This window comes from Eumetopias jubatus, unplaced genomic scaffold, assembly GCF_037043125.1.
Source record: "Eumetopias jubatus isolate StellerSeaLion01/CBP00866 unplaced genomic scaffold, mEumJub1_p1.0 scaffold_15, whole genome shotgun sequence".
Lineage (NCBI taxonomy): Eukaryota > Metazoa > Chordata > Mammalia > Carnivora > Otariidae > Eumetopias > Eumetopias jubatus.
Genome location: NW_028274821.1, coordinates 5,889,296 through 6,174,423, shown reverse-complemented (window position 1 = coordinate 6,174,423; position 285,128 = coordinate 5,889,296). Strand labels below are relative to the sequence as shown.

General features: G+C 40.6%; 2 protein-coding genes across 8 annotated transcripts; one reads left to right on the top strand and one right to left on the bottom strand.

The window, feature by feature from the left end:
- Window positions 1–53,472: 53,472 nt before the first annotated feature.
- RIC1 (RIC1 partner of RAB6A GEF complex) lies at window positions 53,473–221,005 on the top strand. Of its 7 annotated transcripts, none has more exons than XM_028117343.2 (27): window positions 53,473–53,826; window positions 101,703–101,810; window positions 110,559–110,594; window positions 129,724–129,803; window positions 159,669–159,776; window positions 166,273–166,415; window positions 166,690–166,823; window positions 171,585–171,676; window positions 175,952–176,040; window positions 182,183–182,327; window positions 182,965–183,013; window positions 184,774–184,926; window positions 186,624–186,827; window positions 191,724–191,762; window positions 192,101–192,211; window positions 192,991–193,080; window positions 193,710–193,870; window positions 194,836–195,034; window positions 209,404–209,520; window positions 209,987–210,715; window positions 212,157–212,315; window positions 212,404–212,540; window positions 214,155–214,441; window positions 214,910–215,101; window positions 217,608–217,785; window positions 217,915–218,103; window positions 218,894–221,005. In XM_028117343.2, the coding sequence occupies exons 1-27, from the start codon at window positions 53,683–53,685 to the stop codon at window positions 219,180–219,182; spliced, it is 4,362 nt and encodes a 1,453-aa protein (XP_027973144.1). In that variant the 5' UTR covers window positions 53,473–53,682; the 3' UTR covers window positions 219,183–221,005. The 7 variants fall into 7 exon arrangements, with proteins under 7 accessions (XP_027973144.1, XP_027973147.1, XP_027973145.1 ...); XM_028117346.2 differs by having other exon boundaries at window positions 166,687–166,823; window positions 194,836–194,974; XM_028117344.2 differs by having other exon boundaries at window positions 166,687–166,823; window positions 214,913–215,101.
- A 2,655-nt stretch (window positions 221,006–223,660) lies between these two features.
- ERMP1 (endoplasmic reticulum metallopeptidase 1) lies at window positions 223,661–265,422 on the bottom strand. Its single transcript, XM_028117350.2, has 15 exons — window positions 265,047–265,422; window positions 263,345–263,646; window positions 258,964–259,091; window positions 258,242–258,347; window positions 248,407–248,553; window positions 247,662–247,754; window positions 245,581–245,793; window positions 244,575–244,795; window positions 241,831–242,005; window positions 241,286–241,476; window positions 237,580–237,732; window positions 235,025–235,227; window positions 234,370–234,485; window positions 226,598–226,761; window positions 223,661–226,487 (listed from the first exon to the last, which is right to left on the bottom strand). Exons 1-15 carry the CDS (start codon window positions 265,379–265,381, stop codon window positions 226,323–226,325), a joined length of 2,712 nt encoding a protein of 903 aa, XP_027973151.1. The 5' UTR covers window positions 265,382–265,422; the 3' UTR covers window positions 223,661–226,322.
- Window positions 265,423–285,128: the final 19,706 nt, after the last annotated feature.

Here is a 285,128-nt window from a genome sequence, read left to right as displayed (position 1 = left end):
GCAGGATTTTGTCAATGCTGCAACGTGTTGGGGGGGGTAGAGGCCTCATGCACAATCGGCTCTAAGACTCATCCTAATATGGAAGAGAATGTCTACATGTAACATTCTTACTTTTTATGACCATAATATGAATGGCTAAAAAGCATGTAATGGCAATCCTTAAAAACAAAAGAGCTGGATGAGTTCTGTGTCTTAAAAAAAAAAAAGTACCTTTTACAAAGGAAGCAAAAATAGCATTTGGGAGAGTTTGAGGAATTGAGAAAGACCAAACAAACAAAAATCACCTATGATCTCATCATCTCAACACAAGTGTTTTCATTTTTGCTGTTGGCTTTTGGTCCTTGTCCAGACATGTACACGATTTCAGCCATAGTTGTGATTTTCTATCCTTTTTTTCAAATTTGCATTGTACCACGGGCTCCCACCTATGTGGCTGACTGGTCCTAATTATCATTTTTAATGCTCAGATCATAAAGAGCAGAGATTGGGCCCAAACTCTCTTCATCCCCTGACCATCATAAGCCCGTATTTTGACTACTGGACTACAGTGACATTTAGGGTTCCTAAGGATTAGTATCATTCAGAATGGTGTTCAGGAATCCCTGAAAAGCCTGGGTATTTCCGTTTCCCCCAGTGCACAGACACCTTCATAAATGACCCCAAGTCCCTTTGGGGGTGGCTTCAAGGTAGATCTACAGTATTCGTGGTGTTGTTGTAGGATCCCTTCTGAGAACTGGGGAAGAAGCTATGATTCTCAGTTGTGAAAACCTCAAGTCAGATTTCTATTATATAGATCAAGTAATGCTTTGGTAGGCTGGCCATCCACTGAGTTCTTAGGACAAACCACCACTGAAGATTTCCTACAAGTAAAGAATTCTGATTGCTATTCTGGAATCTTATCCTCTCCACTGAAATCAGGAAGCCCATCTCAGGGGCATTCCTCCCAGCACCCTTGGGCTGCAGAAAACAGCCCCCTGGAAGTGTCCAAGGTAGCTGGGGCTCCCTCTCTAATGCATTTCTCAAGGCTTTAGTGAAGGGACTATTCCTTGGGCCCTTTCAAGGTGAGGAAAGATGCACAGTTTACACATGATAAGTTACTCCATTATTCCTAACTCCTTAAGGCTTTAGGATCCTTCCTGTACATTATTCCACAGAAATTCTATCAACTCAATGTCACTGTTGAGCACAGGTTTCAGTCAACTAAGTAAACAGACCACTCCCAGCTGCTCAAACTCATACATTTATTTCAGCTTGCTTTCACTGTATAACAAAACTTATGGCTTATGTTTCTCACTTATGCTTTTATGATTGTGTATGTTAGCAATTTAAGCTGGGTTCAGCAGGGGCAACTCATTTCTGCTTTATAGGGCATCAGCTGGGCTCACTCATGCATTTGCCATCAGTTGACAGATGGCTTGAAGGATGCTGGTCTTAGGTGGCCTCACTCACATGTCTTGGAGTTGGTGCTGGCTGTGGGCTGAGCCATGTACCTTCAGCAGGTCTATCCATGCTTTTTTCAGTATGGAAGCTGGTCCAGAAGAGCAAAAAGAGGGCCAACCCCAATGTGCAAGGAGTTTTCAGGTTTCTGTTTGCATCACATTTGCTAATGTCTCATTGGCTGAAGCAAGTCAGATAGCTAGGCCAAAATCAATGTGGGAGGGACTTACGTGAGGGCCTGATCTACACAAATGGTATAATTTCCTGGGGACTATTGTTCTAACAATCTACCATAGCATTAAGTCCAAAAACCTATGGAGAGTGTATTATATCAGGACTACCTAAATTTGGCCCCAACCCGATGTTGTATTCTGTTTTCCTTGGTCTGATACCCTTAGAGTCCAACTCAATGTATATTAATTAGGTTTCTTCTAGTATAAATTTAACAAAGTCTTGTGATTCTTTTGGAGTAAAGTCTTTTCCTCCAGAGCCAGACTCTACCCTTCTCCCCCTGAATATGCTGGGATCTGATTCTAGCTAAAAGCCCAAAGACCATGAGAGCTGAGAGCAGTGGGGTTTAGAAAGGATAGGACTCCCCATTCAAGACCGCTGCCTTATCTGTGCTTATTACAGGTTTTCAAGCAAAGAAAGGCTGGTATCATCAAATAGGAGAGGCTTCTTCCAAGGGAAGCTCAGACCTAGCACAAATAGACCATAATGCAGTGAATGCATGTTGATTAATGCTCAGATCATAAAGAGTGGAGATTGGGCCCAAACGCTCTTCATCCCCTGACCATTATAAGCCCATATTTTGACTACTGGACTACAGTGACATTTAGGGTTCCTAAGGATTAGTATCAAGCCTTTCTTTGCTTGAAAACCTGTAATAAGCACAGATAAGGCAGCGGTCTTGAATGGGGATTCCCTATCCTTTCTAAACCCCACTGCTCTCAGCTCTCATGGTCTTTGGGCTTATTTAGTTAGAGTCAGATCCCAGCATATTCAGAGTCTGGCTCTGGAGGAAAAGGCTTTACTCCAAAAGAATCACAAGATTTTGTTAAGTTTATACTAGAAGAAACCTAATATACATTGAGTTGGACTCTAAGGGTATCAGACCAAGGAAAACAGAATACAACATCGGGTTGGGGCCAAATTAATCAATATGCCATTGCCTGCCATAGATTACCAGTTCCCATTTACCATTGGCAAAGAGTTTGGCTCTGAATTCAAAGCAAATCACCCCCAGCATCCAGGGGGTGGTCTGTTTCCTAGGACCACTCCTGGTATCCAGTCCTGTACGAGCCAGGGTCCAGTCAGGAAAGTGGAGTGGATTTAATATTAGGGATTGGCCATAAAAATATTAGAAGGCAGAAAGAGTGAAAGGTAGATACCAAAGAAACCCAAATATTAGAGCTGCAAACGGCAGCTAACTTTCTGCTGTGGGCGGCTGACAGAAGGGACAAATGCAGGAACTGGAAACAGGAAGAATTCTCTGCCTCCCCCATTCCCATCCCCTAGGGCCTCCCAACCATTGAACTTTACAGGAAGCCAGCCGGCAAGGGAAGCTGGTAAATGCAGTTTGCTGAAGTCCAGCCCGAGCCTGGCAGAACACAATAGAGGAAGGTAGGCTTGGAACTGAGAACAGGAGGTAACTAACCAATTACTGCATCAAAACTTATCTAGGTAAATAGAGATATATTCCCTGAGAGAGGAAAATACAGAGACGATGGATTCTAGTTAGATTGTGGCACAAGGAACTTTCTTAAACTTTGTGGCCTTTAACCATATAACAAGGGCCTAATATATATTTATTGATTAATTGGATAAGAAGATAGCAATTGGGAACTGCTTTGGCTAGGAGCATAGGACAAAATAAATTTATTTTTAAATGCATTTTGTAGAAGAAGTATCAGTTGCATCATTTGATTGCAATTGAAAGAAAACCTGATGCAAATGGGCTTATGTTAAAAAAAAAGAGTGCACTGGCTTCTGTAACTGGACAACCAAAGGCGTGGGTGGGAACAGGGGTCTAACGACAACATCGGCACCCAGATTCTCTCTACCATCTCTTCCCTCTGCTTACTTCTTGTTGACCTGTTGTCAAATGCGACTTTGTATTCTCAACAGCGGGCTCCTCTTAGGGGAAGTAAACTCCAAATAGCATGTTCTCTGCTCAGTTCTGTTTGTCCTATAAAAATAGAATTCCATGTTAAAACAGAACAGCTACAAGAAGTACAGAGGAAGCAACTAATGCCCAGAGTTAGGGGTTGGACCGATCGAACAGAAATATAACCAGGCTAGAAAGAAAGAAAAAAAAGAAAAGAGAAAAGAAATATAATCAGACTGCTGGTCAAATCAGGGAACTTCCCAGTATCTCAACCCATAGGGGGTTGCTTTAAAACTCAGCACATGAAATGCTCAACTTCCAGGTAATTTAAAGTTTAAATCAAAACAAAATTTAAGGAGGCCTTTTCAACCATAACATTGGCAAATGCTTTTTATTGATAACACATATTGCTCCAGAATATGTTGTCAAATTGGTAGACTCATAAATTGTTAGTGGTCATATAAATCAGTACAGTTTTTTTTTTGAGGTGTATTTGTCTATAGATCAGAGGCCATACAATTTGTCATGCCATTTGTTTAAGTAGTTGTACTCTGCAAATCTGTAAATCTGAAATAATCCAAAAAGATATAGAAAGCTAAAGACATGGAGACATTCATTGCAAATATAAATATATGATTTTTTAAAAGATTTTATTTATTTGACAGGGAGACATTCATTGCAAATATAAATATGATTTTTTTCAAAAGATTGTGTTTGACAGAGAAAGAGCGTGCACAAGCAGGGGTAGTGGCAGGCAGAGGCAGAGGGAGAAGCAGGCCCCCCCATGGAGCCGGGAGCCCGATGTGGGACTTGTTCCCAGGACACTGGGATCATGACCTGAGCTGAAGGCAGACGCTTAACCGGCTGAGTCACCCAGGTGCCCCTAAATATGTGATTTTTTTTTTTTTTTTAAAAGCTTTGCCATAACATTGAATGAAAAAAAGCAAGGTATATAACTCTATACTCAGTTCAAGTTAAAAAAAAATGAACTAAAAAATATGCTTGGATATGTAGCAAGAACCATGTCAAGGTGTATATTTTTACCCAAAAATATCATTCCAAGGATTTTTCTAAAGGAAATCCGTAGACTGAAGCAAAATGTGTCTTATATGAAAAAATGTTCTAATTACAGTCTTATCTAGATGGCCTAAAACTGGAAATGACCTGTCAAACAAAATGGAAGTGAGTTAGTCATAGTAATTTGTATTTGGATTGCGGACTACTACCTAGTCATAATATGAGAGTTAAAAAGATTATGTGGAAATATGGAATAATTGTTATATAATTTTAAGTGAAAAAAATAATTTTTCACCCTGAGCCCATCACTATGTCACTCAGTTTATGTACGTGATCTCTTTTCACACTCACACAGTGTGATGGATAGGAAGTGTGCTATCTTCATTGTTCAGATAAGAAAGTGCAGACAAAGTTCCTTAGTAATTTTCCCAAGTTCACACAGTAGAGCTGGATTCAAACCTAAGCTAGCTGACATGGAAACCATTTCTCCTTATCTAACTATCATGTTATAAAACTCTAGACACTTGACGTTAAGTAGCAAAAGTAAAGAGAGAAACAGAGAGAGAGAATCAGCCTGGAAAATGGTGTGGGGGTCTTATCATAATGGTTTCCTTTCTATTACAATGTCAAGTCCAAATAAATACATAACAAATAAGAAAAATGTGAGAATGGAACAAAAAGTTGGGAAGAAGTATATATACTAACATATTAATAGGGTTTTGTTAAAGTGGTAGAGTTGTGTGGAACTTTCCCCTGTTCTCTGTTTTACAAAAATTTTGGTAATGTACAGCACTTTTTTTTGTATTTAAATATTTTTTTATTTATTATTTTAAATTTTATTATGTTAATCACCATACATCACATCATTAGTTTTTGATGTCGTGTTCCATGATTCATTGGTTGCGTATAACACCCAGTGCTCCATGCCGTAGGTGCCCTCTTTAATACCCATCACCAGGCTAACCCATCCCCCCGCCCCCTTCCCTCTCTCTCTCTCTGTCAAATAAATAAATAAAATCTTTAAAAAAATAAATAAAATCTTTAAAAAAATATTTTGAAATTTTAGAATTTCAGTGTCTATCTCTTGAAAATCAAAAGGTTGCATGAATGCCAAATATTATAGTATTTTTGGCAAAAATTCTATACACACAGCCTGTTTCTGTCCCTCATGTCAAGTGCACACTTTCACCCCTGCTTTTAAGAGACTCCAAAAAGAAACTAAAAGAAAAGCTGACTAAGTGAAAGTGTGCAGAGGCGCTCGGGTTGCCAGCATCCTGCCTGCTCAATCAGGTGTGCATGACCGGTCTGTGACAGAACGTGTGACACACACATGTGATAGGCGAACCCCTCCCGTCTGCTCCACGTGATGTCCTGGGGACTGGAGCTCCGAAACCACCCTCCTGGGGCAGGCAGGTCAGGGGTGGGGAGCGAGAGGGGTCTTTCCAACACACACACGGTTTGAGTTTTTGTCTAAAAATGAAGAGAAGGAAAGAACAGTGAGCGTGAGGTGCTGGAATGTGACGTTTGGAAGATGTTCGGGGAAATGCCCATCCCACCCTCAGCCTGGTCCCCGTGAGAGGTGAAATGAAAAGTTCAAGCACCCGAGTCCAGAGTCTCTCATGGTCTGGGAACCAAACTGAGGGTGACAGAACGGGGAGGTGAGAGGTTGGGGTGACTGGGTGACAGGTATTAAGGAAGACGTGTGTGGGGATGAGCACTGGGTGTTATACTCAACTAAGGAATCGTTGAACACACACACACACACACACACACACACACACACACACACAAGAAGTTCAAGCCGAGGCTGGCCAACACTGCACTTTTCTGAGTGTTCATCGATGAGACGGGGGTTCACTGGACTCCCCAAAAACATCCTCTCCCTTTCAGGGCCATCTGGGGGGAAAGGCCACTGGTCTAGTCCCAAGGACCCATCAGATCCACGTTGGGGCTGGGAGCCCCCTGTCAGCACTGTGTGAGATGTGAGGGGTCCGCAGTCTCTATGAGATACACCCCACTTTCAGGGATTCTCACGGGGCTGGAGAAATCCACACAGGAAAAGTTGTAGAAAAAGCAAGGCCACATACAATTGAGTGTCTATCTGAGGAAACAGACCGTAGACTCAAAGTAATTGGAGTGTGTGGGACGGAGAAGCACAAGACTAGGGAGGGAATGAGAAATGTCCTGGGCCTGGAAGGTTTTTAGTGACAGGTAAAGAGTAGATCCATAATGGCGGCAGGGCTGATATTCCGAAACCAGCAGGGGCACTGGTCCAAAGGCTGGAGAAGCATCCTGGAAGCTGGTTGTTAAGTGGCGGCCAGGCGGATATCTGGGGGACCTGGGGAGGCAGCAAGTCTCGGGAGATGGCCAGGATGGTGGGGGGCCCCTCAGGGTGCTTGGGACAGTGACTATTTTCTATCTAGATAGTTCTATCCACTACAGAGGTACAACCATACCAGTATATGCTGAAAATTAGCCCTGAATGAGGGCAAAATGTATAAGAATGTGTAAAACTTGTTTTGTATGTCATTTCATTTGATCTTCCTATCTGTCAGTCTATCTACGTATATGTCTAACTAGCCATCTGTCTATTTCTCTGTCTGCACATTTATCTTTCTGTCTGTCCACAAGAGACCAAAAACCTAATGTGAGTCTGAAGGCAGCCATCACTCATCTTACATTCAGTCATTTCGTCATTCCTCTCACAAACTCAAGGCCCCTAGGTGTTGGGAGCTGGGCACTCAGCTGAGGAGTCCATCCAGAGCTGGAATTGTCACGTGGAAATTGGGTCTCATGCCACAAGCCCTGATGCGCAGCCAGGTCAGAATCTGCAAACAGCAACAGAAGGGAACAAGTGAATCATAATCTGAGTATGGATCCGAGTCAGGCATCAGGGGAAGCTGGTCTGACAGGGAGGCAGGGACAGATCAGAAATCCAGTCATGGTGTTTTGTCAGGAACTGATGGCCATCCGGCTTTGCAAACGGGTTTGAGAAGGAAACAAATAGAGCCTGAACCAACTGGACTTGACAGTAGTAATATCATCATCATTTTGATTTCCGTGGCAAATGCAAACCATTTTCAAATATCTGGTTGAGCCTCACTGCCAACTGGTAAAGCAAATAGTGCAAACATTCTCATCTTAACCAATACGGCAAATTGGGTTTAGAGAAGGAAAGTAACTTGCCCAATGTACCCAATTCTTTTTAAGTAGAGTTACCAGTTGGGTAGCTCAAGGAGATGCCATAAACACAGAATATCTTCATTTTTATCACAGCACATACAAAGAGTTGCATTTATATGCATATACATCAGTTAATACGGTTGGGAGAAGAGGTCAGACAGACAAAGCATCTATTAAAAAATGGTCTTTCTTTCTCTTTACCTCTGTCTTAATCAGCGACTCGTATAAGGGCATAGAAGATGAGGCTGTGCCATCTGAAGACTAATAAAGCGGGGAGAATAGTCAGGTAAGTGAGGGTTTTCTAATCTAAAATCCCAGCTTGACTAAGTCAAGACCAAGGAGATAGAGTAGAAAGTCTTTCCTTTAGGCGTGTGGGCACTGAAGATGAAAGAAGCTTGCTTTGTTAGCAGTAAATATGAAAAAATTCTGGGGACTTAATATAAAATAATGAGTGACATCATACTCATAAACCACAAGTGTGCCATAACGACAAATGCGGGTTGAATTGAAATCCAATTGCTAAAAAGCTAAGAACTTGAGCACATGTGATAGCAGGATACTGTTTAGGACTGGGAGCAAATAGTTTTACTGTAACTTTTATGTCTAGACCAGCCTGCATCTAGAGTATTTTGTTCTACTCTAGGTCCTACTTAACTGGGACATTGATAGATGGGAATAGATTTGGAGTGAGGCACCCAAAATAGTGATGGGGCTGGAAAACACTGTTGATTAGGAATACATGAAGGAGTTTGGTCTATTTCTCCTGGAGAAGAATTATCAAGGGAACACGTGAAAGCCAAGTTCAAGAGGTACAAGTTACATTGAAGCAGAGTTTGACCCAGAACTGGCAAGAACTCACTGATAACTAAAGCTACTCACCAAAGTTCATCTCCCAGCTCTTGGAAATATTCACACATCCCAGAACTACCATTTTTTCAGGATGCTGTAGAAGGTTTTCTTCCCTGAGGAGGTAAACTCATAAGGTCTCCTTTTTATCTTAAGATCCTATAACTGTTCAAACTAGTCACTCAACTTCCTTTGGGGTCAGGGAGGAGTGGAGGGGTGATGTGGAATGAGATGGGTTCCAGCTCTAGCCCTCTCTGATGCATCTGGTTCTAGGGTGGAGCTTTTCTTACGTTTCACAACGATACCAGAGACCGGGATCTTTCATCAGCAGCATGACTCTCAAGATCTTATCCTAAATGAACTTTCCTCTGCCAAGATATTCTAATCAATCTATGATCAGATGAGGCCAGTTTCCGTCCCTCATTGGTATGGTTCCTTGAGAACTATGTCAACTTGCCATATTCCTTTTTTTTAAAAGATTTTATTTATTTATTTGACACAGAAAGAGAGAGAGAGAGCACAAGCAGGGGGAGTTGCAGGCAGAGGGAGAGGGAAAAGCAGGCTCCCCGCGGAGCAGGGAGCCCGACACAGGACCCTGGGATCATGACCTGAGCCAAAGGCAGACGCTTAACCAACTGAGCCACCCAGGCACCCAGCCATATCCCTTTCTTGATATTATTACTTTTTCTCTAAACTCTGTTTTTAAACTCACACATCCTGTTTTCAACACTCCTTGTATCTAAGAACAGAGTGAGGCTAATAACACAAGTGAGAAGCTATGTAAAGGGTAGTCAATGTCTGCCTTTACCGGGAGGATAACATCAGGATTGAGGAAGGGCTGTTGTGAAATTCTGGGCTTTAAGGCAGTAGCCAGGGGTCCTACTACATCGGAGAAATGCATCCAGATAGGATGGTCCTGTAGGCAAAGGAAGTGGTTGCGTGTGGGCGTGTGAAGAGGGATGCTGGGAAGTCCCTACCCTTCCCCCTACACCAACACCACCTGCATGTCTCCACCTTTTTGCCCGAACACTCACCTTCAAAGATAATTTCCTTTAGGCCTCAAAGCCTTTTTAGGCTTTAAGAAGCTCCTTAGGAGCTATTGATTAACGCAACCAGGGCAACATACTAAGACTTGGGAGAAAGAGCCATTTTTAGGGAGGTAGGGTCCAGGCCTATCCTTGGAAGATGCAGTCACAGGAAAACTACACTGTGAATCCTTTCTTATTTATTTACCACTGATCTAGTGCTAAGCACTATATACTAGGAGTGAGACAGACGGAGATAGTAAGACATCATTCCTGTCCTCAAGGGACTTGCAGATCATAGAAGTTGTCTTTCTAACCTTTTGCATAGTTGTATCCTATATAAAAGGAACGATGTCATAAGATGACTCAAATTGGGAAAGCAGCTGGGGTATGTGTGGTTGGGTAATCCATAACCCATGACAGGGCCTTTACCCTCCAGTCACTGGGGGGCATGAGGGCGGTTAGAATGGGGGTGGCTAGAAACCACTGGTTTGGTCACTGGAGGGCAGTACGCCCAGGGAGGGTACTGGGATCCTGGAAGCACTGGAGGAATGTCCAACAGTACCTCTCAGGTGCTGGGGCCATGAATTTTTCTGTAGGGTTTTACGTTTTTGGGCAATCCTTTACAGAATTAAGTAAGGAGTGCCCCCCCCGCCCCCCCGCCTCCCAGAGCAATACTGGTAAGGCTGAAGAGCTAGAATTCCTCAGGACTTTCTTTTGGAGCCTCAGACAGAGGAGGGCAGATGAGAGATGTAGCATGCTGCAGAGCAGATTTTTTACCCCCAAAACACTGGAGGATAATGAAACACTCTCCATCAGTAACAACGTCTAACTTCTGCAGAGATACACAACCATGGGGGTGTGTGTGGCAGAAGCTCATGGGGAAAGGGGGAAACAGGGAGTGATTTCATAAAGTTTCCTAGTTGGGTTTATATGACCTTTTCCAACCTGACTTGAGATTAGGGACACACCCACAGGCAGGTCCCTGTCTGAGCCTGTTTTCTCACAGGTGAGATAATCAACCTTTCCCCGAAGCATTGTTGAGAGGAGTAAGGATAACGTACTAATGTACCAGCCCCATTCGTAGGTAGCCAAATAGCCAAAGCTATTCCAGTTAGGATCTTGGTTTTGCATTTATGTGTTTAAACTAATTATTAAGGTTCCCCCACCCCCAAAACAATCAATCTCAAAGGTAAATTTAAAATGTTCTTTCTGGGGAAAAAAAAAATCTGGTGCCTTGGAAATAGCAGCTTCTCTCCACCTCCACACCCCAACTTCCTATTGCCAGCAATTAAGATGTCATGAAGTACTGGCCCCCAGTTTAAGCTGGTGTGCCTCATTACATTGGGCAATTTTCTGGTAAGAGCTTGTTTCCTGAAAATCCCAGGGTTTTCACTTTTGCATGAAGGCTGGGTGAGCCAACTCTGTTGTCCCACAATACAGGTTTTGAGACAAATGACCACACTAGCAGCTAATCATTCATTAAGCTTTGGCTATTTGGTGCCCAAGTGAAAGTGAAGAAGAAAGGAACACACAAGGAAGGCTGCCGTGCTAAACACCGCATGGGCGGCTCTCCATAAATCATTAAATTTAACCCCTTCGAACAATTTGGTGAGATAGAAATTTTCCTCATTTCTTCTGATGGGAAATGGAAGCTGAGAGTCCCGTGTCCAAAGTAACATAACTGGGCCCCAAGACCTAATACATTGTTCTCTAACTCTAACTCTAACACATTGTTCTCTAACTCTAACTCTAACACATAGTTCTCTAACTCTAACTCTAATACATTGTTCTCTAACTCTAACACATTGTTCTCTAACTCTAATACATTGTTCTCTAACTCTAACACATTGTTCTCTAACTCTAATACATTGTTCTCTAACTCCAAAATTCTTCACACAAACCACAAAGGAAAATATATTTTAGGGCTCGTCTACACAAGACATAATTAAGCAGTGAAATGCATCAGAACAAAGCCTCACTACTTCCAAGCACACCTAAGTGATTGTCTCTCCATTGGACACTCACTTCCAGTTGTAACTGAAACAGCTCCCGGGGCTCAAGTTGAGACACTTCCTCCCCACTCAGCCAACGGCCACAAAGGAAAAAGAAGTGGCAAAAGGCAGTTTCAGGTGGCGACTAACCTTCCCTGAACGAGGGGAGTAAAGGGACCACATCTACTGGTCCCGGGACATCTAGCAGTTGCCCGGATGGTTGATACTAATCCATTGTTTCAAACACACGTTTTCTATTCATCTGGCCCCAACAGTTGAAGCTGAAAAAACATCCTGCCTTCCAAGCAAAATCTCATTTACGTATAAAGGCACATCTGTGTTTTATGGCTTGATAGTCACAGCTGTCTGTCTGGTCCTTCTCAGGAACTGCTGGCCACACTGGTCTTTGCAGACCCGGGATCCTTTGGGGATCAACACAAATGCACAGACCACACTTGGAGAAACACATTACCACCTCACTTTGAATTACAACAGCCTGACCTTGGGTCCTTCTAAGATTAATCCCACCACTTGACCCTTGAGGTGGTCTCCACCTATCAATTAATTGCAGATTACTTTCTTCCTCTTTTTGTCTTTTTTTTTTCTGTTTTAATTCAAGCAACCTACAGGCCTGCCTAAAGCCGTCTTCAATGACTACAGACATTTTGAAGGAAATAAGAGAGATTAAGAGATCTAGATCACATTTTCTTTCCGGTGATTGCTGTATAACTGAGCACAACTGTTCTTTTTTATCTTGAAAATTAAAGCTGCCCCTGGAGGCTCTAGGGTAGGGCCTTGCTATTTGCATGTTTCTTCCTCTGCGTTCCCCCTTGGCTCTCCTGTACCCATGGGTTTAGAGGAACCAGCTACCTGTGGGAAGGAGGTAGAGAGAACACGTCAGCAAAGCTGCCAGCTCAGGGTAAGCATCTGATTTGGCCTTTCTGCAGTCAGATTGCACAATTAGATTTAAAAGCCAAACCAAATACCACCCTACCACCAACTATATCTTTCTTTTGTCAACTCTGTTTTATGGTAACGTGATTTGCCATCACTGAGTGATGATACTGTGATGACCTTAAGAGATTTCTATGCTGAATTCCCAGAAACAGTTTGGGGGAAGGGTGTTACTTCTCTTTTGCTTCCCCTCCCAAAAGGTCCCTTCTGTGCACCTCAAACTTACTCTTCAACCCATTCTTCTTTTGAGGGAAATTAGTCTATGTTTCCCTGTACACCCCACTCTTACCTCAGTGACCAAAACACACAAAAACCAGAGCCAGTCCCTTGCCAACTGCAGTAATAACTTCCCACAGGTCCTGAAACCCCACCTGAACCTGGATTTTTTTCCCCCTCAGAATTCCTCTTGGAGAAAAAGCATCAGGGCAGCCCTCAGGCAGAGGACTGAGCATAGAACAGAAACCCCAGAGCCTTCCAGCTTCAAGCTGTTCCCATGAGCCACCTGGGGTTGGAGGGAGAAAAGTCTAGCACAGGAAAGACAGTAGAAGCTTTGGGAAGGGATCTCTGGGAGATCTGGAAGTGTGTCGAGAGCTCTGTAGTTACTAGAGATATGGAGATATCAGTGCTTGACAAACAGTAGGTGCTCAATACCTACTTTTAATAATCCTGTACATTACATCCTCAGGAACTTATTTTATAACTGGAAGTTTGTACTTTTTGCTCCCCTTCACCCATTTTGCCTCACCCCAACCCCCAGCCTGTAACCAGCAACACCCAACCTGTTCTCTGTTTCTGTGAGTCTGGGTTTGGTTTGGTTTGGTTTGGTTAGGTCTTAGCTTAGATCATTGCCAAAGGCGTCTTCCAGCTTTAATTCTTCTCAAGCCTCCCCTACCCTCACACACCTGCTGGACACTCTGGACATCATCAGTGACTTGCAGTGCCCCAAATATGCCAGGCTCTTAGACCTGTGTGGCTTTGTCCATCTTCCCTCTGCTCTTCACCCCTCTTCACTGCATGAGCTTCTTCATGGCTCAGCTCACACGTAACCTCTTCCAGGGAAGGATAGGTATTAATGCTCTTCGACTATTTGGTAGAATTCACCAGTGAAGCTGTCTTATCCTGGACTTTTGTTTGTTGGGAGGTTTTTGATTACTGATTCAATCTCCTTACTAGTAATCAGTCTGTTCAGATTTTCTGTTTCTTCCTGATTCGGTCTTGAAAGCCTGTATGTTTCTAGGAATTTATTTATTTCTTCTAGGTTGTCCAATGTGTTGGCATATAATTGTTCATAGCAGTCTCTTAGAATCCTTTGAGTTTCTGTGGTGTCAGCTGTAACTTCTCTTTCATTCCTGATTTTATTTGAGTCCTCTCTCTTCTCTTGGTGAGTCTAGCTAAAGGCTTTGGTCAATTTTGTTTATTTTTTCAAAGAACCAGCTCTTGGTTTTGCTGATCTTTTCTATTATCTTTTTAGTCTCTATTTCATTTATTTCCACTCTGATCTTTATTATTTCCTTCCTTCTACTAACATTGGGTTTCATTTGTTCTTCATTTTCTTCAGTTCCTTTAGGTGTAAGGTTAGATTGTTTCTTTGAGACTTTTCTTGTTTCTTGAGGCAGGCTGGTATTGCCATGAACTTCCCTCCTAGAAACTATTTTGCTGCATCTCATAGATTTTAGTGTGTCATTTTTCTGTTTTCATTTATCTCTGGGTATTTTTTAATTTCTCCTTTTAATTTCTTTGATGACCCAGTGGGTGCTCAGTAGCACGGTGTTGAATCTCCATGTATTTGTGGGTTTTCCAGCTTCCTTTTCGTAATCGATTTCTGGTTTCATGCCATTGTGGTCAGAAAAGATGCTTGATAAGATTTAAATCTTCTTGAATTTGAGACTTGTTTTGTTTTGCCGAACAGGTGATCTATCCTGGAGACCATTCCATGTGTATTTGAGAATGTGAATTCTGCTGCTTTGGGATGGAATGTTCTCTATATATCTTTTAAGTCCATCTGGTCTAATGCAATGTTTAAGGCTGACGTTTCCTTATCAATTTTCTGTCAGTGGATGACCTATCCATTGTCACATGTGATCTCTTCATCGATATATATGCCCTTTCTCGCTCCCTGCCCCCTTCTCCTCTAGGTCTCTTAGGGTTTTTTTTTTCTTCATTTTTTTAAAGCTCTTTTTACCCTTTGCTGCTCTGTCTGAGTGGCCTCCAACTCACTGGTCTGTTTTTCCATTTCATCCAGTCCGCTGTCAAATCCTTCTAGTGTTTTTTTTTTTTTTTTTTTTTTAGTTCAATTATTGTATTCTTCAGCTCTGTGATTTCTGCTTGTTGCTTTCTTTTTCTGTCTCTGTATTGAAGTTCTCGCTCTTTTCATCCATTCTTCTCCTGAGTTCAGCAAGCACCTTTATGACTATTACTTGGGATATTTATCAGGTAGATTACTTATGTCCATATCATTAAGGTCTTTTTTCTGAGGTTTTGTCTTTCTCTCTCATTTAGAACAGACTTCTCTATTTCCTTATTTTGCTTGATGCCGTGTTTCTACAGATTTGGTGAAACAGCTACCTTTTTCAGTGCTGAAGGAACTGCCTTGTGGAGGTGATGAATTCGCCCTTGCCCTAGTTCTCCATTGTCTCTTGAACCTTTGTGATTATCTAAAGGGCCTGGTTTATTCTTGGTAAGTCCCTGTTGTTAAGGGAATTCCAAGGCCTATCAGTGTTCCCAGGAGAGGAATCTCATTAGCACCCAGTTTCAGGCTGACTGGAAGTCAGACCCTCATGCAGAAGCTTTTGAAGTATGCAGAATATATAGTCCTGTGGGGCCACAGTCATTAAACCCTGCTGGCCTCCAGATTGGGAGCTCTGGATGTGCCCCTGGGCAACAGTTTCAAAAACCAGGTCTCCAGATGAATGGAGAATCTCCTTTCTGTGAGGTCTTACTGAGCTGTAGCAGGGCCAAGGGGGTGTGCAAACATGGTGTCTCCTAAGAGACCCTAAGACATCTTCTGGGAGCATCTCCACAGTCTCTAGCTTATGGCACCCTGAAGCCTGTCTCTCAGGCTGAAGCTCCAGGATTAGAAAATAGGCCTTTTTCACTGAAGACTGGCGCTGCATTTCAGTAAGCTGTCTGTGCTTACTGGCCAACACCTGTCTTTCTGATAGTTTTAGCTCAGGATCCCCACCCCCCCCTTGGCCACGAGGGGCACAAGGGGCAGCCCCTGGGTGGTTGGCAGGGGCCTGCGAGCTTTCGCAGGGCAGCTGGAGAGGTTAGGAGGTGTGGCCAGCTTCAGAAAAGCAGTGGGAAAATGCCTTGACTGCAAGTGCATGTTGGTCCCAGGCTGGGAGTGGGAGAATGCCAGGACCATTGACCTTTGCCTGCCCCAGCCAGGGAGAGGGGGTTTCTGTGACCGCCTGCACTCTCCAGCCTCAGGAAGGCAGTGGGAGGAAGCTGGAGAGGGCACAGATGACATCCACTGGCACCTCTGCCTTCAGAGGGAGACTCAACTGTCCCTGCCTCTCCAGCAGATGCCCCCGGACCAGCCAATGAATCTCCTTTAAGTACAGCCTAGGGGAATTTCAAATTGGTGCTTTTGTGCTGGATCCTGGGGTGAGTGAGCCCCCACACAAGCCATTTGAAAGGAGACCCTCCGTTTTCTATAGCATTTTGTGTCCCCATTGGTTTGGGGAGCTCATCTCTCTGGTGCAGATCCCAAGGGTTGGGGTGCCTGATGTGAGGCACCAACCCTTGTTCCTCCAGGAGAAGCCCCAGACAGGGGAGAGCCCCCCCTACCGGATGTCCCCACACTGGGGCTGGTGTTGTTTTGCTGAGACCGTATCACTGTCTCTCTATCCATCTTGATGTTGTCCTTTTATCCTTTGTTGTGGGGAGCAGTTCATGTAGTTTTTAGACCATTTTCAGAGGGGGAAGAGGTGAGCTCAGGATCTTCCTACACAGCCACCTTGAAACCCTCCTCCCCAAAGAGTTGATTAAAATGCAGGTCCTGATTCAGTCGGTTGGGTGGGACCCAGGATTCTACACTCCTAACAATTTGTCTGGTGATGCCAAAGCTGCCCTAAGGAGACCCAGACTTCGAGAAGCAAGGACCTAGAGTTTAGGTACTAGCTTAGATCATTGCTAAAGGCGTCTTCCAGCTTCAATTCTTGTCAAGTCTCCCTCACCCTCATGCACCGGCTGGACACTCTGGACATCATCAGTGACGTGCAGTGCCCCAAATATGCCAGGCTCTTAGACCTGTGTGGCTTTGTCCACCGTCCCTCTGCCCTTCACCCCCCTTCACTAGATGAGCTCCTTCCTGGCTCAGCTCACATGTAATCTCTTCCATGGAACCTTCCCCAACTCCCCAACCTACTGGGCAGTCAGGTCCTCTCTCCTCTGTGCTCACAATACTGTACCATTATATGCTGTTTACATTTCCTGGTTCATAGCACAGGGTTGATCAGGTTATGCCCTACACAGGGGTCCTTGGCCAAGGAGGCAGGAAGGGGCCGAAATCCCTTCTATCCCCCACTTGTTATCCCTGAGTCCTGGCACAGAGCTGTCTCCACCAGGAGGAAGGGCTGATTTTTCCAGATCACACAAAGGTGCCACAGGGGCTGATGGTCTTTTCTACCAGACATGGAGTCTCACTCATCTCTCGGTGTTTCTATCCTCCTGGCACAGTGCCTGTCACGGCTCAGCGTTCTGTAACATGTTGTTTGAACGAAGAAATGATGAGAGAAAGAAATGAAGAGCTACAGAGAGGAATGCACGGACAATAATTTCATTCAGTCCTGATGGTAAATCAGCTAAACTGTGAGCAAGAGATCTGGGATTTGCTAATGTGCTGCTGAAAAGGCAAGGTCCTCGAAGCCCCATCTTACTTAAAGGATTATAATGGGTATTAGTGAAAAGAGATGGAAAGGCTGCAGTCAGTCCCTATAGAAGGCTCATCAGAACGAGCAAAGAAAGAGGCTGCTCACAAGCAATCCTGACTTGTAATGTCTTTTCCGATCTAGGGGAAGATGAGGGGGACTCCGAAGATATAGTTTGCTCATAAGCTTTAAAAAGGCTATTGAAAGCAGCACTTTCTACAGGAAAAACATCCGGAGAACAAGAAGCGGTGATGACAAAACCATGAATTCGCCTAGAGGGGCTGAAGTCAGAAACAGAAGCGAAGGTCCCAGCTTGTGAAAGTGAGTCTCCTCTGACCGCGAAGTCTCCGGGCTCCGTGGAGAAAGGCCCAGCCTGGACGAAGGAGCATCTCGATGCAGTCTTTTCATCCGGGCTCCTTTGATCTGCTTTGTGGGAGCTCCTCAGCTGTTTCCACGTGAGCCTTGCTCTGACAAGACTGTGAGCTTCTGGAAATGGGGACTCAAGCTTAGACCCCTTTTATCTTCCTGGGATCGTGTGATGCTCTATGAATTGAAGTCGGTGCTGAAGTCGGTGTAAATTGGGGAGTTTACAGCTGCCGTCGCTAATACAATAAGGAAGGGCAAAGGCCTAATAATTCTCAGCCAACATATCTAGAACTTCACTTTGGAATGGTGCAAGAGATTCCTCTGAGAAACATACTGATACCTTGCAGAAACCCCACCTGGGCTTCGCTTCTTACGTCACCTTCTTCTCGTTCAGGCCACTTTCTGAAAATACAAGCATGGTTCTGGAGTAAGGGGAACTGAGAATCTTGAATACTGTATGCTATCATGTGACTTCAGGATAACACGTTATTCAAAACAAAACCTGAATTCAACATACACACACACAAACACACACACGTAGAAAGGAAAGTAGGGTAAGGTCTCTAAATCCCCACTTATCTCTTACCAGAATTTAATCCCAGATTTCCTTGCCTCCAGCCAGTGTGGCAAACAATCAGAAAGAGCAGGACAGCTTTTTGGGCCATATCTTTTCTTCTAAGGGACTTTCGTTCTTGTTTATCGGGATGAACTTTGTGATCAGATGATGTGTAGTCATCTTTGAGAAGAATAGAGATAAGGTCTTTCTGATGTAACACCGCCCTAACACAACATTAAAAGTTGCCCAGCAACCTATAGGGGGAGAACTGAGGAAATACAAAGTTTCCTCCTTTTAAAGCAATACAAAATGCTGAGTTCATATACTTATTCCCTGTGTTATTTCTAGAAGGAAGGCAGGCTAGTTAATTTCTTGTTTTTTTTTCCTAAGAATATAAGCCATGTTGCAAACGTTAAATTTTTTTTAAAAAAGGCTTTCAGTTCTTAAAAAATACATGCTCATTTTAGAGAAGTTTGGAAATCATCGAAGAATTCAAAAAAGAAAGTTCCCTCTAAATGCCAGCACCTAGCACAACCTTACCCATATCTTGCTGTAGCTTTTCAAGAGTCATAGAGAAAATCAGCATAGGAAAAGTTATGTTCACATATTCACTAAGTGAATCAGATGCAGGCCATGTTCTTAACTCTGAGGAGCAGTGCAACTGTGGAAGTAAACTAATCTGGAAATGTTAAATGTCAAATTCAAAAATTAAGACAACATGTAACGGTTGATCATGAGCTTTCCCTGGATAAAAGTGCACATTTCCAGATCTGTAACATGACTTTCTGTTTTAAAACAGATTGGAAAGGTTTGGACACACTTGTTTGCTGTCTCTACATTTTGGAGGAAAGCTGAAAGCAGCTTCTCACATACTGGATATCTCTTATGCTTGGCACACACACACACACACACAAAGAAAAATCCATTCGGGAAAGTTAGAGAAATCCCAACGCGTTATTTATTGGACAATTCATGTGTATCCTTTCGAAAAAGATCGATTCTGACTATTTTATTACTTATAAGGCATTTCTTCTGAGTGTTCACAACATTTTCCCTCACTTAGCTCTTCTTTCTTGGCTTCCTTACCTGGTTCTCAGAAGAAATCGGAAGTGATCTCAGTCCTTCGGACACCTCACGGTAGACTGCTGAAGGTCATATGCTAATGATATTGACATTGCCTTGAGGCTGAGTTCTGAAGCTTCAAACTTCAAACTGGAAAATCACATTGATTCCTTCTGTCTATCTCCATCCCTCGACGTGTCCACTTGACTGACTGAATGTGAAGTTCAAGAAAGCTGCATCCTCGAACCACTCCTTGCCTTGAGGTCCATGGGAGAAGCCACCTGCTCGCCCGTGAAGCCTTGTGCACTCCCTCTCCAATGGGGTGTAATGGAGACCAACACTCTGCCCGTGCTACTAGGGACACGATGGTGAGTTTTCTTGTTCATTTAGCACAAAGAGTCTCTTAGGTTGAGGGGTCCCTGCCCCGTTCCTCCTTGGCCACCAACTCCACAAGATTAGGTCCCCTGGGTGTCAGCTTCACATGATCAGGCTCAGAGACAGGTCATATGCTCCCGAGAGTGCAATTTCTTGCCTCAGCTTTGCTGCTCACAGCAATTCACCCCCAGGAAGAGTTTCAAGAAATGAGTGTGAGTGATAAAAACTTTGTTGCTTGACGTGCATAAACCCTATCAGCTTTCATTTTCTCAGCTGGGAGCATAACCAACATGACTCAAGCAAAACCAGAAACCCTCAGGTTGCCATATTAACAATGCTGTTCTTGATAAAACCTTCATAAAACGCTGGGATGGCAAAGCTGGAGTGGAAATTCCACATCGTCCCCCCCCCCCATTTTACAGATAAGGAAACTGAGACCCATGTTCGTGGTAACAGAACTCATTTGTGGCTCTAAAAATACATATTTCCTTGTTGGCTTATTTCCTTTTAAAAAAGAAAAGAACAGGAATTAGTTAGCCTGTCTGACCTTCTAGAAATGGCTTGTGGAATCAGACTCATGACACAAAGTCAGCAGCCTGTTGTCTTATACGGAGGAAACTGCAGTTACCACCCCAACTCTAAAATGGGTCATCTCAGACCCTTGGGTTTACCCAGGGCCATGAAAATGGACAAGTGCCTAGACTTTGGTCCCTTAGCTACTGCGCCACTCACTACCCATCTCTGGCTGGTCCTTTAGCATCTTTTGGTCCCTATTGCCCTTGGCAGGCTGCAGATATGTACCCGCAAAGGTCCTCTCTTGATCACAGGTCGGCTGCTAGGGATTCTTTTTTTTTTTTTAAGATTTTTGTTTATTTATATATTTGAGAAAGAGTGAGCACAAGCAGGGGGAGCAGGAGAGGGAAAAGCAGGCTCCCTGCTGAGCAGGGAGCCCAATGCGGGACTTGATCCCAGGACCCCGGGATCATGACCTGAGCTGAAGGTAGACACTTACCTGACTGAGCCACCCAGGCGCCCCCTCCCCCCACCTCTAGGGATTCTTGCCACTGCTCTTGGGGTCCCGGTGCTCAGGGCAGGTCATCACAGACACCCCTCCCGGCTCTCCCCGAGGTCTCATCCTATCTGAGCGCTGTGCAAAAGTGCAAGCAGATCCCTCTCACAGAACCTGCCACGAGTCCGTGCCCTCCAATTCCCTGTTCCTGCCAGTCTCAGACATTCTCTCTCCTCCTGAGCGTCAGGCTGCCTCTTTTCTTCTTCGCCTGCCAACTCCAGTTCTTATCATCCCAGAGACTTTCTAAAGCAAGGGTGATAACTCATTCCCGAGGCTAAACAGCCATGACCTCCAAAACACAAAGCCTGGGTTTGTACTCTTCCTTCCTTTCATGGGGAGACTAGAAAACCCCATCTCTGGTATCCTGAACCAACTGTCCGTGTAATTATATGTTTAGCATCTGACTCTCTCTCTCTCTGGATTATAAATTTCATGAATTAAGGAATAGGACTAGGTTAAGGTTAGGATTAGGGGCCCATAGAAATAAGTCTCATTTAAGGTTAGTCTCAGAGGAGATAGAGAGAAAGGGGTAGAATGACGTTGAAAACTATTGAGAAGAATACATTTACGGGGCTTGACAACAAATTTGCCATGAAAGATGTAAAAGGCAGCAGTCAGGGATGATTCTGAGATTTTTTAAATTGACCCACCCAAATGTGCTGTGGGCCGTGAGAGGAAGATTGGGCTTGGTAAAGGGTAGCGGAAGGTGGCGGGCTTGTGAACAGTGAGTCTGGTTTGGAAACGGGAAGATACTCAGGGAGGTTGTCCTGCAGCTGATAGATTTGTGGGTCTAGCTGTTTTAAGTACATGTGAGCAAGAAAATAAAAATGAAATTGCAAAGTGGGCAAGGTTATCTTTAGAAACTCCTTTTTCTTTTAGGACCCATTTCGGGGCCCCAGTTCCCTAATATTTTGCTGATTCCTCATGCACATCTGCTCTTCAAAAGCAATCTGACTGGGGCACCTGGGTGACTCAGTTGGTTAAGCAACCAACCCTTGATTTTAGCTCAGGTCTTGATCTCAGGGTCGTGAGTTCAAGCCCTGCACTGGGCTACGCGCTGGGCATGGAGTTGACTTAAAAAAAGGGGGGGGGGCGCGATCTGATCATGTCAGGTAATCTGAGCCTCAACTCAAAGGAATGATAATAACACCATTAATCAGAGGGTTTATTATAGCTCTTTCTATGTGCCTGGCGCTGCTCCAAGCATGAATGCTCTTCCCAGCACATTGAGGCAGGAAACATTTATAGATGGGAAACCTGAGACCCTGGGATGCTGAGTGACCTGTCCAACATCACACTGCCAACTCATAATGAAGCAGGAAACATTCCCTGGCATGGTGGCTCCAGAGTCCATTCTTGGAACCACTCTCCTGGAAATGAAAGCACAAGCGTAGAAATTTAAGAAGAGTTGAAATGTGGAGGAAACTGTGTGGGTGGGTGGGGAGGACACTCAGGAAAATTCAGATTCCATGTGCGGGTGACTCTAGTCTCATCCTGCTAACTGGTGACTGTGATGACATGGGCTCTGCCCAGAATTAACCCCAGACAAATGACCTAATATCTTTCTGTTTCATTTTCCTTATATATAAAAGAAGGAGAAACAACTCATCACAAGGTCATTCCTTATAGCAACGTTTGTAATAGCGTGTAGCTGGACACAACCTAAATGTCTCTTGAGAGGAGATTGGCTAAAAAATGATTATTAACCCATAAAATGGAATATAATGTGGCCATAAAAAAGGAGTAAGGGAAATCTCTATATACAGCTAAAGAGTGATTTCTAGAATATATTTTTTACACACACATACACACACAAACCATGGTGCAGAACTAGGTATATCATAGGCTACAATTTGAATAAATAAGGGTGATAGGAATATATAAATTCCTTTCTATTTGCACATGCCAACATAGGAAACCTATAGAATTGGCTGCTTCAGCAGAACGGGGTGGATGGGGAACAGAGAGATGGAAACTGTCCCAGTCGTGCACCCAACAGAGGATGGTGCCATGTCCACCCAGGGAAATCATTACCATGCCTAGGCCCCAAGGGACAAGGGAGTAAGTGGTCCCCTGAACCCAGAGAGAGAGAGAGAGAGAGAGACCTGTAGATACAAAAGGAGCCCTTGGACAGATGCTGGAGCCCTCCCTAGATGCACCCACAGCCCCGCAGGGAAGGAGCTGGGGAAATAAATACCCTGACCCCATTCTCCTCCTGCCCTCAACTCTCTTTTCAGTGCTCTCCCTTGAGGAAACCCTATAAGAAGCCCAAGGGCAGAGAACACGTTCAAGACACCCTTAGAGGTGAGCATTGTCCTGGGGCTGAAGGCGGGTTGACAGTGGATCTGGAGAGCCGACTGTCCACCACAGAGAGGACCACGCCTTTTCACAGTGTACATTTGGAACTATATGAATGTGCAGCTTATTTGGAAAATAGTCAGTGTTGCACACACAAAAGAAAAAATAAAACCTGAAACAGAGGGTTAGAGCAGATGGTTTCTGAGCCTCTCCCTTCAAACTCGACCTGCTTCTTTGAAATCACACCCCGTGGCTCCATCTAGTGTCCAAATGGTGCCTCACCGTTCAGAGCTCCGTGTCCCTTTAGGGGGAAATTCTACTGCAAGTCATGCTTTCTACCCCTAATCATTGGCTTGTGTGAGCAGTTTTCACTATGAATTATACCCACTTGGTGAATGATCATATCTCCTAAAAGTAGAGAATACTTATTTTGAGACACAGAATATTTGTTGTTTTTTCTTTTAAAGAGATAGTGGAAATTTACTTAAATTCAATTTTGAACTAAGTAGTTACAATGTTTTCCCACATTTCAATTTGTTAAATAAACTTAGAGGTAAGCAGCATGTGATCTAAGGCTGTAAATCTCCCATAAGCCCACTTTTGAGCTTGTGATTCCCCTCTTCACATGTCCTTAATGCATCGTATCTCAACCCTGGCCACCAAATACCCCTGGGGAGTCTCAGTGAGCTCCTACTGATGCCTCCAGCTTTGCTTTTCTTTTTCAACATTCCTTTGGCTATCGGGGGTCTTTACTGGTTGTGTACAAATTTTAGGATTGTTTGTTCCAGCCCTGTGAAAAATGCTGATGGTATTTTGATAGGGATTCCATTGAATAGCATAGATATTTTAACAATATTTGTTCTTCCGATCTACGAGCATTGTAAAGTTCTTCCATTTCTTCCTCAATTTGTCATCCCCAATTTCATCCATAAATGTTCTATAGTCTTCAAAGTACAGATCTTTTACCTCTGTGGTTAGGTTTATTCCTAGGTATCTTATGGCTTTGGTGCAAGTGTAAACAGTTTCGACTGCTTGATTTCTTTTTCTTCTGCCTCATTGTTAGTCTATAGAAATGCAGCTGACTTCTGTGCATTGATTTTACATCCTGCAACTTTGCTGAATTCCTGTATCAGTCCTAGCAATTTTTTGTTGGAGTCCTTTGGGTTTTCTACGAAGAGTATCATGTTGTCTGTGAAGAGTGAAAGTTTGACTTCTTTGCTGATTTGGATGCCTTTTCCCCCCCTTTTTGTTGTCTGATTGTTGAGGCTAAGACCTCCAGATCTATGTTGAACAGCAGTGGTGATAGTGGACATTCTTGTCGTGTTCCTGGCCTTAGGCGAAAAGCTCTCAGTTTTTCCCTGTTGAGGATGATATTGGCTGTGGGGTTTTCATAGGGCTTTTATGATACTGATGTGTATTCCTTCTATCCCTACACTGCAGAAAGTTTTTATCAAGAAAGGATGCTGTGTTTTGTCAAATGCTTTTTCTGCATCTATTGAGAGGATCATATGATTCTTAGTCTTTCTTTTATTAATGTGGTGAATTACAGTGATTAATTTGTGGATGTTGAACCACCCTTGCAGCCCAGGAATAAATCCCACTTGGTCGTGGTGAATAATCCTTTTAATGTACTGTTGGGTTCTATTAGCTAGTATCTTACTGAGAATTTTTGCATCCATGTTCATCAGGGATATTGGTCTGTAACTCTCCTTTTTGGTGGGGTCTTTGTCTGGTCTTGGGATCAAAGTTTGTAATTCTTTTTCGTGAGTTCTTTTTTTCTAAGATTTTATTTATTTGAGAGAGAGAAAAAGAGAGAGAGAGAGCACGCACAAGCAGGGGGAGTGGCAGGCAGAGGGAGAAGCAGGCTCCCCGCTGAGCAGGGAGCCCGATACAGGACTCAATCCCAGGTCCCGGAGATCATGACCTGAGCCAAAGGCAGATGCTTCACTGACTGAGCCACCCAGGTGCCCTTTTTTTAGTGAGTTCTTTGTCCCGTTTTGGTATCAAGGTAATGCTGGCCTCATAGAATGTGCTTGGAAGCTTTCCTTCCATTTCTATTTTTTGAAACAGCTTCAAGAAGAATAAATATTAATTCTTCTTTAAATGTTTGGTAGAATTCTTCTGGGAAGCCATCTGTCCCTGGACTCTTGTTTGTTGGGAGATTTTTTATTACTGATTCAATTTCTTTGCTGGTTATGGATCTGTTCAGGTTTTCTGTTTCTTCCTGTTTCCATTTTTTTAGTTTATATGTTTCTAGGGTTGCATCCATTTTTTCCAGACTGCCTAATTTGTTGGCATATAATTGTTCATCATATGCTCTTATAATTGTTTGTATTTCTGTGGTGTTGGTTGTGTTCTCTCCTCTTTCATTTATAATTTTATTTATTTGGGTCCTTTCTCTTTTCTTTTTGATAAGTCTGGTTAGGAGTTTATCGATATTATTAATTCTGTCAAAGGCCAACTCCTAGTTTTGTTGATCTGTTCTACTATTTTTTTTTTATTTCTATACCATTGATTTCTGCTCTAATCTTTATTATTTCTCTTCTCCTGCTGGATTTAGGCTTTATTTGTTATTCTTTCTCCAGCTCTTTTAGGTGTAAGTTTAGGTTGTGTGAGACTTTTCTTACTTCTTGAGAATGCTTCCATGTATTTTTTTAATTCTTCTTTAATTTCCTGGTTGACCCATTCATTCTTTAGTAGGATGCTCTTTAACCTCCACGTATTTGTGTTCCTTCCAAATTTGTTCTTATGGTTGACTTCAAGTTTTAAAGCATTGTGGTCTGAAAATATACATGGTAGAATCTCAATCTTTTTGTACCAGTTGAGACCTGATTTGTGACCCAGTAAGTGACCTAATCTGGAAAATGTTCCATGTGCACTCGAGAAGAATGTGTATTCTGCTTTAGGATGAAATGCTCTGACTATATCTGTGAAGTCCATCTGGTCCAGTGTGTCATTCAAAGCCCTTGTTTCTTTGTTGATCTTCTGCTTCAATGATCTGTCTGTTGCTGTGAGTGGGGTGTTAAAGTCCTCTACTATTATCGTATTATTATCCATGTGTTTCTTTAATTTTGTTATTAACTGATTTATATAATTGACTGCTCCCAAGTTAGGGGCATAAATATTTACAGTTGCTAGATCTTCTTGTTGGATAGACCCTTTTTTATGATATTGTGTCCCTCATCTCTTATTATAGTCTTTAGTTTATCATCTAGTTTATCTTACATAAGGATGGCTACTCCAGCTTTCTTTTGATGTGCATTGGCATGATAGATGGTTCTCTACCCCCTCGCTTTCAATCTGGAGGCATCTTTGGGTCTAAAATGAGTGTCTTATAAGGGGCATTTTGATGGTCTTGTTTTTTTTTTTATCCATTTTGATAACCTATGTCTTTTGATTGGGACTTTTAGTCCACTTATATTCAGAGTAATTATTGAAAGATATGATTTAGTGCCATTGTAGTACCTGTAAAGTCAGGGTTTCTGTAGATTGTCTCTGTTCCTTTTTGGTCTTTGTTCCTTTTGGGATTTCCCTTTGCTCAAAGGATCACCCTTTAATATTTCTTGCAGGGCTGGTTTAGTGTTCACAAATTCCTTAATTTTTGTTTGTCCTGGAAACTCTTTATCTCTCCTTCTTTTCTGAATGACAGCCTTGCTGGACAAAATATTCTTGGCTGCATATTTTTCCCATTTAGCACGTTGAATATATCACACCAGGACTTTCTGGCCTGCCAGCCTTATGTTTCTACGTTGGTAGGGTAAAGACCTCTTATTCCAAGCTGCTTTTAGGATTTTCTCTCTGAAATTTGCAAGCTTCACTATTATATGCCAAGGTGTTGATCTATTTTTTTTTTTTTTTTTATTTTGAGGGGGGTTCTCTGTGCCACCTGGACTTGAATGCCTGTTTCCTTCCCCCAGATTAGGGAAGTTCTCAGCTATAATTTGTTCAAATAAATGTTCTGCCCCTCTCTCCTGCTCTTCATCTTCTGGGACCCCTATTATCCTGGTATTATTTTGCTTTATGGAATTTCTGAGTTCTCTAAGTCTCCCTTTGTGATCCAGTAGTTGCCTCTCTTCTTTTCCACTTCCTTATTTTCCATCATTTTATCTTCTATATCACTGACTCTCTCTTCTGCCTCATTCATCCTCACTTTTAGTGCCTCCATTTGGAGACTGCATCTTGGTAATAGTCCCCAGGTGGGTAGTCAAGATGTAAGTGGGGGAAGTAAGGACAAACTGGAACCCACAAGGATGGACTGGACTCTGCATTAGTCTCTCACCACTTCCAAACCTCTAGGATATTCATTATGGACTTAAACATGCACTTGACCCAAGAGCTGGAGAAGCTGAAGCAGATCCTAAAGGAGTAAGAGGAACTAGGAGCCTGGACAGACCTCCTCAGCATGAGGAAATATGGCCACTCCTTCACCTCCACTTTCTGTATTGGGTACAAAATTGTCTCTTGTCTTTTCACATGAGAAGTCTAAGAGGCTTAGAGAAGTGAAGTGACTTGTAACCTAGAAGCCGATATGTACATATATATACTTAATTCTAGTATGGTTAACATATAGTGTTATATTAGTTTCAGATGTACAATGTAGTAATTCAGCAATTCTATACATTACTCAGTGCTCATCGTGATAAGTATGCTCTTAATCCCCTTCACTTAGTTTACCCCCCCCACCCCTCTTCCCCTTTGGTAACCATCAGTGTGTTCTCTGTAGTTAAGAATCAGTTTTTTGTTTGTTTGTTTCTTTTTATCTTCGTTTTGTTTCATAAATTCCACATATGAGTGAAATCCTATGGTATTTGTCTTTCTGTGACTGACATTTCACTTAGCTCTCTAGATCCATCCACATTGTTGTAAATGACAAGATTTCATCCTTTTTTATGGCTGAGTAATATTGCATTGTGTATATATATCACATTTTCTTTATTAATTCATCTATCAATGGATACTTGGGCTGCTTCCATAATTTGGCTATTGTAGATAATGCTGCAAAAAAACTTAGGGGTGCATGTATCTTTTTGAATCATATTGTTTTCATATTCTTTGGGTAAATACCCAGAAGTGGAATTCCTGGATCATCTGGTAATCCTATTTGTAATTTTTTGAGGAATCTCCATACTGTTTTCCACAGTGGCTGCACCAGTTTACATTCCCACCAACAGTGCACGAGAGTTCCTTTTTCTCCACATCCTTGCCAATACTTGTTGTTTGGTTGTTGATTTTAGCCATTCTGACAGGTGTGAAGTGATATCTCACTGTGGTTTTGATTTGCACTTTCCTGATGAAGAGTGCTGTTCAGCATCTTTTCATGAGTCTGTTGGCCATCTGTATGCCTTCTTTGGAGAAATATCTGTTCATGTCTTCTGCCCATTTTTAAATTGGATTATTTGTTTTTTAGGCATTGATTTGTATAAGTTCTTTATATATTTTGGATACTACCTCCTTATCGGATATGTCATTTGCAAATATCTTCTCCCCTTCAAGTAGGTGCCTTTTAGTTTTGTTGATGGTTTCCTTTGGTGTGCAGAAGTTTTTATTTTGATGTACCCTCAATAGTTTATTTTTGCTTTTGTTTCCCTTGCCTCAGGAAACATAGCTAGAAAAATGTTGCTATAGCCAATATCAGAGAAATCACTGCCTGTGCTCTCTTCTAGCAGTTGTATGGCTTTAGGTCTCATATATAGGTCTTTAATCATTCTGGTTTAATTTTGTATATGGTATAAGAAAGTGGTCCAGTTTCATTCCTCTGCCATGTAGCTGTCCAATTTTCCCAACACCATTTGTTGAAGACACTGTCTTTCCCATTGCATATTCTTGCCTCCTTTGTCATAGATTAATTGACCATATAATCATGGGTATATTTCTGGCTCTCTATTCTGTTCCCTTGATCTATGTGTCTATTTTTCTGCCAGCATCATACTGTTTTGATTGCTACAGCTTTGTAGTACATCTTGAAATCTGGGATTGTGTTATCTCCAGGTTTGTTCTTCTTTTTCAAGATTGCTTTGCTTATTTGAGGTCTTTTGTGCTTTGCTTATTTGAGGTCTTTTGTGCTAACAAATTTTAGAATTTTTTGTTCTAGTTCTGTGAAAAATGCTGTTGATTATTTTAGTAGGCATTGCATTAAATCTGTAGATTGCTTTGAGCAGTATGGACATCTTAACAATATTTGTTCTCTTAATCCGTGAACATGGAATATCTTTCCATTTGTTTGTGTCACCTTCAATTTCTTTCATCAATGTTTTGTAGTTTTCAGAGTGCAGGTCTCTCACCTCCTTGGTTAAGTTTATTCCTAGGTATTTTCTTCTTTTTGGTGCAATTATAAATGGGATTGTTTTCTTAATTTCTTTTTCTGCTACTTCATTACTAGTGTATAGAAACGCAACAGATTTCTGTACATTGATTTTGTATCCTGTCACCTTATTGAATTCATTTATCAGTTCTAGTAGTCTTCTAGAAGACTATTTTTAACAATATCCTTGTGCAGCTGAAACTCTTCTCAAAAGAGTACATGTCAGTATTTTGGCTCTAGGTACATGCTATTCCTCCTCTCCAAGGGACTTTCCTGACCCATGTACTTATGCCTGTTACCTCTGGTGATATCATATATGCAGGCTTAGGTAGCTTTGCAATAACAGATGTACCTTTATTATTATTCTCCAAAGGAAGTTACTCATTCCACTGCAAATAGATGTGATCTCAAGACTGATTTCCTCCTGGATCTTTATAATATAACCTTACCTAAATTTGAGCACTGCATCCAAATGTTCATTTTATCTAAATGTGAATTACTGGCTTTGAGCTAAGGTCAAGTTCTCAATTCTCTATCCAAATCTGGTACCAAATTATCCATGGTTGCTCTGTGACTGCCGATCTAAGGGGAACAAGAACACTGTTTGGCAGAATAGGAGAGTAAATTCTTTTTTTTTGTTTTTTAAGATTTTATTTATTTATTTGAGAGAGATTGAGCATGCACAAGCAGGGGGATCAACAGGCAGAGGGAGAGGCAGGCTTCTCGCTGAGCAAGAAGCCTGATGCGGGGACTGGACCCCAGGACCCTGAGATCATGACCTGAGCTGAAGGCTGTCGCTTAACGGACTGAGCCACCCAGGCGTCCCTAGGAGAGTAAATTCTGAGCCTTCATTTCTCTCTTCTTGATTACTCATCTAGATGCAGTTTAAATCCACTGCCGAAACAGCATCAGAATTCAAATTACTTGGGGCACCTGGCTGGATCAGTTGGAAGAGTGTGTGACTCTTTATCTCAGGGTTGTGAGTTCAAGGCCCACATTGGGTGTGGAGCCTACTTAAAAAAAAAGAATTTAAAATTATTTAAGTGAGGGAATGATGTCGTTGTCAATGAATTTATTTTGAGCAATAATAATACAATGAAGTTCCAGTACTGGCAAGAGTTTGGCTAATCTTCTCAAGAATATTACAATACATAACTTGAAGTGACTTTTTCTCCCTCTGTATCTTAACTCATTGGGCCAAGAGTAATTAATTAGAGTTGAATACAATTTTATATTAATGTTTTGCTATGGTTTTATATTTTGTATAACAAATACTTTCTTTTATTTTATAATTAATGTAGTTTTAATGATTTAAGCACAGGATTATTACCATATGCTTCTACACATAAGTTTACAAACACATATTTTAATGAAAGAAGCTGCAAATAACAAATACTTTAGTTTAAATCATTTCAGTAAAAGAAAATCTAGTTTCATAAAAATAACAAATTGGAAGGTGATGATTTAAATTTGCAATTTTTCCTCTGTGAAACTATTTGTCATAGAAATCTTTAAATGGTAAGTTCCCCTACTAACATTAAAATATAATTTAATTCACCAAAATGTGATTCATAGTCCCCCTTTCTAGGAATGTGTTTTTTACAAAGTGAGGTATGTCGGTACTTCTTTCATTTAAGTCACCCCTCTATTCTTTTTTGCTAATTTATTTTGACTATTTATAAGATAGCTTACAACAAAATGCCCCCACAACCCACAGATTTATGAATATTATCCTTCTTGGGTTATATTCTGATATGGTTATTTTTCAGAGACCTCAAAAGACTTCCTTCTGCAAAGAGGAAAAAGCCACCAATCAATCGAGTGAAGTCAGGTCCACAGACAGACAATAATAGGCTGCTTTGACCTTCGCATTCTTTACTCTTTTGTGTCTTGACTTGAGGAGTTAAGGTGTCTGGATATGTGCCCCTGGGCTGTGGGTACCTGCCACAAATTGGGTTTTCAGGGAAACAGACTCTGAGACAGAGATTAGGGTACTGGAAGTTTATTAGGAAGTGCTCTTGGAATCCAACCAGTCTATGCCCTGGCTTAGGTCAGTATTAAAGCAGAGAACAGTGCCTTCCACCCCAGGCCAAGGGAAGGATGAGCCTAAGGGGGTATACAATCCCGCTATTCCTCTCCTCATGAAGATTCTCCTTCCAGTGCCAATTTTGGAGGATATTTTTATTTTCATTAAGGCAGGCAATACTTTTTCATCAAGGATCTGTATTCATTGCTAAACATTTTTTGAAATTTTTAATTTCAATTATAATCTTCACTATCAATGAGCAATTTAGAAAAATACAACACTGTACTAAAATAAACTTACTATATATTTCAGACACTATCTTAAGATTTGGAAAATTAGTGTTTTCTGCCTTTTAGAAAATATAAAATTTTTTTCCTCAAAGTTTGCTTTTATTGCTGTCCTTATGTGGCCATGTAGGGTTCTCCATAGCCCTCTGCATCCCCTCCCAAAATCTGTGCTTGCTGTCAATTAGGTAGAGATGTTTAGCAACAAAGAAAAATCTGAGCAGGACCCACCCAGCTTTTATATCCCTCATGGCTGAACTTCAGTGAAAGTTTGAGCTTTTCCAAAGTCTGATCTTTGCTGACTGGGGAGGAAAAACAGTTGGAAAAAAATGCTTTGAACATGTGAACCATGTAATTTCATTTGAACTCAGGAATTCCAAAAATACTTGCTTATTGAAAGGGCAGTTATGTTTTTGTGTTGGAACTTGTTATGGAGAGTAAGAAGTACTAGTTCTTTCCTCCCCTACTTTTTCTCATAAACATAGAAAAAAATTAAAGACAGTGGCTGGGTAGGAAAATAGTGTGGAGAGGGTAAGGTGGATCACAAATTGTGCCTGCCCCAGAACCTATCCCTTGCTTGGGGGATCTATCTACTCTTTTGTGGCCTTTCGAGCCCCACTCAGCTTGAGACAACCCTCTCCCCCCTCTGATGATAATTCAGGGCTCCATCTGTTCATGTCTTCAAGACTACAGTAGTTGGACTGAAACCCAGAAATGTTGTCAGTTCTGCTCACTGATGCCAATGTAAATGCTGTGCCAGTAGCAAGATGGAAACTCCTGGGTCCCCGCTGGGCAACCTGGTCAAGCAGAACATTTTTAGGTTGTGTCTGACTTTAGATCTCTGTGAGGAGATCAGGTGTTAGTGAAAATGTTCATAACTAGAATTTGGAGGGAATATGTACTATGTGCCAATCACAGTATTGGGGGCTTTTACATGAATGATGCAATTCAATCCCCACAGCAATCTTCTGTGGAGTTTTGAAGCTTAGAGAGGTTAAGAACCCCAATTTTGAAACCAATCCGTCTGTCTCCAGAGCCTTTGATCTTCTTCCCTGTTCTGTGAGCCCTGGCTTTTGATAATGGGTTTCACTGTACACTGTGCTAGATTAGAATCTCAGACACCAGTGTAGCGGATGCTTTTGGTGCCCTGACCATGTCTCCTTGGGGCTTTATCAACTACCAACAGGTGCACCACCTTGCAATGGCTTTTTCTCGTGGCTGGAGGTCCAGCGGTGAGCATGGAAGCTGAGTATGTGGAGATTTAACACCTCCCAGGAGCAGCCCTTCATTAATGACTGATAAGAGTTGCTGTATAAATCTCAAGCTCCCTCAGTTCTCAGGTAGAGTCATTCAGAGGCATGGGTTCTACACTGGTTCCCAGAATTCCCCAGAGGGACTAAGCACCTGTTAACCCATCGTGCCAACGTGCTTGAAAACACTCCCTTTGTTGGCTGTCTTCCCTACCTTGTCTTATGGCCCCTACTGGCACTTCCTTATATCACCACCCAAATAAACCACTTGGATGTGTGTTCTTTTATATTTTTTATTATGTTCAATTAGCCAACATACAGTATATCATTAGTTTTTGATGTAGTGTTCAAGTTGCGTATGACACCCAGTGCTCATCACCACACGTATGTGTATTCTTGTCTGAGTCAGCTTCTGGGGGAACTAAAATGAAGATAAAGAGTAAAGGAAAGGTAAGCCTATGAAGGAAGAGAACCCAGGTAGAAGAGGTGCTACATTAGTGGAAGGGGAGCATGGGGAAGCAGCTCATAGATGGTTCCCTGTTCTAGAAGGCGACAGCATCTTTGTGAGATAGGAGAGAAAGGTTTTGGAGGATTACTGAATCTTGACACACTCGTGGTTACTTGACTGCTTGGTTGGGTGGAATTCTTTCAGGAGTTCTCTTTTGCTCCATTCTTTTTTAACTTGTGTTTGTCCAAAGTTTCATTAAAAGTAAGATAACCCAATGAATACAATTATTAATAACTAGAATAATAAAACAAGATAGAAATGTCAACATGTTCTCCATAGAACTCTGAGGATGTAATCGTAAGTAAATGGAAGAGAAAAAGTACAGATATAATTTCGGAGGAGGTATAACTTACAGGTAACATATGGCCTGAATATAAGAAAGCTATATACTGTTTCATATTAAATTAGGTCTGTTGCCAACTTTGCTACACTTACAGGATAGTTTCTCCACTTGTGACTCTATGCCCTTTTTTGATTACCTGGACTTCCAGTGGTACCTAAATACATATTCAGGGACTAACATGAGCATGGGAAGCTCTTGCTTTTTTAAGGTTAATGGCAATATCAAGTATTAACTATTGTGTTCACACAGCTTAGTTCCTTGATTGTTTCTGATTTCATACACTCAACTTCACGTCTGCATTAACTGAATTTTGCCTGCTGGACAACTTTAAAATGTGTTAGATGCTGGTTGTACGGTCTGATTAAGTGTGTTTTGAAACTCTTGCTTGGGGGTGTTGTTATTAGTGCTTTCATGATGAAGAAACTTAGAAATGCCCATTATTTTAATAAAATCTGTAGATTAAGAGGATGGTGGTCAATATTGTAATAACATTGTATGGTAACCGATGGTGATAATGCTTATCATGGGGAGCACAGTGTAATGTACAGGAATGTGAAATCTCTACATTGTACACCTGAAACTAATATAACATTGTATGTCAACTATACTTCAACAATAGAATTTCTTAAAATAGAGGATGATAAAACCTTTAGTAAATATTTCTTCTACTGAATACTTTAGCCACAAGAGGGAACTGTATGGGCAAAAATAGGGTATTTTGAGGAATCATTAGAGGATTTCAGCACCCATTCCCCATCCCTTGAGTCTTGAGGCATCCCAATATGTTTGCCATATTTTAGCCAAATAGTATTTTCACCAGAGATCTGGACTACAGAGCTGAATAACCCCTCACTGCTTTTTAACAGACCCTAACAGATAAACTGGTTTTTATCTGCCATATCATGGAAAGTCATGGACTTGATAGCAAAATATGTACAGACAATGGCCACCTTCCTTTTCTTTTAAAAGTATTTTATTATTAATCAGAGAGAGAGAGAGAGCACAAACGGGGAGCAGCAGAGGGAGAGGGAGAAGCAGACTCCCCGCTGAGCAGGGAACCCGATGCAGGACTCAATCCCAGGACCCTGGGATCATGACTTGAGCCGAAGGCAGATGCTTAACCAACTAAGCCACCCAGGAATCCTGCCATGTTCCTTTTCTAATCCACACACAAGGCTGATCTACACCCAGGCGCTTCCCCTTACCTGGTTAAAGTAAAAACATCTTGCCATTTCTTCTTTGCTATAGAGGAATCCTGAGACAACCTCTGAGAACAACGAGCTTACTTGGGGCTGGGAAGGTGTAGGTTGAAGGGAGAAAATGGGGCACTGTGCTCCCTTCTCAGAGTCCTGCAGAAAATCATCCTATGCTGGGAAGTGACAGGAGGTACAGCACAAGGCAAGAACACAATCAAACCCTAGGGACCTTTGGAGGAAAGTAAGAGCCTGCAGTATTACCTTGGGTATTTTTAGGAAGTCACTTTAGTCTTCCTTTGGTGAATCATATATTGAATGGGGTGGGTGGGTTAACGTTGTTAAAATACCACCCAATTATTAAAAGGTTAATTCCTGATTCATTTATTGCCCCTGACATCATACCTGGGTAATGGATTCCTTCTTCTCTCTCTTCCTTGCACTGCTTATTTCCAAGAAGTCAAATGACCCTTTGGATAAGTTATTGTCTTCATTTTTGCCTGAGCTATGAAGGATGTCATCCTCCAGGTGAATGTGAAAATACTGATCTCATTCATTTTCTTAGCAGAGTAATTTTTTTGCATGAAGGGTTGAGTAAGAAACAAATATTCTTAGGAATTAAAAATTTAATTAATAAGTCAGTCTGACATAAATTATTATGTATATTTAGTTAGTGAGGATATAAGTTTGTAGAAAGAGACAATAGAGTGAAGTTGTTAGGTATTGGGTTTCTGGGCTCAAGTTTAGACCTCACTGCTTCCTAAATCTGTGAACCTTGAGCCTCTCTATAAACCTCAGTTTCTTCATCTGTAAAATAGGGATAATACCTGCCTCATATGATTATTAAGAGGATAAAAATTAATGCAGAGTGCTTAGAGCAGTGTCTAGCACACAATAAGGGCTGGATAAATATTAGTTACTATTATTTGTGAAACAGCACCAACCATTAGGAAGGTCTTCTTCATGCCTAAGGCGTGGAGTACTCTGAGGTCTAAGTTTCTAGCACTAAAAAAAGTGAAAATCTGGGGTGTCTGGCTGGCTCAGTAGGTAAAGCCTTTGACTCTTGATCTTGGGGTTGTAGGCTCGAACCCCACATTGGGTGTCAGGATTATTAAAAAAAATAAGATGCTAAAAAAAAGTGAAAATCTGATTAGATAGGTATTATCATCTTCATTCTACTGATGGGGAACATTTGAGGGGAGACGAGAGGGCCCGCAGGGCAGCATGAAAGTGATGGGGATGGGCCAGGTAGTCCATTAGCATGATGGGCTCAACTCACTTGTTCTGGTTGCTATTGAATTACTTCAGGTCACACCAACCACTTCTCTCATCTGATCTCTATGGCAGGGTTGTTGCATCCTTCAGATAGCTCTTTCATCAGGAGATCAAGAACATTCAGGTTTGCCAGAGAAGGGATTGTGCTCATGGCAACTAGGAATGCAGTGCACTTTCTGACTTGTTTCCGTGGTGATAGGACAATGGAGAAATGTGGATCAGAGATTCTAGCACATGTGTAAAGAGTATAAAACAGGGGGCATTTCTGCTATTTTACTCCTATCAAGTCTTTATCAACCTAATTAATATGCATGAGAATCATTGGGATGTTTGTTAAAACATGCTAACTCTTGGCTTAGGACGTGGCTAAGGAATCTGCATTTTAAATGTGTCTCTGGGTAATTTTGAGTGGACCACACTTTGTGAAAACTGATGTCCTCAATAACAAATTAACAAACATTTAAAAAAATAACACTTATTATTCTTCTGGTTATAAAAGAAAAACTTTAGAAAATGCTAACAAAAAAAGATAATAGAAACAATTCGTGATTATACCTTGTATAGATGATGATTTCCAATATCTTGATGGCTGTCCACTAGTCCTTTTAAAAATATGCTGCCTAATCAGGGAAATCCAAATCAAAACCTTAATGAGATACCACCTCACACCAGTCAGAATGGCTAAAATTAACAAGTCAGGAAACAACAGATATTGGCGGGGAAGCAGAGAAAGGGGAACCCTCCTACACTGTTGGTGGGAATGCAAGCTGGTGCAACCACTCTGGAAAACAGTATGGAGGTTCCTCAAACAGTTGAAAATAGAGCTACCATACTATCCAGCAATTGCACTACTGGGTATTTACCACAAAGATACAAATGTAGGGATCCGAAGGGGTACGTGTACCCCAATGTTTATAGCAGCAATGTCCACAATAGCCAAACTGTGGAAAGAGCCAAGATGTCCATCGATAGATGAATGGATAAAGAAGAGGTGGTATATATACACAATGGAATATTATGCAGCCATCAAAAGGAATGAGATCTTGCCATTTGCAACGACGTGGATGGAACTGGAGGGTGTTATGCTGAGTGAAATAACTCAAACAGAGAAAGACATGTATCATATGACCTCACTGATATGAGGAATTCTTAATCTCAGGAAACAAACTGAGGGTTGCTGGAGTGGTGGGGGGGTGGGAGGGATTGGGTGGCTGGGTGATAGACATTGGGGAGTGTATGTGCTATGGTGAGTGCTGTGAATTGTACAAGACTGTTGAATCATAGATCTGTACTTCTGAAACAAATAATGCAATATATGTTAAGAAAAAAAAAGAAGAAGAAGATAGCAGGAGGGGAAGAATGAAGGGGAGTAAGTTGGAGGGGGAGATGAACCATTAGAGACGATGGACTCTGAAAAACAAACTGAGGGTTCTAGAGGGGAGGGGGGTGGGGGATGGGTTAGCCTGGTGATGGGTATTAAAGAGGGCACATTCTGCGTGGAGCACTGGGTGTTATGCACAAACAATGAATCATGGAACGCTACATCAAAAACTAATGATGTAATGTATGGTGATGAACATAATAATAAATAAATAAATAAATAAAATAAAAAATATGCTGCCTAGGGGCACCTGGGTGGCTCAGTCAGTTAAGCTTCTGCTTTTGGCTCAGGTCATGATCCCCTGGTCCTGGGATAGAGCCAGAGGCAGGCTCCAAGCCCTAGTGAGCAGGGAGTCTGCTTCTCCCTCTCCCTCTGCCCCTGCCCCCACTCATGCTCTCATGTGCATGCTCTCTCTCTTTCTCAAATGAATAAAAAATCTTAAAAAAAAAAGAAATCCACTTATATTCCTATTGGGTCTGGAAACTGGACTAGATACTATTTAAAGCTCATTTTGACTCTGATGTCATACTTACAAGAGTTTTGCCATTCTTCGAGCATAAGGATTAACCCCGTTCAGACTAAAATTACATCCTCTGAAACTTCAAAGCTCAAGAACAAATCTTTAAGTGCAGACCTGCTGACATGACATGGTATAAAAGGCAATAATAACATTTCTTCAAAGATCACATACAGATGGCCAACAAGTATGTGAAAGGATATTCAATATACCTCACCATCAGAGAAATGCAAGTCAAAACCACCACGAGCTGTCATTTCACATCCACAAAGATGGATACTTTTTAAAAAATTTTTTTATTGTTATGTTAATCACCATACATTACATCATTAGTTCTTGATGTAGTGTTCCATGATTCATTGTTTGTGCATAACACCCAGTGCTCTACGCAGAACGTGCCCTCCTTAATACCCATCACCAGGTTAACCCATCCCCCCACCCCCTCCCCTCTAGAACCCTCAGTTTGTTTTTCAGAGTAAGATGGATACTTTTTAAAAGATGAAAATAACAAGTGTTGGTGAGGTTGTGGAGACATTGGAAAACTTGTGCTCTGTTGGTGGGATCATAAAATGGTGCAGCCTCTATGGAAAACCGCATGGAGGTTCCTAAAAAATTAAAAATAGAACTACATCTGAGGCAGCAATTCCACTTCTGGGTATATATTGAAAGCAGGCACTTAAACAGATATTTGCAACCAAAGTTCACAGCAGCTTTTTCGCAAGAGCCAACATGTAGAAGCACCCAAGTGTCCATCAATGGATAAATGGGTAAACAAAATGTGGTATGCACACACACACACACACACACACAGGGATATTATTCAGCTTTAAAAAGGAAGGAAATCCTGTCATAGGCTGCAATATGGATCAACCTTGACGACATCACGCTGAGTGAAATAAGCCAGTGATGAAAAGACAAATACCCTACAATTCCGCCTATGTGAGTGGTCTGAAGTAGCAAAAAAACAAAAACCAAAAAGCAAAAAAAAAATATCACAGAAACAGAATGTAGAGTGGTGTTTGTAAGGGGAAGGAAGAAAAGAGAAGTTACTGTTTAATGAATACAGTTTCAGTTTTGCAAGATGAAAAAGTTCTGGTGATCTGTTTCACAGTTACGAATGTATTTAAGCTGGTGAACTGAACACTAAAAATGGTTAAGGTGGTAGATTTTATGTTATGTGCTTACCACAATAAAAGAATATAAACCAAATTAAAAAATATATTAAGTAAGAAAAAAGAAAGAATATAAACCATACTAAAAGATAATAAAAAGGACAGTGTTGCCCTTTTCTAACATTTTGAATTGTCACAAAACAGTGACATTATACAGTTAAGGTTTGGTTTGATAAAACATTTTCATGGAAACTGCTAGTTTCTAGAACTATATTTGCTTGGGGTTTATAATTCTTGAAGTTGTCAGATTAAACCTAGTGGAAAACAATAATAATAATGGATGAGACTAGGACAGAAATAAAAATTATTAGATACTGGAATATGGTTATAAGTGGGCATTAAATCTGACTCCAAGCTCACTGATAAACATGAGAGATAAAGGGCTAACACAATGACTGTGAATTTTTGTCCAAACTAGTGAAGACATGTTTGTCTGAACAGAGAGGGAGAGAGGGAGAGAGAGAGAGGTCTAATTAGAACTATGGTGAACTCTCTATTATCTCACCCTGTGGAGTTAAACAATTTCTCTTTCCAACTCTTCTTGCTATTTTTATCAAGAATGCACACAGAAAATTCAGGTATGGCATTTTTTTAATACTGGAAAACTGGTTGATATGTAGTCAAACAGAACAATTGTTATTGTTGGTGAATTTGAGTGAAATCAGGTCTGTTTCCAACAATTTTTTTAGTTTCTAAGAAGACCAAAGTGAAGGGAAAGAATAAAAACTCTCTTCCCATTTTGCTTTAGGAACCAATAGGCTTTCTCACTGCATTTTCTAGTTTGCATTCATGCCCCTGCCCAGAGTCTTGTTTACAAGTACAAAGTCCATTAATAATAAGCCATCCTGCCTTTACGGTTGATTAAGTGATTCCAAGTCATATTTAATGCTGTTGGGAGGATTGGGGACAAGCTAGACTGGTTAGTCACATGTGACCAAAGTTACTGAGATGCTCTTTTTATCTTTTTTAGCTATTTATTTATTTGAAATATTTTTTATTTAAATTCAATTAATCAACATATAGTGTATTATTAGTTTCAGAGGTAGAAACTAATGACTCATCAGTCTTATATTAAAACCAAGTGCTCATTACATCTCGTGCCCTCCTTAATGTCCATCACCCAGTTACCCGATCTCCCACCCCTTCCCCTCCAGCAACCCTCAGTTTGTTTCCTATGATTAAGAGACTCTCATGGTTTTTCTCCTTCTCTGATTTTGTCTTGTTTTATTTTTTCCTCTCTTCCCCTATCATCCGCTGTTCTGTTTCTTAAATTCCACATATGAGTGAGATCAGATGATAATTGTCTTTCTCTGATTGACTTAGTTCGCTTAGCATAATACCCTCTAGCTCCATCTACATCTTTGCAAATGGCAAGATTTCATTTTTTTGATGGCTGAGTAGTATTCCATTGTTTATATATACCACCTCTTCTTTATCCATTCATCTGTCGATGGACATCTTGGCTCTTTCCATAGTCTGGCTATTGTGGACATTGCTGCTATAAACATTGGGGTGCAGGTGCCCCTTCAGATCACTACATTTGTATCTTTGGGGTAAATACCTAGTAGATGCTCTTTTTAATTTAAATGTTTATACTTCTTATTACTGAAAATTTCAACCATATAGAAAAGGAGAGCAAGTAACAGTGAATTTCCAAGTACCCATCACTTAGCTTCCAAGATGATTAACTCATGGCCAACCTTGTTTTATATATAACTCCATCTTCTTCTACTCACCCCCAGGCTACTCCAAAGGAAGACTCAGACATCATATCATTTGTGCTCAGATATTCATTACCCCAGGATAAGTGGTAATCAAGAGTCCAGCCCAGAAGCAAATATATCAGTTGCACATAATGAGAGTATAATAAAAATGAATGTTAAAAGCATATTAAAGAGTCATAAACTAAAGCACATCATCTTCCGTGAATATTTTCATAGCCTCTTATGGAAGTCCCCAAACATCCAGAGTGGTGTATGGTGCATTCGCAACCCAAATCTGGTCCTGGTTCTATGCCATTTTCACAGGTCTGTGAATATGTGAAGTCCACAGGGCCTACTTTTGGTCTGGTGACCCACAGTGCCTTTCCTCCTAACCCACCTCTGACTAGTCAGTTTCAGGACCATGCCTGAAACTCCACGTTATTGCATACTCCCTTTGATCTGCCAGCATTGTGGGTCCCACCGAAAGCAGGACAAGTGGGACTTTATCAATCATTAGCAATTTAACTCTGTTTCACATAACTATTTTTCTCATTACAAAAGTAATATGAGTTCATGATAGACAATGTAGAAAATACAAAAAAGCCAAAAGAGAACATAAACAGCACCCATAATCAGGCATAAACACGTTAGTGCTCATGTTAGTGCTCATCTTCCTTTTTTTTTTTTTTAAGATTTTATTTATTTATTTGACAGAGAGACAGCAAGAGAGGGAACACAAGCAGGGGGAGTGGGAGAGGGAGAAGCAGGCTTCCTGCGGAGGAGGGAGCCCGACGTGGCGCTTGATCCCAGGACCCTGGGACCATGACCTGAGCTGAAGGCACATGCTTAACCACTGAGCCACCCAGGCGCCCTCCATTTTGTTTTTCTAGGCACAATTACACTTTCCCCCCCCCAAAACAGGATATTTTACATTTTGTCTTTAATTTGCTTTCATTACTTGATAATATATAGTAAATATACTTCTCTATGATTAACTATTCTTCCCCAACATAATTTTTTATTTTTACAAAATATTCCATTCTAAGAAAAGACTATAATTATTGTCCTTTTGGGGACATTTATTTTCTCTTAGTGACACCTTTGTAGGATACTTTTTATTTTTTTTAGAAAGAGAGAGAGAGTGCACATACGTGAGGCTGGGTGTGGGGTGGGGGAAAGGGCAGAGGGAGAGGGAGAGAGAGAGAATCTCAAGCAGGCTCCACGCCCAGTGTGGAGCTGAATGCAGGGCGCAATCTCATGACCCTGAATCACGACCTGAGCTGAAATCAATAGTTGGACACTTAACCGACTGAGCCACCCAGGCATCCCTGTGGGGTACATTCTTAAAGGTAAACTCTACATACCAGTGTTTGTTTCCTTAGAAAATAATCATTGGATAAGTTGGGGCCAAGGGTATGCATAAAGATCTCTCCATTTTTTTCCTTTAAATTTTTTATTATGTTAATCACCATGCATTACATCATTAGTTTTTGATGTAGTGTTCCATGATTTATTATTTGTGCGTAACACCCAGTGCTCCACGCAGAATGTGCCCTCTTTAATACCCATCACCAGGCTAACCCACCCCTCCACCCCCTTCCCTCTAGAACCCTCAGTTTGTTTTTCAGAGTCCATTGTCTCTCATGGTTCGTCTCCCCCTCCGATTTCCCCCCCTTCATTCTTCCCCTCCTGCTATCTTCTTCTTCTTCTTCTTCTTTTTTCCTTAACATATATTGCATTTTTGTTTCAGAGGTACAGATCTGTGATTCAAGAGTCTTGCACAATTCACAGCACTCACCATAGCACATACCCTCCCCAATGTCTATCACCAACCACCCCATCCCTCCCACCCCCGACCACTCCAGCAACCCTGTTTGTTTCCTGAGATTAAGAATTCCTCATCAGTGAGGTCATATGATACATGTCTTTCTCTGATTGACTTATTTCACTCAGCATAAAACCCTCCAGTTCCATCCACGTCGTTGCAAATGGCAAGATCTCATTCCTTTTGATGGCTGCATAATATTCCATTGTGTATATATACCACCTCTTCTTTATGCATTCATCTGTCGATGGACATCTTGGCTCTTTCCACAGTTTGGTTATTGTGGACATTGCTGCTATAAACATTGGGGTGCACGTACCCCTTCGGATCCCTACATTTGTATCTTTGTGGTAAATACCCAGTAGTGCAATTGATGGATACTATGGTAGCTCTATTTTCAACTTTTTGAGGATCCTCCATACTGTTTTCTTTTTTTTTAAATTTTATTGTTGTGTTAATCACCATACATTACATCATTAATTTTTAATGTAGTGTTCCATGATTCATTGTTTGTGCATAATACCCAGTGCTCCACGCAGAATGTGCCCTCTTTAATACCCATCACCAGGCTAACCCATCCCCCCACCCCCTCCCCTCTAGAACCCTCAGTTTGTTTTTCAGAGTCCATCATCTCTCATGATTCATCTCCCCCTCCGATTTCCCCCCCTTCATTCTTCCTTTCCTGCTATCTTCTTCTTTTTTTTTCTTAACATATATTGCATTATTTGTTTCAGAGGTAAAGATCTGTGATTCAAGTCTTGCACAATTCACAGCGCTCACCATAGCACATACCCTCCCCAATGTCTATCACCCAGCCACCCCCTCCCTCCCAGCCCCCACCACTCCAGCAATCCTCAGTTTGTTTCCTGAGATTAAGAATTCCTCATATCAGTGAGGTCATATGATACATGTCTTTCTTTGATTGACTTATTTCACTCAGCATAACACCCTCCAGTTCCATCCACGTCATTGCAAATGGCAAGATCTCATTCCTTTTGATGGCTGCATAATATTCCATTGTGTATATATACCACCTCTTCTTTATCCATTCATCCGTCGATGGACATCTTGGCTCTTTCTACAGTTTGGCTATTGTGGACATTGCTGTTATAAACATTGGGGAGCACATACCCCTTCGGATCCCTACATTTGTATCTTTGGGGTAAATACCCAGTAGTGCAATTGATGGATACTATGGTAGCTCTATTTTCAACTTTTTGAGGAAGCTCCATACTGTTTTCCAGAGTGGTTCCACCAGCTTGCATTCCCACCAACAGCGTAGGAGTGTTTCCCTTTCTCTGCATCCCCGCCAACATGTGTCGTTTCCTGACTTGTTAATTTTAGCCATTCTGACTGCTGTGAGGTGGTATCTCATGGAGGTTTTGATTTGGATTTCCCTGATGCCGAGCGATGTTGAGCACATTTTCTTTTTTTTTTTTTTTAAAGATTTTATTTATTTATTTGAGAGAGAGAGAATGAGAGATAGAGAGCACGAGAGGGAAGAGGGTCAGAGGGAGAAGCAGACTCCCCGCCGAGCAGGGAGCCCGATGCGGGACTAGATCCCGGGACTCCAGGATCATGACCTGAGCCGAAGGCAGTCGCCCAACCAACTGAGCCACCCAGGCGCCCTGTTGAGCACATTTTCATGTGTCTGTTGGCCATTTGGGTGTCTTCTTCGGAAAAATGTCTGGATTATTTGTTCTTTGGGCATTGAGTTTGATAAGTTCTTTATAGATTTTGGATACTAGCCCTTTATCTGATATGTCATTTGCAAATATTTTCTCCCATTCTGTCGGTTGTCTTTTGGTTTTGTGGACTGTTTCTTTTGCTGTGCAGAAGCTTTTTATCTTGATGAAATCCCAATAGTTCATTTTTGCCCTTGCTTCTCTTGCCTTTGGTGATGTTTCTAGGAAGAAGTTGCTATGGCTGAGGTCGAAGAGGTTGCTGCCTGTGTTCTCCTCGAGGATTTTGATGGACTCCTGTCTCACATTTAGGTCTTTCAACCATTTGGAGTCTATTTTTGTGTGTGGTGTAAGGAAATGGTCCAGTTTCATTCTTCTGCATGTGGCTGTCCAATTTTCCCAACACCATTTGTTGAAGAGACTGTCTCTTTTTCATTGGACATTCTTTCCTGCTTTGTCAAAGATGAGTTGACCATAGAGTTGAGGGTCCACTTCTGGGCTCTCTATTCTGTTCCATTGATCTATGTGTCTGTTTTTGTGCCAGTACCATACTGCCTTGATGATGACAGCTTTGTAATAGAGCTGGAAGTCCGGAATTGTGATGCTGCCAGCTTTGCTTTTTTTTTCAACATTCCTCTGGCTATTCGGGATCTTTTCTGGTTCCATACAAATTTTAGGATTATTTGTCCCATTTCTTTGAAAAAAGTGGATGGTATTTTGGTGGGGATTGCAGTGAATGTGTAGATTGCTCTAGGTAGCATTGACATCTTCACAATGTTTGTTCTTCCAATCCATGAGCATGGAATATTTTTCCATTTCTTTGTGACTTCCTCAATTTCTTTTGAGTATTTTATAGTTTTCTGAGTACAGATCCTTTGCCTCTTTGGTTAGATTTATTCCTAGGTATCTTATGGTTTTGGGAGCAGTTGTAAATGGGATCGACTCCTTAATTTGTCTCTCTTCTGTCTTGTTGTTGGTGTATAGGAATGCCACTGATTTCTGTGCATTGATTTTATTCCTGCCACTTTACTGAATTCCTGTATGAGTTCTAGCAGTGTGGGATGGAGTCTTTAGGGTTTTCCACATGCAGCATCATATCATCTGCAAAGAGTGAGAGTTTGACTTCCTCTTTGCCGATTTGGATGCCTTTGATTTCTTTTTGTTGTCTGATTGCTGTGGCTAGGACTTCTAATACTGTGTTGAATAGCAGTGGTGATAGTGGACATCCCTGCCGCGTTCCTGACCTTAGGGGGAAAGCTCTCAGTTTTTCCCCATTGAGAATGATATTCGCTGTAGGTTTTTCATAGATGGCTTTTATGATATTGAGGTATGTGCCCTCTACTCCTATACTCTGAAGAGTTTTGATTAAGAAAGGATGCTGTACTTTGTCAAATGCTTTTTCTGCATCTATTGAGAGGATCATATGATCCTTGTTCTTTCTTTTGTTAATGTATTGTATCACGTTGATTGATTTGTGGATGTTGAACCAGCCTCGCAGCCCAGGGATAAATCCCACTTGGTTGTGGTGAATAATCCTTTTAATGTACTGTTGGATCCTATTGGCTAGTACTTTGGTGAGAATTTTTGCATCTATGTTCATCAAGGATATTGGTCTGTAATTATCCTTTTTGTTGGGGTCTTTTTCTGGTTTGGGGGTCAAGGTAATGGTGGCCTCATAAAATGATTTTGGAAGTTTTCCTTCCATTTCTATTTTTTGGAACAGTTTCAGAAGAAGAGGTATTAATTCTTCTTTAAACGTTTGCTAGAATTCCCCTGGGAAGCCATCTGGCCCTGGGCTTTTGTTTGTTGGGAGATTTTTGAAGACTGCTTCAGTTTCCTTAGTGGTTTTAGGTCTGTTCAGGTTTTCTATTTCTTCCTGGTTCAATTTTGGTAGTTGATACATCTCTAGGAATGCATCCATTTCTTCCAGATTATCTAATTTGCTGGCATAAAGTTGCTCATCATATGTTCTTATGATTGTTTGTATTTCTTTGGTGTTGGTTTTGATCTCTCCTCTTTCATTCATGATTTTGTTGATTTGGGTCATTTCTCTTTTCTTTTTGATAAGTCTGGCCAGGGGTTTATCAATCTTGTTAATTCTTTCAAAGAACCAGCTCCTAGTTTCGTTGATCTGTTCTACTGTTCTTTTGGCTTCTAGCTCATTGATTTCTGCTTTGATCTTTATTATTTGTCTTCTCCTGCTGGGTTTAGGCTTTATTTGCTGTTCTTTCTCCAGCTCCTTTAGGTGTAGGGTTAGGTTGTGTATTTGAGATCTTTCATGTTTCTTGAGAAAGGTTTGTATTGCTATATACTTTCCTCTCAGGACTGCCTTTGCTGCATCCCAAAGATTTTGAACTGTTGTGTTTTCATTTTCATTGGTTTCCATATGAATTTTTTTAATTCTTCTTTAATTTCCTGGTTGACCCATTCATCCTTTTGTAGGATGCTCTTTAGCCTCCATGTATTTGAGTTCTTTCCGACTTTCCTCTTGTGATTGAGTTCTAGTTTCAAAGCACTGTGGTCTGAAAATATGCAGGGAATGATCCCAATCTTTTGTTAGTGGTTGAGACCTGATTTGTGACCTAGGATGTGATCTATTTTGGAGAATGTTCCATGGGCACTAGAGAAGAATGTGTATTCCGTTGCTTTGGGATGGAATGTTCTGAATATGTCTGTGAAGTCCATTTGGTCCAGTGTGTCATTTAAAGTCTTTATTTCCTCGTTGATCTTTTGCTTAGATGATCTGTCCATTTCAGTCAGGGGGGTGTTAAAGTCCCCCACTATTTTTGTATTGTTGTTGATGTGTTTCTTTGCTTTTGTTATTAATTGCCTTATATAATTGGCTGCTCCCACGTTAGGGGCATAGATATTTACAATTGTTAGATCTTCTTGTTGGATAGATCCTTTAAGTAGGATATAGTGTCCTTCCTCATCTCTTATTACAGTCTTTGGTTTAAAATCTAATTTGTCTGATATAAGGATTGCCACCCAGCTTTCTTTTGGTGTCCATTAGCATGGTAAATGGTCTTCCACCCCCTCACTTTCAATGTGGGTGTGTCTTTGGGTCTAAAATGAGTCTCTTGCAGATGGCATATCGATGGGTCTTGTTTTTTAATCTAATCTGATAGCCTGTGTCTTTTGATTGGGGCATTTAGCCCATTTACATTCAGGGTAACTATTGAAAGGTATGAATTTAGTGCCATTATATTGCCTGGAAGGTGACTGTTACTGTATACTGTCTGTGTTCCTTTCTGGTCTATGCTGCTTTTAGGCTGTCTCTGCTTAGAGGACCCCTTTCAATATTTCTTGGAGGGCTGGTTTCGTGTTTGCAAATTCCTTTAGTTTTTGTTTGTCGTGGAAGCTTTTTATCTCTCCTTCTATTTTCAATGACAGCCTAGCTGGATATAGTATTCTTGGCTGCATATTTTTCTCGTTTAGTGCTCTGAATATATTATGCCAGTCCTTTCTGTCCTGCCAGGTCTCTGTGGATAGGTCTGTTGCCAATCTAATGTTTCTACCGTTATAGGTTACATATCTCTTCTCCCCAGCTGCTTTCACGATTTTCTCTTTGTCTCTGAGACTCGTAAGTTTTACTATTAGATGTCGGGGTGTTGACCTATTTTTATTGATTTTGAGAGGAGTTCTCTGTGCCTCCTGGATTTTGATGCCTGTTTCCTTCCCCACATTAGGGAAGTTCTCTGCTATAATTTGCTCCAATATAGCTTCTGCCCCTCTCTCTCTTTCTTCTTCTTCTGGGATCCCAATTATTCTAATGTTGTTTCGTCTTATTGTATCACTTATCTCTCGAATTCTGCCATCATGATCTGTAGTTGTTTATCTCTCTTTTTCTCAGCCTCTTTATTTTCCATCATTTGGTCTTCTATATCGCTGATTCTCTCTTCTGCCTCATTTATCCTAGCAGTTAGTGCCCCCATTTTTTTATTGCACCTCATCAATAGCCTTTTTGATTTCGACTTGGTTAGATTTTAGTTCTTTTATTTCTCCAGAAAGGGTTTCTCTAATAACTTCCATGCTTTTTTCAAGCCCAGCTAGTATCGTTAAAGTCATGATTCTGAACTCTAGGTCTGACATCGTACTAATGTCAGTATTGAGTAGGTCCGTGGCAGAGGGTACTACCTCTTCTTCTTTTTGTTGAGATGATTTTTTTCGTCTTGTCGTTTTGTCCAGAGGAGAACAGATGAATGAGAACAAAATGCACACAGTTTAACAACGTCCCCAGAAAATATACTCTAAAGAAATCAGAAAAGACCTGAAACCAGGGGAAAAGAAAGGGAAAGAAAGAAAAAAGAAAGAGAAGAGAGAAAGATAAAAACAAACAAAAACAGAACAAAACAAAAACAGAATATGATCAAATATTATCAGACTGTTGCATAGATCAGTGCCACACACTAGATTTTGGGTGTATTTTGGTCTGTTAGAAGAAAGTGCCTCCTAAAATTTTAAAGAAAGAAAGACTTAAATATATACAAAATAAGGGTTGATATGATGAATGAATGGAATATGAGTGTAAAGATGAAAATTATAAATATCTTAAAAAAGGAATTGATAAGAAGGTTTTTGAAAAAGAAAGAAGAGGATAAAAGAAGAAAGGAAAAAAAGGGGGAGAGAATATGATCAAGCAGGAGACTAGAACAAAGCCATACACTAGAGATTTAGGGTATATTTTCATCTGTTAGAAGAAACTGTATCTCAAAATTTTAAAGAGAGAACAACTTATACATATATGCCAAAAATAAGGGTAACTACTATGAAGGGCTAGAACATGACTCTAAAAATGAAAAATAAAAATTTTTTTAAAACAGGGATTGATAAGATGTTGGTTGAAAAAGGGAAAAAGAAAAATTCAAAAAAAGTTAACTTTGAAATACTAATGAATCATGGTAAAAAAGCCATGAATTCTATGTGCAGTATTCTCTTAGTGCTGGAGTTCTGCGGTTCTCCTTGATCGCTAAACTTGGTCTTGGCTGGCTGTTCATGCTGATCTTCTGGGGGAGGGGCCTGTTGCCATGGTTCCCAAATGTCTTTGCTGGAGGCGGAATTGCCCCGCCCTTTTCGGTCCGGGCTAAGCAAGCTGCTCGGGTTTGCTCTCGGGAGCTTTTATTCCCTGCAAGCTCTCAGTACAGCTTTGGAGGATGAGCGTGAAAATGGTGGCCTCCCAATCTCCGCCTGGAGGAGCTGAGAATTCGGGGCCCCGCTCCTCAGTGCGCCCCCAGAGAAAAGCAGTCACTCCCGTGTCCCCGGTCTCCGGCCGCACTCCGTGCTCACCCGGCCTGTGGCCCAGCGTTTCTATCTCTGGCCCCCGACCCCGTGTGGAGTCTCCAAACCCAGCAGATCCCTGCGGTGCGCTCCCGCGCCGCTCCTCCCGGGGGAGGAAGGGGAGTCTCCCCGGCTCTGCCGCTTGTTGGGTCCCTGCTGGAGGAGCAGTGGCCCGACTGGGCCGCGGATCACAGTTTACGGCCACCCCGAGCTGAGAGCCCGCGCCTCGGCTCCGTCTCTGCAGCCGGCTTCCCCGCTCCGATCCCTGGGAGCTCTGCCGCACTCAGGCACCCCCGGCCTTTCTGTGACCCCGAGGGTCCTGAGACCACACTGTCCCGCGAGGGTTCCACCCCCCCGCTTAGCCACTGGAGCGACGTCCCTCCGCGGAGCCGACTTCTAAAAGGTCCGATTTTGTGCTCCGCGGCTCTAGCACTTGCCAGAAGCGGCCGGCGGAGGCCCCCTCCCCCGCCGTCTATCCTCCCGAATATCGCCTCGGATTCACTTCTCCGCACGTCCTACCTTCCAGTAAGTGGTCGCTTCTCTGTTCAGAGAGTTGTCGCTACTCTCCTCTTCGATCTCCTGTTCAGTTCGTAGGTGTTCAGAATGGTTTGATCCCTATTCAGCTGAATTCCTGAGACCAGACAAAATCCAGGTCTCCTACTCCTCCACCATCTTGCTCACTTCCCCTCTCCAATTTTTTTTTTTAAGATTTTATTTATTTATTTGACAGAGACACAGCGAGAGAGGGAACACAAGCAGGGGGAGTGGGAGAGGGAGAAGCAGGTTTCCTGCGGAGCAGAGACCCATATGCGGGGCTCGATCCCAGGACCCTGGGATCATGACCTGAGCTGAAGGCAGAGGCTTAACGACTGAGCTACCCAGACGCCCCATGATTTCACCATTTTTAAGTGTAATTCCAACAACACTTTAGAAAAACTGCACCAAATCCACCAAGTTTATAAATGTACTTCTGTTTCTGTGCACCCTTACCAGCATTATTTCTTGTAAGAAAGTCTGCTACTTTGAAAACACGTACCTGTTAAGTATTCATTGACCAGCTTAGTCTTAGCTCAGAAGAGTTCCGTAAGTTTGACTAGAAGGTGATGGTGCTGGGAGAGAAGGAGAGGAAGAAACAGTGAAGGGATTGATAGTGTATTTTACAAAGTAAGGTTAGGATATGATATTTGAAAGCTGGAAAGGCATTCCATAAATTTCTACCACAATGTGGTACTGTTAAGTAAAGGGCTGTGGAGAGTCCAATATGGCACTCAGCCGCCCCCCCCCCCCCAGCCCCTCACTGCCTCCAGCCACTAGCACAGTTCAATTCAATCCAGTCTCAAGATGAGTGGGTCTGCAGGAGAAAGGAGCACTTCTTTTCAGGCTTCTCTGCCACTCTGGTCCTGTTTCCTCATTAAGAAAGTGAGAATAAACATCACAGCAGTATTACCCACATTGAAGGTTTACTGTGGAACTAAATCAAATCATGTATTTGAAAATATTTTGTAAACCTAAAATGCCACAAGAGTGTAGCAAGGGAATTCGATTCTAAAGCCAGCAAGTAGGGGTGCCTGGGTGGCTCAGTTGGTTAGGCTTCCGACTCTTGATTTCGGCTCAGGTCATGATCTCATGAGATCGAGCCTTGCTTCCGGCTCTGCGCTGGGCACGGAGCCTGCTTAAGATTCCTCTCTTCCTCTGCCCCTCCCTCCTCTGTAAAATAAATAAATAAATAAATAAATAAATAAATAAATAAATAAATAATAAATAAACTCAGCAAGTCAAGTTAAAACTGAGTGCAAAAAAAAAAAATCATTAGAAGTTCCTTAAATTAGGCATGTGTGCAGTAAGATGCTCTCACTTAGAAGACACATGAGAACAAAGTCCCTCTGTAGGGGAGCTGGGAGAAATACATTCTCAGTAAAATTGCCAGAGGAATTGCTATACTGTAACTGATTTTCATTTTCTCTCTTTCTGCCAAGTGCGTAACAATCTGAGTAAGTCATGATGCAACAGTTATTGTTCTACAGTTTTATTTTGGTAAGTCAAGAAATCTCCCTGGGTCTCTTTGTCTAATGGTGTACTTCAGCTGGATCAGGGTTTCCTCCAATTTTCATTTGACACATATTTTCAGAGTTTACTATTCTCAGAGTGTGCCAGGCTGCTGTGCTGGATGTCGGGGGGTGGGGGAGTAAAACACCAGGAAGGAGACACAGTCCGACCACAAGAGGCCAGCGAGTGGTGAGGCAGTTTCAGCTTTGATTTGAGGTTCTTTGATCACCTTCTGGGGAATGCAGTGAATATTTAAAAAAATTATGGAAAAGTTACATATTTTGTTATGAATACCAGCTGCAACGCTACATCTGATCCATATTAAGTTACTTTGTTTCCTCCTTTGCTGTTTGTGTTGCTACTTTTTAATGTAACATTTGCTTTAAACCTGGGTTAACTCAACTATTTTTTAATTTAAAAAAGAGGAAAAATGCAAACTGAACAAAATGAGCGGACAATGAAAAGCAAGTCTTTTATTCTAGACCCCCCCTTCCCCCCTCTCTACACACACTCCATCCCCATTCACACCGTCCTCCTATTCAGAGGTAATCGCTGGGTCAGTAGTACTTAAAAGGAAACAGTTAAGGTGATCCCTGGGGTCCAGAAGTTACACAACCAACCAGAGAGACTCTAAAGCCGTTCAAACTCTAAAATTATGTCCAAGTCTTTTGCAGCATATACTCTACTGAGGGTACAAAAAAGAGATAGCCTTGCCTTGTCTAACACTGTGGTTGGTAAAGGGACAGATGAATACAAATTGAATTCAGAATTACATGCTAGATTTAGAAACATGAAGGAAAGAGGACAGGGCTCACACACTTTCATGGTAGGTGGTTTATTTATGGATCGAATAAAGGCACCTCTGGGCTGTAAACTCCATGAGGGCAGGAACTCCATCGCGAGCTTTCACTGCAGACCGTGGCACACCACAGGGGCTCACTGGACCAAGGACCCCACAACCCAGCACCGGGTGCGGGGGTGGGGGGAAAGCAGGGAAAGTCACGTGACTCGAGCTCCCCCGCAAAACTGCCCCTTCCACCTCCGAGCTGCAGCGCCAGGCCCGCCCCACAGGCCTCACCAATCCGCGAAGGAAGTCAAATTTGGCTAGCCTGGGCGAGAGGCGTGTCCCGCGGGTCTAGGCACCCGGCAGCTGCGACTCGCCCAGATCGGCCCACTTTCCTGTTAGTCTCAGGCGGTTGCTCCTCCCACCCGGCCCAAACAATATGCTCCAGATTGCAAGTGGGAGGCGCAGAGGGGCCAGAAGTGGGCAAAAGCGCATGCGTATTGACGCAACGCGGCGGCAGCTCGTGAAGATTGGGGCGGAACTTCAGAAGGCAGAGCGAGGAGGAAGGAGCAGCCTCCACTGCGCGTGCGTGCGGCTGCCCTCCCCGGCCCGACCCACGCGGCGCGGCGTGGTGACGCCCGTGCGGCCCGAGGAAGGGGTGGGGTCGTGCCGGGGCGGGCCTCCGCGCTCCTCCCGCCCCCTCTCCATCCCGACTCTCCCTCCCCCTACCTCCCCCACACTGGGCCCCGTCAGCCCGAGGCTTCCTTCGTCGCTCATCTTCGCGTCGGCTCGGCCCGGCCCGGCCAGCGGGCAGATGCCCCGAGCTGCCGCTGCCGACGCCGCCGACTCGGCCGGTGGCGGTGTGGGAGGCGGGCGTCCGGCCCCGGGCCGCTGAGTGTGACGGACGGGGCCGGGGGCCGCCGGGCGCCGCGGCGTCGGCGCCTCCGCGCGGACCATGTATTTCCTGAGCGGCTGGCCCAAGAGGCTGCTGTGCCCTCTGGGGAGCCCGGCCGAGGCGCCTTTCCACGTTCAGTCCGACCCCCAGAGGACTTTCTTCGCCGTGCTGGCCCCGGTCCGCCTCAGCATCTGGTACAGCCGCGTAAGTAGAGCCGCCCGCCGCCTCTCGCCGCGCCCTCCGCGGCGCCTTGGCACGGTCCCGCCCTCAACTTCCACCCGGAGTCCCGCGCCCCTGCCCCTGGGCGCCGGACCCGCGGCTCCTCGGCGGCCGCGTCCCCGTTCGGCCGGGACTCGGGGGCAGATGCGGCGGCGGCTGCCGAAAAGCCGTGCGCCTCCCCGCGTCGGAGCGGCGGCCGCGCACCGCGCACAGCCGCGCGCTCCCTCGGCGGAGCCCAGGCTTGCCCTGCGCTCCCTTCCCCCATTCCCTGAGGAGCAAATTTGTTTAAACTTTCCACAAATAGAAGTCTGGGCGCTGTGAGTTCCCAGCCGTCCCCTGCTTTCAAGGCCGTGGTCCTGGAGCTGGGGAGAGCCTGTTGGGCTTCACCCAGTGCCGGACTCCCGAGGCCTGCCACAACTTACTTCCAGCAGCTGCCGCCAGGATTCTTTAATTTTTACGAAAGGTCCCGCTTGTCCTGCTGCTCGCTTCCGCCCCAAACATCTGCGCACTTTCGGGCTAGTCCCCTTCTCTGCTGCCCTAGGGCTCCTCGTTAGAGGATTGTAGGGGGCTTCGGAGGAGCGGAGTTGAACTCAGATCTGTCCGCGCTGCTTGCGGGTATTTAACACCTGGAAATAATAAGATTTGGGAAAAGCCTGAGACTGAGTTCTGTGTTTGCTGTCTGCGGAGTGCTGGTGTTTCATTCTAGTATCTAATTACCGAGTAGGTAAGAGAGAAAAAACACAAAAACTTCAAAAAATAAGTCGTGGATGGGATACTCCCCATTTCCCGCGAACGCTGCTCTAGGTCAGTGTATAAAAGCGACAGAATTAAAAAAAAAAAAAGTACTTGTTGTTCCCCGCCCCCCCCGCCCCAAAGAAGGCAGTAGTAATCGACGTCAGAGTGGACTTTTTCTCTTTTTCTAGCTGACTTGTCCGCGTGGAAATAGGTTGTGACCTTGGCTTTATTACATCTGTGTGGCACAGTGGCTTTACTGACTTGAGTTAAATTAGTGAAAACCCTCGACTGTCCGTACTGACCATTTGAATATTTATATAAAGTCCTTGACTCTTCTCACACACAGCCCTGGTAAACGTGATGGAATTTAGATATTTCTAGTATCTTTTTTATGTGACTGTCATGGTTAGGCTGTAAATCTGACTATTTGCCATTAAGTTGGGGCCGATTTAATTTTTAAATATGTATCAAAATAGGTTGTTACATAACCAGCAATGTGACTGTTCAGTCTGGTGCTTGATTTCATTTTCGAATATGTATATTGTATATCATTTGGTTTTTAAATGAGGTACTAATTCATTTACATTGTGTAGGCAGTGGAATAATTTTTATTTGCTTGGTTGTATATAACTATTATTTTTAAAGTACATGCAGAAAAAAATAATTATAACTTGAATGTTAAATTGTCTTCTGAGTTTAGTAATGACTTTCACTCTAATGTAACAGCCTAAAATTTAACTATCTCTAAAAAGGTAGCCCTAATTTAAGTGGAGGAAGCAGAACTAAATATGAGGGATGAATAGACCAGAAGCCTGTAGGTTACTTTATTGCTCTATAAAAGAAACAGAAATGTGCCTCAGCTTTCTTAGGGATATTGTGAGTATTAAAAATATGTTTTTTTTGCTTTTGCAGTTGGATACTATGTAAATTAGGCAGTTATGAAATTTAAAACAACTCCTACACCTTTCTTTAAACTTCCATCCTACACACAGATACCTACTTTCTACGAAGTCCTGGGGTTACTACCATTAAAACCCACTGTGCAAAGTTATGTCTAGAGACTCTGTGGGTTCACAAGTATGAGGTGAAATGAAATGCAGGAATACCATAGGGGAGGCTGCATGTTATGGTTAACCTTGATCTCTGGCATCAGCTTCATCACTTTAAAAATCAAGTATTGGATCAGATGGTTTTAAGATTTGTGCTTATATAGCTGGGATGATGGGAAACAGGTGCCAGACTACAGCTTTGAGTCTCTTCTGCCTGGAATATGCCTTTTTTCACTCTGAAAGTTTTTTTGGGGTGTGTGTGTGTGTGTTTAATTTCGAAACTTAACTGAAACTAAGTTAAAATCAGTTAGCAAACTCTTTTAAAAGTGAAAACACTTCTAGCTAAATTGAGTTATCACTTACTGCACACTTTAGAGTGAATTGATTTAAAATGTTCACATGAGAACATGAAAGCTTTGCTTTTGGAGAGATACTGTACATACAAGTAATTTTATAGAATAAAGTGAACACTGAAGATCTAAGGAAAGGTTTAATGGAGTTGAGGTCTTAAAAGCTGCTTGAGGGCGTTTGGAGACAAGGAGACACATGCACGAAGAGGTGAGGATATAGTATGATTTGCTTATTTGAAATTTTGTTGGGTCTCTCTTAGCAAGTTAAAGTCACTTAAGGATGAATTTTTAAAAAGAGAAAATGTGCATTTAATAGTCTAAACTGTTTTTTTTTAAGTGTCCAAAAGAATTGCTGTGTTTAAAATGTTAAAATTAGTCATGAGACTAATTAAAGTAAAATCTCTAAGAATAACTTCTGTGCATTTTATGGGTCTTTCAGTGAACTTTTTTATACCTCTTACAGTTACTATTATGTACTCTATGTGTCCAGTTGTAGTATCAGTTTTATAGAGTCATAGCTCTTTAAAATTCTTTCCTAACTCCAAAATTGAGAGGAGCGCAAGTGTGGGGAGGGGCAGAAGGAGAGGGAGAGAGAATGCCAAGCTGACTCCCTGCTCAGTTGTGTGGAGTCGCCCGTGGGGATCGATTCCACGACCCTGAGACCATGACCTGCGCCGATATCAAGAGTCTGATGCTTAACCAGCTGAGCCATCCAGGCGCCCCTAGATATGTTTATGAACAAAAGATTTCCTACAGATACTCACTTTGCTTTATTTCATTTTTAGTGTGAAGGTGTAACTTGTTTTCAGTGTAACGTGTTGATGTAAATTTGTTTTCTCTACTTTGTGATTCTACTTAGAAGTTCTAAAAACTGCTCAGGAGTGTATAACGGGGATCATCCATATATTTTGGAACCCCAAAGGTGCTCAAAAAATGGTTTAGCACATATATGTTAGGTTGGGGTGGTAGGGGTATGACTTAATTGGTGGAGCAGTTGACAATGTATTTCTGCTAAGGGTATTGTAAAAGGACTAGTTTCAGCTTTGGGATTGAAGTTGCTGCTTAAATCATGGTATGATTTCTGACTGACCCATTTATGGTGGTTGTGGGATATTGTGTTTTGTACTGTACTAGAGAGCCTAGAATTATTTCTCTAATATACTGTTGAATTATGAATATTAAAGTCCACATATGTGAACCACAAAATGACACCTTAGAATGCTGTAATTCTAAATAAGTCTTATCTCAGTTTTCAGGTCATTATTTCGTGTATATATGTATATATATATAAATCACCCTTAAAAGTATTTTTGAACACCTTCTGTGAAAGATAGCGTAAATAGGCAATATATGAAAGGAATGAAGGGGCATGTTACATGTAACAAAACACTCTATCCAAAGATGTTAGTGTATTAATATGATAAATGAAAATTTTGTGAGTAACCACTGTGAAGGTTGCTAATAAAAAGCTAAATAGGCAAATAATTACTGAGCTTATGAAATGAATTATGTGTCTTTGAGTAACCCTGACTAGAAACTTATGTTCTTGTTGGTGTATGCTAATAATAGAGAACAATGAGGTAAATGTGCAAAGAAGCCATGTTGTAGGATTAGGTATATGGTTAACTGTGGACCTCAGGAAGGTCATTCAGTTTGTACCTATGTTTTCCCACTCTTCCATTTCTTACCTTCTCAACTCTGTTCTATTGCTCACTGCCTCCAGAGAGCCTTCTGTGTAAACTTACTGCTTAGAAGTCTTTTAGGGTTCACTGTTGGTTAAAGAGTGAAGTTCAAACTCCTTAGTTTGCTATCAGAGACACTCCCCTCTTGGGATGATCACTTGCCCCATCTCTGCCTATCAGAATATTATCTATCCTTTAGTTTCTGTTGAAATCCTACTTTCTCTATGAGTCATTTTTTTTTTTAAAGATTTTATTTATTTATTTGACAGAGAGACACAGCGAGAGCAGGAACACAAGCAGGGGGAGTGGGAGAGGGAGAAGCTGGCTTCCCGCTGAGCAAGGAGCCTGATGTGGGACTCGATCCCAGGACCCTGGGATCATGACCTGAGCCGAAGGCAGACGCTTAACGACTGAGCCACCCAGGCGCCCTGAGTCATTCTTTATTTACCATAACCAGAAAGGTTCATTTTTTTTTGATGAACTCATGTTTGTAAGTGTAAGTTTTGCACACATGACTTAATTTTCCAATTAGATTTTAAGTTTTTGGAGGGCAGAAATGATCTTCTTTGTACTATCCATAATGCCTTGCACAAAAACATATGCTTAATAAGTATTTTTAAAATAATGAATTTAGGGTATCCTATGCATAGCAGAGAATTTCTTAAAGGTTTAATAAATGGAAGGTTTTTATTTATTTATTTATTTTTTAAAGATTGATTTATTTGAGAAAGAGAATGAGAGACAGAGAGCACAAGAGGGAAGAGGGTCAGAGGGAGAAGCGGACTCCCCGCTGAGCAGGGAGCCTGATGTGGGACTCAATCCCGGGATTCTGGGATCATGACCTGAGCCAAAGGCAGTTGCCCAACCAACTGAGCCACCCAGGCGCCCCTAAATGGAAGGTTTTTAAATGTTGACATGTAATAAAAGTAAACATGGTAGTACTAGATTACAAGTTAAATTCAGAAAAAGTTATTTTAGAGAGGGTTATTTAAATGAAAGTGAATTAAGTACTTTTTTTTTTTATTACATACAGTCCAGTTATTTTAGAAAAGAGTAGTACGTGTTATTCACAATAGCCAAAATAGGGAAACAACCTAAGTGTGTGTCAGTGGACGACAAATGGATAAAGAAGATGTATATATACACAGTGGAATATTCTTCAGCCGCGAGAAAGCATAGCTTTCCATTCGTGGCAACATGGATGGACCTTGAGGGCATTATGCTAAGTAAAATAAGTTAGACAAAGACAGATACTGTTAGATGGCACTAATTTGTGGAATATAAAAAAGCCAAATGCATAGAAAGACTAGAATGGTGGTTACCAGAGGCTAGGAGGTGTGGCCCAAAGAGAGTTGTTCAAGGTGTACACACTTCAGATGTAAGGTAAATAAGATCTGGGGATTTAATGTTCAGCATAATGAGAATAGTTCCTAAAACTGTTTATATACTTGAAAGTTGCCAAGATAGTAGACCTTCCATGTTCTCACTGTGGAAAAGAAATGATAAACATGTGGTGCAGGCGTTAGCTAGCGCTGTGGTGGCAGTCATCTTGCAAGATGTAAGTGCATCAAACAGCATGTTGTGCATGTTCAGCGTATGCAGTGGTGTATGCCAGTTATAACTCAATAAAGCAAGGGGGACAAAGTGGTAGGTGGTAAAGAGTCCTCTACCAAAACTTAAACTATTGTGCAGTTTTATCCCCACCAGTTGAACTCCTGGTTCCCAGTCTGTGTTTATATTGAAGTGATCTGTGGAAAGCGTGGTCCCACAAAAAAGCAGCAGTATAAATATTTAAATAAAGACATTTCATCTATCTTCTTCAGGTGCTTGTGAATCATTGATGTGATCCATATTACAGATAAACATTCATTCTGAGTTTACTGTGGACTAGGTGCTTTACATCATGGGAAGCAGTGTTTCTTGAATTTAGGTTCTTCACTTGCCTCATTCGTGATTTTTGCCCTGTCCTTATAGTACTTCTCCAGTCTAACTTTTAAACTTGAAATTCTCTTTCAAAATAACTTTTATCTTTACAATAAATGGAAAGCTAGCACTACTTGGGTGAATACAGGGTTACTGTATGAGGAAACAATGAAAACAGTGTAATGAAAATCTAGGTTCCTGCCAGAGGCTCTTGCCCTTTTCTTAAAAAGGAGCAGTTAGCAGATACATGAGAAGTGTTTAGAGGTAAACTAGCCCCTCTCACAGATTTCCTTTTTACCTAAATCAAAAAGATTGAAGAATTGGAAAAATTATTTTCTCACTGTATGATTAAATAGTACAGTGACTGTCACCTAAAATAGTGGTGTAGGAAATACTGTGTTAAGGCATTGTATTCATTGCCAAATATGCAATTTATCAAATTAGAATAAATTTACAATTTATTTTTAAAAAAGATTTTATTTGACAGAGAGACACAGCAAGAGAGGGATCACAAGCAGGGGGAGTGGGAGAGGGAGAAGCAGGCTTCCCGCGGAACAGGGAGCCCCACGTGGGGCTCAATCCCAGGACCCTGGGATCATGACCTGAGCCGAAGGCAGACGCTTAATGACTGAGCCACCCAGGCGCCCCTACAATTTAAAAGTATTTAAAAATAATCTAGAATTGACTTGCCACAAAGTGAGAGAATTGCTTAATTAAAAATATTTTATTGACTGTCAAGCATCAGTTGGTTGGAATCAAGGTATCTTACGTTTCTTTTAAATTCATTATAATTGGGCGCCTGGGTGGCTCAGTCGTTAAGCGTCTGCCTTCGGCTCAGGTCATGATCCCAGGGTTCTGGGATCGAGCCCCACATCGGGCTCCCTGCTCCGTGGGAAGCCTGCTTCTCCCTCTCCCACTCCCCCTGCTTGTGTTCCCGCTCTCGCTGTGTCTCTCCTCTGTCAAATAAATAAATAAAATCTTTAAAAAAAAAAAATAAATTCATTATAATTGCTTTGAGTTGCTGTCCCAAATCTGTCTCCCCAAGTGATTTGCTTTATGTCCATAATATATCATACATAAATTTACATATGAGATTCTGAATATTACTATGGGTATACAGTAGAATTTGCTGTGGTTTAATTTTCTAACAGCTTTATTCATGTGTATGAGTATATTGTAAATGCACACTGATTTTTTAGTAAATTTATAGAGTTGTGCAACCATCATCACAGTCTAGTTTTAGGACATTTATAGCAACCCAAAAAGTGTCATGTCCGTTTGCATTTAACTACTGCTCCCACTCCAGCCCCAGGAAACCGTTGGCCTTTTTGTCCCTTTAGATTTGGCTTTTCTAGAAATGTCCTACAAAGGTAGTCATATAATGTGTGGTCTCTTGTGTCTGGCTTTTATTTAGCACACTGTTTCTGTGGTACTGCTTTTCATAGCTGAGTAGTATTCCATTGTGTGGCTGTACCGCATCTTAAAAATCCATTTACCAGTTGATAGATATTCGATTGTTTCTGTTTTGAGGTCATTATGGGTAATGTCGCTATAAACAACTATATATATGTCTTTGCAAGGATGTATATTATTATTCCTTATAGGGAGATACTGAGGAGTGGAACTATTGGGTCATATAGTAAGTTGATGTTTAGCTTTTTTAGGAAACTGCCAAACTATTGCACAGTAGCGGTAGCATTTTACAGCCCTACCAGCAAAGTCTGAAAGTTTGTTTCTCCACATCCTTCTCAACACTGGCTGTTTTAAGTCTTTTTTTTTTTTACTAATTTATTTATTCATTTATTTTTAAAGATTTTATTTATTTGACAGAGCACAAGCAGAGAGAGAGAGAGGGAGAAGCAGGTTGCCTGCTGGGCAAGGAGCCCAATGTGGGACTCGATCCCAGGACCCTGGGATCATGACCTGTGCCGAAGGCAGCCGCTTAACTGACTGAGCCACCCAGGCGTCCCTTAAGTCTTTTATTACAGTCATTGTGTTTGTAGTGGTATCTCATTGTGACTTTGATTTGTACTTTCCTAATGACTGTGAATGTTTAGCTTTTTTTCATGAGCTTAGTAGTCATTTGTATACCTTATTTGATGAAATGTCTATTCAGATACTCCCCACCCCCCTTGTTAATTGGAGTGGTTTTGCCTTAGTGAGTTGTAAGGGTTCTGAATTTTCAGGTTCTTAGTGGTGTCTTTTGGAAAGTAAAAGCTTAATTTTGATGAAGTCTAGCTTTTTTTTTTTTCTTTTATGAATCATGCTTTTTGTGTGCTAAAAAACTTTTGGCCAATGCAAGGTTATAGCATCTTATGTTTGCTTTTATAATTTTTATAAATTGAGCTCTTAAGTCTGTCATCCATTTTGAGTTGACTTTTGTTTGTAAAGATCTAAGTTCAGGGTTTTTTTTTTTTTTTTTTGAAGATTTTATTTATTTATTTCACAGAGAGACACAGCGAGAGAGGGAACACCTGCAGGGGGAGTGGGAGAGGGAGAAGCAGGTTCCCCACTGAGCAGGGAGCCCGACGTGGGGCTCGATCCCAGGACCCTGGGATCATGACCTGAGCCGAAGGCAGATGCTTAACCCACTGAGCCACCCAGGTGCTCCTTTGTTTTTGTTTTTTTAACTTATAGATCCAGTTGTCTTAGCACAGTTTGTCGGAAAGACTTCACCATTGAATTGCATTGGCACCTTTGTTAAACATCAATTGATTTGTAACAATAAGGGGTTATTTCTGAATTTTCTATTGTTTTATTCATCAATATGTCTATTCGAGCATCCCACTGTAGCTTTTCTGCAAGTTTAGAAATTGGGTGGTAAAAGTCCTCTACTTTGTTTCAAAATTATTTTGCCTATTCCAGATCCTTTGCATTTCTGTTTAAATTTTAGGATTATCTTGTCAATTTCTACAAAAAAAAAACCACCCCAAAACAAAAATTGGGATTTTTCAGGGGATTGCACTGAATCCGTAGATCAGTAGAGTTGGTATCTTAATGGTATAGAATATTCCAGTCTATGAACATGCTGCGCAGTGTCTTTCCATTTTAGATTTAAAAAAAGTTTTCTTAGTATTTTGTAGTTTCAGTGCACAGATCTTCACTTTTGTTAAGTTTATTCCTAAGTGATTTTGTTTGTGATGGTCTTGTGGATGTAATTGTTAATTTCATTTTCATATTGTTATATGTATATAGATGCAAACTTGATTTTTGTATATTGCTGTTTTGCATCCTTGCCAAAACTTATTCTCATAGGGTTTTTTTTTTAAAGATTTATTTATTTTAGAGGGAGAGAGTGTGAGCATGTGTGTGCAAGTGGGGGAAAGGGCCGAGGGAGAGGGAAAGAGAATCGCAAGCAGACTCTGTGCTGAGCGCAGAGCCCTACATGGGGCCAGTCTCACGACCCTGAGATCATGGCCTGAGCCAAAACCAACAGTAGGATGTTCAACCGACTGAACCACCAGGGTGCCCCTCAGTTTTTTATAGTTATAACTAATAAACAAATTCAGCAGAATGCCAAGGCACAAAACATGCAGAAATCAGTTGCCTGTCTATACCATAACATCATTGAAAAATGAAGTTAAGAAAACAATTTACAATAGCGTCAAAAAGAAATAGGATTAAGCTTAACTAAGGAAGTGACAGACTTGTATGCTGAAAACTATAAAACAATTGCTGAAAGAAATTAGAGATGTAAATAAATGGTAAGAAATCCCATATTCACAGATTATTAAGATGCCAGTACTACCCAAAGGAGCTTACAGATTCAGTGTGCTTCTAATGGCTTGCTTTTTTTTTTTTTGGTAGAAATATAAAAATCCATCCTAAAATTAATCTGGAATCTCAAGCGGTTCCTCTCATCAGTTTAGACAAAATTTTAGCAATTTTATAGATCTTTTCAGTGAGCCAACTTTTGGTTTTACTTATCTTTTACTGATCTGTTAATTTTGTGTTTTCTATTTTTTTATTTCTGTGTTGATTTTTAAATTATTTTCTTTGGGTTTGGTGTTGTATGTTCAGTGGGTTTGGACAAATGTATAATGACCTCTATCTGTCATTGTAATGTCATGTAGAATATTTTCCTTGCCCTAGAAATCCCTTGTGCTCTGCCTGTTCATCTCCCCCGCCCCCAACATTTGATAAGCACCAATTTTATTTTCAGTTCAGTTTTTAAAAGTTAATCATTTCTAAAATTTAATCATTTCTTTGAATCATCACATGGGTTATTTACAAGTATGTGGTTTAATTTCCAAATATTTGAGGATTTTCCAAAATCTTTGTTATTGATTCCTAACTTAATTCCATTGTGGTTTGGGACTATATTTTGAATGATTTTATTCCTTTAAGACCTGTTTTATGGATTGGCATATACTTTGTGTTGGAAAATGTTTGATGTGCACTTGTAAGGAATATTCTACTATTGGCAGAGTGTTCTCTAAATGGTAGGTTAAATTGGTTGGCATGGTCGTTCAAGTTTTCTGTATCCTTGTTAATGGTTCGGTCTAGCTCTGTCAGTTATTGAGAGTGGAGATTGAAATCTCCAATTCTATTATTGAATTGCTTTCTCTTTCAATTCTGTGGGTTTTTGCTTCATATATTTTTGGGCTGCATAGTTTGTATACATTTTTAACGGTTATAGTTGCCTTTTGTATTGACCTTTTTATCATCATTGGTTCTCTCCACTAATGTTTCTTTTTTTAAAGTATTTCGTTGTGTATTAATATTGCCACTTGAGTTCTCTTATGGTTACCACTTGTGTGACATACTTTTTTTACTCTTCTGGTTTCACAGACTAATTACATTTTTGAATCTAAAGTATGTCTTGTATGGACATTTATTTAGATCTTCCTTTTTTTTGTTTTTGTTTTTTGTTTTTTCCCCAAATCCAGTCTGGTAATCTCTGCCATTTGATTGGAGTGTTTAGTCCGTTCACATGTAATTATTGATAGGGTTGGATTTATATCAGCTGTTTTGGTATTTTGTTTTCTGTATTTCCCATGTCCTTTGTTTACTCTTCTAATTACTTTGATTTTTTTTTTAAGATCTTATTTGTTTATTTGAGAGACAGCACGCACACACGCACGAGCTGTGGGGAGGGTTAGAGGGAGAAGAAGAAGCAAACTCTGCTGAGCAGGGAGCCCAATGCAGGACTTGATCCCAGGACTCTGGGATCATGACCTGAGCCGAAGGCAGGCACTTAACCAACTGGGCCACCCAGGCATCCAACGCTTTGATTTTTAACCATATTTTTCTGATTTATTTTATTAACAGTTTCTCTAGTGATTACAATGTGCATCTTATTATACTTTGGATTAATACTGAATTCTGGTAAAATATAGCAATTTTTTCAGCCTTTTTTCTTTCATGGCTTTTTAAAAATATTTGAGTATAGTTGACAATGTTAACATTAGTTTCAGGTGTACAACAAAGTGATTCAACATGTCTGTACATTATGCTGTCCTCACAAGTGGAGCTACTATATAACCTATTACAGTATTATTGACTATGTTCCTTATGCTGTACTTATCCCTGTGACTTATTTAATTCATAACTGGATTTACTTTTCATTTTTTTTTTTTTAAAGATTCTGTTTACTTATTTGACAGAGAGAGAGGGAGCACTAGCAGGGGGAGCTGCAGGCAGAGGGAGAGGGAGAAACAGGCTCCCCTGATGTGGGACTCGATCCCAGGACCCTGGGATCATGACTTGAGCCAAAGGCAGACACTGAACTGACTGAGCCACCCAGGTGCCCCCACTTTTCATTTTTTTAAAGTGGTAAATGTGTGTAAAAAATTTGCCTTTTTAATAATTTTGAAATGTGTATTTCTGAGGCTTTAAGTACATTTACGTTGTTGTGCAGCCATCACCATCCATTCCCAGAACATTTTTCATCTTCCCAGATTGAAAGTCCATACGCAGTAAACAATAATTCCCTAATTCTCCCTTGTCCTCTTACCTGGCAATCACCATTCCATTTTCTGTCTCTATGAATTTCACTGTTGTGGAAACACAATATTTGTCTGTTAGTGATAAATTTATTTCATTTGGCATGTTTTCAGGGTTCTTTTATGTTCTAGTATGTAACAACATTTGCTCCCTTTTTAAGGCTGAGTAATATTCCATTGTGTATATGTATTTAATCCATTCATTCATTGATGGACACTTAGGTTGCTTCCATTTTTTGGCTATTGTGAGTAATGCTGCTGGAACGTTGGTGTTCAAGCCCTTGCTTTTGATTCTTTGGTGTATATATCCCAAAGTGGAATGTGTGGATTATATGGTAATTCTACGTTTAATTTTTTGAGAAATCACCACACTGTTTTTCACAGTGGCTGCACCATTTTACATTCCCACCAGTAATGCACAAGCGTTCCAATTTCTCCACATCCTTACCAACACTTGTTCTTTTCTGTTTTTTTTTTTTTGTTGATTGTCATCCTGATGGGTGCAAAGTGGTATCTCATTGTGGTTTTTTTGATTTCCATTTATTTAATAGCAAGTGATGTTGAGTATCATCTCCAAATTCAGTGTCTTAAAGTTTTTATCCTGTGTTTTCTTCTAAGAGTTTTAGTTTTACCTCTTTATTTTTAGGTCTGTGCTCCATTTTGAATTAGTTTTTGGGTCAACTTTTATTTTTTCATGTGGATATCCAGTTTTCCTAGTGCTTTTTGTTGAAAAGGCTATTCTTTTCTCTTACTGAATGTTCTTGGCATCCTTATGAAATGTTTTTTTTAACAGTACATACAAGGCTTTATTTCTGAGCTCTTTGTTGTATTTTGTTGTTCTGTTTGTCAGTCTTTACTCCAGTATGGTATTGTGTTTTCATTACCATAGTTTTATAGTAAGTTTTGAATCAAAGTGTGAGACCTCCAACTTTGCTTTTTTTTTTTTTAAGATTGTTTTGAGTATTTGGGATCCCTTGAGATTCCGTATTAATTTTTAAGGTGAATTTTCATATTTCTGCCCCCCCCCGGTGCTGTTGAGATTTTGATAGGTATTACATTGACTCTGTAGATTGTCTAGGGTAGTATTGACATCTTAATATCATCTTGTAATTCAGGAACACAGGAGGTCTTTTTCTTTTATCTGCATCTTTAATTTATTTCAGCAACATTTTTGTGGTTTTCAGTGTACAGGTGTTTCACTTCATTGGTTAAGCTTAATCCTAAGTATGCTGTATTCTTTTTCATGCTACTCCAAATGGAATTGTTTTCTTAATTTCATTTTTGGATATTTGTTATTACAGAGAAATGCATCTGACTTTTGTGTATTGATACTGTATCCTGAAATTGCCCTAAATTTATCACTTCTAACAGTTGTGTGTGGAATCTGTATGATTTTCTACACTTAAGATCATGTTATTGGAGACCAGAGATAATGTTTCTTATTCTTTTTCCATTTGGATGCCTTTTATTTTTCTCACTGACTGCTCTGATTAGGACTTGCAGTACTATTTCAAATGGAAGTAGTAAAAGTAAGCATCTTGGGTCTTGTTCCTGACATTAAAGGAAAAGCTTTTCGGTTTTTCACCATTGAATGTAATATTGGCTGTAGGTTTTCATACAGGGCTTTTGTTGAGGTGGTTTCCTTCTGTTGGTATTTTGTTGAATGTTTTGATCATGAAAAGGTGTCGAGTTTTGTTAAATGCTCTTTCTGAATCCATTGAAATGGTCATGTTTTTTTTTCTGTTAATGTGGTGTATTACATTGATTTTTCATGTGTTGAATGATCCTTGCATTCCAGGAATAAATTACACGGGACATAGTTTATAATTCCTATGCAATTGAATTTGGTTTGCTAGTGTTTTGTTGAAGATTTTTGCATCTGTGTTCCTTAGGGGTATTGACTTGTACCTAGTTTTCTTTTCTTGTAATGTCTTTTTCTTTAGTATGAGGGTAATGTTGCCTCTTAGAATGAGTTAGTAAACGTTCCTGCCTCAGTTTTTTGGAAGAGTTTGAGAGAAGAATTAGTGCTAATTTTCCTTTAAATTTTGGTGGAATCCACTAGTCATCAGTCGTGGGCTTTTCTTTTTTGGGAGGTTTTTGATTATTGATTCAGGCTTCTTACTAGTTATAAGTTTATTCAGATTTCTAATTTTTTTATGATTAAGTTTTGGTTGTGTGTTTTTAAGAATTTGTCTATTTCACCCAGGTTATCTAATTTGTTAGCATATAATTCATAGTAGTGTCTTCTCTATCATCCCTGAGTTTAGTTATTTGAGTCTTTTTTTTTTTTAGTCTAGCTAAGGTTTCATAATTTTGATCTTTTAGAAGAACCAATTCTTGGTTTCTTTGATTTTCTGTCTCTCTTTTTTAAAGATTTTATTTATTTGACAGAGACAGACAGCGAGAGACGGAACACAAGCAGGGGAAGTGTGAGAGGGAGAAGCAGCCTTCCCGCTGAGCAGGGAGCCCAATGCCGGGCACGATCCCAGGACTCTGGGATCATGATCTGAGCTGAAGGCAGACGCTTAACGACTGAGCCACTCAGGCGCCCATCTCTCTTTTTTTTTTTAAAAAAAAGATTTTATTCACTTGAGAGAGAGCACAAGCATGAATGGGGGGCAGAGGCAGAGGGAGAAGCAGACTCCCCGTTGAGCAGGGAGCCCAATGTAGGGCTCGATCCCAGGACCCTGGGATCATGACCTGAGCCGAAGGCAGACACTTAAACAACTGAGCCACCCAGGTGCCCTGATTTTCTCTATTTTTTGTTTCATTTTATTTTTCTCTAATCTTTATGATTTCCTTATTCTAGCTTTGGGTTAAGTTGTTCTTTTTGTATTCCCATCAGATGTCAAGTGAGGTTGATTTGAGACCTTTTTCTTTCTTCATATAACTTTTTACAATAGTACATTTCCCATTTTGCACTGCCTTTGTTGCATCCCATACATTTTGGTTATGTTGTGTTTTCATTTATCACAAGGTATTTTCTGATTTCCCTTGTGGTTTTTTTCCTTTCCCATTGGTTAAGAATGTGTTGCTTAATTTTCACATAATTTGTGAGTTTCCAGGTTTATTTTGTTGTTGATCTTTAGTTTCATTTTGTTGTGATCAGGAAAAATACTTTTGATTGTTTCAGTCTTTATAAGTTTATTAAGACTTGTTTTGTGGCCTAATTTATGGTCTGTCTTGGAGAATAGTCCATGTGCACTGGGCAGAAATGTATATTTTTCTGTTGTGTGGAGTGATTGGTATGTCTACTAGGTCCAGTTAGTTTATAGTGCTGTTCAAGTTATCTGTTTCCTTATTTTCTGTGTGTTCTGTTTTACATTACCTTCTTTGAGGTATCATTGTGTAGTATGTTACATCTGTGTATGTTGTAAACATATGTAAATATGATGTATTATATAATTGTCCTTGAACGACACAAGGGTTAGGGACACTGATCCCCTGCGCAGTCACGCATCCATGTATAACCTTTGGTTTCCCCCAAACTTAAGTACTAATAGCTTACTGTTGACTGGAAACCTTACTGATAACAGTTGGTTAACACATATCTTTCAGGTATTATGTATTGTATTCCTACAATAAGATAAGCCAGAGAAAAGAATATGTTATTAAGAAAATTATAAGGAACAAAAGATGCATTACTGTATTTATTAAGAAAAAAGTCTGCATGTAAGTGGACTTTCACAGTTAAAACCTGTGTTATTCAGGGTTCAACTATATTTTTAAAAACTATTGTTTTGTAAATCCTGATATTTTTTAGAGAAATTAAAAGGAAAAGTGATAAAAGATGTGCATTTATATTAATGTGTGTATTTAGCGTTTTCTGTGTTTCTTCCTTTGGTTTTGAGTAACTGTGTAACTCACACTAAACCACTACCTGGTTTAGTGATTTGCTAGGAAAGCTCAACGTACTCAGCATACAGTCCTACTCATGTCTATAATTTGTTACAACAAAAGGAGAGAAAGCAAATTTGCCAAGGTAAGTCTCATTGGGGATAATCTCTTGGAACCAGGTGCAAGCTCTCAATAATCCTTTTTCAGTGCAGTCGTATAAGATGTGCTTATTTCTTCCAGCATCAGATTTTTGTGACAGCATATATGCAGTGTTGACTACCAGGGAAGCTCATTATAGACTCGTTCCCCAAGGTTTTTATTGGGGCCTTTCTATCTAGCCCATACCCTGAAGGAAAACAGGTGTTTCAGCATAAGCCCTGTGTTTTGTAGAGTTTAGGTACATTTAGCTATTTGTATCAGTTAAGCAGTGGTGAAAGCTCTCCCCACATCCAAGTTCCCAGATGCCAGCCAAGGATCAACCTTACATGCAGGTCTTTTTTAGTATAGCATTCTCAGGCTTGTTAATTTTTTTGTGCATGCTATTTGATGTCATTTCTCTTCTGAGAGATCTCTTCGTATTTTTGTAAGGCAGGTCTGCTGGCAACAAATTTTCAATCTCAATATCTGGAAATTGCTTTGCTTTGCCTGCAGTTTTGAAGAATAATCCTGTTGGACATAGAATTCATGGCTGACAGGTTTTTTTGTTTGTTTCAGCGTTTATGTATTTTGTTTCATTGCCTCCTGGCCTCCATTGGTTCTGGTGAGAAGTCAGCTGTTAATCATATTTTTGTTCTTTTGTGTGTGATTAGTCATTTTCTTTTCTTCCAGCATTTTCTTGTTGGTTTTCAGTAGTTTATGTGTGGTATATGTACATAGGTACGTATGTAGGTATTTATCCCACTTATGTTTGTCAAGCATTGTGAATCTGGGGCTTAATGTCTTTTATCAAACTTGGGGCATTCACAGCCATTATTTCTTTAATTTTTTTTTTTTTAATCCTTTATAACATTTCTTGGAACATCCCATTATACATATGTTGCTTCACTTGTTGTCCCACAGCCTCTGATGCTCTCTTCACTTTAGACTTTCTTCTGTTTTTTAGATTGGATAATTTTATTGAACTATTTTCATGGTTTTTTTTTTTTTGAAATTTTTTTGTCCTCTCAAACTTGCTGAGTATATATAATGAAGTTCTCATTTCAGTTATACTTTAAAATTTTAGAATTTCTAGAATTCTTTTTTATTGCTCTTTATTGAGGTTCCCCACTTGTTGAGGTATTATATTTTTCTTTATTTCTTTAATATGTTTATCATGACTTGTGAATTTTTGTCTGCTATTCTAGGTCCACTCAGAGATGAGTTTCTTTTTCCATCAGTCTGGGTCACACTTTTCCAGTTTCTTTGTGAGTCTTCTAATTTTTGGTTTATAATTGGGCATTTTAGATAACTTGTTTTCTGAGGGTTATTGTTGCTGATTTTGTGTTTTAGTATTGTTTTTTAGTAACTCGTCTGATTTAATTTGTAAAATTTATCTCCCCTGCAGTGTGCAGCCACTGACTGAATTCTTTGCTTTATTTTTTCTTATTTTTATCATGGCTTTCTTGGGGTTGCCTCTATGCATAAAACATCTTGAGCTAGTAAGGCATCTGTTCTCTGTTGATTAATCTGTATGTGTGTTGGGAAGTGCTTGCAAAATTCAGGACTTTTTTTATCAACACAAAGGTTCCAGCTTTTACTTCCTGCTGGGCCCTTCCGTGACTTTCTTGGGAACAGCCTTCCAGTGAGCCAGTGATGTGTGGGGAGCTTGGCCATTCTTTGCTCTTCTCTGTGCATTTACACAGCCTCTGTGTTAGACAGGGATGAGTGTAGAGCTTGGGTCTTTAGGTTTTTCCTCTTTAGAAGTAAGGAACACTGTCTCACAGTGAGTCAACGATATGTGGTGGGCTTTTCTGTTCCCTCTCTGGCTTTCTTATTTCCAGGATCTCCCTGTTATATTTCTGGATGGCCAAAGGATGTGCTGCTTGCCCAAAGCAGGTCTGCAACCTTTGGCTAGCAGCACTGTCAGCTTTCCAAGGAATTTGGTATTTTTCTGACAGCGCTAAAGAGTGAGTTGCCCTCTGCTCCATGTCAAGGCAGCCCATGTCTGGCAGCAGAGTAGCTGCTGTTTCATGGACAGCCCCATCCTGGTGGCACTACTGCCTACCAGTAAAGCTTTGGGGAGACAACAGGTACAGTTCTGGAAGGAACATCATCTATTCCCATTGTTCTTATCTGAAGTTCAGTGGTTTTTCATGAATAAATGTTTCTTAATTTTTTGTCTTTCCCAAATATTTGAAGTGGTTGTTTTGACAGTTGTATGGTTGTTTGGGGAGCAGGTTTGCCAGTATCTTCACTCTGCCATTGTTGGAAGTCCTTGTGTTTTAACTTTTGCTAGGCAATTTTGTTTTCTTGACTTAATGGGGTAAAACTGATCAAATTGGCTATTTGTGTCAATTTTTAGTCTTATATTTAGAAAAAAAATTCCTTAGTTTTTTTTCTGCAGGCGGATATAATTGTTGATGTACTTGTGTTGTCTTCTTGCTGTTTGGGAGACTGAGCTGTTTGGTTCCTGTGTGTGTGTGTGTGTGTGTGTGTATGCACGCACAACAGGGAAGGTGGTAAGGAGAGAATATATTCAAGTCTGTTTGAATATTGGACATTCCTGCCATGTAAATATTATTTACAGTATAGTATTTAGTAGTTTTTAGGTCTCCTTTACCTGCCATTGCCATGATTGTCAGTACTTCATTTAAGATGCAGATCCACTGCCATCACCTCTGCTGCCATCATCAGTGTTTCTGAAGCACAAAGGTGATAACAGTTTTGCTTGTTCTTGTTCGGTCTCAGTCACGTGAAGTATAAATCCCACTGATCTTAAACTAAAAGAGAATACATTAGCAAGTATTGAGTATGTATTGTATGTTAGTTTTTTAGGTTTTTTAAATATGTTTTATGTCTTGTAATTTTTACAATAATTTTGGGAGATTGGTCTTAATTGTTTTCCAAATGAGAAAAGATATATACACATGTCTGTATATTTGTGGGAACTATTTGAAAGTTTCAGACATCAAGACACGTCACTGGTACTTAAATACTAAAGTGTGCATTTTCTAAAAATGACATTTGAATACATAGCAATGCTATGGAAATTAATAATTCCGTAATATTTTCTAATATGGAGTTTGATTTGAAATTTTCCCCAATATTCCGCAAATTATTCGTATACTTATTTTGTTTTTTTATTAACATATAGTGTATTATTTGTTTCAGGGGTGCAGGTTATTGTGATTCATCAGTCTTACACAATTCACAGCGAAAACCATAACACATATCCTCCTCAGTGTCCCTCACCCAGCCACCCCATCCTTCCCACCCGCATAAAGTATCATATCATCTGCAAAGAGTGAGAATTTGACTTCTTTGCTGATTCAGGTGCCTTTTATATCTTTTTGTTGTCTGATTGCTGAGGCTAGGACTTCTAGTACTATGTTGAACAGCAGTGGTGGTGATGGACATTCCTGCCATGTTTCTGACCTTAGGGGAAAAGCTCTCAGTTTTTCCCCATTGAGAATGATATTCACTGTGGGTTTTTCATAGATGGCTTTTAGGTTGAGGTATGTACACTCTATCCCTACACTATGAAGAGTTTTAAAAGATGCTGTACTTTGTCAAATGCATTTTCTGCATCTGTTGAGAGGATCATATGGTTCCTGTTCTTTTAATAACGTATTATATCACATTGATTGGTTTGTGGATGTTGAACCAACCTTGCAGCCCAAGCATAAATCCCACTTGGTCGTGGTGAATAATCCTTTTAATGTACTGTTGGATCCTATTGGCTAGTATTTTGGTGAGAATTTTTGCATCCATGTTCATCAGGGATATTGGTCTGTAATTCTTTTTGTTGGGGTCTTTGTCTGCTTTTGGGATCAAGGTAATGCCTTATAAAACTAGTTTGGAAGTTTTCCTTCCATTTTTATTTTTTGGAACAGTTCCAGGAGAATAGGTATTAATTCTTCTTTAAATGTTTGGTAGAATTCCCCTGGGAAGCCATCTGGCCCTGGGCTCTTGTTGGGAGATTTTTGGTTACTGTTTCAATTTCCTTACTGGTTATGGGTCTGTTCAGGTTTTCTGTTTCTTCCCGGTTCAGTCTCTAGGAATGCATCAGTTTCTTCCAGATTGCCTAATTTGCTGGCATATAGTTGCTCATAATATATTCTTATAATTGTTTGTATTTCTTCGGTGTTGGTTGTGATCTCCTTTTATTCATGATTTTATTTATTTGGCTTTTTTTTTTTGGGTAATTCTGGTCAGGGGTTTATCAATCTTATTAATTCTTTCAAAAAACCAGCTCCTAGTTTCATTGATCTTTCCTTTGGTTTCTGTTTCATTGATTTCTGCTCTGATCTTTATTATTCCTCTTCTTCCCCTGGGTTTAGGCTTTATTTGCTCTTCTTCTTCCAGCTCCATTAGGTCTTTAGGTGTAGGGTTAGGTTGTGTATTTGAGACCTTACTTGAGAAGGGCTTGTATTGCTATATACTTTCCTCTTAGGACTGCCTTTGCTGTATCCCAAAGGTTTTGAACAGTTGTGTTTTCATTTTCATTTGTTTCCATGAGTTTTTTTAATTCATTAACTTACTGGTTGACCCATTTGTTCTTTAGTAGGATGCTCTTTAGCCTTCATCTTTTGAGTTCTTTCCAAGCTTCCCCTTGTGATTGAGTTCTAGTTTCAAAGCATTGTGGTCCAAAAATCTGCAGGGAATGATCCCATTCTTTTGGTACCGGTTGAGAGCTGATTTGTGACCCAGCATGTGATCTGTTCCGGAGAATGTTCCATGGGCACTAGAGAAGAATGTGTATTCTGTTGTTTTGGGATGGAATGTTCTGAGTATATCTCTGAAGTCCATCTGTTCTAGTGTGTCATTTAAAGCCTTTATTTCCTTGTTGATCTTTTGCTTAGATGATCTATTTCAGTGCAGGGGGTGTTAAAAGTCCCCTACTATTACTGTGTTCTTGTTGATGTGTTTCTTTGATTTTGTTATTACTTGGCTTATAAAGTTGTCAGCTCCCATGTTAGGGGCATAGATATTTACAGTGGTTAGATCTTCTTGTTGGGTAGACCCTTTAAGTATGATGTAGTATCGTTCCTCATCTCTTATTATAGTGTTTGGTTTAAAATCTAATTTGTCTGATACAAGGATTGCCACTCCAGCTTTCTTTTGATGTCCATTAGCTTGGTAAATGGTTTTTTACCCCCCCCCTTTCAATCTGGAGGTGTCTTTGGGTCTAAAATGAGTTTCTTGCAGACAGCATATTGATGGGTCTTGTTTTTTTATCCAGTCTCATAGCCTTTGTCTTTTGATTGGGGCATTTAGCCCATTTACATTCAGGATAATTATTGGAAGATACGAATTTAGTGCCGTTGTATTGCCTCTAAGATGATTGTTACTGTGTATCGTCATCTCTATTCCTTTCTGGCCTATGTTACTTTTAGGCTCTCTCTTTGCTTAGGGGACCCCTTTCATTATTTCTTGCAGGGCTGGTTTGGTGTTCGCAAATTCTTTTAGTTTTGTTTGTCCTGGAAGCTTTTTATCAGTCCTGTTTTCAGTTACAGCATAGCTGGATATAGTATTCTTGGCTGCATAGTTTTCTCATTTAGTGCTCTGAATATTTCTTCCCAGTCCTTTCTGGCCTGCCGGGTCTCTCTGAATAGGTCTGCTGCCAATCTAATGTTTCTACCATTGTAGGTTAAGACCTCTCGTCCTGAGCTGCTTTCAGGATTTTCTCTTTGTCTCTGAGACTCATAAGTTTTACTAGTAGATGTCGGGGTTTTGATCTATTTTTATTGATTTTGAGGTGGGTTCCGTGTGCCTCCTGGATTTTGATGCCTGTTTCCTTCCCCAAATTAGGGAAGTTCTCTGCGCCTCCTGGATTTTGATGCCTGTTTCCTTCCCCAAATTAGGGAAGTTCTCCGCTATAATTTGCTCCAGTATACCTTCTGCTCCCCTCTCTTTTTTTTCTTCTTCTGGCATCTCAATTATTCTAATATTGTTTCATCTTATGGTATCACTTTATCTCTCATATTCTCCCCCTCGTGATTCAGTATTTATTCTTTTCTCAGCTTCTTTATTCTCCATCATTTGGTCTTCTATGTCACTAATTCTCCCTTCTGTCTCATTTATCCTAGCAGTTAGAGCCTACATTTTTGATTGCACCTCATTAATGGCCTTTTTGAGTTTGACTTGGTTAGATTTTAGTTTTTATTTTTCCAGAAAGGGATTCTCTAGTATCTTCTATGCTTTTTTCAAGCCCAGCTAGTATCTTTATAATCGTCATTCTGAACTCTGGTTTTGACATCTTACTAACGTCTGTATTGATTAGGTCCCTGGTAGTCAGTACTTTCTCTTGTTTTTTTTTCTTTTGAGGTGAATTTTTCCATTTTGTCATTTTGTTCAGAGATGAACAGATGAATGAGAGAACAAAATGCTAATAGGGTAACAACAACCCCAGAAAAATATACAGCAAACCAATCAGAAGAGACCTGAAACTGGGGGGAAAAGAAAGGAGAAAAAAAAAGAATATGATCAGGCTGGTAAATAGAATAGAAGCACACACTAGATTTTGGGTGTATTTTGGTCTGTTAGGAGAAACTGCCTACCAAAATCTTAAAGAAAAAAACACATATATATACAAAAATAAGGGTAAATACGATAGAGTGATGGAATATGACTGTGAAGATGAAAATTTAAAATGTTTTAAAAAAGAATATGATGAGATGGTTGAGAAAAGAAGAAAGATAAGGGAGAGAATGTGATTAGGTGGGAGACTAGAACAAAGTCATACACTAGATTTAGGGTATATTTTGGTCTGTTAGAAGAAACTGTATCCCAAAATTTTAAAGAAAAAGTCTATAAAAAATAAGGTTAAATACAATGAAGGGATAGAATATGACTGTAAAAACGAAAATTAAAAAAGGTTTTAAGAAAAGAATTGGTAAGATAAGATGTTGGTTGGAAAAGGAAAGAAGAAAAATAAAAAAAAAAGAACGAAAAAAAGAAAATTTAAAAAGTTAACTTTGAAAGACTGAAGAATCAAGGGAAAAGAGCCATGAATTCTCTGTGCTGTATTCCCCTAGCGCTGGAGTTCTGCGCTTCTCATTGATCTGTATACTTGGTCTTGGTTGGATATTCTTGATGATCTTCTGGGGGAGGGGCCTGTTGCAGTGATTCTCAAATGTCTTTGGTGGAGGTAGAATTGCACTGCTTTTGCCAGGGCCCAGGCTAGGTAATCTGCTCAGGTTTGCTCTTGGGAGCTTTTGTTCCCTGAAGCCTTTCTGTACAGCTTTGGAGGACGAGAATGAAGGTGGTGGCCTCCCAAGTCTCCGTCCCGCAGGAGCCGAGAACTTGGGGCCCCACTCCTCAGTGTGCCCCCAGAGAAAAGCAGTCAGTCACTCCCATCTCCCTGGTCTCCGGCTGTACTCCGTGCTTACCTGGCCTGTGACCGAGCGTTTCTATCTCTGGCACACGACCCCGTGTGGAGTCTCCAAACCCAGCAGATTCCTGTGGTGAGCTCTCATGCCACTTCTCCCAGGGGAGGAAGGGGAGTCTCCCCGGATCTGCTGCTTGTTGGTTCCCTGCTGGAAGAGTAGTGGCTTGACTGTGCTGCAGATCATGGTTTATGGCAACCCCGCAACTGAGAGATCACTCCTCGGTTCTCTCTTTGCTGCTGGCTTCCCTGATCTGATACCTGGGAGCTCTGCCGCACTTAGGTATCCCCGGTCTTTCTGTGACCCAGAGGGTCCTGAGACCACACTGTCCCAGTGAGGTTCTCTTCCTCGCCCCCCCCCCCCCCCCCCCATTTAGCCACTGGAGCAATGTCCCTTAGCGGAGCTGACTTCTAAAAGTTCTGATTTTGTGCTCTACTGCTCTATCACTTGCTGGTAGCCGGCTCCCCCCCTCCCCCCCGTGGTCTGTCTTACTGTATATCGCCTCGGATTCACTTCTCTGCATGTCCTGCCTTCCAGAAAGTGGTTGCTTTTCTGTTCATAGAATTGCTGCTATTCTTTTCTTTGATCTCCTGTTGAGTTTGAAGGTGTTCAGAATGGTTTGATATCTAGCTGAATTCCTGGGACCAGACGAAATTTAGGTCTCCTACTCTTCCACCATCTTGGTCCTCCAGTCACCTCTTATTTTAAAACAAAGAACTACAGTTGACCTTGGATTAACACGTAGTTGAACTTATTTGCAGATTTTTTTCAGTAAATACACTGTAGTACCATAAATGTTTGCCTTATTGTTCTCTTGATAACATTTTCTGTAGTTTACTTTATCATAAGAATACAGTATGTAATACATATGACATAAAATTTGTGTTAACTGTTAACGTTGTCAGTAAGACTTCTATTCAGCAACAGTCTATTAGTAATTAAGTTTTTGGAGAGTCAGAAGTTACATGTGGATTTTCAACTGTGGGGGTTGGCACCCCTAACCCTGGTCATGTTCAGGGATCAACTGTACTCAAGGTTCATGCATTCCATCGGGTTGTTACATCTCTTTAGTCACTTAGTCTAGAACAGTCTTCCCTCCCTTTCTCATTTTCAGTAACAGTTATCTTTAGTAGATTAGGTCACTTTCCTTGTAGACCACCCCACACTCTGGATTTGTCTAATTGTTAATGTTTTCCTGAATCCTCCATATTTCTTGTAAATTGGAAATTATGTTTAAAGGCTTAAGGTTAAACATATCTAGTGTGAATACCTTATGGATGACATATTTATGAAATTAATTTTAAAGGTGTTTCCGTTCCAGAGCACTCGTTAATTGAGGTAGTTTTCTGCAGCATATAGACTAGTAACAGGGTGGGAGAGAAAACAGCCTGATTTCAGGAGCTTGAAAATGGGCATTGTGCATTTCTCGAGTATTACTCATTTCATACAGGAGAGAAAGGAATGACTAAAGTTTATTGTTATCTTCTTTGTGTACATGAAGTTGGTCATCTCAGTTTTTTGTTTTTTTTTTTTAGATTTAATTTATTTGTCAGAGCACAAGCTGGGAGAGTGGCAGGCAGAGGGAGAAGCAGGTTCCCTGCTGAGCAAGGAGCCTGATGTGGGACTTGATCCCAGGACCCTGGGATCATGACGAAGGCAGACGCCTAACTGATTAAGCCACCCAGGAGTGCCAAGTCATCTCAGTTTAATGCTAAGAGTGTTGGTGTTGAGTTTGAGACACTAGCTGCAGTTATTAGGTGTTGCCCTGAAGGAAAATAGCATTTTGGAAATGGAGTAATTTGGAAGCGTGAAATTAATTATCATTACTGACGTAGTATCAGTAGAAGAAATTGCACTGATAGAAGTGCCCTGTACGCACTTTGAAAACAATACCTAGGGGTGCCTGGGTGGCTCAGTCATTAAGCATCTGCCTTTGGTTCAGGTCATGATCCCAGTGTCCTGGGATCGAGCCCCGCATCGGGCTCCCTGCTCCGCGGGAAGCCTGTTTTTCCCTCTGCCACTCCCCCTGCTTGTGTTTACTCTCTTGCTGTGTCTCGCTCTGTCAAATAAATAAAATCTTTAAAAAAAAAAAAAACCTTAATGGACTGTCAGCAACTCAACAGAAAATCTTGAAAATCATCTAGAATATATTAGTAATTTTTCCTGCCTTTGTAAACAGCTCTCACTATACTGAAATGATAGATTATTTATTTATTTTGCACTTTTTTTGTTTAGGTAAAATTTATATATGGTGAAACTGACAAGTGTATTTACTTATATATGATCACTATTCCAGTCAAGATTGAGAATATTTTTGTCACTCCAGAAAGTTTCCTGTGCCCACTTACAGTTTTTCTGCTGCCTTTCTCTCCCCCCAGGCATTTGGTCATTTGCCTTGGCCTAAGCTGTATACTGCCACAGAGTTGGGCAGATCTACTTGTCATTCCCTAAGCCCTAGCAGGAATATACTGGTGTCTTAAGTAGGAATTTTGCATAAATTATCTCAAGGAAGTAGTTGGGAGTTTTGTTCAGTAACATTTTTAATGTGACTTTGAGACATTAAAATAATGAAATAGCAACGAATAACATAGTGCTTATTGAGTGCCAGGCACTCTGCCAAATGCTGTATTACTAATCTTTGCAGCACCGAGATCCAAGGAAATAAGTACTATTATGTTTATTTTAAAGATGCAGAAACTGAAGCACAGGAGAAATAGTTTGTCCAAGCTTATAAAGCTAGCAATTGGTAGAGCCAGTATTTGAATCTTGCATTCAGACTTGAGAGCCTATATCCTTAGCCACTGTGTTGTATTCCTTATTAGGATATGTGGGCTGAATAGACTTTTTTGAGCTGGCCCCGGAACCTAATCACCATGTATAATGAGTTTACTATAGAAACACAAGAATTCCAGTAAACAACTTAAAATTTCAGCTGTTGAAACAGAACCTCTTTAAAAGTTGGTGACCCCAGTTTAAAAAAAATAGGCAATGGATTTGAATAGTTATTTCTCTAAAGACAATATACAGATGGCCAATAAACACATAAAAGGATACTCAACATGGTTTAGTCATTAGGGAAATGTAAATCAAAACCACAGGGTACCACTTCACACTCACTAGAATGGTTACAATCAAAAAGTAAGTAACAAATGTTGGTAAGGATGTGGAGAAATTAGAACCTTCATGAACTGCTGGTGAGAATACAAAATCCTGAAGCTACTGGGGAAAATTTTGATGGTTCCTCAAAAAGTTAAGCATAGAGTAATCATATGACCAAGCATTTCCATTTCTTCTTTTTTCTTTTTAAAGATTTTATTTATTTGATATAGTGAGAGAGAGAGAGCGAGCACGAGCGGGGGAGGGGGGAGAGGGAGAAGCCCTGATGTGGGGCTCTATCCCAGGACCCTGGAATCATGACCTGATTACCCGACTTAGCATCCAGGTGCCTCTCCATTTTTAAGTATATACCCCAAAACAATTGATAACAGGTGTTCAAAGAGAAACTTGTTTTAACAGAAATGAACTTCATTGCAACACTTACCACAAGAGCTAAAAGGTGGAAACAACCCAAATGTCTCATCAGCAGATGAATGGGTAAACACAGTGTGCTGCGTGCATGCAAGGGAATATCACTCAGTCATAAAGGGAGGCAGTACTGGTACGTGGTACAGTATGGATGAACCCTAGCACATAATGCAAGGTGAAAGAAACCAGACATAAAAGGCCACATATTGTTGATTTGGCTTATATGAAATCTCCAGAATAGGCAAGTATGTAGAGTTAGAAAGTAGATTATTGGTTGCTAGGAGCTGGGAGGAGGAGAATTTCTTATTGGAAATAGGCAGAATAGGCGGAATTTCTTATTGGAATGATTTTTAAAAATGCTCTGGAATTAATATATCAGTAATGATATATTAATGATTGTGCAACTTTGTATATATACTGAAAACCAGTAAGTATACAGTTGGAAAAATAGACTTAAGTAGTTGTGATGACATTTAGCTTATCAGCCATAACCTGTTTCTAAAACTACTTGAAGTACGGAATAGAATTACCTGAAGGCTGGTATAAGGAACTCTTGGTACTGTGTGATAATCTTGGACAAAGATGAATTGTTTAATCAAATAAACTTGGGCAGCATTACATACTGTATTCAAGATTTACAGTGTACATCGGCCACTGAAAATTTGCTACAACTCTGTAGTGAGGAAAAGCGTGTAACTTCAACACAGCATTTTTGAAACTAAATTGGTCTTCAACTCTTTAAACAATCACCAGTTCTGCAGAACCTAGTTCAGTATGTCCAGTGTGGAAACCAGTAGCCACAGATTATTACAATTTTTAACTTATTAAGAATTAAGTAAAATCAGTTTGTTATACTAGCCATATTTCAAGTGCTCTCTGGTTACATGTGAGTAGTGTGTACTGGGTAGTGCAGATGAACATTTCTCTCAGTGCAGAAAGTTTGTCTAAGGCTGTCCAGTCATACAGTATGGCTAGTCATAGGTTGTGTTTATTCATTTTTAGTACCCCACTTCTCAATTATTATGGAACATTTACAAAGATAGAATGTTATGGGTTGAGTCATGTCCCCCCAAAAAGATAGGTTGAAATCCTCACCCCCGTACTGGAAAGTGACTTTATTTGGAAATTGAGTCTTTATGGAGTAATCAAGTTAAAATGAGGTCATTAGAGTAGGCCCTAATCCCGGTATGACTCTCCTCACAAAAAGGGGAAATTTGGCCATAGAAATAGACGTGTGCAGAGGGAAGACAGTGTGAAGACACATAGGGAGAAGGAGGCCACGTGACGGGAGAGATGCATCCACAAGCCAAGGAGTGCCAAGGATTGTAGGCAAAACACCAGGAGCTAGAAGAGGCAAGGAAGCCTTTTCTTCTGGAGCTGCCATGACCCTGCTGACACCTTGATTTAAATTTCTGTTGTTTTAAGCCACCCAGTTGGTATTTGTAACAGCAGCCCTAGGAAACTAATAGAACATCCTAAATAGTTAATGTAATCTCTAATGAGCTAATTCTGAAAACAGTGTCCTATAAAATTTAAAAGATCAGTCTGGTGTCTTTTACAGGTATTTACCAAGTACAGCTGTTACCATTAGTTACCATTAATCTTTAAAAATCAACTAAAAATGCTAAGAAGCATGTAAACATCATAGATATGCTACTCTATTAACATAAATGTGCCATACTTCTCTTAGTTTAATAACAGTAGTGCTAATTGTATTCCTCAAGTTTTTAAATTTACACAGTGCATTGAATTGGACTTTGTATGGTCAGAGACACCCCCCCCCAACCATTTCTCATTTTGGAATTAACTTTCTTTTTCGTCAGAAAAAAATTGATATTTCTAAACTCAAATGTTTTTATCAACAAGAGGATAAATAAGTTGTAGTATATTAATTTCAGTACAAGAAGTGAATGAATTGCAGAAGAGCAGGGATATAATCACAGAATTGAAGATAGTGATTATATCTTGGAGAGTTACAGGTACATGTATTTAGGGAATGGCACTCGGGGGCTTCACGTTATTGATAGTGAATCGTTTCTGTAGCTGGATGATGGGTTTGCGTGTTCATTTTATTCCTTATACTTTATGTATGCTTTATTTAGACATTAAAATCAACTTAAAATCAGCAGTCTGTGGAAACAATTATTTCAAGTGGTGGATTACTAAGAATTTATAAATGTGGTTATTCTTTATGGATATTTAAGGGATATAAAACTTAGGATATTAGTCATTGTAACAAAATTAGTAAGGATCTGTTTTAATAGCATGAAATTTTGGGGTGTCTGCGTGGCTTAGTCATCGTCTGCCTTCAGCTCAGGTCATGATCCCAGGGTCTTGGGATCAAGGCCTGCATCAGGCTCCCTGCTCCTTGGGAAGCCTGCTTTTCCCTCTCCCACTCCCCCTGCTTGTGTTCCCTTTCTCGCTGTGTCTTTCTCTGTCAAATAAATAAAGTCTTAAAAAAAATAGCATGAAATTTTATGCAAAAAGATTCATAAATAATCTTGGGACCCTAATTTCTATGTTGTCATGGGTTATAAGGAAATACCTAATAGATCTCTTTAGGTATACATGTATTTAGAAATAGAAGCAGTGCCAGAAGGACTAAATTGGTGCCTAGATTTTTTTTTCTTTTGGTAAAGTCTTTAAACGTGTTGGTTTTTGCTATTTACAGTCAATGTAGTACTTACATTTGTGCACAATGTAAGTCACCAGAGGAGAGGTGAGACTGAAGACCACTTGTTTCTGCTTTATATAAAAACTTAGTTTTATAAGCCCACATTATTCTTTTGTTTTGATATAGGTGCAAGCAGAGTAAAAAATCCCAGACTTGGTATGCTTTCTGACTCCCAAATTGGATAAGTTACTCATTTTTAGAAATGAAAAGTTTATAAAATACTGAAATATTGAAATGTTAAGAAATGAAAAACTAGTAAATGCTAAAGCATAGTGTTTTTTTAAAAAATTTTTTATTGTTATGTTAATCACCATACATTGCATCATTAGTTCTTGATGTAGTGTTCCATGATTCATTGTTTGTGCGTAACACCCAGTGCTCCACGCAGAACGTGCCCTCCTTAATACCCATCACCAGGCTAACCCATCCCCCCACCCCCCTCCCCTCTAGAACCCTCAGTTTGTTTTTCAGAGTCCATCGTCTCTCATGGTTCGTCTCCCCCCTCCGACTTATTCCCCTTCATTCTTCCCCTCCTGCTATCTTCTTCTTTTTCTTTTTTCTTAACATATGTTGCATTATTTGTTTCAGAAGGACAGATCTGTGATTCAACAGTCTTGCACAATTCACAGTGCTCACCATAGCACATACCCTCCCCAATGTCTATCACCCAGCCACCCCGTCCCTCCCACCCCCCACCACTCCAGCAACACTCAGTTTGTTTCCTGAGATTAAGAATTCCTCATATCAGTGGGGTCATATGATACATGTCTTTCTCTGATTGACTTATTTCACTCAGCATAACACCCTCCAGTTCCATCCACGTTGTTGCAAATGGCAAGATCTCATTCCTTTTGATGGCTGCATAATATTCCATTGTGTATATATACCACCTCTTCTTTATCCATTCATCTGTCGATGGACATCTTGGCTCTTTCCACAGTTTGGCTGTTGTGGACATTGCTGCAATAAACATTGGGGTGCACGTACCCCTTCAGATCCCTACATTTGTATCTTTGTGGTAAATACCCAGTAGTGCAATTGCTGGATTGTATGGTAGCTCTATTTTCAACTTTCTGAGGAACCTCCATACTGTTTTCCAGAGTGGCTGCACCAGCTTGCATTCCCATCAACAGTGTAGGAGGGTTCCCCTTTCTCCACATCCCAGCCAGCATCCGTTGTTTCCTGACTTGTTAATTTTAGACATTCTGACTGCTGTGAGGTGGTATCTCATGGAGGTTTTGATTTGGATTTCCCTGATGCCGAGCAATGTTGAGCACTTTTTCATGTGTCTGTTGGCCATTTGGGTGTCTTCTTCGGAAAAATGTCTGTTCATGTCTTCTGCCCATTTCTTGATTGGATTATTTATTCTTTGGGTGTTGAGTTTGATAAGTTCTTTATAGATTTTGGATACTAGCCCTTTATCTGATATGTCATTTGCAAATATTTTCTCCCATTCTGTCGGTTGTCTTTTGGTTTTGTGGACTGTTCCTTTTGCTGTGTAAAAGCTTTTTATCTTGATGAAGTCCCAACAGTTCATTATTGCCCTTGCTTCCCTTGCTTTTGATGATGTTTCTAGGAAGAAGTTGCTGCGGCTGAGGTCGAAGAGGTTGCTACCTGTGTTCTCCTTTAGGATTTTGATGGACTCCTGTCTCACGTTTAGGTCTTTCATCCATTTTGAGTCTATTTCTGTGTGTGGTGTAAGGAAACGGTCCAGTTTCATTCTTCTGCATGTGGCTGTCCAATTTTCCCAACACCATTTGTTGAAGAGACTGTCTTTTTGCCATTGGACATTCTTTCCTGCTTTGTCAAAAATGAGTTGACCATAGAGTTGAGGGTCCATTTCTGGGCTCTCGATTCGGTTCCATTGATCTATGTGTCTGTTTTTGTGCCAGTACCATACTGTCTTGATGATGACAGCTTTGTAATAGAGCTGGAAGTCTGGAATTGTGATGCCGCCAGCTTTGCTTTTCTTTTTCAGTATTCCTCTGGCTATTCGGGGTCTCTTCTGGTTGCATACAAATTTTAGGATTATTTGTTCCATTTCTTTGAAAAAAGTGGATGGTATTTTGATGGGGATTGCAGTGAATGTGTAGATTGCTCTAGGTAGCATTGACATCTTCACAGTGTTTGTTCTTCCAATCCATGAGCATGGAACGTTTTTCCATTTCTTTGTGTCGTCTTCAATTTCTTTCACGAGTATTTTATAGTTTTCTGAGTACAGATCCTTTGCCTCTTTGGTTAAATTTATTCCTAGGTATCTTATGGTTTTGGGTGCAGTTGTAAATGGGATCGACTCCTTAATTTCTCTCTCTTCCGTCTTGCTGTTGGTGTATAGGAATGCCACTGATTTCTGTGCATTGATTTTATATCCTGCTATTTTACTGAATTCCTGTATGAGTTCTAGAAGTTTTGGGGTGGAGTCTTTTGTGTTTTCCACATACAGTATCATATCATCTGCAAAGAGTGAGAGTTTGACTTCCTCTTTGCCGATTTGGATGCCTTTGATTTCTTTTTGTTGTCTGATGGCTGTGGCTAGGACTTCTAATACTATGTTGAATAGCAGTGGTGAGAGTGGACATCCCTGCCACGTTCCTGACCTTAGGGGAAAAGGTCTCAGTTTTTCCCCATTGAGAATGATATTCGCTGTAGGTTTTTCATAGATTGCTTTTATGATATTGAGGTAGGTACCCTCTATCCCTATACTCTGAAGAGTTTTGATCAAGAAAGGATGCTGTACTTTGTCAAATGCTTTTTCTGCATCTATTGAGAGGATCATGTGATCCTTGTTCTTTCTTTTGTTAATGTATTGTATCACGTTGATTGATTTGTGGATGTTGAACCAACCTCGCAGCCCAGGGATAAATCCCACTTGGTCTTGGTGAATAATCCTTTTAATGTACTGTTGGATCCTATTGGCTAGTATTTTGGTGAGAATTTTTGCATCTATGTTTATCAAGGATATTGGTCTGTAATTATCCTTTTTGTTGGGGTCTTTGTCTGGTTTTGGGATCAAGGTAATGGTGGCCTCATAAAAGGAGTTTGGAAGTTTTCCTTCCATTTGTATTTTTTGGAACAGTTTCAGAAGAAGAGGTATTAATTCTTCTTTAAATGTCTGATAGAATTCCCCTGGGAAGCCATCTGGCCCTGGGTTTTTGTTTGTTGGGAGATTTTTGATGACTGCTTCAATTTCCTCGTGGTTATAGGTCTGTTCCGGTTTTCTATTTCTTCCTGGTTCAATTTTGGTAGTTGATACATCTCTAGGAATGCACCCATTTCTTCCAGGTTATCTAATTTGCTGGCATAGAGTTGCTCATAATATGTTCTTATAATTGTTTGTATTTCTTTGGTGTTGGTTTTGATCTCTCCTCTTTCATTCATGATTTTGTGGATTTGGGTCATTTCTCTTTTCTTTTGGATAAGTCTGGCCAGGGTTTTATCAATCTTGTTAATTCTTTCAAAGAACCAGCTCCTAGTTTCATTGATCTGTTCTACTGTTCTTTTGGTTTCTATTTCATTGATTTCTGCTCTGATCTTTATTATTTGTCTTCTGCTGGGTTTAGGCTTTATTTGCTGTTCTTTCTCCAGCTCCTTTAGGTGTAGGGTTAGGTTGTGTGTTTGAGACCTTTCTTGTTTCTTGAGAAAGGCTTATATTTCTATATACTTTTCTCTCAGGACTGCCTTTGCTATATCCCAAAGATTTTGAACAGTTGTGTTTTCATTTTCTTTGGTTTCCATGAATTTTTTTAATTCTTCTTTAATTTCCTGGTTGACCCATTCATTCTTTAGTAGGATGGTCTTTAGCCTCCATGTATTTGAGTTCTTTCCAACCTTCCTCTTGTGATTGAGTTCTAGTTTCAAAGCATTGTGGTCTGAAAATAGGCAGGGAATAATCCCAATCTTTTGGTACCGGTTGAGACCTGATTTGTGACCTAGGATGTGATCAATTCTGGAGAATGTTCCATGGGCACTAGAGAAGGAGGTGTATTCCGTTGCTTTGGGATGGAATGTTCTGAATATGTCTGTGAAGTCCATTTGGTCCAGTGTGTCATTTAAAGTCTTTATTTCCTTGTTGATCTTTTGCTTAGATGATCTGTCCATTTCAGTCAGGGGGGTGTTAAAGTCCCCCACTATTATTGTATGCTGTCAATGTGTTTCTTCGCTTTTGTTATTAATTGCCTTATATAATTGGCTGCTCTCATGTTCGGGGCATAGATATTTACAATTGTTAGATCTTCCTGTGGGATAGCCCCTTTAAGTAGGATATAGTGTCCTTCCTCATCTCTTATTACAGTCTTTGGTTTAAAATCTAAGTTGTCTGATATAAGGATTTGCCACCCCAGCTTGCTTTTGGTGTCCATTAGCATGGTAAATGATTTTCCACCCCCTCACTTTCAATGTGGGTGTGTCTTTGGGTCTAAAATGAGTCTCTTGCAGACAGCATATTGATGGGTCTTGTTTTTTAATCCAGTCTGATAGCCTGTGTCTTTTGATTGGGGCATTGAGTCCATTTACATTCAGGGTAACTATTGAAAGGTATGAATTTAGTGCCATTGTATTGCCTGTAAGGTGACTGTTACTGTATATTGTCTCTGTTCCTTTCTGATCTGTGCTGCTTTTAGGCTGTCTCTTTGCTTAGAGGACCCCTTTCAATATTTCTTGGAGGGCTGGTTTCGTGTTTGCAAATTCCTTTAGTTTTTGTTTGTCCTGGAAGCTTTTTATCTTTCCTTCAATTTTCAATGAGAGCCTAGCTGGATATAGTATTCTTTGCTACATATTTTTCTCGTTTAGTGCTCTGAAGATATCATGCCAGTCCTTTCTGGCCTGCCAGGTCTCTGTGGATAGGTCTGTTGCCAATCTAATATTTCTACCATTGTAGGTTACATATCTCTTCTCCCGAGCTTCTTTCAGGATTTTCTCTTTGTCTCTGAGACTTGTAAGTTTTAGTATTAGATGGCGGGGTGTTGACCTATTTTTATTGATTTTAAGAGGGGTTCTCTGCCTCCTGGATTTTGATGCCTGTTTCCTTCTTCTCATTAGGGAAGTTCTCTGCTATTATTTGCTCCAATATACCTTCTGCCCCTCTCTCTCTTTCTTCTTCTTCTGGGATCCCGATTATTCTAATGTTGTTTTTTCATGTTATCGTATCGCTTATCTCTCGAATTCTGCCCTCGTGATCCTGTAGTTGTTTCTCTCTCTTTTTCTCAGCCTCTTTATTTTCCATCATTTGGTCTTCTATATCGCTGTTTCTCTCTTCTGCCTCATTTATCCTAGCAGTTAGTGCCCCCATTTTTGATGCACCTCATTAATAGCCTTTTTGATTTCGACTTGGTTAGATTTTAGTTCTTTTATTTCTACAGAAAGGGTTTCTCCAATAACTTCCATGCTTTTTTCAAGCCCAGCTAGTATCTTTAAAGTCATGATTCTGAACTCTAGGTCCGACATCGTACTAATGTCCGTGTTGAGTAGGTCCCTGGCTGATGGTACTATCTCTTGTTCTTTTTGCTGAGGTGATTTTTTTCGTCTTGTCATTTTGTCCATAGGAGAATAGATGAATGATAGAATAAAATGCTAGCAGGTTAACAACGTCCCCAGCAAATGTACTCTATACAATCAGAAAAGACCTTCCAGTAAGTGGTCGCTTCTCTCTTCAGAGAGTTGTTGCTACTCTCCTCTTCGATCTCCTGTTGAGTTCGTAGGTGTTCAGAATGGTTTGATCCCTATACAGCTGAATTCCTGAGACCAGACAAAATCCAGGTCTCCTACTCCTCCGCCATCTTGTTCCGCTCAGCATAGTGTGGTTTTAACTTAGTGATTAAATATTATCACTGTTTGGCTCTTACATTTATTAATTTAGTAGGCAAATTATCATTGTTGATAACAAAACCTTTTTTAAAATCTTTTCTGATTGAGTTGGTTAATGTCTTAGTCCCCATCATTAAAAAATCTTTCACATATGCTGGTCAAAGATATCAAAATCATCAAAAATAAATATAAAGAAATAGTTTATTCTAACTTGGATCTTCATGTATGTGTATTTTAGATGCTAAGGAAACTACAACCAGTTTCTGAATTTGTCTTCTTTCTGTTCCTCCTCTCTTATGTGTATTTCAGGCTTGGAGGCTTCTGCAACAAAGTCTAACTAGGTATCCCTAAGTGTGTTTTTCTTCCTTTACTCAATTTTTAAAAGGACCATCCAAGATAACTTGTTTGTAACTTTTTAAACAAATTTTTGAGTTATAATTGACATGCTATAAATTAATCATGTCAATTGCATATTTACAGTGTAAATTTGATTAGATGTGACTTGTATACACTCATCAAACCACCACCATAATCCTGACAATAAACATACCCATCATCCCCAGATATTTCCTCTTACCTGTTTGTAGTTGCTTCCCACTGTCCTCCATCTCCAGGCAGTCACTCATCTGCTTGCTTTCCCTTGCTACAGACTGGATTACCTTATCTAAAATTTTATATAAATGGAATCATAGAGTATGTACTTGTTTCTGTTGTTCTTGTGCATCTTTCACATAGCATTATTTATAAGGAAGAATTTAACGTTGGTACAGTATTATTAATTAAAGTATAGATCTCATTGACATTTTCCTTAATTTTTTTTCCTCGTGTTCTCTTTCTGTTCTAGACTGCTATTCTGTATGCCACATTGCATATGGTTGTTATTTCTTCTCAGTCGCTTCCATTCTGTAATAATCTTAAGTTTTTCCTTGTCCTTTATGAGCTCTTGATCTTTTTGAAGAGTACTGATTATTTAGTAGAATCTATCAGGTTGGGTTTATTTTCTCATGAATGGGATGAGCTTAAGTATTTTTGGAAAAAATACCAGAAAAAATATGTCCTTCTAAGTGTATCATGTCACAGAGCTCATGGTTTTCATATAAGTTGTTATTGGTGACATTTTACCTTGATCACTTGGTGTCTATGAGATTTTTCCACTGTAAAGTTACTGTCTTTTGTAGTTAAAAAGTAACTCGGGGGAGATACTATGCATATACTGTTTTTTCCTGAAACTTTTGCTTTCTAGTTGTAACATCTATCATTGGATCTTGTCTGCAGCTGTTACTATGTGGTGTTTACCTAAGGATAATTCTCTATGTCCTTTTAAGTTACATGTTTAATAATTGGAATTCTCATGTAAGGAAGAGCTGTCCCTTTGCTTTAATTTATTCAGTTATTTATATCCATATGGTTTCATAGATACTGATGTGAAAATGTTGGAGTCTGGAGCGAACAGTCAAAGAATTCTTGAGGTGTCTTCAGTGCAAAAAGGGTGGTTTTATTAAAGCATGGGCACAGGACCTGTGGGCAGAAAGGGCTGCACTGGGGTTGTGAGGAGTGGCTGATGATATACTTTCAAGTTGGGAGGGGGTTAGGGATAGTGTAAGTTTCTAAGGAATTTGGAAGCAAGGTTTCTAGGACCTTGATAGGCTAGATGTTTGAGAAAGGTCATTTACTACTGTCTAGTAAAACCTTAGTCATGAGACCCTTCAGATGTCTATCAGTGGGTCATATGCTTAGAGGATGATTGCTAACATATATCTTGGGGAGTATAGATAAAGGAAGTTTCCAAAGGAATTTTTATGTTGAAGGGGACTTATAGGATCCTGGAGGTTGGGCTAATGTTAAGCTAAAGTATTAACATTGAGGCAGTTGAGTTCCTAGAGGCAGGGCACTCTGCCTGACTTGTCATTGGGCTGTAAGTTACAAAGAAATTTAATTTTTTTCCTTTGCCTTTGTTCTTCACATCAATACTTGTGTGTTAAAATTCAATACGGTAATTATTTTGTTTGAATTTTTTTGCTTCCTTTAAAAAATTGGTTGTTTACTTACTGAGTTTAAAAAATTTTTCTTTATATGGGGTGCCTGGGTGGCTCAGTTGGTTTTAAGAGGCTGATTTTGGCTCAGGTCATGATCTCAGGGTCCTGGGATTGAGCCCTGAGTTGGGCTCCTCGCTCTGTGGGGAGCCTGCTTGAGGATTTTCTCTCTCCCTCTGCCCTTCTCCCAACACGCACGTGTGTGTGCGTGTGTGTGTGTGTAAATAAAATAAATCTTTAAAAAACATTATGTTCTTGGTACGTCATTGATGCAGAAATGTAATTTGCAAATATTTTTTTCTAGTCTGTGGCATGTCTTTTTATTCTTTTTTAACAATGTCTTTTGAAGAGAAACTAATTTTTGTAAGGACTTATTTATTTTAATTTTTCTTTTGTGAATTGTAATTTTTATGTCTTGTCTAAGAAATTTTTGCCTTAGCCCAAGGCCACAGAAGATTTTCTCCTATATTCCTGAACTTCTATGGATTAGGATTTACATAGGTCTATAGTAACTTGTGAATTGATATTTCTATATGGTATGAAGTATGGACTAGAGCTCTTTTTCTTCTTGGGCTATCTTACTGTTTCAGCACCATTTGTTGAAATGATCCTCCCTACATTGAATCGACTTTGCACCTTCCATTTGACTTCTCTATTTCTAGACTGTTTCATGATTCTCTTTCACTGATCTGTTTTGATGCTAATACCTACACTGTCTTGGTTACTATGACTTTATAATAGATCTTAAGTTCAGGTAGCATAAGTTCTCCAACTGTTCTTTTTACAAGTTGGTTTGCTATTCTAATTTCCCTTTCGGACTCAGGTTTCACTTTGATTGTTAAAATGAATTCCTTATAGTCTCCCCAATTACATTTCTTCTCTTTATCCATTGTAAATACTGTGTAAGGAACTTTTGTTTTTGGTTTTGAAACAGTATAAAAACTTTACTGATAAGGATTCAGATTCCACACTACAACTTACTTTTAAGAAACTACCCCTTGTCAAGTTTTGATGTAGTATCAAAGAATATCTACGATTATTTAGAAAGTCCAACTCTAAATCTGTGTAAGACTGGATTTCCTTTGTATACTTCAAATAAAATAACATGTCATAACAGGCTGTAGAAGTAGATAGGAGAATCCAGCCATAGTCTATTATACTAGACTTTAAAGAGCATGGTAAAATAGATCCACTGCCCATCTTCTTGATTTAGAAATAAAATTATTAAAAATATTATTTATGTTAATATGCAAATTTTATTTGTGATGCAAGCATGTAACATGAGATCTTCTCTTTAAAATTTTAGTTGTATAATACAGTATTGTTAGCCATGGGTACAGTGTTGTACAGCAGATCTCTAAAACTTACCTTGCTTAACTGAAATTTTGTCATTGATTGGCAACACCCCATTCTCCTCTCTCCCCAACTCCTGGCAACCACCATTTCACTCTTTGACATTATGAATTTAACTATTTAGATAAGTGAAATCAGGTATTCTTTTATAGTTTCAGGTGATACCTTTAAGTCTTTAATCCATTTTGAGTTGATTTTTATATATGGTATTAGATAAAGGTCCAATTTTATTCTTTTGCGTGTGGTTGTCCAATTTTTCCAGTACCATTTGTTAATGAGACTATACTTTTTCCATCGTATATAGTTAGAACCCTGTTGAAGATCAGTTGACCGGCTCTTGTGCATTTATTTGTGGGCTCTCTACTTTGTTTCATTGGCTTATGTCTGTCTTTATGCCATAACCATACTGTTTGAATTACTGTAGTTTTGTAGTATATTTAGAAATCAAGAAGTGTGATGCCTCTAGTTTTGTTCTTGCTCATGATTGACTTGGCTATTTGAAGTCTTTTCTGGTTCCATATGAATTTAAGAATTTTTTTCTACTTCTGTAAAAAGTACCATTGTGATTTTGATAGGGATTGCATTGAATTTGTAGATGGCTTTGGGTAGTATGGGACATTTTAACAACATTAAGTCTTCCAATTCATGAACATGGGATGTCTTCCCATTTTTTTAAAAATTTCTTATATCAGTGTTTTGTGGTTTTTAGTGTACAAGTCTTTCATCTCTATAGTTCTTTAATCCCAAGATTTTATTACTTTTGGTGCTATTATAATAGGATTGTTTCCCTAATTCCCTTTTCAGATAGCTCATTGTTAAGTGTATAGAAATGCAATTGATTTTTGTATGTTGATTTTGTATTCTAAAACGACCTAATTCCTTTATTAGTTACTAGTTCCTTTAAAATGGAATCGTTAGTGTTTTCTTTACATGAGATGATATTGTTTGCAAACAGAGACAATTTTACTTCTTCCTTTCTGACTTGGATGGTTTTTATTTCTTTCTCTTAACTAATTACTCTGGCTAGGACTTCGAGTACTATGTTGAATGGAGGTGGTGTTAGGCATCCCAGACTTGTTCTTGATCTTAGAGGAGAATCTTTCAATTTTTCACTGTTGGGTATGATTTAGCTATAGGTCTTAAATGGGCTTTTTTTTATGTTGAAATACTTTGCTTTTATTTGTAGTTTAAAAGTTTTTCTTCTGAAAGGGTGTTGAATTTTGTCACATACTTTTTCATCTATTGAGATGATTATGTGAATTTTATCCTTTATTCTGATAACATGGTGTATCACATTGATTTTTGTATGTTGACCCATACTTGCATCCCAAGAATATGAATGAAATTTGGTTGTGGTATATGATTTTTCTTTTATGTGCTGTTGAGTTCCGTTTTCTACTAATTTATTGAGATTTTTGCATCTGTATTCAGATATAGTGACCTGTGATTTTTTTTTCTAGTAGTACCTTTATCTGGATTTTTATCAGTGTACTGCAGACCTCATAAAATGAAATTGAAAGTGTTCCTGCTGCTTCATCTTTTGGTAGAGTTTGAGAAGGATTGGCATTAATTCTTCATTAAATGTTTGGTAGAATTTACCAGTGAAACCATCAGGTCCTGGGCTTTTCTTTGTTGGGAGGTTTTTGATAACAGATTCAATCTGCATACTAGTTATGAGTCTTTTCAGATTTTCTCTTTCTTCATGATTCAGTCTTGATAGATTGTGTATTCTAGGAATTTTCTTATTTCTTTGGTGGTGTCCTGTTTGCTGGCATAGAGTTGTTTATAGTTATCTTTGTGATCTTTTGTATTTTTGTGGTATCAGTTGTAATGTCTCCTTTTATATTTCTTTATGTTCGTTTTGAGTTTTTTCTTTTTTTTAATTAAGTCTAGCTGATTTTTGTTTTATCTTTTCAAAAAAATTTTTTTTTCTATTGTTTTACTATCCTTTGTTTCACTTACTTTTGTTCTTCACTGTTTTCATTCATTCTTCCTTTCTGTTGATTTTGGACTTAGTTCTTTCTCTAGTTCCCTGAGGTTTTAAAATTAGGTTGATTCTAAATCTTCTGTCTTAATGTAGATATTTATTGCTTATAAACTCCCTTCTTCCCTGCTTTTGCTGTATCCCGTAAGGTTTGGTATATTGTATTTTAGGTTTTGTTTCAAGGTATTTTCTAATTTCCTTTTTGATTTCTTCTTTGACCCATTTTTTGTTGTTCAAGGGTGTGTTTAATTTCCACAGATTTGTAAGCTAGCTTTCTTTCTCTTTCCTTCTGTCTCTCTCCCCTCCCCTTCTCCCTCCCCTCCTGCCTGCCTCCCTTCCTCCCCCTTTTTTTTTTCCTTTTGAATTTTAGTTTCATTCCATTGTGGTCAGAAAAGATAGTTGATGTGATTTCGTCTTAAAGTTAAGACTTGTTTTGTGATCTAACACATGATTTATCCTGATGAATGTTCCATGTATGCTTAAGAAGAACGTGTATAGAGAAATTAAGGAGTCGATCCCATTTACAATTGCACCCAAAACCATAAGATACCTAGGAATAAATCTAACCAAAGAGGCAAAGGATCTGTACTAAGAAAACTACAAAATACTCATGAAAGAAATTGAGGAAGATACAAAGAAATGGAGCAAGATTCCATCCTCATGGATTGGAAGAAAAAATACTGTGAAAATGTCTATGCCACCTAGAGCAATCTACACATTTAGTGCAATCCCTATCAAAATACCATCAACTTTTTTCACAGAGATGGAAAAAATAATCTTAAAATTTGTATGTAACCAGAAAAGACCCCGAATAGCCAGAGGAATGTTCACAAAGAAAAGCAAAGCCAGGGGCATCACAATTCTGGACTTAAGCTCTATTACAAAGCTATGATTATCAAGACAGTATGGTATTGGCACAAAAACAGACACATACATCAATGGAACAGAATCGAGAGCCCAGAAATGGACCCTCAACTCTATGGTCAACTCATCTTCGACAAAGCAGGAAAGAGTGTCCAGTGGAAAAAAGACAGTCTCTTCAACAAATGGTGTTGGGAAAATTGGACAGCCACATGCAGAAGAATGAAACTGGACCGTTTCCTTACACCACACACAGAAATAGACTCAAAATGGATGAAAGACCTAAACGTGAGACAGGAGTCCATCAAAATCCTAAGGGAGAACAAAGGCAGCAACCTCTTCGACCTCAGCCGCAGCAACTTCTTCCTAGAAATATCGCCAAAGGCAAGGGAAGCAAGGGCAATAATGAACTGTTGGGACTTCATCAAGAGAAAAAGCTTTTGCACAGCCAAGAAAGTAGTCAACAAAACCAAAAGACAACTGACAGAATGGGAGAAGATATTTGCAAATGACATATCAGATAAAAGGCTAGTATCCAAAACGTATAAAGAACATATCAAACTCAACACCCAAAGAACAAATAATCCAATCAAGAAATGGCAGAAGACATGAACAGACATTTCTGCAAAGAAGACATCCACATGGCCAACAGACACGTGAAAAAATGCTCAACATCACTCAGCATCAGGGAAATCCAAATCAAAACCTCCATGAGATACTACCTCACAGCAGTCAGAATGGGTAAAATTAACAAGTCAGGAAATGACAGATGTTGGCGAGGATGCGGAGAAAGGGGAACCCTCCTACACTGTTGGTCGGAAAGCAAGCTGGTGCAGCCACTATGGGAAACAGTATCGAGGTTCCTCAAAAGGTTGAAAATAGGGCTACCTTATGACCCAGCAATTGCACTACTGGGTATTTACCCCAAAGATACAAATGTAGTGATCTGAAGGGTTTATAGCAGCAATGTCCACAATAGCCAAACTATGGAAAGAGCCCAGATGTCCATCAACAGATGAATGGATAAAGAAGAGGTGGTATGTATATATACGATGGAATATTATACAGCCGTCAAAGAAAAAACAAAATCTTGCCATTTGCAATGACGTGGATGGAACTAGAGGGTATTATGCTAAGTGAAATAAGTCAGTCAGAGAAAGACAAGTATCATAATCTCACTAATATGAGGAATTTGAGAAACAAGACAGAGGATCATAGGGGAAGGGAGGAAAAAATGAAACAAGATGAAACCGGAGAGGGAGACAAAACATAAGAGACCCTTAATCTTAGGAAACAAACTGAGGGTTGCTGGAGTGGTGGAGGGTGGGTGGGATCTCAGTGATGGACACTGAGGAGGATATGTGCTATGGTTTTTGCTGTGAATTGTGTAAGACTGATGAATCACAGACCTGTACCTCTGAAACAAACAATACATTGTACATTAAAAAAAAAAAAGGTAGTAGGAAGGGAAAAATGAAGGGGAGGGGTAATTGGAGGGGAAGCGAACCATGAAAGACTATGGACTCTGAGAAACAAAGTGAGGGTTTTAGAGGGGAGGGGCGTGGGGGAATTGGTTAGCCTGGTGATGGGTATTAAGGAGGGCACGTATTGCATGGAGCACTGGGTGTTATACGCAAACAGTGAATCATGGAATACTACATCAAAAACTAATGTAATGTATGGTGACTAACATAATAAAATTAAAAAAAAAGTTCTGTACATATGTGTTAGCTTCACTTGATCTTTGGTGTTGTTCAAGTCTTCAGTTTCTTCATAGATTTTGTCTCCAGGTTCTGTCCATTTCTGGAAGTCGGATATTGAAATGCCCTACTATTGTACTGCAATTTACTTCTTTATTTGGTTCTGCACATATTTGCTTTATTTAGATGTTCTGATGTTATGCATAATATACTATGGTGTCTATGTATTTATAATTGTTAGGTCTTCTGGTGAATTTACCCTTTTATTATTATGTAATGTCTTTTTCCTTTTTTGACACTTTTTGACTTAAAGTCATTTTTGTCTGATATAACCTTCTCTGCTCTCCTTTGGTTACTATTTGCATGGAGTATCTTTTTCATCCTGTCACTTTCAGCCTATGTAAGTTCTTAAATCTAATGTGATTTTTGGTAAGCAAGTCTAGTGGTGATGAACTCCCTCAGCTTTTGTTTGTTTAGGAAAGACTATCTTTCCTTCATTTTTGAAGGACATTATTACTGGATATAGTATTAGTTGGCAGCTTTTTTCTTTCAGCTCTTCATCCCACATTCTTCTGGCCTGCAAGGTTTCTGCTGAGAAACCCTCTTTTAGTCTTATGGGCGGTTCCTTTGTACATGACAAGTTGCCTTTTCCTTGTGCTTTCAAAATTCTCATTGCTTTTACTTTTGACAATTTGATCATAATTGTTCTCAGTGTGTATTTCTTTGAGTCTCTCTTCTTTAGGTTTCTTTGGGCTTCCTGGATCTGTATGTCCATTTCCTCCTCAGATTTGGGAATTTTTCAGACATTATTTTTTTTTGTTGTTTTTTTGTGTTTTTTTTGAAACGATTTATTTTATTGGATTTGAATCCACTAAGTACAGCCCTTGAATCATGTACAAAATCTCATTGTTCTAATATCAAACATTGTGTCAGACATTATTTTTTGAATAAGCTTTCAGGTCATTTCTCTTTCTCTTTTTCTGTTATGCATATATTGGTTTGGTTTTTGGTGTCCCATAAGTTCCTTAAGCTTTCTGTGTCCTTCTTTTTTTTCTTTTTAATATTTATTTATTTGAGAGAATGAGATAGAGCATGAGAGGGGGGAGGGTCAGAGGGAGAAGCAGACTCTCTGCTCAGCAGGGAGCCCGATGCGGGACTTGATCCCAGGACTCCAGGATCATGACCTGAGCCGAAGGCAGTCAGTCACTTAACCAACTGAGCCACCCAGGCACCTTCTTCTTTTTTTTCTTATTGGTCTTGTGATTGAATAATTTCCAGTAACCTTTTTTAGAGTTTGCTGATCCTTGCTTTTGCTTGATCTAGTCTTTTGAACCTCTCTATTGAATTTTTTATTTCAGTTATATTTTTCAGCTTTATGATTTCTTTTTGGTACTATTGTATATTTTCTCTTTGTTGAAATTCTCACTTTGTTCCTCCATTGTTCTTCCAACCTCAATGAACATTTTTATGATGGTTATTTTGAATTATCTTTCTGGTAAGTCATGTATCTGTGGTTCATTTGGGTCTGTTTCTGGAGCTTTGTCTTCTTTCCTTTGTTTGGAACACATTGATCTTTTTCTTTATCTTCCTTGACTCTTGGTGTCTGTGCATTAGACAGAACAGTTACCAGTCCCACTCTTCATGGACTGATCTCATGTATTAGAAGATGACCCCTCCTCCCCCCCAATCAGTCTGGCCAGAGATTCTGGTGACCTCTCAAACCTTCATGCTAGTCCAACACACTTCGTGTGTGTGTGTGTGTGTGTGTGTGTGTCTCCTAAGTGTTTAGGATATGCTGAATCCCCTCAGTGCACTGTAACAAATGAACTGAAGCCATTCCTGAGGTGTCCTTCAGAAAAGTTGGATGGTCCTATGCTCCCTCCAACTCTTTCTCTTCCTATGGAGATGGTGGAAGCTGTCTCCCGCCCCCACTCCCCCCCATCTGTTAGCTCTGTACTGAGTCAGGGAGGGTCTATGGCAACTGCTAGCCCAAACTCTGTTTCTGCTGTCACAACCTCCCTTACAGCTAGATTATGCCAGGTCCTATCAATGCCTCATGGAAGGCAAGACAGACCCTCTTCCCGCCCTTTGGACAGCCCCAGAAAAGTTGGGGCATTATATTTATGGGCTCTTCTTCCCAAGAAGAAGCTGGAGGTGGAGGGTTTTATTCTGTGTTGGGGGTGGGGGTTCTGGCAGGAGGGTGTTCCATATCACCCTAGCAGCTTTGATGAGTTTGATTTTGTGTTCATCCGGCCTTCAGGTGCCTTTCTGTTATTAGTTTATAGATTTCTCACCAAAGGGAATTTTTCTGTGAATTGTTCCTGAATTTATGTATTTTTTGGGGGGAGGAGGGTCCAGAGCTTCCTGCTCTCCCATCTTGCCGATGTCACTCCTGCCAAGATACTTATTTTTAATTTTTAATTGAAATTTGAAGTACAAAAACAACTGATTTCTAGCAATTCTTATGTATTTGGAATATCGTTAGCTTCTTAAAAACTTCTGTATTTTGCTCTTAGAGATTAAAAAAAGGTTTTAAGGGAATATTTAAAACCTATGTAACACTTTCCAAATGCTAATGTAAAAGGAGCTAGCCATAAAAACTGTATTCTCGTTGGTAAATTTGTCTACTATAGGACTATACTTAGTAGTTCCAAACTAGTCTGTGCATATAGTAGAGTTGAACAAAGAGCTAAATTAATTGTATGAAATGATAACAAAGTTACAAGTAAGGGAGAAAGGCTAGAAGAAACAACATTGTGCTTGATTATCCTCCAGTGTTTCTATATGAAAATATATACATATGTATATATAGAAGAAATATAGAGAGGTAATGTGGTCAGATACGGTTTAGTATAAGTTTGTTTTCTACTGTTTGCTGAGAGGACCTAGAAGCAGTGACACCCCACTAGCAATACGTGTCTTGTTTTCCAGATCTTGTTTTTTATTTTATTTTTATTTTTTTAAAAAGATTTTATTTATTTGACAGCATAGAAGCACGGGGAGTGGCAGGCAGAGGGAGAAACAGGCTCCCCGCTGAGCAGGGAGCCCAATGCGGGACTTAGTCCCAGGACTGCGGGGTCATGACCTGAGCCAAAGGCAGACGCTTAACCAGCTCAGCCACCCAGGCGCCTTCAGATCTTTTTTAAATACCATTCTCTAATAAAAATGGACCAGGGTCCCTGGAAAAAAGACTGCTTCTAGGACAATGGCAGCGAAAGTACAAGATGACCCTTTAGAACTTTTATACTACAGAAAGTGGATGTCAGGTTGTTTCAGCCAAGTTTGATGAAAACATCATGTGTTCTCCGTTGTATTACCTTTGCTCTTTTGTCGAAGGTCACTTGATTATATGCATCTATTTCTGGTGCTATCTGTTCTGTTGATCTGTTTTCTGTTCTTTGGCTGATACCAGGTTGTCTTCATTACTGTATCTTTATAATAAGTCTTGAAGTAGCATCTAGTTCTTCAACTTAGTTCTCCTTCAATATTGAGTTGGCCATTCTGGGTCTTTTGCCTCTCCATATAAACTTTAGAGTAAGCCTGTTGATATCTCTAAAATAACTTGCTTTGATTTTGATTTGGATTGTGTTGAACCTGTAGTTCAAGTTGTAAGAAATAACATCTTGACAATATTGGATCTTCCCGTTCATGAACTTGGAATATCCCTCCATTTATTTAGTTCATTTTAAATTTTGTTCTTCAAAGTTTGGTAGTTTTCCTTTTATATATCTTGTACATATTCTGTTAGATTTAAGCCTAAATATTTTTTGGGTTGCTAATAGAAATGCTGTTGTGTGGTTAATTTTGAATTCTGCTTGTTCACTGCTGTTATATAAAAAGGCAATAGATTTTTATATGAACATCGCATTCTGTAACCTTACTGATCATTGTTATTACTATGTTAGTTTGTTGATGGTTCCTTTGAATTTCTATATAGGCAGTCGTGTTACATATAAACAAAGAAAGTTGTACTTTTTTTCCTTCCCAGTATATTATCTTTTATTTCCTTTTTTTAGTACATTAGCAAGGATTTCCAGTGTGATTTTGAAAAGGAGTGATGAGAGGGAATGTCTTTACCTTGTTCCTGAGTTTAGCAGGAAAGCTTCTAGTTTCTTACCAGTGAGTATGATGTTAGTTACAGGTTCTTTGTAGGTATTCTTTGTCAGATTGAAGAAGTTCCCCTTATTCTTAGTTTACCGAGAGTTTTTATCATAAATGGGTACTGCATTTTGTCAAGTTCTTTTTCTGCATCTATTGGTGTGATCATGTGGTTTTTCTTCTTTAGCCTATTGATGTGTAATGGATTACATTAATTGATTTTGCATGTTGATCCAGCCTTGCATACCTGGAATAAATTCCACTTGGTTGTAGTGTATAATTATTTTTAAACATCATTGGATTAGATTTGCTAATATTTTGTTGAGAATTTTTACAGCTGTGTTTATGAGAGATATTGATCTGCTGTTTTATATTCTTGTAACGTTTTTGTCTGCTTTTAGTATTTGACCAATGCTGGCCTCAGAAAGAGTTAGGAAGTAATCTTTGCTTCTGTTTTCTGGAATAGATTGTAGAGAGGTTGTATAATTTCTTCCTAAATATTTGATAGAATTCACTAGTGAACCATCTGGGCCTGTTTCTGTTTTTGAAGATTATTAGTATCATTTTAATAACTTAAATAGATATAGTCCTTTTCAGATCATCTTTCCTTTTGGTTCTTTTTAGTTGATTTGTTTGGGCTAATTAGGGCTGATAGCTGATATTGTTATCTTTTATACACATTTAGAATTTTTAGATTTTCAGAGTACTCCATGATAAATTATCTTAAATTTGTTTTGTATATATTTTTATGGGATACTAATAAAATAAACCTCTTTCCTTCCAGCCTAGTGTATTAATTGTAACCTACAAGGAACCTGAAAAATCATCTTCTCAGTTTGGATCCTACAAACAAGCTGAATGGAGGCCAGATAGTACCATGATAGCTGTGTCAGTAAGTAGAATTTTCAATTTTAATAGTTTCATATGATACCATTACATTGCATTAAAATTTGATTCTCTTAGATGACTTCATTTGAGGCTTTCCACCCTTAGCGTTTATCTTCTGCGATAGGAATTGCTGTACCGATTCTTCTATTGGTAGATTGGTACTCTTACTGTATCTTTTTGTGATTCTTCGGTTTCTTCCCTTCCCTAATATAGTGCCTGTATCCTTTTCTCTTTATTCTCACTTTCCTGTTTTGTCCTTGAAGTCTCACTCAAAATTGTAAAGCTTTCATCTCTATTCACGTGGGGTACTTCCAAATTTACGTTTTAAGACCTGCCTTCCATCCTTAAGCGTGTCTCACAAAAATGATAGCATTTATGTTTTTATGTCACGTTAAATTTTCATATCCATTTGGATCTGTTTCTGCATTTCTCCTCTGTTCCATTAATGTGCTTAGATCTGGTCAATTTTACCTTTTCAATCTGTTTTGTCACTGTCATTTTTTGGACTGTCATTATCACCTAACTTGAATAGCAATCATATATGGTTAACATTTATTGAGCACCTCCTGTGTAAGTACTATATAATCACTACATGTGGAAAATTTCATTTAAATTTTAAATTGACACTTTGAAGTCCATACTGTTATCTTTCATAATAGATGAAGTTACATTGTAGAGCTGAGGAAGTGAGTTTTATCCAAAATCATACGGATGGTGTATATTGGAAAGAAGAGATTAAATTAGGTATTTAGATTCCATTTACTTTAAAGGCATAACTTGTAGTGTGCTTTGCTTTATTGTGCTTTGCAGTTACTGCATATTTTATAAATTGAAGCTTTGTTAATTTTGGTAATTCTCACAATATTTCAGACTTTTTCATTATGTTTGTTACAGTGATTTGCGATCAGTGATCTTTGGTGTTACTATTTAAATTGTTTTAGGGTGCCACAAACAGTGCCCATATGAGATAGCAAACTTAATCCATAAATGTTGGGTGTGTTATGACTGTTCTACTGACCCACTCTTTCCTTGTCTTTCTTCTCTGTGGGTTTCCCAATTTCTTGAGAAACAGCTATATAGAAATTAGGACAATAAATAACCCTACAGTAGTCTCTTAAGTGTTCACCTGAAAGGAGAAGGCGCATGCCTCTCACTGTTGATCAAAAGCTAGACACGGTTAAAGCTTAGTGAGGAAGGCATGTGGAAAGCTGAGGCCTCTTGTGCCAGTTAGCCAAGTTGTGAATGCGAAGGAAAAGCTCCTGAAGGAAATTAAAAGGGCCACCCCGGTGAACACACGAATGATAGGAAAGTGAAACAGCTTTATTGCTGACGTGGAGAACGTTTGGTGGATAAAAGGTCAAGCCAGCCATGACATTCCCTTCAGCCAAAGCCTAACCCAGAGCGAGGCCCTGACTCTCTTCAGTTCCGTGAAGGAAGAGGGGAGGAAGCTGCAGAAGCAAAGTCTGAAGCTAGCAGAGATCGGTTCCTGAGGTTTAAGGAAGGAAGCCGTGTCCGGGGCGTAAAAGTGCAAGGCGAAGCAGGAGGTGCCGATGGAGGAGCTGCGGCAAGTGATCCAGAAGATGGAGCCGAGGTCATTACCGAAGGCGGCTCCACCGACCCACAGATTTTCAGTGTGGGTGCGAGAGCCTCCCACAGGAAGAAGATGCCATCTAGGACTTTCCTGGCTAGAGAGGAGAAGTCAGTGCCTGCCTTCCAAGCTTCCAAGGACAGGCTGATCGTCTTGTCGGGGCCAGTGCAGTTGGCGACTGCTAACTTGTAGCAGGTGCTTCTTTATCATTTCTCAAATCCTAGGGCCCGTAGGAGTTATGGTAAATCTACTCAGCCTGTGCTCTGTAAATGGAACAGCAGAGCCTGGAGGACAGCACATCTGTTTACAGCATGGTTTACTGAATGTTTTAAGCCCACTGTTGAGACCCGCTAAGGAAGGGAAAAAAGTAGATTCCTTTCACACTATCATCACTTATTGACTCTGCACCTGATCGTCGCACAAGAGTTCTGACGGAGTCGGGACAATGAGATTTATGTTGTTCTCATGTCTGCTAACACAACATCCATTCTTCAGCCCATGGATCAAAGAGTCATTTCAACTTGCAAGTCTTTTTTAAAATTTTTAAACTAATTATATTTTTTATTGGAGTATAACTTATAGTGTCATCCTGGTTTCAAGTGTACAGGGGTACAGTATGACGACTGAACGGTTCCATGCATGACTCGGTGCTTATCATGTTAAGTGTGCTCTTGATTCCCTTGATCTCTTTCACCCATCCCTCCCACCCACCTCCCCTCTGGCAGTCTCCATTTGGTTCTCTGTATTTGAGAGTCTTTGTCTCTTTTTTCTTTGTTTCATTTCTTATTCAAGTCTTCTTATTTAAGAAGTATGTTTCATAGGACTCTACTTGCCGTACATAGTGATTCCTCTGATGGATCTGGGCAAAGTCAATTGAAAACCTTCTGGGAAGGATTCACCATCCTAGATGCCATGAAGAATATTCATGATTCGTGGGGTGAGATCAACATATCAACGTTGTTAGGAATTTGGAAGGAGTAGATTCCAGTCTTCATGGATGACTTTGAGGGGTTCAAGACTTCAGAGGAAGAGGTCACTGCAGAAGTGGTGGAAATAGCAAGAGAACCAGAATTAGAAGTGGAGCCTGAAGATGGGAAGGAACTGCTGCCATCTCAGGATACAGCTTGAACGGATGAAGAGTTGCTGCTGAGGCATGAGCAAAGAAAGTGGTTTCTTGAGGTGGGATCCACTCCTGGTGAAGGTGCTGTGAAGACTGTTGAAATGACAACAAAGGATTTAGAATATTGCATCGGCTTAGTTGATAGAGCAGCGACTGGGTTTGAGAGGATTGACACCAATTTTGAAAGTTCTGTCGGTAAAAGCTATCAAACAGCATTGCAGGCTGCAGAGAAAGTTTCACGAAAGGAAGAGTCAGTTGATGCACCGAACTTCATTGTTGTTTTAAGATAAAGTGGCCTCAGCCACTTCAGCAACCACCTTCAGCAGCCACCACCAGCAAAAAGATTTCGAGTTGCAGAAAGCTCAGATGATAGCATTTGGTAGCAATCAAATGTTTTTTAATTAAGCTATGTACATTGTATTTTTGAACATAATGCTATTGCATACCTTAAAAAACCACAGTATAGTGTAAATATAACTTTTATATGTGTTGGAAGGCCTGAGTCGTTCATTGTGAAATTCACTTTCCTGAGATGTTCTAGAACTGAAGCTGCACCATCTCAGAGGTTTGCCTGTATTCTTAGCTTATACATAACTTACCTCTGTGCTTTCTGTCCTTTTTTTTTAGTCTATACTGTGTAATGCTGACCAGGTTAATCATTGGAAAATGGTCCACATTATAAAAATATTGAGCAGTTCCTCAGTTCTGCAGACTACCAACCACCTACCAAATCTACACTCCTGCTTTTTTTTGTAAGGATAATGAATTCAGAATAGTTCAAGATATTTAAATTATTAAGAAAAAGAGAAATATTTTGACATCTGAAAATTATGAATATTATTTTTAACTTATTTTTAATTTGGAGAGTAATTAACGTACGTTGTTATTTTCAGGTGTAAAAAATTATTCAGCAATTCTGTACGTTTCTCAGTGCTCATCAAGATAAGTGAACTCTTAATCCCCTTTATATATTTCACCCATCCTCCCTATACCCCTGTTCTGTGACAACCACCAGTTTGTTCTCTGTAGAGTCTGTTATTTTTTCTTTTTCTTTGTTCATTTGTTTTGTTTCTTAAATTCTACATATGAGTGAAAACATTGTATGTGTGTTTTTTTAACTTACTTAGCATTATACTCTCTAGCTCCATCCATGTTGTCGTTAATGGCAAGATTTCAGTCTTGCCATTTTATGGCTAAGTAATATTCCGTTGCATATATATGTACACCACTTCTTCTTTATCCTTTTCATCTAGGGATGGATAATTGGGTTGCTTACATAATTTGGCTATTATAAATAATGCTTCAGTAAAGACAGAGGTGCATATAGTTTTTCAAATAAGTGTTTTTGTATTCTTTGGGTAAATATCCAGAAGTGGAATTACTGGGACAGGTGGGATTTCTGTTTTTAATTTTTTAAGGAACCTTCATACTGCTTTCCATGATGGCTACAACAATTTGCATTCCCACCAGAAGTGCGTGAGGGTTCCTTTTCCCCCATGTCCTCACTAACACTTATTTCTTGTGTTTTTATTTGTTTTGCCTGTTTTTGTTTTTATTGGAGGCTCAGGTGGCACATGACAGTTCATAAAATGGCTTCAGAGGTAGAAGCTCTTGTGTTTTTCATTCTAGCTATTCTGACAGGTAAAGTGATATCTCATTGTGGTTTTGATTTGCATTTCTGTGATGATGAGTGATGTTGAGCATCTTGTCATGTGTCTGTTGGCCATCTCTACATCTTCTTGGGAAAAATGTCTATGCAGGTCCTGCACCCATTTTTAATTGGAGTATTTGGGGTTTGTTGTTGTTGTTAAGTTCTTTATAATTTTGGATACTCACCTTTTATCAGATATATCATTTGCAGATATCTTCTCCATTCGGTAGGTGGCCTTTGTGTTTTGCTGGTTTCCTTCCCTGTGCAAAAAGTTTTTTATTTTGCTTTAGTCTCTATAGTTTAATTTTGCTTTTGTTTCCCTTGTCAGAAGAGACAATCTAGAGAAACGATTCTTCGGCCAAACTCAGTGAAATTACTGCTTATATATTCCCCTAGGAATTTTATGATTTCAGGTATCACATTTATATCTTTAATCCATTCTGGGTTTAGTTTGCGTATGGTGTAAGAAAGTGGTTCAGTTTCATTCTTTTGTATGTTGCTGTCCAGTTTTCTCAGCAGTTTGCTGAAGAGACTGTCTTTTCTCTATTGTATGTTCTTTCCTTTTTTTTTTTATTTTTTAATAAATTGATCATGTAATTATTGGTTTATTTCTGGGTTCTTTATTCTGTTATATTGATCCTACATGTTTATGTGCCAGTACTATACTATTTTGATTACTGCAACTTTATATGTTGAAGTCTGGGATTGTGACACCTCCAGCTTTGTTCCTCTTTTTCAAGATTGCTTTGGCTATTCGGGTTCTTTTGCAGTTCCATACAAATTGTGGAATTTTTTTTTCTAGCTCTGTGAAAAAAGTTGTTGATACTTTAATAAGGATTACAGGAAATGTGTAGATTGCTTTGGGTAGCATGGACATTTTAACAATATTGGTTCTTCCAATCCATTAACATGGAATATCTTTCCATTTGTTTGTGTCACCTTCAATTTCTTTCACCATTGTTTTATAGTTTTCAGAGTCCAAATCTTTCACCTCCTTGGTTAAGTTTATTCTTAGGTATTTTATTCTTTTTAGTGCAATTGTAAATGGGATTGTTTAAATTTCTCTTTCTGCTACTTCATTATTAATGTATAGAAATGAACCAGATTTCTGTATATTAATTTAGTATATGGCTTTACTGAATTCATTTATCAGTTCTAGTAGTATTTTGGTGGGTGGAGTCTTGAGGATTTTTTTATATATAGTATGTCGTCTGCAAATAGTGGAAGTTTTACTTTACTAATTTTTTTTTTTTTGTCTAATTGGTGTGGCTAGGTCTTTGACTACTATGTTGAATAAAAGTGGTGAGAATGGACATTTTTGTCTTTATTATGTTGAGGTATGTTTACTTTAAAATTTCTTTATTGAGAGTTTTTATCGTGAACAGATGTGGTACTTTGTCAGATGCTTTCTCTGCATCTATTGAGATGATCATATGATTTTTATCCTTTCTCTTGTTAATGTGATGTATTACATTGATTGATTTGGGCATACTGAGCTACCTTTGCTTCCCTGGAAAAAATCCCACTTAATTGTGGTGAATGATTTTTTTTATTAATGTACTGTTGTATTCTGTTTGCCAATACTTTGTTGAGGATTTCTGCATCTATGTTCTTCAGAGATAATGGCTTGTAATTTTCTTTTTTTGTAATGTCTTTATCTGGTTTTTGTATCAGGGTAATGCTGGCTTCATAGAGTAAGTTTGGAAGCTTTTCTTCCTCTTCTGTTTTTTGGAATAGTTTGAGAATAGGTATTAACTCTTCTTTAGCTATTTGGTAGAGTTTACCAGAGAAGCTTTCTGGACTTCTGTTTGTTGGGAGTTTTTTTGATTACTAGTTCAGTTTCTTTGCTGGTTAACTGATCTGTTCAAATTTTCTATTTTGTCCTGCTTTCATTTTGAAGGATTATATGTTTCTAGGTATGTATCCATTTCTTCTAGGTCATTCAGTTTGTGGGTATGTAATTTTTGGTAATATTCTCCTTAAATCCTTTGTATTTCTGTGGTATCCGTTGTTAATTCTCCTCCTTCATATGATTTTAGTTATCTGAGTTCTCTCTCTCTCTTGTTTTGATGAGTCTGGCTAAAGGTTTATAAATTTTGTTTATCGTTTCAGAGAACCAGCTCCTGGTTTCATTGACCTGTTCTTTTGTGTGCGTGCACTCGTGCGTGTATGTTTATTCGCTCTCATGTATTTCTGCTCTAGTCTTTATTATTTATTTCATTCTACTGGCTTTGAGTTTTCTTTGTTCTGTTCCTGTCTCCTATACCTGTAAGGTTAGTTTAAGGATTTTCTCGTTTTTTGAGGTAGGCTTGTATTGCTATAATCTTCTCTCTTAGGACAGCTTTTGCTGCGTCCCAAAGATTTTGGACTCTCTATCTTCAATTTCATTTGTTTCCATGTAGGTTTTTATTTCTTGTTTGATTTCTTCATTGACCCATTCAGTGTATAGTAGCATGTTATTTAGCCTCCATGTATTTGTGTTCTTTCCAGATTTTTTTCTTGTGATTGACTTCTAATTTCATTCCCTTACGGTCAGAAAAGATGCATGATATGATTTCAGTCTTTTAAAATTTATTGAAATTTGTTTTGTGCCGTAACGTGTAATCTGTTCTGGGGAATATACCACATGTGCATGGAAAGAATATGTAATCTGTTGTTTTTGGATAGAACATTCTGAGTATATTTTTTAGGTCCATAGGGTCCAATGTGTTATTCAAAGCCATTGTTTCTGGGTGATCTGTCTGTTGATGTAAGTGGGGTGTTAAAGTCTTCTGCTGTTACTATATTACTATTGATTTCTTCCTTTATGTCTGCTGCTAGTTGATTTACATATTTAGGTGCTCCCACATTGGATGCATAAACAGTTACAATTGTTGCATGCTCCTGTTGGATTGTTCCTTTATCATTTTGTAGTGTCCTTTGTCTCATGTTACAGTCTTAATTTTAAAGTCTGGTTTTTTGGATATATGTATTGGTACCCCAGCTTTCTTTTGGCTTCTGTTTGCATGTAAATGTTTTTCCATCCCTTCCCTTTGAATATGCATGTGTCTTTAGGTCTGTAGAAGTAAGTCTTTAGGCAGCATAAAGATGGGTCTTGCCTTTTTATGCATTCAATCAATGAGTATCTTTTGAATGGAACATTAATCCTTTTACATTTAATTATTGACAGATGACTACTTACTGGCATTTGTTACTTGTTTTATGGTTGTTTTTATAATTCTTCTCTGTTTTTCCCTTGCTCTCTCTTGTGGTTTGATGCCCTCCTTTAGTGATACGCTTTTATTCCTTTCTGTTTTTATGTCTCTGTCACAGGTTTTTGATTTGTGGTTACCATTAGGTTCGTATTTAGCATCTTATGCAGATGACATTCTATATTAAGTTGATGGTCAGTTAGGTTTGAACCCATTCTAAAAGCACTAAAGTTTTACTCCCATGCATGTTTTATATGATTTCATACTTCATACCATTTTATTTTGTGTATTCCCTTGACTGAGTTTTTTTTTTTTTTTTAAAGATTTTATTTATTTATTTGAGAGAGAGAGAGAGAATGAGAGAGAGCACAAGAGGGAAGAGGGTCAGAGGGAGAAGCAGACTCCCCGCTGAGCAGGGAGCCCGATGCGGGACTCGATCCCGGGACTCCAGGATCATGACCTGAGCCGAAGGCAGTCGCTTAACCAACTGAGCCACCCAGGCGCCCCTTGACTGAGTTTTTTGGGGATAATTGATATTACTGCTTTTGTGCTTTAATCTCTGTACAGGTTTTTTTAAGTGATTAATCTACTTTGTTTGTATTTACCTGTGGAATTTCATAATTTTCTTATTGCTGATTATTGCCTTTTCTTTTCACTCAAAGAATTCCCTTTAGTATTTCTTGTAAAGCTGGCTTAATAGTGATGAAGTCCTGTAACTTTTGTTTGTTTGGGAAACTCTCCTATTCTGAGTGATAACCTTTCTGGGTAAGATATTCTCAGTTCCACATTTTATTGTTTTCAGTACTTTTAATATATCATGCCACTCTCTTCTAGCCTGCAAAGTTTCTGCTGAAAAACCAGGGAAATTTTCTGCCCCTTTTTCTATCTCTATTCCTTCTGGGATCCTTATAAATTGCATACTAATATGCTTTATGATGTTGCTGATTTCCCTTTACATATTCTCATTTTTTATTGTTCCTTTTACTTTTTGCTGCTCAGCTGGGTTGATTTCCATTATTCTGGACTCCAGGTCACTGATGGGTTTGTCTGCCTCCTCTAATCTGCTATTTATTCCCTTTAGGGTTTTTTTGTTTTGGTTTGGTTTGTTTTTTGGTAAGCCCTCTAGGGTATTTTTAATTTTTAATTATTGATTCTTCATCTCTGATTGGTTCTTTTTTATATTTTCTGTCCCCTCGTTGAAGGTCGCACAGAGATCCTCCATTGTTTTCTTAAGTACAGTGAGTATGTTTATGACCATCACTTTGAATTCTTTATCAGGCATATTGCTTCTATCCATTTCACATAGCTCTTTTGCTGTAGTTTTGCCCTGTTCTTTCATTTGGGACATACTCTTTTGTGTCCTTATATTGTCTGGGTTTGTTTCTCTGTATTAGGGAAGTCATCTATGTTTCCTTATCTTGATAGTAGTGGCCATAGAAGAAGAGACCTTGTGGTGCCCTGTACCACAGTGTCCTCTATTAACCAGAACCAGAAGGCATTTCACAGGAGTTTTCTTTGTGGGTACACTGGGCAGGATTTGGTCCCTGTGCTGTTAAAGGGCCATTCTGGGGCTGCTGTGGGCTTTTAGTTGGGTGCTGTCTGCTGTCAGACCAGATACCTGTTCTCAGCTCATCTGCTGGGTCCGCAGTCATACCAAACTACAGCATGCTCTCCTTGTGTTGTCCCTGAGAGGCTTTCCTTTGTGGCCAGGGCCTGTAGTCAAACCAGCTCTCTGCCCTAGTCCGTCCGCGGGGGCTGTAATCCCACTGGTGTGTGTGGTTATGTTCCCTTTTCTCCAGAGCAGGCCTCACTTCAGAGTGGCACTGGTCCCTGCTGGATTGTTTGGAGGGCATGTCTTGGCAGGCACTGTGGTGGGCTGGATGGGGCTGGGTGTGTGGTATTAGCAAGGTAGTTGATGAGTGTTCATGCTTGATTACTGCTAGTGTCAGATTATTTAAGCTGGGGTGGGGGTTAGAGAAATGGACCAGCTCTTTAGTTCTTGGGCAAGTCTCCTGAAGATCCCTGTCCCTTCAGCGCATGTTCTGAGATTAGTAAATGCATATGCTTCACATACACTCCAGGCTTTTTTCAAACTGCTGCTGCTGTGCTGTATCTCCTCCAGCTTGTTTGTTATGCTGGCTCTTTAAGGGGGGAACTCAGTTTCCTCTTGCCCTCCACCTTTTCCAGAGCTAAGTCTTCTGATTTTTTAAAGTACCTCGAGTTAAGCTTGCTGGTTTCCATACCAAATGTTTTGGGGACTCTTCTTCCTTGAGCAACTCTTCTCTGCCTGAGGTTCATAGCGTGGGGTCTGCTTCTCTCCCTTCTCCATGCTTGTGGTATCCCTCCCATTTGTGGTTAGTCTCCCCAGGAGTTTGGTTCCCAATGGAGTTTCTGCCTCTCCTACCCTTTTTGATGTGTCCTCAGTATGATTAACTGTGGAAAGTCTGTTCTGCCAGTATGCAGGTGGTTTTCTTCCTTCCCCTCCCCTCCCCTCTTCTTTTTTGAGAGAGAGGGTATGAGCCTGGGTGGGGGTGGGGGGATTAGGGAGAGGGAAAGAGAGAATACCAAGCAGGCTCTACGCCCAGTGCAGAGCTGAAAGGGGGCTCAGTCCCACGACCCTGAGATCATGACCTAAGTGAAAATCAAGAGTTGGGCCCTTAATTGAGCCACCTAGGCACCCTCAGGTTGTTTTCTGAGTTAGTTTCACTAATGTGGCTGTTATCTAGGTCTGTCTTTCATTACATGAATTTTAAATTTCACTGTCCCTAAGTAATGTTGGAGTATGAAAATGTTAACTTTATTTAGATCATTTCTATGGCTGGTTTCAAGCTGCAGTAGCTGAGTCAAGTGGTCCTGACAGCAACCATATGTGGCGCTCTATCTCTTTTCTGCTCAGTGCACTCACTGTAAGAGTAACACGTTTATAGATCAGATGTTTCAAGTGCACACATACTGCCGTACCATAACATTCTGTGTAATGTTTATTACTAGTGCATACCTATCATGTCAAAAGAACAAAAGAATAGGTTTTGAATATCATGCTTCTAAAATACATTGGAATATAGATTAATTTATTATTGGATTGGATGGGAAATTGTCTTAATTATGCAGTGACCCTATAGCAGAGCCAAAAGAATACAATAAAAGTTGACATTATCCAACTTAGTATTTATCTCAGTATTCCCATCTCACTGAAATTAATAGAAAAATTAGAATATTTAAAGCAGAATATTTTCACAAAAAATGAAAATGAAGGTACAACCAAAGTAAGTTTAGCTGTTTTTTGATGACTTGAGGAGTATTACAGTACTGCTTAGTTTATTTGAATAGTCAGTGTAAAGTGTGAAATGACTGAGAATTACTCCCTGTGAAAAACATGTATGGGAGGTGAAAAGATTTTAAAGAAGTTGAGAAAACACTAATCAGTACAACCTGAAGCAGAGTCCACTAAAGTGTGTTTTAACTGATAGTGACAAAAATACACGCGGAGCAGAGAAAGGCTTAGTTGGACGGTTTACAAAGCTAGTGCACATGGAAGTGTTGAACACCTATGGCCATTTTAAGTTGTTAGAAATAGAAGCTGGAGATCCTGACTTGCCCAATTCCATGGGTGTTTAATGTCTTAGCAGTCAGTGGTAAAGGTTTATTGTTGATTTTTTTTTTTTTTTTATGTTGGGGCTCATTTTGAAATTTTTTGAACTTGAAGAACCACCTCAGCCACTTACCAGACACTGAATGATCTGGCAAATGATAACTTTGCTGCAGACTTGGTAATGCTTGCACATGAATTCAGTCAAAACAGTGTTTAAATGTGAGATTTATATGTGGTCAAGTCATTTTGGTGACAACTACTGTTGTTTGAATCACAGGTAATGCCACGCTGCTTTTTCTGTTTCCCCTGCTGTCAAAAATTGAACAGTAAGATCTGTATTTCCAACAAAAATTAGCAGTAGATATATTTTCTGAGCTCACCCAATTCCAGTAGCATATTTCAGAACTTGATGCAATTGCAAAGGAGATGTCTATATTTCATAATCCATTTAATTGTGCAAATGAGGAGTGCTTTCATCCAGCTTTCAGTTGGAAGTGATTAATCTACCACATAATGACATGTTAAAAAGCAAGAAGGAGAAGAATCTGGTGGACTTTTGTATACTTACCTACAAGTTGATGATTATATTCAGTTAAAATCATTTGCTCATGGATTCGTATCAGTATTTGGCACTACTTATGTGAAAAGACATTTCAAATAGAGTATGTAAGATCTCATTACAGGCCAGCATTAAGGTGAGAGGGAACACTAACTTTAAACCCCAGTTAAGCAAAAATGTTACCCCATAAAAAGAATTTCATTCTCTTTAGTGGATAAGTATTACAAAGAAAATTGTGCTCAGTTTTCATTACCATTATATTTAGAATTTTTTAGCAGTAAAATTTATGAGATTTTGTTTTCTCTCTGTATTAACTATTCCCTTTTATTTTTCTGTATATATGATGCTTTGATATCTTGAGGCCTTGTGGACCCTGGAGAGGCTGTCCTTCCCAAGGCCAGGCAATTTCTAGAGATAGTAATAAGGATTCACCTATTAGTGTGCCTTTCATATGCAGACCAAGCAATACATAGCCTGTACCCCCAAACATCATCATTATGGAGCTCTTACACTCTGGGCCACTGTTCCCCTGCCCTCATTACCCCCGGGCCAGGAGCAGATAACCAGAGACAGCCCCTATATCCTAGTAAAGAGAAAATAGTCTGTTAGCTTTGTTTTTAGAGCAGAAATAATTTCACATTAATTTATTAATCTTTTGCACTGTACTAAGTATTAAGAAAACAAAGAAGTTAGAAGAAATTATTCTGGTCTTCAATTTGTAGAGATAAAATACATATACAAAAGAGACAATAAAACCACCTACTTTTTTGGCTGTTGAGAATCTAGTTTTTATTTCACAGTTATTGTTTATAGCTTTTTTCCCCTTAAGATTTTATTTTTAAGTAATCTCTACACCCGGTGTGGGGCTCGAACTCACAACCCCAAGATCAAGAGTTGCATACACCACTGACTGAGCCAGCCAGGCGCCTGTTTTATAGTCTTTATCTACAACTTTGTGGAGATGTCATGATGAATATAATTTTAACTATTATAGGGTGGCTTGTATTAAATATACTTAGTAAATCCTAACCTGATCCAAGTGATTTATCATCTCTATTTGTATAATTTAAGACATGAATTAATGTTTTAGCTCATGAATTTTAAAATACATAAAGGATCATAAGTGGAGTTTATGAAAAATAAACTTTAATTTTTAGAGTATTTTTAGGTTCACAGCAAAACTGAGGGGAAAGCATAGAGATTTTCTTTATATCTCTTCGAAGCCCCACCACATGCATAACCTTCTCTATTATCAACATCCCTGGTACATTTGTTACAACTGATGAACCTACATTCACACACCATTATCACCTAGAATCCACAGTGTACATTATGGTGCACTCTTGTTCTATGGGTTTGGACAAATATAATGACATATCCACCAGTGTAGATACAGAGTAGTTTCATTGCTTCAAAAATCCCCTGCTCTACCTGTAATCCCTTTTCCAGTAACTTTTTGCAAGTACGGATCTTTTTCGTCTTCCTAATTTTGCCTTTTCCAGAATGTCCTGTAGTTGGATTCATACAGTATGTAGCCTTTTCAGATTGGCTTCTTTCACTTGGTAATATGCATTTAAGGTTCCTCCATGGCTTCATGGCGTGATAGGTGATTTCTTTTTAGCACTGAATATGTTATTGTTTGGATGTACCACAGTTTTTGTATCCATTGACCTACTGAAGAACATCTTGGTTGCATCCAAGTTTTGGCAGTTATGAATAAGCAGCTGTAAACATCTGTTTGCAGGTTTTTGTGTGGATATACATTTTCGGCTCCTTTGGGTAAATACCAAGAAGTGCGTTTGCTGGATTGTATGGTAAGATTATGTTTAGTTTTGAAAGATACTGCCAAATTGTCTTACATGGTGGCCTTACCGTTTTGTACTCCAATCTGCAATGAGTGAGAGTCCCTCTTACTCCACATCTTTATCAGCATTAGGTGTTATTAAATGTTTTGGATTTTGGCTATTCTAATAGGCCTATGATGATATTTCATTGTTTTAATTTGCTTTTTCCTGATTGATGTTATGATGTGGAGCATCTTTTCATATGCTTATTTGCCATCTGTGTATTTTGATGAGGTGTCTGTTAAAGGTGTTTGGTCCAGTTTTTAATTGAGTGGTTTTCTTATTCTTGAACTTCTTGAGTTCTTTATTTTGGATACCAGTCCTTTCTCATGTATATCTTTTGTAAGTACTTTCTTCCAGTTTGTGGCTTGTCTTTCTGTTCTTTGGACTGGTTTTTGGTAGAGCACACATTTTTAACTTTAATGAAGTCTAGCTTATCTCTTCTTTCTTGTGTATCATTCCTTTGGTGTTGTATCTAAATGTTATTCCCAAACCCAAGGTCATCTAGATTTTCTGTTATCTTCTAGGAGTTTTATAGTTTTAAGAATTGGATTTTTTTAAAGTTTTAATTTTTTTTTTTTTTTAAGATTTTATTTGTCTGAGGGGAGAGAGAGCGAGAGAACATGCACAGGCAGGGGGAGCAGGCTCCCCAATGAGCAGGGAGCCTGATGTGCAGCTCGATCCCAGGACCCTGGGATCATGACCTGAGCTGAAGTCAGATGCTTAAGTGACTGAGCCACCCAGGCGTCCTTAAAGTTTTAATTTTTAAGTTATAAGGGTGATACATGTCTGATGAAGAAACCTGAGAAACACAAGAAAAGAATCACCAATAATTCCGCTTTTCACAGATAATCGTTAATTTTTATTTATATCCGTATATCTTTTTATGGATATTTGCAGATACTCATACTTAATAGCACTTAGAATTTGAAAGCTATTGAAGTCTATTTATCTTTAGTATATGTGCTGCTGAAGCGAGCACAAGTCTATTTATCTTTAAATGCAAAGTGATATTTCTGTAAGTGACTGCTAATGTCACTTATTGATGAGCGTATTTAATAAATCTGTAAGTTTCATAAATGGAGGATTGTCTAAGATATTCTTTATACAAAGCAGTCATATAGTTTTGTAATCTGCTTTTTTGACATACTATATCATGAACATTGTCTCGCTTCAGCATTTTTCTATAACGTGATTTTGAATGTCTGCAAAGGATTGTAACTTACAGATGAGTGGATTTTTAAGTTGATGAATAGGTATAAGACACTTCATAATTTACACCCAAAACTGGGATCTTAATTTACACATTGCTTGTAATTTGATTTTTTTTCACTTAGTATATTATGATTGTTCTTCCAGGTTAATATATATACTTCTAACTTATTAAGTTTAGTATTTGTATAATATTTCACAGTATGGAAGTTTCTTATTTACTTTACCATTCTTTTTTGATGGACTTTTGGCAACTACAAGCAGCGCTACAGTAAACATTATTGTACATACATCCTTTTTGTATTGGTACCTTTATTTCTTTAGGGCAATTTCTCCTATGTAGTAGTAGTCAAAGGATATATCTTTATTCTTTTTAATAAATGTTGCCAAGTTATTTTTCAGCAAAATTGTATCCATTCCAGAGTTACTCCTAAGTGTTCATAAGATTCCTGTTTTCCTGCATTTATGTCTAAACTAGATTGATGAAACATGGTCTTGTCATCTAATTCGATTTGTTTCATTGCTAGTGAGGTTCATCATCTCTTGATGTATGAATTGGCCCTTTGCAGGGCCTGTGTTTGTCCATTTTTTTAACCTAGAATATTCCATGTCAGTTTGCTTGTTCTCTTCACTGTAGCTCCAGGTTCCAAGAGGGTTTTTTCTGCACCTGGTAGGCATTCATACATTAAATGAAATAAATAGTATCTGAACATTCCACTCTTTAACCACATTAAAGGATATCCTGTCTAGCTGTAGGATTCTTAGATTTGGGGTTCTTTTTTTCTAGCCATGAGCTATTGTTTCAATGTCTTCTGGTTTCTAGTGTTACTGGTGAGAAATCTAGTGATAATCTATTCTCCCTCCTTTGTAGGCAACCTCATCATCTTTTTCTCTGTATGATTAAAATTCAGTTATTTCTGTTTGTTATCTGTAGATATATATCATTTTCCATTAAACTGTCTCCCTCTGTCCCCCTCCCCTCCACCTTCATATTAAACCTGAATCTCAGTTGTAGTGTTTCTACAGCTAGGGAAATTTTCTTTTATTACTCTCTAAATAAATATCAATTTGAGTTTGTTCTTCACGCCTCTTATCTTTCAGTGGTGATTTTATCTCTTCATGTTTTGTATCATGAAAGTGTTTCCCTGTGATCTTCTGGAGTAAAAGGTTCAGCTCCCATAAAGGATTATTCTTTATATTTGTCTGATTTTCCTAGTAGGAAATGTTTAGCTCTGAAAAGTCTTGTTTATGTTCTCATAGTACCTCCTGAGAGCCCTTAATTTTTACCCCATAGTTTGCTTGCATTCTTCTCTCTCATCTGTGTGGCTTATTAGTAGGATCCATATATTTTAGCTGTTTCATTTGTTACAGAGCTTATTGTATAAATGGTACTTTCTTTCTTGTGTTCCATCAGCCACCCATAGAGGTCAGGCTTTCATATGGGTCTCTCTGACAATGGCCACCGGCAGATGTTGGCTAAAACGGCAGTTTGCAGAGGCAGACAAGCTTATAAACTCTTGTCCTCCGTCGAGGCTTAAGATGAGTCTCCTCTACTCTCAGATGGTCTCTGGGTGTGGGGGAAAAGCTAATGGCTTTTCGAGACCAGGAGGTGTGGGAGCAGTTCAGTTCACCATTGCAGCCTCTACTCTAAGCCTCTTGAAGTCATTAGGGTTATGTGGACTGTGCTGTGTCCACTTCCAGGATCAGTCACATTCAGCCTTTTCAGGGGAGTAACCATGGGGTTCTGCTTTTTAAGTTACTTAGAGAACTTTGAAATCCCAGGTCTTTGCCCAGTGCCTCAAGGAGTAAAGCATAGCAAAGCTTTCCCTCTGCCCGGTCCCTTAGCATGTATTCTCTCCCACAAGAACTCAAGAGATCTTGGTGACCTGGACATCTCCAGACTCATCCAACACACGCTTTGGCAATTGTACTCTGAAAAGAGGAAGAGAGATTAAGAATGTGGGCTCAGTCTTTCTATCTTAACAGGATCCAGAAGTTAAACCATTTCTATTGTCCAACTTTTTTGTTTGCCTCTGCCTGCAAAAGAGATTAATTTTCTCTTCTTCTTCTTCTTCTTTTTTTTTTTTTAAGACAGGGAGAGCTGGGGGGAGGAGGGGCAGAGGGGGAGAGAGAGAGAATATCAGGCAGGCTCCACGCTGGGCCACCCAGGTGCCCCTTAATTTTCATTTCTTACATTGTAATGTAGGCTGAAACAGATGGAGAGCCATCAGTCATATGGTACTAGTTTAGAAAGGCCACTGATATTTTTGTAATCTGTTCAGTAAGGCAGTCACTCTTCTTTGCAAATAACCATTTATACTAAAAGATAATCTATCAAGGTGCATTTGAAAATAATGTTAGGGGCGCATGGGTGTCTTAAGTTGGTTAAGCATTTGACTCTTGATTTTGGCTCAGGTCATGATCTCAGGGTTGTGGGATTGAGCCCCCTCCTCGGCCTCCACGCTCAACAGAGAGCCTGCTTGAGATTCTCCCCCTCTCCCTCTGCCCCTCCCCCTGCGTGCGTGCCTGCGTGCGTTCTCAAGTTTTTTTTTTTTTTAAAGATTTTATTTATTTATTTGACAGAGACACAGCGAGAGAAGGAACACAAGCAGGGGGAGTGGGAGAGGGAGAAGCAGGCTTCCCGCTGAGCAGGGAGCCCGATGTGGGACTCGATCCCAGGACTCTGGGATCATGACCCGAGCCGAAGGCAGACGCTTAATGACTGAGCCACCCAGGCGCCCCCCTCTCTCAAATTTTTAAAAAAATGTTAAAGGATTGTATGCTATCATGGAATGGGTATTGGGTAGGTGAACTTTCTAGTAACCAGACTTTGATTGGATTCTGAAGCTTTACTGGTTTTGATGGTCCTTTTCCTCAAATGCATTACCCATTTTCTTAGCCTCTTAACATGAAATACATTGATGATAAATTAACTATTGAAGATTCAGAGTTCTTATGGTAGCAGATTTTGGGTGTGTCTAATATGCGCTAGGCACTATTGTAAATGCTTTATGTGTATTAAAATTAATTCTTCATAACAGTGCTCTAAAGGTAGATTATTTTTCCCCATCATATAGTTGAGGTAACTAAGAAAGATTAAGTAACCTGCCCAAGATTACAGAGATACTGTGTACCTAAGATCATATGCAGCCTGGTTCTAGAGTTCCAAAGTCTTAATTCTGCTTTACTGCCTTTCACTGTTAGCCTGGTTGTTTAATCCTACTAGCTATTGTGGAATGAAGCTGAACCTAGGAGATACTTTGAAACTTGCTTTTACAAAATGTCCTTGATAGAAGGTGTAGGGAAGGATATACAATTGCATGATCTGTAGAGCAATATGACATAACTCTCTGCAAATTAAGTCAGGACCAAAGCAGCCACCCTGTGTACTTTCTTTACTGCCTGACCTTCCCCACTCAAGTATTCTCATTGTGTGCTTTCACTCATCAGTTAGTACAAAATTCTATTTCTGTATCACCAACAGAACCATAGTCATCTCCTTATCAGCTGGTACCTTAAAAAGAAATCTCACTGACTGTTTTTTAATGGGGTGTGGGAGAGAAAATCCCTTACCATTTTAAGAATTGGTATATAGTGTTTTGGGGGAGAGTGTTTTCTCTGAATTTCAGAAGTAGAATGCCATTTTTGTAGACATGATTTCAGGCCATAATTATCCCTAAAATTTTCCTCAGTTTTAGACAGTAGATAGCCAGGCACAAGGAGCATTAAAATGAATTTTAAGTACTGTCTCATTTTTAGGACTCTGACAGATAGTAGCCCAATGTCTTTTAGGCATATGTGTAAGTATTTTTATTGCAGTTTTACTTATAATAGGAAAAAACACTGTGAGTCCTTTGATTCTGCATTCCCATCTGATCACCAGTGTAAGTGCCAAGTCCTGTCTCTAGTTTACTGCCATGCTCTTCTGTTCTTCTCACTGCCATAACCTCAGTGCAGGTCTTCTTGTATCTTTTCTAGATTGCCTATGGCTAAAAACTTTTAGCTCTTCTTTTTTCTCCACTCAAAGTGCATCTTATGTATAGCTATTTCTAAATCAGAGCTCTTATTCCCAAACCTTTCAGTGGCTTCCCTTTGCATTCAAAGTGTGTTCCAAACGCTTAGCCTAGTACTCAGGACCTCCTGTGATCTGGCCCCAACCTGCCATTCCAAGTCTATTTTCTCCTGCTACCTTGACTATTCCTCTCACACCTAGCTAAATGGAAGTGTATAGCAACCTGAAAGTGAGTGTAACATGAATTAGAATGTAACTTATTTGTGAATAAGGGAAAGACAGTTTAATTTAGAATTCCTGTTGTGTTGTTGTGATTTTTTTTTTCCCTTCCAGCATGTGACTGTATTGAGTCACCAGATTAACACCTGAAAGCGCAGTATAGCAGGTTGCAGAGGTGCACAGTCCTGTACACAGTCCCTGTTCATCTCATTTTTTCCCTTTCATTTTGGTTTGACCAGACTCTGTTTTGGAAGTGATTATTGTGCAATTCTCCTAGATATCTCTGAATTTTGTTTTCATTTCCATAACTTGATGTTCTTAGCCTTTCTTTAAATTACACTATTTTTGTTAGGATTATTGTTCATATGTAATGTTTATTGAACCATTATCTCAAATTTTGGTTTAAAACAACCATTTGTTTACTCTTATTCTGTGACTTGCTCTGGGTTTGGTCAAGAAGTTCTCCTGGTCTCACCTGTAGTCCCCCTGGTGCTTAATGATCCAGATGCTTTCAGTCCCTGTCTGCTAGTTGGTGGGAGATGTCCACCTTGATTTTCTTTGTGACCCCTTATTCTCCAGTATGCTAGATGAGGCTTTGTATGTGATGGTGGAAGCTTTTCCAGAGAGCAAAAGGTGCTGCTACAAGTCCAACCATCACTTTCATTTCTTTTTCCAAATTTGCTTTATTGAGGTACAATTGATACAGTAAATACATGTTTTAAGTGTACAGTTTGATAACATTTGAAACCATGACTACAGTCAAGATAGTGATGAACTATCCATCATTCCTACACGTTTCTTTGTACCCACCCCCACCCCCGCCCGATCCACCTCCCTTCAACCACTCATTTGCTTTCTGTCACTACAGATTAGTATTCTATCTTACTGATGTACTGCAACTGGTTTGACCATTCATCTCTTGGTGGGCTTTTGAGTTGTTGTTTTCAGTTTTTGCTTATTCCAAGCAAAATGCTTATGAGCATTCATATACATAAGATGTTTATATGGACATATATTTCCTTTTATGTTGGGTTAGTACTCAAGAGTGAAACAGCTAAATCATGAGGTAAGTGAATGTTAAACTTTCTAAGGAAATGCCAAGCTTTTTTCTGAAGTAGTTGTATTATTTTATATTCTTACCAGCAGTGCATGAGAGTTCTCTTTCCCCTTTGCCAACATATGGTATGGTATGATTTTTTAATTTAGCCATTCTGATGGATGTATAGTTGTATCTCATTATAGTTTTAATTTGTATTTCTCTAATGAAAAATGATTTTGAACATCTTTTTGTTTATTTGCCTTGTTTGTATATCTTTTGTGGTAAAGTGTGTGCTCAGATCATTTGGTCATTTTATTCATTGGGTTCTTTGCTTTCTTATTGTCAGAGTCCTAGAGTTCTTAATGTATTTTGGATATAAGTTCTGTCTTACATATATACTTTATAAAGAATTTCTCCTAAGAGGTGACTTCTCTTTTCATTCTCCTGACATTGTTTTTTGAATGAAGTACTTAATTTTGATGAAGTCCAATTCATCGGTTTATTTTATGCTTCATATTTTTTTATATCTTCTTCTAGAAATTTTCGTATGTATGTTTTTAAGATTTATTTGTTTTTAGAGAGAGAGGGGCAGAGGGAGAGGGAGAGAGAGAATGCCAAGCATCTCTGCTGAGTACAAAGCGCAAAGTGGGGCTTGGTCCCATGAGCGTAAGATCATGACCTGAGCTGAAATTGAGTCAGACACCTAACCACTAAGCTGCCCAGGCCCCCCATCTTGTAGAGGTTTTATTATTTAGGTTTTTATATTTAGGTCTGTGATATATTTTGAGTTAATTTTTGCATATGTTGCAAGGTATGGATCCAAGTTCAATTTTGGCAGTTTGTTGAAAAGGTTATTGCTTCTACACTATAGTTCTTTGCATCTTTGTAAAAAGTCAGTTATCCACATACATCTGTGTTTTTGTCTGTATTTGCTTCTATGATGTGTTTATTTGCCTGTCTTTATGTTAATACAGTGTCGTTTTGATTAGCTTTGTAATAATTTTGAAATCACAGTGTTAGTTTTCCAATTTGTTTTCAAAGTAGCTTTCACTGTTGTAGGATGTTTTATTTCCATATGAATTTTAGAATAACCTTGCTAGTTTTTTTAATTTTTTTAATTTTTTTATTTTTTTAAAGATTTTATTTATTTGACAGAGAGACAGCGAGAGAGGGAACACAAGCAGGGGGAGTGGGAGAGGGAGAAGCAGGCTTCCCGCCAAGCAGGGAGCCCGATGCGGGGCTCGATCCCAGGACCCTGGGATCATGACCTGAGCCGAAGGCAGAGGCTTAACGACTGAGCCACCCAGGCACCCCAGACCTTGCTAGTTTTTTTAAACAGGGTTTCTTTTTTGTTTGTTTGTTTTTAAGATTTTATTCATTCCAGAGAGGGAAAGAGAGCGGGGGGTGGGGGGGGGCAGAGGAAGAGTGACAGACTATGCGCTGAGCATGGAGCATGACACGGGGCTCGATCCCAGGACCCCGAGATCATGACCTGAGTGAAACCAAGGGTCGCTTAACTAACTGAGCCACCCAGGTGCCCTAACCTTGTCAGTTTTGATGAAAGTGCCTGCTGAGATTTTGATTGAGATTGTGTTGAATCTGTAGATCCATTTGAGGAGAGTTATCATCTTAGCATTATTGAACCTTTTGACCTATTAACAAGATAAATCTCTTCATTTATTTAGATATTTTTAACTTGTGTTTTATTATCAGTGTACACCTATTTCATATCTTTTGCTAGATTTCTTCTTAAGTAGTTCCTATTTTTGATTCTATTGAAAACAACGTTAATTTTCTGGTTGTTCTTTATGTATATAGAAATGCAGTTGATGTTTCTGTATTGATCTGGTGTATTGCAGTCAATGCTAAACTCTGGTACATTTTTGGTAGAGTCCATCAGATTTTCTGCATAGATGACGATGGCAAAGGATAGTTTTCATTTTTCCTTTTTAACTTAGATACCTTTTATTTCTTTTTCATGCCTGATTTTACTGATTATCTTGTCCAGTACAATGTTGAACAGAAGAAAAGCATTCGGTCTTTCACTATTAAGAATGATGTTCTAGGTGTTTTGCAGATCCCCTTTATCAGGTTGTGGAAGTTTTTCCTCTCTTGTTAATTTGCTGATAGTTTTTAATCAGGAATGCTTTATAGGATGTTCAGTGCTTTTTCTGCATTTATTGAGACCCTCATATTTTTCTTTTTTGATTTATTAATATGGTGAAATACATTTATTGATTTTTTTAATGTTAAACCAACCCTGCATTTCTTAATAAACCCCTTTTACTTATGTATTTTCCTGATAATATATTATTAAATTTTCTGTGATAAAATTTTGTTTAGAAGTTTTATATCTGTGTTGATAAGAGGTGCTGGTCTGTAGTTCATTTTCTTTAAGATTTTTATTTATTGAGAGAGAGAGAGAGAATGGTAGAGACAGAGCATGAGAGGGAAGAAGGTCAGAGGGAGAAGCAGACTCCCCGCTGAGCAGGGAGCCCAATGCGGGACTCGATCCCGGGACTCCAGGATCATGACCTGAGCCGAAGGCAGTCGCTTAACCAACTGAGCCACCCAGGCACCCTGTAGTTCATTTTCTTATAATGTTTTTGGCTTTGGTTTGAGGGTAATGCTAGCCTCATAAAAGATGGAAAGTGTCCCCTCCTCTATGGTTTTCTGGAAGAATTTGTGTTGAATTCATATTTCTTTTTTAAATATTTGGTAGAATTACCAGTGATACCATCTGAGCATAGAGTTTTCTTGTGGAAAGGATTTTAGTTGAAATTTAAGTTTCTTGAATAGACACAGTAGGCTTTTAAGCTACTTGGATTGGCAGTTTCTGTCTTTCAAGGAATTTGTCCTTTTCATTCAAGTTGTAAACTTTTTGTCATGGTTATTCATTATACTCACTCATTATTCTTTTAATACCTCTAGAATCTGTAGTGATGTCACCTCTCTCATTTCTGATAGTGGTTATCCCCTCCCCCTGCCCCCCAGCCAATTTGAGTAGAGGTGTATCAATTTTAATGATATTACTTAAAAAAACAAAAATAAAAACCAGAATTTGGTTTCACTGGTTTTATTTTTGTTTTGTATTTCATTGATTTCCACTCTGACCTCTGGTATTTCCTCTTTTTAGTTTGCTTACTTTGGGTTTCATTTGCTCATCCTCTTTTTAGTTTGCTTACTTTGGGTTTCATTTGCTCATCTGTTTCTAGTTTAAGGTAAAAGCTAATGTCATTGATTTAGGATTTTTCTTTTTTTCTAATACAGCTCTTTAAAGCTCTAAAATTTCCCCTTAAGTACTGCTGTAGCAACATCCCACAAATTTTAGTATACTGTATTTTTTTCAATTTCCTTTTGATGTCTTCTTTGATCCATGAATTATTTAGAAGCATATTATTTAGTTTCAAAATATTTGAGAGTTTTCCAGAAGTCTGTTACTGATTTCTAGTTTAATTCTACTGAGGTCAAGGAACATATATTTTACCCATTTTATTTTTACATATGGTAAAACCACAACATACATTGCTCTTATTCTTGTTTGAAAAGTCAGTTAGCTTTTAAAGAAGTTTAACTGAAACAAACGAAATTTGGATTAAATTTAATACAACTGCTTTTCCTGACTTCTGCCTCCACCCTTGGGGACTCTTTATATGTATATTAGGCGAGTTGTCCCACAACTCACCAGTGCTCTTTCAGCTTTATTTTGCGGGGGGGCTGTTTCATTTGGATAATCTTTACTGCTATGCTTTTATGACCAGTGAATTTTTCTTTTGCGGTATTTAATCTGCCGTTAGTCACATCCACTATATTTTTAATCTCATATTTTGGTTTTTACCTCTCAAAAATGGTTTGGGTTTTCTATATTCCCTAACCTTTTGAACATGTGGAATACGGTTATAACTGTTTTGAAACCCTTTTGTGTTCTAACATTTAATTGAGTTTGGGATCATTCTTGATTGGTTGATTTTTCTCCTCTTTGTGTCTCGTGTTTTCCTGCTTATCTGCGTATGTGGTAATCTTTGATTGGATGCCAGACATAGTTACTTTACTTTGTTGTGTGCTGGGTGCTTTTGTGGTCCTATAAAGCTTGAGTTTTGTTCCGGGATGAAGTGATGATTACTTGGAGACAGTATGATATGTTTATGTCTTATTTTATGCTTTGTAATGTGGGTTTTGAACAGCACTCAATAAAGCCAATTATTCCCCACTACTGAGACCATACCTTGCTATGATTACCACAGGAATACCTGAGGACTACTTTTCTGAGCATTCTTAATAATTCCTTGTGAATTACCAGTTCTTCAGTCTGACTGTGGGACAGGCACTGTTCTCAGGACTGTTGGAGCACTATTCTCCTTACTAATTAATCCTTTTGGCGTGGCTTCTCTCCTGCCTTGAATAGTTTCCTCGCATGTGTGTGTGGTGCTCTTGGATTTTTTCTGTGTGCACCTCTCTCCTGTCTGGTACTTCTCATATGAATTGTAGCTGCCTTATTCTTCTTGGGCTCTCAGCTTCATCACCATAGGTTGGGGAGTCCGCCAGCCTCTGCCTTAGTTCCCCTTTTCAGTGCTGTGACCCGGAAACCTTCCCAGAGTAGTAAGCTGGGGCAATTATAGGACTCATATCAATGTCTCATCTCTCAGGGATCACTGACCTCATTGCTTCATGTTGGTGTTTTGAAAATCATTGTTCCAGGTTTTTATCCAGGTTTTTGTTTTGTTTTGTTTTGTTTTGTGTTCAAATGGGAGCATAAATTAGCTTCACCTTAATGCATCATCTTGCTTGGAAACAGAAGCTTCCCCCCTCCCTTTAAATTAGTGCTCTGGTATAAAAGTGTGGTAATAAGTGTTAGAAATGGTAATTTTTGATGAGTATTCATGTCAAAAGATTCATCATTTATTTTTGAGTGTGTGTGGGATTTATAGCTGTTTTTATCATTTCCCATTTAAATATATTCATGTATCTGAATGTATAGAGTCTAAAAGAGTATACAGAAATGGTAGGTAATTATCTTCATGGTAGGATTTGTGTGATTAATTTTATGTATTCGAACATGTATAATAAAGAAATAAAGGTAAAAACAGTAAACACCATTTACGAACCAGTGTAAAGAATTAAATAGTGCTAATCTGTTATTTTGGCCTTATTTGAAGCCTAACATGACAGTGTATTAGGATAGAAGATGCATCTCTAAATCATCAAATCCTTATCTTTTAAATCTTTGTGATGCATCAGTCAGGTCATTGAAGCCCAGATGCATGAATCTTCTTCATGTTAAAAACGGCATGTCCTAATAAGGAAGAAATGCACAATGACTTGAATTCTGAAGTATGTGGTGAATTCATGTTCAGTGGGAGCCTTGATTAGATAATGGTAGAGGAAGGTACTGGGATTGCTTCCTACAGGTGAAGCATTAGTTTTATGTAACAGTTGATTTGCATCATGACGCAGCTGGATTTAAATTCTTCCTGTTTACAGAAAATTGCTTTTATATTATATATGTCATGCATCAGTCATAAAATAATTTTTAAAATATATTTAATTATGAGTAGCAAGGGGAAACTTCCCAAATGCCCACCAAAGCAAAATACAAACAAGCAGTTAATAATATTGAGCCATCAACAACTACCACCACCTCCAGATTTCAGACTCTTCTTTTTAAACTGTGGAGTTATCTGAGGTAGTTCTCATGGTTTTTCAAATCTCTTTTTGCAATTTGCAGTTGAAAAAAAAAAAGATATTTCTCTGACTGAATATTCATACCTCTCTGAATGAATTTTTAATGTGTTATTAATATCCTTTAAAATTGTTTCTAGTAAGTTCTTTTTCTGCTAAGTGGTGTTACTAGAGACAAGTCTGTTCCATTCTCCATTTAAGTAGTGATTTATCCTCTTGATAGCCTTTATTCTTACGTGTCTGTGACCCTTATTCATGGATATACAAAAGAAAGAGACATGAGGACTTGTCATTCAAGTTGCCTACAAAAATTGTTAGGCCTTTGCAGTTACAACCACAGAATCCAGTAAAATAAGACTTGGAGGAAGAAAAAAAAAATTGAGATATGGAATGATACCAGGAAAGAAAACTCAGAGGTTCTTTATTTTGTCTTTTCATTTTCTTAGAAAAATTAGTATGTGTGTGTTGTGGGGGGGAGAGATAGCAAGAGACAGTGTGTATGTGTATTAGAAGAAGGTATTGGGACTGTTGCCTATAGATTAAGCAGTCGTTATATGCTTATTTGCAGTATTTTGGTGGTTGGAAGAGAAAAGCCGTCATAACACCGCATAATAACAGTTTTGGTATAGTTAACAACAAAGATGCTACTTTTTAGGATGACCATTTATTACCAAAATTTTTAAAATTGTTCAGAGGTGGGACTTGTTCAAAGGCAGGATTGTTTAAGAAAAGGTCAGTGAGATCTGGAAGTATATAGCATTTATATTCATGTGAAGCTACAGATCCTAGTCAAGATTGATACAAAATACCGGAATAGTAAATCAAGCCATTATTTGTAATTTTGTCTATTATACCATGTATATAAAATTTCTAAATGCTGGTACAAAATGATGGTGTATCTTCTCTGGCATTATAGTCTTCTAAGCACTTGTTAAAATTATGAATATATTATTAGCCTTTGATATTCTGAAATGTTGAACTTTTGATCTTGAGTGACTGATTTTCCAGACAACTTTTGTATGCTATTCATGTAAATGCTAGACCTTATTATTTTACTTTTCTAACCCATATAAGGTCATAGTACAGTTTACAAATTTCAAAGTCACTAATCTGTGTAGGCATTATGATGTCTGGTATGGTTTGATTTGAATCTGTTTTCCTTTGATCCCAGATTCGCCACATTTGAAGAAGGTAAAATTGCACTTGAGGAATTAGAATGATGATCTTAGCCTCTTGTGTTTTGTGTCCCAATATATTGAAGTAGAATTTTGGAATACATTATGAAATAGTAAAGTTTATAGCTTAAGCAAAACACCCGACTGCTGAAGAAACCGTTTTTCCTCTGGCATTTCTTTAAGTGAAGAACAGAAGCAAGTACTAGAAAGAAATTTGAAACCTTGAATAATTATTTTCAGTTTTCTTTGTATTTTGGGTAAAGCCCACCTGCTTCTAAAATAAGAGTTCAGTATTCATATATAGTAGTTTGGGCCAAACAGTTGCCACTCAGGCCTAAAAATGGTTAGAAACAGCTAAATATAGTATTTTGTATATTTCCATAAATATAAAGTGGTTGAGCTTCACAGGTATGACAGATATATGCCATGATTATGTAATGTTTCAATATAATTTGTATTTTAAAAGTATTTTGTTAACAGAAAAATTAACTGATGATCAAATTTGGAAATGAAGGTTCTGTTTTTCTTTTGTGTCTCAGTATATTTTATAGTAAATAGGCCAGTTGATTGATTTTGAAATGTATAAAATGTTATTCTGAAGTTATATTGTGTAAACTTTTGACTAGAGTCAAGAACTTTATCATAGTATTACTATTCGGTGACATTGTTGCTTTAAAAAATTAGAAAAAATTATTTGCCTTATTGCAGAGTTTAAAAAGTTATGTTTATTTTGTAAAATAATCATCTGCTATTGAATACTGTACTATTTTAGAGTATTGTCTACAATCTATTATGAACTGTTGATTTAATGACATTATGAAATATCAAAATATAAAATCTTTTCGTGGGTTATATTAAACAAGATGGGTTATATTAAAACAAAGTCATTTTTTAATTGCATAATTAGATTGTAGCTTTTCGAAAGAGGGTTCCCACGAGTGAAGTGTTTTCAAAGTAAGAATATATAAAAATAAAATTTAGGGTTTTAGTCATAGCCTTACCCTTTAATTCATGGCAAATAAAATTTGTCTTTCAGACTGCATATGGCTACATCTTGTTTTTTCATATTACATCTACAAGAGGGGACAAGTACCTTTATGAACCAGTGTATCCCAAGTAAGTTTGTTGTCTTTCATTCTTCTAATAATTGGTTTGCGTAATTTGTATTCATAAAAACATTCCAATTTTGCATTGTGTGAAGTGAATAAAATAAAGACAAGCCTGTACTTTAAAAATAGTATTTCAGAAATTACCTAGTCTTTGAACTGTCATTAATTGAGTAAAGAATTCTGTTGCTAAAAAAAAAGTCTGAGAATCTTAGGTGAATGTACTGTGTCCCTTCTTGGACATTGAGGGTCACTACTAATATACTCTAGCATTATTAAGGAGGAACTAAAAAATCATGAGGGGAAGAGAGGAAATGTCAGGAAAGTTACAGGCACTTTTTCCTGTATATTTTTGTATGTGCATAGAAAATAATGTGTACCCCAAACAGTGGTTACCTCTTGGATAGAACTTGAAGGAACATGGACTTTGATCTTCAAATTATGTTGTTCTGTATATTTTGCATTCTCTTCCTTAATTTTTTTGCCGTACTTTTGAAATAAAAGAATATACCAATTTTAAAGCATATCCTCTTTTTTTTTTAAGATTTTATTTATTTATGAGAGAGAGAGAGTGAGAGTGAGCGAGCATTAGCAGAGGTGAAGGGGGGCAGAGGGAAAAGCAAACTCCCCACTGAGCAGAGAGCCTGATGTGGGGCTCAATCCCAGGACCCTGAGATCATGACCTGAGCCAAAGGCAGATGCTTAACCAACTGAGCCACCTAGGTGTCCCCTCTTTTTTTTTTTTTTTTTTTAAAAGAAACATCAAACCATGAAAGCTGGATGACTATATAGGAGATGGCCAGAGTTTATGAGGTATATAAGAAGTTAGAGGGAAAGTAGATTTCAATATATGAAAGTTTACATTTCTGAAAATTAACAGGAAGAAAGAACAACATTAAAAAGGCAAGTAAGAAACGGGAGATTTTTTTCAGTAAATAGCACCCAGGTTTACTATTTTTATATTTTATAAAATATTATATTTTAGGTAATTTTTTTTTATAAAATATATTTTAAGGAGACATAAAAATTGCTAAGAAACACAAAGATTTCAAAAGGTAAATAGGTAAAAACTATCTCATAAGAGGAAATATAACTAACAAATACAAGAGAAACTTGTCAATTAGTAACTCAAACTAAACACTAGTAACTCAAAGCATTAAATACAAATTTTTTAGAAACCTACACATTTTAATATGTGAAAGTCTTTTTTTATAATTAAAAATTTTTTAAAGATTTATTTATTTTAGAGAGAACACATGCGTGCATGTGAGCTGAGGGAGGGGGAGAGGGAGAGAGAAAATCCTCAAGAAGACTCCCCACTGAGCATGGAGACCAACATGGAGCTTTATCCCAGGACCCTAGGATCATGACATGAGCCAAAATCAAGAGCCAGCTGCTTAACCGACTGAGCCACCCCAGCGCCTCAGTATGTAAAAATAGTCTTTTTTTTTTTTTTTTTTTATTACTCTGCTAGCAGAGGAATATTAAAATATGTTCTTAGACGCTTCTGGTAGTAGATATACAAAAATGTGTGATAATCAAGAATTTTAGTATGAAAGTTAACTGTGGTATATTCTCAAATAATATGCAGTCATTAAATATATTTCAAAAAATTTACAAATGTGAGAACTTGATCATATTAAAATGCCAAGTGAAGAAACGAGTCTCACAAAATTATATATGTAGTATGACCACAACAACTTTGCAAAAGAAAACAACAGAAATTATCTTAAAGAGTAATGTATATTTATAGTAATTGCTCCTGAATGGTAGAACTGTAGTGATTTTTCATCTTTCAACTCTTGAATTTTCCAGAATTTTTGATTTGCATACACTATATTCAATGTGATTAAAAAAAAAAAAAACTATTTGAAAAATGTGTAACAAAAAGCCAAAATGTTTTTTAAAAATTGTGTTATGAGGGGCGCCTGGGTGGCTCAGTCGGTTGGGCGTCTGCTTTTGGCTCGGGTCATGATTCTGGGGTTCTGGGATTGAGCCCCGCATCGGGCTCCTTGCTCAGCGGGAAGCCTGCTTCTCCCTCTGCCCCTCCCCCCCGCTCATGATCTCTCTCTCTCTCGCTGTGTCTCTCTGTCAAATAAAATCTTTAAAAAAAAAATTGTGTTATGAAAGTTGTTTAATACTTGTCGAAATTCTTGAGAAAACACTTTGGCCATGTAGAATGTAACTCCGATCCCCTTATCATAGATTTTAAGGAGCTATCTAGATTTTCTTGATGCCGTAAGTCACTTGTTTTTGTGATCTGGTATTAGTTGAGATGTAAGTTGAATTTTGGAAATCTTTTATACTAATTTGATTTTTTCAATCAATAGAAATCTTTAATGCAAAAACCCTTTCAATATATAAATTGTACTGTTTAAAATGTTATGGACATTTAGATAATATGTATTTAGAAATTTTAAATTCAGTTTTGTGGATAATATAAAACTTGTTTTTTCATTCTAAGCGATAATTTTGTGAGCCTTTTGAAGAACTATGTAATCAGTGTTTTTAATTACCTTGTACATTTTGAACTAGCATATTTGAACCCATTTTATTGCTCTATTTAGACATGCTCCTGAAAATACTTGATTAATTTATACTAGTATAGGTAGGCAGGATGGGGAGATAATATCTCTTGACGCAGTGAAAAATACCATTTCCATTATTTCAAGTCACTAACATGATTTCATATGTTTACAGCGATTTGGAATAGTATTTTGAGGCTCACTTTTTTGTTGCAGAGAATTTAAAAAGAGTTTCTACCTTCTGATTTTAAGACTCCAGAGGATGCCCCTTAACTAAGTAGTAGTGCTGATAGTGCATGAACTTTGCTGTGTTTGACTGTATGTTGGACTAGAGAACTACAGAAAATACGTTGTATTTCTTTTTTTTTTTAAATACGTTGTATTTCTTAAAAATTTGGGCTTTTTTCCAGTATATCGACGATCACAGGTTTCAATGTGTGACTTAGTAGAATGTGTATCGCCTTTGTATGGCATGAGTAGAGTGTTGCCTTAGCTAAAGGGCTAGGCTTTGGCATCATGTAGACCTGGCATTGAATATCCACTGTTCTCTTCCCATCCGGATAACTTCTGTCAAGTTATTTAATATCTCCAAAACCTCAGTTTCTTCATCTGTGGAATGAGGTAGCAGTAGTAATTATTTCATAGGATTAAATGAGATCATGCATATTAAATGTTTAGATAACTGCCTAGTATGTGGGAATGTATGTTTTTCCTTCACCAAATTTTTACTTCATTTCTTATATTTAAAGTGATTTTATATATGTAAGTATATAAGAAGTGATTTAATATGTAAATCATATTTTATATGTATAGTATATGTTAAATGACTTAATTTTTAATATTTCACTTGATAATGTACTTCTTTCCCAATTTAACTTCTAATAACTGCTACATAAAATCAAACATATCTTATAGGGAAACAGTTTTGTAGAGCAGAGCACATTAGAAACATCCTGTTGTGTATTTTAGTGCTGGACTGCTGTCTAGTCGGGTTACTTAGCCTGCTTAGGTGTTTAGTTTTTCTGTAGAACCTGTTTGTAAAATGGGAATAAAAATATTTTTTCTTCATTGTTTTGAGGATTATAGGAGTTCATGTTTTTAAAACTGGGAAAGTGGTTCATATATGGGTTTGAGGAGAGTTTAAAAAAATGTTTAATGTTAATGTTTAAAAAAATGATAAACGAATTATCATTGTCATCTGTGCCATTGTAAGCACTTAGGCAGGTCAAGACACTGTTCTGAGCATTTTTTCGAACTCATTTAATCTTGGTAACAACCCTGTGAGGTAGTTAGGTATAATTACTGCAGCACAGAGAGGCCAACTAACTTAGCAGTAGTCACTCATTAGTAGTGGCATGGCCATGATTCAGACATAAGTGCTGTAGCTCCCAAGTGTATACTCTTAAACCACCAGTACTTTACTGCCTCAGCCTTATTTATGCCCATCTAGTCATCTACTGCTTTGGGTTTTTTTTGAGGAGTAGTAAATCAAAAACAGGAGAAATGATCTGGAGTGGTTTATATATGTAATAGTTGTGAAGAATAGAAGCAGTGTAATTGAGGCCAGTAGTTAGTCATACTCTTCTCAGTTACAGAAAGAAACACTGTTGTCTCTTATTTCTCTTCTTTAAATTTTATGAGTTCATCATATGAGTTTTTCTGGAGTATCTCAACTTCCCTGTATTATGTGACAGCATCTTAACCTTAGACTGCATATCATTTTCCATTATGCTCCACCTGAGAACAGGTCGGATGTCCCTGTGATCTTTCATAGTTTCCACATAGTGGTGTTTCCAGCATCCTTCCTTTTCATGTTGGGAGTCAGCCTTCAACAATGGTGGCAGTCTTACCACATGACGATGCCTCAAGGGTCATTTGCTCTGATTAATGTTTCAATTGTTTCGATCTTTTTTGTACATTTCACTCTATATTAAAACGTCCCTTCGTGTTAGCTACACAGACTATTGGACAGAGTTGTCCACTAAAGGTCTGTCTTGGCTTTTTCTTTCATATCTTGGAACTTGCATTGAAATTTATGGAGGAAACTCTGGCAGAATAAATTAGAAATAACTTGTGTATAGCTTTAGAATGTGCTGATTTGTTTATATTTAAATATGAGTGTAGTAGATCTTGAAACTGCAAATCATATTTAATTTTATCATAAAATAATTTCAACAAATATGTCATAATGTATACTTTGTTAAGAGTAGAGACTTTTTTCTTCTGTCTTTCCACTCTTACTGTCAACCTCCTCTTTTGCCAGACACCAGTTTTACTAGTAAGAGGACAAAGTTCCAAAAAAAAAAAAAAAAAAAAAGTTATACTAAAATTCAGTACATTTAATTATCAAATGTTAAAGATATAGAGATTATTTTCTCAGGGGGAAAAAAACAACACTACAGAACAACTATCAAAACTCAAACCTCTTGGGACGCCTGGGTGGCTCAGTTGGTTAAGCATCTGCCTTCAGCTCAGGTCATGATCCCAGGGTCTTGGGAAGGAGCCCAGGATCAGGCTCCCTGCTCCTCGGGGAGCCTGCTTCTCCCTCTCCCTCTGTCCTTCCACCCCCTATGCGCTTGTGCTCACTCACTCTCTCTCAAATTAATACATAAAATCTTAAAAAAAACAAAAAAACCTCAAACCTCTTGTTTCCTTTTCCCTACCCTCAACATAGTTTATTAGTTTTGAGACTTCTTACTAGCTGACTGTTAATGAAGTAGTGTCAGGTGGGAAGCAGGTAGATGATAATAGCTCATTGAGGTTAGCAGTTTCTAATCGCAACACAGCTTACCCAGTGAAAAATCCTGAAACATTTAAGGGACAGAAACATTTACTGAAATTACATCACATTTAGAGGAGAAAAGGTCTGAATTAGAGGTGTGAAAGTTTCCTTCAACATTTGTTACTTCCTTTTTGCTAATAAATTTTTAGTGTTTTCTGGAAAATAAACTTTAACTCTTTTTTCCCCCCTTAAGGCTCTGTAGATTTAGAGTGTTATTTCTAACAGTGTACCTTGTTACAAATTCAGTTTGTAAACTTGACAAGTATGTTAGTTATCCTAACATTTTTGAGTCCATTTGATCTTCTCAAAATATTACATTGTGTAGTTTGATTTCAATATGTATACATTCTATAAATGTAGGTGTGTATTGAACTTTACATATTTTGTGTCAATTAGCTTACATCATAATTGCATGAGCACTTACTAATAATAAGATTGATAGTGATGTTATTGTATAAATTCTGGGCACTGAAAACTACTCCCCTGTTGGCCACACTTCTAACACTAGCACCCGGAATGCAAAGAATGATAGAAGTGTTAAAATCTCTGCTCAAATCAGAAAGTCACAGTGTTCTTATCAGACTGAAGGCTTTCTGAATGTGTGATAATGTAAACAAAAAAATTTTTTTTAAATGTAAAGGCCTGGTGATAAGGATACTTCATCTTTCAGGAACACTCTTTATCCATCCATCTTTTCATTTAAATTTTGATTTTTTGATGCTCCAGAACTGTTGTAGATACTGAGAATACAACAGTGGGTAAAGGAAGAAAAACCAGATGAAACACTGTGCTCATAGAGCTTGCACTCTTCTAGTAGATGGTGATAAATAAGGAAAATACATTACAAATTAGGTGATAACGTTTCTATGGAGAAAAATAAAGTAGGGAATTGGATTAGGAAGTAGGGACACAGCTTGAAATAAAGTGGTCGGGGTCTTCACTGAGAAAGATGACATTTGAAAAGATCTCAGACTAGGAAACAAAACATACCAAGGAAAGAGCATTCTGGATTGGAGAGGTTTAACAGGTAAGAAGTTAGTAACATTATTGTGAATATATTTTAGGTTCTACCTAATAATTTACAGTTTAAGTTAGAAGTTGGGGTGGAGGGGCGCCTAGGTGGCTCAGTTGGTTAAGCGTCAAACTCTTGATTTCAGCTCAGGGTCATGATCTCAGGGTTGTGAGATCAACCTTCACATCAGTCTCTGCGCTAGGTGTGGAACCCGCTTAAGATTGTCTCTCCTACTCCTCTGCTCCTCCCTTCCCCCTGCTCATGAACTCTGTCTCTCTAAAATAAATAACTAATTAATAATAAAAGTTAGAAGTGGGGAATTTTTTATTAGGTGTACAAATACGGAAAATTATGTTCTGATTTTTAAGTAACTTAATCCTGGGGAGGCCTATGGCCAGTTCCCTTTTTTTGTAAATGCTACCACCATTTACTTGAATTTATTTACTCTTCCTGCTCAGTAACTTCAGTAGCCAATCTTTATCGTGTCCAGTGTATTCTGCCTTTTATATATTCTACTTATTCAACCTTGGGTGTGTCTCTGTATTTCTTCCCAATCCCCAGCAACACTACTTTACTTTGGGTTTTGTCTCTTTTCTCCTGGATTATTGTAATATTGTCTTAAAAACATATTTTATGGTTTTCCCCTAAGTGAATTTTTAATACAAAATTTAATTGCCATTTTCCTACATAAAAATTTTCTGTGGTTTTCTTAGCTTTCAGGATTAATTCATGTTGCTTTCTTTTTTTTGAGTTTTATTTTACTCATCTGAAAAATAGAGTTAATACTTTCTACTTCAGAAAGATATCATTAGGATGAAATCAGCACCATAAATTACTGTACAGTACCTACAGTAATGCTTTAGTGTTCCCCAGGTTTTTGTTCTGAGTTCCCTTCTCCATATTCTACCTGGCTTTAATTATTCAGTATATGTGGATGAGATCCAGATCTGTTTCTTTAATTTAGTACTACTTTCTTGAGCCAGGACAGCTCCATTTAGATGGCTCTGCAGGCCACCTCAGATTCATCTTGTCTCAACCTAACTCATCTTCTCCCTTCCAAGGAAGCCAAACATGCTGTTGCTTTTCTAACATTTTTTGCAGTTACCATGATCTTCCTATAGTTGCAGGAGGTTGAAACCTTGGAATCTTTTATTTCCTTACTTCTTATATTTGTTTGGTAATCAGGTTGCACTGTATTGACTGATAGCTCTTCCGTGTCTCTAAAATTTGCCTCTGTTTCACTCTCCTTGTCTTAGTAGGGGCCTTTAGGGCCTCTCCTTGCTTATTGGAAAAGCTAATTTACTAACTCATTCTCTTCCTCTAGTCTTTCTCCTGCCTACAGAAATCCATCCTTTGCATTGATAGCAGATTTTTTTTTTCAAAACAGACTTGATAATGTGGCTTCCTGTCTCAGAAACTATTTTTAAAGGTCTGTATTAACTTTATTCTAAATCAGTTTAACATCTGTCTCTAATGATACAGAAACACTAACAATGTGCATCAGTACTTTCTGGAATGATAATATTTTAGAAAGATCCTATGAGTAAACTTTATTTCCATTTTTTTTTATTGTAGTAAAACACATATAACATTTTTACCATCCTAACCATTTTCTGAGTATACAGTTATATTTCATGTAAGTGGAATCATACAGTGTTTAACTTATGACTGGCTTATATCACTCAGCATAATGTCCTCAAGGTTCATCCATATTGTAGCATATTTCAGAATTTCCTACTTTTTAAGGCTAAATACATGTATATACAGGCATACCTTGTTGCACTTCACAGATCCTGTTATTACAGATTGCAGGTTTGTGCAACCCTGTATTGAACACATCTATTGGTGTCCTTTCTTCAATAGCACTTGTGCATTTCATGTCTGTCACATTTTGGTAATTAGCAATATTTCAAGCTTTGTCATGATCACTATTGGTCGTGGTGATCTGGACCAGTGATTTTGGATGTTCTTAATGTGATTGTTTTGAGGTGCCACGGACTACACTCAGAGACCATGGTGAGTTCAGGGGGAAGTGCTGTGCGCGTTCTGTCTGCTGCACTGGCCAGTGCCCTGTCTTCCTCCCTCACCTCTTCATTCCCAGGACACAGCGATATCGAAATCACGTCAGTCAGTAACGCTGCGGCGGCCTGTGTTCAACTGAAAGGAGAAGCCAGACGCCTCTCACTTTTGGTCAAAAGCTAGACACGGTTAAAGCTTAGTGAGGAAGGCATGTGGAAAGCTGAGGCCTCTTGTTCCAGTTAGCCAAGTTGTGAATGCGAAGGAAAAGCTCCTGAAGGAAATTAAAAGGGCCACCCCGGTGAACACACGAATGATAGGAAAGTGAAACAGCTTTATTGCTGACGTCCTGCTGACGTGGAGAACGTTTGGTGGATAAAAGGTCAAGCCAGCCATGACATTCCCTTCAGCCAAAGCCTAACCCAGAGCGAGGCCCTGACTCTCTTCAGTTCCGTGAAGGAAGAGGGGAGGAAGCTGCAGAAGCAAAGTCTGAAGCTAGCAGAGATCGGTTCCTGAGGTTTAAGGAAGGAAGCCGTGTCCGGGGCGTAAAAGTGCAAGGCGAAGCAGGAGGTGCCGATGGAGGAGCTGCGGCAAGTGATCCAGAAGATGGAGCCGAGGTCATTACCGAAGGCGGCTCCACCGACCCACAGATTTTCAGTGTGGGTGCGAGAGCCTCCCACAGGAAGAAGATGCCATCTAGGACTTTCCTGGCTAGAGAGGAGAAGTCAGTGCCTGCCTTCCAAGCTTCCAAGGACAGGCTGATCGTCTTGTCGGGGCCAGTGCAGTTGGCGACTGCTAACTTGTAGCAGGTGCTTCTTTATCATTTCTCAAATCCTAGGGCCCGTAGGAGTTATGGTAAATCTACTCAGCCTGTGCTCTGTAAATGGAACAGCAGAGCCTGGAGGACAGCACATCTGTTTACAGCATGGTTTACTGAATGTTTTAAGCCCACTGTTGAGACCCGCTAAGGAAGGGAAAAAAGTAGATTCCTTTCACACTATCATCACTTATTGACTCTGCACCTGATCGTCGCACAAGAGTTCTGACGGAGTCGGGACAATGAGATTTATGTTGTTCTCATGTCTGCTAACACAACATCCATTCTTCAGCCCATGGATCAAAGAGTCATTTCAACTTGCAAGTCTTTTTTAAAATTTTTAAACTAATTATATTTTTTATTGGAGTATAACTTATAGTGTCATCCTGGTTTCAAGTGTACAGGGGTACAGTATGACGACTGAACGGTTCCATGCATGACTCGGTGCTTATCATGTTAAGTGTGCTCTTGATTCCCTTGATCTCTTTCACCCATCCCTCCCACCCACCTCCCCTCTGGCAGTCTCCATTTGGTTCTCTGTATTTGAGAGTCTTTGTCTCTTTTTTCTTTGTTTCATTTCTTATTCAAGTCTTCTTATTTAAGAAGTATGTTTCATAGGACTCTACTTGCCGTACATAGTGATTCCTCTGATGGATCTGGGCAAAGTCAATTGAAAACCTTCTGGGAAGGATTCACCATCCTAGATGCCATGAAGAATATTCATGATTCGTGGGGTGAGATCAACATATCAACGTTGTTAGGAATTTGGAAGGAGTAGATTCCAGTCTTCATGGATGACTTTGAGGGGTTCAAGACTTCAGAGGAAGAGGTCACTGCAGAAGTGGTGGAAATAGCAAGAGAACCAGAATTAGAAGTGGAGCCTGAAGATGGGAAGGAACTGCTGCCATCTCAGGATACAGCTTGAACGGATGAAGAGTTGCTGCTGAGGCATGAGCAAAGAAAGTGGTTTCTTGAGGTGGGATCCACTCCTGGTGAAGGTGCTGTGAAGACTGTTGAAATGACAACAAAGGATTTAGAATATTGCATCGGCTTAGTTGATAGAGCAGCGACTGGGTTTGAGAGGATTGACACCAATTTTGAAAGTTCTGTCGGTAAAAGCTATCAAACAGCATTGCAGGCTGCAGAGAAAGTTTCACGAAAGGAAGAGTCAGTTGATGCACCGAACTTCATTGTTGTTTTAAGATAAAGTGGCCTCAGCCACTTCAGCAACCACCTTCAGCAGCCACCACCAGCAAAAAGATTTCGAGTTGCAGAAAGCTCAGATGATAGCATTTGGTAGCAATCAAATGTTTTTTAATTAAGCTATGTACATTGTATTTTTGAACATAATGCTATTGCATACCTTAAAAAACCACAGTATAGTGTAAATATAACTTTTATATGCTCTGGAAGACCAAAAAATTCATCTGACTTGCTTTTGCTCGCTGTGGTGGTCTGGAACCGAAGCTGCACTATCTCTTAAGTATGTCTGTACCACATTTTGCTTATTTATTCCTCTGTTGTTGGACATTTGGGTTTTCATATTTTATCTGTTGTGAATAATGCTGCAATGAATATGTGTGTTCACATGTGTCTTTGAGACCTGGATTTCATTTTATTTGGGTTTATACCCCAGAGTAGAATTGCTATATTATATGGTAATTCTGTTTTTAATTTTTTGAGGAACTGCTGTGACATTTTTCTCAGTGTTTGTATCTTTTCACATTCCCAACAGAGCACAAGGGTTCTAATTCCTACACATCCTTGCCAACACTTCCTTTCTGTTTTTGTTTGTTTTTAGTTTTGATTTGTAGTTCCCTAATGATTAGTGATGTTATTTTCTCTCTGTTGGAGTCCTTTATTGAATCAGCTTGTTTGGTTTTTGTTGTTGAGTTTTAGGAATTCTCTACATATTTGGGATATTAATGCCTTATAAACATTTGTTGCTCTCTAGTCACCACAAAATGATGGGCACGCTCTGACCTGGCATTTAGAACCTACTTTTCCCTTACTTTTAACGCACTGAAACCACAGTTCCTGTGTAATGTCTCTGTTCATTTGCTATTTGTTTTTTTGGTGTGCCTCCCCAACTGTGCATTTTATATAACAAAGCTCTGTGAGGTAGTTGAGAAGCTGAAGGCAAACATCTTAACATAAAACTTTTCTCTCAACTCTCTTATTCTCCCTTGTACCCAAGAAAAAGCTGATCCCTCATGTACAGTCCTATAGCACTTAAAAAAAATTTACGCTGGTAATCCATGACTGTGTGCTTATGAAAACAAAGAAACAATGAAAAGTGAAATTGTGATGAACCTTATCTGTTTTTTTTAGATTCCAATCCCAGTTTGCTCTGCAGTTAGCTTTTTTTTTTTTTAAAGATTTTATTTATTTATTTGAGAGAGAGAGAATGAGAGATAGAGAGCACGAGAGGGAAGAGGGTCAGAGGGAGAAGCAGACTCCCCGCTGAGTAGGGAGCCCGATGTGGGACTCGATCCCGGGACTCCAGGATCATGACCTGAGCCGAAGGCAGTCGCTCAGCCAACTGAGCCACCCAGGCGCCCTCTGCAGTTAGCTTTTTTATCTCTTGGGTAAATAAATACCTTGGAGTAGAATTGCTGTGTCATATCACATGTCTGGTGATTTTAGATTGGATGATGGAAATTGTGTGACATTATTGAGTGTCTGAGTTTTCTTCTTTTCCTTTAGGGAATGTTGAGATTATTTTGAATGGCAACTTAGTTGTAGATCTCCTTAATCCTTTTGAGGCTTGTTTGTGTTTTTTTAAGGTGGGTTCAACCTTTCCGGTAGCTTAGCTGAGCCATTCTGAGCTGTCCATGGAATGTCCTAGCCCTTAACAAGGTCTCTTGTCTCTGGTCAACTGGAATGGCTCCCAGCCCTGTATGAGCTTTGCAGCCCCAAACCCTGACAGTTATTCTTTGGCAGGCAGTGTGGGGGTCTCACCATATATTTACACAGCTTAGTGTTCACAAAGACTCGAGGGGAGCCTTTCTCTGGATCTTCTGCCTCTGGTACTCTTTTCCAGAACTGGCTGCTTCTACTTCCCTGAATGTAACAAGACTGTCATACTGTGTTTGGGTTCTCCTGCCCGACATGGCAGTCTGGAAAATGATTTCTGTCAGAAAAGTTTTTTTGTTTTTCTTCACAGTCTTGTGCTTCCTGTTATCCAGTGTCTCAGCATAGTTGTTGCCTCTATTTTGTCCAGTTTTTTTTATTGTTTCTGTAGGGCTACTTTGGTACTAGTTCCTCTCTCAGTATAATAATAAAGTGGCCACCTGCCCATCAGTCAACTTGAACAGTTTTGCATCTTTTTTCATTGGAATGTGTTTTACCACATCCAGATACCATTATTTTATTTCATCCAGAAATACTTTGATTATTGATATTCTAGTAAATCTTGTGTTGACTACAAATGATGACACATGAGGTATGGAGTGTGAGGAAAGAAACCTTTCTGAGCCTTTCCATAACTATAATTGGAGAACCAAAGCCTCTTGGTCCCAGAATTCATCTAGGATTGCCAGAACTTACTAGAGTAAGTGTAACGCATTCCAAAATCTTTTTAAGATTCAAAAAGCTGAGTTGCTGAGGAGCAGATCTTACAAGTTGTCATCACAAAGTGATGGATATCTTGACTAATGTTGTTATGGTAATTGCTTAATAATATACATGTATATCAAATTATTATGTTTTGTGTCTTAAACTTACACAGATTCTGTCAGTTAACCTCAATAAAATAAGCGAAAAAATAGATTTGAAAATCTGGAATGAGATTCCTCTTCATTGTTATTATCAAACACTTGTTGTATGCCTCCTATTATTATTTGTATGGGGTGCTAGAGAGGTATAAGATGCAACTGAAGAGAGAACTATTTAGAGATAATGGCGATATAAAGCAGCAAATGCCAAGTGAATGAAAGTCCCCCAAATTTATAATAGCATTAGGGGAAAGTGCTAGGTTGTCAGGGGAAGTTTTGTATTTAGGATTTGAGCTATACTTGGAGGGAAAGATCAGACTTAGGTTAAGTTAACGTTGATAGGAGAAATACGGTATAATTAGCTGTACTCTTGAAGTTCCTGTTCATCCCCTCCATCTCCCACAGCCATCAGGTTGTGTACCACATTGTTATTTTCTTAGGCTGGTACTGCAAGTATTTGAGATCTCCTGCATAATAGAGTTTGTTGAAATAAATGCCTATTGAATTTTAGTTGTGTAGTGATAGTTTTTAGTATCACTTTATTTAGCCCTCCAAAGCCTACTTGACATAAATTAAAGGCGTTTTTTTTTCTTTAAAGACTTCCTGTAATTTTTGTGACAAATTTCTGAGTACTGTAGTTTGAGTTTTGATTTTTGTCAGTTTCATGGGAAACTGCTTCCTCCTCAAGGCTGTGGGACGTTTGATTAATTGACCTTCCCTATGGAAGCATTTCATTTTTTATTGCCCTTTGGAGACGACGTGTTGACACGAATGCCTTGCATTCATTAGAATGAAAGCTGGGAAACTTTTAATTCATGAAAAATGTATTAGTAAAACAAAACTCTAGAACTGGCTTGATTTCATTTTTCCTGCTTTTTAAATGATTGCACTTGATGGTAACTACCTCAGATAAGTACACAGCAGTTTAGAGAGATGGAGAAGAGATTTCATTTGAAATTAGAGATACTGGGTTCTGGTCTGTTTCAGCTTGTCACTAACAGTGACTTTGGAAAAGCTGCTTTTCAAGTCACTTTTTATCCTTTTGTGTATTTATAGAAAGAGAAAAATGACTTAATATGTTCTTAATAAGTTGCAATTGTTATTGTTAAGGTTGCCTTCTGAATTATTAAACATAATCTGTCTTTAAATATTTAAGATAATTTATGCCCAGAGAAGGTGGGGACTTAAGTTCGCTAAATATGTGGATTCTCTTATAATCTATTTCTCCACAAATTCACTAGTAATGTTCCCACTTCAATTTCTGATTTTAGTGAGTTGAGCCTTCTTTTTTTTCCTTAGTTTTTTCAACTTCATTAATATTTTCAAAGTACTAATTTCCTTTCACTGATTTTCTTTTCTTTTCTTTCTCTATTCTCTGTTTTGTTTATATCCACTCCAGTCTTTATTATATCCTTTCTTCTGCTGGTTTTGAGTGTAGTTTGCTCTTCTTTTTCTAGTTCCTTGACATGTAAAATTAGGTTATAGATTTGAGATCTTCTTCTTTAGGCATTTTAGCTCTAAATTTTCCTCTAAGCCCTGTACTTACTGCATCCCTGGTGATGTGTTTTCATTTTCGTTAGTCTCAAAGTATTTTCTAATCTCCCTTTTGGTTTTTTTCTTTGACTTGTTTAAGAGGTGTTGTTTAATTTCCACATGTTTGTGAATTTTCTAGTTTGCCTTTTGTTATTGATGTCTACTTTCACTAAGTTGTAGTCAGAGAAGATATTTTATATAATTTCAGTGTTTTTAAATTTATTGAGACATTTTTGTGGCTGAATATATGTTCTGTCCTGGAGAATGTTATGTGCATTTGAGAAAGAACATGTATTCTGCTGCTGCTGGGTGGAATATTTGTATGAGTCTAAGGTCTGAGTGGTTCACAGTGTTTAGATTCTCTGTTTCCCTTCTGATCCCTGTCAGTTTCTATCCATTATTGAAAGTGGGATTTTTAAAAAATATATTAATTATTCATATGAGAGGGAGCGACAGAGCACAGGTAGGGAGGAGAGGGACAAGCAGGCTCCCTGCTACGCAGGGCTCGATACCAGGACCCAGAGATCAGGACTCGAGCTGAAGGCAGACGCCCAACCCACTGAGTCACCCAGGCACCCAAAAGTGGGATATTGAAATTTCCAGCTGTTATTGTAGAACTGTTTCTTCCTTCAGTCTGGTCAGTATTCCCTGCACATGTTTTGGGCTCTGTTGTTATATCTGTATCTGTTTGTAATTGTGATACCTTTTTGCTGAATCTACCCTTTTATTAACGTATACAGATCTTACTTGATTTATGATGGGATTTTTATCTCAGCAGATGCACTACAAATTGAAAATACTGTAAGTTTGAAAATGCATTTAGTATACCTAATTTTCCAAATATTATAGCTTAGCCTATCCTACCTTAGTGTTCAGAACACTCAGATTAGCCTGCAGTTGGCCAAAATCATCTAATACAGAGCCTATTTTATAATAAAGTGTTGAATAGCCCATGTAATTTATTGAATACTGTACTGAAAGTGAAAAACAGAATGATTGTATGGGTATAGACTTTCTGTAAGTGTAGCAGTCGTTTACCCTTGTGATCGCGTGGCTGATGGGGAGCTGTGGCTTGCTGCTGCTGCCCAGCACCACAGGATTATTACCATACTGCATATCCCTAGCCCAGAAAAAGATCAGAATTCGAAATATGGTCTCTACTGAATGTGTATCACTTTCACTTTGTTGTAAAGGTGGAAAAATGTAAGTCAAGTCATTGTAAGTTGAGGCTTGTCTGTAATGTCCTTGTCTCTTGTAACAATTTTTGATTGAAAGTATTTTGTCAGATCTTACTGTAACACCCTGCTCTGTTTAGTTGCCATTTGTTTGAAATGTCTTTTTCCATCCTTTCACTTTCAAACTATTTGTGTCTTAGGATCTAAAGTAAGTCTCTCATAGAAAACTTAGAAATGGAATCATGTTATTCTTTTTTTTAAACAACATTCTGACAGTGTTTGCCTTTCAATTAGAGTGTTTAATCCAGTGATATTTAAAGTAATTACTGATAAGGACTTAATGCCATTTTGCTACTTGTTTTCTGTGTGTTATGTTTTTTGTTACTCAGTTCCTCCATTACTGCCTTCTCTTGTATTTGATTTTTTGTGCTGTACCATTTGGTTCCTTTCTCATTTCATTTTCTGGATATGTTTTAGTTATTAGCGGTTACCTTGGGGAGTACAATTGACATCTTACACTCACAATGACCTGAATTGCATTAACAATAATTTAGCTTCAGTAGTATATAAAAAGTATTCTCCTGTTCATATCCATCCCTCCCCTTTTATGGTCTTGTCACACATTATATCTTCATACATTGTGTGCCCATAACATAGATTTATAATTATTATTTTATGCATTGGTCTTTTATTTTTTTATTATGTTAATTACCATACATTACACAATTGATTTTTGATGTAGTGTTTCATGATTCATTGTTTGCGTATAACACCCAGTGCTGCATGTAGAACATGCCCTCTTTATACCAATCACCAGGCTAACCCATCCTCCCAACCCTCCCCTCTAGAACCCTCAGTTTGTTTTTCAGAGTCCATGATCTCTCATGGTTCGTCTCCCCCTCCGATTTACCCCCCTTCATTCTTACCCTCCTACTATCTCCTTCTTCTTCTTTTTTTTTTAAACATATAATGTATTATTTGTTTCAGAGGTACAGATCTGTGATTCAACAGTCTTGCACAATTCAGAGCGCTGACCATAGCACATACCCTCCCCAATGTCTATCACCCAGCCACCCCATCCCTCCCACCCCCCCACCATTCCAGCAACCTTCAGTTTGTTTCCTGAGATTAAGAATTCCTCATATCAGGGAGGTCATGTGATACATGTCTTTCTCTGATTGACTTATTTTGCTCAGCAAAATACCCTCCAGCTCCATCCACGTCGTTGCAAATGGCAAGATTTCATTTTTTTTTGATGGCTGCATAATATTCCATTGTGTATATATATATATATATATATATATATATATATATATATATATATACCACATCTTCTTTATCCATTCATCTGTCAATGGACATCTTGGCTTTTTCCATAGTTTGGCTGTGTACTAGCCCTTTATCTGATACGTCATTTGCAAATATCTTCTCTCATTCTGTCGGATGTCTTTTGGTTTTGTTGACTGTTTCTTTTGCTCTGCAAAAGCTTTTTATCTTGATGAGGTCCCAATAGTTCATTTTCGCCCTGGCTTCCCTGGCCTTTAGCGATGTTTCTAGGAAGAAGTTGCTGCGGCTGAGGTCGAAGAGGTTGCTGCCTGTGTTCTCCTTTAGGATGTTGATGGACTCCTGTCTCACGTTTAGGTCTTTCAACCATTTGGAGTCTATTTTTGTGTGTGGTGTAAGGAAATGGTCCAGTTTCATTCTTCTGCATGTGGCTGTCCAATTTTCCCAACACCATTGTTGAAGAGACTGTCTTTTTTCCATTGGACGTTCTTTCCTGCTTTGTCGAAGATAAGTTGACCATAGAGTTGAGGGTCCATTTCTGGGCTCTCTATTCTGTGCCATTGATCTATGTGTCTGTTTTTGTGCCGGTACCATGCTGTTGATGATGACAGCTTTGTAAAGGAGCTTGGAGTCTGGAATCGTGATGCCGCCAGCTTTGCTTTTCTTTTTCAATATTCCTCTGGCTATTCGGGGTTTTTTCTGGTTCCATACAAATTTTAGGATTATTTGTTACATTTCTTTGAAAAAAGTGGATGGTATTCTGATGGGGATTGCATTGAAAGTGTAGATTGCTCTAGGTAGCATTGACATCTTCGCAATGTTTGTTCTTCCAATCCATGAGCATGGAACGTTTTTCCATTTCTTTGTGTCTTCTTCAGTTTCTTTCATGAGTATTTTATAGTTTTCTGAGTACAGATGCTTTGCCTCCTTGGTTAGATTTATTCCTAGGTATCTTATGGTTTTGGGTGCAGTTGTAAATGGGATCGACTCCTTAATTTCTCTTTCTTCTGTCTTGGTGGTGGTGTATAGGAATGCCACTGATTTCTTTGCATTGATTTTTATATCCTGCCACTTTACTAAATTCCTGTATGAATTCTAGCAGTTTTGGGGTGGAGTCTTTTGTGTTTTCCACATAAAGTATCATATCATCTGCAAAGAGTGAGAGTTTGACTTCTTCTTTGCTGATTTGGATGCCTTTGATTTCTTTTTGTTGTCTGATGGCTGTGGCTAGGACTTGTAATACTATGTTGAATAGCAGTGGTGAGAGTGGACATCCCTGCTGTGTTCCTGACCTTAGGGGGAAAGCTCTCAATTTTTCCCCATTGAGAATGGTATTCGCTGTGGGCTTTTCATAGATGGCTTTTATGATATTGAGGTATGTACCCTCTATCCCTATACTCTGAAGAGTTTTGATTAAGAAAGGATGCTGTACTTTGTCAAATGCTTTTTCTGCATCTATTGAGAGGCTCATATGGTTCTTGTTCTTTCTTTTATTAATGTATTATGTCACATTGATTAGCAGATGTTGAACCAACCTCGCAGCCCAGGGATAAATCCCACTTGGTCGTGGTGAATAATCCTTTTAATGTACTGTTGGATCCTATTGGCTAGTATTTTGGTGAGAATTTTTGCATCCTTGTTCATCAAGGATATTGGTCTCTAATTCTCCTTTATGATGGGGTCTTTGTCTGTTTTGGGGATCACGGTAATGGTGGCCTCATAAAAGGAGTTTGGAAGTTTTCCTCCCATTTCAATTTTTTGAACAGTTTCAGAAGAAGAAGTATTAATTCTTCTTTAAATGATTGGTAGAATTCCCCTGGGAAGCCATCTGGCCCTGGGCTTTTGTTATTTGGGAGACTTTTGATGACTGCTTCAATTTCCTTAGTGGTTATTGGTCTGTTCAGGTTTTCTATTTCTTCCTGGTTCAGTTTTGGTAGTTGATACATCTCTAGGAATGCACCCATTTCTTCCAGATTATCTCATTTGCTGGCATAGAGTTGCTCATAATACGTTCTTTTAATTGTTTGTATTTCTTTGGTGTTGGTTGTGATCTCTCCTCTTTCACTCATGATTTTGTGGATTTGGGTCATTTCTCTTTTCTTTTTGATAAGTCTGGCCAGGGGTTTATCAATCTTGTTAATTCTTTCAAAGAACCAGCTCCTAGTTTCGTTGATCTGTTCTACTGTTCTTTTGGTTTCTAGTTCATTGATTTCTGCTCTGATCTTGATTATTTCTCTTCTGCTGGGTTTAGGCTTTATTTGCTGTTCTTTCTCCAGCTCCTTTAGGTGTAGGGTTAGGTTGTGTAATTGAGACCTTTCTTGTTTCTTGAGAAAGGCTTGTATTGCTCTATACTGTCCTCTTAGGACTGCCTTTGCTGTATCCCAAAGATTTTGAACAAAAATTCATTGGTGTCCATGAATTTTTTTAATTCTTCTTTAATTTCCTGGTTGACCCATTCATTCTTTAGTAGGATGTTCTTTAGCCTCCATGTATTTGAGTTCTTTCCGACTTTCCTCTTGTGATTGAGTTCTAGTTTCAAAGCATTGTGGTCTGAAAATATGCAGGGAATGATCCCAATCTTTTGGTACCGGTTGAGACCTGATTTGTGACCTAGGATGTGATCAATTCTGGAGAATGTTCCATGGGCACTAGAGAAGGAGGTGTATTCCGTTGCTTTGGGATGGAATGTTCTGAATATGTCTGTGAAGTCCATTTGGTCCAGTGTGTCATTTAAAGTCTTTATTTCCTTGTTGATCTTTTGCTTAGATGATCTGTCCATTTCAGTCAGGGGGGTGTTAAAGTCCCCCACTATTATTGTATTGTTGTCAATGTGTTTCTTTGCTTTTGTTATTAATTGCCTTATATAATTGGCTGCTCCCATGTTAGGGGCATAGATATTTACAATTGTTAGATCTTGTTGGATAGACCCTTTAAGTAGGATATAGTGTCCTTCCTCATCTCTTATTACAGTCTTTGTTTTAAAATCTAATTTGTCTGATATAATGATTGCCACCCCAAGTTTCTCTTGGTGTCCATTAGCATGGTGAATGGTTTTCCACCCCCTCACTTTCAATGTGGGTGTGTCTTTGGGTCTAAAATGAGTCTCTTGCAGACAGCATATCAATGGGTCTTGTTTTTTAATCTAATCTGATAGCCTGTGTCTTTTGATTGGGGCATTTAGCCCATTTACATTCAGGGTAGCTATTGAATGGTATGAATTTAGTGCGATTGTATTGCCTGTAAGGTGACTGTTTGTATATTGTCTGTGTTCCTTTCTGGCCTATGTTGCTTTTAGGCTGTCTCTTTGCTTAGAGGATCCCTTTCAATATCTCTTGTAGAGCTGGTTTCGTGTTTGCAAATTCCTTTAGTTTTTGTTTGTCCTGGAAGCTTTTTATCTCTCCTTCTATTTTTTTTTTTTTTAAAGATTTTATTTATTTTTTCATGAGAGAGAAGGAGAGAAAGAGAGAGAGAGAGAAGCAGAGGGAGAAACAGGCTCCCAAGTAGCAGGGAGCCCGATGCGGGACTTACTACTTCTATTTTCAGTGACGGCGTAGCTGGATATGGTATTCTTGGCTGCATATTTTTCTCGTTTAGTGCTCTGAATATGTCATGCCAGTCCTTTCTGGCCTGCCAGGTCTCTGTGGATAGATCTGCTGCCATTCTAATATTTCTACCATTGTAGGTTACATATCTCTTCTCCCGAGCTGCTTTCATGATTTTCTCTTTGTCTCTGAGACTCGTAAAGTTTACTATTAGATGTCGCGATGTTGACCTATTTTTACTGATTTTTGAGAGGGGTTCTTTGTGCCTCCTGGATTTTGATGCCTGTTTCCTTCCCTACATTAGGGAAGTTCTCTGCTATAATTGGCTCCAGTATACCTTCTGCCCATCTCTCTCTTTCTTCTTCTTCTGGGATCCCAGTTATTCTAATGTTTCATCTTATGGTATCGCTTATCTCTCGAATTCTGCCTCGTGATCCAGTAGTAGTTTATCTCTTTCTCAGCTTCTTTATATTCCATCATTTGGTCTTCTATATCGCTAATTCTCTCTTCTGCCTCATCCTAGCAGTTAGAGCCCCCATTTTTGATTGCACCTCATTAATAGCCTGTTTGATTTAGACTTGGTTAGATTTTAGTTCTTTTATTTCTCCAGAAAGGGTTTCTCTAATAACGTCCATGCTTTTTTCAAGGCCAGCTAGTATCTTTAAAATCATCATTCTGAACTCTAGTTCCGACATCGTACTAATGTCTGTATTGAGTAGGTCCCTGGCAGTCGGTACTGCCTCTCATTCTTTTTGTTGCGGTGATTTTTTCCGTCTTGTCATTTTGTCCAGAGGAGAATAGATGAATGAGAGAACAAAATGCTAACAGGGTAACAACGTCCCCAGAAAATATACACTAAACAAATCAGAAAAGACCTGAAACCAGGGGAAAAGAAAGGGAAAGAAAGAAAAAAGAAAAAAAGAAAAAGATAAAAACAAACAAAAACAAAACAAAACAGAATATGATCGAATATGACCAGGGTGGTGCATAGATCAGTGCCACACACTAGATTTTGGGTGTATTTTGGTCTGTTAGAAGAGAGTGCCTCCCAAAATTTAACGATAGAAAAACTTATAAATGTACAAAAATAAGGGTTAATACGATGAGAGGATGGAATATGAGTGTAAAGATGAAAATTATAAAAGATTTTATAAAAGAAATTGATAAGAAGTTGGTTTAAAAAAGACAGAAGAGGATTTAAAAAAAGAGAGAATGTGATTAGGCAGGAGACTCGAACAAAGCCATACACTAGAGATTTATGGTATATTTTGATCTGTTAGAAGAAACTATTTGAAAATTTTATAGAGAGAACAACTTACATATATATACCCAAAATAAGAGTAACTACTATGAAGGGATAGAATGACTGTATAAATGAAAATTAAAAAATACTTTTTTAAAAAAAGAGATTGGTAAGATGGTTGAAAAAGGGAAAAAGAAAAAGACAGTTAAAAATAACTTTGAAAAACTAAAGTATCTTGGTAAAAAAAACCATGAATTCTATGTGCAGTATTCCCCTAGTGCTGGATTTCTGCGGTTCTCATTGATCAGTAAACTTGGTCTTGGCTGGCGGTTATTGCTGATCTTCTGCGGGAGGGGCCTGTTGCTGTGGTTCCCAACTGTCTTTGCTGGAGGCAGAATTCCCCCGCCCTTGCTGCGTCGGGGCTAAGCAATCTGCTTGGATTTGCTCTCGGGAGCTTTTGTTCCCTGCAAGCTTTCGGTACAGCTTTGGAGGACGAGAGTGAAAATGGCGGCCTCCCAATCTCCCCCCGCGGGAGGAGCTGAGAACTCGGGGCCCCGCTCCTCAGTGCACCCCCAGAGAAAAGCAGTCAGTCACTCCCGTGTCCCCGGTCTCTGGCCGCACTCCGTGCTCACCCGGCCTGTGACCGAGCATTTCTATTTCTGGCACCTGACACCATGTGGAGTCTCCAAACCCAGCAGATCCCTGCGTGGCTCCCGTGCCGCTCCTCCCCGGGGAGGAAGGGGAGTCTTCCCGGCTTTGCCGCTTGTTGGGTCCCTGCTGGAGGAGCAGTGGCCCGAGTGTGCCGTGGATCACAGTTTATGCAACCGTGAGCTGAGAGTTCTCTCCTCAGCTCGGTCTGTGCAGTCGGCTTCCCTGCTCCGATCCCTGGGAGCTCTGTTGCACCCAGCCCCCCCCCCCCGTCTTTCTGTGACCTCGAGGGTCCTGAGACCACACTGTCCCGCGAGGGTTCCACCCTCTCTGTTTAGCCACAACTGGAGTGTCCTCCCTCAGCGGATCAGACTTCTAAAAGTTCTGATTTTGTGCTCTGTGGCTCTATCACTTGCCAGAAGCATCCATTGGAGGCCCCTCCCCCGTCGTCTATCCTCCTGAATATTACCTCGGATTCACTTCTCCGCACGTCCTACCTTCCAGAAAGTGGTCGCTTTTCTGTTTAGAGAGTTGTTACTATTCCTTTCTTCGATCTACTGTTGAGTTTGTAGGTGTTCAGAATGGTTTGATCCCTATCCAGCTGAATTACTGGGATCAGATGAAATCCAGGTCTCCTACACCTCTGCCATCTTGCTCTGCCCTTTGCATTGGTTTTTTTTAAATTATGTAGGTAAAAAGGTGGATTTCTGAAGCAAAAATATAGCACTGATGGCTCTATATTTACCTGTGTAGCTACCTTTATTGTTGCTCTTTATTTTTTCATGTGGCTTTGGATTATTGTTTAGTACCCTTTTATTTCTGCCTAAAAGACTCATTTTATGGTTTCTTGTAGTTAAGGTCTACTTGCAACAAATTCAACTTTCTGTATTTGGAAATCTCTTAATTTCTCTTTTATTTTGAAGGATAATTTTTCTGGGTATAGAGTTTTTAGTAGACTTTTTTTCCTCTCAGCAGTTTAGGTATGTCATCCCACTGCCTCTGGCTTCCATGGTTTTTGATGAGATGTTGGCTGCTAACCTTATTGAGGATCTCTTGTTCTGTATGATGACTCACTTTTCTTCCTGCCCTCAAGATTCTCTTTGTCTCTCAGTATTTTTAATATAATGTATGGATGTTTTTAAATTCTAGTTGGAGTTTTCTGAACTTTTTGGGTGGTTAGATTTTTATCTTTTTTGTTTGTTTTGGTTTTCAACCATTATTCAGATATTCTTCCTGTTCCTTTTTCTTGCCTTGCCTTTGGGACTGTCATTATACCTTTGTTGGTCTGGAGTGTAGTGTCCCAGAAGTCTCTTAAACTGTGCTCATTTTCTTCATTCCTTTTTCTTCTCCTCAGACTACATAGTTAATAACATCACACACGAACAGTAATCAAGAACTACTTGAGTTTTACTGAACCACAGTTATAGCTATTAGTTATTTGATGTATTATACTGTATGAATTGACATAGGCCATGTCCCTTATGGTAGAGGATAAAACAGCCTTGTGTGCCAATTTTGGCTCTTAAAGTGTCTGCCCAGAAGTGACACAAGTAATCTCCCCTCGTGATTTATAGGTCAAAGTCAATCACACGACCAAACCTAATTTTAAGTGGGCAGGAAAGCACAGTTCTCTGTGCCCAGGAGTGAAGAATATATTATTTGTCAATAGCTTGAATGACAATCAGGTGTGTGTACAGGGTGATTTTTACCTGTCTGTCTCTGACAGGCCTCTGTTACTAAGCAGGAACTATAATTCTCAGTATGCTTTTCTTGTCTCCTTTCAAAAACGACTGGGATAAAGTGGTCTGAAAAGACATTTCTACTGCCACTGTCCAAACCCAGGCCTTCCTCATGTAGTCTTATTGACAGTCTCCTAATTAATCTACAGATGCTACTCCCTCTCTCCCTTCCATTCCCAGTCCATTTCTTTCTGCAGCTGATATTGTTAGTCTCCTTAACTCTCTAGTAGTTTTCAGTGGCCTAGGATCTGGAGTTGAAGCCACAGGCTCACATGTCAGTTCCTTCACTTACTAGCTCTGTGACCATGAGCAAAATTCTTAATATTTCTAAGCTTTAGTTTCTTTTTTGGAAAAAGGGGGAAACTAATGCCTGTCTCAAGGGATTATAAACATTCAGTTGAGATAATATGTGCAGAACATTCTGTACACTCATACTTAGTAAATGCTCAATTTATTGCTATATTTCCTGACATTCATTGCTCTTTATAACCTGGTTTTATCTTTCCAGTCTCATCTTCCGTGATTGCCTTCCAAAAGTCTGATACTATATTCTCAAAGTATTGTTGAACTATAATAATTTCTATTAGAAAGTTACATTTTTTATAAATGCAATTTTTTTTTCTTAAAGCTTTTATCTATTTGACAGAGATCACAAGCGGGGTGGGGGGGGCAGAGGGAGAGGGAGAAGCAGGCTCCCAGCCGAGCAGGGAGCCTGATGCGGGGCTCGATGCAGGACCCTGGCACCCTATTAATGCAATTCTTAACATTTTACTAAATTTTATTATATTTGGAAGAAGAGATGGAAACTTCCATGTGAAATTTATCTCTAGTTTTAGAGTGGGAGTCATTGAGGAGTCAGGATTTGCTTAAATTTGTTTAAAATTCTTATAATACTTTAGCTCTCTAATAAATGAGAGTATTTATGTGAAGGAAAATAGAGGGCTTCCAGTTTGAAGATGGTGATGAGTTTTTTTTATCCTTCCTTTTGAAAATAACCAAAGTTGAAATACTATTTCCCTCTTTAATGAAAGTTAGATGCTATACTGTTTCCCTCTTTAATGAAAGTCAGAGGCATCTTTAACCCTTGGGCTAAAAATTGGATAAGGAAGAATATGAAACCCAAGATCCTAAGGTTAATTACATGATACTGATAAAAAGCAACTTGTTTGAGTCCCATAAATACGGAGAATAAACTAATGGGTACCAAGGGATGGGGGGGCAGAAGTGGGTGGGTGGGCAAAATGGGTGAAGAGGAGTGGGAGATACAGGCTTCCAATTATGGAGTGAATAAGCCGTAGGGATAAAAGGCACAGCATAGGGAATATAGTCATTGGCGTTGGGATATCACTGTATGGTGACAGATGGTAACTACACCTGTGGTGAGCACAGCATCATGTATATACTTATCACATCACTGTTTTGTACACCTGAAACTAATGTAACACTGTACTTCAATTTGAACAATAGAAAAAAGAAGAAAAAGAAAAGCAACTTGTTTGAGCTGCAAAACCATGGAAAGACCGAGGAATTAGATGCAGTGGTACTATAGAACATAGCAGTGAGCCAGGGGCCATAAATGGGGTTGGTTTAAAAAGCTGAATGAGGAATAAGGAGTTTTATGTTTCTGCATCACAGGTGACAGAAAATACATTGTTTAATTAAGCCAGAGGGATTCCAGACGCAGTACGGCAAGGATGAGATGCTAAACTAAAGGTGGGGATTAGATGAAAGTTGTCATACTGAACAGTAGGATGTCAAGCTTTCTTCTCCTGCTTGGCTCTAGACTTCCAGCTTCCAGGCTTAGATATCCCAGGCAGGATGGAGGGATCCTTCCTGGGGAAATTAAACCACTCCAGAAAAATGACCCTACAGGCTCTGATATCTGAAGACCTCAAGAAAAACACCAGCTGGCCACGACCAGTTGACAAGCCCAGCTTGACCACACAGAGCTTGTGATTGGCTTTTTCTTGTTAACCTGTTCAGCATGAATGAACGGCCAGGGGTTGATTGCTGGTCATCTTAGGAAAGCTTCCAGTGTAAAAAAAGAGACACACAACAGGGAAAAGGAAGCTCAAAGGAAGTAGACAGTTCAGGGAACAAAGCCACTTTGAGGGAATGATAATTCACAACCTCAGACAGGTGCTTAACTAAAAGAGGAAACATGGTACTGTGTGAAGAAAGGGGAAGCGGGTGAGAAAGTTCCTGGAAAGAAAGGACAGAAGTGAAATTTCAAGTTCAGTGAAGCATTGGCAGGAACAGTTGGGGAACTCTACCAGTAAGAGAGAAAAAAGGGAAGAATTAGAGGTTAATATGAGGTACAATATCTCTAGTAGGAGTTCCAGAAAGAGATGACAGAAGTGTAGAATTAGTATGTTAAGGAAACAAATACGTAAATTTCCCAGACCCATACTAAAGACCAGCTTGCAGGTGCTCTGTGCAAACAGTGATAAGTTCACATATTAAAATGTATGTTCTGAAATTTTAGAACTCTCTAGAAATCAAAGGAACATCAATCCTAAAAACTTCCAGATAGGAAAAACATCAAAAATAATCTGTGAATAAGAATGTCCTTGAACTTCAAGCCACACATTAGAGTCTAAAAGATACTGGTGGGGGGGAGGGGTGTGGGGGGATGGGTTAGCCTGGTGATGGGTATTAAAGAGGGCACGTACTGAATGGAGCACAATGGGTATTATACGTAAACAATGAATCATGGAACACTACATCAAAAACTAATGATGTACTGTGTGGTGACTAACATAACATAAAAAAAAGACATTGGTGGAAAGCCTTTAAAATGCTGAAAGAAATACATTGGGTTGAGCTTTTGTTAAGGAATTCGTCAAGCATACAGGAGAGAAAAACAGTATAATGGTAAACCCTGAACCCATCTCCCACATTCAGAAGTTACCAGTATCTGTTTCTCCTTATGCATGTATGCTTTTGTTATTTTGAAGCAAATTTCAGATACTGTGTCATTTCGGCCCTAAATAGTTTTATCAGTAACAAGTAGACATTTTAAAGAAACAAAGCTACAATATTATTATATCTAACAAAATAATTTATTAATATCATCAAATACTTAGTGTTGTTTTCTCCATTTTAATGCAAAACTGTCTTTTTAGGAATGGGTTTGTTCAAATCAGGTTCTGTTGCATTTGGTGGATATGTCTTAAGTTTCTACTTTTTACCTAATGGTTTTGTGTGCATTTATTCATTTTATTAATTCCCTGGGTTTGTTATTTTGATAGGGATAACAAAATTGTGATTTTTTTTCTACCATTCCTTCTGCATTCTGTAGCTGTCATTATGTAAAGAAGGACTTTCTTTCATTATCTATTTGATGTTTATCCTGAAATGTAGTCCATACAGGAAAAACAGAAGAGATGCTTCTTTCCCTTTTGTTACAGTAATGTCTTCCACTAGAGACAACCATTTTCATTTTAGTTTTGGCTATCCTTTTCATTTTTATATGAGCACATGCATTTAAACATTTGCGTTTCTTTCCCTGTCATACAAATGTAGCATGTTATATACAGTATTGTGCACCTTAATTTTTTTCACTCAACAAGAGATCCTGGAGATCATTCCAAGGAGTTGAAAGAGTTCTTCCACATTTCCTTTTTTTTTTTTTTGGCTGCATAATATTTCTTGTGATGCATATTTTGTTTGTAAAATCTTTTGATGTAACAAATTGCTTTGCATAAGCATCATTTTGTGTTGGGATGTGCAACCTAAAATTTTATACCCAAATACTCATTCAGGTGTCAAAGACATACCAGACTTGAGAGTTACAACTTTACAGCACATACACCTTTCTAGGAAGCCATAATATGTGACCCAAGTAAGAGGAATAAAAAAATTAAAAATAAAGGCCCATAGGAAAGAAGCAAAGGAATGGCAAAGGAAAATGTCAGGATGCTAGCTGTGCATTAGACTTAGTAGGGCAGTGGACAGCACGGAGGGATGCCTGGGGGAAAAAGGAAATAATAGGTTGTGTGACAGGTTTGACCACATAGATTATAATATATTGTTTTTGTCAGAGCTGTTAAGGAGTCTGAGAAGACTTCGATATAAGTTTAAAGAAAACTAAGCAAATGAAAGCATGCAGTAAAGTCAACTTCAGGAAAATTAACAAGTTATGTGAGAAAATAAATGTAATCACTGAATATTTATTTACTTATGTATGTTTGTATTTATTTATTTATTGGAGTGAGAGAGACAGAGCACAAGTGGGGCGGAGGGGTGGAGGGAGAGGGAGAATCTCAAGCAGGTTCCACACCCAGTGTGGGGCTGGACGTGGGATTCAGTCTCATGACCCTGAGATCATGACCTGAGCCAAAACCAAGAGTCACATGCCTAACTGAGCTACCCAGGTGCCCCTAATCACTTAATACTTCTTGAAGTAACAATTATTTAATCATCCTAGTGCAAACATTTTTGTATAATTATGTTAGGAGGATGGGGGAAAAAGGAGAATGAGAATGGGGAATTGGTAGGTAATATCTAAGTAATGATGCTAAAGCAGTGTGAAGGCACTGTGCAAGACCGTGTGGGGCACACAGAGGGAGGGGAAGGTGGAAGAACTGAAGCCGGTTGTGTCCCAGTAGAAGACTACTTGTGGTTTTTTCCTTTGTCATGAGCTTTCTAGCACTATTTGACTGTTTAAGTTATGTATATGTATTACTTTGAAAAATAACTTTAAAACTAGATGTACGTGAAGAATGTCTCGGGAAATTCATTATAGTGTGTGTGTATGGTTAGCAGTCCAGATATGAGTTCTGTGAACTAATAGCTCATGGTGTCCTCCTTAGCGGCCATCACAGCAAGCGTGTTAGTCGGACATAAACCTGTGCAGTTTACCTTTAACCAGTTTCGCCACTTGGGCGTACAGAAGGAGTCAAATATTCCAGGTCATGGCAGTAGCAGAAAAGATGAAGTACCATCAAGCTTCTATATGGAAAATAATCTAAAACCAGAAAGTAAGCAGACAAGTATCAAAATAATTTTCACAAAGCCAGGAACCTTAAAAGCTGTTGAACATGTTAGACTCTTGACACTTAAGTTTAATAGTATAGGTGACTGGAGAGGGAGGAATGTCAGGCTCATTGTTGCCACGAGTAAGTAATAGGTGATAATATGAGAGGAGACAGATAGCTGTTAAACCCCGGCACAGATACTGAGAAAGAATGGTCCCATGCCATGTAGAGATGGACTCCAAAACTATTGAATAATCCTTTGGAGGGGTTGTGTGTGGCGGCTCAGTGATGTTGCCATTGATCTAATAAACTCTTGGTTAGTCATTTAATATGAGGGCGCTACCAGATTTAGCCATTCTGCTATTTATTACCAAGGTTTATGTGAAGTATTTCCTTTTGCATCCCTGAATTGACCTTAATTCTGATACATACCCGAAGGATAGGGGAATCAAGGATGAGGTGTAAGGTAGGGTGAGGGGAGGGTTTGGATCACTTCAGACATGCCCTGTGTAGAAGGGTATATACCTTCCATAGTTGCCCACCTTGGAAAGGGCCATCAGTCATTTAAAAATGTCTGTTGGTTCTCTTGAGAATTTGTTTTGTTTTTTTCCCCCTAAGATTCTTTGCTCTTCTCTCTCTACTCCCACTTCCCCAACACAAGTTACCTTGGTTAAACTCGTTTGTCTAATTGGTATCTCTGCTATAATGGAATTTAAGTCTGTTTTTCATTTGAGAAGCTTAAGGATTAATGCCTGATTTGTAAGTTTGATTATGTTTACTTTATCTGATTGGGTATATATGAGTCACAAAGTGGAGAATTCAGTATCTTTCTCTTTAATCCTGTGTATTGGCGATTTTTTTTAGAGGAAGTCCACAAATGAAGGGAACACCCCATTTTAAGGAAGAACAGTGTGCTCCAGCATTAAATTTAGAAATGAGGAAACTACTGGATTTGCAAGCACCCATCATGAGGTATAGTACTTTGATTAAATTTAGCATTTTGTGATGACAATATATAGTATAGTTGGTTAATCACATGGCCAGTAGGAAAGTTGATTTCATTTTTTTTCACTGAGGGTAATTTTTTTTAGCTTTAAATGCTTAATTCTTACATGGTACATTATTATACTTCAGTTATTTAATAAAGCCTATAAATTGATTATACCAACCATAATTTTATTCAGATATTTATAGTTTTTGGTAAGATCTGAAATTGTTTGAATGATACAACATATTGCATGTTACTTGAAATGATACTGATAAAAATCACGCAAGTTGAGGAAAAGAGAAAGTGTCTTTGTTTCCAAAACCTTCAAAGATTTTGGGAAATAATGTGAATACTTGGAATAAAGTTAAACTTTCTGATCTCAGTATGAATAAAGGTTTTGTGGTAAGAAGGCCAGAAATACCAAAATACAAAAAATTATTTTATATCCATTGGTAGAAAAAATAAGTGTATCTGTTTTTTGGCTTTATTTCTTTTTTTCTTTTCTTTTTTTTTTAAAGATATTTATTTGATAGAGAGCAAGAGAGGGAACACAAGCAGGGGGAGTGGGAGAGGGAGAAGCAGGCTTCCTGCCGAGCAGGGAGCCCGATGTGGGGCTCGATCCCAGGACCCTGGGATCATGACCTGAGCTGAAGGCAAACGCTTAACGACTGAACCACCCAGGCGCCCCCGGCTTTATTTCCTTAATTGCTTTGCATTTGACATTTTAGTTGTCTATGATGTGTGGGTCTTGTTAAAAGTGTATTTTTTAGGCTGCCTGGGCGGCTCAGTTGGTTAAGCGACTGCCTTCGGCTCAGGTCATGATCCTGGAGTCCCGGGATCGAGTCCCGCATCGGGCTCCCTGCTTGGCAGGGAGTCAGCTTCTCCCTCTGACCCAACCCCCTCTCATGCGCGCTCGCTCGCTCGCTCTCTCTCTCTCATTCTTTCTCTCAAATAAATAAATAAAATCTTTAAAAAAAAAAGTGTATTTTTTAACTTGAAGTTTTTTACTACAGGTATTTTTTTTGTTTCTTTTTTAACAATTCTTTTTAACTGAATCCAGAGTTAAAATTGGACCTCCAAGAACCTTTTGCTGTTTTTGTGCCCAGTCATATATAATTATGAAATTACAATGGTAATATTCCAGCCTTCTATGCATCAAAATGGCCAATATTTCTTATCTTTGTTGATAACACTTGCTTTTAAAAAACGATAAATACTAGCAAAAGAGGTATTCTAATTCAAAATTCATTTTGTTAGGAGTCATTAAAATATTCCTGTCAAAATATCTGCAAGTTCTTATGAAAGGAAACATTGATAAATTAGATTATATAAAAGTTAAAAAAAAGAAACTGGGAAAAAAACACCATAAGTATGATAAAAGACAACACAAACTGAAAATAAGGAAATATACTTCCAGTGAACATCACAAAAGGCCAATTTTCACAACACATAAAGATTTCCTATAGCGAGAAAAAGACAATAGAACGAATGGACACAATATAAACAGTTTTCATTTTCTATATTCCAGTTAATACATTACATGATAGATCTCTATTAGGAGATTAAATGACTTCTACATATGAACAGTTAGGTAACATACTGTTAGGGAGGAGACCAGGATGAGGAGAACTTTATACATTGGTGGTGGGAGTGTAAATTTATACAGTGTCTCTGGAAATTGATTAAGCAAGGTCTGTCAAAGTTGCATAAGCCCATGGTCTTTGTCCAGCATTTTTTCTTCTAGGAATTAATCCTACAAATAATTCAAATGACATGTTTATAGGGTTTTTCATTGTTTACAGTAACAAAAGATCAAAAACTACCTAAATGTCAATTGGTAGGGAGCTGTTTAAATACATTTTCTTTACTTCTACACAATGGGAACAGCATGCATCTGTAGAAAAAAAATGAGGGTACTTTTTTTTTTTTTTTAGGAGGGTAGAGGGGCAGAGGGAGAGGTAGAGATTCTTAAGCAGGCTCCATGCCCAGTGCAGAGCCCCCGTGGGGCTTGATCTAACGAACCACATTGAGATCATGACCTGAGCCAAAATCAAGAGTTAGATGCCAACCGATTGAGCTACCCAGGGGCTCAAAACTTCCCAAATATGTTGTTGGGTGAAAAAAACAAATTGTACTCTATATAATAATGCTGATAGTCCTTTTTAAAAGGGAGCTGGTAGTGTTAGAATATGTATTGTTCTGGGTGCCTGGGTGGCTCAGTTGGTTAGGCAACTGCCTTCAGCTCGGGTCATGAACCCAGGGTCCTGGGATCGAGTCCTGCATCAGGACCCTGCTTTGCGGGGAGTCTGCATCTCCCTCTGCCTGCCACTCCCCCTGCTTGTGCGTGCGCGCTCTCTCTGTTTCTCTCTCTCTCTCTCTCTCTCTCTTTCAAATAAATAAATAAAATCTTGAAAAAAAAAGAATATATATTGTTCTGGAAAAATGTGTAAGAAACGGCATGAGAACTAAGTGGCTAGGCCACAGGTTTGGGGAAAAAGACTTTTTACTTTTGTGGTCTTATTAAATGTTGAATTATATGGATGTAGTATATGAATATATTGAACTGTATGAATGTAATACCCATGTTTTTAAATTCTGATTCCCAGTTCTAATAAAAGCCTTTTTTCACCATTTCTTTTGTTAGAATACAGTACAGATACTGGTGCATATCAAAACTGTATGCAAGTGGTTGGCTCTTGCCTTGTTTAGTCCATCTTTTTATGTATTCCCTTCAAAGAAAAAGAATGTTATTTGCTTCAATGTGATCAGGGTTACAGAGGATTGGAGTTCGAGTTACGATCGCTCTGGTTGGAAAGTTACTCTACCTCAGATGCAATTTCAGCACAGATTCAAGAGTGTAACTTGGTACATAAGGAATGTGGAATGTCTGTGGACGGCACTGCGCAAGCATGGCTTTCTACCTCTACCCACTGGCAAGCTGTCGGGCTCATGGGGATGGGATAGAAAAAGGCTTTAAAAAAAGAAATCCTGACATCTTGTACAAATGTGGGTTTGTTTGTTTTAGTCAGGTGCTAGTTTTTAATACACAAGTTTAGGTGACTGGAAATCTCTAAGATTTATCTCAGAACTTGAGAAAAATAATTGCATTTTAGAGCAGTATTATTATTAGCACCTGTAATGCATACTTGTTGGAAATGTGATTGGAGATAAGCTGCGGGATCTTGCGTTGACGGAGAAGACATGATATTTGGACTTTATAACCAACTATTTTCCTGCCCACAACCAAAAATATAAGTCATACGGAATTACAGATAATGGTTAAACTGTTGCTTGTAGACATAATATGGCAAGACTTTTGCCATCTTTTAGGTTTTGCTTGAAGAAAGAATAGGATTAATGGTAAGCATCCAACATTTGTCACTATTTGAGGATTGAGAATGTTTAAAAGGTGAGAAGTACTAATGTAATTTATAATTAAAACTCTTAGTCTGTTTCTCTAATACCACATAATAAATACTAGTAAGTACCACAGTTTATTCCATATCTTCCTCCCCAGGACTTAGGAAAGCCCTGTGTAGTATATAGTATTTAATATTTGTTAGGCCATTAAATATATTTACATATTTGAGAATTGGTCATTATGAATTAGATATTTCCCATTAAGGATATTTGATTAATCAGAAATGCTAATCTGCTTTCAAGATCCTACTATTATGTTTCTGAGATCCTAAATTAGGTGGGGGAGGCACCTTTGGGATATCAGTTATCTGTTAAAAAGCCCACAAAGTCAGTGATTGGAGAGGCTCTCTGAAGATATAACTCAGAGTATATTTATGTATATTTTGTGTATTTTTATACTCAGGGTTGATTTTCAAAATACTCAAAATCCAGTGCAGCATGAAAAGAAATGTGATAGCAGTCATATTGGTACAGAATCCTGATACCCCTTATGCCAAGAGTTAATCCTTTAGTTGTTAGATCTTTGTGACACTGGCAGTCAGAGGGCACGTATTTGTGTGGCATGGACTGACGCCTGTTTGCTAACTTTATGGAAGTACTCAGTATTTTAACGACTCACATCAGCCTTTGTTTTAATGAGTTCGTTTACTTTCAGTTGAATGAGGGGGATTTTATATTTTCCTGTGGATTCTTTATCATGCTTATCATAGTTACTTTAAAGTCATTATTCTTTTAATCCCAACGTCAAGGTTGACGGAGCCTGTTTATGTGGGTAGATTTTTCTCTTGACTCTGGGTCCCATTTTCCTGTTTCCTCACACATCTGGTCATTTTTTTCATAGCACTGTAGGTGACAATGTAGAGATTCTGAATTCTATTAACTTTGTCAGAAGAGTACTGAGTTTTGCCTCGGAGGCAGTTCAGTTACTGCAGGGTGACCTTGATCTTGTTCCTGTCATATGCGGTGATTCTTCTAGGGAATTAGGAACAGGGAGGGGGATATAGTTGGAGAAAACCTAGGCAGACTCCTGCTGACTGAAGATCCCTAGTAAACTGGGGGCTGTTCCAGTAAACTGCTTCTCTTGACATGTAGCAGCAGATACAAAACAGTTTTTTTATGTTCTATTCACTACGTGCTACGTATAAATTTTACACTAAAATGTAAATTTGGAGGGGAAGAATAATACTTCAGAGGTGAACCTTCCGTAAACTCAATTGATTACAAATACTCTGAAGTTCAAGAAATGGAGCTGGGTAAGGGGACATATTATTCTATTTTTAATATTTTTATAGTAGGGAAGAAAACACAGTTCTTCATTGTCTGAACTCCTTGGGGGATGAGTCATTGAACTTAGCTTGTAAAGGATTGAGGGTTTACTTTAAGAATTAAAACATTACAACTTCCCCCCCCCTGCCATTATGGATTAAAATATTTCTGAAATATACTCTTGTAACTATGAAAGAAAACTTAATAGTGTATAACAGTATATATTATAGACACCACATTTTTCATTCTTTTTTGAATTCTTTATAGCATTTGATACTTTCTTAAATATTTTAAAGATTTTATTTATTTGAGGGAGCTCGAGTGGGGTGAGGGGCAGAGGGAGAAGCAGACTCCCCACTGAGCAGGGAGCCTAACGCAGGGCTTGATCCCAGGACCCTGGGATCATGACCTGAGCCGAAGGCAGACGCTTAACTGACTGAGCCACCCAGGCGCTCCTAGCATTTGATACTCTTGAGTACTCTTAAGTCCATCTTACTCCCTTGGCTTTCTTGATAGAGCAGTTTCCACTGGTCCCTGGTTCTCCTTTTCTTTCTCTGTGCGGGTACCTTCACACTGTCATTCATAGATTCCCCTTTCCTCTTTCCATTTGTCCCTTCTGCTGCCTCCCACAAGCATTTAGTGCCAAATATAACTAGCAAAGCTGCCTTAGGGGCTGGGCACATAAGAGTAAGCAAAGTGAGCATTTATTTGCCATTAGGTAAGTGTGTGTTAAATCTCTTTGTAAATAGGTTAAGTGCTGTGATCTTACTCCATAATTACTTCTCAAGTCAACTGAGCAGTCTTCTGAAGGAAGAAACTTTTTCACCTCGCAATCTCAAAAATCATTTACTGATTTTAACGCAGATCATATTACCTGTCATAGAGCATGGGCTTTATAAATGCTTGTTGTGTGAATGAACAATGTGAGGCTCAATGATGCTCTAGAAATACTGGGGTCTAGAACTGTGTGTGCCAATAAAATAGCCTCTAGTCAAATGAAGTTCCTTAAATTTAAATTAGTTAAAAGTAAACAAAGTTAAAAATTCAGTTCTTTTGGGGCGCCTTGGTGGCTCAGATGGTCAAGCATCTGCCTTCGGCTCAGGTCATGATCTCCAGGGTCCTGGGATTGAGCCCCACATCAGGCTCCCTGCTCGGCAGGAAGCCTGCTGCTCCCTCTCCCACTCCCCCTGCTTGTGTTTCCTCTCTCGCTGTCTCTCTCTCTCTCTCTCTGTCAAATAAATAAAATCTTAAGAAAAAAAAAAGAATTAGTTCTTTTGTCACGGTAGCCATATTTCACGTGTACAGCCCCCACGTGTGGTTGCTGGTTACCGTGCTTGCTAGTATAGATACAGAGCATTTCCATCACTGCAGAAGGTTCTGTTGGCCAGGGCTAGAGGATTCTTACCTCTGCTTTATGGCTCCAGATTGTCAGCCTGTCATAAGTTGTTCTTTTTATGGTTTCTTTGCCTTTTTCCTTTCTTGTCAGCTTTCATTTTTCCTTCCATCTTTGAATTTGCTGTTTCAGTGTTTCTAGTTTTTAGAAAACTGGTTGATCAAGTTTGGGACAATGGCTGCCCATAGTCTTTTATTTTTTCCAGAATTTCTGATTCTAGATTAAATTATACTTATATGAACCTACTAGATAGCTAAGTTGTAGATGAATGACAGTTCTGTGAGTCGGTTCATGATCTTCTCTCTATGAATATTCTCCAGAGCAATTATATTCATACTCATTGCTTTCCCAGTATGCTCTCTTAACAGATAATTGGTTCTAAATTGCCTGTTTCCCTACAGTTTGCAGTCTGTGCTCGAAGATCTCCTCGTTGCTACTTCTGATGGACTTCTTCATCTTATTCACTGGGAAGGAATGACAAATGGAAGGAAAGCTATTAATCTTTGCACAGTACCTTTTTCAGCAGATCTGCAGTCTTCTAGAGGTAGTTATACCTTCTGCATGGAGTAGAACCTGATGTTTGATATTTGATATAATCTACTTAGGTATTTGCTATGGATGAACATTGATTTTTCTACTTGGGAATTCATTATACAAGGGGAATGTGTGTGTGTAGGAAGGAATGATTTAATTGTTTGGTGTTCTTAGGTCATTATTTTTGCCGTATTAACTGTCCTTACAGGGCTTGTAAACAAAAATGTGAGGGCATTATTTACTATATTTATATTCATATTTCATGTACTTGTTTTCATCAGCAGGTTCATTCCTGGGTTTTACAGATGTGCACATCAGAGACATGGAATACTGTGCCACACTTGATGGGTTTGCTGTTGTGTTTAATGATGGTAAAATTGGATTTATTACACCAGTGTCAAGTAGATTTACTGCAGAGGTAAGACTTTAACTATGGAATGTTTATTTTCTTTATTTTACATTTATTAATTTTAGTTTTTGTTGTTAAATCCCTCCCCTGCTTTCCTTAAGATTTTAGGGTTATTGTTAACTAATTTTTAAAATCAAATTAATATATATAATACTTAAAAATAATATAAGTAGACAATTCTGTTAGATATGTTGAAAAGAAATGATAGTTCCCTGCCCTATTTCCTGCTGTCTTCACACCCAGTTTCCATTCTCAGAGGCATCCACTTTGTTTTTCTTTACTGGTTATTTTATTTATCTTGTACTCTCCGTGTTTTCTTTAATTTTTTTTATTAACATATAATGTATTATTTGTTTCAGGGGTACAGGTTTGTGATTCATCGGTCTTACACGATTCACAGCGCTCACCATAGCACATACCCTCCCCAGTGTCCATCACCCAGCCACCCCATCCCTCCCGCCCCCAACCACTCCAGCAACCCTCAGTTTGTTTCCTGAGATTAAGAGTCTCTTATGGTTTGTCTTCCTCTCGGGTTTAGTCTTGTTTAATTTTTCCCTCCCTTCCCCTATGATTCTCAGTTTTTAGGCTTTTTATTGACTTCCCGCTGTGGGAAGAGACCATTTGCTTCCCTGTTGCTACCATACTCTTATATTCTTCCCATCTTCCTAGTACAGTTACTGTGATTTTGATTAATTACTAATCATGGTTTATATTGTTATGCTGTATTAGTACCTGTTATTGCTTTATCAGGTACCTGTTAGTACCTGAGCCATGTGATATATTTTGATTATTTTTTCTTTCCTACACATTTCCCTTCCCACTGGGAATTACTAATTGTTCTTTACATTTGTTTATTTTTTACCACTTTACCACTAACTCAACCCCACACTGTCTGCGGTTTGTGTAAATATCTTCTCAATTCTTTCGAACACACTAGGCGTTCTGTTTGTTTCATCTTGAAGAAATTTCTTTTGGAACCTTCTGGCTTGCTCCAAACTGGACTGCTTGCTCATTGTACCTTTAACACAGTTGTACTTTTGGGTTTCCTTCATCCATCACCTGAGGATTTCCTTCCTTCCTTTAGTTTTATGTGATCTTTTCACAGTTAATGGTTAATTAATATATGATTAGTTAACATATGAATTTGGTTTCTGTGACAGAGACCCAAAGTAAAAATTTGGATTCACTGAAAGCTGTGTGGATTTTGTTGGGTTTGGTTGACCCTAATCTTCACCATAGGGTGAGCTAACTAGATTATTTCCTTTCTGTATCCAGTGTTCATTGGAAGAGAGTCCTGCAGTTCTTTCTAGAGAATATATACCTGGCTGGCCCAGTGTTCTGGGTTTTAAATTATGGAAGTGTTAAATTTTAGAGGGTCCGAATTCACTTATCTATGTTCTCAGTGTGGTCCAGAGACCACCAAGTTTTTTATTTTGTTTTTCTCCAAACAAAAATCTCCAGTTTTCTGTTGGAGTGAAGGTGGGGTATTTTTTAGCTGCTCAGATTGGGAAGATATGGGAACACCCAGCTGATGCTTAAATAGGCTTTAAAAGACTAAAATTCGTACTCTTTTAAGTCCAGCCTTTCTGAGAAATCTAAATCCTCAAGCCTTTTGTGCACCCTGCAATGTAAATTTAGCTGTTTCTCAACATTCTTTAATGCAGACTGAGGATTCTACTCATCCATGTGCTACCTAGCTTTTTACAATTTTCTGATACTACCTCCTGTCCCATTCGTTGTCCTTGTCAGTTTATGCTGTTGAAAATATGTTTGAAAAGTTGGGGCTTTAAGAGTCAGAGAAGCTAAATATTCATATTCAGTCTACTGTCTTTAACTGGAAAAGATTTTAAGTTTTTTTTTTTGAGGGGCGCCTGGGTGGCTCAGTGGGTTAAGCGTCTGCCTTCGGCTCAGGTCAAGGTCCCAGGGTCCTGGGATCGAGGCCTGCGTCGGGCTCCCTGCTCAGCGGGAAGCCTGCTTCTCCCTCTGCCACTCCCCCTGCTTGTGTTCCCTCTCTCGCTGTGTCTCTCTCTCTCTCTCTCTAAATAAAATCCTTAAAGGAAAAAATGTTAAATTTTATTTGAGAGAGAAAGAGACAAGCGAGGGGAGAGGGAGAGGGAATCCCAAGACCCCTAGATCATGACCTAAGCTGAGGGCAGGCACTTAACCAGCTGAGCCACCCAGGCACCCCATATTTTAAGTTTTTAAGGGCGTATTGCTTTCTGCATAGTGTCAGCTTTAATATTCCTAACACTGTTTTTCATTATCATCTTTATTCACATAGTAGAGTATTAAATAGTACATTTGTGGTAACATGTCAATATATAAGAATACAAATAAGCTTTTGAGGAATTTAATTTTTAACAAGGTATATTTGTAATTATGTTTGGGATTTAAATGTTTTTATTGAAAACAAAAATCCGAGGGCTGAAAAAGTGATTCGTTTATGAGTATCAGCTTTTGTAATTTTTTAAAAAAGATTTTATTTGTCAGAGAGAACGCGCACGAACAGGGGGAGCTGCAGTTGGAGGGAGAAGCAGGCTCCCTGCTGAGCAAGGAGGCCAATACGGAACTCCATCCGAGGTCCCTGGGATCATGACCTGAGCCGAAGGCAGTCACTTAACCGACAGCTACCCAGGCACCGCATAGCTTTTATCATTTTTTATTAGTATTTGGTTAAAGAAAATTTTCCAGTAAATTAAGAATCTAAAAAATAATGAAAAGCAGATGAACATTATTAAATAAGTTAGAAAATACAAATTACGAGAATATATATGTATATTACTGGTAATGGGAAAATAAACTAATGACATATTTTTTTTTTTTAAGATCTTTATTTATTTATTTAACAGAGATAGCACAAGTAGGCAGGGTGGCAGACAGAGGGAGAGGGAGAAGCAGGCTCTCCGCCGAGCAGGGAGCCTGATGCGGGGCTCGATCCCAGGACCTTGGGATCATGACCTGAGCCGAAGGCAGCTGCTTAACCGACTGAGCCACCCAGGCGCCCCTAAACTAATGACATATTTATAGTAGACATTATTTAAGTGATTTGTAAAAATTCTGTTTGGCATTTTTGATGCATTTAACAGATGTATTAAAATATGTCAGATTATGCCACTCCTCTTCTCAGAACCATCTAGTAGCAGTAGATAATTAGGACAAAACCTACTTAAGACAACTAGAAAAGCTGGAGAAAAAAAATTTTAAATGTGCCTGAAGGCTCCGGAGAGCTAACAAGACCGCAAAGAATCACCAGGCAAGGGAGGCGGAGGCCCAGTGAGCTAATAAGCCCAGTATGTGAGGCTACAGTGAGCATGAACCAGCAGGGCTGTATGTGGTGACTTGGATGGGTCTCACAGATGTGCTGAGTGAAAGCACCTAGACACAAAAGAATATGTGCTATGACATTATTTTATGTAAAATTAAAAATAAACACATAGACCATTCTAAATTAGAGTTAATATGGATGCATGTTCTTGGTCTAAAGGAAAAGAAGGAAGTGATTACCAATTCAGTCTGGATATTGGTTACTTCTGTGGTAGGGTGAGGGTATATTGATTAGGAGGGACACTGTTGGGGGGCTTTCAGATACTGATAATTCTTGACCTGAGTACTAGCTAATTCCACACGTGTTTACTTTGTGATATTATTGAGATTTACAATCTTGTTTTTTTGTATTCTCTAATATATTATTATTCATAATGGAAAACTTTTTAAAAATTAAAGATACTCCAGTGACTCCCTATATATAAATTAGAGAAAAAGCCAAAGAAGTTTTTATAGTGGCTTTCAAAGCCCTATAAGTTTGGCCTCCTTTTACATCTGTGACCTCATCTACTACGACTCCTCCTTCCGTCCTTGCGTTCCACTCCATCTGCATAGGCTTCTTTGATGTACTCAGAACGTGCTTAAGTGTTACTACAGTAGGGCCTTTGTACTTGTTACATCTCCTTGAGTACTTTCCTCAAAATGTACCTGCATGGGGGGAACTGTTTAATATTGTATCCTTCTCCCATACTGTTTCTTATAATTGCTTTATTAATTTTTTCTATAGTATTTACCAATCTCCAGTGTACTGTACAAATTTTTTTTTTTTAACTTGACAGCCTCCTAACAAATAGAAGGCAAGGATACAGGCAAGGATTTTGGTGTTTTTGAATATTTGCCGCATTCTCAGCACCTAGAGCAGTGCTGGATGAATAGTGGGCACCTGGAAAATAGTTGTTACAGAAATCAGTTAATTTTAATCTAAGCAGTGGTCCAGGGAAATAATACTCAGTGCTATCTTTACCACATTTTGTCATCTAAAATAGTTTTTAGTTCTATTATTAAAATTAAAAAATAAAATTCCTACAAAAAAGGAAGCAAATATGTCATGTTTAGATAATTGATTATATAGCTCATTTGGGAATTAAATAAAATCTTTAGTATTTTAAACAGAGCTGTAATTGGATCTTGTAGTGTTTACTGTTGCAGTCATCGAAAAATAGTTCTATATTGTAGTGTACTGTGTTTTTGTGCTTATTAAACTAATAGTCATGATGACCTTTGTCTTAGAATTTATAATCTAAGACATCCTTGATTTGACAAATAAAAACAGTGGAGCTGAATCTGTTGTTTTCTGTAGTCAAAATAAAATAACATATAAGCTTAATAATTTCATTTATTGAATATTTGTTGAATGAAACTGTATGTTTATTGAAGGAGAATTATACTGATTACAGTATATTTGGACCGCACTTTAAAAACCTTCATTACTTTTCTTTATTATAGCAGCTTCATGGAGTTTGGCCACAAGATGTTGTTGATGGAACTTGTGTAGCAGTAAATAACAAGTATCGACTCATGGCATTTGGTTGTGCAAGGTAATTGACTTTCATTTTAAGAGTCATCGTCAAAAATAATGAGCTTTTTTTTACATTTTTTTAAATGTAAAGTGTTCTAAACATACTTCTAAACTTTTTCATGTCTATCATAATTTAGGAATCAGCCTTAATGTAAAATCTGAAAGCATTTTATTAGATTGAAGCAAACAGATTTAAAGGGCAGATTTAGGATATTGAGTGTTTTAAAGTAAGCTTTAAAGGTGAGCTTTTCTTCAGTGGTAGGAAGTTGTAACTTGAGTTACAAATTAAAAAGATTAAGTCAGTCTAAATTTAAGTTCCTTATATTTAAAAGAAGATCAGGAAGATATTTTTTTGTTTAAAATAAGCCTGCCTTCTGGCTAGTATCCAAAATCTGTAAAGAACTTTAATCAAACTCAGCAATCAAAAAATAAAAAATCCAATTAAGAAATGGGCAGAAAACATGAATATAGACATTTCTGCAAAGAAGACATACAAATGGTTTACAGACACATGAAAAAATGCTCAACATTACTCATCATCAGGGAAGTACAAATCAAAACCACAATGAGATACCAGCTCACACCTGTCAGAACAACAGAGGGAACAACAGGTGTTAGCAAGGATGCAGAGAAAGGGGAACCCTCTCGCACTGTTGGTGGGAATGCAAACTGGTGCGGCCGCTCTGAAAACAGTGTGGAGGTTCCTCAGGACGTTAAAAATAGAACTACCCCGTGATCCAGCGATTGTACTACTAGGTATTTCTCTAAAGGATACAAAAATGCTGATTCGAAGGGGCACATGCACCCCAGTGTTTATAGCAGCAATGTCCACAATAGCCAAAACATGGTGAGAACCCAAATGTCCGTCGACTGATGAATGGATAAAGAAGATGTGGTATATATACAATGGGATATTACTCAGCCATCAGAAAGAATGAAATCTTACTATTTGCAACGACGTGGATGGAGCTACAGTGTATTATGCTAAGTGAAATAAGTCAGAGAAAGACAAATACCATATGAGGTCTGTTTTTTTAAAAAAGGTTTTATTTGAGAGAGAAAGAGCATAAGCAGGGGGAGGGGCACACGGAAAGGGACAAGCAGACTCCCTGTTGAGCAGGCACGGGCTTGATCCCAGGACGCCGAGACTGTGCCCTGACCCGAAGTCAGACACTTAACCGACAGAGCCGCCCAGGTGCCCCAACAAATGCCATGTGATTTCACTCATGTGGAATTTAAGAAACAAAACATGAACACAGGGGAGAAAAGGAAAAATAAGATAAAAATAGAGGGAGGCAAACCGTAAGAGATTCCCAACAGTAGGGAACAAACTGAGGGTTGCTGGCGGGGAGATTGGTGGGGAGGATGGGCTAGACAGGTGACGGGCATTAAGGAGGGCACTTGTGATGAGCACTGGTGCTGTATACAGCCGATGAATCACTAAATTCTACCCCTGAAACTAATACTACACTATGTGTTAACTAAGTAGAATTTAAATAAAATCTTGAAAGAAAAAAATAATCCTTTTTAAGACATTGCCTTTGAATTTGTGGATGTGCCTTAATGAGCAAATTTAAAGCTCACATAGGATCAATTTCTTGTTTTAATTCTGATAATGCATGTTTTAGGAGTAAAATTGAATACACATTATTCATTCAACAAATGTCTTTGTGTCCCCCATGCACCAGGCACAATTCTAAGCACTTGGGATATGTTAGAAAAGAATAAGACACCTGACTTTGTTGAGCTTATATTCTAGCTCCAGTACAAAGATTGTATTAGAATCTTCATAGTGCTGCCTTACAGTATGTAGAGTGCTTTTTTAGCCTTCAAAACCCTCTCAAATAGGAAATTTGTGGCACCCTGTACCACACTGCCTGCAGTCAGGGCGGCCTCACGGGGCTGCCGGGGCTGGATGGGAGAGCCCACGAGATGTACTCTGGCCCTTCCCCTGGGCAGTGAAGGTGGAATCTCGGCCTTCAGCCTCTGTCATCTCACTTTTCTTCATTTGGGAGAGTACCAGCTTTTTTTTTTTTTTTTTTTTTTTGGTGTGACCCCGGGTTGGGGTGGAAGTTTTGGATTGTAGTTGTGTGATGTAACAGACCAGTGGCTTCTAGTTCTGGTCTTCCAGCCCTTACCGGGATTAATTGCCCTGAACACTCAACTGTAGCTGGTATCCTTCGAGCTCTGTAAGAAGGTGACTTTCTTCTAGGATGTCAATTTGCAAGGGGATCAGTCTTACAACCTGACTCTCCTGGGATCGAGTCCTGCGTCTGGCTCTGTGCTCAGTGGGGAGTCTGCTTCTCCCTCTCCTTCCCGTTCATGCTCTCTCTCACTGTCTCTGTGTCTCTCTCTGAAATAAATACAATCTTTAAAAAAAAAGGGAGGTTGACTAGATCCTGGTTAAACATTTTTATCATGTGATGTTGTGTATTTGCTGTGGCACCATGTAGCAATAATGTTGTCCTTGTATTAGTGATACTAAATTTTGTCACTTGTGATTATAGCCATATCTCTGTTATGGAGAGATCTTTTTTTGCTTTGAGATTAGTGAGTAGTGTGCTATGCATGAAGAAATATTTTTCTCTTATAATGGGTTAATGAGAAATGGAAATAAAAATAATTTAAACAATACAGGCATCATAGAATACATAAAAGGTTAGTTGTCAGTCTTTTGTAAGTGTTGACTTAGCTCCTATTTCTTGTATTAGAAATATTGGACTCTCCTCACTGACTTGTTAGAGCTCAGCAACCCAGGGTTCCCACTTGACAGTTGTCAGATGCAAAGGAAAAACAAGTAAATACGTGCTAGCTACTTAGTGCTGGCAAAGTGTCTAATTGGGCAGGTAGTCTGAAAAGATACCTATTCCCAGGCATTTGGCTTCTGACTAAGATGGAATAACATCAGGTTCTCTCTCCCACGTGGAGGAGAAAATGGACAAAAATATGGAAGAGTAAGACAATATGAGTTCGAGACCCTGAAAGGTGGGAAACAAATAAAATTCTACAAATGCCTTAGCTTTTAATTACTTTGAGAGAGTTTCCAGGCTGCAGCACGAGTCTGGGGAGACAGAACCTGGCAGATTGCCTGAGTTATGGGGAAGTGAAAATCTGGGGAGACCGAAGCAGCGAGGACTCAGGACATACAGCAAAAGACAACAGAGTGGCACAAAGAAGGAACTCCAGAGAGCTGGAGAGGGTCTCTTTTGAGTATTAAATATGGAAGATATAAAAAAAGATCCACATCAAACATTGTAGAAGAAAAGAATAAGAAGCTTGAGAAACATAGCAAGAGAAATTATCCAGAATGAAACAGAGAGGAGAAAGATTTAAAAACACAGCATCACTGAGCTGTGCGGTAAGTTCAAGTGGCCTCTTAGTGCAGGTGTTTTATTGAGCCCTAGTCCTGATCCTTGAGAAGAGCTGACCAGGCTGGATATGGGTCAGAACAACATTTGTGTTAAATTTTTGATCTGAAAATAGTTCTGTAAGCAAAAATGGTATTTTTTATGATCATTATAGATCGATTTTGAAATGTAGCTTAGAAGCAATATTACAAAGTTTTAGTTTTGGTTTCTGGCCCTTCCTAAACTTGGCCCTTGTTAAGATTTCTTAAATGAGATCATTATATATACCATGTTCACCGAATAACATATATTGTGTGTAGATGCAAAAAATGATATTGAATAGAAAACATAATAAAATGAAAATCTGCCTAAATTACCACATCCAGCATGAGAAATAGCACATGACCAGGGCGAGTGCAACCCCTTTTTTCCCTTTCTTTTTTAATATCCCCTTCTCCACCAGAGATGGTGTGTCCATTAGCTCTTTGTTGCATTTTTACCACAAGTGTATTTACTATGTTTTGAATGTTTTTCGCTGAATAGAAGCAGAATTATACTACAAATGCACGTACTGGCTATATCTATTTTAATGCGTGTGACTGGAGTGCTGTCAGTGCTGTAGCTTAGACTACTATGTGAGCACAGCACAGTTTATGCTCCCTTTCTCTTGCTGAACACTCAGGCTGCTTCTGTTTTGCAGTTATACACAGAACTATAATGAACATTGCGCATGCCTTTTGATAACATAGACAAGGATATTTCTGGAATATATTCAGAGGGAAAATTTTACTGGATTACAAATAATGCATTTGTTCAAATTTACGAGACTGCAAATTATTTACAAGATGGTTTGGCTTGCGCTCTTACCAGCAGAACATATGACAGAACAATGCTTTCTGTATTTGTGTTTATGTGTTTTTCATTAAGAGCTTACTTGTTTTTCACAGCGGCTCTGTACAGGTTTACACAATAGATAACGCTACTGGAGCCATGCTGCTGTCTCATAAACTGCAGCTGACAGCAAAACAGTACCCTGGTGAGTCCTTTTTTGCCTTATTTTTAATTTTTAATGTACAGGTAATGGTATGTGTAGTGATTGGATTTTAAATGATGCATGCTGTTCAAATGCAGTTAAAACATATAACTGTGTTTCGTGTGGCCCAGGGATTTTGCTCTGGTCTCTTACCCGATTTCATTGCCCTTGTTATTTTATGCCTTCCAATTCAACCTGTTCATTCAGCAAATCCTTACCAAATATATACTGTAGGCCAGACACTGCTCTAACCGGTGGATAGACAGCAGTAAACAAAACAGTGTCTTTCTGAACCCCTCAGTGAATCTTGAGTGCACCCTCACAGGATTAAGTCTAAAGTCTTTGTCATTGGAAATGCTTTTGACCAAAACTAAGAGAATACCCAAGGTATTGTGGCTTAAATAGGATTTATTTTCTCTGCTAGCAAGAAATCCAGAGATGAGTTGCTGCCGGCCTTCATTTGGTCTTTCCTTCATGGGCTCGGGTAGCTTCTGAGCTGCAAGCATTACTTCTGCACTTGAGTAGGGAAGAAAGGAGGAAACAGGGCATATTTGGTTTTTTGATCAAGAAAGCAAAGGTTTCTCAGAAGCATTCCCACCTCCTACCTGCTCTGCTATCTTCCACTCACATCTGATTGGCCATAATTATGTCTCATTAGCTACCTTGGGATTTTCCTAGCCTTTATGGTAGAAGTGGGCAAGAGAGAATGGGGATGGAAACAGATGTGGCATTAACCAACCAGCAGTGTCTACCACATAGGTGGCACATAAGGTCTTTTGCTGAATATTTCTGGCAGCATTTCTTGGTTCACTCAGCCCTTAGGGTTTCCATAATTTTACCACAGCCTCTCTATGTTAAATGCCAAAAGTTCTGTTTATTAAGTAATTAAGTCTAAATCCTGGTGGCATTTTCAAAAAGTAATACACATAAATGGAAAGAAAAATATTTTATTTTTATTCTTAAAATATTTTTTGCTAATAGGATGTTTGTGCCTATTGGACACTGTACAGTTTCAATGTAGTTGCAATCTAATGTTGCAGCTGTGAACTACCTGGAGCTAATAATTTACATTGTGTCCATCACATACTATATATCACTGTATTTCTCTTGAAGATTGTCTCAGGGATACCCTGCACGTAGACCTAGGAACTGCAGTCTGACACTTTACCAAAGACTACCTGCAGATTCTTGAGAGTTAGCCATTGTCTCCTATTGTTCTCTTTACCTGCAATATCCCATATTTCTATAGGGAGGGTCTATATATATTGGTTTTTCAAGCTTAAATGAAATCTCATTTTATGAACTAGGCAGAATACCATTCCCTCCTGTGCCTCATTATATTTTGCATATAACATCTTTCTTATTGATAATGCTTTATTGAACTTAGCAGCCTACAGGTCTTATTTTCTGCTAGCTTCATGGTAAGAATGTAGGATATATCTATCTCTTTACACCAAGCGAGTTCAGTTTAGTGAGAGGCACATAGTTAACAAATGTGAATGAATCAATATGTTTTTAAGCCAATGACCTTTGCAGAGGTCATTGTAGAATCTCATTACTACATGTCTCATGAATTTGATATCGTACTGTGTTCTATGTGTGCGTTAGTAATTGGGACCCTTTTCAAACTGTTCTGTTCCTCTCCCAAATTTAGATATGCTCCTATATTAAGAATAATTGCTGTATAACTATACAAACCTCTCTGATGTTTGGGTCAGAAAAAACTCAGAAAAATTGAGGGCACCCATCTAAATCTAATTCAGTAATAAAATTCTCCTTAGCCTCAAGGAGGGGAAGCTAAGGTGTCTCATGTCAAAAGCTCAGGAAACATTAAATATGTAACTGTTAATGTTGACTTAGTATTACCCACATGTATACCAGTATTTTTCCCCATCATGTCTTTTTTAACACCTCACACCTTCCACTTGAGACCATTTTCTGTCTGCAGTACATTCTTCAGAATTTTCTTTAGTGAAGTTTTTTATGATGATAAACTCAATTTGGGGGGGAGGGGTGGGGTCTGAAAATGTATTTTGCCCTTGTAATTTAATTATGGCTTAACTTTTTTATACAATTTTGGATGGACAGTTATTGTTACCATCCAGTTTCACTGTTGCTCTTGGGAACTCTGGTCCAGTTGTATATCCTTTTCAGGAGATTGGATTTTTTTCTCTTTAGCTACTTTTAAGACTTTTTCTTTGTCATTGGGGTGGTTTCAACTGTGATTTGGAAGGTGAAGAATTTTCTAATTTTTTTTCCTTTTTTTTAAATCTTGTTTGAGATTCAGGCTTGCTGGATCTGAGGATTCATATTGTCCAGCTCTTCTGGAAAATATTCAACCATTATCTCTCTGAATATTGCCTCTTGTTTAATCTCTTTTTCTGGAAATCTAATCAGACTTACATTGTACTTTTTACAGGTTCCTTAACCTGCCTTTTAACGTTTTTCATTTTTTTTGATTCTCTGGACTGTATTCTAGAAAGTTTTTCCCTGTTTTCTGGTACACTAATTCTTTCTTCATTTATGTTAATAGTCTACTTAATCTGTCCATTTTTAATTACTGTATTTTTTATTTCCAGAGGGTTTACTTAGCTCTTCTCTAATCTGTATGCATCCTGCTCCTAGTTTCAATATTCTTTTATTGCTTAGGTATTAAAAAATGGCTTTTATATTCTTTGTTAGTCTCAGTATCTGAAACCTTTCTTTCTGAGTTTGGGTTCTCATGAATTTGTTTATATATTTTAGGATTTTTTACTGAGAGCTGCTTAATTTCCTTCAAACTTATTTGTTTGAATGCTTTGTGACCTAAATTGAATTTGAGTTCTTCCAAAGAGGGTTTGTGTGTGTTTATGGCAAGTTACGTGAGAGTACTACATCAGTCTGGACTGTTTGCATTATATTCTCTGTAATTTTTTTTGAATCCTACAAGTTGTACAAATTACAAATTAGAGTGAGGACTGACTTGTGGTTGCAGATTCTCAGGGGAGATTCTTTATTTTCCATTCTTGGACAAAACAAAGTATCCTTTGCTATTTCTTTACCTTCCACATGGTAGAGTTTATTTCTCATTCTTCCTTACACCATGAATGTAGCCTTCTGTGCCCCACCCATTATGTGGTATCTTCTCTTAGATACCCTGCCTTGGCCAAGCTCTGAGCTTGATCTCCTGTCCCTCACGTGCTGGGAGTCATCAGAAATAGAAGTCAGGGGCTCCAGGGTTTGGCAGAAAAATTCAGGGCAGAAGCCCTTTGTACACTCACTTACCTCCCAGAATTTTTAGTTGTTTTGAGGTGTCTAAGTCTTCTATTCAGCATTTTATTTTTAGAGAAAAAGAATGTGCACTCGAGCAGGAGGGAAGGGTAGAGGGAGAGGGGGAGAGAAAATCCAAAGGAGGCTCCATGGCCAGTGTGGAGCCAGATGCAGGGCTTGATCTCACAACCCTGAGGTCATGACCTGAGCCAAGATCAAGAGTCAGATGCTTAACCAACTGAGCCACCCAAGCGCCCCAGTATTCTATTCAGCATTTTCGTTGTTTCAGTGTGGAGAGTCATTTCAGGTGTCTAATTGCTCTCCTGCGAGAAATAGAAATTTGTTCCTTAAGTCTTTATCATTCTCACTGGATAGCCTTTAAAGACTTGCATGTATTTTTCTGTAAAGACAGATTTGCATCCTGCAAGAACAGAGTGATATGAATTTTGATTGTTATTTCTGGCCCTTTTATCTGTTTATTATTATTTTTTTAAGATTTTTTATTTTTTATTAGAGAGAGCACACAAGCAGGGGGAGCGGCAGGTAGAGGCAGAGGGAGAAGCAGGCTCCCCGCTCAGCAGGGAGCCCGACGTGGGGCTCGATCCCAGGACCCTGAGATCGTGACCTGGGCCGAAGGCAGCCGCTTAACCAACTGAGCCACCCAGCCGCCTGTTTGTTATTTTTTTATCCATACTTAAGTTGCCCTGCCCAGTAGCTACCAGCCACATGTGGCTATTTTTATTAAACTAATTGAAATTAAAAAAAAAAATTATTTCTTTAGTTGCGTGGTCACATTTACACGTTCATTAGCCACATGTAGCTAGGGGCTGCCTCTTAGACCAAGCAAGGAGGAACATTTCCGTCATTGCCGGAAGTGCTTCTCACTGCTTCTGTTCAGCACTGTATGGAGTTCTTCAGATTGTTCTGTCTTTTCGCAGGCTCTTGGAATGCCATTTCTCCCTTGGGTTACCTACTGACTCTCTCTGAATTCTGCCAGTTTGCTTTAGGCTGTAAACCTGCTTACTGCAGGAGACTTGTAGGAGGACAGTATATCGGAAGCAGGGATGAGCTTCCTTGTTTCCTTCAGGCTGCATTGGCTGAGTTTCACTGGCCGTGGTGCCTCAGGAGCCCTTACGTGATGCCTCGGCTTCTCTTCTCTCTCACTCCCGATACCATGCTGGACTCAGACGCCTTCTCTGTCTTCCTGTAGGACGTGAAACCCCATCGGCCTTGTCATTGCTGGGTCTCACCTCATCCTCTGTCCCTGTATTTCCAAGCTTTCTCCCCTCCCTGCTTCCAACCCTTTCCTCAGCCCAGGTACTAACCAGTCTCATTTTAGGTTTTCTCTTTTGTTTTGGCTTCTGGACCTTTTTCTTTCTTGTAAGTTCAGCTCTGTAACAAAACATCTGTGGGTTACTTTTTAATATTTTTCTCAATATGCAGATTATATCAAAATCTACGTTCATTGTAGGTTGTTACCACCTAGATAAATTTCCTGTAATCCTGACACGTGAAGATTAGGTTTACCACCATTGATACTTTATTATAGATCTCTGCAACTAGATTTTAATATGTGCGTAATGCTTGGAAAGTGGGTATGCATATTATGTGCACATGTATGTATATTTCACATGGGGTACTAGGTACACTGTTTATAACCTCTCCTTATCAGTGAACATCCTTTTATGATAGTGAATGCCCATATTTTTTTTCTTGCACATGGAATTGCTTTCATTTTGTAAACTTCAGTTTGATTTTGTGTTTCTTGGTTTGTTTTTATTTTTGTTACTTTTAAAAAATTTGAGAGAGAGGGAAAGAGCGTGCGCATGCGTGAGAGAGAGCATGAGAGGTGAGGAGAGGCAGATGGGGAGGGAAAGCAGACTCCCTGCTGAGCAGGGAGCCTGATGCGGGCTCCATCCCAGGACCCTGAGATCATGACCTGAGCCAAAGGCAGACGTTTCACCGACTGAGCCACCCAGGTGCCCCCTTGGTTTGTTTTTAAATTTCTCTCCTGGACAGGTGTATAGTAAAAAGATAGGATGTTTCTTATGTATATTCCCATTTTTCATCTACAAGAATAGCATGGTTATTCATTGTGGTGGGGGTTGCTAATGTGAGGATTCAAACATAGGCAGAAGGGAGTCCCTCTCTGTTCACCAAACCTGTCTTCTGTAGACTAAAATCTATATACCTCCCCTTTGGTAGCAGATCTTCTGTGTTTTATAGCCAAAATGTATTAATACTGCAAATGAAAAGAATTTTAAAGAAAGTGATAACGATAGCTGGTTTGGAATTGCTGACAGAAAATACTCTGCAGTAGGGAAACTTGGGTTTTACTACACAGTGAAATTATGGGATTGAAAGAACAATTATTAGTTAAAAGATGATATAAATGCCTGGAGTACTCAAGCTGGAGTTTTACCTACGTAATCCTGATAGAAGTTTAGCTTCAATTTATTTTAACTTGGATCCCTGGAGTATTGCCATTAGAGCATGAAGATAGTAGTACATTATTTTACATCTTATTTCTACTTTGCAAACTACTTTGACGTTTAGTTTTGAATCATTGAAGGGAAGCATTATCCCCATTTTACAGAAACCGAATTGACCAAAGCCAAAGACTTTTAAAACAATTATAGTTACTCAGGCTGATAGTGGCCCAAAATGGCTCTTACTTCTTTTAAATGTTTTGGCAGGTGAGTTTGTTCTGCTTCAATCAAGGCTAATGGCCTTACTCATTTTATGTGACCTTAAATGAATAGGATTCATCTCATTATTTGAAGCAGACATGTCTTTCTATTCATTTCAACTTGAAAAAGTATAGATTATAAAAAAAAATACTAAGTGTTTCTGAAGGAATCATTTGTTTTTAACTCTTCTCACAATTTCTTAACAGATATTTGGAACAAAACAGGAGCTGTTAAATTGGTCAAATGGTCTCCTGACAATAGTGTTGTAATAGTGACCTGGGAAAATGGAGGCCTTTCTTTATGGAGTGTGTTTGGAGCCCAGCTGATTTGTACGCTTGGAGGAGATTTTGCGTGAGTGAATAAAGACAAGTTTTAGATAAAATAACTCCATTTATCTCTGAGAAAATACACATATACAGAAATTTTATGTCATACAGCTACCCTTCTGCCTTATTTGATGCTTAACCCCAAAACAATTTGTGAGGTTCAGAATTATTTTGTTCAGAATTTGCTGATTCTCTAAACATCCATCCTTTTAAAACTCAGTGTTTATTCGGTAAAATGCATTTGTTTGTTGAACCCCTTAAGTACATATGATAGCATGTAAATCAGATAGTTTTGCCTTCAAGTAGCTTATGATCTAATAAGAACAATAAGCCATGTACATAAGTAACTAGTAGGAAATGGAAAATTACATTATCTTGTTGGGTTGATATCTCTGCCACTCCTTATGCTACTCTGAACCTCAGTCCTGACAAAATGAATACTCCTTTCCAAACTGCATGACCCTGTCAGGAAGTTACTCAGGACCTGAAAGATTATGTCTCGGTGATCTACCTAGGTATATCAGCCAGCAGTCTCCTATTTCATGCATTAGTATGTGTTTCTGTTTTAAAGGAACAGAATCAATTTGAGTTTTTAAAAAACTAAAGCCAAATATTACATGTAATAGAAGACTTTTTTAAATCGAGTTTCTATTCTGTTACAGTTATAGGTCTGATGGGACCAAAAAAGATCCCCTTAAGATCAGCTCTATGGTAAGTACTTTCTGTAAAATATTGGTATGGTGTGGGGCGCCTGGGTGGCTCAGTTGGTTAAGTGTCCAACTCTTGATCTCAGCTCAGGTCTCAATCTTAGGGCCTGTGAGTTCAGGCCCAGCATTGGAGTCCATGCTGGGTGTGTGGACCCTACTTAAAAAAAAAAAAAAAAAAAGTGTGTGTGTGTGTATATATCATATATACACATGTGTATACGTATATATAATGTATATAGTGTGAAAAACTGATTTTTCTTTTGCCCTTTTTTTCCTCTTCTTGGCCTGATAAAATTACAAAGCTGTTTTAATCTCAGCACATTCTTCTTACACAGTTCTTGCTTTGATAAAAGTATTTTTAAAAATGAGACTGCCCAATTTTCAGTACTTGCTTGCTTTTGGTTTTGCTTGTATGTGTCTAACACGCCCCTGCCATCTTTGTAAACATAGTGAATATTCAAATCAGGCCTTTGTTTTTCCCAGGCATACCTCAATTCCTTATGTGACTCACTAGCACCCACTTCTCATGGCCTCTTCTTTTAACATGAAGTGAACTGCTCATTGGGTGTTTTTCCTGGAGGATTTGGACACTATTTGAGCATATTTTTAAAACTTTCCATAGATATCTGTCAAGGGAATTAAAGTCACTGTTGTAACAGTATTTTTATTTATTACATATTTTTAAGAGTTTCTGTAGAAAACAGTGAGTTGTAACCCGTGTCTTTACATAAGAACATTTTCTTCCTGTAGCCCTTTTGTGCACCATCTTTGTGAGATTAGTGGCTGTGATGCTTACTCATTTACCTTCTTCCTTGCTCCACAGAGGAAGGCATTTTCTGATCTTGGGTTTCTTGAAGAATTAAAACCACCATGACTGTCTTGAGTAGTGGTTCCTAGTTTTTCACCACCAAGGAGCCCATTTGCTGTCTAGCTCCACCTCCATATTTTAAAATAAGTTTTTGAACAAATGATTTCTATAACTGCCTCTCAGTGCTTCTGAATGGCATGTAAGAACCAGTGTTATTAGCCTCACTAAGTTGATATTTTAATCACAAACTAAGAATCTAAGCATTTTAGTTAACTGTTCAACTTTTATTGTGGGAGAGCCAAACTTCTATGAAGCTTTTGAAATTTAGCAGCGATTTACTTTCCCTCTACTAGTTTCTTGACCTTGTAGATTGGGACCTTAAAACAAAAACAAAAAACTAAAAAGCTATCATGGAATGTAGTTACAGAATATTAAAATTGGCCCTGGAGAGTTTACTTGAACCTTCTCATTTTGTAAAGGAAGAAACGTATACCCTGAGAAAACCAAGTAAATTAACCAAGGTACTACAATAGGATGGCAGCTTGGCTGGAATGAAAACCTTAGTCTCGTAGCTTCCATTTGAATGTTCTTTGCTCTGTACAAGACTGCATCTGTTTTGGGTGCAGCTTTGTCGCGTTTCAGCTGGGTCACATGGGTCTTCCTCTGCAAGAAATTTCTTTGTATTTGAGAGGCAGTTAAATTAATGGAGAAGTTATACAGAGCAGTCGGCATTTCTTAGGATTTGGGGTGAAGATTGGTATGTAGTGTGTTCACTCTTCCAGGCGGAGAGTGGTGATGGTGGTTTCCACTGGAGAGGGCTACAGATTCACTTAGTTTCTCCAGGCTTTAGAAGTCATTGGTAATGCTGTTGTTGGTTGTTTCAGGATTTGAATACTTGAAGCTAGGAAAGGATAACAAACTTCATTGACCTGATTTTTCTTCCCCTTCTCTCCAAGAGCTGGGGTGCAGAAGGCTATCACCTATGGGTAGTCAGCGGATTTGGTGCTCACAACACTGGAATTGAGTCTGACTCCAAGAGTATAGTTAAACAGCCAGGCATTCTGTTGTTTCAGTTTATCAAGAGTGTACTCACTGTAAACCCCTGTATGGTAAGTGTTTTAAATTACAACTGTTTATTTTAGGTGGCCTTCATAGTAGATTATCAGATTCTTCTCCTAAAATTGGTGGATTATCTTCTTTTGTATATTTTTTGTGATTCTTGTGTTTCTTTTTAATAATTTACACCAAAATTTTACTTCTCAGCAGCTTTTGTTTTTTGTTGTTTTTTTTTTTAATAGGATCACAAGCAATTTGAGGGAAAGCGACGTTTACAGATTTACTTGAATAACTTAATTTAGTCCCTTTTTAAATAGAATTTCCCAAAGTGTGTTCCACAAGGCACTACTTAGAAGAATCAGTAGCATATACACAGAACAAGAAAAAGTTCTGTTGTCATATAAAAGTTCTATTTCGTCAAATGAAATAAAGCTGCAGATTTCTTTATTATAGGACTCTGGGGTCTTTAATATGCTAATGTGCATCATAAAAATCCAGGAATTGGTATACGAAAAACAGTGTTCCCAACCTTATTTAACTATGAATTTTTAAGGAATGCTTTGAAGAAAATAGTAGAAACCTGCTTTGGGAAACACTGCCCCAGATTGTAATATAAACTCCTCATGTTTTATCAATCTGAAAGAACATATTAATATCCTATATTGTTAATATATAATAATGGGGTGTGTTACATGTTAGAAGCGTATGCCTTAGTATCTGCCACCATTGGGCTTTTAAATATTCGGAACCAGTTTCTAATTAACATTTATAGTTACAATACACTGAGAAAGAATATGACAGTAGCCTGGATCTGAGACTTCTTGACTGTAGTTGAAGAATAAGGATCCCCAGAAAAACAAGAGTAGAGTAATTCTTTCTCCCCTCCCCCATCCCAAATTATAATTTGAAGGCAAATTTTATGATTTTTATGTCAAGACCACATTTGGACTACCATGGAAAGATGAGGGGCTGAGGTGCTCTTCTGTTTGATGGAATAGTCAGTGAATAATATGCCCACAGTTGAGAATACTGGCCTTCTAACTGAGAGCCAGGTCATCATCACCAAGAGGAGAAATTGTCCTATTAATCTAAATACCCTCAGAGCCTGGCACAGTCCTTGGCACCCCAACCAAGCATTTACCCAAGTGAGTACTGAATTGTTCTGAACCAGGGCCACAGACTGGGGCTACTCTTCCTCCTCGCTGTGGTTTAAAAGATCCTTAGCATCCAGTACCCCCGTCCGCAGTCGTCCCCTCCTGCCATGTGGCGGGCACGCGGTGAACACACACACACACACACACACACACTGTTTGACCAGATATGTCTTCTTGCCACCGTTTGTGAGGTATTTTATGTGAAACTCATTTGTAAACTGTAGATAATGAGTAGTTCAGTTTTCAGATGGAAAATCTCTCATAGCATTGCCATTTTGGAGTAATAATGAAAAGATACTCTTGTAGTTGTTGTAAACTGGGTCACATTTTGGCATCTGTGATAAAATAGGCTTTAACAAAAATTTGGTTTGCCCTGGGAAGTAATCATTAAACTGTTGCCTCTTCCCTCTAAATATAACAGTGCATGAGATCATTATGTAGTCTTGTTGTCTGTGAGTAAAAGTGACATTGACTTACATGGTGCATTTCCTATGATAAAACTAAATCAAGGTATTACTGGTTTTCCATTACCTGATAATCAGGTTGTTTTATTTGCTTTCCTCCTTTGCCCTCTGCTTCCTTTCTCCCTCATCTAGAGTAACCAGGAGCAAGTGCTACTTCAGGGGGAGGATCGATTGTACTTGAACTGTGGCGAGGCCTCACAAATCCAGAGTGCCAGGAGTTCCTCAGCACGCTCTGAGCATAAGGCTGGTGGGGGCAAGAGCCCCTTTGCAGACAGCGGTTTGGAGTCTCAGGGTTTAAGCACTTTGCTTGGACATCGGCACTGGCATGTGGTACAGGTAAGTCTTCAGTGACTGTTGACCGTTGACTTAGTCCTGGGGAGATAGCACCTGGAGCGGAGGTTTACATATTTCTTCTGTTGCTTTAGAAAACTGAGAAACTTTTTAACCTTTTTGACTGTCACCTCTCTCTTCTGCTTTTCTGTCTTCTTGTCTTCTTCCTTTCTTGCCACTGATGTAGCACGGATCCCCACCTGCTTTAAGCCCACGAGTCCAAAAACTGCAAGTTTATGCTTTGCCCTCTCAATGAGCACAACTTTATACTACTTCCGTTCCCCTCACCCCCCTTTTTGGTATAAATTTAGCTCTGTGGATTTGCATAGGCAGAGTGTAGTGATTTCATGGAAAGTGACAGTGTCAATTAGGACCCTGGGCAGCTGACCTTGTAGTCCTAATGGGTACATGTTGAGGTTAACTGCCTGACTTTAAACCCAAATTGCAGACTTGCGGTCACACTCTAGAACCTTATTATTAATAATTTTATTATTACATAAATCTTATTCCAAATCACTCATTCTGGTATAACTTTTAAATTCGTTTCTTTTAATAATTCTGATAAATTGGCATTTAACGTGGAAATCAATTCTGAATTTTGATACCAAATAAAATTAATTTGGGTAAATCAGTAAATTGGTTTCTTGAAAGAAACTTTCATACACAGTTGTAGAAGTCCTGAGTGTCTTCCTTACCCCACTGATACCAAAGTGTCTTAGGTACATCAGAGCCTTCTCTTGCATTGGTTTCTTTTCATTGGGTTCTGTTTCCACAATTCTTGAGCCCCCTTCTCCATTCTGTGCTGTTACTTTATTAGCTTGTTCAGCTCCCATGTTATTTTCAGTTGACTTTGAGTGGAGATGATGAGAGACATGAATGGTCAGTATATGAAACGTTGAAGGAGGAGTGTCTCCTGCACTGACATGTGGTGTACACGCAAAGAAAATGTATCTAACTGACATTAATAAGCTCATAAACTCAGTGTGCATACCATTTGATAAGTAGTAACAGTTATGAAATAAAACTGCATCGGCTGCCTCCTTGACTAAAATTTTCCACTGCTCCCTTCTCTCCTATAGCCATTCCTCTGCTATTTTCATTTCCCCATACTTTGAACTATTCACTCTACACTGACCTAGCATCAATGCCAGTTCTGCCTAGCCAGGTCTGTGTTGCCAGAGAGCCAAGTAGAGCAGAGGATCAAAGAAGGTAGGTCTGGAACTCAAAAATCCGTCAGGCAATAACAAAAATCTAATTTCCTTCCAGCTCAAAAATTCCATGATTCTGTGATTCTTAGCCACCTCTGAAGTATCCCTTATTAGTAGCGTATCACACTGATTTTAGCACTTCAGACAAAGTAGATACGAGCACAATTCTTTTGTGATTTTGTTCTTTAGATATGGAAACTATTCAGAAAGATGAACTTGTTTGACTCTAGCTTTACCAATTTTTATGTTTTTATTTTTTATTTTTTACTTAAAACTCATAAAAACCCTGTCAGAGCTGTAGTCCCAAAACAATTAAGTTATAATAGACTCATAGAATTTTTGGAGCTGGAAGGACCGTAGAGATCATGTAGTCCAACTGGATTTGTTACATTGAGGAAACAGGCTCAGAGAAGTTAGGTGACTGCCCAAGGTCACATAGCAGAGCAGTGGCCTGCTTAAGTAATGTCAGACTTATCCTTACCATAAGTAAAGTAACAGTCTAACCTGTTGTAAGACCTGTAGGTATTAAATGTTGAATCATGTAATGTACTGTTGACCTTGAGCTAAGACCTAGAATGTGCCTATTGAAATAGGCAGCGTTTCATTACAATTTGCCCTATACTTTGCTGGCAGTCCAGTCAAATGCATCAATGCAGCATCATGGGAGTGTTTTGGTTTGGTGGTTTACAGTGTCCATATAATGCTAATGCTTTACCTTCTGGGCTTTTTAACTATTAGTAATGATTCCCTGAAGAAACATGGGTGCCTGTTTAATTTCTCCTTCAGCATATGCTCTTGTCTGGGATAAATGCCCACATCTTCCATCAAAGCGACTTGGTTTATACGATTTATATTTTGTATTCTTACGCAGCTTAGAGTTCATCAGATGAGCTCCAACTAATTCTGCTTCTCTCTTCCTCATCTGGACAACTGGATTTTTCGTTTGTTTGTTTAGACCTTCTGCCTTTCACTTGTTAGTTTCCTGATCAGAAGATTCTATGTTAAATACGTTTTTTTTTTTCTTTAACTTAAAACACAAACATACTTGTCAGCAGCAGGGTTGGTAGCTCCTGGTAGAAATGGTGCTGTGTGTGTGTGTGTAAATTTACTTTTCCTACCTACAGATTTTGAAAACTTTGAGAGTAGTTTGTTGACAAATGAAGCACAAATAATGTGAAATTAAAACAAGGCCTTCATGGTTTTAGGATGTATTCCTTTTTGGACTGCCGTTTATTTTAGCACTCAGTACTTTGTATGATATAAACATTTATTTCTGAAAGGTGCATGAATTATTATCATCCACTGTTCTGAAATGTTGGTTTTATAGTTAACCTGGCTATTTGGAAAAAATAAGCTTCACAAAATATGCTAGGGATGTCAACAGGGGATTTTAAATGCTCTTTCATTTATAAATGATTTGCAGTCCTTCTGAGGGGTCTCATGTATCAGGTGTGGTATTCAGCACAGATCAGATGTTGCTAGGAGGATGGCTCTCAGTCTTACCTGTGACAGACAAAAGCGGTCTAGGTGGGAGACAGGGTTTTAGCAAAATGACTTTAAGGGGCAGGGGGACAGGGGGGGGAAATTGAGGTTTTTTGAAAGACTGAGGAATCCTAAGATGTTAAGAATGGAGATTCTGTACTTTAGCACTCAGGCTCCCAGTGGTGTGGCGTGGCATGGTGTGGTGTGGCGTAGCGTGGCATGGTGTGACTTTTATGCCCTGAGTATGCAGTCCTGGCCTGACTTCTTCATGATTCATTAGCTTCCGCTTGCCTTACTTCTGCCGTTTCCTGTTCTCAATGTTAGGGGTAGAGCTCAAAGCTCTGGTGACACACAGATCAATAAATGTGACCTAGAGAAAATGAAAGTTTTGTTTTCACTTTTCATAGCATCTTCAGACACACAACTGCATCAGAAGTGTAAAGCTTCACTTTAAACTTGAGCTTTGAAAAAAAACAATTTGTAGTTTGTGGCACCTCCTACATTTTTAGAGGTTAAAAGAATAAAGTTTTTTTCTCCTACAGATACTCATTAGAGTGTGGACCATATGATAAAATTTTACCTCAGTGCCCATGGTTAGAAACCCTTCAAGTTGGAATCCATGTTGGCAATGAGATCCCAGCTCACACTTTACCCACCCCACATGTTTCATAAATACTTAGGAAACACCAGGGTTTGAGGGAAGTGGGAGTTCTTTTTAATGTTCTGGATGGCTGGCTCAGTTATACTCCAGGGACATCCTTCTTCAAGTGACTACTTTGATTTTCTTCATCCAAACACAGAATTCACTTAACAGGCTCGCACAAAACTACTTTGAACTCTTCTGTCACCACCTGGTCATTACCTCAGATTACCATGCCCCTGAACTGACATCACCCATCATAGGGAACTTTATTAACTGGCCTGCGTGGTGCAGTGAATCTGTTAAGATATGAGTTAAGCCTTTTTCAAGCATATATCAATATATTGTTACCCTTAATTCTGCAAGATGGGCTTCCACAACCCGGTGCTAGAGTTGAGAACTTCTAACAACAGAACCAAAAGCTGTTAATTTATTTAGATTTTAGGTTGACTTACTAGATAATAGGTGAAGTTTAACAGTTTCATGAGTAAATTTTATCAAGGTTAATACAGATGTTTTCAGTGTATTTTTACTTGATTTTTGTTTGGTCTTCACATTACACAAAGAATCTTACTGGATTTGATTGCATTGTACTGCCTTTTTAATTTGGCTTTTTTTTTTTAATATGTAATACTTGGAGTACAATGAAAATGAATTTGGATAAATTGAGGTTCTTTTATTCCAAGAACAGAAGTCTTTCCCTTGTTCTCTCTTTCGTTCTGTTAAGTTTCATACCACACTAACCACGTGCTCATGAAAATTGCTTAATCGGGAAGCTAGTGGAGAGGTCAGTCTCAGTAAAGCTATTTTCTTCATCTACATTGATAATCTTATGGAACAATCTTTTAGGCTTAAAATTCTTGTTAGAGTGCTACAAAGACACCATGTACAGAGATGTAAGACGACATGGGAGGAAGGTATATTTCCGCTTATGTTGCAGATTAAGAGTTAATATCTGTAAATCAAAGTTCTTACAGATTAGGTTGAATACCCCAGTAAAAAATAGTAGCTTAGACACACACTTACATGTGTATGGATGTTTAGAGAGAGAATAAAGACTAACCAGTGGTTATCCCTGGAGCAATGATAGAACAGAATTTCATTTTGTACTTTGTACATTTTTATATTGTTTAAATTTTATAAGCAGTATTTTGCTATTTTAGTCAGAAGACATAAAAGTAATAAAAATCGACTAAAGCAAATCAAAACTCTTGCTGAGGCTCTCAAACTCTTTATTTTCACAATTCTTGCCCTCGTGGCTGGTTCTCTAAAAGTCTTTTGTCTATTTATTTCTTGTTCAGTATTTAAACAAAAACAGTGTAGAGAAAAAGCAGTGTGGGAAAGCCTCATGTCTAGCCACTCATACTGAAATGGTGAAGACAGGAGATGTGAAATATGGGCTGGTATTTCAACGGTAAATTCCAAGTACTCTGCTAGTAATACCCCCTATTCGGGAACACTTTAAACATTGTATGGGAAAATGAATCTCATACTGTGACATGAATGCTTTAAGTGCTTTAAGTTTAAATACGTTTCAGAAGTCTTACCAAACTGATGTATTATTTTCTGTAGATTTCCAACACCTATCTAGAGAGCAATTGGCCTATACGGGTGAGTTATTTGTTATTTTGTTGGTGTTAACTTTATTTGGATAGTGTTTGCTGCAAGAGGCATTTTGGGAATTGAGCCTTTTTCAGTGGGTACGTTGATAATAATAAAATTTTAATACTTGATCCCTTGTACATTGTTAGCATACTAACATCTATGATTTGGTGAAATGTAACTTGTGTATAAATAATCAGATTTTTTGATCTAGCAGTTTACATTTAATTCACTTAGCAAACATTTACTAATAGTCTATTTGCCTGACACAACAATGCTAAACTCTTTATATTTAATATAAGTATATAGGTTCGCAAGGAAGAGTTCTTAATTTTTTTTTTAATTAGTTTTCAGCTATTGATAAGCTTGGACAGAATATTGCTGTGGTTGGCAAGTTTGGTTTTGCACATTACTCTTTACTCACCAAAAAATGGAAACTTTTTGGAAACATTACCCAGGTTAGTCTTTTTGAAATTAAAAACTGATTTCTCAGAGTATAAGAGAACTACCATATGCAATAACTCTAAAGTAAGCCACTATTTAGTTATTAAAAAATAATACCAAATATTAAAAAATGATAGTGGATTACATCTAAGGGTCAGTTCTGATGAATTACTTGATATTTGAAAAGGATTTTATATTGAGATGGTTGGTTTGTTTTTAATTTGAGGATTTATTCTTCTATTCCATGTTGAGTTCATCAGATGTGGTCAAAATAAATTTCCACTGAATTTGAGATCATCTGCTTTGTGTGTGTGATGTGAAGATGTGGGTAGCATAGAAACATGTATAGTTGCATTTGCAAGAATCAAATAGGAAAAGACAAGGACTGACATGTAGTAGGTGCCTGCCGGGCACTTCAAGGGGCTCACTGACCTTCATGACTCAGGGCACTGTTATTACTGTTTTATAAAAGAGAAACTAGGATTCAGAGTCAAGCAGCTGATAAATGGTAAAGCCGGATTTTAAACCAAAGTCTGCTTAATAAGGGAATAATGATGCTACATGGTGTACCCAGTTATTTACAGAAATGTTTGTTTTTCCAAAATAGGATATGAATCATGATTAATAAAGGCCCAGAATAATACTTAATTGGGGGGATAGAGAATAGAGCAGAAGTAATTTGAGCTCTCATTGTTTGCTTAGGAATATTTTATAAGGGTATTACTTCTTGTAGTTTCTGGCAGCATATAAATAAAGGTAAATATGTTTTTTTTTTTTTTAATTATCTTTTAAGGAGCAAAATATGATTGTGACAGGTGGCTTAGCCTGGTGGAATGATTTTATTGTCCTGGCATGTTACAACATAAGTGACCGTCAAGAAGAGGTAAGGCTTTTTTTTTCTCAGAGATAACAGATTTTTATATTTTAAAGGTATTAAGCACTATCTAGTTTAGTATAAATATAGTTTTTGGAAAATGAACAAAGCATTTTATTTTTTTAATCAAGAATTTGGCTTTTTTTTTTTTTTTTTAAACCTAAATGAGACTTTCATATCCGGTTACTACTTTAAAAAAATTTTTTTTTAAAGGGACAATCAGAACTTCAGAGATAACTTTTTCTAAGAATTTTAGCTGTTAGACATTCTCTGTGAGGTTTATAAATAATAATAAAAGTTCAAAGAAGAGAAGTTCCTAAGAATAGCTGCCCTTAGAGATTTATTAATTTATTGATTTGTATGTTTATGTTTTTAGAAAGTGCTGGTCTACTTTCATCAGGCCTGGATATGCAGGTCTTTAGAAGGAGTACCTCATAATAGTACATTCCCAATTTTAATCGTTTCATCTTTTGGTTATTTGTAGAATGAGCCTACCCTTTGAAATTATGGGTAATGCTCAGATTAAAACTTCTGTTACTTGAAAAGAAGTCAGTAGATAAAAAACAGCGTGTCTAAAGTATTTAGCCGTCTGAGGTGTAGGTGTCTTCTTTTTATAGTTTTATTTCTTTATTCTTCAGCTCAGAGTCTACTTGCGAACATCAAACCTGGACAATGCCTTTGCTCACATCACCAAAGCACAAGCAGAAACATTACTGCTTAGTGTCTTCCGGGACGTGGTGATAGTATTTAGAGCAGACTGTTCAATCTGCCTGTACAGTATTGAAAGAAAGTCTGATGGGTAAGTGGATAGCATGCGACAAGTCACTTTTTCCTTCTGTATATTGTGCTTCCTCTGTCGTTTTTATTTTCTTGAAAGTTTTATGTTTAGTTTCCTTTGTTTTAGAAGTGAAAAAGTAAATTTTGTATTTAGTGATGTTCATGTAGTTATTTTTTAGCTATCTAGGTAAATAGCTTGCACTACTTCTTCAGCTGCTCTTACTGGATTTGTTTGAAAAAAAAATGGATTGGGATGGGGTAACGCAGGTACTAGTTTTTTTCACAACCTTGAAAACAAGTGGTTACTAATTATCCTGATGTTCTGGACACGTGGGGAAATTTGAAGGTGGTCACTGGCCTAAGGCCTTGGGAAGTGTGTCCTTAGCAGACTCACTTGATTCCCCCTCAGCCAGGTGGCTGCAGTCTGTGGGGGAAGGGCTGACAGCCCCTGGTGCTGCTGCGGTGGGCTGCCTGCATCCTTCAGGGCGTCTGGCCAGCTTGCAGCATTTAGACCACACCTCCTGAGTTGTATTTTGCTCTTGCGGCATGTCTGTGTGTGTTTGCTTTTAATAGCTATGAAGTGTGTATTTGCTGGAATAGCTTAGTGATTAAGAAATACTGTAAAGATTAGAAATTAAGGAACTTTCACTAGCCTCTTATAGAAGCCATATCCTTTCTCAACCAACTTTTCCTATTTTTTTCCTTCCTAGTTTCCTTCCCTAGTTTTTTTCTTCCCTTCTACATTGTATTCCTTTTCTTTCTCCCTTATTTCCATTTGTATTCTTCGGCTATGTCAATGTTACCAGTCTACTGCCTGAAGGGTACTTGAGGGGAGGGAATGATAGGTAGAAGGCATTTGGATCCTCCAAAAGCATGAAATCTAATACTATTAGTAGTGGAAAAGAAAGGAAAACAAACTTGTTAGCGTTGATGTTGAGGTTTGTGGGTATCTTTCTCTCTCTCTCTCTCTCTTTTTTTTTTTTGCAGTCCAAATACTACTGCTGGTATTCAGGTTCTTCAAGAAGTGTCCATGTCACGCTACATTCCTCACCCTTTCCTGGTGGTATCTGTCACTCTCACTTCAGTGAGCACAGAGAATGGAATCACCCTGAAAATGCCACAGCAGGTACCATTCCGTCATCAGAGCTCTTTAGAGCTTCATCTCAGTTTTCAGCATTTTAACTTGGTACGGGGAACTGTTTATTTGTTCAGCAAATAAATATCAAGTGTCTAAAATGTGCTTTGCATATAGATGCTGGGGCAAACTAAACAAACTTGGTTTCTGCTCAGACAATAAAGAAGTAATTACATGCATAATTAATTATAATTGTGATGTGTGTACCAGAAAGTCATATAGGTCACTCCGAGAGTATAGAACGAAAACCTGGAATAGTCTATAAATAGAGATTTTTGTACCATTTAAGTTACAGCCTGAAGACAGGTGGTTACCTAAGTAAAGAGCGGAAATCTCAGATCAATGGGAACAGTAGTGCAAAGACCATCAGTAAGAGAGAGAAATGACACATTCAGGGAACTGGAAGAACTTCAGTCTGGGCTTTATCTCAAAGTCTAAAGTGTTTTAAGCTGGGTATTACTAGATATTGTGAGGGGGGGAAATGAACCAGAGTTGGACAAAACTGGATGTAGGGAGGGTAACTGGGAGGCCACTGTAATGATCTGAATGAAGGGTGTTAGTGACCTAAACTTGGCAGTGAAAAAGAAGAAGGAAAGAAGTGGAATACTGAATATAAAATAGAACTCCATGATTAGTCAACTATAAGGAAAGAAAATAATGCTGTAGTTTCTGGTTAAACCCACGAAGTTGAGTAACTTCCTATTCCAAGGCTCCTTGTGTTAACACAGATGGTTTCCAAATTTCGTGTCAGTGTGGAACCCGTTTTCAAAGGATAACTATGTAGACTTTATAACTCTGTAGATTTGTCATCTCTGTCTTCCCAATCTGTCTTTTACTTCCTGTTAAGGGACTTCCATTCATCTCCTTCAAAATCTAGATGCCATTTCCTCTGCAAACTATATTTCATGGTAGCCAGAGAGTCATAGATGATAAGGGAAAGTTCTGTTTTACAGAAGAATTGTAGCTAAAAGATGTGGAAGGAAGGTTAAAAATTACAGAATAACCATTTTGCAGCCCCTAAGAAAACTGATTCAGGTAGTGATCATGATTGGATGAAGCCATCAGATGAAAGGTTGGTGGGGAACTTCACAATGAGGAGATCAGGTGGCCATATCTAAGCCGTATTAATCAACATTAGCATTACTACAAGTAGGAGAACCAGGTGTCATATGCTTCCTGGGGTGATGCATCCTAGAGTTCACATGAAGAATTACTGCCCAAAACAGTGAACCTGAATTAAATCAAGCTTCTAAAGTCAAGTATCATTCATAGGAAATACAGGGGTAGAGGTTTAGTTTAACACCACCAGGAAGCAGAATGTAGAACATTCTGTAGGACTATAAGTCAATGATGTGGCAGTGGGGATGGGGAGAAAGTAAGGGGAGACTCTTCTAAATAATGTTTTAGAGCCATAACAACCAAATGCAGTGCTTAAGTTCATTTGTATCCTGATTCAAACTGGGTATAAAAAGACACTATTAAAGCAATTAGAGATGCTCAGTATGCACTGAGAGGTGACATTAAGGAATAATTGTAGATTTTATTAGATGTGTTACTGGCATTGTGATTATATAAGCAAATATCCGTGTACTTCAGAGTTGCATAGTATAGGGGTAAAACAGCATGATATCTTCCTTTAGAGGCGCCTGGCTTGCTCAGTTGGTGGAACAGGTGACTCTTGATCTCAGGGTTGTGAGTTCAAGCCCCACAATGGGTGTAGAGATTACTTAAAAAATAAAATCTTTAAGAAAAATAATAAATACTTCAGCAAAATAAATGAAAAAAAGGATAGATGGAGCAAATGTGGCAAAATCTTGAATAATTGTGAATTTGGATGATGGAAATATGGGGGTTCATTGTACAATTCTCTATACGTTGAGGTTTTCTCTCTCACATTTGAAGTTTTCATATTAGGGAGAATAAAGGACTCCTTGTATATCCCAGATACAGAAGACAGTGGCACCAGTAGTACTGGATAGCCCATTTTAAGAGGGCCTTTCCAACAGATACATGAAAAATGTTCAACATCACTCGACATCAGGGAAGTGCAAATCAAAACTACAGTGAGATATCACCTCACACCTGTCAGAATGAGTAAAAAAAAAACACAAGAAACAACAAGTTTTGGCAAAGATGTGGAGAAAAAGGAACCCTCTTGGAATGTTGGTGGGAATGCAAACTGGTGCAGCTACTGTGGAAAACAGGATGGAGGTTACTCAAACTTAAAAATAGAACACCCTATGATCCAGTAATCACATTACTGGATATTTACCCCCCAAAATACAAAAACCCTAATTCAGAGGGATACATATACCCTTACATTTATTGCAGCATTATTTACAATAGCCAAATTATGGAAGCAGCCCAAGTGTCTATTGATAGATGAATGGATAAAGATGATGTGGTATATATACACTATGGAATATTACTCAACTATAAAAAGGGCACCTGGATGGCTCAGTCAGTTAAGCTTCTGCCTTCAGCTCAGGTCATAATCCCGGGGTCCCAGGATCCAGTCCCGCGTCAGGCTCCCTGCTCAGCAGGAGTCGGCTTCTTCTCTGTCTGCCCCTCCCCACTCTCATGCTCACTCGCACTCCCTCTCTCAAATCAATAAAATCTTTAAAAATAAAAAGAGTGAAATCTTGTCATTTGCAATGACATGGATGAATCTAGAGAGCATAATGCTAAGTGAAGTAAGAGAAAGACAAATACCTTGTGATTTCACTCATGTGGAATTTAAGAAACAAATGAGCAAAGGAAAAAGACAAATCAAGAAACAGACTCTTAACTGTAGAGAACAACTGATGGTTTACCAGAGGGGAGGTGGGTAGGTGGGGGATAGGTGAAATACAGGATGGGGATTAAGGAATGCACTTGTGATGAGCACTGGTGTTGTATGGAAATGTCGAATCACTGTATTATACACCACCTGAAACTAACACAACACTGCATGTTAAGTATACTGGAATTTAAAAAGTTAAAAAAAGAGGGTCTGTCACAAAGAAGAGAGATCTAATGTGGGAAAGAGCAGATTAAGAAGTAAGTTGACTGTGAAGAGTGACAGTTTGACTTCTTCCTTGCCAATTTGGATGGCTTTTATTTCTTTTTGACGTCTGATTGCTTAGGCTAGGACTTCCATAATACTCAATGTAGAAAACCCGAAAAGACTCCACCAGAAAATTGCTAGAATGATACAGGAATTCAGCAAATTCAGGATATAAAATCATTGTAGAGAAATCTGCATTTCTCTACACCAAAAATGAAGCAGCATAAAGAGAATTCAAGGAATCAATCCCATTTACAATAGCACCCAAAATCATAAGATACCTAGGAATACCTAATCAAAGAGGTGAAAGATGTGTATGCTGAAAACTGTAGAACACTTATGTAAGAAAGTAAAAGACACAAAGGAATGGAAAAACATTCCACGCTCTTGGATTGGAAGAACAAATACTATTAAAACATCTACACTACCCAAAGCCATCTGCACATTCAGTGCAATCCCTATCAAATCAACACTAGCATTTTTCACAGAGCTGGAACGAACAGTTCCAAAATTTTTGTGGAACCAGAAAAGAGTCTGAATAGCCAAAGTAATGTTCAAAAAGAAAAGCAGGGCGCCTGGGTGGCTCAGTTGGTTAAGCGACTGCCTTTGGCTCGGGTCATGATCCTGGAGTCCCGGGATCGAGTCCCACATCAGGCTCCCTGCTTAGCAGGGAGTCTGCTTCTCCCTTTGACCCTCCCCCGTCTTGTGCTCTCTCTCTCTCTCTCTCTCATTCTCTCTCTCAAATAAATAAATGTTAAAAAAAAAAAAAAGCAAAGTGGGAGGCATCACAGTTCTGGACTTCAAGCTGTATTACAAAGCTGTCATCATTAAGAAGTGTGGTACTGGCATAAAAACAGACACATAGATCAATGGAACAGAACAGAAGACTCAGAAGTGGACCCTCAACTCTATGGTCAACTAATCTTCGAAAAAGCAGGGAAGAATATTCAATGGAAAAACGACAGTCTCTTCAACAAATGATGCTGGGAGAATTAGACAGCCACATGCAGAAGAATAAAACTGAACCACTTTCTCACACCATACACAAGAATAAGCGCAAAAATGAATGAAAGACCTAAATGTGAAACCATCAAAATCCTAGAGGAGAAAGCAGGCAGCAACTTCTTGCTAGACTCGTCTCTGGAGGCAAGGGAAACGAAAGCAAAAATGAACTATTGGGACCTCATTAAGATAAAAAGCTTCTGTACAGCGAAGGAAACAGTCAACAAACTGAAAGGCAACCTACAGAATGGGAGAAGATATTTGCAAATGACATATCGGATAAAGGGTTAGTATCCAAAATCTATGAAGAACTTATCCAACTCAATACCCGAAAAACAAATAATCCAGTTAAGAAATGGGCAGAAGATATAAGTAGACACTTCTCCGAAGAAGACATCCAGATGGCTAACGTGTCTACATGAAAAGGTGCTCAACGTCACTCATCATCACGGAAATACAAATCAAAACTACAGTGAGATACCCCTCACACCAGTCAGAATGGCTAAAAGTAACAACACAGGATATAACAGATGTTGGCGACGATGCGGAGAAAGGGGAACCCTCTTACTCTGTTGGTGAGAATGCAAACTGGTGCAGCCACTCTGGAAAACAGTATGGAGGTTCCTCAAAAAGTTAAAAATAGATGTAGCAAATGCACTACTGTGACCCAGTAATTGCCCTACTGGGTTTTTATCCAAAGGATACAAACATACAGATTCGAAGGAGCATGTGTACCCCAGTGTTTATAGCAGCATTATCAACAATAGCCAAAATGTGGAAAGAGCCCAAATGTCCATTGACTGATGAATGGATAAAGAAGAGGGTGTGTGTGTGTGTGTGTGTGTGTGTGTGTGTGTGTGTGTGAGATATGAAGTATTACTCGGCCATCAAAATAATGAAATCTTACCATTTGAAATGACATGGATAGAACTAGAGTTGTTATGCTAAGCAAAGTAAATCAGAGAAAGACAAATATGATTTCACTCATATGTGGAATTTAAGAAACAAAACAGATGAATACAGGGGAAGGGTAGGAAAAATAAAAACAGGGAGGCAAACCCCTCTTAAATATAGAGAACAAACTGGGGGTGGGTGGGGGTATGGGGAAATTGGGTGATGGACATTAAGGACGACACTTCTTATGAGCACTGGGTGTTATATGTAAGTGATGAATCCCTAAATTCTACTCCTTACCAATACTACACTGTACGTTAACTAGCTTGAATTTAAATTAAAAAAAAATAAGTTGAAATGTAATAGGAAGTAGATTGATTGCATCTTGCACAGAGGGAAGAAGCAAGGCAGGTCTTGATTTCATATTAGGGTGGAAATTGTTTATCAGTAAGATGGCCTCCTCATGAGACTGGGCTCCTTGTCTCTGAAACTCATAATAAGAGTCATCTACTAGGGATATGTTTAGGGTAAGAGAAGGCATATTTGATTCTTTCAAATTTAGCATTTTGGGGATACAGGTAGTCCCTGCTTTAATGTTAAGTTTCTGAAAACTCATTAAAATTGCTGGAAAGTGCCACTGCCCTCCCCTGTTCTTCATGCTGCAATAGTGGTGGAAAGTGTTGAATGCATGAATACAGCTGAAGGAAAGAGAAGTGGGTTTGTTTGTGTAGTAAGGTCACGTCAAATGTAGTGAATTTCACCATTTTCACCCTTCCCAGTAGTCAGTATGAGCATGAGTCCTACTGCGGTGACCTGCAGTAGCTACTCCGAAGGTCTTTGACAAGTGTTGTGGAGTCTCTGCGCCAGTCCGCTGGCTCTCTGTTCTGACTCTTGGTTTGCGTGTTGGTTTTTTTTCTGTCCTCTGCCATCCAGCTCTTAGAGTTGTGCGCACCGTTTCATTTCCATTTTTCCTTCTCCTACCTTGAAGTTATATGTTGCTTCTCATGTGTTGTGGGAAAGGTATTTTTATTATTTTTCTCTTTTTTGTAATTAACATGTTATTACACTTACGCCTACCGGGATATGGCCTAATGCCAAAATGAATGACAAAATCCACGAATCTTCTGGACCCTCTTGCCAGTTCTTATCCACAGTCCTGGTAGTGTCTGGAAGGCAGGACAAGAGGGCGTTCTGTGTAACTGTTTTGCAAATAGAGTATGTAGGGTGGCTGCTCTCTTCCTGACTGGACCCTAAATAATAACGGCAGCTTAAATTCAACCTGCCGGCAAGCCTCAGGCTGGGATACTATCCCACAGCTTCTGAATAATCATCCTTTCCTTCCTAAAATTCTTTCCTTCCTGGTTTATATGACACTCTGCTCTCCTGGTGCCGTACTTGCCTTCAGCCCTGCATACATTGCTTCAGAAAGCGCATCTGACTCCTTCAGTTTACCAGCCTCACTTTGATTCTGGTATGTTCATCTGTACTTCAGTCATTTCTCACAACATTTTTATTTGCAAGTCTTAAGATTCAAATTTAATGAGCAATGAAATGAAAATGCTTAGTTTTCCCTTCCTTAACTTCTGTTTGTAACTTCTACCAGTGGTAACCTCACCTTCTCTAGCACCCACCTAAGTGAAGTACCCTGAAATCATCTGCAGTCAGTTCTCTTTTCATGCCTTTCATGCCTAGGACATCAGTCGTTTTTTGTTTTGGTTTTTGTAAATCCAAATGCTCTTCTTCTTTACAAGTGGAAAAGGCTTTGTATCTGAGATTCGCTTTAGAACAATGCTTTTCAACTTTCAGCCAGGTGAGAGGGTTTAATGAGGAGTCATGTTAGGCTCTCTACTTGAGGATTTGATTGAAATTTTCCATGATGAAAGGACAGACTATTTCATTCATTCCTGAAGTCAACACCTGTGATGTCTGTCTCTCCTGAGTAAGCCATCCTGAATAACTCAGGATTTTTTTTTCATTTTTTTTTATGTTATGTTAACCACCATACATTATATCATTAGTTTTTGATGTAGTGTTCCGTGATTCATTGTTTGCATAAAACACCCAGTGCTCCATGCAGAATGTGTCCACTTTAATACACATCACCAGGATAACCCATCCTCCCACGCCCCTCCCCTCTAGAACCCTCAGGTGTTTTACAGAGTACATAGTCTCTCATGGTTCGTCTCCCCCTCCGATTTCCCCCCTTCATTCTTCCCCTCCTGCTATCTTCTATTTTTAAACATGTATTACTTGCTTCAGAGGTACAGATCTGTGATCAACAGTCTTGCACACTTCACAGCACTCATGATAGCACATACCCTCCCCAATGTCTTATCACCCAGCCACCCCATCCATACCAAACCCCCACCACTCCAGCAACCCTCAGTTTGTTTCCTGAGATTAAGAATTCTCATATCAGTGAGGTCATATGATACATGTCTTTCTCTGATTGACTTATTTCATTCAGCATAACACCCTCCAGTTCTATCCACGTCATTGCAAATGGCAAGATTTCATTCTTTTTGATGGCTGCATAATATTCCATCATATCTATATACCACCTCTTCTTTCTCCATTCATCTGTCGATGGACATCTTGGCTCTTTCCATAGTTTGGCTATTGTGGACACTGCTGCTATAAACATTGGGGTGCACATACCCCTTCGGATCCCTACATTTGTATCTCTGGGGTAAATACCCAGTAGTGCAATTGCTGGATTGTATGGTAGCTCTATTTTCAACTTTTTGAAGAACCTCCATACTGTTTTCCAGAGTGGCTGCCCCAGCTTGCATTCCCACCAACAGTGTAGGAGGGTTCCCCTTTCTCCGCATCCCCGCCAACATCTGTCATTTCCTGACTTAATTTTAGCCATTCTGACTGGAGTGAGGTCGTATCTCATTGAGGTTTTGATTTGGATTTCCCTGATGCTGAGCGATGTTGAGCACTTTTTCATGTGTCTGTTGGCCATTTGGATGTCTTGTTTGGAAAAATGTCTGTTCATGTCTTCTGCCCATTTCTTGATTGGATTATTTGTTCTTTGGGTGTTGAGTTTGATAAGTTCTTTATAGATTCTGGATACTAGCCCTTTATCTGATATGTCATTTGCAAATATCTTCTCCCATTCTGTCGGTTGTCTTTAGGTTTTGTTGACTGTTTCTTTTGCTGTGCAAAAGCTTTTTATCTTGATGGAGGTCCCAATAGTTCATTTTTGCCCTTGCTTCCCTTACTTCCCTTGCTTTTGGTGATGTTTCTAGGAAGAAGTTGCTGCGGCTGAGGTCGAAGAGGTTGCTGCCTGTGTTCTCCTTTAGGATGTTGATGGACTCCTGTCTCACATTGAGGTCTTTCAACCATTTGGAGTCTATTTTTGTGTGTGGTGTAAGGAAATAGTCTAGTTCCATTCTTCTGCATGTGGCTGTCCTATTTTCCCAACACCATTTGTTGAAGAGACTGTCTTTTTTCCACTGGACATTTTTTCCTGCTTTGTCGAAGATTAGTTGACCATAGAGTTGAGGGTCCATTTCTGGGCTCTCGATTCTGTTCCATTGATCTATATGTCTGTTTTTATGCCAGTACCATACTGTCTTGATGATGACAGCTTTGTAATAGAGCTGGAAGTCCGGAATCGTGATGCCGCCAGCTTTGCTTTTCTTTTTCAGCATTCCTCTGGCTATTCGGGTTCCATACAAATTTTAGGATTATTTGTTCCATTTCTTTGAGAAAAGTGGATGGTATTTTGTTGGGGATTGCATCGAAAGTGTAGATTGCTCTAGGTAGCATTGACATCGTCTCAATATTTGTTCTTCCAATCCATGAGCATGGAACGTTTTTCCATTTCTTTGTGTCTTCCTCAGTTTCTTTCATGAGTATTTTATAGTTTTCTGAGTACAGATGCTTTGCCTCTTTGGTTAGATTTATTCCTAGGTATCTTATGGTTTTGGGTGCAATTGTAAACGGGATCGACTCCTTAATTTCTCTTTCTTCTCTCTTGTTGGTATATAGGAATGCCACTGATTTCTGTGCATTGATTTCATATCCTACCACTTTACTGAATTCCTGTATGAGTTCTAGCAGTTTTGGGGTGGAGTCTTTTGGGTTTTCCACATACAGTATCATATCATCTGCAAAGAGAGTTTGACTTCTTCTTTGCCGATTCGGATGCCTTTTATATCTTTTTGTTGTCTGATGGCTGTGGCTAGGACTTCTACTACTATGTTGAATAGCAGTGGTGAGAGTGGACATCCCTGCCGTGTTCCTGACCTTAGGGGGAAAGCTCTCAGTTTTTCCCCATTGAGAATGATATTAGCTGTGGGTTTTCATAGATGGCTTTTATGATATTGAGGTATGTACCCTCTACTCCTATACTCTGAAGAGTTTTGATCAAGAAAGAATGCTGTACTTTGCCAGATGCTTTTTCTGCATCTATTGAGAAGCTCATATGGTTCTTGTTAATTTCTTTTATTAATGTATTGTGTCACATTGATTGATTTGCAGATGTTGAACCAACCTCGCAGCCCAGGGTTAAATCCCACTTGGTCATGGTGAATAATCCTTTTAATGTACTGTTGGATCCTATTGGCTAGTATTTTGGTGAGAATTTTTGCATCTATGTTCATCAACGATATTGGTCTCTAATTCTCCTTTTTGATGGAGTCTTTGGGGGATCATGGGAATGGTAGCCTTATAAAACGAGTTTGGAAGTTTTCCTTCCATTTCAGTTTTTTGGAACACTTTCAGAAGAAGAGGTATTAATTCTTCTTTAAATGATTGGTAGAATTCCCCTGCAAAGCCATCTGGCCCTAGGCTTTTGTTTGTTGGGAGATTTTTGATGACTGCTTCAATATCCTTAGTGGTATAGGTCTGTTCAGGTATTCTATTTGTTCCTGGTTCAGTTTTGGTAGTTGATACATCTCTAGGAATGCATCCATTTCTTCCAGATTATCTAATTTGCTGGCATATAGTTGCTCATAATATGTTCTTATAATTGTTTCTATTTCCTTGGTGTTGGTTGTGATCTCTTTCATTCATGATTTTGTTAATTTGGGTCCTTTCTCTTTTCTTTTTGATAAGTCTGGCCAGGGTTTTATCAATCTTGTTAATTCTTTCAAAGAACCAGTTCCTTGTTTCGTTGATCTGTTCTACTGTTCTTTTGGTTTCTAGTTCATTGATTTCTGCTCTGATCTTTATTTATTTTGTCCTCTCCTGCTGGGTTTAGGCTTTATTTGCTGTTCTTTCTCCAGCTCCTTTAGGTGTAGGGTTAGGTTGTGTATTTGAGACCTTTCTTGTTTCTTGAGAAAGGCTTGTATTGCTATATACTGTCCTCTTAGGACTGCCTTTGCTGTATCCCAAAGATTTTGAACAGTTGTGTTTTCATTTTCATTGGTTTCCATGAATTTTTTAAATTCCTCTTTAATTTCCTGGTTGACCCATTCATCTTTTTGTAGGATGCTCTTTAGCTTCCATGTATTTGAGTTCTTTCTGACTTTCCTCTTGTAATTGAGTTCTAGTTTCAAAGCATTGTGGTCTGAAAATATGCAGGGAATGATCCCAATCTTTTGGTACCGGTTGAGACCTGATTTGTGAACTAGGATGTGATCTATTCTGGAGAATGTTCCATGGGCACTAGAGAAGAATGTGTATTCCGTTGCTTTGGGATGGAATGTTCTGAATATGTCTGTGAAGTCCATTTGGTCCAGTGTGTCATTTAAAGTCTTTATTTCCTTGTTGATCTTTTGCTGAGATGATCTGTCCATTTCAGTCAGGGGGGTGTTAAAGTCCCCCACTATTATTGTATTGTTGTTGATGTGTTTCTTTGCTTTTGTTATTAATTGCCTGATATAATTGGCTGCTCCCATGTTAGGGGCATAGATATTGACAATTGTTATATCTTCTTGTTGGATAGACCCTTTAAGTAAGATATAGTGTCCTTCCTCATCTCTTATTACAGTCTTTGGTTTAAAATCTAATTTGTCTCATATAAGGATTGCCACCCCAGCTTTCTTTTGGTGTCCATTAGCATGGTAAATGGTCTTCCACCCCCTCACTTTCAATGTGGGGGTGTCTTTGGGTCTAAAGTGAGTCTCTTGCAGACGGCATATCAGTGGCTCTTGTTTTTTAATCTAATCTGATAGCCTGTGTCCTTTGATTGGGGCATTTAGCCCATTTACATTCAGGGTAACTATTGAATGGTGTGAATTTAGTGCCATTGTTTTCCCTGTAAGGTGACTGTTACTGTACATTGTCTGTGTTCCTTTCTGGTCTTTGTTGCTTTTAGGCTGTCTCTTAGCTTAGAGGATCCCTTTCAATATTTCTTGTAGAGATGGTCTTGTGTTTGCAAATTCCTTTAGTTTTTGTTTCTCCTGGAAGCTTTTTATCTCTCCTATTTTCAGTGACAGCCTAGCTGGATATACTATTGGCTGCATATTTTTCTCGTTTAGTGCTCTGAATATGTCATGCCAGTTCTCTCTGGCCTGCCAGGTCTCTGTGGATAGATCTGCTGCCAGTCTAATGTTTCTACCATTGTAGGTTATATATCTCTTCTCCCGAGCCGCTTTCAGGATTTTCTCTTTGTCTCTGAGACTCGTAAGTTTTACTATTAGATGTCGGTGTGTTGACCTATTTTTATTGATTTTGAGAGGGGTTCTCTGTGCCTCCTGGATTTTGATGCCTGTTTCCTTCCCCACATTAGGGAAGTTCTCTGCTATAATTTGCTGCAATATACCTTCTGCCCCTCTCTTTCTTCTTCTTCTGGGATCCCAATTATACTAATGTTGTTTCCTTTATGGTATCGCTTATCTCTCGAATTCTGCCCTCGTGATCCTGTAGTTGTTTCTCTCTCTTTTCTCAGCTTCTGTATTTTCCATCATTTGGTCTTCTATATCGCTAATTCTCTTTTCTGCCTCATCCTAGCAGTTAGAGCCCCCATTTTTTATTGCACCTCATTAATAGCCTGTTTGATTTTGACTTGGTTAGATTTTAGTTCTTTTATTTCTCCGGAAAGGGTTTCTCTAATAACTTCCATGCTTTTTTCAAGCCCAGCTCTAGTATCTTTCATTCTGAACTCTAGTTCCGACATCGTACTAATGTCCGTATTGAGTAGGTCCCTGGCAGTCGGTACTGCCTCTCGTTCTTTTTGTTGAGGTGATTTTTTTCCGTCTTGTCATGTTGTCCAGAGGAGAATAGATGAATGAGAGAACAAAATGCTAACAGGTTAACAACGTCCCCAGCAAATATACTCTAAACAAATCAGAAAAGACCCTAACCGGGGGAAAAGAAAGGGAAAGAAAGAAAAAAGAAAAAAAAAAAAAGAACAAAAAGAACAAAACAAAAAAACAGAATATGATCGAATATGACCAGGATGGTGCATAGATCAGTGCCATACACTAGATTTTGGGCGTATTTTGGTCTGTTAGAAGAGAGTGCCTCCCAAAATTTAACGAAAGCAAAACTTATAAATGTACAAAAATAAGGGTTAATATGATGAGGGGATGGAATATGACTGTAAAGATGAAAAGTATAAAAGATTTTATAAAATAAATTGATAAGATGGTTTAAAAAAGAAAGAGGATTTAAAAAAAAAAAAAGAATGTGATCAGGCAGGAGACTCGAACAAAGCCATACACTAGAGATTTATGGTATATTTTGAACTGTTAGATGAACCTGTATTTGAAAATTTTGAAGAGAGAACAACTTACCTATATATATACCAAAACTAAGGGTAACTACTATGAAGGGATAGAATATGACTCTAAAAATGAAAAATAAAAAAATTTTTTTAAAAAGGGATTGATAAAGGGAATAAGAAAAATTCAGAAAAAAAAAAAGAATTAACTTTGAAAAACTAAAGAATCATGGTTAAAAAAAAGCCACGAATTCTATGTGCAGTATTCCCCTAGTGCTGGAGGGCTCCTTTTCTCATTGATCGGTAAACTTGGTCTTGGCTTGCGGTTCTTGCTGATATTCTCGGGGAGGGGTCTGTTGCCCTGGTTCCCAAATGTCTGCGGAGGCAGAATTGCCCCACCCTTGCCTGTCTCGGCTAAGTAATCTGCTGGGGTTTGCTCTTGGGAGCGTTGTTCCCTGTAAGCTCTCAGTAGAGCTTTGGAGGACGAGAGTGAAAATGGCGGCCTCCCAATCTCCGCCTCAGAGGAGCTGAGAACTCGGGGCCCCGCTCCTCAGTGAGCCCCCAGAGAAAAGCAGTCAATTACTCCCGTCTCCCTGGTCTCTGGCCACACTCCGTGCTCACCCAGCCTCTGGCGCAGGATTCCATGTGGAGTCTCCAAACCCAGCAGATCGCTGCGGTGCGCTCCCACACTGCTCCTCCCAGGGGAGGAAGGGGAGTCTCCCTGGATCTGCTGCTAGTTGGTTCCCTGCTGGAGGAGCAGTGGTCCGACTGTGCCGTGGATCATGGTTTATGGCAACCCCGAGCTGAGAGCCCGCGCCTCGGCTCCGTCTCTGCAGCCGGCTTCCCTGCTCCGATCCCTGGGAGCTGTGCCGCACTCAGGCACCCCTGGTCTTTCTGTGACCCCGAGGGTCCTGAGACCACACTGTCCCACGAGGGTTTTGCCCCTCTGTTTAGCTACTGGAGCGACGTCCCTCAGCGGAGCCGACTTCTAAAAGTTCCGATTTTGTGCTCCGCGGCTCTAGCACTTGCCAGAGGCGGTGGATGGAGGCCCCCTCCCCCGCCGTCTATCCTCCTGAATATTACCACCGATTCACTTCTCTGCACGTCCTACCTTCCAGAAAGTGGTCACTTTTCTGTTCAGAGAGTTGTTGCTACTCTCTTCAATCTCCTGTTGAGTTCGTAGGTGTTCAGAATGGTTTGATCCCTATCCAGCTGAATTCCTGAGACCAGACGAAATCCAGGTCTCCTACTCCTCTGCCATCTTGCTCCGCCCCAACTCAGGATTTTTAATAACTCCCTTATTCAAGAATCATAAGAGTGGCTTATTTCCTTTTTTTTTTTTAACTTGGCTTTCAAGCCTTCCTATTATCATCCAGCGTTTTTCTCATGATATTCCTAATCTAGTTAGATTTTTCTCACTTTCCCAAAAAAGATGTTCCATCTCTGTGTCATGTACAGTGGTGTTCTTCAACTGGGGCGCCAACCGTTGCCTTGCCTCCCGTGTGTCGGCCTCATCCTTTGAGGCCCATCTCACCCTATGTAAGCCTTCTCTCGCTATGTCAGGTGGGTCACTGAAGTGAGCTCTCATTTCTGTGAACTTCTGAAGCTCTCCTAGATTTATCAGGGTCATTCAGCTCTGCCCCCAATCTTAAGTGCACTTGTCGTGTTCCTCAGTTGCATTGTGGTAAAGCTTGTTGCACCCCAGCCAGAAAGCAGCTTGTACTCCACATCACCTTACAGAACCGCTGTATGTGGTATCCACTCAGTAAACGGTGGTGGTGGTTTCACCTGTGAACCATATAGAGTTGGGGGGAAATGCTGAAAACATATATATTAGCTTGAATCCAATTTTTCTTTCAGGCTCGTGACGCAGAGAGCATTATGCTAAATCTTGCAGGACAGCTCATCATGATGCAGAGGGACAGATCAGGCCCTCAGATCCGGGAGAAGGACAGTAACCCTAACCAAAGGAAACTTGTGAGTAAAATGCAAATCACGAATCACGTAGAATGTTAGAGGTGAAGGAATAAAAGAATTTAAGAGGAGAGTATCGTCTTGTGACTTGGAAACCAGGAAAGTATATAATATTAGTCTTTAAGCCTCCAGGTTTAAGACTATTTTTGAAGGGTGAATAAGAAACCCTGAAACAATAATAAATTGTTCCCTACTCTAGATGTTATTGCCTAGGCATTATTATTTGCTAATTCTAATGGGAAAGTAAGATAAAGTGGTGAAGTTTGTGGGGTTTTTTTGGTTTTGTTTTGTCTCATTTTTAGATTTAAATACACATATTTTGAAAGGCAGGGTACTGTTCTTGACTCTAATTCTAAATAGTCTCCTAATTTTCCCAGAACAAGTTGTGCTATCATTTATTAGTGCCAGGCAACTTCAGAATGTACAAATTTAATAGGGAAAAAATGGATTCTTGTCTTTGCTTCTCCAGCTGCCATTCTGTCCTCCTGTTGTCCTCGCCCAGTCTGTTGAGAATGTCTGGACTACGTGTCGAGCAAATAAACAAAAGCGTCACCTTCTGGAGGCCCTCTGGCTGAGCTGCGGAGGGGCAGGGATGAAAGTGTGGCTCCCTCTCTTCCCCAGGGACCACCGCAAGCCCCATTCCTTCTTGTCCCAGCGGATCATGCTGCCTTTTCACATCAATATCTACCCCCTGGCTGTTCTCTTTGAAGACGCATTAGTCCTCGGTGCTGTCAATGACACTTTGCTCTATGATTCCTTGTATGCGCGGAGCAGTGCTAGGGAGCAGCTGGAGGTGCTCTTCCCTTACTGTGTTGTGGAGAGAACCTCTCAGATCTACCTCCATCACATTCTGCGGCAGCTGCTGGTCAGGAACCTTGGGGAGCAGGCCCTGCTCTTAGCCCAGTCCTGTGCCGCTTTACCTTACTTCCCTCATGTACTGGAGCTCATGCTCCACGAAGTGCTGGAAGAAGAAGCTACCTCACGGGAACCCATTCCCGACCCTCTGCTTCCCACTGTGGCCAAGTTTATCACCGAATTCCCCCTCTTCCTGCAGACGGTTGTTCATTGTGCTAGGAAGACTGAATATGCCCTGTGGAATTATCTTTTTGCAGCTGTTGGAAACCCCAAGGACTTGTTTGAGGAATGCCTGATGGCTCAGGATTTGGACACAGCTGCCTCTTACCTTATTATCTTACAGGTAACAATTCTCTTCTTAAAAGTACAAGGATTAATGAGCTTAAATAGGGGGGAGGGAAGAAATGTCTCGTGTTGACACTGTGATGATGTTCAAAGGATTCATGCAGTCTGGTTTTCTATTCTACGTAGTATATAATACATAGAATAACATTCACATATTACACAGGAAATGTAATAGTAATTATTTTGAACATTAGTGAGTTTAAGCTAGTATTAGCTAATTTGAGCTATCTGTCCAAGCCTCTCCAGTAATAGATTCATTTCCTTCTAGTGTGGAATCGCCGAGGGGACTCTGGTTAAAGCTTGGGTCCTCCTAGCAGAGCACCTTCTGTTAGGCTCCCCATAGCAAGCTGAGGAAACGCAGGCCTGCCACAGTAATTACCCTTATAGCACACGGTTCTTCTCAAAATAATGGGTTCTTTGAGACTCCTGAAAATCTGTGTCATTATATATTTGACAAAAGGGCTTGATAGTTGCTGTTCTTACCAGTCTGATACAGACTTGACAGGCTGCACTTAGCGGTGCTTTCAAATTATTGTAAAGTTGTTTTCATTGATATAAGAAGCTAACCATAAACTTGGTTTAAACTCTGCCTGAAGCACATTTCTCGTCCACTTACTTGCTTCATGACAACTGATTGAAGCCAGAGGAAATAGTCCAGCAGAGGCGGGATGGCCCCGAAAGTCTGTGATTCCCTGGCTCATCTAAAAAAGCCACAGAATGATAAAAATAGAAACAAAATAAATGCAGCTGTGTTTTGTCTTAGGTCACCCCCTTGACTTCCAGGGATCTGCCAAGCAATGGGATTGGACACTTTCTCTGTATCAGAATTTCAGCGTTGCTGTGGATTGTCAGATAATTACAGTTAAACTTGCCTATGAGATGCCTTTCCCCGAAGGCCAAGGCAGGCGGTCTGGTGAAGTTTTTGAAAGAATTTGTGAGGACGCTCTTTGTGTAGCATTCCTACCTACTGTTGCCCAGAGCTAAGAGTACTTTTGTCACAGCCTCAAAAACTGTCACAAGGGGGAGACCTGAGCTTTTGGGAGTCAGGCAAATCTAGATTTGTGTTCTTGCTTTTTTGCTGGTCTTCAGCAAGTTACTGAACTCAGTTTCCTCATCTGTAAAATAGGAATGGCATAACCACTTTGTAGAGTTGCTAGGAACCAGGAAAGACAGAATGTGGGTCAGGTTTATGTAAGGTATCCGACTTTTTTAGAAAGTTTAGAAAATCCTAATTTATAGTACACCAGCAGAGTGTTTGCCTTGCTTTTCCTTGCATGATACTTTCTATTGCTCCTTTTATTCTTACTATTAAATATTCCCCTAGAGAGGTATAGCTGCATTCCTTCTCTGGTATAGAAATCATAGAGATAAAGAATTGCTCATACTTCCCAAATCATTTGCTGTATAAAAGGAATGCTTGTCTTTGGTTATTTCTGTAGAATATGGAAGTCCCAGCAGTAAGTAGGCAGCATGCCACCCTTCTGTTCAACACAGCCCTGGAACAAGGCAAATGGGACCTATGTCGACACATGATTCGATTTCTTAAAGCCATTGGCTCTGGAGAATCTGAGACCCCTCCATCCACACCTACTGCTCAGGTTGGTTGCAAAATCGCACAGCCTCTCTAGGCCATACACCTACACGGCATCTTTCTCTAACGGTACCGCACATCATGTGTAATCTTAGGAACCCAGTTCAAGTGGTGGATTTGAGTTCTTCAGGAATCGAAGCATCAGTTTATCCCAGTCAGCTGAAAATGTTCCTGCTAGTAAATTCAGCTTACAGAAAACACTGAGTATGCCATCTGGTCCTTCTGGAAAAAGGTAAAAGAATAACGAGCCATTATTGCTTTTAGGGCCTCCTGTGACACACAATGCATTTCAGGGCATTTGTAAAATTGGATCTTGTAAAAACCACCGTTTGATCAAATGCAATTCCTTTCTTCGTTTCTGAAAGGCTTGAAGATCACACAAAATGCTTCCCTTTTTTTCCTCCGAAGTTCACTTTGTTACTCTTCGTACAATTTCTGTCCCTTGTCCCAGAGTAGGGCTTGTGTACCTATTCTGAAGGTAGCTCACTTCACATTACCCTGATAATAGAGGACCAGAATAAAAAGGAAGATAATTAATTCTGCACATAATCCAAAAGCCTTCCTATAGTCCATAGTTCTACCTTTCTTTCCAACTCTACCTCATGACAAAAAAAGTTCAGTCCCCATGTACTTGACTCTCTAGTGACTCTTGACTGGAGAAGTCATTAAACAGGGAGAGCCAAGAGGAAGTGCATCCTGAAGACACAAGCCTACATCACCCATAGATGGGTTATTGTCTCCTGAGAGGTTACTGTGAACTCATGCTGAACATTATAAAAAAGAATTTCCTCTGGTTTGTGAGGTCCTTGTGTTCCTTCCTCCATTGTTACATGTTCTGAGCTCTTTTCTCTCCCCTAATCCTTTCTTTTATATTCTGTTTTCGTTGTTACTACAGTGCCTGACACATAATGAGAACTTACTGAACATTTTCTATCATGACATTTACTACCTTTTCTTATCACAATCATTTATACTGCCCTTACTCCCAGTACCTGCACACACAGCCGTGGGCTGGACACAAGTAAAAGGTAGCCACGGCGTACTACAGACAGCTGCTCGGCTGTGCCTTTGCAGAACGTGATTACTGGCTAATCCATATGAAGTGTTCAGTATGTGCCAGGCACGGTTTGAAGCATTTACATGTGTACGTCTTTTCATCCTTACAATTTATAAGGGTCGGCACTGTTGTTAACCACATTGTGTGGGTGAAGAAACAGAGGCCCAGAAAGTAAGCTTGGTTATGTTCACTCAAGTAGTGAGTGGGCAGAGCCAAGATCTGAGTCCAGACAGTCGTCCAGGACTGCCTCTCACGGAAGGCACCACATGGCCCAGTTACCAAACCAGTCAGCCCACATCAGCCCAGATGAGTAAGGGAGGATAGACTGCGTGTCGTCACGTTGTAAGTTTTTAAGCATCCGTCATATGTTTATGTGTCTGCTTATCCCCCATTCCCGTGCACAGACTTCATTTTGCTTTGTCTGTCTCAGTTTCTTTGATCTGATCTCCTCACCTCTTTTCATTGGGCTCTTCAAATACAGCATTATTCGCTCCCTTTCTTCCCTTCAGCCAGTCACCAACCACCCTCCTCCTCGGTTTGGTTTTGTCCATCTCCTTTTTCCCTCTTCCATATTTCCATTCTGCAAATATGTTTTAAGAGCCTGCCGTGTTCCGGGTGTTGTTGAGCTCGTGGTATCCCGCGGAGGAAAGCCCTGATCGTTTGTCTTCAGTCAGAGCTTGATCTTGGATCTCTCACCTCGTTCCCAGCGTTGTCAGTACTGCTGCATACAACGACGTGAGGTCGTCCAGGAACAGTTTCTGTGCAGCTTTCTTGTGTTCCTCCTTACAGATGGAGCAAAGACAGTGACTGTGCTGAGAACATGTACATTGACATGATGCTCTGGAGACACGCTCGGCGTCTCTTGGAAGAAGTTCGGCTAAAGGACCTTGGCTGCTTTGCAGCCCAGTTGGGCTTTGAACTAATCAGCTGGCTGTGCAGGGAGCGCACTCGGGCTGCACGGGTGGACAACTTCGTGCTGGCCCTGAAGAGACTCCACAAAGATTTCCTTTGGCCGCTTCCCATCATCCCAGCCTCTTCTCTCAGTTCTCCTTTCAGGAATGGAAAATACCGAACAGGTAATGTAGGCTCATGTCATTCCATCTCAGATTATTATCATTATTGGGCCGTCTTCTAATCTAGGAGAAGACAAAGTGAAACTATTTTGGTGAAAGAGAAAAGATAAAGATTTTTAGTTCAGGTCTTTCACAGAAGACTGTTCTAATTACTATTACTCAGGAATGTCCAAACAAAAACCTTTTATTGTGGCATTTGGAACTTCATCTCAAGAACCAAGGGAAAGCACTTAAAAGATGAACAGAATAAATTCTGTTTAGTGCTAATGAGACATGATGATGTAAGTTGACTGTTAGATGGCATTACATAGTCTTGCTTCACTGGTTCATGGGTGGACGGTGCGGTGTAATTGGCTTTGAACTTTCAGTGTTTGGGAGTAGCAGGGAGAGAAGCTGAAATAACCGAGTTGGGAATGGTGGTGCATGCATCTTTTGAATTCCCACTTTCTTGTTTTGGGGCCTGCCTTGCAGTAGGAGAGCAGCTGTTAAAGTCCCAGTCAGCGGACCCGTTTTTAAACCTTGAGATAGACGCGGGTGTCCCTCATGTACAACGAAGTCAGAGCTGGCTCGGCAACATTGGCCCCACCCATCATGAGATCGACACAGCCTCGTCCCACGGACCGCAAATGCAAGACGCCTTTCTGTCACCTTTATCTAATAAAGGTAAATGTCATTTTAAATCCTCGGTTCTCAGTTCCTTTGGAAGGTTTCTGTGCCCTAGCACTTCAGAGATAGAGCTTCACTCTTTGCAGATATATCCTAGAGGATTAGTCATTAGAATTCGCTAGAGGGGTGGATAGTTTCTAGAACAAGGCCACACTGGCCTGAACTATACTTTGCCATATTTATTTTAGATGAACGAAATAGGTAAAATCTCATTACTGACCAGCGCCAACAGATGAAACTGTGTGCTTGATTTTAACGATACAGAAACACTAACTTTGAACTTCAAGTAAGCAAAATGTTATCTCCGTGTGAAGAATACCATTCTTCTCATAAGTAGACATGGACCATAAAATATTGTACTCCATTGTCTTCTGTTTTTTATATTACTGATAAAAATTTGTAGAAACGTTTTCTCTTGCAAGTTCCTGTGTAATATCCTTCATTTTGCCTCTTAGTCTTCAAAGCCTCGTTTACCCTCTGACCCTTTTCCAAAAAGTGCGTACCACCCTCTGCTCTCACAATATTAGTGCGGCTACAGACTGAAGCAGCTTCAGAGCGGTGCGCGTTGCTGAGGCGCGGACAGTCCCGGGGGTGTAAGTAGCACGTAGGCTGACTTTCCTCATGGCCAGGGACTTGCTCGGTGTTTGATTTTCAGTTTGTCATCACCATTTCTTGAGATTCTGCCACGTGGAGAAGCTTACAGCTTCCATTACTGTTGTTCAAATTGTAGAAGATACATGTAGTCTGTACCCCCTCAACCAGTTTTAAGTGTACGGTTCAGTAGGGCCGAGTCTATTCACACTGTTGTGCAGCCAGCCTCCAGAACTCTGTCTTGCCAAGTGAAGATTCTCTACCGTTACATAGCACTCCCCGCTGCCCCGTCCCCGGTACTGGCAGCCGCCACTCTGTTTTCTGTCTCTGTGAACTTGACTGCTTCAGATACCTCATATAAGTGGAATCCTACAGTGTTTGTCTTCCTGTGACTCAGGCTTATTTCACTTAGCGTAATGTTCTCCGTGTTCATGCCTGTCGCAGCGTGTGTGGGAATTTACTTCCTTTTTTAAAGCTGTATAGCACCCCTTGTTGTGTATATAGCACATTTTGTTCATCCGTCTACCCATTGGTGAGCACTTGGTTGCTTCCGCCTTTTGGTTATTGTGAATAACGCTGCAGTGAACATAGGAGTTCAGATAGCTTTTTCAAGATGCTGCTTTCAATTCTTTTGGATATATATATATCCAGAAGTGGAAATGCCAGAACATAAGGTTTTTCTTTAATTTTTTGAGGAACTATCAAGCCAGCACTACATTGACAAAGCGTCCCAGTTTCTTGACATTCTTGCCAATACTTTATTTGCTGGGGATTTTTGTTTGTTTTTTATAGTAGCTGTCCTAAGAGACATGAGGTAATATCATTGCTTGCTTTTTTTTTTTTAAGAAAACTCTTTAAAGAGATCATTTCAAATATATTTTAAAATTAGAGATAATAGTATCATGGAACCCTTGCCCCTACCCCCATGTATGTGTTACCCAGCTTCAGCTGTAGTAACAGCTCATGACCAAATTTGATCCCTTTATTGAACCAAATCCAAAACATGATATATTTTATTTGTGAATTTTTCAGTATGTATCTTTAAAAGGACTCTCAAAAACATAATTCCTTTATCATCCTTCTAAAAATTTAACAGTAATTCCTTAATATCATCAAATACCTAGTAAGTATTCAAATTCCAATGTCATAAATTTTTTTATGGTTAGGACCAAGATCCAGATAAGGTTCAGACATTGTGATTAAATTTTCAATTCTTTCTTTAAAAAATGATTGTTTCCCTCCCTACCTTTTTTTTTTCCCCTAAGATTGATTGAGTGATTGATTAATTGATGTTAGAGAACATGTGGAGGGGAGGGGCAGAGGGAGAGGGAGAGAGAGTATCAAGCAGACTCTGTGCTGAGCATGGAGCCCAACGCAGGGCTTGATCTCATGACCCTGCGATCACAGCCTGAGCCAAAACCAAGTCAGATGCTTAATCAGCTGGGCCACTCAGGTGCCCCTCCCATCTTTTTTTTTTTTTTTTTTTAAATCCCTTGCGGTTTAGTCACTGATGAGACTTGCCTCCGTGATTTTCTCAAAATGTGAATTTTGGTGACTGCATCTTCATGATTCAACACTTCCCTCTGTATTTCTTATAAATTAGTAACCGAATCCAAAGACCTGATCAGATTATAGCTAGAGTCTTTCTGGAGGCAGGCAAGACCGCTGCATAGGCAGTAGTATGTTTTTCCATCCAAAGGCACTTACTGCCTGGTTCTCTCTCTAATGGTTTTTTTTTTCCTTAAAAATATCTACTACTGTTAATACATAACATGGGAATTTTAGCAGTTGATGTAACATTTGGGTTTCAAAATTCTGAGCAGAAAGCAACATGTGAGAAACCACTAATATTTAAAATTAAACATATTTTCTATATGAAGCCAGTTTATAACTTTTGGCACTTTTTCATCAGGTGATGAATGTAGTATTGGTTCAGCCACAGACTTGACTGAAAGTAGCTCCGTGGTGGATGGAGACTGGACAATGGTGGATGAAAACTTCTCCACACTCAGTCTAACACAGTCAGAGCTAGAGCACATCTCCATGGAGTTGGCGAGTAAGGGGCCTCACAAATCCCAGGTCCAGCTTCGGTGAGTTCCTCAGCATCCTGGAAGCACAGAATGCCTACTCAGGATTTTTGGGCAGATAGGGTACAGGGGCTGTTTTCCTGATAACATCTATGGCGCCTTCTGAGCATAAATCTTTCTGCTTCTGTTTAGATACTTGCTACACATCTTCATGGAGGCAGGATGTCTGGACTGGTGCATTGTCATTGGCCTGATTCTTAGAGAATCCTCAATAATCAACCAGATTGTGGTTCTCATCCAGTCTTCAGAGGTAGATGGAGAGATGTTACAGAACATAAAGACAGGGCTGCACGCAGTAGACCGATGGGCCTCTACAGATTGGTAAGTACACGTCTCCTTAGGCTTGTTACCTCGGCTGCCCTCAGGAGAGTCCTGTCCTTCCACGGTAGTAAGGTTTAGTTCTGGTTCATTTATTTGGAAATTGTTTAGGTAGGTAGAAATAAAAATGCTTTCACACATTCGTTTCTGAAGTTGTTTTCTTTCGTCACCATTCTATGCCCAGCCAGCTTTGTAAATGACACAGTGCAGATGATCTTAAATTATTAGACTGGAACTTTTAGGTCTGTGTTTCGGTGGAATTGCTGGTAATAAGAACCTGAAAATAACTACTTTGAAAAGATAAAAACTTAAGGCGTGTGTGAATTTAACAGTCCATAGCAGTTACTAGCAAGCCCAAATTAAGATTAGTGGATAGAAGTGAAGAGCCTTGGATTCTAGCCCTTCGACACCAGTTATGTGTGGATTTGGGGTTTCCCTTACTTGGATCTAGTTTTTTTCCTTAGTTGCCAAATTCACTTAGAAGAGATGTACTCTCTGAAGGTTCTTCAAGTCCTCAGACTGTGGAGTACGATCTTTTAATTGTAATACTACTGGAGAAAGAATGTCCTTGCTGCTAGAGCTCAGAAACGTAAGACACTTCCCCTGGGTGTGGCGCCCCTGCGCTGGCCAGGACGCCTGAGAAGCCTTTCCTCCCTACCCGGTGCCTCTTCCCCTGCCCGCATCACCTAGCATTGAGACCTCACTGTGCCAGTGTTTAGTAGGAGTTTGTCCAGAACATTCTAGGGAGCATTTTGAATGTGGCATTAGCTAATTTCCTTTTCTCTGTATTTAGTCCTGGATATAAGCCATTTTTAAACATCATTAAGCCACAAGTACAGAAGCTCAGTGAGCTCACAGAGGAGCAAGTCCAGCCTGAAGCCTTCCAGCCAGTCCCCGTGGGTAAGACCCCGGAACACGCCGGTCCCCGGGCAGAGGAGAGCCGGGGCTCCCTAGGCCATGGGAGCGTCCCCCCGGGCGAGGTCGGAGGTGGCAGTCTGGTCAGCCGGAAGGAGGAGGACACGACCCGAGCAGAGGAGGAGGACTCTTTTCAGGATGGGACTTACGACTGTTCTGTGTCCTAACGACAGTGGCGTGCCGGCACCGTGGGCAGTATTCATTCTTCAGCCGCAGCCGCGTACAGCTGAGGACACTGTGACCTAGTTGGCGGTTGAACCAGGGAGAAAACTCAGTAAGGTAGTATTAAATTTTAACTCTTTCTCCTCTAAGAAATCTCGGACTCCATAAAAATGTGATATCATTTTTCATAAAAAATTTTTTAAGCTGCAGTGGAAAGTAATAAAGAGTATTGTACAGATGTACATGAGAATATTTTGGTTTTATTCTTAAAGAATGGTAGCTCTTAAACCATAGGGATTGTTTTGCCCTAGATGAGCCTACTTTTTCACTACTTCCAGCTTCTTACATGTTTTCTGGTTCAGTGTGTGTCCAGACTGCTTTTTAAAAATAAATGCGAAGGTGCTTGCTGGAGCTCATCAGGCACTGAGCTCCCTGTGCGCCCCCTTTGGATTGAGAGCGCTGGACTCTTCCCGCATTGGCCTCCTGAGCAGATGCCTGCCCTGGCACAGCGGCGGCTGTCATGATGGGGACTTGTCCTTGGCTTTGTTTAGCCTTTAAATCCCAGTCCTGAATTGGGGGAAAGCTATTTAACCTGTGAGTCAGTGTGCCTGCTCCTTTAGCAGCTTGATTCCTGCTGGATCAGTGTGGGCAGAGGTCTGGGGGCTCTTACCAATTATGCGGTTAGATACCACTAAACTGTTTTGTATCAGAGAACTGTATCTTTTTGTGAATACTCTTGTGTAAATAGACTCAAAGGCACTGTTCATATTTTTAGGGCTTATATGATAATTTGTAAGGTTTGATGCTGGATTCTGCATGGTGATACTCACTCTTGGAAGGAGAGACAGGGGCTTGCTCTTCTTTCCAAGTAGGAGCAGTCTTCATAGAAAAAAGGTTTATTGGCTTGGTCGTACAGTAGCAGAAATGGTCACACTGATCATGAAATGAAATAGGCTTTGTGCAAATTTAGTTTCTTATTTATTGGTTTTGTAAATTGAATACAAATGGACCTTTATGTAAATAGACTGCTGAATCCTGTATTATCACGGCTACTAAAAATTACTATGTGAAGAATGCATTCTTCATTGTAACTTTTAAAATATTTTATGTATTTCTAGATATGACTTAAATTTTAGTTTTCATACATTATGAAAACCTATCTGCATACTCCTTAATGGCTTCAGACTAAACACATACCCACTGTATGTACTTCCAGTTACCTTGTATCAGTATTAATTTACATAGCTTGTTTGTACTGTGCAATTTGAACAAAGGAATGCAATGTTATTTTTTACAAAAACAAACTTGTTTATTTTTGTAATAACAATGTATCTGGATGTGGACCAAATTCATACCACTATGTAAAACAGCCTCTCTTCTCATAGTGCAATTACAGTTTAGAAATAAAACTTGGTCCTCTACCCTTGCTTTTTTAAAGTAAATGGCTAGATACAGTTGTTCTAGCCTGGGTTTCCTTGGAAGGGAAACACAAAACCATTCAAAACTCATCAAACTGTTTTAAATTATTGAGTTTGGTAATTTACTGTCATTTATTTTTGACATTACAAGTGCAATAATTTCACATACTAGAACTCCTGGACGGGTGGAATATGTGATGATGGTACCTGGTCTTTCTGGTGCTACTTTATTTAAGCCTTTGTTTTAAACCACCTTTCCCCAACTCTTAAGATAGAAAATGTGTCCCATGTGAGTACATGCAGCCCAGCGTGAAACTTCTCCTAGCCTAGTCCATTAAATGGAGGAGAACGAGCATTATTTTTGTGTTTGGTGTGAATATACAGTCAATAAAATGATTTGCCATTGTAAACATTGTGATCCTTTCAAATCTCTGGATGTGCTGCTGGGTTCATCTTGCAGTCTTCAAAGCAGGGCACCAGTATGTTAACTGAACTCCTGTGGTTAACACCGTGAAGGCATCTTGGCTCCTATCCTTGTTTCTCAAGTCATAGAAATGGGCGGCCCAAAGGCAGAAAAATTGGCAGGTTTACAGAAAGTTTCTTTTTGGTAATTTGTTATATATTTTACTTTTTTAAATTTATATTTTTATTTTGCCTTGTTTGGTTCACATATCAATTGTTGAAGCCATAATTTTAACGATGAATTTAAGTATTCAGTATAACTATTTGAAGTTTATTTGCTGATACCAAAACAAGTCATTTTGGAGGATAAAGTCAACCTTTGCTTGTAATTAAAGTTGCTGCTACTTCTATAATGTGTATTTATTTATTTTTTTTAACTTGGTAAAGGGCAATAAAACCGTTACAGGAACTTTGTTTATTCAACACCTCAGCCACGGGAATATTCTTTTCATTATGTAATTCTACCTCTTAGAATTTTATGAAATAACTACAAATTCAGATTTAAAATTTATATGCAGAATTACTTAGGAGCATCAACACTTGGCAGCAGCTATAAGCCTGACTGTAGAAGCTTGCAAGAACAATCCATCTCAAGGACACAGAAAATGTTCAAAATGTAATCAAAATGATTTCCTCCAAACAAAACTGTCTATGTAAGCCTAGAGGAGACTGGGCCCCATCTCTAACAGGTGGGATTAAAAGTGATTGAGTTCCCCAGTTTCCTAAGTCTTTGTCTCTATGGAATTCTCTCTTAACGGACGTTTCATGTAAGTGGAATCCTATATCTGGCTTTTTCTGTGTGGCTTCTTTCACTTCTCAGGACATTTTCAAGGTTCATCTTTGTACGTGAGTACTGAATAATGTTCCACTTTCTGGATATACTGCTGCTTTTTATCCATTCATCAGCTGAGGGATATTTGGGTGGTTACCACCATTTGACTGTCATGAACATTCACGTACAAGTTTCCATGTGGATAGAAGTTTTTGGTTCTCTCTAGAAGTGAAAATGCTTGGTCATGTACCTGGTTAATGTTTTGAGGAAATGCCCAACCATACTCCAAAGTGCCGGCGCCATCTTCTATGCTCCCACTAGCAGAGAAGGTGGGCTCCAAGTTCTTGCATCAGCAGTGGTTGCTGGCTGCGGGTTTGGTTACAGCCATCTGAGTTATGTATGAAGCTGTGCGTCATTACAGCATGGGTCTGGATTTTTGTGGTGGCTAATGTCTTTTCATTTAGTTATCAGCCGTTTGTGTATCTTTAGAGAAAAATGTTTGTATGATTTGCCCATTTCAGAGTTGGGTCATGTATCCTTTTATGGTTGATTTGCAAGAGCTCTTCATACATTCTGGATACTAGACCCTTACCAGATAGGATTTGCAGGTATTTTCTCATTCCAAGGGCTTGTGACTTTCGGGACACTGTCCTTTGAAGCATTAAGTTTTTCATTTTGGTGAAGTCCAACTTTTTCTTTGGTTGTTTGTGCTTTGGTGTATGTAAGGAACCACTGCCTAATACAGGGTTATGGAGATCTGTGCCTATGGTTTACTCTGAGAGTTTTGCATTTTTTGTTTTTTACAGTTTAGGTCTTTGACCCGTTTTAATTTTTGTGTACGGTATGAAGTGGGGGGGGGGGTCTTTGTTCTTTTTGTGTGTGGATATTCAGTTGTCCCAGCACCATTTACTGAAAAGGTTTTTTTTTTTCCTCACCAAATTGCCAAAAATCATTTGACTATAAACATACGGACTTATTTGTGGACTGTCAAGTGTATATTGATCTCTGTTCTTACTAAGCCAGTACCACACTGTCTTGATTACTGTCCCTACTTTGTAGGAAGTTTTGAATATATGACTCGTAAGTTTGTTTTTTCAAGACTGTTTGTTTGGGCTATTATGGGTCCCTTGCATTTCCGTATGAATTTTAGGATTACGTTGTCAGTTTCTGCACGTACAAGTTGGGATTGTGTTCAGTTTGTGGCTCAACTTGGAGAATATTGCCACCTTAATTAAGCCAATCCACAAACGGGATTTCTTTCAGCAGTGTTTGTTTAGTTCTGTAAAAGTCTTGTACTTTTTATGCTTATTCCTAAGTATTTTATTCTTAATGCAATTGCAAAGAGTTGCTTTGTTATAGAAAAACAGTTCCTCATCTGTGTATTGATAGCAGTTCCTGTAACACCGCTGAATTCATTTACTAACTAACTGTAACAGTTTTTTTTGTGGATTCCTTAGGCTTTTCTATCTAAATCTGTCCTTTCTGATCTGGATGTGTCTTGGCAAACTGCTAGAACCTCAGAACAATATTCAGCAGAAGCGGCCCCAGTGGGCATGCTGATCTTTCTGACCTTAGGGGGACGTTTTCAGGCTTTCATCATAGATGATGATGTTAGCTGTGAGTTTTTCCTAGGAGGGGACTTCCTCACCAGGATAAAAGACTCTGTCGAGGTGGTGTATTGTTACACACTGATGTTTCAGGTATTAGACCAACTTTTCCTTCCTTTAATTTTCATTCCTTTAATAAATCCCACTTGGTCACAGTATAGAGCCGAACTTGAAGAAATACATTAGTGCGTATTTTTACAAATCAAATAAAGAAGAGCCAGACATAAAGAGGCCTAAATGCATTTTGGCTTTATTGGCCCTAAAAGGCGACAGGTGCATGATGAGGAGGTGTACCGAACTGTACCGAGGCAATTCACTGAGAAAGCAAAATAACTTGCATAGGAACTTGCCCAGGGACCTGTTCTGGGGGGGGAGGGGTGGCAGTGCCCCCCTTCCTTGGGAGAGGAGAGGAGAGGGAGTGGTGGGCCACTGGCTGAAAGACCATTTCTTCCTCCTGCCCCCACAATCCTTCTGGATTAGCCCTTCAGTGATTTTCTTTGCCAATGGAGAGGATTTTAAAAAGCTCAACATTTAACAAAATATGATACACAATTTCATTCCAGAGTAAAAAGCATTCCAGTATTTCCTTATTGAGCTCTTTGCTCACATACCCGCTCTGCCCACGTGAGCCATCTAGGTCTTTAAAAGCAATTAAAAAGAAAAGACTTTAAGAAGGCTCTGTGGACTTGAAATAACCCTTCAAAGCTGGGCATACAGACCAAACAAGATCGGGTTTTTCTGTTAAGATACTAACTAGGAGTTTAAAAAGTTTCAGTAATGTAAGGCAACAATTAATCCTCAGCAAGTCAGCAAACCAGTGAAAAGACAGACCACTGTTCTTCCTACAGCTTCCTGAGTGAGCAGCCGACTGCGGCGCCTTCAGTGGAGACATCTTAGCAACCCTATGGGTGCTCACTTCCATCAGCTAAACTGGAAACAGGTACTTCATGCAGCAGTCTTTCTAAGGTCAGACTCTTTCACTGCATGTGCAATACTGGGCTACTTACACTGAAATTCTGTAGGGAAAACTACGTTTATTAGAATTTGAAAAGGCCCTCTCAGAAGTGAGTTTTGAATGAGGAGCTACTCCAGTCTCCGGCTGCTGCCTCAACAGCGGCATGAAGAGTAAGTGGACGTCCTCAGCCATTTCTGGCACTAAAGCAGTCTGCCCTGAGACCAGGGAGCATCTTGAAAACCAAAACAAAAAAGACTGTTTACAAAGAAAAACAAAGGCAGAAAGAAAACCATGATGATTACTGAAAGGGAATCACATCCTTCCCAAATGGGGGGAAGTAACTTTCATATGATGCCTGTCCTCAACGTGGGACTCCCACCACAAACCCTATTTCAGAGCAGCCACAGGGACAAAGGAACTCGGCCGTATTTCGAAGTTCACTGAGCCATCACTTTTTGTCCGCAACTCTGATTCTCTATAAGCTACCAACCCGGCAACCCTTCCCCACCCCTGACGACGTCGGAAGTCCGCTGGTGCGACCGCTAGCAGGGGGCGGGCGCCCGGGAGGAGCAGGCCTGAGAAAACACACCGCATCCGTCTGTCACAAGTCCTCCTGTGATGCACGCCTAGTGCCACTTTGTTTTACTATGGCTTTTCTTTAAAATGCCTTTTTGGCCTATGCTGGCTAAACTCAGAGTTTGTCCAGCCTTTCCAGTTTCTTAATGGAAAAGAGCAAGCTAGGAGAACTGACCACTCATCTCCCCAAACCCTTCCACTGCCAGAGCCGAGACACACCTCCCAAGCCACACCGCCGTCTTCTAAATGAAAAGCACCTTGAGGTCCTCGGCCTGCCCTTCTGCAGGATCCTCATTCAGCAGCTGCAGGGCCGGTGGCCTCGCTGCAGGCGAAGCCAGCACCTGTAGCCCCCGGGAAAGCCAGCTCTGCTGGACACGGACGGATGACTGAGACTGGCGAGAAAACCGACAAAACTAAGGACTCAGTGCATCGACAAAGTTATGCCCTAAAGGATTAACCTTGGATAACAGGACATGCCTACTAAATGAAGAGAATCAGTATTTATAAAATGCCCAGCCACTCGTCACCCCACTCACTTTCCAGCCCAGAGCAGCCACCGTGGCAACCCTGGGCTCTGAGGGCGGAACCGAGCCTGTGCGCTTGCACCCACGACAGCCTGAGCCAGAAGAGCGTGGAAAAACCCCTCAGGAAAGGCAGCTGAACAAACGCTCTGCTGAAACTGGCAAAGGGGACAGGGGAAAAGTTAGACATCGGGCCTTGAAAGCAACTCCGAAAAGCATCACAGCGACGGCTCTCAGGAACCTCGTGTCAGAAGGGTGCGCATCCCCAGCTCGGCACAGGCTCCCACGTCGGGACCCTGGGCTTCGCTCTGGAGGAGCCAAGCACATTCGAGCAGCTGCCTGAAGCAGCAGAGCCCTCGCTGTCCCTGCCTTCTGACCCCTAAGGTTGCCATCTCAGGGGAGTCTTGACTCCAGCAAACGGATTTTAGCTACCATCCTCTGACCAAACCATCTTGGGCTTCACCTGGAAATGTCCTTTGTCCCATGCACGGCTCACAGTACCTTCTACATCTGTCATGATCCTAAGGGGTAATAACTACTCAAGTGGTTTGTTGGCTTTTATCCTTAAGGTCCCAGAGAATGACTGACGGGTGTCGTGGTGGTGCCCACGGTGCTTCGGGGCCAGGAAGCCGGTGCTTTCAAGTGTCAGGCCACGCGTCCCTACCCCACAGTGTCCCCATCATCATGCTGGGCCCTGAAGAGTGTCAGCCCACGAAGCTCTCTGAACAGGTGCTCATTCAAAATCACTGACTTACAGACATCCATGTAACGCGGGGAGAAATCGCGTCACGGGGGGTACCCTGCTGGGCATGTACTCCGCGCTCCTCCAGAAGACTAAAACACAAAGAGACTGTAGGTGCACACCCAGGCAGAGGGAAATGTCCAGTCTGGGAACTTCTCTCTCAGAGCATCCAGCTGGGAGGATTTCTTATCTTCCCCAGAAAAGTAGTGGGCAGCAATGGCCACAGTGACCATCCCTTCAGGCTGTTCTTCCAAGACCTGGCAGAGAAAATTAGTTTAGTTCTCCGGTTCTAGGAAGGCAGGATAATGATCCCAAGCGTCACCTGGGAGCCTGATCAGTGACAGCAGCAATTCAGGGAAATTCCCACCTGTATTTCTATCCAGAACCGCCATGCAGAGGCCTGGAGCCCGTGGGAGTAAAATACGAAGTAGTCGCCTCCTTTACTTGTGACCGGGGTGCCGTTGCCAAGAGACCACTGAGAGAGTGTTGACCCTTTGTGGGTTCGAATGTAGAAGGACATGTGGCTCGGTCCTGTAAGGTAAGAGGAAGAAGAGTTCACCTTTTAAAAAGCATCAAGGAAAGCAGTTAATGCGCCACCAAACCAGCCTCTGAAGGACCTGCCTCGTGTCACCTTCCAGATACTCACTACAGACCTACCGGAGGTTCTGCTTTGCACCTCCACTCCGTGGCCTCAACCGGGGGAAGGAATGAGCTCCAGCGGAAAAGGCATAAAATTTACAACGAGGAAACCTACAAGAACCTAGTGCACGTGAGTCCTTCAGAAATCTAGAGAATAAGCTTCATTGAGCCAAGAGGTAACTTCAAGAACTGGAGCAAAAGAGTAGATAAGACTTAAGAGACCCAAACGCATCACGAGGGCGGCGGTCCAGTAAGGGAGGGAGCCCAAGACACAATGCAGCCAACGTGGAGAGGGAGTGGGGAAGCAGAGCTGTAGAGACTTGTAGGGTTAAGGCCACTAAAAACTGAGATAGTGAAATGTTACATAATATGTGGTCAAAACAAAAAAAACTTTCCTAAATGCCAGAAAATACTCTCTTTAGTTAAAGACCAAAGAGAACCTGTCCTACAACAAACGAATACAGCAAATAAAGCATAAAGTGGAGGCCAAATGCATCAGTCCTAGAAATAAATGTGAATAGATCTAATCAGCAACTAGAAGGAGAAAAAACTTCAACTGGGCTTAAAAAGCCAGATCCAGTCATCTATTGTATTCAAGAAATATACTTAAAAGAGATTCAGAAAGGGTAAAAATAACAGTATGAACAAAGTGGACACAGTTTTTAAAAAGATCTCTTTTGGGGCGCCTGGGTGGCTCAGTCAGTTAAGCGGCTCAGGTTATGATCCCAGGGTCCTGGGACCGAGTCCTGCATTGGGCTCCCTGCTCCTCTCTCTACCCCTCCCCACTGCGCATGCTCGCTCTCTCAAATAAAAAGACCTCTTTGAGCTCAGAAAAAAACCCGCAGGATTCAAGACAAAAGCATTACATGTAAAAAGGCACTTTTTAATACTAAAAGCTTTAATTCACAGTAATACGACATTGTGAGTTCTGTGCATCAAGTGACAGCAACTGCTTGATGAAGCAAATCTACAGGAGATGCAAAAAGATATACATGCAGCCAGACACAAGTAAGAGACTAATGAGTTGAACAAAAAGGATATAAAAAGAGCAAAAGAAATGATCCGTGAAGTAGATCATATGGATATATATATACAACTTTAGAAGATAAATTCTGCATTATCGGGCATGTACAGTGGGCACAAAACATTAAATATTAGCTATTTATAAAGGAAATACCGGTTCTATAAAATTGAAATATAAGTAACACTGACTGTAATTTGGTAAAACTTAAAATTATCAATAAAACAAAATGATGGCCTTCTACCTAGAAATTTTAAAAATCTACTTAAAAGACTCAGGGTGGCTCAGTCGGTTCAGCGTCCGACTGTTGGCGTCCGCTCAGGTTGTGCTCTCATGGGTCATGGGACCAAGTCTGTTTTGGGCTTCCTGCTTAGCAGGGAGTGTGCTTGGGATTCTCTCTCTGCCTCTGCCTCTCCCTCCGCCCCTGGGGCATGCTCTCTCAAATAAATAAATCCTTAAAAATAAATTTATAAAAGACTTGGGTTAATAAAGAAGAAATGTGAACAAAAATTACAGAAATTTTTTGTAAACAATGAAAATATTACATATTAAACTACCAGGTACATGTAAAAGCAGCGATAAGAAGAAAATCCGTTGTAATAAATGTTTTTTCATCTATTTAAATAAAATTTAAATCAAAATTTAAGTACAACCACGAACAAAAAAACAAATGTTACAGATAAAGCAGAAAGCAGAAATCAACAAAAGAATGAAAATAGAACTAAACCGCTGTAACTTAGTGAAAAAAATCTATTCTTTTTTAAAATTAACAACTACTAGCTAACCTGGCTAAGAAAGAGGCAGGGGAAGGGGAGTGGAGAAAACCCAAGTATACAAAAAGAATAAGAAAAATAGAAGAAATGTTTAAAATCACATGTGACTACTCTGCAGACCTCTATATTATTAAATTTGGAAACCCAGATGAAATGGATACTTTTTAAGGAAAATAGATTACAACAGGGATACAAATCTTAAGCAGACCAATTTCCCCAGAACAAGTTAAACTACCCCTGCAAAAAAAGGACCATGACCAGATGGTTTCAGAGAGCAATACAAGCCAACTTTTCAACCAGATTGTTAAATGCTTCCAAAACTGTTCCAAGGCATTCGAAATGAAGGACATAAAGAGTACCAAAAAAAAAAAACATGGACCAATATTACTCATGAATATTAACTCAAAACTTCTAAATATTAGCAAACAAAATCCAACATCATGCAAAGAAAATAACAAACCACGGCCTAGTGGAAAACACCATATCAAAGGACCCAAGGAAGAAATAGCCTAGGATTATCTTTACAGATGCTGAAAGTAGCCTTTCCCAAAAATAAAACCCATTCCTTATAAAAACATTCAAGACGTGACTGCTGTTAAATGCTTGCCTAAGGCTCGCCTCTCACACGCTGGGAAACACTAGACATCTGTGCTCTGCGTAAAGCAAGGATGCCCACTCACCACGTCCACACCATTCCACACCATACGAGCGGCACCAGCCACTTACACACACCAATTACAGGCCTGAGGACGGGTAAAGAAGAAAGACTGTATTTGCAGATGATACACAGTAGTCAACAAGCTAGACTTGAGTTCTGTTTTTGTAAGGCTCTCAGGCTAAGAATGGTTTTTACGTGTTTAAAAAGCAGTTAAGGGACACCTGGGTGGCTCAGTCAGTTAAGCGTCTGCCTTCAGTTCCAGGTCACGATCCCAGGGTCGTGGGATCCAGCCCTGTGTCTGCTTGTGCCCCTCCCCCCAGTCATGCTCGCTCATTTGTTCTCTCTCAAATAAATAAAATCTTAAAAAAAAAAAAAAAACAGTTAATAAAAAATCCACAATAGGGACATACAGCAAAGCCCAAAGTATTTACTAGCTCTGGCCATTTAAAGATTGGCAATTCCTAGTATACCTGGGGAACTCTAGAGAAGCAATGATTAACTCACCAAGTAAAAGATTCAGTGAGGTAGCAAGATACAAAATTGACGTACAACATATAACCAGTTAAGAGAACATAACGGTAGAGAAAACCCCAATTATAATAGCAACAAAAACTAGATGAGGAGAATCTTATTAACACTCCTGAAAGACACAAAAGTAGACGTGAACACATGAAAAGCCGACATTCCCAGTTCTTGGACAGGGTGACAGTATTATGTCAGCTCTCCTTAATTTATAAACTATGATACTCCCCAAAATACCAATAAGCAGTAAGTTTTATGTCAGAGTCATACTAAAGTTCATATGGAAAAACAAACATGCGAAAATAGCGAGGAAAATCCTGAAAAACAAAAATCATAAAGGATCTTTAACCCTCAAAAGAAGCTTAACAAAGCTTCTATAATTAAAATGTGGTAACAGGTACACAGGTACACAAACAGACCCACACATATATGGTCAAATATTTTTTCTGATTTCATGACATTTATAATCACAAAACACAGGGCAGTAGATGTGTTAACTTGCCTGCCAGGAACCTGAATTTTACTGCAATTCTCCAAATTGTACATAAAGGATAGAGAAAGGTTTGGCCTTTCCTGCGCTCCCTTTTTACAAGCTGGTGATTAAATAAAAATCAGAAATAATTATTGGCATGAACAAGAAACCGGCTGGTGCAAAATAAATTTATTTCCAATTAAATTTTAAAAGTCTAGAGAAACAAAAGTATCTGCCTTTGAAAGCATCAGCTGAGGCACTTAATTCCCTGTAAGTGCTTCATTCCCTTGGTTAACTGCCAAATTTTATGATCTCCCTACCACCATCTTGTGTCCTCCACCAGTTTTCCATACGAGATTTTCAAGTCCCTTCTGTGTTAAACTGAGTAAACTATGCCTTAGCACAATAAATATAATTATTTACTTTTTACAGTAAATATAATGATGGCTACAGTCACCAAAAAATACAAAAAATCAAGCAAGCTACTTGTGAAAGAGGAAGTTTGGTAAAAGAGTGGGCAAAGCTGAGGTATATACAATCAAATAATTTTGACAAAGATGCCAAAGCAGTTCAACAGGGTAAGGTAAATCTCTTCAAGAGATGATGCTAGAACAACTGGATATCCATAGAGGAAAAAAAAGAACCTTGACCTCTACCTCCCACCGTACACAAAAATTAATTCAAGGTATATTATAGGCCTAAACGTAACAGCTAAATGAAGCTTCTAGAAGGAAACACGAGTCTATCTTTGTGACCTCTGGGTAGACAAGGTTTTTTTTTAGAGAGGACACATAAAGTACTAATTCTAAAGAAAAACCTGATAAATTGGAATTTATAAAAATTTAAAACTTCTGCACATCAAATGACCCCATTAAGAAAATGAATGGACGGGCGCCTCGGTGGCTCAGTCATTAAAGCATCTGCCTTCGGCTCGGGTCATGATCCCGGGGTCCTGGGATCGAGCCCCGCATCGGGCTCCCTGCTCGGCGGGAGGCCTGCTTCTCCCTCTCTCACTCCCCCTGCTTGTGTTCCCGCTCTCGCTGTGTCTCTCTCTGTCAAATAAATAAATAAAATCTTTAAAAAAATAAAAAGAAAAATTAAAAAAAAAAGAAAATGAATGGACAAGAAAATCTCGGAATCTGATACATACATATCTGATAGAGGACTATGATCTGGAACATACACACTCCTGCAAGTCACTAAGTCCAATTTTTAAAAGGGAAAAGGAAACAAAGCAAGGTAACTGAGGATCTTCCAATAGGCACTTGGAAGAGTGCCCTACATCATTAGCTACCAGAGAAGTGCTAAATGCCCCACAGCAATGGTTCAATGGAAAAGAACAGCAAACACTGGAGAGAATGTGGAAAAGCTGGAATTCTCCTGGACTCCTTGTGGGGAACCAACAACATGCTTAATGACCCAGACCTAGAATATTATGTACTGGAAGACTATTTACATGAAGCTCAAGAATGGTACAAAGTGAACAGTAGCAGGAACTTTTTTAAAAATGAACTTCCTGTGTTAAGAGTTCTCCTGAGAAAGAGAACCAATCCTCAACATCATATTAGCAAATCAAGTCCAACACTGTGTAAAAAGAATTACATACTACAACCAGGGGGGGATTTATTCCACGTACGCAAGGGTCGGCCTTGGAACATCAGTTAATGTAATCCATCACACCAAGAGGCTAATGAAGAAAAATCACCTGGTCACATCAGGAAAGAGAAAAGCAAAATCCAACATCCTTTCATAGGCAAAGCTCAGCAAACTAAAAATAGGAGTTTTCTCAACCTGAGAAAGAGCATCTACAGAAAACCTACAGCCGACGTGATACCCAGTAAAAATGTAGACGCTGTCCCACCGAGACCAAGACCAAGACAACGATCCCCACTCTTACTCCTCCTCACAGCACTCTTGTTCACAGTACTGGAAGTCCTAGCTAAGGCAGTAAGACAAGAAAAGGTAATAAAAGATAAAAAAGATTGGGAAGGAAGAAATAAAATAGTCTTTGTTTGCAGGTGACATGATCATCTGTGTAGGAAATCCCAAAGAATCAACAACAACAACAACAACAGAAAACTCCTGGAACTAATAAATCATTATGGCAAGGTTGCAGGATATCAAGTTAATAAACAAAATCAACTGTTTTCCTATATACCATCAATGAAAAATACTATTTACATTTACATCAGCATCCCCAAAAATGAAATACTTAGGTACAAATCTCACAGAAGTTGTACAGAATCTATACGAGGAAAACTACAAAATATAGTTCTGATGAAAGAAAACAAGATACAAATAAATGGAGAGACGTTCCATGTCATGGATAGGAAAAAATATTAACATGTCATTTACCCAACTTGATCTATAGATTTCAATGAAATTCCAGTCAGAATCCTAGGAAGTTCTATTGTGGATCGTGACAAACTGATATATGGAAAGACAAAAGACACGCAATATCCTGAAGAAGAATAAAGTTGGAGAGGACAGATACTACCCCCCTTCAAGGCTTGATCAGGAGTGCACCGTAATGACAAAACAGAGAAACAGATACACGGAACAGACAGCCCAGAAATAGACCCACACGAATACAGCCAACTGATGTCCGACAACGCAGCAGAGGTGTTCAGCAGAGGCGGGACAGTCTTCAACAAACGATAGTGGGACAACGGGAAATCCACGTGCAAAAAAAAAAAAAGAATCCTACACTCAGACTTTACACCTTTCACAAAAATTAACTCAGAATGGATCGCTCATGGATCTAAATAGAAAACACTAAACTTGCAGAAGGTAACATCAGAGGAAATCCAGAGACCCTGGGTTTGGCAATGACTTTTACACACGACAGCAAAATCATGCCCCATGAAAGACAAACTGATTACACGGGACTTCATTAAACTTAAAAACACTCTTGAGAGAATGAAAAGACAACCAGATTGGGAGAAAATATTTGCAAATCACTTATCTGATAGAAAGGACTTCTATCCACGTGCATGGAGAGCTCTTCAGCTTCAACCACAGAAATCAAACCACCCAGTTAGTACACAGACACGTCACCAGGGGTGACACACACGGCAGGAGTCCGTGAGAAGACGCTGCACACCGTGGGTCAGGAGGGAACTGCACACGGAAAGGGAGACACCACCAGCGCTCTGTCAGAATGGCCAGAATCGCCGAGTGCGGCTGGGAGCGCACAGGGTGCAGCCGGGCTCGCGGAGTCCGGCAGCTTCTGACGAAGGTAAATATAGGCCGGCCACACGATCTAGCAACCATACTCCTAGGTTTTTATCCGGGTGAGTTAAAAACATGCCTAGACGAAAACCTGCAAACATGTTTCCAGCAGCTTTGCCAAAAACTGGAGGCAACCAAGCAGCCCATCCTTCAGCAGGGGAACGGCCGAACTGGGGCACGTCCATATCGCTGCCGAGCAGTAAAAAGAAGAGAGCTCTCGAGCCCCTGAGACATGAAAAGGCCCTGAAACGCATATGCTAAGTGGGAAGGGCTACAGATCATATGCCTGCAGCTATAGGATACCCTGGAAAAGCAGAAACAGTAGAAACAGCAACAGAGTCAGCGTTGGCCAGAGGGAGTGGGGGGGGGGGGGGATGGCTGGGGGGAGCACAGGGGAGACTCAGGGCCGAGAATCTACTGTATGTGATACGGTGGGGACACGACATCACACATTTGTCCAAAACCCCCCCGAACTATGCAACACAAGAGTGAACTGAGCCTTCATGTAAACCAGGGACTTCAATTACTAATACTGTATCTGCACTGGCTCATCCGTTTTAGGAAATACACCACACTCCAAGGCAAGATGATAATAAGGCAAGTGGGGGGCGCTGCGGGGGGCGGGGGAGCTCTGCTTTCTGCTCAATTTTTCTGTAAAGCTAAAACCACTCTAAAAAAAAAAGTCTTAATGAGCTTTAAGTGCTCTTAGAAACACTAAGTTCCCCCTAGGTTGCTAGTCACTATCATTTAAGGAAAACAATACATACTTAAGAATGTTAGGACGTGAAAGAGAGAAGAAAACACTGTCCTTCCTGTCACTTACCTGTGGCTTCAAACGTCAGCTTCACAGAATCCCAGGGTGTCTGTTCTTTGGACACGAGTCTGAAATGAGCAGGATCTCCTGGAGAAACTTCTGGGGCAGGAAGATACCAATTTTTCCTATTTGGAAAGGTAGCTTCAATATTTAGGATGCTTAATTTTAGTTGACAGTTATCTCTGACTCATGGAAGTGGTCCAAATATATGACTCACATTCTGGGTATGAAAACCACCTCTGCCGGGCAGAATAAACCATGCTAATGACTCTAAAAGCCCGTTAATGTGTAATAAAACCTTCCCCAAAGTAAGAACATTCTAGGTGATCTTGATTCCGCTACCCATCCTGCGCCTTCTTACCCAGCCCTCTCCCACCAAACCACGAAAACGTCCCAGAAATGAAACGGTCTGAAGCGAAAGCTTCGCTGCTCTCTCTCGGGCCCAGCCTTTCTAACTGCTCGGGCCTCTAGAGGACAGATGTCCTAAATTTGAAAAAGCAACAGTAAGCTTCTGAGTGCTTTCTCCCACTTGGGCAGCGACGGAGAACACAGCACACGTGGCACGTGACGTCTGGGCCACCCACGTCAATCGTGAGGCAGGCACACAGTGACAGGACTCAAGACAAATGCACCCCCAGTGACAGCAGCTCACGAGGGGACCAACCTGATCAGGAAGTGCACCGGGAGGTACCACGGGAAGCCACACAGGGGTGCGTCCTCCTCACAGTGAGCTCGGATGGTATCGTTGATCTCAGGAACGTGAGGCGTTACGTGAGACATGCCCGTGTAATCAAACCCATTGATCCATATTCCGGAGTCCCGCTTCACTGCGTGTCCGTCCAGGTCATGAAACGTTCTAGTCATATGCTGCGAAGAACAGACCGATGAGAAAGCTACTGCTGGAGTCCCTTCCCCCGCATCCAGATTAACAAAGATGGGTGAATGTGACAAAACCAAGAACCGAGGTGGCTATGGAGCAGCTGAACCCCTCACACGCTGCTGGCAGGGGCGGGGTGGGCACAGCCCCTCAGGGAACCGCTCAGCGTCACCTACACGTGCACAGACCGGTCAAGCCCGCCCTCGGGCGCCTGCAGGGGGACCTTAGAGAAACGCCGGCAAGGTTCGGGAGCGCTGGCTCAGCTCCGTCCGTGGTAGCGCACGGTGCAAACCACCAAAATGCCCACCAGCAGCAGAAGGGGCTTCAAGTGAACCCCGTCGCTGAACCACAGTGACGCGAGGCAACATGGAGGCCTGTCCCACGCTGCCGGGCCACACGCAGCCAGTCACAAAGGAATATTTATTAGGTACGGCTTTGTAACAAGCTCAAGAAGAGGCAAACTGCATCTTCCTGTTTAGGGATCCATATGCACGCGGTCCAGGAAAGGTAATAAACTTCAAGACCGTATTTCCCTGGGGGGCGGGGCAGGGGAGGGGGAAGAAGTGGGATCAAGAAGGGGGCGCTGGTTCTTTTAGCAGGCACTGCTGATGTTCTTTAAAGTCGACGATGGATACAGAAATACAAAGTTTTATTATTTCTTACAAATATATTTATATATTTAAATTTTATTAAAACTTCTCTGAAAACCCATTTCAGATTTAAAAGACACGAACATCAGAACTCCGTTAGGATGAAGGCTGAAAACAAATACATCTGAGACAGAGACACACACACACTCTCCCTTTTCAGGGCGGCCTGAAGCTGTCCCGAGCAGAGACAAACAGCCCCGCTCACCCCCAGCCGACAGACGCGGGCACCACGCTCCAGCCAGCGCAGCAGGAAGAGAGCTCTGCGCAGGGCAGGGGCCGGGGAACTCGGGCCTGCAGGCCACACTCACCCGTGGAGGCACCGGCTGTGGCCACTCGTGCTCCACAAAAGGGCGGTGACAGAGGCCGTGTGGCTGGCAGAGCCCCAAGTATTTACTACCTGACTCTTTTCGGGAAAAGTGTGCCAACTCCCAGCACTGGGGAAGAAGAGAACCGCAAACAAATCAGAACAGGAGTTTTTAAAAATAAAATGTCGTTTTTCCTAACTACTACTAACGTAATTATAAAATTTTAGCAAGTCACTGAAAACACATTGACTCTCCTAAAAAGGAGCTGTTCTTCACTCAAGGTTTTGTAAATTGTCAAGTTTGTCACATAAGGCATATCGCTGTGTCCTCCAGGACTATAAACAAGGAATAGTTGGCCCTTTATCTCCTCCCTGGTAACTTATATTCCAAGTGTTACTATTATTCAAGTCCATGAATAATTACCTGGGTTATGACTCTTGGCTTTTCTTCCTTTTCCTTTAAGATTTTTTTGTAAAGTAGGCTCTATGCCCAATGTGGGGCTCAAACTCACGACCCCGAGACCCAGAGTTGTGTGCCCTACCGATCGAGCCGACCAGGCGCCCCTGTTTGAAGTTGGCGTTTTCTGTTTCGCAGCCTCGGAGAGAGAGAATGGCTGGAAAAATAAGGCAGCTTAGTTCTTTCTCCTGAGTTATATTGCCAACTTCAGAAAGTTTGCTGAAAACCTAAAATCCACGGACGTTCTAAATCCCGTGTTACTCGTCCCTCTCTAATAAGTTACTGTATTTTCATTATGACATCCTACCTCAAAGGCTACCTAAGATCCTTTTTTTTTTTTTTTTTAAGGTTTTGTTCCTTTATTTGACAGAGAGAGAGAGAGAGAGAGAGCGCGCACAAGCAGAGGGAGCGGCAGAGGGAGAAGCAGGCTTCCCGCTGAGCAGGGAGCCCGATGCGGGGCTCAACCCCAGGACCCCGGGATCATGACCTGAGCCGAAGGCAGACGCTTAACTGACTGAGCCACCCCCGGGTGCCCCTACCTAAGATCACTTTTATTAGCATTTTAAAATCTCGGTTTTATTTTACCAGTGGAATTCAGATTTTTTTCTCAGCCTGCAGACGTTTTTACGATCTGTCCTTCTAAAAGCTCTTCACTCCACAGCACATACTCGCTCTTGTTTTTCTAGGTAGGGGCATTTTTATAATTTGAACAGTTAACAAAACAAGCTGACGTGTCTAGCTCAGCCCCTTGGGAGGAGCGTGTCGCAGATCAGCAAGCCTCTCGGTGGTCAGGCTTTTCCTCACGGCCGCACGCACAAGAGCTGAGCACAAGTGAAGAAACAGGCCGAGCCTGCCGGCTTCCCTGGCGCCCGGTGAAGCTCGGCACACACGAGGCGCTCCCCTCCAGACCCTCCCGCGAAGCTGCTCTTACCTGGAGAAACACCCTCTTCGGCTTCGGGCTGGCGGGATGAGAGCTGTACGGGAAAAACACGCCACCGCAGACCAGGAGGAGCGTGACCGCGCACACCGAGGAGAGAGTCAGCAGGGTTTTCTTTGTGCTCTTGGCAAGGTAGATGAAGTTAATCTAAAGGAGAACGCAGAAACAGGCCAGTTACCGCCGGCTCTGTACCGGGTGTCACCGAGCGACCAAGAGGAGCGCCTGCCGGCACCCCACGCCTGGCAGATTAGCGCCGCCTCGGGGCTTGGCGGCCCGGACAGGAGCCCTGCTGGTGCCAGGCAGCCGGCCGGCGAGACGGGAAAGGACACAGAGACAGGGTCTCGGTTCCGTCGGCAAAGACACCAGGATGGAGACCCAGCACCAGTCAAACCATGACCTTATTTTACTTCTGATTCTCTCAACGCCCCGCGTTAACCACGGCACAGTAGACGCCACCTGTCCGCCAAACATCATGACATCAGGCTTTTGTTAAAGAACCGGAGGTAAGAGTGTAAGCGTAAGCAAGCCGGTCCCAAGGAAACTCAGGTTCCGCTCCTGATGCTCTGGCACCATGCCGCGGTGCTGGCTTCGTCTGGACTTGCACTTAGATGCACCACCAGGACACCACGTGTGGGCCTGGCCCTTCGGGGCTGAGTAACCAGAGCCAACACAGCCTATCGGCACATCTGCCCTTGGGCAGGGGCATCTAGCACATCCTGGACCTGCTTCTACTAGCTTTTTAGTGGCCATGAAATCACAGAAATCGAAGTTGTGGGGGACACAAGTGACTCACGGGGTGCACCCACAGATCCCTCAGGGGTTTGGAAGGAGCCACACTGACCCAATCCCAGCTTCCCTGGTGCCTCCTCCCCCTTATCACCCACCCTCCAGGGTCGGTAAGCAGAGCATGAATGTGAAAAAACTTTAATGGAGATGAAAATGAGAAAACGGGCAAACATTCATAACCCACCATACGCTCTACTATATGAATTAAAGGACCGTAAAGCTGCAGTGCATCAGTATGCCAGCCGGGCTCAGCTCCCGCAAAATGGTACCGGTCTCGGGTCAACGACCTTGCGTTCGTGCACTGTGAGCAAAGACAGGACAGCACCCAAGGAGCTCGGACCGTGAGTTAGCAAAACTACAATGTGTTACCCTGTCTGTCCTTCTCGGTCCTAAAAGTCATAAGATTTTAAAATGTGGTTCCAGAGAACAGTGTCAACCATCCCGCCAAGTAACGACTTCCCCTCCACGGGAAGGCTGCCCAGCTTAGTGTGGAGAGGCTCTCAGATCAAAAGACGACCCGCCTGTCCTGGGCCGTGGCTCCTTCCACCCACGTCCAGTCGCTACGCGGTCCTAAAGCCTCCGCGTAAGCCACGCTCCCACATCCCCTTTCCCCCCTCACACCACGAGGCCCCTCTGCCGCCCCTCCCGCACGTCTCCCGGAGGCCTGGTAACCGCGGCGAATGAGCTGCGATCACAGGGCACGGGAGTGACGATGCGTCTGGATGCCACTACCTTCGGTTTCACTCTTCTTTCTGCCTTAAGTGTGACATCACCATCACTGGGTTCCCAAATGCGTGTGAAATGGAATGAAGAGAGCATGAGAAGGGTCTCTGCAGCGTCCATGGGTGCTGGCTGTCTTGTTCCCGAGTGTCCCGCGGTCACTCAGCAGCAGTCTCATTTAATCGGGACAACCCCAGGACACCGGCTACCCTGCCACCAGACGGGCCCTTAACTGCTTCCTAGCAAGCGGACTCAGTCAGTCCCCGTGCACTGAAAGAACAACTCCGGAGACCGGCGGTTCAGCTCATCTCCCCCAGGGCGGAGACCCGCTGCCTCTACTCAGCCGCCGCCCCAAGGCCGCTCCACGGAGGCGAGGCGCGGAGTGAACGGTGCGGCCACTTCACCTTCTGGTGAAAAGTAAACGAGCTGCTGAAGTATCCCAAGAGGCACTCTCCAGAAGCTTTCCTACTAAAATATAATTCAGAAGGTAATACACCTCAATCCTCTCTCCATGGTTTCTGGGATTCCCTTCCTCGGGGGTCATTTTCCGTCTCCACGGTGAAGTTGTCAGGGTTTAGTTTGTGCTGTTGCACACGGGACAGAACTGAAACGCCCCACATTTTGATCATCACTGCTGAGCACTAACAGCTTTCACCCACCGACCGGGGTGTGTGGGGGGGGGGGACCCAGTTCATGACTCTGCTGACTCTGGATCGCAACCTAATCTACATGTGATGAACCCCAGACCCCTTCAGGCTTCACAGCAGCCAAACCCTTTAGTGACCAGCACAGAGAATTTAAAGGCTTAACATTAAAATCCAAAGAAGTAAACCCTGGAGACATCAAAGCGCATTTCAGAATTCTCCATCCACCCCTGCAAACACCAGTAAGGACTGAATCGTTCTATTAAAGGCCAGATGGCTGGAATGCTCAGACGATCGCAAACAAGAGCGTGCGGAAGAACTGCTCTCCAGGGCCGGATACACAGTTGGGCACGCGGCTGCTTACTGCCTGTTTAAGGGACTTGCACGGACGCTGCCGAGCACGCACGTGGTATCCTTATGTGCCGTCTCTAAATCCTAACCCCCGTGACGTGCCCTTCACCGTATCACTATGGAAAGGCTCACCATCATCTCTGTGGAGGAAAACACTAGAGTAAAGCCACAACTGTTTTTTCTATCTAGTCCCCTAACTGCAAATCTTGGAGTGTATCTGTGGGTATGCAGTAACACTTCTTATTTTCGGGAATTCCAACGAAAAGAGCCACACCACAGAGACCGGCCTCCACGAGAGGGGCCAGGGCCGAGGACACCATGCCCAGGGCAGAACTCTGCCTGGAACTTGCCCACACATTGGGGCTCGTCTTCCCTTGGCAGAACCCCGGGGAGGAGAAACAGGGATGGCAAAGGTAGGACTCTCCCTGCAAGGGCAGAGCACTGACAGAGCAGAATGACAAGGCCCGTGACACTCTGCATCCTCAGTGTCTGTCACCCAAGGAGACAGGCCCCATCGGTGAACTGTGCACCGTTAGCAGCCGGGGAGTCAGCTGAGTGACAACGGAAAAAGCCTCATCAGATTCAGTCTCCCTCCACCAGCTCTAAGAGCACTAATAAAACTACCGTGTATTTATTAACATTTGCTTCTCATTAGGAAGTTGAGAACACACTATTAGGAGTCATTCTAAAAATCCACCACCTGGCGCGCCTGGGTGGCTCAGTCGGTTAAGCGTCTGCCTTTGGCTCATGATCTCAGGGTCCTGGGATCAAGTCCCACGTTGGGCTCCCTGCTCAGCGGGGACTCTGCTTCTCCCTCTGCCCCCTTCACCCCAGCTCATGCTCACTCACTCTCTCCCACATAAAATCTTTAAAATAAATAAAAATAAATAAAAATCTACCACTAAAGCAGTCTCCACCAGATCTTACTTGGTATGCACTCTACAAATTCACCTTCAGGTAGTTTGACAGCTGTGAAGAGATATAACCAGAGGACTTGGGAGGACAAGGAGGTTAAAAACAAAAGAAAACAAAACCACCCCATTTCACCCACATTCTACACACACATTCCCCATTTCTTTTGCATAGGTGTTTCTCAATAAAGCAACACTATTTCACAGAATCTACTGTAGCTAAACTCATCACAAACTTATATAAAAAATGAAGAAAGAAGAAAAAAAATTTAAATGTTTTTTCCTTACAAAATAGGAAGAGAGGATCATGGTACAACCAGCCAAAATGGAAGCCAACACGACGTCAGGTGGGATTTCCGAACCACTCCTCCCGAGGATGGGGGTAAACATCTCGAATACTGCCCAGATGAGGTACAATGCATAAAGATAAGGAATAAACATCCCCAAAAGGTAAAAGGCAATAAATTTTCCTTGGGCACCTAGGGAAAACGAGAAAGAAAACACACATCTCTGAAATTCTACAGTGAGATCCAGATTTTATAGTACTGGTGTACATGAGACAGAATGCTTTTATTCAGTGATAAATAAAATACACATAATAATGCAACAGAGTTATGTAATACATCATTAGCTAAAGTGTTCGTAAATGTGAGCATGGCATGGGGTATGAGGTACCGGATGAAAATCTCTTAACATTTAAAAAAACAAACAGCAACGATCTTGAAAGCCTACCCCCAAAGACCAAAGGGGGGGGAAAGAAAAAGTCCATGCAAATCTTGTTGTAAGCATTTTAAGGTATTTTCCCATTTGCATCAAAACCCCAAATACCGTACCATGCTGCTTAAAGTCTTTGTGCACGCAGAGCTTTGTGAGCAAGGGAAAGGCCACCCAGACAGCACTAATAAACGCCGAGCACAGTCCTCGGTACGTGAGAGCCAGGAGGGAAATGCAGTGCACACACAGCGAGGTGTCAAAGAATACTTCTCCCAGATACTGGTCACTGGCATTCTGAAAGAAAGAAAAACACACCAGTAGTCTCACACGTGGGCCATTCACAAAGACTGTCGCAGTACCATTTTCATTGCTCAGAGGAGCTACATGTGGTCTTAAACTTCAAGGAAATGCTCACGAAGCCACCTCCTGTCAGGACGGCTGCCCTGGGAAGGGGCATTTAGTAAGAGGGAGTGAAAACATCCTGACTCGTGTGCAGAATGTGCTCCCCGTCCGCCAGGCTCATAGTAACCTTTGGAAATTTTCTCAAATCTCCTAAGAACATTCACCCCTGTAAGCTTTTCTATTTACGCAACTTCCAAAGAACTTCAAGCCAAGGAGGGAAAGGACCTGCTCGGAGCAGCTCGACTGCTGCGAAGCCACTGCAGCCCCTCTGGAGCCCGGGCCATGGCGTCTGGCTGGATTCCCGAGGCCTCTAGGCCTCTCCACCTCTCCCCGGCCCTGCGGTGCAGCCCTGCTCCCACCCTGGATTCCTGCGGCTTGCGCGTTCATAAATCTGATCCCTACTTTTGGGCTTTGAGGTCTGCAGACTCTGGCACAGCCCCTGGAGTCCTTCAGAGGAGAGCTGCCTAAGAACTTAATCCGTCCCAACACCTCCGCATAGGAGCTCTGTTCACGCAAACATGGAAGTTATCATTTCAGCGCAGGGACCCCACACCGAAACGGCCCAGGCCCTGGGTGGTACTTCAAGGGCTCAAAACAGTTTCAGTCGTGTGTTTCCAAAACCTGTCCAGGGTCCTCGGACAAACCCCCTCAGACATGAAGGGCCAGCGCTGTGACACCTCTCGATGTTCACCACATCGTGTGAGGATGCGCGGTCTTTAAAACTAATGGAAAAGAAAATAATTCTTAGGACTCTGTTTGAAGCCAAGTCCCACTCAGATGTTTAAAGACACAGGTCTCAGCAGCGCCGACCATACCTTAAACCCCCAAACTGTGGCCAAGGTCGCACAGATGCCCCTGGAACCCGGTTCCCCTCCCCCCGCCTCCTGCCAGGCCTGCGCACGGCCATTCCCCACACCGCCCCCCCCGAGTCCCCGTCCTGCTCAGAACAGGTCAACGGCAGCCCCCCTGATTCTCAGAGCCCTCCTGCAGCCTCCTGCTGGGCAACTTGTCTGGGTAGCAACCTTGTCTTCACCACACAGACCTTCTTCCTGGCTGTGACCCAACTGCATCTTGTGCTCTCCCACCTCTGACCGCCCATCAACCTGCTCTCTATCTGCCACCCTTGCACTCACACTTCACAAACCCAGGTCCAGTGCCCCCGCTTCCTTCACAAAGCTTTCCCGACTTCCACACCCCACAGTCTGGCAGCGCTGGGAACGTGCCACTCTTCCCACTCATCCCCAAGCGCCGCAAGCCCAGATGAAGCTGTGAGCCCCTCAAAGAAAGAGACCGTGCCCTGACGAATCTCCGTACCATCGGCCTTAGCACGGTGCCTGGCCCACCCGGCGCTCTGAGTATTTGTGAAAGGAAACACATTATCCTTCCTGTGGTGTGTCCAGCCCCAAATTTTATGATCAGAAAACTAAAATTAGTCAAAGTAACTGGAACTTTACTAATGGGCATTTCTGTCTCCTGCCCCCTGCCACACTCACCACCCCCCCACGCTCTAACACACCGCTGCACTACGAATAAGCATGTGAACTTGAGCCCCACAGCATCCTCTTTTTAGAAGCTGAAGCCACTAAGATACAAGTATTAGCTCATCCATAAACAGATGGCTGACTTCAAAAACCTCCCTTCACTAGGCCTGTTAACAAGGAAGCACTCCACAGAGCACATCCGGACATGAACTGAAACGGAGACCAAGGTTCAGGCACCAGAGATCCCCATGGAAAGATCTGGATCACCATCTCCTGTGTGTCCATGCTAACCTCTAGCAGGGCAAACAAAAAACAGGTGCGTTGGCAGTCTTGAAAATAAGTAACGGAACTAAGAAAGAGTTTCTCTTTAACTCACAGAACATCTTTGGAAGCCATGGGTCACTCTCACTGTAGTCTGCCTTGGGTCCTGTACTCTGTAACCCTAATTTCCACTTTTCTGTTTACCAAACAAACATATACAATGGAAACCCTAAGTCAGCACCAATCATTCTGGAACCCTCTCTCTCCTCCCCCCCCACCCCGTGCTTCCACCCCCAAGCCACAGCTGATGCTGTCAGCATCTGCATCAACAACACATCGGCTAAAGAAAGGGGAGGGAACTGGAGAGAAAAGTCTAGGTGTGGCTCAAAGGGCAGCAAACGCCTCCCGTGTGTCCACGCCCCACGCCCGAGCTGCCCGAGTGCGGGGGACAGCGGGCGCCCTGGCCCTGCCCCCTGGGGGGACGGAGTGCAGCAGATTCGGCAGAGGCGGAGACAACCCCCCAAACACTGGCAGCTTTACAGCAGCACCGGAACCCCCCCCAAAACCCTCCGAAGATGGTTCTGGGAGCCAGTTTCCTACAATCTTGCCAAACCGTGTTTGCTCGCTTGGAAAGCCACACACACAACGGATCCCACTTGAGTCTGTCTTCGATCCTTGAAGGCAGCAAAAAGAAATCGATAAACATGCCTCACACTTACCACATAATACAGTTTTTTTGCGAGGGTATGTATGAGTACTATTTTGGCCACAGCCGCAGTTCCATACAGACAGACGGAGACATAGAAGTGGTTGTACCACGACAGGGACCGTCCAGCCAGGGAGACGAACACCGCCAGGATGAGCACAGTGACCAGGCTCGTGAACCAGCTTATCAGAGTGATGCCAAGCGCGCAGAAGAAGTCCTTCGTGTAGTTATCGGCTAATGCAGACAAAGCACAAAGCAGACGTCACCAACCTTACCCAGTCAACCTCACGGCCAGTCGGTGGAGGTAAAGGGGCAAACGGCAAAACAAAAAATTCACCATTGTCACTGAAAAGTCCTAACATGTCCCAGGGGTCAGCTCTGTCAAAAACCTGAGCAACAAAAACTATTCAAGGAACAGCTGCTGAGAGCGCGTGGGCACTAAAGACTCGGAGACGCAAGTCCTGCAGTTCGGCTTTAATCTTCAGCGGCTTCGGGACGTTCTGTGGATCAAAATACCGGCAAGAACGGAAGGCTACGTTGCACCCGGCATCCCGCCGGGAAGCTGATGCAGGAGGAGGAGGAGGGCGGCCAGGTGACCGGGGTGGTCTGGCCCTGCACCTTCAGGCTGGTAACCACGCACACCAGCCTGGAGCACGAAACGTTCCGAGCAGAAGGAAACCAACTGGGTCAGACGGCAGGACAGAGCCCTGACCGCTGGTCTGCAGTGTGGACCAGACTCTTTCATGGGCACGTCCACTAACGGTCATCTGTACAAACCATTTCTCAAGAGCTCCGATGTGCCATCTCTGTGGCATAAGCACAAAGAGGCCCACTTCCCCAAGACCAGAAGTGGAATGAGCACATTCATCTGATGATCTTAGGCATGTCTTACCATATAAATCAGACGTTTGGTTTCTTTAAGATTTTGGACTTCTTGAAAAGGGGCAAACAGACTAGAAAAACCTCAGGCAAATTCTTATACCCAGGCCAGCGCTGTGGTCTTAGAGGAAAATACTTACTCTTGTGTTTGGGCTGCAACAACTTTTTGCCCAGATACAACACGCCGGCCATTACCACCACGGAGTTGAAGATTGAGCCGACGCGGGAGGGGTAGGCAATGACAAACAGGCCCAGCACGTCAAAGAAGACCATGTTTCCATGTCGATACTTAGAAGAAGAAGGCAACATATCAGACGTAGCTAGATATTTAAGAACCGCTAAAATGTTGTCACCTATTAGTAAAGAAGAGAAAGAGAACGAAGGTGAATAAACCACGCGGCCTGAGTAAGGACCTAACTGACAGAATGCAGGCAGGGAGCGCTTTCTGCCCCCGGCCCCCCAGCGTTCTCACAAAATGTCTCAAAGAGGCCCATGCACCCACTCTGTCTCGTCTCCACAGAGACGCTCAGCCAGCTGGCCTTCATCCTCTCCCTTCCACGAGAACTGTTCTCTGACCCACTCTTTCCTCAATGTTGACAAACCCAAAGACTGTTTCTTAGTCTGTTCATTTAACATATACCTTAAATACTGCTCTAGATACCAGAATTTCAGTGCTGAGCCAAGAGACACAAGCCCCTCAGGAAGCCCACAGACACCAAACACGCAGTTACGTGTGTGTTCAGAATGAGGAATGTCAATTATATTTCATTTAAAACATGAATACAGACAGGTAGGAGAGGCCCCCGGGACCCCATCATGGGCAGCTGATGGAGTGTGAGAAGTTAGAGAGGCATTTCTATCTAGATGCTCCTAGAAAAGCACTTGTGTGCTTGCTGCTCGGGGCCGAGGAAGGGCAGTGAGCATGACGGGCAGGCAGCCCACAACGCCAGAGCCACGAGGTGAAAGCTCGGAGGGGACTTTCCAAATACAACCCAAGTCTGACCCCGGAGTCCTCAGCCACGGCGCTGGGGAGCACGAGAGTCCCTGGCGGCCGGAGCCGGGCGCACCAGAGCCCCCGGAACTCTCACGCGGGAGCGGGAAGCAGCCGTGAGTGACTGGGGCGGTTCTCCCTCGCTCGTCCCGGCGCTGACCACCTCTGCTTCCCCTGAGACGCCACGCTGTCTTATCGTGCCATTTCGGTCACTGGCTTTTCCATCTGCCTGCAAATGTGTTTTCCCCAAAAGCTCAGGTTGAGTCCTCTACCTTTGCTTCACTCTTCCCAAGCCCATTCCCACCCCCCATGCTTCTCTGGTTTTCTTGATGCCTTTGATTCCCAAACCTGTACTCCCAGTTCCACCAAGAGCTCGAATACCATGTGGGAACGTCCATCCGGCCGGTTTACCGACCCCTCCGTCGATGTGTGACGGAGCTGACAGCCTCCTTCCCCTCTCCACGACTGCTCTGGGTGAGGTCACCTTCCCACGTCCCCATCAGGGTCAATGGCACCGTCTTTCCCCAGCCAGCTGGGCCTCAGACTTCACAGCCGTCCCTGCCGCCGGCCGCCTGGTTCATCCCTTCCTTCCAACTGGTCAGCTCTTGTACAAGTTCCACCCAGACTGTAGTGTGACACTACTCACCAACGATCCACACACACACACACACCTTACCCACGCTCTGCTCTTGCCTGGAGCATCCTTCTCTTCTGCACGGCGCCAAATCCCGTCAACTCTTTCATTAAGGTTCCCCATCAGACTCCCCTCCCCTGACTACTCCAGATTTCTCTGGAAAGCACATTAACCCTCTGGCCCCTGTGTTGTCCTGACCCCTGTTCTGTAACGCCCCCACCTGCCCTCACCACCCAAGTTGGACTGATGTGACTTTCTACACCCGGGCAAGCTGTCCTCTAACACGCGCCGGCGCCCCCTCCGACGTCTGGCTTCCATTCTGGTACGCGCTCATCGCTCAGCCCCCTCGCGTGCATCCTGGGCCTGCTCTCTCTTTCCAGTGCCTCACAATGAAGAGTCTTACAGTCCTGATGGCTAACCTAGACTTCAAGGCTAAAATTCGAGCCCCTCATCTCTCTCACTCCAAAGCCCCACCCAGCCCGCGCACACCACACACCGCGTCCCTAACGCACCGTCCACAGGGTAGTTACAGGTCTGTAGGTCAGCCCTGATATTCCATCTTAACATAGAACAAGAGTCTACATTTGAATACCAACCTGCTCTCTGAATGGAATCTGTTAGAATTCTGTCCGCTGTGTCATACTTGGTGTGATAAATGTATCCATTCTCAATAAAAGCTAAGTCAATTCCTAGAGACACAAAAAAACAAGACGTCATTTTGCTCTGAAGAACCACCTTTAAGCCTATCTGTCTAACATTAAATTTCTAAGAGACAAAATGTCAAAGCCGTGGCGTGACTGCTTAGTCACGTTTATGAATGTCTAAGAGAATTCAGAGCCGTGGCACAGCATGACTGAGGAAGTCCTCACATCAGGGAGACCTCACAAGTCACACGGCAAGGGGCAGGCGTACAGGGCTTAGGAGGCCGTGGGAACTTTGCCGTCTACACGCTGGCCGAGCCAGAGCCAAACTCTAACTTCGTCAGCCGTACAAACCGCCCAGCAACCAGCGAAGCAAGACCACAACAAAGCCAGAGACCCCTCCAGGATCTACGGCCACCTTTGTGGGGGGGGGGGTAATGAAATGCTAACCAGCTGTCCCCCGTGCTGCCACTGTGTGGGCAAGATGACATGTTCTAGGGAAGGCAAGCGTTTAAATTAGCCCAGAGTTTAAAAGAAAAGGAAAACATCTGGCAATCAGTTTCAGTGACTCAGAATACACAGCTCTCAGGCACAGAGCGTGCTCTCCGGATATGCTGTTTGCTCACAATCTTGCCAACAAGTAGAACTTGCTTCTGCTTAATCGCTATCGCACCACGACCCACAATAATCCACAAAATACCTGGAATGTTCCCAAAATCCCTGTAGATGCGGAAGTCGGTATCTGAAGGAATGATTCCACTCTGAAAAACCTCCTGAGCCACCACGGAAGCGAATGGGTGCTTAGCGGCGGAAACATACGCTTGGACCAGCCACGGGTTCTCAGGACCTAGAAGGAACACGGGCACACAGTACAAGGTAACGTGGCACTGTTCTTAACACACACGGAACAGCCACCGCGGTGGTCTGGGGAGCCAGGTGGTCTGGGGATGCAGGTCCAAAGTCCTTTCTAGCATTTCTCTGATAAGTGTGTATTAACTTGAAGAATGAGAAATCACAGAAAACACTATTTTTAATTACAAAATAACAGCACTATAAAAAGTTGAAGATTAAAGATGAAGAACTACCCAAAAGTCCATCATCCTAAGACAACTATTTTCACCCTTACATCTTCAACCGTCCTGTAAACACACGGTTGTTTGTACACAGCTGGACCCACGGGGCATACAGACTCTACGTCGTGCTTTAACATATTAAACACATCCTAAGTCCCAGATACTACAATAATCATTTTAATAACTGTAAAACTTTTCACCAAAAATACCAGAAGTTCTATATTATTGTTTATATATTTTTATTATTAATAATTCTGCACTAACATCTTTATGCATCTATGGCTCTGTCAAATGCAGGAGATTTTTCTTTGGGATAGTGAGAGATGTTCAGGGTCCATCACCCAGTCCCTCCCTGCTGCTAACTCTGGCCGTAACGTCGCCCCATCTCTGACTGGCGGCTTCTCCTTCAGCCTGGGTCCCAGAACGAATGACACACAAAGAACAAAACCGCCATGGAACAGAACTGCAGCGAGTCAGGAACATAAATGTCATGAGTGAGAAATATGCTGTGTAATCCACTGAGATTCAGAGATTGTTTCTTACAACAAAATTTCACCAAACGCTGACTGATGTGGGCAGATCGTGTCTAAGAATATTAACATTTTCATAACTTTATAAACAAATAATCAAATTGCTTTCCTACTGAAACGATGACCATAAAAGACGGAGAAGGGAGGGAGGGACAGCACAGAACCAAACACCCAGGTGACCCAGCGACGAGTCACCAGACACGGATTTTAAGAACACAGTTAGAATTTTACCAGAGAGTCCAATGGAAACCCTTTAAAACTGAGGGTAAGAACTTTAATGGATGGTTTACTCCAAGGTTTGACACAGCAGAAGAAAGGATTATAGAGCAACTGGGTTGGAGCACAAAAAGAAAAAGGGATGTTAAATACAGAAATGCGTGTCAGAGACGTATAGGGCTCAGTAGCCCCAGAGAAAGGACACGGAATGGAGCAGAAGCAATGTTTTGAAGAAAGAACGGCCAATAAGTTTCCAAAAGTCATAGAAAACATCAAGCTATGAATTCAAAAAGCTCTACAAATCCCAAAGAGGATAAATACAAGGGAGAAAACATACCTAGCACTAAGAACTTGCTTCGAAATTGCATCATCCACTAGGAGGACCAGGTCTCCTTAGGGAATGGCTGATCCCAGACCCCGGGTGGGGGCAGTACAAGCGTACTTGGAATGCCTCGTGCCGGGAGAGGAGAAACACATCCACAGGATGCAAGCACCAGGTGAAGGGGCTACCACTGGCCTAAGTGCTGACAACTCCCGCATCAAGATGGCAGCAACACAGCATAGAAAACACATGACACGTGGAAAGAAATACACAAACAAGGGAGAACGGAACGCTTTCCTTTGAGCAGAATTCCAGCTATCAGCTATGGACGGAATGATGGAGCCAGAACACTCAACACTGGGCTAACTAACGTCACAGTAAAAATGCTGTGCATCCAGAATCATCCATGTCTGCCAAAACCAGGATCAAAGTCTCATGAGAAACGGAGTGTGTACTCAGTGACAGAGTACCTATTACAAAGGGAAAACAGTAACTTCACAAAGCAGAAAAACCTGGCAAATACCATCATCAAATGACCAGAAGCTACCATCACCACTGGTGCTCAGACACAGGCCGAGACTCCCGACATGCGCACTGAGAACACAGATTGTGAAAGAACGGTGGTGATTATCAAACTGAATCATGTCAAGATGCTAGTATTAAAATACTATGACAACTAGATGTTAATAACCAAAATTATCCTATTAAAATATTATGAAAACCATACTGAAAAATGGGTAAAGCTAAATCAGAAAGGAGAGCATCATCAACAGCAGGATGATAACGGGCCCTCTGGGGAGGGAGGGAGCTGCATCTGAGAAGGGGCAGGGAGAGCCCATGGGAGGTGGGACCTACGTCTAGCTCCTTCCATCCGCAGGGATACAGACGTATTCACCTTACCATGATTAAGTTTTTCACTCTTACACTTTTTAATGTGTGTGTTATATAATCACTGTGACGGGTCTAATAAAACATGACAATCAAGAGCTCTTTGTTCCCGGATTGGAACTCTGATTAAAAACAAAAACAGCTATGTCATTATTGGAACAATTGGAAAATCAAAAACATGAGATAATAGTTTTATATTAAAATCATATCAACGATATTATATATTATGTATAACAGCACCATATATGTACTGTTATGAAGGAACATATCCTTTTTTATCTACTTAGATGATTATGTTGAGATTATCAATTGAGATGGTTTTTCTCCTTTATTATGCTAATGTGGTAAAATACACAGATTGATTTTCAAATATTAAACCATCTTCATTTAACCATTCATAAAGTTGCAGGATATAAAATCCACATACAAAAATCAGTTACAGGGGCGCCTGGGTGGCTCAGTCGTTAAGCTTCTGCCTTCGGCTCAGGTCATGATCCCAGGGTCCTGGGATCAAGCCCCACATTGGGCTCTCTGCTCTGCAGGAAGCCTGCTTCTCCCTCTTCTACTCCCCCTGCTTGTGTTCCCTCTCTTGCTGTGTCTCTCTCTGTCAAATAAATAAAATCTTTAATAAAAAAAAAAATCAGTTACGTTTCCTACATTAATAATGAAAAATTAAGAAAACAATCCCATTTACAATTGCACCAAAAAAAGTATCTAGGAACAACTAACGACGTCAAAGACCTGTTACTTGGAAAACTGCAAGACACTGATGAGACAAAGTGAAGACACAAATACATGGAAAGATATTCCATGTTCATGGACTAGAAGAACTGATATTGTTAAAACGTACATACTACCCAGAACAATATACAGAGTCAATGCAATCCCTATCAAAATTCCAATGGCATTTTTCATGAAATGGAACAGACAATTCTAAAATTTGTATGGAAGCACAAAAGATCACGAATAGCCAAAGCAAACTTGAGAAAGAAGAACAAAGCTGGGGGGCACAACATTTCCTGATTTCAGGCTATATCACAAAGCTATTGTAATCAAAATAGTACGGTACTGGCATAAAAACAGACACACATCAATGGAACAGAATAGAGAGCTCAGAAATAAACCCACACATACATGTTCAATTAATTTATGCGAAGCCAAGAATATACAGTGGGAAAGGACAATCTCTCTTCAATAAATGGTGTTGGGAACACTGTACAGTCACATGCACAAGAATGAAACTGGCCCACTCTCTTACATTACACACAAATTAACTCAAAATGGATTAAAGATCTGAAAACATAAAATCTGAAACTATAAAACTCCTAGAAGAAAATGTGGGTAGTAATAAGCTCCTTGACATCAGTCTTGACAACGATTTTTTGGACCTCACACCAAAAGCAAAGGCAACAAAAGTTAAAACAAGTTAAGTGGGAATACATCAAGCTAAAAAGCTTCTTCACAGCAAAGGAAACCACCAAGAAAATTAAAAGGCAACCTGCAGAATGGGAGAAAATATTTGCAAATCATGTATATGATAAAAGGTTGATATCCAAAATATATAAAGAACTCCTACAAGTCAATAGCAAAAAAAAAAAAAAAAAAAAATCAAATTTAAAAAAAATGGATAGAAGATTTGAATAGACATATTTCCAAATAAGACATTCAAATAGCCACTGGGTACACAAAAAGGTGCTCAGCATCACTCATCACCAGGGGAATGCAAATCAAAACCACAATGAGGTATCATCACACACCCATTAGAACAGCTTTTACCAAAAAGACAAGAAACAAAGTGTCAGTGAAGATGTGGGGAAAAGGGAACCCCTGTGCACTGCTGGTGGGAACGTAAACTGGTGCAGCCACTGTGGAAAAGAGTATGCGGCCCCACGCACACCACGGCCCCACGCACACCCACAAACCCCCATGCACACCGCGGCCCCACGCACACCGTGTCCCCACGCACACTGCAGCATTACCCACAATAGCCAGGATATGGGAACGACCTAAGTGTCCGTCGACAGATGAATGGATAAAGAAAATGTGGTACATATATACACAATGGAATATCATTCAGCCATTAAAAAAGAAGGAAATCTCGTCATTTGCAACAGCATGGATAGACCTTGAGGGCATTATGCTAAATAAGTCATACAGAGAAAAGGAAATACCGTATGATCTCACTTATATGTGAAATAGAAAAGAAAACAAATGTTCATAACAGCACCCCTCCTAAGAGCCAAAACCTACAAACAATCTAACATCACCAGTAGAATAGCTATTCTTGTCAATGGGATAGTATTCAGCAGTAAAAAAGAATGAAGTCCTGCTAAACACAAGACAGATGAATCTTACAGACATGATGCTGAGTCAAAAAGAAGCCATACACAAAAGAAAACATAGTGTGGGAGTCAAGTTATAGAAAGTTTAAATACAAGCAAAATTAAATGTCAGGACGTAAGTCCGGAAAGCAGTAACCGTCTTCGGGAGGAAGCTGGGAAAGGTCACAGCAGAGGATCCTGGAGTGCGGGCAACACTCTCAATTCTGATCTGAGTTCTGGTTACATGATTATATTGTTTGTAAAAATTCATCAGGCTGAAGAGGCAGAGCTGTGTGCTTTTCTTTTACAATAAAAGACAAAATAAAGACACTTAAAATGTTAATACTTGTGAAAAAGGTAAGACCCATCAGCAGGAAAGAAATGTCCAGGTTTCAATGTCCGCTAACTGGCCTTTAAGCCCCTGGAGATCCAACTACTGCGTGTCAGCACTCCGGCCTGGCTCCAGCCTCTCACTAATCGCCCACTGAGGTCTACAGGTCAAGTTCTGGCACAAAAAGGGAGTCTGGGGAGACTGGGGTGGGCAAGTTAGTCAGCTCCTGAGTGAGCTATGCCCCGTAATACAAACGAGGCAAAGGGAGGCCTTAGATGAGAAATTACAGAACTGAGGGTTTTACTCAGTGCTTACTAATCTTAAGGGGTGGGTACTAACACTATGCAATATTACGGACGAGGAACTACAGCACGAGCAGTTGTGGGACTGGCTCAGGGCTGCTTGCCGAGGGTGTGTGATCTGGGACCTGACCTTGGGGCGTCTGGCTGGAGCCTGTGCTGGCTGCTACGAGAGCCAAGACAGACAAGGAACTCCACTCCTGAAGAATGTCGCAATCGCTGGGAACAGAGAAACGAGCAGTGGTCAGAAGAGGGGAAAAATGTCCAGGTCTCCCTGAACATAACCAGTCTCCTGAGCATGCACCTAGAAGGCGTTCTCAGTTTTTCAGTCTTATAAAAAAGCTGAGACGACTATGCAGTACCTGGATCGATGTGTCCATGGGCAGCTATTTCTACGGGATAAATTCCTACAAGTGGCCTTGCTGGACAGGAGGGTCTGCACGTTTTTTAAAGTGGTACCTGTTGCCAAACTGCCCCCCAAAAGCCTCAATCTACACTTGCCCCAACACTGTATGACACGGTCTACTCCACCAGCACCGGGCATTACCATCCTGCTGACTTTCTGCAATCTAAAGCTTAAAAAATTCATTGAAAAAATAGATAAAAGTTTAAAAACTTACCGTTATCTGAATTTATATTTCTTCTGAAATTAAGCTTGACTACTTAGTTTGGCAGTTTCTTAAAAAGTTAAACATAAATTTACCACATGACCTAGGTAACCACCCAAAAGAAAGGAAAACACACTTGCACACGAATGCTCACAGCACCATTATTCCTGAGAGCCTGAAAGCGGAATCAATCCAAAAGTCCACTGACGGACGAAGGGATCAACAAAACGCAGTCTATCCATACAACGGAACATAATTCAGTCCTAAAGAGAAGGAAGTACTCACACGTGTTACAACATGGATAAACCTTAGAAAACATGCTATGTGTTGAAAAAGCCAGACTAGTGAGTGTGCGGCTTCTCTTTGGGGTGATGAGAAGATTCTAGAATTGACTGCAGTGATGGCCACTCAACTCTGTGAAGAGATCTAAAAACCACTGAGTTTTACTTTAAATGGGTGAATTACAAGGTATGTGGCTTACACCTCAATAAAGCTCTATTCTGTTTTAAATGAATGTGATCTCAAGCAGGTTATAAAACAGTCAATAGAGTAAGACTGCATTTTTGTGATCTATATTAACTTACTCTATCTCTGTGTGTGTACAGAAAAAAATTCCAGAAGAGTAGGGACTAACCCATCACACTGGTTTGCTCTGGGGCAGGACACAGGGCACGATATTCTTCACAAGAGAAAAAAGGGATTCCGTGACCCCTTTGCTTTTGGGCTTCTACTCGAGGTTGGTAGTATCTGAATTTTTCACAGGCGACATTTATTACTGGTTTAATCTGATTAAATTTTAAAATAACGGATTTTATAACACCTTCAAATGATTCAAACAGCCTTACTGGGTCATGACATAAATCATTAATCTGATAAAGTAAGTCATTCTTTCATGGACCCTGGCCCCTTTCAGAACTAGGTGGTAATGATTATTCCAGGCACTAAAAACTCCCCGAGTGAATGTCTCCCTCTGAAGGGACAATGGCACACTAGCGAGTACAAACCGTTTGAACCCAGACGTTTCCAGGACAGGAGAAGTGCCTGTTTCCAAAGCTGAGGGCGGGGCAACCTAGCAGGACTCCACATCCTGGGGGCTTTATCCTCTCAGTCACACGTGGAAGGCAGGCGGACTTGCCCTCGCAAAGTCACCCCCGCAAGGACACCAGGCTTTAGCGGGCAGTGGCACAGGGAAGGGAGAGCCTGAGAAAGGTGCTGGAAGGTCAGAGCGTGCCCGGGAGGCTGTCCCGTATGCGGTTCAGCCACAAGAATAAGCTACCAAAACCTACAGGGAAAACAAAGCGTAAAAACTCGGAAAGGGGGGGAAACATTCCCTCCAAATCTTCTGTAGGATGCCCCTCCAGAAAAAAATTAATTCTGAAGTGTGAGGATTTTATTTTCAAATGAGTGAAACGTTTAAATTGTATATACAGTTAACCCTTGAACAACATGGGTTTGAACTGTGCTGGTCCACTTGTGGATTTTTTTCAATAAATGTGTAACACTGGAAGTGTATTTTCTCTTATGATTTTCCTAATAATATTTTTTTAAAGATTTATTTATTTTAAGACAGAATGAGAGAGAGAGAGAGTACATGAGAGGGGAGAGGGTTAGAGGGAGAAGCAGGCTCCTCGCTGAGCTGAGCAGGGAGCCCGATGCGGGACTCGATCCCGGGACTTCGGGATCATGACCTGAGCTGAAGGCAGTCGCTTAACCAACTGAGCCACCCAGGTGCCCAATATTTTCTTTTCTCTAGCTCACTCTATTATAAGGTTATAATATACAATACACACAAGATATAAAATGTGTGTTGATCGACTGCTCGTTACCAGTCAGGCTTCCGGTGTACGGCAGACCAGTAGTTAGGTTTTTAGGGAGTCAAGAGTTACACACAGATTTTCAACCATTCAGGGGATCAGTGCCCCTGACCCCTGCGTTGTCCAAGGACCAACTGTATATTGCTAATTAGTGACAAGTCTATTCTTTGCTTTTATTATTAAAGTAATCAAATGCAATGTAAAAAATGTAAACAATACAGAAAACTATAAAGAGTGTAAGTAAAGCAGTAATGACAATTCTGGTTTTAAATTCATGAAGCGATGGCGAGCTCAAACTGGCTTTTCACATGCAGCCCCATCCTCCACCCCAGGAACGCCCACCCCCACTCCACCCGCTGACACTCACCAGCCAGCAGTGACCGTTACTGTAGTTTGTTTAAATCTTTCCAGATAAAACAATTACATCTAAAATGTGTGCAAGTGTACAATGTTTATGGAAAACTATCTACATTTAGTAAAAAGAGCATGTGCTATAGGCTACTCACACCTAGCCGAAGGGGGTACTCGATAACTGTAAATGAAATTAACTTGGATCTAGATCTAACCAGCCCTAGGGACATGTGTTTTAACTTCTCTAGACTACGTATGTGTAAAATATATTACTACATATGCCCAGAATATGTGTGTGTGCATACAGATGCACAGAATAAATTCAGGAGAGGTACAGACTCCACCTCAGGTCTGGTTTTGATCTGGGTCCTAGGAGTCCGGGAGTACAGTGCAAACGATCGAGCACTTCACACGGAGTACGTTCCCAGGAGGGAAGACCCACAGACACTCCTGCCCGAGCGGAGCCCTGACATTTTCACTGGAGGACAGACATCAGCTTTGCTTACAGAATTTCCTCTTGCTGCTTTTTGATCTGGAGGTTGTTTCATCACGTAACCCCCCTATCCTGACTGAACCCCAGAACAGTAGGAGCACAGAGCACAGTGCAGCCTCTCCTGAGCCCCACAGATGTCAGCACCAGCTGCCAGCGAGTTCGGTGAGGGCGTCAGAGCAAACAGAAAGGTTGGAAAGTGAGAAGGAAAGCAGCACCTCCCTCCCATGTCATGACCTTGAGATTCTCAGAGGTCAGCTGACATAAAACATACATCCATTTTTGAAGGGTAAGCATCTAAAATAAGTTGGATGGAGAATATTAAAATACGGTACTGTTTAGGTTATATATAAAGGCATGCTTAGCACATCTTCACCAATACCGAGTCTGTAAAGGGCACTACAAAGTTCCCCTATCAGCTTACTCACTTCTCCTGGCCCATCTCAGGTCCCCCATTACAGAACTTCTACCCAATGCTGTGTGTCTGGCAAAAAGGCACTATCCAAATTTCTAATACCCCAGGGAAAACGGTGTGCGACTTTCCACGTCAGAGCTTAGGAAGCACGGAACTTTGAATTCTGTTAAGAAACATGACAAATGATCCTCACTAACTTAATGGATGCTATCCTTATGCCCCATCATCTTGTTATTCTTAGGAAGGCTTACTCATAAAATTAAAAATATTTCTCTGGCTGATGAAGTATTACTGAATTCTGTGATCATTCAAATTAACTCAATGATCAATTTAAAGCCCTTTAACCAGAGGCATATTTTCTCATTTTAATTCATGAAATGGTTGTCATTTAATATTATTTACATGATGATTACCCATAATGGATAAACAAAGTCCACACCTACGTGACAATCTGGTTTGCAGTTACGAACGAGGGCTGCGAACCTGGGCCGCCCAGCTTCCACCCCACTGTGCCTTTTACCAACCGCGAAACCTCACGGACACTGTACTCTCCTGGCTCGGTTTTCTCATGTGCAAAATGATGGTTGTGACAGTACTCAGCCCTCAGGCTGCTCTGAGGACTAAGCGACTTAATACATGTACGATGCTTTGAGCAACACTTAGCGCATAATAAGCGCTATGCAAACAGGTGCTGTTAATATCATCTTGTTAAAAATGCCAACAACGACAAAGTAAAACTATCCCATGCTTTACAAAGAACGTTCGTTTCATTGGAGAGATTACTTAAGTCCAAAAAGCTTCCATTTTTATAAAAATAAGAATCGCTTTCAAGTATACGATGCAACTACATTAAAATGTAAAATATAGCCTCACATACCTGTTTGGAACACAAGCTCTTTCCCTCCCACGCCCGCTGCCTCCAGGTTAATAAATGCACGAATCAAGCCGGCCCAGGGGTGCTGAGTTATGAAACCATGACTGGCCTGAATAAGAGGGAAATGAAACAAATAGAGGTTAAACATCCTTAAATTATCAAAGTCTTTGTTTTGCTTATTTTAAAGACAGAGAGTCTATGTTGATAAGGGGAAGAATGGGAAAACTCTCATTTTTTTCAAAGGCAGTATCTCAAGACACGTATCTGTTTCTCCACGCATAACGGCCGCGTGCAGTCCACTGAGTGGAAAGTCACCGTCACAGAAGGCAGTCTGACCTCCACGAGCGGTGCTGAACAACACCCTCAGTAAGTGCGAGGCTGGGCCAGCGAACAGAGGAGAAAGGACAAGCCTCGTGCTCGGGTATTCATGCTGCGCGCCTGCCTCAAAACATCTCTGAAACTCCAGTGTCCCAGAAAACCTGAGGTGGTTAATCATGCCCTCACAAAGCCCTTTTATGAATCAAACACTGACAAGATGATCTGTTGTGAGTTCTCAAATACTGCACGTGGGTCCACAGTGGCTGTGGGGTTTCTGAAGTATTGCCGGGTACAATGTTATCGTTGTAGGATACTACACAAATGAATAATTGAAATGCGTGTTAGTTATTACTACTATTCTTGTTATTATTACTCAAGTAATAGTATTTCAAAGAGTAAAATCTCACCTGTAGGACATTTTCCTCAGCACCATTAAAGAGAAATATGACAGCATGATGTAAGGTGTCTGAAGATGCTGACAAGACGCGAAGGACTTCCAGCATCACTGAACAGCTAACTGCATCATCGCTGGCACCTTTAAATCAGAAAGAGATTGCTCCTCAGATTTTAAAACTTTTACAGGATGAAGGGGCGGGCCTGGGGGCCTCGGTCAGTTAAGCATCTGCCTTCAGCTCAAGTCATGATCCCAGGGTCCTGGGATGGAGCCCCACGGTGAGCTCCACACTCAGCGAGGAGTCTGCTCCTCCCCGCTGCTGGTATTCACTCTCTCTCTCTCTCTCATAAGTAAATAAAATCTTTGAAATTAAAAAAAAACCTTTTTAAGATTTTATTTATTTGACAGAGAGACAGAGCGAGAGAAGGAACACAAGCAGGGGCAGACGGAGAGGGAGAAGCAGGCCTCCCGCCGAGCAGGGAGCCCAATGTGGGGCTCGATCCCAGGACCCGGGGATCATGACCTGAGCCAAAGGCAGGTGCTTAACGACTGAGCCACCCAGGCGCCCCAAAAAAACCCTTTTACAGGATGAACCGTCATGGCTAGGAACGGGGTTTTCTCATCAAGAAAGCACCACAGTGTGGCTCAGTTGGTTAAGTGTCCAACTCTCGATCTCGGCTCAGGTCTTGATCTCGGGGTCAGGAGTTCTAGCCCCACGCAGAGTTCCATGTTGGGCGTGGAGCCTACTTTTAAAAAAAGCACCACCGTGGCGGCAAGACCAGAGGCATAGCTCTGTCTGCCACCATTGGTTGACAACGGCAGCCACCGGCCCTCCCTCACTCCATGAGGGCTGGGACCCTCGGTCTGGTTCACCTGTGGACTTGTGTGCAACCATGCCTAACGCTGAGCCGTCACTCAACTCACATCTGTTGAATCAGCAACCAGGTGGGACCTCAATTAATACTGAAAAGTGGCATTCTCATCACCCCAAGGCAATGTGCTCCGTTCTCTCCTCATGCCACGTCCGCAGTAATAGTCTCATGTCTGGTGTTCTGGCTTCCTCCATCATCTCCAGCTGCCACTGGGCCTTTCCTGCCACAATCATAAAGCTGCATATCCCTCCACATTAACGGGGTTGGCGGGGGGGGGGGGGCGTTGGGGTGGTGTCGCATTTTTTAAAGCTCATGTGATGAAAGGGATTATGTGATGAACAAATACAAAGAAGACATCCTATCTAATAAGACACAGGACGGAGACCCATGACCTAAACAGCATCCCTGCTCCCAGAAGCGAGAAAGCAGAGGCCCTCAGCAGACCTCTTCACTTCTTCTTGATTCAGAAACTTCACAGATTTATTAAAGGTGATTATAATGATGACTTTAATACCTTGATTTTTTTTAAGCACTATAAAAGGTAAAGGAACTAACTGGACATTGGATGGTATTAAGAAATAATTAATTTTTTTTAGTCAGGTAATTCATGGTATTTTGAGCATGTCCAAAAGGACTCCTTATCTTTCAGTGATACCGACTGAAATAGAGAGAAACCAGTACGGCTGAGATCTGCTTGAACATAACCAAGAGGTGCAGGAGTGGGGGGAAAGAAAGAAGATCGGGTCTCTGAAGTTGGGTGATGGGCACACTGAGGTCAAACAATTCTGTTTTTGTACAGTTTGAAATCTAACATACTAAAAAGTTTCAAGTGTAGGTAAACAAGACACAGCAATAACCCAGGCAAGAGCATTTCTGTGCTTACGCACCGCACCGGGAGGGAGAGTGCTGCAGAATTTAGCGTGGGTTTCAGGGCAAGAAAGACCTGGAAGTAAATTCTAGCTGTTACTTACCCTACAGTTTCCTGGTCTGGAGGGCAAGGCCAATGATAGTTATCTCACGGGTGTGTTATGAGGATTACAAGAAAATGTGCGTCCAGTGTTAAATTGCTCCTTCTCTTTACAAATTTAAGAAAGGCTCTGCAACCGCTAAAATGCTAGCTTGGGCACTGTTACATTCCAGACCCCCTTCCTACTCAAGAAGAAACTAATTAGCCATCCCTGTCTTGGTAGTGATCACTAAACTGTATTTTAATCAAAGTGAACAAAGTAATCATTAACTAATTATTATCAAGCAGAAAGTCTACCCAGTTATCAGTAAAAAGTAACACCTTCGGGCAACCAAAGGAAATGACTTTTTTTTTTTTTTAACTTTGAGACTCTGAGTTACTCTAACATAAACAGCAAACAATAAAATGTTTATTCAAAGTGAGAAAAAGGAAAACTGAAAGAAATATATCTAGGGTTGATTAAAAAATTAATGTCTACTTATCTTCCTTTATTTTAACGGTTCTGGCATCTGAGAACGTGACTAGAGAAGATTAAATACCTTTTTTTTTTTTTTGGAGAGAGAGAAAGGTGGGGAGCGACTGAGGAAGAGGAAGAGAGAGAATCCCAAGTAGGCTCCCCTCCCAGGGCTGAGCCCGACGTGGGGCCTGATCTCACGACCCTGAGGTCATGACCTGAGTTGAAATCAAGAGTCAGATGATTAACGGACTGAGCCACCCAGGGGCCCCAGATCAAATACCTTTCAGAAAGGGAAGTTAGAGGGCAGCATCTCTAAGGGTGGGGGGTATGCCAATATCGTTTTCCAGTCAGAATTAACCCTGAAATTGAAACCACCACTGAAATAACTCACTCTCTTCTACCAACACCCCGGACCCATGCAGCAAACCCAAGAAGACATTTAAGGCCTTTCTGTGGGTAACATTACTGCAAAGTGGTATATCAGTTCCTAAAGTTCCAGATACGCTGCTGAAAAGAAAAAAGAAAAAAAGCGTATCTCCGTGTTTCACTTAGTTCATCCACTAAAAGGATATACTGTGTTTTTCGGCTCTTTTTATTTATTTATTTTCAACTACTTGAACAATTTATAATTGACAGAAATTTCCTTGAAATTGTTGGCTAGGTATTCTTATAAAATTTTAATTAAAAACGGGTTCCAGTGACCCACAAATTCGCCATCGCTTCCTTCCTGGACTCCATGTATGCGATTTGTAATACCCAGCACTATGTTTCTGATACTTGCATACACACCTTTCTTTTATAATGCTCTTAAATAACCATGGTGTTAATCTGTCCCATCCAAGAATTTAAGCACTGTAATCGTGGGCCCAGGGAGACACTTAATTTACAGCTTCACTGAAATAGGCATAAAAGACTACTGGTTTCCCTAAGCACACACAAAGGTATTTCTGACTTAATAAAACAGATATTTGTACACGGATACTTGAAAAAGCATGCCACGTTCTAAATGTGATTGGCAAGCTTTCTGATTAAAGACATCCTAGTACGAATCATTTTATCAAGCAATTTTTTTTATCTTTTGTACAACTCTAGATGTTCATATGAGCCTGCTGTAAGTTCAAGCAATTCAGAAATATTACCATCAAATAACATGGCAAAAAAAAAAAAAAAATTTTCCATGCCATGAGAGTACTACTATCTCCATTTTACAGACCAGAAACTGAGCAAAGAAGAGATTAGGTAGAGTTTGCCAAAAAGAACGTTAACTACACGCTAATACTCTCCTTCCTTTCCAATGTAGCTCAAAGAACTGACGGGCTAGAAGCCCCAGCATCTGGTGCCACCTGTCTCTGATCAGCGGCGATCAGCTAAGTTTACTCCTGTGACAAAAGATAGGGTTGAACAGATGCCATTCTCAGCTCTTCTAGTCTAAGATGCTAGGATTCCACTATAAAAAGCTACTGTTTCCTATTCGTCCCTACTTAAAATCCAGCTACTGAACACATCTCCCTCGTGAATCTTATTTTTAAAAATGCAAGTCTAATTTAGGGAATTCTCACTCATTCTACAAGTATTTATCGTGTCAGGCACCGTCCTAAACATCAGGTATTCTATTTTGCTGAAGTATTTTCAGAGCAAGATTTATGTATTAGTGAGATATTCTCAGAGTATGGCATCCCCAGTGGACCGAACCCCTCCCTCTACAGGTCTGCAGACGCCCTGCTAGGAGAGCTGTCCTCCAAACCCTGCGTTCCCTGAAGGCAAAAACCGCTCCTCCATCCCAAATCCCCAGAGCCTCATACAACACCTAGCTGAGTACAGACTTCAAGGGGCGGAACCTGGTGATACCAACTGAAGCAGGACTCAGGCACACAGGGCTGGCAATGCTGACAGAGCAGCTGCGACCTACCAGAAACATTCCACGTCCTGCCCCTGGGCTACTGGCACGGCTATTCAAAAAATAGAGCAAGCAAGCACTTGAGCGAATGGTGAGGGTCTGGATCTTTATCTCGAACAACTGCCCAGGCAGCTTGGAGTTAATAAGCTTTCTGGGCTTACTGACGCGCAACTCTGACAGGACTAAAGACCAGGTCCGTACCTGGCGAGTTCGCCACGGAGTCAAAATGACAGTTCGCCAGGACCGCGTGCTGGGCTCCGTCCCTGGGCTCCAGCTTCACCACGACGTTGGTGATGTTGTCATAGTAGCTTGTAAACCCCCCCAGGAAGTCAATGCTGAAGGAGCCTGTGGGTCGCTGCACATCTACTGAAATCCTGTGAAGGCTGTTCCTCTGATCTTCAATCAGTTTAATCTGTTCCAAAAGGTAATGGACCGTCACGATTTCATTTTCTGGACTTCCTGTGGTCCTGGGGCCAATGGATGTTATGTGTTCAAGATAATCCCTGGAAGCAACCAAAAGTTTGACGGTGACAAGGAGAGCTAGGCTGAGAACTGGCATTGACACAGGGCAAATTTTTCCCGTATGTCCTCCCGGCCCCACTGCGCAAACAGGTTCTTTGACTTAACAAAAAAAAGGGGGGGGGCTGACTTTTATTATTTCAGGTACCCTGTGAAAATCACTTGTAAGGTTCCAGCACTGAATTTTGCCTCCTGGGAGTTCTCTCACTTCAGAGTTTTCTCCACCCACCCCACTCCCAAATTCTCCCTATCCCCCTATCAAATCAACACAAAGACCAGGGATTCCATTCTAAACATGCAGCTGCTTGAAGGCTGGACAGAAAGGATCCAGCTTCACTGTGCCACACTCTGGAGGGTTACTGGTTCTAAGTAGCAGAAGCCGATGAGCAGAGGTAATCAAGGCAAGAGGCTGAATAAGAAAGGAAAACTCTGGATCGCTGAGAATGGACTCAGCCCTCTCAATGCACCCTAGGCCTAATAACTTCACTTCAGGCCAAAGCCAACCCTACCCGTAAAACAAACAACAACAAAAAACGTGTTGTGTTTTCACTGCATTCCAAGCAGGCAAAAAGGGAGTGGGGGAGGAGTGTTCCAGAAAGTCCTTAAGAAAATAAGCTTCCAGCACTTTGTAGTCAAAAGTTTTTTAAAACACAGGGGCTGTAGAAAACTCTGCTAGCTTACGACTTTAGGAGCTTTGATATACTTAGCGATACGACACCTTTGACTTTAATTACCTTCCCTAGCATGCTCCCAGGTCTCTCTTCTTCTTTAATAAAGCAAAACAAAAAAAGAAACAACCCATCTCACACACCGGGGGCCCAAGGACAAGCTCCAGGAATCTCAGAACCTCTGAAAGGTAAGATTTTGAACGTGCAGTCTTTCAGAAAAAGCCTCCATAGCTTACAGGTGTGAGGGCTACGACCCGCAGGAAGTTGAGTACTGCACTGTCCCCCAAACCGAATTTATAAAACGGCCTGGGTACACAGATGTCGCTCCCCATTTCATTTCGAAAGCAGGAAGGCTAGTAAAAAGTGGAAGTTGCTCCAGAATCTGGGAGACGACCGCCAACCCTCCAAGAGCAAGCGGGGCAGAACGGAGGCGGCCAGGCAAGCGCAGCCCCCGCCCCCGCCCCGCCCCGCCCCGGGCCCCCGCGCCCCAGCCCCCAGCCGTGCCCCCGGCTTCGCAGCGGGGCAAGGCAAGCTCCGCGATCCGTAAACGGGGACTCCAGGGCAGAGACGCGCGGGGCCGCCCCGCCCCATGTGCGGCGGCGCCGGCGAGCCCGGGCGATCTCGGGGGGGTGGGGGGGGGGCGGGCGCACGCAGGTGCCGCAGCCCCGGACCCCGGCCGCAGACGGACGCGCGGGCCGGTCGGGAGCGGCGGTTACCTGGCTCGGCGGGCGTCGAACTCCCCGTGGCGGCCCGTGGCCCCGCGCAGCACGAGCTGCCGCAGCGAGAGCTGCACGAGCGCCCGCAGCGCGAGCAGGTAGAGCGCCAGCCCCAGCGCGGCGCGCGCCTCGGACAGCCCGGTCCCCGCGCCCCGGCTCGCGCCGCCGCCCCCCGCGCTCCGCTTCCGCGTCCTCGCGCCGCCGCCGCACGCGTCCTCCGGGGGCTCCTGCGCCGGGGCCTCCCTCCCCGGCTGCGGCGCGGCCGCCGGGCCATCCCGGCGCTCTCCTCCGACGCGGTGCCGCCTCACGGCCGCCGACGCCGAAGCCCACTCCATGGCCACGAGCCTCGGCCGCCAGCCCAACCGCTCCGGCCCGCGCCGGCCCTGGGAGCGGCCGCGGCCGCCGCAGCGCCTCCTAGTGAGCGGACGGAACCTGCAGAGGGCCAAACTTCCTCTGATTGGCCGGTCCCGCCGCGACCCAGCCTCCCGGGGCCGAGCGCCGGCGGGCACCGCGGCGGGGCCGGCCCAGGGGTGGGCGTGACGGGTGTGCCTGCTGCTGCGGGGCTGCCCTGCCCGGTGTGGGGCCGATCTCCAAACGGGAGGGGACCCAGAAACCTGGAAACGTGAGAAAAGTGAGAGGTCGCTTTTTTAAAAGAATACCCGTGGTGCATCGGGCAGATGGTGAGCACGATGGCCCCGCTCTCCTAAGGGGCGACAGAACAGGAAAGTAGGCTCCTGCTCTTAAAATTAGAACTGGGACTGCGCAAAGGAGGCCCAGCCTAACATTCCCACACACGCAATCCAAACAGGGATCTGCATAACCATGTGAGGCAACCAGCGCTCTTCATCGTCTCCGTCTGACAGATGAAGAACAACAGCCCTTGTTTACCGAGTATGGGCCGTGAGCCAGGCCCCGTGCTCAAGGCTTTAATGCTTTATCTCATTTGATTCTCACAAGAACTCGGAAAAGGAAATATTTTTATTCCTACTGGCTAGCTGAGAAACTTAACCGGTAACAGATGAAGAACTTAAATCCAGTTCAGTGGGACCCCCAAAACAGCATTCTGGTCCACTGCTGAGTCTGGGCACTCTGGAAAGTTCGGGGAAGCTGTCCCTGGAGGCGTAGCATTGGTTTTACTGCAGATGCTAGGGATCATCTAGGTTCCCCGCTGCCTGCTGATGCCCTGAGCCTCCCTGCCTCCAGGCTCTGGGTCCCCGGCGTGCAGGTGCTGCAGTTCCAAGACCATGAACCTAGAGGCCGGCTGGGGAGATACGCCAGCCCCCCCCCCCCCGCCCCCCGGGGCTGCTCCTGGCCCAGGCTCAGGCCCACCCGAGACCAGGGCGCTCCTTATTCCCAGCTCTCCGACACTCAGTCGTTTTTCACTGTCCCTCCTGCTAGCCATCGTTCCTTCTGCAACAGGATCCTCTCACGTGCTGTTCAAGTTGCCAGGAGGGTCCTCCTCCCCCTCCCCCACCCCCTCTCATTGCCCAGTTACCCTCTATTTGTCCTCCAGATCTCAGCTCCAGTGGCACTTCCTCAAGCAGAAATCTCCTAATCTAAGGAAGCCAGTTTGCACTATTTGTAGGATTTCATAGCACCATGCGCACACGTTATTATTTAATATCTTTCTCATGAGACTAAACTCCATGAAAGCGGGAATTGTGTCTGGCTTCGCTTGCTATTTTATGCCCTCCTCTTAACACAAACCATGAAACGTAATAAGTAGTCCATAAATATTTCTTGAGTCGTAAAAATGAAATTTGTGGCAGCATCATTTTAACAAAGATCCTTTTTTAGCCTACGAGGTCCGTGAGACCAAAGACAGCGTCTCCCTTGTTTATTCATCACTGTGTCCCCAGTGCTCATCTCTGTGCCTAGCCCATGGTTGGCACTCAATACATATTTATTGAATGAGCAAATGAATATATATTGTCTAAGAACCAGCTTTCTTGCTATTCTCTTTCCAAAAACTCTACCATCTTTGGAAGATGAGACCTCAGAAACAACTATGTCCACTATAGTGTAATGAGATGTGGAGCACACTCATTCTTAGGGGAAGGGCATGCATGTTCCATGGTCTTTTAAGCTTTATTTTATGCTGTCACTTTCTGGGCTGGGTGGGTATCAGAAAACCTAGGGGTTAGGTTGTACCCCTCAGGAGCTGTGCTCGTGGTTAAATCATCTGAGCGCTCTTTTTCCGAATGGATAATGTATGTTAAGCATCTCTGATGATATTCCGTGGAAGGCAGTGCACCAGAGCAGAAAAGAGCCTGGCTGTTGGGAGTCAGATCTGAGATCCTGAATTGCGTCCCTTTGATAAATATGTCATCATGCAAGTTACAGTCTCAGGATCCTTATCTGTGATAATGGAGATAATGTCTGCCTTAAAGGGCTTTAGTGAGGATTAATCAGCTAATACTTATTCAAGATCCTCACGCATAAGTCTCATTAAGTAATGTTTTCTGGAATGTTCACTCTTATACAGTCTTGCAGATTGGAATAAAGGCCATTTTCCCATTGTGAGCATCATAGGGCCCTAGATAACGTACATTATTAGAGCTGCGTGCTTGGATGACAGCTTTTCTCTGGACTTGTGTCAACTATGGTATTCACATTTGAACATTTTCAAGCTACCAACCATTGGACATCTACTCTGTCAGATACCGACCAAGGTGAGGAAACGTAGAGAAGAACAATGTTTCTGCCTTTACAGAGCATACATTCTAGTTGGGAGAGGCAATAAACAAGAGGGTGTGTATTTATGGGTATATAAATGTCACATAAGGTGCTATAAAGAAAAATAAAGCAGAGAATTGAGAGTGACCCAGGCTGTTTTTTTTGTTTGTTTGTTTTGTTTTTTTTAAAGTTGGGTGACCAAGGAAGATCTGAGATGACATGTAACCTGAATGAAGCGAGGAACGGGGCCATAAGAGCCTGAGGAGAGAATGTTCCAGGCAGAGGGAAATGAATCGGGGGGTGTTCAGAAGCAATGTTCAGGAGGGCATCTGGCTCAAAGCAGACTGAGCAAGAGGGGCGGTGATGGAGGGGAGGTTGGAGAAGCAGGCAGGGGCGAGCGCGGGGAGGGCCTCCTGGGTCACAGCAAGGACTCTGGGGTGGTTTTGAGCCGTGAAGCGGCCGTGCCCTAAGCTCTGTGTTGTAATATTGCTCAAAGTCTCAGTGCCAGGCAGAGCAACACCCTGACCACGCCTATATCACGGAGGCTAACAGGAGACTTGGCTAATGTCTGGCCTTTGAAGTGTTTGAAGCCACTGATCTGTATTTTTGTTTGTGTGGGTGGTAGGCCACAGTGCACGCAACACATACTCTAGTTCCCACGGATCAAATTGTTGATGGGGGTGGAACGAGATGGGAAAGGCTCCGGAGGCTCTGTCTGCTGACCTACGGATGACAGGTTGACCCACTTCATCCTGCTTGGGAGACAAATGACAGTGAGAGTGACCAGCCTACAGGCACCAAGATGTCCCAAGTCCCTTGTTTTGCCACCTCTTGGCATTTTCTAGTAAGCCGGCTGAGTGAAAGGGCATGTGGGCTGTCAGGATTCGGGGGAAATGCCAGTCCCTATCGTCCACTGAGGTCACCCTGTAGCCCATGTGCCTCCTTCTTTGTAAGAGGTGTTACTGGGGCAACCGGTGAAAGTTTGCCAGGACTGAAGCCCACAGAGGAGGCCTTTGACCTCATGTTACAGTGACAGTAAAATCAGGGGAAAGCCCGAGCCGAGAGGTGAGAAGAGAATCCAAACCAGCTGCAGAAGACAAATGGGCTGAGAAAATTGGCTCTTTTGGGGACAAAAAAAAAAAAAAAATCAAACTGGAATCTCACACCATATTACATACCCAAAAAGAAAAATAAAGTAAAATTCAGAATCAAACAAATGTTTTAACTGATAAGAAATAAAGTAGGGGGCGCCTGAGTGGCTCAGCTGGTTCAGCGTCTGACTCTTGGTTTCTGCTCAGGTCCTGGGATCATGCCCCATGTCAGGCTCCCCACTCAGCACAGAGTCTGCTTGGGATTCTCTCTCTCTCTCTGCCCCTCGGCCCTCAAATAAATCAACCTTTAAAAAAAAAAGAGAGAGAGAAGGTAAACATGATTAAAGAATTAAGACTCCAAATGGACAAGGACTCTTCAACCAAAAAAAAAAAAAAAAAAAAAGAAGCACTCATAGAGGGAAAAATCCCATTTAACTACACAAAACTGAAAACTTCGTATCAAAAACAATCACTGGGCACCTGGGTGCTTCTGCCTTCGGCTCAGGTCATGATCCCGGGGTCCTGGGATCGAGTCCAGCATCGGGCTTCCTGCTCGGCAGGGAGTCTGCTTCTCCCTCTCCCTCTGCCCTTACTCCCTGCTCGTGCTCTCTCCCTCTCTCTCAAATAAATAAATTCTTTAAAAAAATCACCAAAAACATAAAAAGTCAAATGATAAACCTGAAACATTATTTTCAACAAATTCTAAAAACAAGGGACTAATATACTTCTACTCTCATTCTGCCTTGATAACATATAAATATAAAATTAAATCTATTTAATATAATTTATAATTTAATAGATCTATTTAGTCATATATATTAAAATCAATAAGAAAAACACCAATGCCTCAATAGAAAAATATATAAACCATTCATCCTTTGTATCAAAAAAACATATAAAAATGGGAACCATTTTCAACTCACCATGTTGAAAAGTTTTTTGTTTTGGTTTTAATTAAAATACGCACTGCTCACAGAAGATTAATTGATAAGCACTTGCATATGATGCAGGTGGGACATACCAGAATGCCCTTCCAGAAAGCAACTTGGCATGACGTGCCAAGAGTCTTAAAAGAACTCACTACTTTTGATGCAGTATTTGCAGACGTTGGAATCTACTAAAGATGTAATTTTCAAAAATTGCAAAAGGACGCCCATCTATAAAAATCAAATTTATGGAAAATACTTGAGCATAAAAAAAAATAAAGGAAACATCCAGTAAACTACAGTGCATCCAGTGTGGGGGACATCACGTAGCATTAAAGGCAACATCACCAAAGTCTATTCAACAATGTGGGAGAAGTTCTCGTACTATTAAGAGAAAAATATATAAAGAGAAAAAAAAATAAAGATACAAAATGAATAAAGAATATATTGAATGGGTATTAAATGTGTGGAAGGAGACACACCAAAGCAACAACACCAGTCACCCATGAGTGGTATTTTTCTTTTGTATCCATTTGTGTCTCTGTCCCCTTGTCTAGCCTGGGCTGGGTGTTCCTGTAAGAGCCTCAGACAGGGAGCTCGGGGCCCTCAGCCCTGAGCCTGGAAAGACACCTGGAATTTGCCGCATTATCACCCTTTGGAAAGTAGTTAATAAATTGATTCCAGCATGGTCACAATCCAACAGGAACTCAATGTCAAAACCCCATCTCTGGCCCATGCTCCTCAAGCACACTTCTAGGCTAAAAAGTTTAAGGTAAAGATCCGGAAATTAATGAGTTGCTAACCCAATAAAACCATTTTTGAGGGAATCTTTCACTTACCGTATCATTCTTTACATTTAGCCTGTGACACACCGGAGGAGAATGGTTGGGTGTGCATTTCAGTGGCTTTGGATTTTGAATTTTCTTCTCCCTCCTTCATAGCACATTCCTAGTATTATTGGAAGAGAAGCCAGGAATCTTCGAGGCTCCTGGGATTTAACTGAGGAGCACATACCCAGGGCTTTGTCTTCATTTACCCCTGGGCTGCAGGGCAGGTGAGAGCCGGGACAGAGGGGTGTGACTCAGCAGTTTTGGGGGGGAAGCTGACTCCACGCTGAAGCTGGTTGTTTTGGGACTACTAAAAAATTAAGGAGCGCATGCGCTGCCGGGGCTCGGCCCCTCTAGGACTGCAAACCCAGAGCCCCCATCCCCTACAGAGACCCTTCCTGAGTAGGTTGTCTCCTCCTGCAGTCCCCTGAGACCCTTTGCAGGTTCTGTCCTGGACTGGTTTCACTTGGGCTGCGAGCCCGTGACCTTCATCGGGTGCTTACTGGCCGAAAATAGCCTCCACAACCTGCTGCTTTTCCAACATGCCCAAAGGAGAAAAGGGACAATGAAGAATCTTGGATGAGGGTGACAGATACCTCTCAAAGTGTGGTCTGGGGACCACGTAACGTAAGAATTGCCTGGGGACCAGCAAATACATCATCTTCCCGTGTCCTACCCACCTACTGCATCAAACCCCTTCCCTATGGGCTGCCCTTCCACCTGCCATGTCGCCTCCAGTGAATTAGTTAACCTTGCTGTGCCTCAGCTTCCCTATCTGAGAAGGAGGGCAAAGAGGGCTGTTCTGAGATCCTAGAGCAGGAGACCCAGTAAGAGCTCCAGATGTGACTACGGCTGCTCCCATTCTGTGGGTCGGACCTTAGTGGCAGGACGTGGGGGAGTGGGGGAGATAACACCTCTGCATCTTTGGCTCAGGTTCCACACCCTCCGAGCACTCCTCTGCAGGTGCCTGAAAGGCAATTGGTGACTTCTTCGCCAAACTCTCTTACAGCAACGTAAAGTTGTGAAAGGCCATTTGTGACACAAGCCCGAGGGAAACTTGACTTCTATCTTCACTTAAAGGGCAACAGTTCCCTAAGTGTTTGCTATCGCTCTGTTCTCTCTCCACCCCTGGAAATGTGCACATTCACGCCCCTGCCTTCTGGTGCATCCCTACCTTCTCTGCTGAGAACACCTGCTTTCCTCTCACATCTCAAGTCTCGGTCACCCTTGGGATGCAAGTAATCAATGAGCAAAAAACCAGAAGGATCAAGAACAGGTACTCTATTTTTTTGTTTGTTTGTTTGTTTGTTTTAAGTAATGGGAACGTATTCACAGTAATCCGCCACAGAAAAAATTGGAATGAAGAGCTGATACAGGGTACACTGGGGATACACATCAAACACAGTCTGCTGAGTGAAAGGAGCCAGTCCCAAAAGGCCACACACTGATTCCACGCACATAAAATACCCACAACGGGGAAATCCACACAGACAGAAGGAAGACTGGTGACCACCAGAGACAGGGAGGAGGGGAGAATGGGATCAATCGCTTCACCCACCAGTAGGGGGTTTCCTTTTGGGCTGATGAAGATGTTTTGGAGCCAGATGGAGCTGGTGGCTTGCACAATATTGTGAATGGGTTCAATGCCCCCAAGCCGCCCACTTCTAAAATGGTTAATCGTATATGTGAATGTCACCTCAAGAACAGTACTTGAAAATGTGATTTGCTATAAATTATTCACAGAGGACTACAGTAAGTAGAATTTAAAGAGAATTCTCTGCACCACAGGCAGATGCCCGCCCAGGTTCAGAGTGACGGTGAAGTGATTGGTTACCCCACCGCTGTTGTTATAAAATGTGACAAAATAAAGGTTGCAGTAGCCTCTTCCAAGCGACTCAAATTAGGATTTCTACTCTTAGTTTTTTAAAAGAAAATCAACGGACAGATCTTTGTCAGAGATTCTGATTCTTTACAGAAGGCAAAGGAAAGAGCTTCATTTATAGCCTCAGGTTTTTAAAACCACATCCTTCCAGATTCTTCCATGGTTCTAATTTTTGTTGCCATAAGGAGGCACCCAAATATCCCAGCGGGAGGTAAGGCAGCTCTTTAAGGGAGCCCTGCAAGGCTGGGAGCCCAATGGGAGAGATTAGGAGATTAAAACCCAAGGGACAAATAGACCTTGGTTATTCAAACGTGCTATTGTGTCAGCCAGGTGGTTGTGATTTATTGGGGGTGATGGAGCACTGACAAACCATTTCCTAATATGGGCAGATAAAGTAAAAACAGAACAGATCAGATCAGGGCTGTTGGGAATGGTAGGGACTGTGGTGAACTGCAACCCCGAGCCCCACCTAAAATCAGTCACAGCAACCACTGTGGTGTGGAGTTTGGGGCTCAGAGGAGCCAGATCTTCTAATTTTTCAAGAAATGGCAGCAGTTCAGATATTTATGTGATACCTTCTGCTCTGTTAATTTTGGAAAGTAATTTGAAAAGAGAAGACCAATGCGTGTGCCAAGCCAAACAGGTGCGTGCCCTGGACCCCACCCACAGGCTGTCCGTTGGGAACCTCTGAAGCCTGGCCTCTAAGCCTTCAAGGACATCCTTGCTAAAGATAAAATACTTCCCCGAGTGAGAATCAGGTTATGCACAGGGTTCTTATCTCTTGAGTTAGGGGACAGTTTAAAGCGCTAGAGGGGATCAGGTGTAGCTAGCCAGCCCTTCTCTCCCTCATAGGTGGAAGATGAGCCTTGGCAGATGCCTTTCTCCCTCCAGCCCCCAACCCCTCATTTCTAGCCACTGCTCTGTTCTGCAGGGAACAGGGAGTGAGGAGGAGAACGCTTTCTGAAGTTCTTGCAGCTGTAGAGCTGAAGGTTCTGAACTACATTCTTCCCTCTCACCCCCGCCCCGTAACAGGTACAGAACTCAGCATGCACACTGGAGTGTGACATGGAAGGCATAGTTACAGCCCTGGCCCTCCCTCCGAAGCTCCGGACCATGCCTGGGGCCACACAGCTGTATTTACTCTTCCCGTGTGTCCTGTGGGGAGGAAGGAAGAGCAAGGAGTGAGTGGGCCTACAGCAAAGCCCACAGCAGTGGAAAACACCAGCATGCCTGCACTGTGGCCACCATCCATGGCATGGACTCTTAACTTGAAGTGCAACCGTCTGCAGATTGTGACGATGTTCCCAGGAGTTGAGACTCAGTCAAATCTACAAATTGGTACTGATGTTAAGGAAAACACTTTCTTCTTAAAATTAGACACTGGCCCGGAAAACACAAAACACTAGCATTCCAAATCCTGAGACTTCCTTCCTGCAGTATTCTAGCTCTTTCCGCCCAAGCTCCGACACAGTGACCCAGCAGGGGAGATTAAATTCAATTTTTGCGACGGCTAAAGAGAAACCTCTATGGTCCACCTTGCCAAGATCTGACAAGGAGCATGTGGGTCAGACTAAAAGGCACTCTTCTAGAAGAAAACCTAGGCATGCACCCTCCTCACCCCCAATTTGTTTATACATGGGCAGATTTTTCAAGCTTTATCAGCCTCACAGGAAACCATAAATAGATTTCCAGTCGACATTCATGCTTTCTGGTTATGTGAACTCGAGTTCCTCCTTCCAGAGACACCATCCTGGCTATAGAGATAGAAATCAACAAATATCACATTCTTTCCAACTGGTTTACCATAAATTGTGGCTGGTTTGAGCGTGTTGGCCTTCTGGTTTACTCCAAAGAGCAAGATGTACTCCCACCTCCCTGGTGCCTTAGCTGGGTTTCCTGCTATAACAGGAACAGGAGAAAAGCCTCATCCCCCCTCCACGGTGTCCCTCCCCTCCCTAGGAACAGCGCCGGACCTTTGAAACCTAAAACTTGACTTTGCTGAGCCTAAAACCTGAACCGTGTTGTTTTACTTGTTTCTGTTTTCACTGTTTTCATCAGGCAGCCTTCAAGTATTCTTTTGTGTCAGCCTTTTTTTTTTTTTTTTAATCATTGTTTATTTTTAAACTTATAATGCTCCTGGATCGGTGACCCTGAGATGATTTGACAAATATTTGTGCTCTTGAAAAAAAGAAGTTTCTTAAAGTTTTAGGGAGTGGGGAAGAAAGACAGGAAGCATGAGAGTGAAAGAATACTTTGTCCGAGTTATTTATCTTCTTTCTTTTCATCTCACAAAACTAAATCCCAGTTGATGAGTTGGGCTCTTCTGTCCTGGGGGTTAATGACACCTCTCTTCATCTGTCACCCCCTCCCTTTGCTGCCAGGTGTCTTTTGTTATTTCTGCCGAAGAAAAAAAGTCAGATTGGTTCTCTTTGATTATACCAAAAGGATTTGACTCTCTTGGCCCCGCTTGGAGCAAGGGGGTCTGCTCTTGCCTTCCCAGAGAGCTCACCTTGGCCAAGGGTTCTTTGGGCCCTTTGGTAAGGAAACTTCCTGGAGTGAACTCCCTGCCAGAGTGAGCCAGGACCCCAAGGTCAAGGCCTTAAGGGAAAATGAGGGGGAGTGAGCTGGCCTGAGGAGTTCTTCTGAGGCCTTAAGTTACTGACTGTGTGCGCGGAAGTTCCAGGAGAAAGGATATTAGTGAAACTCTGTTGCTCGGACCCTCCCAGCGTTTGGGACAAGGAGAAGGGAAGAGGAAAAAGCCACTGCAGAGTATCAGGCGGGCCTGGCTGGTCCGATGCAGCAGAGCAGGGCTCCTTGAACCTGACTGTGTACAAGAACTACTCAGTATCTGAGTCTGGAGATGCGGGTGGGAGAGACTCTGCCTTTGCAGCAGGCTTCCTGATAAGGCTGGTGCTGCTCCTTTACCAACAGGATAACCACACTTTGCAAAGCAAGAAGGTAGAGAGTATCTTGGGAGCTAGGGATAGCCTAAAGGTGAGGCGAGGGGCAGGGCAGGAGAGAGCTGACAAAGTAGTCTGCATCCATTTCACCGCTGAGGCAACAGACATACAGCCTTAGAGACGGACAGCCGAGAGTAGAATGGGACCCCCAGTGGTGAACGGATCTGGGTTCAAGTCCCGGCTCCGCCACTAATGTGTTATGTGACCTTAAAGAAATTATTCCATCTGTCAGAACAGGGGTAATAAAATTTTCCTTGCCCACTTCCCAGGATTAAATGAGATCAATAGAAGGAAGCTCTTTATAGCCACCAGAGTGCTTTCAAATGCAATCTATGATTATGTGGATAACAAAGTGCCACCCACATATGAATAATGGCCACATCTAGGTATACCTCTCGGAGTTGTGAGTGTGGACAGCAGGGGCTTGCATCCACAGGGCCCATTTTCCTTCAGGTCTGCCAGCACGACGGTAGTCCTTTCCCCCTCCCGACCCAGTACACCCTCCGCTGCATCTCCCGGGCACCAGCATGCGGACACCGCCGGCGGCCTCTGGGACCCAGAGCAAGCAGGGGAGACGGGCAGGGAACTCTCGCAAACAGGATTTTCTGCTTCACTTGCGGTGACATCTAGGAAATACGGATTTCTTTCCCAATTCTTATCATTAAAAATTGCTCTCCAATTCACTACCTTAATTAGGACAATAACCTTCCTGAACAAAGTTTTTTGAAGATTAGGATTTTGCCACACCTGAGTCATCATCCTGAATGTCATCACCGATTATACAGTAATGCTAAGCTGTTGATGAACGCATGCAGGCCCCAGATGGCATTTTTATTTTTATTTACTTTTAATATATTTTTAAGAGAGAGAGAGAGAGAGAGAGGGCGTGAGCAGGAAGTGGGGCAGAGGGAGAGAGGGAGAATCCCAAGCGGACTCCCCACTGAGCGTGGAGCCCAATGCAAGGCTCAATCTCATGACCCTGAGATCATGACCTGAGCCAAAATCAAGAGTCAGACACTGAACCGACTGAGCCACCCAGGTGTCCTGAGATTTTTTTTTTTTAATTTGGGTTGTTTTAAGCCCCTATATTGTGATAATTCTTCACAGTAGCAATAGGAAATAATACACATACTGATGTGAATAGCAGCAGAAGGAAAAAAGTCTCAGTGCTTTTCTCCATGAGTCATATATACGTTGCTGCTAAATATTTCTGATTTCCCATGTAGATTTAGGAGATTGTAATTACTTTTTATTTTTTTAAAGATTATTTATTTACTTGAGATTGAGAGAGAGAGAGAGAGAGGGAGAGAGAGAGAGAGAGAGAGAATGCACACATATGAGCAGGGGCAGAGAGAGAGGGAGAAGCTGACTCCCCGATGAGCAGGGAGCCCTACCTAGGGCTCTGGGATCCTGACCTGAGCCGAAGGAGACACTTAACCGGCTGAGCCACCCAGGCGCCCCTATAATTACTTTTTAATGTTCAGAGCCTGAACGTTTAATCACTGAGCTGAATGATCTCTCCCCACCTCCACCCCTCTCTAAAATGCTCCTAGTTGTTTGAAGGTTGTTTGTAGCCAGAATTCTGGTTTAATAGAGATTGCTACATAAAGTTTATTCGTAATGGAAACTATTGATCAGGCTACTTGAATATCCCCCTTGTGAAAGAGTGGATGGTGCACACCGGTTATGGGAGAGTGTCTGTTGGAGCACATGTGAATGCCAGAAAGAGAAAGGGGACCCATGTGGCTTACGATGATCAGATGGCGCTTTTCTGAGCTAGCGGAGAAAACAGATGGAGATGACTTTCTGAGCTTCATTCTTGTGACCCGGTAGTCACAGCCTAGCAAGGACGACGGGATCCTCATGGTAATCCTCAAGCCCCTTCCGTTCACAGATGAGCAACTGGATCCCAGAGAGTACCAACCTGCCTGAGGCACACGTGAGTCCTGGGCTGGGACTGGAGCCCCGACATTGGCCCTGACCCTCCCCCTCCCCCCACCCCATGCCCTCAAGCTCGCATCTGGTGTGGGTTTGAGTTCACTAATTGGGAACTTCACCTAAGTAAATGGTTTGGTCACTGTTCACCAAGTGGTATTTGTAGACGCTCTCCCAGAGCACCCAGAGATGTCCACCCTGCAATAAATGTTCCTATTATCCTCGGCCAAGAGAACCCACGCTGTTAAAACACGTTTGCCTCAGAGCCACATGTGAAATGAAAATAAATCATCCTGTTGTGGCACATCTTGGGCACATTCGGTTTTTGCAGAAGTGCCTGGGCTTGCAGCGGCACATTTATCTATCTGCCCATTGGATCACACAGAAATCCACCCATAGTTTGACATAAGATAGAGGAAACTAGGCCAAAGGGCACTCTTCCACCCAGGCTCTCAGCTCACAAACACAGGCTTGAAAGCAATGATCCCAGATAGCCTGGTACTCACTGTAGCTGTGTGGATTTCAATCCACCCCCCTGTAGTATGTGCTTACCTGTGCGCGCACGCACACACACGCACACACAAACACACACACAAATTAAAATGCATACCTGCTGGCCACAGACCTACTTAATCCTTTCTAAGCTGCTTCCCAAATTGGAGCTCTAGAGGCTGGGGAGACAAAAATGACTAGACCCCAGTCTCTGGCTTGGTGGAGCTCCCACTCTAGTTGGGAGTCGGTTGGAAATCCTTACAACAACCTGAGATGGAGGAATAGCTGATTACTTCCATAACCGTTTTTATCAACAAGGAAGCCAAACCAGAGTGCTTAAGAAACAGGAAAGAAAAGTTTTTAAAAATTCCTGTTTGTAGTCAAACCTGTTAACACTTTCATTCACCTTTAGGTCGCACAGCCTGCTGTTGTTAGAGCAGAGTGGAGCCCGGCTCTTTCCCCCTTTAAACTTTGTGAACTAGGGTACATCTGGGGATGAGCTGCATCAGAACCACCTGGGGTTCTTGTTAAAAAAACAGAATTTCCTGGCCATCTAAGCGGACAGTGGGGGGATTAGGAGGAAAAGTATGGCAGGGAAATCTGAGTGTTTCAAAGCTCCTTGAGGGACTCTGCTATCACTTGGGTTTATAAACCTCTGAGTAGATCCAGCTCTCAGCAGGCCTGGACTCAGCTGAACATAAGAATTAGCCGGAGTATTTTAAGAAATAGATGAATTCCTGGGCCTGATCCCAGAGGTCCACCTTTGGTGAATCTGGCTGTTACCCAGGCAGTTCTGTTCTTGTGGAAAGTTGCCCAAAGGATTCGAATGTGCAGAACTGGAAATTCGTGGCCCTGTGAACAGGGGCAGCAAACACTACAACCCTAAAGCAGGGTACCCTCCAAGTAAATCAGCCCTATCCTTCTGGTTGTGTCCCACCTTGCTGGCTACCAGGGGAAAGTGCAGAGCTCACAGGGGATAGAGAAGAAATGAGGAGCAAGGTTGGGTGCCCTGAGGACCCCAGGGCTTTGGATCTGCAACCTCCTCCAGCAGGGAGGAAGGAACTGCCCAAATGCTGACACCCTCCCCTAGTGACTTACTGCCAAAGATCCTGCTGTGTGCTCTCTGTGAGGCCCCTCAAGAGACAGGTCTCTGCAGTGCTGATATCAAGGGAAGCCTCTGGAGTGTTTCCATTTTGTGGACACAGTGAATCTTATAATTTCTTTGTTCCCTTCATTGTTCCACTATGAACCTCAGAGCCAAGTCTGAGGCTCAACTTCAGCAACTAGACAGTACCTACGGCATGCAGTTGGTATCAGCTTCCCCCCGGGGGCCACATCTTCTATTCCTTCCATGGTTTTCCCCCACTTGGTTCTGTGTTGATCTATCTTTTGTTTCCCGCACATGTTCCCTTAATTTATTCTGACATGTAGATGGGTAAATGACACTAAAGAGTTACTGTCAACACATTTTTCTTTCTCTTGGGTCAGAGAGAGAAAAAGAAAAGAGCATGCGAGTAAGATTGGGAAAAGCCAGCACAGGCACACGGAGAACCTGTAGAAGGGGGTGGGGGACCCCAGAGTGTCCAGGTGAACCTCACAGGGCTTGCTCTCCAAGGGTCAGGGCGATCTGCCCACAGACCTCTCTCCGGGGTTTTTAAAAACTTCCTTTTTGTAGTCAAACCTGTTAACACTTTCATTCTTACTCAAAATCATTCCAATTGCTAACTCCGAGGCCGTAGGAGGCACAAGGTCAAGGCCTGGTAGTTGGGATACTAGGTACTGTGACTATGAGTCATAGCGAAAAAGGAAAAAGAAAGAATGCCTCCTCCTTCCTCTCACACATGCATGCGCGCACACACACCTTATTTTAAAGCAAAAAAAAAAAAAAAAAAAAAACTGGGAAAAACTGATTACACTATCTAAAAATGATTTGTAAAGAAATGTAACTCTTCAAGTGGCTTGAAGTAGTCTATTCACAAACTGGGGATATTTTGATTTCATAGTGAGTCAGCAAAGCATTTTTGTTGTTAAAAAAAAATCTCATTTCTTTACAGAAAGGCTTTTTCATTTTTCATAATCTTGTAAACCAAAAAAGCTCCCATTTCAAAATAAAAACGAAGTCCCAGGTCACATAGACACTTACAGAGATTACATTTGTCTAAGTGACAAACATATTCAGTCATAAGTCGCTCACTACACTTCTGTGACAAATATCCTTTCCATTTTTAAAAATAACCAAGAACATTACAGAGAATGCAGAACCCTAGGGATAAACTAGTAGCAACTAAGTTTTTCTAAATTCTTCATTTTAGATGTTTTTATCTCTAGCACTGGTAAGTACCAGACTCTCTAGTGCTCAAATGCTGGAATCTTTGATTGCTATTGTATCTGCAAAGAAGCCAACCATTTTAAGATTTAAATGAACAACTTACAAATCCCAAGGTTATCTATTAATTTTTTTAAACTTGTAATAGATGTATCTTAATAAGCTGCCTCAAATCTGCATTTTGAAATAAAGGAGATTAGAGAAAAATTAAAACATCAACAGAAGAGGGTCCTTTCACCCCACTGAGACATGTTTTTACAAGGGGGATGAAAATTTTTCCCCTTTCAAAGCCACAGGGCCATCCCACCTGCCAGCTCTTTCCACAGTGGAGGGGAAAAACTTCCTCTGGTCCCAGGTTTGGTCCCTGGGACCCGTGAGTTAAACTGACAAAAGGCAGGTTGACAGGAGAAAGGGCATACAACTGTATTGACGTTAATACCTTTATGTACAGAAAAAAGAAGCAAAAACCCAAAGAAGTGGTTAGACAGGGAGCTTACAGACCTTTCTTAACGAAGGGTGATAAGTGACAGAGAAGTGACCAAAGGAAAGGGGGTTCGGGCTTTAGAGGTGATATATTATGTGAAAGCACCTGGGAAATATATGGGGGAAACCAATGAAAGGTAAAAGGTAAGGGTTATCTTAGTAAGGTCTGTTTATGCAGACTCATCATGGTGTCAGCTCTCCATCTATGGTGATCAAGGTCATTGTCCTCATCCTGGTATAAGAGGTGGGGTAAATTTATGCCACCTGCACAAAGGGCAATGCATACCCTGCTTAAAAAGGGGGGAGGGCCCAGAGCTCTCCTTGCATCTGCTGTTTCTGCCTGGCCTTCAGCTCAAAATAACCAATATGCCCAAATGGCATGTTTGGGTTGTCATATGCCTACCCCCTTCACCACATCACTTGTCTTCCTTCTCTTCTCTTGGTTGTACACAGAGACACCTGGGGTTTCAGTGCAGAGCTCCCAGGATGGCTATACTCATCCTGCAAGGAATCATGCTCTGCTAGTTAAGAAATGGCCACCCAGTGGGGTTGCAAAGGCTTCCGTACTCCAGGTTGTGTGTGTTCGAAATGTGCTTCAACCTTGAGAAACTGCAGCCAGGAAGCCACGGAGAGCCAGGTCGGTGGGAGCTAGAGGTCCTGGCAAGGGTCCTGAACAGCTGCCCTGCCTGCTCTCCACCAACCCTGCACAGTTCTCCAGGAAAGGGTTCTCAAACTCAAGTGTGCGTAATATGAATCACCTGGAGGTCTTGTTAGAATGCAGATTCCAGGGCTCTGCCCCAGAACTAGAATCTAATACCCAAAAGTATGTGTTAGTTACAATGGAAACAATTTTTCTCTCAAAAATTACCCCCATTTCTATCAATAATAACCCTCGTAAGACTAATTTGTTGGCAAATTAAATCTAGTTTCAATAAGCATGGCTGGAGAATTTGCATCAGTGCAACAAGAAGAGGGATTGATCATACAAGAGCTTTTAAATCTGCTTTGCCAGAAGTTGTCATAAGAAATCTCAGATTAAAGTTTAAAAAAAATTTTTTTAGTATTGAAGTATAGTTGACAATGTTATATTAGATTCAGTTACACAATATAGTGACTTGACAATTCTATACAATGGGAACACTCACAAGTGTAGTTACTGTCACCTTATACTGTTATTACAACATTACTCTATTCCCTAAACTGTACTTTTCCTTCCCGTGACTTATTTATTTTATAACTGGAAGTTTGTACCTCTGAATCCCCTTCACCTATTTGGCCCATCCCCCCACACCCCTTCCCTCTGGGAGCAACAGTTTGTTCTCTGTATTTATGAGTCTGTTTCTGGTTTGAGTTTTTTCGTTTTTTGGTTCATTTGTTTTGTTTCTTAGATACCACATATGAGTAAAACCATACGGTTTTGTCTTTGTCTGTCTGACTTATTTCACTTAACATAATACCCTCTAGGTCCATCCATGTTGTGGCAAATGGCAAGATTTATTTCTTTTTTATGGGTGAGTAAACTTCATTGTGTATGTATACCACATCTTTATCCATTCATCTATGGATGGAAATGTAGGTTGCTTCCATATCTTGGCTGTTGTAAATAATGCTGCAATAGAGGTAAGTGTGCAGTTATCTTCTTAGTGTTTTCATTGTTTTTGGGTAAATACCCAGTCATGGAATTACTGGATCATATGGTAATTCTCTTTTTAATTTTTGAGGAACCTCCATACTGGTTTCCATAGCAACTGCACTATACATTCCCACCAACAGTGCATGAGGGTTCCTTTTTCTCCATATCCTCTTCAACACTTGTCATTTCTTGTCTTTTTGATATTAGCCATTCTGACTGGTACGAGGTGATATCTCATTGCAGTTTTGATTTGGATTTACCTGATGATTAGTTATGCTGAGCATTTTTCATGTAGCTATTGGCCATTTGTAGGTCTTTGGAAAATGTCTATTCAGGTCCTCTATCCATTTTAACTGGATTATTTGTATTTTTTGGTGTCGAGTTGTAGGAGTTCTTTATATATTTTGGATATTAACCCTTCATTGGATATATCATCTGCAACTATCTTCTCCCATTCATTTTCATTGAATTTTCACTTTGTTGCCTTTTCATTTTGTTGATGGTTTCCTTCACTGAGGAAACCCTTTTAGTTTGGTATAATTCCAATAATGTATTTTCACATTTGTTTCCTTTACCTGAGGAGACATACCTAGAAAAAAACATCAGCTAAGGCTGATGTTGCAGGGATTTACTGCCTATGTTTGCTTTTAAGAATTTTATGGCTCCAGGTCTCACATTTAGGTATTTAATTCACTCTGAGTGTATTTTTGGGCATAGGGTAAGAAAGTGATCCAGATTTATTATTTTGCACATAGCTGTCCAGTTTTCCCAACACCATTTACTGAAGAGACTGTCTTTTCCCCATTGTATATTCTTTCCTCCTTTGTTGTAGAATAATAGACCATATAGGTATGGGTTTATTTCTGGGCCCTCTATTCTGTTCCATGGATCCATGGGTCATTTTTGTACCAGTTCAATACTGCTTTGATCTACAGGTTTGTAGTGCATCTTGAAGTCTGGGATTATGATAACTCCACTTTTGTTCTTCTTTCCCAAGATTGCTTTGGTTATTAGGGGTCTTTTGTGGTTCCATACACATTTTAGGACTGTTTTTTCTAGCTCTGTGAAAACTGTTGCTAGTATTTTGGTAGGGATTACATTGAGTCTGTAGATTGCTTTGGGTAGTGTAGACATTTTAACAATATTAATTCTTGCAAACCATGAGTTTAGTATATCTTTCCATTTGTTTGTGTCATCTTCGATTTTTTTCATCAGTGTCTTAACAGTTTTCAGAGTACAGGTCTTTCACCTCCTTGGTTAACTTTATTCCTACGTATTTTATTCTTTTGGGGGCTATTGTAAGTGGGATTGTTTTCTTAATTTCTTTCTGTTTTGTTATTAGTGTGTAGAAATGCAACAAATTTCTGTATATTAATTTGGTATCCTACAACTTAACTGAAATTATTAGTTCTAATAGATTCTTGGTGAAATCTGTAGAGTTTTTTTTTTTTAAGTTGTTATTTAAGTAATCTCTACACCCAAAGTGGGGCTAGAACTCATGACCCCAAGATCAAGAATCACATGCTCTTCTAAGCAAGCCAGGTGCCCCAAATCTGTAGGGTTTTCTATATATAGAATCACGTCATATGCAAACAGTGACAATTTTACTCTTCCCAGTTTGGATGCCTTTATTTCTTTTCCTTGTCTGGTTGCTACAGCTAGGATTTCTAGAACTATGTTGAATAAAAGTGGCAAGAATGAGCAACCTCGTGTTGTTCCTAATCTTAAAGGAAAGGCTTTCAGTTTTTCACTATTGAATATGATGTTAGCTATGGGTTTTTCATATAAAGGCTCTGGGCCTTTATAATGTATGTTGAAGTAATTTCCCTCTAATGTCTCTTTGTTGAGAGTTTTTATCATGAACAGACATTGCCAAATGTTTTTTCTGCATCTATTCAGATGATCAAATGGTTTTTATCCTTCATTTTGTTAATGTGATATGTCACCTTGATCGATTTGCAGATATTGAGCCATCCTTTCATCTCTGGAATAAAACCCACTTGATTCTGGTGAATGATCCTTTAATTTACTCTTGGATTCAGTTTGCCAATCGTTTGTTGAGGGGAATTTTTGCACCAATGTTTATCAGGGATATTGGCGTATAGTTCTCTTTTTTTGTGGTGTCTTTGTCTTATTTTGATACCAAGGTAATGCTGGCCTTGCAGAGTGAATTTGGAAGTTTTCCTTCCTCTTCTATTTTTTTGAATTACTTTGATAATAGGTATTAACTCTTCTTTAAATGTTTGGTTGAATTCACCTGTTAAGTCCCTGGTCCTAGACCTTTGTTTGCTGGGATTTTTATTACTTGTTCAATTTTGTTACTAGTGATCAGTCTCCAGGTTTTTTTATTTCTTCCTGGTTCAGTTTTGGAAAATTGCATGTTTCTAGGAACTTATCCATTTCTTCCAGGTTGTCCAATTTGTTGGCCTATAATTTTTGAACTGGTATCTTATAATCTTTTGTATTTCTGTGGTGTCAGTTGTTACTTCTTTTATTTCTGATTTTATTTGAATCCTTTTTTAAAGTATTTATTTCTTTAGTAATCTCTACACCAAATTTGGAGTTTGAACTCATGACCCTGAGATCAAGAGCTGCATGCTCTTCTGACTGAGCCAGCCAGGTGACCTTCTCTATTTTCTTGATGAGTCTAGCTAAAGTTTTATCACTTTTTGTCTGTTTTCTTTCCAAAGAACCAGCTCTTGGTTTTAAAACCAAGATTTTGGACTGTTGTGTTTCCATTTTCATTTGTCTCCATGTATTTTTTTTTTTTTTTTTTTTTTTTGTATTTCCACATTGATTTCTTTGTTGACCCGTTTGTTGTTTAGTAGCATGTTGTTTAGCCTCCATGCAT

What these genes read in the sequence shown, in the direction of transcription:
- ERMP1 (XM_028117350.2), bottom strand. Translation starts at nt 265,381, where the DNA reads ATGGAGTGGGCTTCGGCGTCGGCGGCCGTGAGGCGGCACCGCGTCGGA. An exon ending in GGATTTTGGGAACATTCCAG is followed by an intron (nt 247,755 to 248,406) that starts GTATTTTGTGGA and finishes TTGTGTCTCTAG; the next exon opens with GAATTGACTTAGCTTTTATT. An exon ending in CAAAAAAACTGTATTATGTG is followed by an intron (nt 242,006 to 244,574) that starts GTAAGTGTGAGG and finishes TCTTTCTTTCAG; the next exon opens with AATGCCAGTGACCAGTATCT.
- RIC1 (XM_028117342.2), top strand. Translation starts at nt 53,683, where the DNA reads ATGTATTTCCTGAGCGGCTGGCCCAAGAGGCTGCTGTGCCCTCTGGGG. An exon ending in AGATCTGCAGTCTTCTAGAG is followed by an intron (nt 166,416 to 166,686) that starts GTAGTTATACCT and finishes TGTTTTCATCAG; the next exon opens with CAGGTTCATTCCTGGGTTTT. An exon ending in CATCCACACCTACTGCTCAG is followed by an intron (nt 212,316 to 212,403) that starts GTTGGTTGCAAA and finishes GTGTAATCTTAG; the next exon opens with GAACCCAGTTCAAGTGGTGG.